The sequence below is a fragment of the Carettochelys insculpta genome, chromosome 26, assembly GCF_033958435.1.
Source record: "Carettochelys insculpta isolate YL-2023 chromosome 26, ASM3395843v1, whole genome shotgun sequence".
In the NCBI taxonomy this organism is placed as follows: domain Eukaryota; kingdom Metazoa; phylum Chordata; order Testudines; family Carettochelyidae; genus Carettochelys; species Carettochelys insculpta.
Window position 1 is genome coordinate 2,955,371 of NC_134162.1, and position 220,642 is coordinate 3,176,012.

Consider the following 220,642-nt stretch of genomic DNA (forward strand, 5'->3'; position numbering starts at 1 on the left):
GGAGTACTTCAGAAGATCCTTTGGGAACATCTCAGAGCATGGTCACATGGTAACATACGTCAGCATTAATGCACTTCTGGGACACCGCCTGGCTCCGCAACCACATTTTTAGGTAGCTACCAGAAGCCCCTCTCAGCAGCACCATCCCAGTGACCCCCTAGCCCCTGGCAATACAAGCGGGAACGTACCTGAAGTGTGTGTCTCTTGTTTACTCTGGTGTGCTCTCCCACTGCACTTCAAGGCTTGGCTGTGTGTGGCTGTCATCTGGGCTGCTGAACAGTTCCTGCCTGCTCGCTGGGGGCTGGGAGCCCAGAGTCCATCCTTGGCTGCAGAGATCCTTGTCCAAATTCCCCCTTTCCCCCTGTCAATCTGGACTGTGCTGTGACTCTCCGGTACAGGTATTCACAGGGCTCTTTGGTTACGCCATGGGCTGTGCCCCAAATATTGAGTCCAGCATGTGGGGAGGATGCAGCCTCAGTACACTTGTTTGCTTGCTAAACCCTGTGGTATGACTGACAAAGCTCCTTTACCTTAGCCCCACACTGGTCTGGATCTCGCTTATAACCCTGTACTTGCAGGGAACGTGAAATTGGTTCATAAGTGTCCCTGTTCCTCCGTTTCCCATGTAGCTGGGAAAAAAATGACTCCTCCCCACCACACAGTCAGGTCAAATGGCTCTGCATGACTCCAAGCAGAAGCCCTTTGGGAGCGATAGCCACCCTGTGAAGGCTTATCTGCCAAAGCCACGAGGGCAGAGAAAGCCAGCAGATGTAGTACATGGATATCATGCAACTGAGTGAGGAGGGGCAGGAAATGGCTTTGGAAATTCACAGAGGGATTGAGGGGTGAGCAGTTTCTGTTCACCGGGGGAAGAAAGCAGCAGAGCTCATGACCTGGGGAAATGCTCTTTTGAATTCCTGGGGCTTGCAGGCTAAAGGGGCATCTTTGAGCCACCTCACAAAAAGGCAGCAGAGCTCGCAGCACTGATCAGAGCAACTACCTACCTGGGCATGATGGGAAGCCTCCCTGGAGGCCAATAAAGTCAGCAAGACCTGTGCTGGGTTCACAAACAGTCGGGGATGGGGGCAGGAGAGGAGGTCAGCACAAGTTGCTTGTGGAGGTGGAGTAATTATTTCGAGGGAGAAGCCCTCTTATTTCAAATTACCCTGGCTGGCTCCATGAACGCTTTAGGGTTTGTGGAGTTATTTATTTTTGGGGGGTAGGGGTGCGGGGGAACAACATGGACAAATCTTCATACCACCACGTAGAGCCATTCGGGCTGGGAAAGAAATGGGCTTATCTTTCCCAGGTAGTTAATCTGTCCACTGGGAACTGGATACTTCCTTCTTTCTGCTAATAGCTTTCCCAGTCACTGGCTCCAAACTCTATCAGCAGACAATCTTACTCCTCTAATGGCAGAGGTCTGAGCGCTTGCTTGTATTTAGGTCCCTCCTGCTACAAGAGCCTCTCCCATTATGTATGTGTTAGATCTTCTTTCTTAAAGAGTGCATCAGACATGAATTTTTAAAGTGTTTCCTTGCCTTATGGACACACACATTTAAATGCTGGCTTTAAAGGCAATCTCTTTACTTGATCATTTATGCCTTTATTTTGCTCATGCAGATCAGATAGTGAAGCATGATTAGAGATTGTCACAGCTGTTCCATTGGCTGCATCAGGACAGTACTGCTGCATTTAAGTTTGCTCATGCTACAATAAGACAAACACTGATTTCGTTGACACTTGGTCTATGAAAATCAGTCTGACCAAACACACCAGATTGGGACACAGGCATTCTGCTTCCTTCAGGCAATAGAACACAGGACAACTTTTGTTAACACCAAAAGGGTTTTAAATCAACAGTTCCATGGTGCTCCTTTCAAATCATAACATGAACTGTACATAAAAATGTGTTTATAAATCATTTCCATTGTACACTAGATTCTGCTCATTACTGGCTGGCAATTATATTACACAGACTGGCATTCCAGCTTCACTCATCTGGAAGGAGATTAGAGAACTTGAGGAAATAAAAGCAGGATTTCCCAGTTCCTAGACGTTTTCTTCTGCCCGACAAAGCTGCTCCCAGCTGCGGCAGGGGCACGCTACGCTTTCAGAGAAAACGGGTACTGAGGATGCCACCAATCCAAGAGGCGCACACTGTGCACAGGATCCAGGACAACTTGTATTCCTTGCTCAAGTCGGGGCTTCTTGCCATTCTGAACTGGAGAGTCCTGGAACACCAGCCTCACTCTGTGATGTCTCATGTCAGTGCTCACGTTTATTGTGAACTGTGGGGAAGACCATGAGCAATTGCCTTAATAGACTTCCAAGTAATTCTTCCAGAAAATGCCTAATTTCCCTTCAACTACTATCTACTGTTGTGAATGCTGATCCTCCATTCTTACTGGACAAACATTCTCCTTGTGGCACTTTACCTTTCAACTTTGCATTTTAGAACGCCTTCTTTTTTTTTTTTTTATTTTCCCAACTGAGGAAACAGCTCATAAAGCACAGCAGGCTCCACAAAGTATGCTGGTACCAGAACGGTATCATCAAACTCTGAAATATCAACCAACTCTTTTCCAAAGGTAAAATCAGTGTTACCCAGAGTTTTGATCTCACAGCAGTGCAAAGAATGTTGACACTCTTCTCCTATTCCTCCTTAGCATTTATAACCATAAGTTATCTAAGACAGTCTGGAGGCTGCTGACTAAGACTCCTAGGCAATATGATGATACAAAGCATCATCATCACTTCCTTCTGGAATGGAGCACGTTTCATTGAACAGAGCTGTCAAACACTCCCTTCTCGCTGGGCCTTCAGAGTCAGGACCATGAGTGTTAACCAGCCGTGAGAGAGTTTTGTGACTTGCAACAACTAAACAGAAGAGATCTTTGAGCGATGGCCCCAATGCACTAGGAAAATGCATATTGCTTAGGCTTGTGGTGCAGCAAGATTTACAGACAAGCAGTAATGACCAGACCATTTTCTCAGCACATTTCTATGGTGTTTATGTGCAGTGTTAACTAGCAGATTACTAAACACTTACCAAGGTAATTATCATACCCATGACTACTGGCAGGAAGATGAAGTTGAGGGTGGTGATTTGCAGCAGACAGCAGTCCTGGTCAGGGTTTGTGTGAACGTCCTCATACTGAACAGGTGGCTGAAGTCCTTTGCAATGGTTACTCTTAAATCTGGGAGGCTTGAGACAGAGAGGGAAAGACAGGTTCATTCAACTAAGCTAAGGAAAAGAACCATCCTAGTGTAGCTGCAGATCCCTGCCTAACACCCAGCTGTGCAAGCACAAAGGTTTCATGGCCAGTGAAAACCCCAGGGCAGGGAGTTTGCAAGACTGTCTCTCTGAAGACAGATTTCAGGTGCCCTAGAAAGGGTGCTCTGTATTATATGTGTATCCAGAGTCTGTTTAAAGAGGGTTTTGCAATGATTACTGTCATCTCCTGATAAAAAGGTTGGTTTTGTTAGCTTCAGAACAAATTTCCAGGTGAAGAGAGAGACATTAATGCAAAATATTTCACACATGGGTCTCCTACATCAAAATGGCCTGCTTTTCAGACGAGCTGAGTCACCACAAACTTCCCACTACTGGTATTTGGAGTAGCAGACATTCAGCACCTTGGGCTGTGGAAGGCAATCAGGATGTAGGCACCAAACTTTAGACACCCGAGACTGAAACCACTGGCCTGTTTTGAAGCAGTAAGAACTGTCTCCTGCTCTGGTTTTCCTGTTCAGCAGCTCCACAAGTGCCTTACTTGACCACATTTGCATTGGGCAGTATGTATTTCTTTTACCATGAGAGTGGATTTCCATTGATATACTGCACCCAGTAACAGTAACTCCAGAAGAAAAATCATTATGCTTCAGCACCCTAATGCCCTGGCCCTGACATGCAGTGGCAAGCGGTTAGCTTTCATACCTGCTTTCTGAACTTGAAATTAAATTCCCACATTGGTTCTCGTCTGTTCCCTTCAATCTTCCTGCACCAGAAGAGCAAACACTGACACATGAACAAAACAAAACAGTAGGTTATGAGCCTGCCAGAGTTAATTATCTTTTTTTAAAATTAATTTCAGCACAGGCTAAGAGATCAAACTACAAGGGGACAGCCGAAGAGATGGCACCCGTCTGCATACGTTCGGGTATGCCTGGTCTTTTCTATCTGCCAGTTAGAAGATGGCAAACTCGCTACCGCAACGGTGAGACAGCACTTGGGCTCTGGCCAGACAAGCAGCCTGCCCCCTGCTCCCCTCGCCCATTCCATTTAGACAAGGAAAGCAGAACGGACTCTGCCCCTCAACGCACAACATGGAGCAGTCAAATGAAACTGGTAACTTCTCAGTCACTGTATCCGGTCAGCTCACACTCCATAGAGGGCAGGAGTGAGGGAGAGCAAACAGCAGACCACAAGAAAGTGGGAGGAGAAAACACAGAGAGGGGAGAGGCAAACGTTCAAAGCAAATGGACAGAGCTGACAAGGCTGAGGGCAGGGGTGGGGGAGAGCTTCAGTACTGATATGTGCTTCTGTAGCACCCACAGGTCCTACTGCTGTCCAGTAGGGCAATATGCTAGTATTTCCAAAGCCACAAAGCAAACCTTTGGCAGCGCAGTTCCACTGATGGCCCAAGACCACTGTTTCTCTTCCAAAGAAGGATGAATACATGGGATCCACTGCCTCACTGCCTCTATGCCAGCAGCGACCACAGTATGGCTCTTCTGGCAAACCTATCTCAGGTGCTCTATAGAGTAATCTGTGACTGTGTCACCTTTGTACAGCTTTACAACCTGTGGGATTGATTCTACGTCCCAGCATGCAGTGCTCCAGGAAGCAGGAGAGTCTTGCAGAGCTACAAAAGCAATGAGAAGTCCTGTGGTACCTTATAGACTAACAGATTTTTTGGAGCATAAGCTTTCATGGGCAAAGACCCGCTTGGTCAGACGCATGAGTGGGTCTTTACTCATGAAAGCTCAGGCTCCAAAAACCCTGCTAGTCTGTAAGACACCACAGGACTTCTCATTGTTTTTGCAGATACATACTAACACAGCTACCCCTGATACTTGGCAGACCTACTGTATTAACGTGAAGGGGAGGTTAAATAGATCCCAACATCTATAAGCTGTCCATGACTGGAAGTTGCAGTCATCTGACAGCCATTCAGTAGTCAATAAGGAGCCTGGCAACTCTAAGCCAATTGCCAGAGAGTAATTGTCCACATCACAAAAGATACCTGCCAACACAACTGGCTTTCAGCCGACCCGTTGGGGAGAGGAACCCATATGACCACTCTTGGCACCAAGCCTGGGTCACACCTACCAAGTGGCTGTGCAGTGATACAACCTTTCACCTCACTTCTGAATCCTAGTTACAGGCAGAAGTCCTCGAAGGATCTCTGCAGCAGTGAATCCCCTAGAGGTGAAGCACAAAGATGAAGGGCAGTTGAGCTCATGAGCGTGGGACAAATGGGTTCCCTGACCAAGCAGAAGCGGCAGCAAACGGTACTGACTGCCCCCTGAATCGTGCTTAGCAAGGGGGCATGCAGGAGGTATTTCTGGGCTTAATGCCTTTAGCAGTTGAGTTGGTTGTTCACCTTCTGAATATATCTATGCTGCAGTTGGAGATGCTGTTCCCAGGGTGGGCAGACTTAATGCGCTTGCTCGAATCGGGATAGCATGCTGAAAATAGCAGCACGGCTGTGGTGACTGCTTCGGCTACCTACCTACCACCTCTGTTGGGTTTACGCTCAGGCGGTTAGCCCCTCCCAACACGTGATGACACAGCCTGGCAGCTATTTTGAGCATGCTCCGTTGGTCACAGACAGGACGCGTACGTCTCAAGACCAAGAACCAGTGCATGCCCTCACAGACACAGCTTCATCTAACAGCTCCTGGGATCCTGGCAAGTAGTTAAGCACGAAACGGTAAGTACCTCCTAAAGGGCAGAGGATGTCATCCACGTGTTAGCCGTCCTGCCCTTCAGACGTGCACCGTGTGGCCTGCTGCTCCACCCAAAATAATGGCAGTGTCTTTAAAAGGCAAACACTTCTGCTGACACCACAACAGCTCCAGTGTCCCACACAAGCTACACTAAGGAAAGAAAAAAGGAAATTAAAGAGGAAAAGCTGGATTCAGTCTCATAGGGGTCTGAGTCTCCCTTTGCCGCATGCACAGGTTACGCGAGCCTCTCCCATCCGTGTTAATAGACCCCTAAGGATCTAACCAAAACCCAGGAAAGCAAGCAATCACAGAGGAAACGTAAGGTCCCACTCGATGTACGCTGCTGCCCCTACGCACCACAGCACATGGGACAGAAAGGGCACAGTCTGGAGTCCTGGCACACTGAAGCACAGTGGCACCAGACATACAAGGACGTTTGCCCGCTTTGATGGGTTGAAGTTAGACCTCTACTGCTATGCTAACAAAAGCTTATCGTCATTTAATTTCCTTTTTTTTTTAAATTAACGGTAGTAAAAAAGTATTACACGCAAGGCACCTTTATTAACGGTCAGCATGGTAGAAACACCAGCAGTGGGCACCAAAGCCGTTATGATGTGAACGAAAACCAGACACTGACCCTTTGTGTTGTGTGGGGCCTACTATCAGACCAAAAGACGGATGGGGACAAAGGACATAACAGGTGGTTACTGGAACTGCAGGTTTTCTCCTTCTTTTTAAGAAAGGCATTGTCTGAATTTGATATTCAGGGAAGCACTAATATTTCAGGGAACAAAGAGATGCCAAGGACTTGTGGCCATAAGCTGCAAACGCAGCTTAACCCTGTCCTGTGGCACGATCTGCCTGTTGCTACTGGCTAGTCTCAGCCTGATCTCATGCTAGCAGTGTCTTCCCATGGGGAGGGACTGAAGCAGCAGGGACGTCACAGAGCAAAGAAAGGGATCTGTTGTATTTTGCATAGAGCCTAGGCCATAAAGTGTCTATCCAAACCCCCTCTCTTTGAGCCTGAAAACCAAGCTGGCTTGCCACGTGTCAGCCAATAGCAAGTTAAAGCCAGGCTAAAAACAGAGAGAATGAGGAGTTAATGCTAAACAGCAACCAAAGAGGGCCAGATACACAAGTGTTACAGGTAATGACTGCAGTGTGATTTTGTCTGACGACAGCACAAAATACCACCCCCCCCCAGCCCCTCTGCACAGAGCAGGCACTGGCTTCTCACGTGAGCTCCCACTTCACTACACTTCCCCCTTCACAGAAACTCAAGGCAACGGTCTCCAGGAGCACAGTGTGAAAGGACAGTCAGTAGCCCTCGTGAAGCTCTCCCACTGCCCCAGAAAATACATTCCAAAATACAGCAGTGCAAGTAGTAGACAAAAATGCCTAACTAGCTCAGACTTCTTCTGCAGTTTGGGTTGTGCATAGGAGGGAAGGGGGCAATTGTGGATCACGTCAGTGACAGGCTTTTAATCAATGTAAAATGACGGTTTCCTAATTTGTATTACTAACAAGCTTAGGAGCCCTAATAATAGACTAGGTCTCCATTGTACTAGGGGCTGCACAAGCACAGGTAACTGATACCCGTCAGACTCTTCCTATGTACATCACTGACCCAGGGCATGTATTTCACCAGAGCCCATGTGAATCAGAATTCTATCTCGGAAAGGAACCAACAAGAAAAACAGAGAGCGTGTATCAGCTGAATACAGTTTACGTCACTTCTCCAAACGCTGCCACTTACTTTGGAATTCTTTAAAGTGCTAGGGGTAGTCTCTGGCATAGCTGGATTCCTGGAGACACGAGAAGCAAAAGGTTCATACATGTGGTATAATGAACGGATGACACATGCTCGGAGGCAGTGCAGCCTTTCCATCGATTCTGGCCGTAAACGGAGAGGCAGGTATGCATCCAGAGTGTAGTGTCTAAAGGAAATAGGGACAAACCCAATAGCCCATGAAAAGCCATACTTATACTGGATTTCAGGTAATCTCAGGGAGCTACAAAGTAAATATTAAAGAAGGTAATTCATCAAATGGGTCCACTGTTTCTATACCATAAGTCCTGTACCTTGTTAATTTATGGGCAGAGCATCACAACCCTAATGCCCGAGACCATCACTCAAAAAATTATCCCTTCAAATGAGGCAATGCCATTATTTTTTTGGAGGCATTTTGAGAGAACTTTGCCGGGAAGATGCAATCTTGTGGGCACAGTATTCTTTGGTGTGTTTAGACCCTGACGAATTAGATTTCTCTCCATTTTTAAATCTTGGATTAGACATACAGGAACATCAAAAATCAGTGGCTATTTTCAGACTGTGAAACAGACTGGCTAAGAAGCAGATCTCTTAAGAAATACTTATGTTCTCTAGCCAGCCACATTTTATAGAAACAGCCCAAGAGAGGAGAGAAGATGCTCATCCTTGTCAGTTATAGAATGACAAAGATTTCAGAGGTCAAATAGCGGGACACAAGATGAAACCACATTCATAAAAAATTATGTCCCCATGTTTAGGATGACCCACCCATTCAGGAGATAAGAGCCCTATTGATAGCTCTGCTGCAAATTCTGGTCAGACGCCACTGGAGACACTCACAACAATCACAACAACTGAAGAGGATATTGACAAAGTCTTTGTGATAGTACCTTCTGTAGAGTCTGGTCCAAAAGGCAGCAGTGCAAGTGACAGTCCAGGCTTTCTTGCAAATCAGAGAAAATTTCACTGTGTCTTCTGGACGTATGTAGGAGGCCAGCAAGAGCCAGATGTCAATGGGATAATCCTCTCCAGTAGCCTCATCGGGGTTTTCTAAGCGTAATGAACAAACATCAGTGTAACTGAGCTCTTGCATTATAAACTTGAAGACAAGCAAATAGGGCTGGATTGACTCTTTTCTGTCTGGCACTGTTCTGCAAAAGCTCTGTGACCTGCCAGTTGCATTCGTTAGCAAGCCGCATGAACCCACACACTGAAAATCACTGGCTGAAGGAGGTGGCTGTGGGACACCACATATGCCACACTAGCCAGATGGGCTCAGTCCATATGTTTTCATTACAACTACTAGCTCAACCCCAGTAGTTCAATCAGGAATAAATTTAAGGCTAGAGGCACCTGAACTCCAAGATATTGCCACCCCATGGGGACTTCTGTTCCCTTTGTATCAGTTCTTCACTTTTAAGAGGCATCAGAGAAGCATTACGGAGCACTGGTATCTGTTACACCAAACTTCACACAACCCTAACCACCCCAAAAGACTTGGAAACAAGTGCTTGAGGATGGACCATTTTCACAGCCTAAGGCCGGGTATAGACTCTATACCACGGACTTATACTGATAAAACTACATTGTTAAAGGATATGAAAAATCCACCCCGACTGATGCACTTACACCGGTCTAAGCCCGGGCAGAGGCAGCACTAATTGCCGGGAGAGCTCCTGCTGTCAACACAGACTCACAGACATGGAGTACCTATGCCAAGAGAAGCTCTTGCATCGGCATCTTCCCTAACGTGCTACAGCAGCGCAGCTGCATCACTGTAGCCTTTTAAGGGCAGACCTTCCCCGCAGTGCTTCAGAAGACCATCAGGGTTTCACTATCAGCATAAACTAAACATAAAAAGAGTATTTATCACAGGGCCCAGTTCTGCTTTCCCTTTCTGGCAGTCGTCATCTCTGGTGCGATCCACCTCTAAAGAGTGCTTTGTTTTACTGACATTTCAGCTACAACTACCAGGACAGCACACACTTATAGAAAGCTTTTCTACTCTATAACAACCCACTTCAACTCACACAGCCCTCTCATAGCTGTTCCATTGGACCTAATGTTTCACAGACTTGTTACTTCCTAAAAAGGTGTTTCAAATGCACCTATAAACTTAGGGATGTAAAATCCTGTTTAATTAGTTAAACTACTGGTTAAACACTGGGTTTAACCTGCTCGTGATTAAAGGGGTGGGGGCCTGGGGAGGCCATTGCACCCCAGCTGGACTCTGCTCCTGCCAGGCTGGAGTAACCCCCACCCCTCTCAGCACTCCTGAACTGGGCTGCTGCAAACAGGGGTTGCTCCAGCCATGTTAGAGTACTCCCTCTCTCCACCTCCCCAATGACAGCACAACAAGCAGGGGTGCTCCAGTCCAGCCAGGGCAGCCCCCTTCCGCAGCAGCCCCAGGAGCTGCATGGTGGTGGGGGTGAGGAGGAGAAGAGATGCACTACAGCCCCTGTCCGCTGCAGTAGCCTTTTTGCAGGTCCGAGTATGTTCTTCACTTCAGTTTATTCAACCAGTTCAGATAAATAATGAGCTCATTCAAAGTTGTGACCCTTGCTGGCAGCCAGAAGTTTGTCTTCTTTTTCCCCACTATGAACAAAAACTAGATGAGAGAGGGTATGATCTGCTAGCTCTAAAATCCTGAAGGACGTGGTAGCCAGAAACACTTTAATTCACTAACTATTCAATACTTCCCTTCTGTAATAAATGAGCTTTAAATGTAAAATGTTTTGATAATGTTTCCATCCATCATCCAGTATATTAGAAAGGAATCAGTCACCGTATTCCTCCATGAACAATATAAGATTAAGTCAGTTAAAAACATACGTTAAACTATATAATTGTTAAAATAAATATGTATAGATATAGTGAATCTTCCCAGTCAAAAAAAAAAAGAGATGACAAATTTAGCATAAAGGCTAGACTAGTTGCAAATGAACCTGTTTGAATGTTTATCATCTAGGAGCCATGAGCCTTTCTTTAGAAAAATCAAGTACAAATGCAAAACACAATTTAAAACACTGATTTAAAAAAAAATCAAGGCTTCCCACTTGTTGATTTATACCAATTTAAATCACCAATTTTAAACTTGATTTAAATCAATCCGAGAACTGTATGGGACCCAAAGATTTCAAACTTGATCAGTGGCTAGTTCTCATGGAGGGACCGAGACTGGGGAGGAATGACACTCTTTTGAGATTAAAACTTATGTCTGAAAATCCAGGTGCTCTTGGATCTTCCACTGACTTATGTCACTTTGGTTTTGGAATGTTTATGCTTCTTCATGATGGTAAAAGAAGATGGTAAATCACTCCACTTTTTTACCTTAGAAGTGCAGGTCCTCTGTCAGATAGAAGAGTGGTTCCCAACCTTTTTCGTAACATGGCACACTTCAATGAGACAATTCCATGGCACACCCACTTTTTTCAGCTAAATCAGTTATGTTGCTGCCTGAGCCCCAGTGGCCCTTTATTCTCTCTCCCCCCACCAACCACCCTGGCTCTGCAAAGAGCTGCAGGGAGGGGAAATTGATGAAATTTCATGGCACACTTGAACAGTTCTTGCGGCACACCAGTTGAAAACCACCGGCTAAAACACTGACCATGTCTACACTACAAAAATAACTCCGAAGTTGCTTACTTCAAAGTAACAGACTTCGAAGTTTAACTTTGAAGTAGGGTGTATGTAAATACTCAACTTCGAAGTCGGACACTACTCCATTCCTGGGAATGGAGTAAGGACTTCGAAGTTGGGCTACCTTACTCTGAAGTTAATTTCGAAGTAAGGGAAAATGCGTGTAGACTCACTGCAGGCTACTTTGAAGTAGTGCCTACCTTCCAAGGTAGTTCCTAGTGTATACGCACCCTGAGTCACAGTCTTTAAGCTGTTTACCTTCACTCACCCCGGTGATATACGTAGGTGCTACTATTCCCAGTGTTAAGGCTGTGAAAGCGGTACGGTTTTTTGGTTCAAAAGTTGCAGTCACACTTTGTTAAAGTGACTATGACCTGTTTGGAACATTGACAGGAACGTTTTCCTAGGCATTCAGCCCACCTTCCAAAGCAGGGCAGCAGCACAGAACTGCACTGCTTGGCTTCGAAAGGCAGCCATAACGAGGAGCAGCCAAGCCATATCCGAGTGGCCGTGTGACCTGGTGCATGGGCAGCAATGCCATTCAAATTTGCAGCTACTATAAAAATAATGTGGTTTCTGCAACAAGCCCACAGCACAGGATTTTCTTACAGCCTTACTCATTGTGCAGAGGACTGCATCAGAGAGAGACTCAAAAGTGACATGCTCATGCTCACTTGCGCAAAGGTTTCACAAGTCCTGTGGCACTGCTCTCACCATTGGGCCCCTCCTTGGCTGCGTCTACACGTGCACGCTACTTCGAAGTAGCGGCACCAACTTCGAAATAGCGCCCGTCACGTCTACACGCGTCGGGCGCTATTTTGAAGTTAACTTCGACGTTAGGCGGCGAGACGTCGAAGCCGCTAACCTCATGAGGAGATAGGAATAGCGCCCTACTTCGACGTTCAACGTCGAAGTAGGGACAGTGTAGACGATCCGCGTCCCGCAACGTCGAAATTGCTGGGTCCTCGATGGCGGCCATCAGCTGGGGGGTTGAGAGATGCTCTCTCTCCAGCCCCTGCGGGGCTCTATGGTCACTGTGGGCAGCAGCCCTTAGCCCAGGGCTTCTGGCTGCTTCTGCGGCAGCTGGGGATCTATGCTGCAGGCACAGGGTCTGCAACCAGTTGTCAGCTTTGTGTATCTTGTGTTGTTTAGTGCAACTGTGTCTGGGAGGGGCCCTTTAAGGGAGCGGCTTGCTGTTGAGTCCGCCCTGTGACCCTGTCTGCAGCTGTGCCTGGCATCCCTATTTCGATGTGTGCTACTTTGAAGTGTAGACGTTCCCTCGCTGTGCCTATTTCGATGTTGGGCTGAGCAACGTCGAAGTTGAACATCGACGTTGCCGGCCCTGGAGGACGTGTAGACGTTATTCATCGAAATAGCCTATTTCGATGTCGCAACATCGAAATAAGCTATTTCGATGTTGGCTGCACATGTAGACGTAGCCCTTGTCTCCTGGAAACTCTCCAGGCCTCAGTTTGATATGCAAAGCGGAGGCTGGTTTCTTTTCTCATCCGACTATTATGAAGCTCCATTCATTGTTATTTGCAAAGTGCTTTGAAGTTCTCAGATGCAAAGGGCCACATAAGTCAACTTCTTTAAAATTATGCTACTTCACATACTTGCAGTTTTCTTCTCATGTACATGCAATTAAATTCTGTTTGTCTTTCGGCCAGGATATTACTCTTTGTACTGTGATGTTACATAATCCTGTACCCACTGCACTGGCACCATGTAGCTTGTTTACCTTGTGGTGAACCTTACTCTGCTGAATCACAGCTTCACCCAAAGTGACTGTTTAAAAAATATTCCAAGGTGCTCTTTTCTCCTTATTGGCTCAGCAGACCTAAAAAAGGCACACCAGCATCTTTTTACAATCCACCAGCTCCACAAACACAGCCTAGGAACTGAGAATCAAGCTGGGTTCTTCCAAGCTCATGCATCATTGCCATCAATAAGGGTTACACAGAGCAAATGCTGCTCTCAGTTATAGAGGGGCAATTGGGTGTCTTCCGTGAGGTTGCACAGATTTAACTAAAATCGTACTGGGAAGACAATAAGATTGAATCTGATAATCAAACTTAGCTAATAACTCTGCTGAACAAAGAAACTGAGTTATGTTAATTCTGTAAGGCTAACAGCAACTAAAAATCTTTCAATGTTAACGTTAGGAGCAAATCAACTGCACTGATTCCAACACACTGGGCCTACCCTCATGGAAAGTACTGTCAGTTTACAGTAATTTTTCTGACTATAATGGAACTTTCAAGTTCCAACATCTTGGTTAATGGCTAATTAATCTCACCACAATGCCCATTTATAGAACTTCAATCATTGCTTAAACTGCTAAATGTAAAACAGCAGCAAAAGTTGCAGAGTTAATGTAACTAATGACATCCCATTCTTTTGCATTTCTTGAATGCTTTCATGTTTGCAACAGGATGGGTGATGTCCAGATAGAAAAGAAATTGGGTTTGTGCTGTTATATTAGCAGTACACAGCCTAGGCTTCTCAATTTGCTGGAATACTTCTCAGCACCAACAGAACATCCCAAGAGATATTAGAATGAAAGCAATGCAAGTGACAAGGGTGGCAATTTTTAGCTCGATTATTTAACTAGGTTTTTAACAGACAATTAACTCACATTTCCCAAATGGTTATTTAGAATGTGTCTTTCACGCAGAGCTTAAACTGAGGGCTGTCAGTGTACTCCCTACTGTTCTCTAGTCAATCAAGGAATCCTCCCACAAGGACAGCGGTAACACCTGGTATTTTATACAAACTATTCAGCAACAGGGCCAGATGAATACCCAGAAATCAGCTACTCCAAGATAGGCCCAACAAGCCAAGAACAGAACACCACTGGTCATTACCTACAGCCCCCAACACAAACCACTGCAACACATCATTAACGACCTACATCCTATCCTTAATCAGGATGCCGCACTCCAGAAGGTCCTAGGTGACAGGTCAGTTCTGTCCTACAGACAATGTCCCAACCTTATGAAGATTCTCACCAACAATCACAGTCTATACCGCAGGAACACCAGTCCTAGAACTTTTCCTTGCAACAAAGCTCATTTCCAGCTTTGTCCACATATCTATTGAGATACCATTACTGGACCTAACCAGGTTATTCACAGAATCACAGGTACATTCTCATGTTCCTCAACTAACATCATATATGCCATCATGTGCCAACAATGCCCAGATGTTTTGTATATTGGACAGATTTCAGACTCTCTTAGACAAAGAATTAATGGGCACAAAACAGACATAAAAACAATCCTGATCCACAAACTGGTCAGCCAGCATTTTAATGGAGTGGGCCATTCTGTTAATGACCTGAAGGTTTGCATCCTACTGAAGAGGAATTTTCACAACAGACTGGAAAGAGAGGCCACAGAATGCTCTTTTATATTCAAATTCAACACATTAACATGTGGTTTGAACCAGGATGGGAATTTTTTAGGTCATTATAGGAGCTCTTTTGCATACTTGGCTTAATCTAATTCTTGACTCCCCCCCACCTTCTGCCCCTCTACTCTCTGATTTGCTCACCTTGATAATATTTTTCTGATTTGTCAACCCTGATTACTATTTTTGGTTCTCTGTGCCTTATGTTGAGTCTGTTCTGGTATGGCTATGGTCTGAAGAAGTGGGTCTTTCCCGTCAAAGTTCACCTAATAAATTATTTTGTTAGTCTTTAAAGGGCTACTGGACTGCTTTTTTATTCAGCAACTGCCATCTGTTACCCCCCGCTCCTTTTTTTTTTTTTTTTTAAAAAAGGGAGCATGGTCTCCTCAAACCTCCAAGTAATAAATGAGGAACAATGTTTCTGCAGATCTCCTTTAATGTTACACAACTGTAGGATTTTATAGAGTACTTTGGGACGTTTGTATCTACAGCACAAATGGAATCAATTAGGCCTGATTCAATTAACTGCAGCAATCTGCCTTCAATAGGAAAGAAGAGATGACAGTTAACTCAGGTTGTGGAACCAAATATGCTACCTAGCAAAGCACGATCGTTGGCATTCCTTTGGTTAAGCTTTTACGCAAACACACCCAAACAAACACACTTCACTAAACTCTGTTAAGAGACACATTGCTAATCCATAAATGCCAATTAATACCTTGGCAAATTCAGGAGGCAATTCCAGCAAGGACCCTGCAGAACTTACTGTGTGAATGACAGAGTCATACCTTTGTGCCTTTTGCTCTTCTTTTTTCGAGTGGCAGTTCTCTCGTTGGTGCTTTCCTTGGCATCCATTTCATCGCTACTGTCACAGGATTCCCCAGTCACTGAGAGCACTTCCTCAGGAGGAACGCGCGAGGCTTCTAAGCCACACAGAGATTTCACTAGAAACATAAGAAACACAATACAAAGTGTTTTTAGTAACAGAGAGGTAGCTGCATTAGTCTGTATCCTAACAAAACAAAAAAAGCAGTTCTGTGGCACTTCAGAGACTAATGAAGTAATTTATTAGGTGATGAGCTTTCATGGGGTGGACCCACTTCTTCAGATCTGGAGATAGTGCTGCACTGGAAATGGCGTGCCAGTTTTACAACACAGAGATCCAAAAAAAATAAAATAAAATAAAAATAAAAACTGACGAGTCAGACACATAGGAGAGAAAGGGGATTCAGACTAACGCAGCTACTTCTCTGTTACTTTTTACAAAGGGGACAATGGAATTCCCTCCACACAGGCAAGATAAAAAGAGGACGTTTGGGTTCTTTCATCTGCTGTCTTTATACTGCTTTGGAGATTGCCTGAGGCACTCTAAGGAGAAACAGAAAGTTTTACAGTTTACTGTAGACTTGAAGCTTTCATCTGATAGGGAGCGGTCTCACAAGCAAATAGATTCTTTCGATGGTGGGGAGACAGAAATAGCAATGAATCTTCTCTTTTGTTTGATTTGTTACATCACTCCGATCTGCCTGTTCTTATCTATAATCACTTAAATCCAGCATCTGGATGAAGTGACCAGCATCTGATGAAGTGAGTCTGTGCTCACGAGAGCTCATGCTCAAAACTTTTCTGTTAGCTATAAGATGCCATAGGACCCTTCGTTGCACTTAAATCCTCTTTTACTTTATAGAACCTTTTGTTTATGATCAAGCCCAGTGTAAACTGTTATCACTGCACATATCTCCCTTTCATTGATACATGATAATGAACCCTCCCCGAGATGGATTTATTTGAGATTCTGAGCCCTTCTGGGGATTGATTTCCTGGATGCTGTGCCCTAGAACTGCATCCACCCAAAGCTGTGGTTAAACAGTGTCTATATGGCTCTGCAGAGGGGCGATAACCATGCCTTTGCTGGGACAGACCAGAAGATCTGGCTCAGCAGTACAGGGTGGTGAGGAACCCAAGAGAGCTGGAAGGTGGGTGTCAATGGGTCTTCTGTGACCACACCCTGTCACAGACATAAAATTGCTCAGGACAGTCCAAAGCAGGCTGCAAAGAGCTTCAGAAGCATCTCACAAAAGCGGATGAACGGGCAACACAATGACAGATGAAATTCAATGTTGATAAATGCAAAGTAATGCACACTGAAAAACATAATCCCAACTACACATACAAAATGATGGGTTCTAAATTAGTTACCACCAGTCGAGAGAGATTTTGAAAACATTGTGCACAGTTCTCTGAAAACATGTACTTAATGTGCAGGAGTGGTCAAAAAGCCAGCAGAATGTTGGGAATCATTAAGAAAGTGATAGATAAGATGAAAATATACTGTGCCTCTGTAAATCCATGTCATGCCCACATCTTGAATTCTGCATGTAGATGTGGTCACCTCATCTCTAAAAAGATACACTGGTTGGGATTGAAAAAGGACGACAAGAATAGTCAGGGGGATGGAGCTGCTTCCACATGAGGAGAGATAAATAATAAGACTTGGACTTTTCAGTTTGTAACAGAGAAAACTAAGAGGGACGGAGGAGGGATATGACTGAAGTCTGTAAAATCATGACAAGTATAGAGAAAGATAAGGAAGAACTGTTTACTCTTTCTTATAAGAAGGGGGGGGGGTCACCAAATGAAATTAGTAGGTAACAGCTTTAAAACAAAAACAAAAAAAGGAAGCGTTGCTTCACACAACTCACAGTCAGTGCCAGAGTATATCGTGAAAAGCAAGATTACAAAAGGCTTCAAAAAGGGCTAGATAAATCCATGGAGGACAGTCCATCAATGACTATTAGCCAAGATAGGCAGGGATGGTGACTCCTAGCTGGTTTGTCAAAAAATGGGAATGGATGGCAGGGGATGGATTGCTTGATGATTACCTGTGCTGCTCATTCCCTCTGGTGTACCTGGCCCTGGCCGCTGGTGAAAGACAGGGAACTGAACAAGATGGACCTGCAGTCTGACCCTGTACAGCCATTCTTGTGTAAATGAAAGCAAGCAACTTTTTTTCCCAATTTATTTTGTACATTGGCCAACCCTTTGGAGGCAGCCAGTGTCAGGGTTTTCCCTGCAGAGGAGGAAATTATACTGTGGATCTTTCACAGCAACTGTGAAGGGGAAAAAAAGCTTGCTCTCTCTTTCTCTCCATATATAAAGATATATGTGACCGCAGGGACTTTGGGACAAGGATTCGGTAAAGCACAAATGAACTACATAGAACTTTCCTTTAAAAGTGGAAATTCCCATTTAATGCCCCCATCCTGTCAGCTTTCACAGTTTTGCTATAACCTGTATTGTAATGTTCCTGCATTTGTTTATTTTGGTATTTATTCCATGTTTCTCAGGGCTTGTCTGCATGGGGAAACTTTTGCAACATTACTGCATTAAAAACGCTCTCATGGGGAGTGAGCAACATTTTTACTTCCGGCCCCAATTTTCGTCCTAGAAATTACCAGTCCCCCACCAATCCCACTTCCAGCTTGTTTAATGTAACCCAAAACAACTAAAATTTCAGCTATGTTCATAGGAAAAAGAAAAGGCTTTGGCACATGTAAGAAAATAAAGTCTATAGAATGTAAAAACTTTATTAATCGGTATGTAATGTGAATACACATTCATAAAAACAGTAAGATTTCAACATTTTTAATGAAATGAGTGGTCCTGAGACCCTGCAGCTTATTGTGCTGTGTCTCCCTCACAACCTTTCATGCCTTCCATGGGACTCACCCCCCACTTTGCGCATTCCTTAGTTACAGAATAAAAGTGTGTTTTTCTAATTTAGCTTATGCCACACTGAAAGTGCATAAATACAGGGGTATAATTATATTGGCAAATTTCCCCATGTGGACAAGCTCTTAGTTTTTGTTATTAGTGTCAATATATCATTTGTCTTTCTGTATGTGTGATCATTTACATTTCAGATGGGAAGTTAGCTCAGATGGCTTTCATCGCCCTGAGCAGCTGAAAACCTAAGAGCAGATGTTGACAGCACAGACTATTGATTTCAACAGCCCTCTGAGAAACTGCTAGCTAGACAGATTGTGCAAAAAAAAGACACCAGTGACATCCTCAAAGGGGTGACACACATCCCCGAGACCTGAGCAAGGAATTTCAGCAGCTTTAAACACCCTCCCCGAAGAGCTTTTTCACTAAGAAAATAGTTGTTGGTATTTTGTTTGTTTGTTTTTCATAAACTGGCAAAACATTAGAGCTTTCTTAATAGAGTATTCTCAGCTTTAGTGAAGAGAAAAGCAGAGTTCTCGCCACACCAGACACGAGATCATAGAATCCTAGGACTGGAAAGGACCTCAGGAGGTCATCTAGTCCAGCCCCCTCCCTAAATCAGGACCAACCCCCCACCAAGTCATCCCAGCCAGGACCTCATCAAGCCAGGACCTAAAAACCTCTAGGGATGGAGAACCTACCACCTCTCTAGGCAACGCATTCCAGTGCTTCACCACCCTCCTGGTGAAGTAGTTTTTCCTAATATCCAATCTACACCTCCCTCTAATTAACTTCAGACCATTGCTCCTTCTTCTGTCATCTGACACCCCTGAATCATAGAACACTAGAACTGGAAGGGGTCTCAAAAGCTCATTGAATTCAGTCCCCTGGATATTCCTTCTTGTCTAAAGCGGTTTATACTAGGGAAATAAGTTGCTTTCAGATACGCAATTTTAGCTACAGCAATTGCGTAGTTAGAATCAACATATCTGAAATCGACTTACCTGTCTGCCCCAGCTAAGAAAGGTCGACGGGAGCATCATGGGTAGCTCTGTAGATCCAGATAAGCATACGGGTAGATCTAGGTGTTACTTCCAACCCTGAGATGCATAGTTAGATACAGTGTGGCATCAAAAGAAAAATTGTTCCACTGCCCTAGCTATGACTTCTCAGAGGTGGATTACCAATATCAGCAGGAGAACCCCGCCCTTTATGCGGTGGCACAACTGTAGAGCTCGAGTATAGACTGCCAGCTGTGTGGGCAGGAACTGTCTATTTTGTACATACAGCGATTGGCACAATGGAGTCCATGGGTAGGCCTCCTTGGGCTTACCACAAGAGAAATAATACAATACGCAGGACAGACTGACCAAAGAAGCTCTGCTCCCATTTAGGCACCAAAATCAGTTCTAGATTTTCAAAGAATCATAGAACAGCAGAGTTGGAAGAGACTTAAAAAAGCCATTGAGTCCAGCCCCCTGCTCTAAGCAGGGCCAAACCCACTAGATCAGCCCAGCCAGGGCTTTGTCAAGGCGAGACTTAAACACCTCCAGGGATGGAGACTCCACTACTTCCTGGGTAGACCATGCCAATGCTTCACCACCCTCCTAGTGACCTGCAGGTGTCAACCGCACAAGGCACTTGACTGGCCAGCAGGAGCCAGAGGAGGGAGCAGCGTGCAGACTGGGTGGCAGGATCTCTGGACAGACTCACCTTCCTGCTGCACTGCATTGGCCACAGCTTTTTTCATGCGTCCAGACTTAACAATGGCAGGATCAGAGTTGGCGTAATCCGCCACAGTCACTAGCAGAGCGAGAGAGAAGAGAGATCAGGGCGTGGGCGAAAGCTGCAGGGCAACTCTGATGAAGGGGCTTCTACCACCATGAGGGGAAAGTGGCCAGAGGCTGGTCGTGAGGAAGGAGATGTGACTGCGGGGCAGGATAAGGGAGAGACTCAGCAGGCGCTGGGGAGTGACCTGGGAGGGATAATGTCACTGTGGCAACTGGGGGTTAGCGGGGTGGCAGGCAGGACCACAGGAGGGCAGCGGAGGTGACCCAGGGGCTGGCGAGACGGGAGACCTGACCTGGGGGTGCAGGCAGGACGGGCAGAGCAGCAGGCAGGGCAGGGGCTGGGGAGCGAGCGGGGGCCTGGCGAAGGGGGAGATCTGACCGGGCCGGGCAGGACTGGGAGAGCCACACTCGGGGGAGATGGGGATGACGGGGCAGGGAGGCTGCAGTCAGGGCGGGCCCGGGGTCGATCCGGGGAGTGGCAGCCAGGGGCAGCGGAGGGCCAGGCCGGGGGGCAGCACTCAATGGGAACCAGGGCCGTTGCCAGGGCGACCCGGGGCGGCATTCGGGAGCGGGGGGCCGTTGCCAGGGCGACCCGTGGCCGCAGTCGGGGCCGGGGGGGCGTTGCCAGGGCGACCCGGGCCTCACCCCGCTCGGAGCAGACGTCATCGGCCCGGAACTTGAGACGCTTGCGGGCCCCTCTCCTGCGCATGTCGGCGGCGCGGGGCGCGGGGCCGGCTGCGGGACGGCTGCTCGGGGCCATGTCCCGTGCGCGCGGGGAGCGGGGCCGCGCGCACCACCCAGCGCCGGTCTCCTCGGGCCGGCCCCATCTCGCGAGAGCGCGGGCGGGCGCGGGCATGACGCCATTCCGCTTCTCTGACGTCATCATACCGCGCGGTGCAGGGGGGCGTTTTTTGCTGCCTCCCGAGAGGCCACGTGTCTGGTCTCGGCGGCGCCCAGCGGCTCCCTCCTCCCCCCACCTCTCCAGTCCGCCTCGGCCCCCGCCCCGCGAGCGCGTGCGGCGGGGGGGTCACAGCCCCTGGGGGGGCAGCGCCCCTCGGGAGCCGGGCCGGAGGGAGCTTGGGGGGTATTTCTAAGGCTCGAATTCCCCCTTGCAAACACCCGCCTTTTCCCCCTGCCTGCGGTGCTCTCCCCGCAGCGCCCAAGGGCGCCGTACGCAGCATCCGCTGGAAGGGGGCCCCGAGTTACCGGGGGCTGTTATGAAATGTAGCCGCCTTGTGGGGTGGGGGGCGGTAAAGCGCCTCTGCTACCCAACGCGGTGGCGTTTATGTGCAGAAAGGGAAACCGCACAGAGACCCGCAGGTTGGTGAAACAGAGATCCAAAGGTCTCGTGCCAAGAGTAGAGCCCCAGCCAGCTGCGGGGGAGCTTTTCAAAGACACCAGAGTAGAGGCCCAACTTAAATGTAGACCTAAATTAAAACGCAGTAAGTAAACCTTGCAGGGCAGAAGATGAAGCCCACACAATTTGGCTTTGCAGTCACCTTATAGCGTGGGGTCCAGGGAAATTGCTGGGCTTTCTGCCCTGTGTCTGGCCCCTGCTTTTCATCCACTGGTGCGGCACTGGTGAGCCATGGAATTTTTATAGGAAGTTGGGTGGGCCTCAGAGAGAAAAAGGTTGAAAACTCCAATCTAGGTCTGGAGTTTACTTCTGCAGTGCAGTGGACTAGACAAGATACTCTATCAAGGCCACTTCCAGTCCTAGGGCTACAACTACCAGATGCCTTAGTTGTGGCATAGTCATATTGCTGAATAGTAATAGAGAGGAAGCCATGCTAGTCTATACACTATCAAAACAAAAAGCAGTCAAGTAGCACCTTAAAGACTAGCAAAATAGTTTATTGGGTGAGCTTTCGTGGGACAGACCAACTTCTTCACCCTGGTCTGAAGAAGTGGGTCTGTCCCATGAAAGCTCACCCAATAAACTATTTTGCTATTCTTTAAAGTGCCACTTGACTGCTTTTTGTTTTGATAGTCATTTTGCTGTGACGCTACTAGTCCAGATGCTCTAAGACCGGGTAGAGAGTTCTCCTGTTGACTTAATCCACCCCAACAAGCACCAAAACTCTGTTGGTGAGAGCAGCTGTCCTTCTGACATAGCACTGTCTAGTGGTCAGTGTAACTAACATGAGGCAGGGGGGTGGCTTAGTCACACCCCTGGCTGATGTAAATTCTAGCACCCTAAACTATAGCATAGCCATAGCCCGAGTTCTGTGGTTTACTACTATGATAGAAGAAGAGCCCTGTTTGTTGCTGTAGCGTCTCCATTACTGCAGTGCCTCAGTTGTGTTTCAAGTGTGGACATTGCCTTAGACTGGTTAAAGTTTGCACACCAAACAGTTTAAAATACTAGTAAACTATCTCTTGTTTTAGGAGTGAGTTAATGCTGGGAACTTTAGTGGGGAGATCAGGTAAATGATGCCACCTTGTGGTGAGCAAATTATTAAAACAAGTTGACTGGCGCAGATAAAAATGTTAGGGATAATACTGTGTTTTCAGAAGGATCCAAGCAACTTGAGCCCACTGGCTTTCAGAGATACTTATGCTCCTACGTGCCTAAGGGTCTGTCTGCACTAGGATTAAGTCAAATTTAGTGAGGTCCACTTTTTAGTACCTAATTTTGTGAAGCTGAGGGTGCATGTCCCCACTGTCACATGAAGTCAATGGCATGCATCTCTAGTACGGTGAGCAGCTTTGACTTTGCCAGCAATACTGTGCATACCTAACCCACAGTTCCTGCTGCCCTCTTGCATTTTGGGCTAAGCTCCTGGTATCTGGGGCTAGGGCTACACTATTGTGGCTGATGGCCTGGTCCTCTGCTGGTGGCAGCCGGAAGTGCTTCCCTTCTGGGTTCAAGGGGGGAGCACTGGGGGGAGGATGTTTGAAACAAACCAGCAGGCTCCACGCCCCCTTTAGTAAGTGAAGAGCACAGTCTTGGCGGTCACTCGATAACGAGTAAGATGACATGACGCCCTCCTATTTGTGAGTTGACTGATGGCTGATCTGGAGCCGCAGGTCTTATCACAGAAGAGGCAGGTGTCAGCAGCTGTTGGAGGGGTGTGGGGGCAGTTTTTGGCGCTCTTTTCTTTTTCTCCGCCTCTCCTCATCTGCGCTGCGGTGGGACCTCTCCAATTGTGTGTCCCCTGCATGGATTGCTGCTCTCCACTGGGGATGGTCTTGGGCAAGGTTCTCCCAAGTGTTGACACCAACGCTACACTTTCTCGTGTGCTTTCAGCATGTCCTTACATCACATCTGCTGGAGCCGGGAAAAGCCCTTCCCATCAGCCCCTTCAATGGCTCCCATCTGCCCTTGGTGCTGCAGACTGGCTGTGCCATAGGACCCCTCTGGGCTCCCTGCTTCCTCCTTTTGGAACAGATAGGAACTAAGCTTCTTGCATGGAGGGGCAAGACACAAGCTCCCCCTTAGGCTGGCGGGGAGGTCCCTGCCCCACTGCGGCCCTTGCAAAGGGTAGGTAGGTGACAATTTCCACCCTGGACTTTGTCTGGCCCTGGGCCTCCAGCTGCCATACTGCACAGCCGCTGCCAGGGAAGCGGGGAGGGCCGGGAAATCGGGAGATGCTCTGCGCCTTTTTAAGTATGGGTCCCCAGCCCACTGCCCCCAGCCCGAGGAAAGGGTTGGGGGACACGAAGGGGCCAGGCACACACCTGGAGGGGCCTGCCCTGCCCTAGACAGAGGTGCACCTGGGGTAGCCCCCCCCCGCTGGGAAGGAGCTCGGCCCCAGGCGGGCCCATAGCAGGGAGAGAGCTGGGCGCAGGTGGGGACCAGACGGCAGAGGGGCGTAGGGAGCAAGACGGCTGTTACCCGGGGATGTGCGGGCAGACGGGGGCGTGGCTAGGGTGGCCCGGGGGCGTGGCTAGGGGTTGGGGCGGGGCTCGCCGGCCGGCGCTGCGGCGGTGCAGGGGCGGGCGCGGAGCTTTTCGGCTGGCTTCGGCATCCGCCGCATCTCCGGCAGCCGGTGAGTGATCCCCGCTCGCTGGGGCCGCGTTGCCGGGGTGGGGCTCTGGGCCTGGGGAAGCATTCTGCCTTGGGGGGCTCTGAGCTCAGAGGGGCGTGCTGCCTTGGGGGGCTCTGAGCTCAGAGGGGCGTGCTGCCTTGGGGGGCTCTGAGATCAGAGGGGTGTGCTGCCTTGGGGGGCTCTGAGATCAGGGCGGTGTGCTGCCTTGAGGGCTCTGAGCTTAGGGGTGTGTTCTGTCTTGGGGGGCTCGGGGTGTGTGCTGTCTTGGGGGGCTCTGGGCTCAGGGAAGCGTGCTCTCTGGGGGGGCTCTGGGCTCAGGGGTGTGTGCTGCCTTGGGGGGGGGCTCTGGGCTCAGGAGTGCGTGCTGCCTTGGGGGTGGGCTCTGGGCTCAGGGGTGCGTGCTGCCTTGGGGGTGGGCCCTGAGCCTGGGGAGGCATGCTATCTTGTGGGCTCTGAGCTGGGGGGACATGCTGCCTTGGGGTGTGTCTCTTGGGGGCATGCCACCCAGGGGATCTCTGAACCAGGGGCTCCCTCTCATGGGGGACTTTGGGGGGGGCACACTGCTCTGGAGGTTTCTGGGCGGTGGCTCTGAGCTGGGTGAGCCCTTTTATGGGGGGTTGCGTGGCTCCTGTGTGCCCTTTCTTTGTGGGTTGCTTGGAGGTGAGAGGCATACTGTTTGGGGGGCCTGTTTGGGGATGGCACACTCCCCTAGGGGTCTCTATGCTGGGGGATCTCTACTCTTAGGGGGCACACTGCCCCAGGGGGTCTTTGAGCTGGGAGACTGCCTTACTGGGGTACACTGCTCTTGGGGAACCCTTTTCTCTGGAGGCACACTGCTCCCTCGGGGTTTCCTGCTATGTGCTCATCCTGTAGCCTTACTCCTGCTCTGCCCAGAGCCCTGGCGAGCACAGCCCCTCTCTGCTGTGAGAGAGCAGTGGCAGCAGGGGCTCCGTCTGGCCCTGAATTTTCCTGCCTGTTTCAGTGGCTTTTCCCCCACTTTTCCTGCTCTGAATTAAAGTGGGTTCCCTCCCATGTGGCTGTGTGAAAGGCCCACAAAGGTGAACAGAGATCCAGGCTCACGGCATGGGTATGGAGACGGATATGACCAGACACACGGTGCTGGTAAAAGCACACAGGAAGACAAGAGTCGTAAGGGCAGAGTATTCCCCATTCTCTCCCAGGGGGTGTTAAATACAGTGCAGGGCCCTGAGACGGGAACCACCGTCAGATGGCTGTGTGACTTTTAAAGTGATGCGTTGATTTGGGTGTCTTGTCCCCAGACATTGGGGTGCTGTCGGCATTTGATGGAAACACAACCGAGAGCCGGTGTCGTCTGAGTAGGAACGTAGGCAGTGCCAGGCTGGATCGGACACAGGTCTGGTTTGTCCAGCATCCCATCTGGAGCAGTGACCTACACCGGGTGCCGCACAGGAGTGTGTAAGAATCCCATGGTAGTGAGCGCTGATCTGCCCACCAAAAGCCTAGTGTCCCATGGTGACAGTGGGGCTAGGAACCGGGTGGCCTTTTGTGGGCGCCTCTCTCAACTGTTCAGGCTTTACCTGGGACGAAGGAGGGTAACCTAAGGCAGATGGCTGGCAAGGCAGCTGGTCAGCCTGTTTGGAGCGGAGGCTGGACTGCCTTGTTCCACAGTGGCTGGACAATTGGTCCGTTTGTGGGTGACGATTCTGGGGAGTTTGCTTAGTCGCCAGAGGCAGTGAGTTATTTCACAGGTGGGATTTGGGCTTCAGTGATTTTCAGCATGCCTGCTAGATCTTCTTTCCCCAGCTCAGAAATGGTTACCTTACGCTACCAGCAGCTTGCCCTGCCCTGGATGCCGCGGATCTCTGCCATGAAGTAGCATGAGCGCATTCTGAAGCAGCTGGTTTGATAAACTGCAGCCACTTATTGGCCTGGTTTTTCCACTGCCTTACACCTGGTGTCACTTATGTGTGATCCCGACGGTGGGTGGGGCATGGGTGTGAACAATTATGAGATGCACCCCGTGGTGGTGAAGGCCTCACTGCAACAGGGTTACAGGACCACTCTGTGCTGGAGTCTGTTGAGTTGGGTCTGGATTCTATCCCGTTCCTGTTCATCTCCTGTCCCCACCCCCTTTCCCAGGGGTTTGGAGATGGTTTATGGAGGTGTGGATGGAAGTTGGCAGAAATCCACAATGAGCACTGTGTGGTGATTTGCAAACTGACTAGGCCCAGGACATCTCTCATGAAGTCTACCCGCGTTGTCTCCCTCACCAGAGGGGAGGAAGTTGAGGGGGTGGAGCTGACAGCGGCAAGGATACTATGCCACCAATGAGTGTGCCCAAGCTGGACATGGGGCTTGGGGGGCACCAGAGACCACCTGAAGACCTGCAAGGTTTTCAGACCTGACGTGGGATATTGTCAGCCACAGGGAGCCTTTCAAGCTGCAAATTTCGTAGCCTCCAGTGCCTGGCTGGACCGCATCCGACCAAGTGGGTCTTTGCCCACGAAAGCTTGTGCTCCAAAGTATCCATAGTCTACCAGGCACCCCAGGACTTCTTGTTGTTCTTGAAGAAACAGACTAACTTGGCTCCCTCTGATACTGGCTGGACAGCAGCTCTCAGCTCTGCTAAGGAAGCCAGCCAATGGCTTGGGGTGGACCAAGTACCACTGGCTAAGCAGGCAGGAGGACTCATGTGGCTCTTGGCAGTCACCTGCATGTGATATTAGAGAATGCCATGTGGCTGCCATGGTTCCTTGTCTATCTGAGTAGCCCTGGACTGAGCTGCTCTGGCCCTGTGCTGGTTGTGGTGTCTGGCCAGTTCTCTGCCATTCTGACTAAGCTGTGCTTCCTCCGGATCCGACTGAACTTGTCTTGCTCTGCTCGTGCCTGAGAACCAGGCTGCTGGTCAGACTGGATAGTCCCAGGAGGGGTCTGGAGAAAATGTCTGCCCTTGGGCTCTTGTGGGATATTTCCGCCTGTCAGTGGGAGTGGGTGGGGGAATGGGGGGGGCGGTGCCTGGTGCGTCTGCACTGTCTGCTCTCAGGCTTTGCCCTTCTGCAGCCTGTCAGAAGCCTGGAAAAGAGACTGGTTTTCTTGCCAGAGTCCAGCAGAGGTGGAGACTGAGCCCCAGAGCCTTAGAGCCTGTTTAAAGGCCACCTAACCCAGGTGCACGGGTAGGACTCACAGTGGGTGGGCCTGGGAACTCTGACCCAGGCACTGGAGAAGGGGTAGGAGGAGAGGTGATTAAAAAAACTGTGAACAAGTATCTGGCCCCGCTGTCGTCACATGGCACCGTTTCGTGTTAAGGTCCTGGTCTAACTTTCTCCAGGAAAGACATACTAAATTCTTCAACACATGATGCAAGCCTGAAATCTTGTCTCCTAAAATCAAGGGGGTTTTCTGCATGATAAGAGCTGATTTTCTCCCTTGCCATCTCCTTAGATGACTGACGAACGGGGACTGAGAAATCTGAGCCATTAACTGAAGGGGCAGCCTGCTGACTCCTCAGCCACGCTTTTCTTCCAAGCGTGGGAGCTAAATGTGTGAACAAAGTCCTGGTGTCGATAGGCCGGGGGCTGCTGAAGTGACTTACGGCTCGAGTTGAAACCCAGGGGGTTATTTTGGTCCAAGCTGTGTGGGTATTTGTGACATAAAAGCAGCTGTGGTGAATTTAAGCCTTGTCTGAGCACAGAAATTGTCCTGGTAGAGCAAAAACTGGTTTCAAATCCAGTTGGAGGCAAACTGGGGCAAACCCTTGTCTGGCCTCTCTGATGCTGGTGTAATTTGTACCTGTGAGGCAAGACACTGAAATAACTTCATGGGGTTTTGTTCACACTTGTCATTTCCGTGCGACATTGTGTGCAACCCAGTTCTGCTTCTCTGCCCTCCTCTCGCCAGCCGCACCTGTCCCTGGCTGTCTAGTGCAGAGTATTGAGGCTGACGGGAGCCCCGTGCATTCTCCTTTTCAGTGCCCTGGGAGGCTGAGCAGGGCTCTTTTCAACTCGGCTTTGCATAGAGCAACTCCAGCAAGGGGCGCTTTGTGTAGCGTGTGGCAATTGGACATCTGAGCATGGTAGTGATGCTCTGCCCCATGGTGGCTGGTTGGGAAGCGGCTTTCTGGAGCGCACGCCTGTGTGTGACTTGCATTGGTGGAGCATTGGCCGAGTGCAATGCAGGGCAGGAAATGCCAGCCTGCGCCCTCCTCTCTGGTCTTGTGCCCTGAGCAGAGAGCTGCCCGTGTCTCTTAGCCTGAAGTAGCAGGCCCTTTGCTGCATGGCTGCTGGGACCCCCTGCTCCAGTTGTGCCCCAGGGAAAGGGCTGGGCGCCTTGGCAGGGCTCGTGTTGTACAGCTCACTAAGAGAAGTCAGTCTGAGTCCGAGCTGCCACCAGCCAGCCTGGTGCTGTGCAGAGGAAGGCTCTGCTTTCATCCCTTGCCTGATGGGAGCAGACCCTCCCCGATTTGCCTCAAAGCGTAAGTCAAGATGCAGCTAATCCATTGGGGCAGGACAGCTCTGTTCCACTGGAGCCTTGATGTCCCTGGTACCCCGGATTTCTGTGCTCTGCTAACAAACCAGCCACGCTCTCGCCTAACAAGGAGAGGTCTTCCTGCCTGGGTGGACAGGCACGGGCATTGGCTGCTTTGAGCCCTGGCTCCCGCCCTGCCCCATCAGCCAGTCTTGGCAGGCAGTGACGCTCCGGTCCGGAGGTTGCTGCTCAGGTCCCATCTGCTGTTTGGGCACAGAAACAGATCTGTTTGTCTGCATCACAGAACAGCCCCCCTTTGTCACGGATCTGCCTTTGGAAGGCAGGGAAAAGGCCTGTCATATTGCCGGGGCCGGAGAGCTCCCTGTGGTATGTGAATTGGCAAGCCGGGCCCCATTCCCCGTTATTGGTTTTGTTGTTGTTGTAAGGCCCACGGGCCCCGGTATGGACCAGGCCCGCTCTTGTGTTAGACGTTGCACAGGCACAAGTCAGAGAGCTCTCTGGAGCAGAGGTGACTAACCCATTGATCTGCCCAGCCCAAAGCTTGGCATCTGTCAGAACTCAGCAGGAATTGCCTCTGCTGCTTCTCCCCAGAGTCAGAAAAAAGCCCCGGGACTTTCTTGGCTGTGGCTGGTTGAGCCCCCGGCTGTCTTAGATGGAAGAGGGAACAACTCTGTTCTAGGCCGGTGGTTCTCCACGTGGGCAAGCAGAGGCCCATCAAGGGCACGGCAGCTCCTCCGGAGACTCACCTGTGGTCCCACCAGGCGCCGGGGGAAGCCCTAGTGAGGTCTGGGTGATGTTCAGTCTCTCCTGGCACGAGCCGGTCTCTCACTTTATGCACTGAAGGGCAAGGGCAGTGTTTGTTCCGGTTGATGTGTTTTATAATTCTGTGGCAAAGGTGAGCAAGTGACAGTTTTTCAATGACCGGGTGCTGAGATGCTCTTGTATTTATGTCTGACTTGTTAAGCCAGTAGCTTTCAAGGGAGGTTGAATGTGGGGTACGCAAGACAATTTGGGGTCCTGTAAGGGGCACAGTAACCTGCAGAGGTGGGCAGCCACAGGTCTAGGTCGCACAAAACCAGTCGAGAGGTCGGGGTGACCTTAGGTAAATCCCTTCTGCACGTATCGGCATCTAGTGCGACCGGTCCTGCCCTGTCTGCGCCACTTCCCCAGGCAGGGTGGTGTGTGACGCTCAGCCCGTGCTCTGGCCCCTCGGCGTGGGGGGGTGCAGAAGGCAGCCTGCCCGGCAGCGTTGTGAGCTGGACTCTGGCAGTGGGGCACGGCGCTGGCAAGAGGCAACTGTCTGGCAGGTCCGTATTTGGGCGTGCTGGGGCGGCCTTTGTCAGGAGAGTAGCCAGCCCGCCCCTTGGCCTCAGCCTGTTGGAAGGAACACCCCCCTCAAAGAGTGCCTGGCATGGAACAGCGACTTTCCCCTGCAAGACAGGCACTGGGGGCCGGGGTGTCACTTACCCCCTTCCGGTGCAGGCTCCGTGGGGTAGGGCTAATCCAGGAGCTGCCCCAACGCGTCTCCTCCCACCCAGCCATAGGCGCCCCAGCGGCGCGACTGGGGGCTCTCGGCTCTCCCTCCAGCCACCATCCCTTCCCCTTGCTGCTGCGGTTTGGCCCCCCTCTCCTGCGAGCCCTTGGCCTTTGTGCACCCACAGTTCTTTGCTCTCCTCCGAGCACAGCCATGGCCTTTCCTCCCCGCCCCTGCTCGTGCCGCTGCTGGCTTGGTCGGCTGCCGGGCAGGGTGACGCAGCTGTGGTGATGCTGAATATCTTCTCGCACTCCCAGCGTGTGATGTTGTGAAGCCGTTTTTGGCGCCATCTCCCAAGGAGCTGCCTTCGCTTCTCAGCGCCCGACCCCGGGGAGGGGAAGCGTTAAGGGTTCGAGTCACATACTCGCAGCTGGCGTCTCTCTGGCTGGGCGCATGTTAGAATGTCTTCTCCCGACGCTTCCAACAGCTGCTCCCGCAGGCACAGCCCCGGGGACAGGCCGCCTGGTGCAGGGGGTTGCCGGTGTCGGACCTGTTTTGGGGCGGACAGCAACGGTGGCTGGTGGTGCTTTGTGGCGAGAACTCGGGGGGAACCCAGAAGTACCTCGTGGAGATAAGGCCTGAGTGGCACTTGGGGGTTGAATTCGGCACCACGTTGGCCTGGTAACCCCAGGGCTGCGAGCTCCATCCTTGAGGAGGCCAACAGGCAGGGATGGAGCTTGGTCCTGCTGAGAGAGCAGAGGGCTGGACTCGATGACCTCCGAGGGTCCCTTCCAGCTCTGTGAGATATGGCCAGTCCAAGCTGTGCCACGTGTGTCCGGATGGTGTGGCTGGGCTGGCCCAGGGGCCACCTTCCCAGGGACCGACCTGACTGCAGCGCAGTTACTTGTGGTCCTCTTGGCTGTGTGAACAGTGCGAGTCACTGACCTTCCCTGCCCCCTTGCTTTCAGTCAGGCATCTCTCCCGGAAGGGCCTCGCATGATGCCCTCCCATGGCTGCTGCCTCCTGCTCGCGGCTTGTTTGACTCTCGGTATTTTGTGAGCGGAGGGGTCCTGCAGGGCTCGCCCATGCTTCAAACGCTGCAGCGGTGTGGTGGTAGCACTCTGAGATAGATGCTACAAACTCCAGCAGGAGGGGTCTCCCGTCGGTAGCTTGCTCAATGGAAAAATTGTCAACCTAGCACTGTCCACAGGGGGACTTAGTTCGGCTTAACTGTGCCTGGAGCATGGTAGCTGTGCTGACCTCATCCTCGAGCGTGGACCAGGCCTTGCAAAGGCAACTGTCTGCCCAGTGGGGAGCAGTGGATGGTCTACTGCAGGTGGATGCCTTACAACGAAGAGGGGATCTAATGCCTGCAGTTCCATCAGTGTTTTTCGCCTCCGTTACCCTCCTCTTGAGAGGCAGTTGGCAAACTTCGCCGTGCAAGGCAAAGGACTCTCCTGTCTAGCCCGGCTTTGCAGACAGAGGGGAGAGGACTGAGAGCTGCAGGAAGTTTTGGGGCGTGTGTGTGGCTGGATGTAGTAGCTAAAAACAGGCCATAGAACATTGTCTGGATCTCCCCACGCACAGTGCTGTGTGGTCAGCTAAGGTCGGGATGCACGGAATGGAGACCAGGTGGAATTCAGGACTGGAGTCTTGGCGGGAGCGGGGAGTTAGGAACTGTTGTGTTTAAGCTCCTGAAGGAATCTAGTATGTTAAACGCACTCTGGGCTGTTGCTTTGACACCTTCTTCAATCTCTGCAGATGTGGCAGCATTGAAAAATGGTTGTGGAGAAGTCCTGGAGGCTCCCATCTGCCTAGAAACTGTTGTTGTTGATCCTTTCTCCTTGTCGGGGCTGCAGGGGCTGGTTCCAGGCAGTGGCTGGTGTGCCTGGCTTTTAACGCGGTGGGTTTGCATTTGGAATAAAGATGTGCAAGAATAAAGCTCCCACCCCGCCCGAGGACTCCAGCAAACCTGGGCCTTTCCAGGGAGCTGGGCCCATTGCCAGCTGTGCGTGTTACATACTTATTTCGGAGAAAAGGAGACATCAGCAGGGAGCAGGAGGTGCATTTGGCCTGTGTGGCTTTGGCAAGGTGCGGGACGGGAACTCGGTGTTTGTGATCAACCTGCAAACGTAACCTGAGCCTGGCGAACCACCGGGAGAGCGAGGGGAAACCCTGCTGTGGCTTAGTTTCAGTATCTCCTCCAGGTCCACGAATCTGAGCACTCAGCAGTCCCCATCGACCTGGGGCCTGGTCTTCTCCAAAGCATGTAGACGTTGGCTTTTAGCTGGTCAGAAACATTTCCAAGCCCTTCCCACTTCTAAGCTGCTCTCTGGACTTGCTCCAGAAGGTGCCCTGCTGCAAGATGAGGTGCCCTGTGGGCACAGTCGTCTGGCGTGGGGCTTGTCCAAATATCTTCTCTCCTCTTCTTTGTAGTAGTGGCTCTCTTGCTGCAGCTGAGACCCCCTTACACTCTGCTGCCCTGTGCGGAGGCAGGATGGCCCAGGCTTAACGTGCTGGCCTGCAGCTCGGGAGGCTCTAGTGCAGTTCTCTGTCACAGACTTCTTGTGTGGCTCTGGGCAAGTCCCTTAGTCTCACTGCTGCGCTCATAGGAGTGCGTGAGGGCGCAGGTGCTGATGGCTGCGAAGTCCTCGGCTGCTGCAGCGGTGGAGATGGTGGACAGCAGCGCAGTCCTCATCCTCCTTGAACCCTTCAGCAGGTTTTGAAATCCTTCCGGCTCCCCGCAAGTGCCAGTTCGTACCTACCCATGCAAAACAGTTGCCTCCAGACTTTTCGGCTTCCTAAAAGGTATAGTCTCCCCCATTTCCTACCCTGCGCCATCCCTGGCCCCTGAATCGTTCTGAGGATGCCTTACGTCATGGAGGTGTTAATGATATTTCTATCTTTAGTGTTAACAAACTGAGCGCTGAGTCACAAGCCCGGCTGTCGATAGCCAGTGAAAAACCAAATGGAAAGCAACCGTCCGGGCCTCAGAGCTTGTTCCCAATCCCTGCGACTTCTTCAGAGCGCTGCTCTGATTGCGAAGTTCCACTGTGCTCGTTCAGCCTGTCCGCGCCCCAGAGGCGCGCTGGGACTGTGACAAGGAAGCTGTGCGTTCGAGGGGGCCGGTCACCTCCCTGGACTCCCTCCCTTTTGCAGCTTTGGACAGAGGCGGTTGTTGGCGCTCCTTTATTGCCACGCCTCTGAGGCTGGCTTGATTCGCTGGGTTTTGTTGAGCTTAGTGTCTTCCTTGCGCCTTGTAGCTTGGCAAAATGGCTCGGGTCTCCCCGCCTCCCACTTTCTCCCTAACGTTGTTATAGTAAATCTTTTTTTTTTTAAGGGAAAAAAAGGCACATTAGCATTGGCAGTGACTGCATGTTCTCCCCAGGTGCTGGCATCTCTTCAGCACATTGCCCATAAATCTAATTCTGAGTGCCCTGCAGGGAGCGGCACACGCGGGCATGCTGACATCTGCTCCACGCACGCCTACAAACGCCGGCGCTTTCACGAGCAGACGCCTTGGCGGGTGCACAGCCACCATTTTGTGCGTTGCTGTCGCCGGGCAGCTTAGCTCAGTGCATCGGCTGCCGTGTGAAGGGCCACCTCCTGCTCACTGCGTCTCCTGCTTCAGCAATGCCCTGGTGCTCGCCGTCAGCACCAGCTAGCGATTGGTGCGGTTGTAGCGCTGAGGGGGGGGCCCGAAAGTCTGGTGCATTGAGCGTCTTGCAAACGGGCAGACAGACGGTCCCTGCCCTGTAAGTCCTGGTTTGGTGCTGTTCTTCAGGAGGAGCAGGGCAGAGATCACTTGGTGCCTTTAGGGCTGCACTCGGCCAGGGCCACACGGGGACACAATTAGAGCAGCCCCCAGTAATCCATCCTGTGCTGTGACCCCGTCCAGGACCCCTACAGCTCTGACCCCGGCACGTTCCCCGTGCCAGGGCTTGGGAGGAGCTGAGGTCTCTGCTGTGTGTGGGAGGCCTGTCTTGGCCGGCTGCAGCACAGCACCAGGCCCATGTGCTGCTAGAGCACCAGCCAGGGCTGGGAGCAGGGGACCGAACCTGCCCCAGTGGGAGAGCAATGCTCAGCCGGAGCTCTGCAGGCAGGAGGAAAGGCTTGTAGGTCACAGCTGTCCCCGACCTAAGAGTCCCCTGGAAGGAGAGGGGAAAGGGAGGCGGCTTGCGGGGTGGGAACGGGGCTGAGGATCTCGTGAAGCTCGAGTTGCTCCCCGGCCGTTCCTGAGTACAGACGGGACCCTTGTGAGCTTTGCAATGTAGCCCTGGCACCCCCCCACCAAACCCGGGAGCGTTTGCGCCACGGGCAGGGAGAGCTCAGAGGAGGCAAATTCAACAGCTCCTCCAACCTCGCAAGTGGTTTACCCCTGCAACCCCGACTCTGCCGCTGCGCAAGGCTGCGCCTGTGGCAGGGCTGCAGGGAGCGTGGAAGTTGGTGACTGACAATGCAGCAGCTCGCCTTCTGCACGCCTCGACTGGCTCGGCACGAACGCCACGTGGGAGGGGAATGTGGACGGTGGGTTGAAGTTCCCGCTGCCATAAGGAGGGGAGGCGCCCGGACAGAGCCTTCTAGCTAATGGAGGGTGAGTGGAAGGGAGTGGTTCCCACGCCACGTGCGGCAGCAATGGCCAAGTGGCGCAGGCGTGGTCCTTCTTCCCCACAGTGGGCTGCAAGATTGCCAAAGCTGAGAGCCTCCCGGGTCGGGTAGTTTTGCTTCCCGCACTGCCGTACCTAGAACTGGGGGCTGTGCCACCGAACCGCAGCAGCGCTTCGACTGGCTGCAGAGGGAGCACGCTGCACGCAGCGTTGCCCGGGAGAACCACCAGCCCGTCTCGTGCCCTTCTCTGCAAACCTATACCAACGGAAACCAGCTGCGGCCAGCAACCCAGCACCTTGCAAAACTCAGGGAGGGCGACACTGCCAGCACAAGCTTCCGATTCTCCACGACCCGGGTGCCTGGAATGGAGACGGGACGTCTTCTGAAAGCTCGGCTCTCCTCCAGCTACAGTTACCGGCGTGAGGCAGCAGTCGGGCCAGCTGTAATTTATGCTGTGATGCAGGAATCGGGGAGGGAGTCTCTGGCCTGTGTGATGCTGGTGGCCAGACGAGATGATCATAGAGCCCCTTCTGGCCTGAACTTACAGCTGTCGTCTGTTGCAGAGAGCTGAGCTTGCTTGAAACAGTTTGTCCCTCGCCCTGCCTCGCCTGCGGTGCATTGGCCTTCCTGTAAGGAGCGGCCCCGGGGACAGAGAAGCTGAGTAGGTAGAGGGTTTGGCTACACACACCCAGTGCTGCAAAGAGCAGGGTGAAACCTGTTTGAGCGTGTGCCTGGGTGACGGTCGTATGTCGGTGCTGCGGATGGTCTCTGGAATGCTAAAGAGCCCTGTGTGCGTTCAGGCAATGCTTGGTCACCAAAAATAGCTCGGGAGGAAGTGCACATGATGAGGAAGGTGAGGCTGGGCGGGGATAATTGTACCAGGCTGTTGCTTTCCTTGACTCTACAGAATAAGCCGACCGTGTCATCCTTTGCTTTTATGCCACTCAGATGCTTATCTTTCCCTCGTTACTATAGCATCTGAGCAGCTCCCAGCCTTTCTTGTGTTTATCCGCCCAGCATGCTTGTGTGGTGTTACCCCCACTTTACAGGTGGGGAATGGTGCCCCAGAGATGGTAAGTGACTCACCCAAGGTCTCACAGGAAATCTGTGGCAGAGCAGAGGTCCTAACCTGGGTCTCAAGTCCTAGACAAGCACCCCAGCCCCTAGGCTAGCCTGCCGCCCAACTGGTGCACAGAACACCATGGCCCCAGGCATGATTCTCTCGACTTTGAGCACCCCCGGGGGGAATGTTGTCCTGCCTGGGTTCGGATAAGGCCTCCTTAGAAGGCTGGCCTGTGAAGACCTGAATTTACAGGAGCGATAGGTTTCTTGGTGGAGCCAGCGTCTTAGTAAACCCGAGTCTGTTTCCCCCACTTCCCCCTGGGCTTTGCCTCCCGCTGCTTCCCACGACCTCTCGGTGCCCAGGGCTCCAGCCACCAGCTTCCTGCACAGCTCCTCTTCCAGGCTGTTCTGGAGCCTGGATTCTTTTCACCCATCCCAGCCTTCCCTGCTGTAGGGCCAGCCCTTGCGCGTGGCCTGCTGGGCTCCCAGCTGTCGGCGTTCCTCTGCTGCTGGCTCTCGGGTGCGGGTGTGGACACAGGCTGACCGCTTCCCCTTGGACGACTTCCTTTGCTCCTGCCAGGCAGCCCGTCCCCACCAGCTCTGCGGTAGCTGCTTCCACAGCTCTGCCTGGGCGTGTGGAGTGTTCCTCACAGCAAAGTTTAAAGGTAGAAACTAGGAGGACAGCTGCTGGGTCCCTGGGTTGGCTCTGCCCACCCATTTCCTCTTCTTGCCTCTGCCTGTCCTGAAGGGCACCGCAGACAGCAGCCAGGGTCCTGGCCAGCCCAGGGCTCTGTTGTGCTGGGCGCTGGATGCACACAAGAAGAAGGAGCAGAGTCCAGTCCTGCTCCTGACTCTTGGTTTCCCTCACCAGCTTGGCCTGGGTGTCTGGGGCTCGACCCTCACCCACAGCCTCCTCCCTTGCCCGGCCTGGCTCCCAAGCTGGGAGTTGCCCAGGCATCAGGACCTCTCTGTGACTGGGTCCCTGAAAGGACCTGCACCATCTGTTGGACCCCGCAGCCTTCGTGACCAGCATTGGCGCCTCTGATGGGGGAGCGGTTAGAAAACTCATCTGCTCCTACCCACCCACTGCCCGTTGGGATGGCTGCTGGACACCCCCCTTCAGGGAGGCTGCTGTGGGGAGAGCACAGGGCAGGCCGGTCCTGAAGAGCCGTTCAAGTGGTGCCAGCTCGGTCCCTGTCAGCAGGTGCTGGGCCTGTGGAGGGGGTGGATCTGTTAGCCACAGTTTCTGGCTGGGAGCGAGTCTGGCTAACAGGTAGCTTGGACTGCAAGCCAGGAGGAGGGCTGAGAAGTGGGGGCTGGGAACAGGGTTCCTCCTAATTTTTTCCAGTTGGGGTAGAATAAATTTTATTCCCACCAAGGCATGTGCACATGCGCACCACCCATGGCAACACGCTGGCGGCTGTGGACGTGGGCAATCTGCACTGAGCTCACAGGAGGGAACGCTGGATGGGGTAAGAGAACAAGGCAGGTCCATGCAGGTGAATATAAAGCATGTCAGAGCCATGGCTCTGCTGCCGGCCTGCCGAAGGGGCGCCGCTCGAGGCCGCCCTGCCCCCAGCATTGCAGGGAGCGCTCTTCCCATCTGCGGGAAATCCTCCTGCGCCGCACGGGACCTGCCTGCGCCTTTGCAGGGCTGCAAACCCCCCAGGGAGCTACTGCCACGGCCTGGGGGCAGGAAGTCGGCTCCGGGCACCGCCGTGGCTTGGTTCTGCTTTGTGCATTTTCAGGCTGTAAGAGAGCGAGGGGTTGTAACAAACCCGGCTGCTGCGGAGTGCAGGAAAGCGGGGCGGAGAGTTACTGACACGGGAGATTAAATGGGATGGGCTCTAGTTCTGTCGATTTGCCTCGAGCTGGGTCTGCTAGGAGAGGCTGGAAAGGGGGTGGCCTGGCCGGGAGACCCAGCCCCTCTGTCGCAGACGCCTGCTGTACAGAGTGCCCTTGCCAGGGCAGATTTAACGGCAGCAGCCGAGCTGCAGGGCTGTGGCAACGGCCTTTCCTTTGTGCCATCTCAGAGCATCGCAGCCTCCGTCGCGCTCCAGGGAGGGACCCTGGCTGGGGGAGCAGGTGGGGGGCTGAGGCTGTACAGTGTGAGACTGGGGGGGCTTGCCAGCATTTTGGTGGTGTGCAGAGCCCACAGCCCTCACTCCCGCTTCTAAGGCTGGGGGAGTTTGGGGGCAGGCGGTGGGATCCTGGATGCAGGCTCGGGGGGCAGGGGGAGTCTGGGAGCAGGCTGGGGTGCAGGCTGTAGAGGAAGCAGTGCAGACTGGGGGGTCCCTGCTTACTTGGGGACACCTCCCTCTGGCAGTGGCTCCCCGCTGTTCCCTGCAGCCCCTGGTTATTTGGAATGCCCTGGGGCGGCCCTGCTGGCGGCACCGCGAGGTTAGAGCAGCTTCCAGCCATTCGCTTGCCCCAGCTGCTGGCTCCCTGCTGCAGAGGGAGCGGGGGACAGGGTCTCTGTGCCACGCGCTGCTCTGTCTCACCCTGACGCCCCCCCAAGGGCTCTGCCCAGCACGTCCTTCTCCCCCTCCTTGCTGCAGCCTCTGCTCTGGCTGCGTGTGCCCTGCCCCTCACCCTAGCCTGGTACTTGGGGATGGGGGAGCCCCTTGCCCGGAGTGGGGGGGCTCTGAAAGACACTCACCCAAGAAGTGCCCCCGGGCAGCAGCTGGTGAGATCCCCCCCTTTGTGCCCCCGGAAGCCCTTATGCCCCTGGGGGGGGAAGGGGGAGGTTGCCAATCATGTCGCATCCTCCTCCCGGCTGCTTCTAGGCACAGCCGCCACCGGCCCCGCTGGGAGCTGCTGCCTCCTGCTTTGCAAGTCCTCGGCCTCTGCAGGCAGCAGCTTTCGCGCTGGTTTGCTGGGCACAGAGGCAGCCGCCGCCCTGGGCAGGGGTGATACCTGGCTCCCAATGCCGCTGGAGCTGAGCCCCCCGCCGGAGGGTCCCTGGGGCCCCTAGAACGCGCTGCCTTGGTGTGAGACAAGCGGTGGGCGCGGAGGTAGTCGCTTCCCTGGAACGTGGCCTTGTGCCTCTGGGGCGGCGCGTCCGGCTTCCCTGCTGCTTGTGAAGGGGCGAGTGTGGTATGGAACAGCCCCGGACCCACGCTTGCTTTCCTCTGGCTAGCGAGTGCAGCAGCTGGGTTCACGCGGCAGCGCAGGAGCAACCAGCGGCCAAGACTGGCCAGACCCTGACTGCCGGGCCGTCCCGCCCCGCCCGAGCTGCACTTCCAGTCGTACCTGGACTAGCTCATGTCGAGCCACCACAGTCTGGCTACCCAGGCTTCCATCGCACCTTTGTGGTGCAGCCGCTGCCCACGGAGCCCAGCTGAGATGCTCGCTCGTGCACGCAGGGGTGTCTGCCAGCTGTGCAGGCTCCCCAGGACCCGAGGGTCCCGCTGAGCGCTTGCCTCTGTGTGTATTATCCGAGGGGAAGAGTCTGTTCTCGCCACAGCTCGGGCAGCCGCTGTCGCGCTCTAAGTAGGTTGGAGAAGCCGAGGTGACACCCCTGACGGACGTTTCCAAGGTCTGCCCCTTGCCCGCTTAGCACAGTCCGCTCTTGTGCGGCAGGGCGTCTACGCATCCAGATAAAGCGAAACGGTCTCCCCCCTTGTCTCCCTAGGGAGCGGGTAAACCCTTGGCCTTCTCCTGCCGTGAAAGTCGGATGGAGATGGACCAGGGGGAACAGAGCTGAGGGACCTCTAGTGTATATAGGACGGTTTGGCTGGGGGGTTTGCAGAGCAGCAGGCCGAGTGCGTCTCAGCCGCCAACACTGCTGTGTTGGGTGCGAATTGCTCTTTTCCTGTTCGGAAGAGCAGCACTGGGCTGACAGCCTGTCCGCTTGGGGGGAGTTCAGCCAGCAAACCAGCCCACCCCCTTGCATGTTCAGATGGATGTTCTCCAGCACGGCTGAGTCGAGCTGGTTGGAGTTTCCCAGTTGCATCCCCGTATCTCTCGTGATTTTGATGGAACGTTTCTAAGCCCTGCTTGTCCGCGCTGTCTCTAGACGAAGAAGGGTTTGAAGGATTCAGTGTCTCTTCTGTATCAGAGGGGTAGCCGAATTAGTCTGTATCTTCAAAAACAAGTCCTGTGGCAACTGCTGGACTAACAGATATTTTGGAGCATAAGCTTTCGTGGGCAAAGACCCGCTTCATGAAAAGCACCTAGAGAGAGGTAAAATTACCATAGTACAATATTAATATTACTAGAAGCAGCAGCTCTAAGTTGCCATTTCCCCAGTACAGAAATAGATCAGCCTGTTGTAGCTTCGTGAGTCCTCCTCAAAGATACCAGGATATAGAACTGGCAATTAACACCCGAGAATGAGAGACTCAGACAAGGGTATTTATTATTTCCTCCCTGCAGACTGAGTTAAAGCAGCCAAAACAGCAAACCTTGTGGGCCTGTGAGCTAAGGGAAAAGCTGATGGGAAGGAGAGGTCAGACGCATCTGACAAAGCGGGTCTGTGCCCACAAAAGCTTATGCACCAAAATATCTGTTAGTCTGTAAAGTGCCACAGGACATCTTGTTGTCTCTTCTGGGTCCTCCAGCCTCCTCGTTTGCCAGTGGTTTAGCTTTCTCCCTGGTGCTAGCCCCTCCTTCCCATCAGCTTTTCCCTTAGCTCACAGGCCCACAAGGTTTGTTGTTTTGGCTGCTTTAACTCAGTCTGCAGGGAGGAAATAAGTACCCTTGTCCGAGCCTCTCATTCTCAGGTGTTAATTGCCAGTTCCATATCTACATTGCCAGTTCCAAAGCTACAACTGGCTGATCTATTTCTGGGCTGGGGAAATGGCAACTCAGAGCTGCTGCTGCTAGTAATATAATGTTGTATTATAGGAATTTTACCTCTCTCTCTAGGTGCTTTCCGTGCCTAGATCTCCAAGCACTTTGCAAAGGTGGTCGGTCCTCATTTGCATTTTACAAAGGCCAGAGCCAGCCTAGGGGGTGGGACTAAGGCAGCAGACTGACAGCAGGGCTCAGCTGACAGTGATAGATGCTGAAATCCGTTGGCACATCCCCTTGCCCTACGGTCGGGCCTGTCGGAGACACACGAGGGCAGCAACGTGCCCAGATTCACCAGCTGGCCTGTTGCAGGGTTGGGAATAGAAACCAGGTCTTCTGGGTACTACTATAGTGCTCCTTCCACTAGGGAACACTGCCTGCACAGTTGAATAAATGACTAATGGGAGATACACATCTCCTTGAGCTGGAAGGGACCTCAGGAGGTGACCGAGTACAGTCCCCTGCCCTCTTGGCAGGGCCAAGCACCATCACTGACATCTATTTACCCTAATCAGCCTCCTGAAGGATTGATCTCACAACCCCAGGTTTAGCAGGCTAATGCTCAAACCGGGAGCCATCCCTCCCAGTTAACTTGTGCTGACTAGATGCATTCTCTCTTTTGGTCCTGGACCCTCCGCACAGCCCTCAGCGCAAAGCCCAGACGATGGTTGTGCGCTGTGGGGATGACCTTGGCTGACTCTGGAAATGAAATAGTGTGGCCGCTTCAGAAGAGAGGGCCTGGTGCCAGATCTGTGGCTTGCCATGTGGTTGGCCCTTCTCCTTGGGATCCTGATGCATAGGAATTTGGAGCTGAGCGCTATGTGGCTTCTTATAATCCCGTATCTGTGAGTGGGATGCTCCCGATCCGTTCTGCTTTGCTAGAAGGTGACACAGCAGTCGGTGACGAGAGGGGTTGCAATCCTTTGGCGGAGAGTCTTTGAATTCGGAATGGCCTGTACAAAATGGAGAAGTGGTGTGAAATCAACAAGGTTAAATTCAACAAAGAACTTGACTTGGGAAGAAAAACATCACCGGTGGAAATAACGGGCTAGGTGGCAATGCACGGCTGAAGAGGAGCTGGGCTTGGCTCACAAAGCGAATGAGTGAATAGCGCCACGCCGGTGCCACAACAGAAGAAAGCACATGTGGTTCTGGGATGTGTTTACAAGCGTTGTGTGTGAGACGCAGGTGGCACCTGGCAAGACTCCAGCTGGAGCGTTGTGTCCCAGGTGTGGGAGCCGCACTCTGTGAAAGGTGTCAGCCAATTTGAAAGAGTCCAGGGGAAAGCAGCAGAAACTACCTGAGGTTTGGAGCCGTGACCTCCAAGGAGAGGTGGCCGGGACGGGGCGTGCTCGGCTCCGAGAAGAGCCGCCTGGGGGTCGTGTTTCTCCAGCCGGGTAAAAGGTTGTCATAAAAAAAAAAAGAGTGATCAACTGTTAGTGGCCACTGCAGGCAGGGCAAGAAGGAATTAACTTCATTTGCACCTAAGGTTGAAGTGTCAGGTTTCTCTCAGCAGGTCTCTGGCAGCCATGCCTCTGACTGAGCTCAGCACGCTCTCCTGGGATATGTATTCCCAGTTCTTAGCCTTGGGATGGGGTTGTAGCTTCTTCCCTGACTCTGGTCGTCTTCACCCAGCCAGCCAGGGCCCTTTCCAGCAGCCCTCCCTGAGCTCAGCCTCGAACCAGACCAGCAGGGCCCATCTTGGAATCCTCATTTGATCGGGCCAAGTTCTGTGCTCAGTTCCCCTTGGGCTTGACTTTCTGCTCTTCCCACCAGCCAGGTCCTCAGTCACCACACCTCAAGCTCTAAGCAACACCTAACTACTACTGTGTGCTGCAGCTCCTTTTATATGGCCCTCTTGGTCCCTGATTGGCTGCTGCTTCCCCTTTAGCCAGTCTAGTGTGCTTGGAGGACCTCTCCGCTGCTTCTTTCCCAGGATGGGTGTGACAGACCCCGCGGTCTCCAGCAGGAAGCCTGTGGGCCAAGTATTCCCCTCTCCCCACCCCCATCACAGTTTAGATTTGTTGGGAAAACTTTCTGACTCCCAAAGGAACTTCAGTTCTGGAAGCAGTGACTAGAGAAGTTGTGGAATCTTCCTTCCTGGGGGCTTTAAAGACCAGGTTGGGAAGCCACCGGTCAGGGCTGGTCTGGGTTTACTTGGTCCTGCCTCAGTGGACTTAGGGACTTCTCAAGGTCCCTTCCAGCCCAAAACTTGTGTTTCTAGGGCTCTGTAAGTCTGTGCACGGAAGCCTTCAAGTGTAAGCCTAAGCTCCCAATGCCCCGGGGAGCTGCAGCCTGGTACCTGCAGAAGCACTCCCCTGGCCCATGGCATGGAGATTTGAGGGTGGCCGTAAGTGGAAGAGACCAAAGTTGCAGCTGTGCTATTGGCTGGCCATGTTCAGTGTTGCAGGAGTGGGTCCCACCCTGGGAGTTTTGTTGGCTGAGATGGCAGCGACTGGGATGTGGTGATGTGGAAGCTATTCTGAGCTGTGCTCTGTAGGCAGACGGACAGGCCGAGCTGAACCTCTGGGTGGTACAGCATGCACTGGGGCCCAGCAGCTCTAGTACTTCCAGTTAGAGCCGGCCTCCAAGGGCTTTTCAGCTGAGCTGTGAGGCCAACTGGCCAGGGGGATCTGCTCAGTCAGGGCTGACCCCAGGATCTCTGAGCTCGGGAGAGCGCAGGAGGCTGCAGAACACGCTGCATTGGTTTAGCGGTGTGGAGCTGACGTTTTTGGAGGGAGCTGAAGGGAAACTAAGCTGAGCTAACAGCCAGCGCCGCTCTTTGTGGCGCGCCGAGCCATTTCCTGGGAGCAGCCATTCAGAGCGGGGGCCTCCTTTGAACCTCCGCAGCACAGCTGCAAACCTCGCTGCTCCGCAGGTTTTTGGCGCCTTTTCAAGTAGACTCCTCATCTCGCTGAAGGTCAGCGCTGCTCTTTCAATGCCGGTGGCTAAAAATAGAGAAACGATGCCAAGTCGCAGCACGCCCCGTAGCCGCTCCTTTCCTCCTCCGCTGCCGAGCTTCGCCTGGCCTCAAGTGACCGCTCGGGGGGGGGCCACACTGAAGGCCACATTCAGCTTGCCATCTCACCGCTGGAGCCGGGCAGAGGCGGAAGGAGCGTGGGCCTCCTTAGCTCTGCCCTGTGCATTCCTCTGCAGACTTTAATGACGGGCTCTCAAATTCTCTGCTGGTGGTGGGAGTTCTCCCTCCGCCCTTGGAGTGGTGTCTGTAGCAGTTGCATGCGTGCCAGGCAGGCTCTGCGGAAGGCAGCGAGATAACAAGCACGCCCGGTTGTTTACGTGAAAGCTTTTTTCTGGTGGGTTGCTGCGAGGCTAGTGGTGCTGCTTCTCAAGGGAAGCCACCAGAAATACCCCACTCCTGGGAAGGCTCTTTCCTTCCCCTACTGGGTCTCCATTTTGCCCTTGGGCCTTAGATGCCTTTATAGCCAGCTCTCCTCTGCGCTTGGCACAGCGGGCAGGGTTGCTGGTGACCCTTGGCTTTTCCTTAGCACTTCTCAGCCACCGATCTCGGAGCCCTACACCAGGGAGGTAATGCCCCCTTCGGGGCCGCCTGCTTCGCATATCCAGGTCCAATTCCTTTGGCTGACAAGCGGGAGCGTTCCAGGAGGTTGGAATTACAGCAGCAGCACCAAAGCTGAACCAACAAAGCATTCGTGTCACATGGCTGCAGACGCACGTGAATGTCTCTTCAGCCATCTCCTGCTGACCCGGAGGCAGTGCGGCGTCCTGGTCTCCCGTCTCCTGCTGGCCCTGACCACAGGGCTCTTCTCCAAGGGCTGGCTGTCTGAGAGCCTGGTTTGGGGATGTGGCTCTGCCCTGGTGAGAGGCTAGAGGGCAGCCAAAAGGCGCTGTGTGAAGACCTTGGTGTGGAGGTGCTCAGAGGGAGAGGTCGTCCTGTCCTCTGCCCGGCTGCCTCTTGCAGAGGAGGCGTGTGTGCAGACAGGGCTGCCGCAGACGCTCCACATCTCAGGTGCTGGGCTTGGTTCGGGCTCATGCTGATGGCTAATGCAGCTGTGCCGGGGAGAAGTGCTTTCTGCTGCCAACGTTGCATCCCCGTCCGTCCACCAAGACTACACACATGGGGCTCGGGGAGCTGCCACGCTCGCCTGTCCCCGAGCCCTGACTCTTCTGGACCTTCTGTGCAGCCTGCTGGAATGGGTCTGGCTGTGAGCAAGGGCCGGACGGGCTGCAGGGCATTTGATCCCCAGGCCCCCCTCGCTTGCGGCCGGGGGCAACACACGTCCATCTCCATTCCGTGCCCCGGAGTGGGACCCCCATGGCAAAAACTGGCATTTCCGAAACTCTTTGAGAACCACTTTTACATCGGGGGCGGGTGTCTGAGGACTCCTGGGCTCTCCTGTTGGATGGAACTGCAAAGACCCCCGGCATACGATTCTGTCAAAACTCCGCCAGCTCTCGAAGGTTATCTCCCGGGTCCGGAGTCGCTGCAGAACCCGTTGCGGCGGCTTCTCTGTCTGTTGGCTTGAGAGTTCATCTCAAGGAGTTCCAGGGGGGAGCCCTGTGGGTCGGGGGGGAAGCACTTCCTGGAGCCTAGTGCCCCCAGAGGAGGAGCCGTGACGTCCTGCTCTCTGCCTGTGAGTTGCTAGGGAAACGGTACATCGCCTGGGGGAAGACCTAAAGCTGTTGTCCTTTCTGGCTTTCTGATGGAGCAGGACACACGGGCGGGTTCCCTTTGCTAGGCTACCTGAAGGGACCCATGAGGCCACATGGCATTATAACCCTCAGAAATCCCAGTGGGTTTGAGCTGTTGAAGCCGAGACACTTGGAAGCTAAAACCCAATGCAAAAAACTCCTCGCTTTTGGGAAGTACGTGGAGTATGGCACGTGCCTGCCTGGAGTGGTGCCATGGTCGGGGCGGTGACAGCCAAATGTCCCTCATGCCAGCTGGCAGGGAAGTAGCAGGAGCATCTTGATTCCGAGATGTGGAGAACCAGGATGCACAGAACATCATGTGAGGTCTCGGTGGACGCCGGGCTTCGCTGCTCACTGATGCGTCCGTGTGATACGCGCTCAGCCGCTGTGTGAAGTGTTCTGGATGTACCCTGGAAGTGTCTTAGCGGCTGTGTTCCCGCAGAGGCAGGGAGCCAGGCTGTCTGCCAGAGATGTGTATTCACCAGGCACTGTGAGAATGAAACCACCGGATGCTCACGCAACAGAGACCCACTACGAGCCACCCAGGAAGCAGCATGCAGGAAAACAAGCCGGGGTGGGGGGGCGCTGTCCTGTCTCTGAGCACAGGCCGTGAACTTGGGGGGCTGTAAGCAGACAGCAAAGAAGAAAACCACTCCACTGAGGAAGTGATTGGGCATTGTGTTTACATTCCCGAAAATGGGCTCATACCCACCCTGGGTTGGAAGCACGGTCTGGGGGAACTGAGCCGTGTTTGTTTAGGCTCTTGAATCTGCCACACCCGTGGCTTTCCATGAGTGCCTGCTTCAGGAAACAGGCAGGTGGTGTGGTCCACAATTAGATTTCACCAAGGCAGTAACAAACATGGACTCGTGGACTTACCACGGAGTCAGAGCCCTCCCCTTAGATTCACCAGCCTGTCTTGGCTACCCACTCCAGCTGGGCTTGTTGATGAAATGGTCTCGTCCACCAAAAATCAGACTGCATTCCAGTCCCGAGAGACCAGTCGCTTGCCTCAGATGAACTGATTCTCAAGATCTTACACCCTGAGCGACGCTCATAGCCAGTTCCGGGGTAAAGTGGTTTATTGGCGAGAAAAAAGAAATGAGTCATTGAGAGGTTAAAGCAGGTAAAATACCCACACAGGTGAGTCAGTCTGTAATGCCACACCGTAGCAGAGATGTAGTAATCTGTCTGCCCCAGCTGGGGCTCTTGGTCTTCTCATTCAGCTCTTCTGCCCTGTGAGAGACCAGAGAGGAAGACGCTTTCCCTGAATCACCTCATGTTGCTCATTGTCCCGGAGGACAAGCTGCCAGGGTCACTCCCCAGGTGGGCTCTTCCTCCGATGGCGATGAGACAGGATTGCGCTGTCCTTTGACTGCTGCTCATCTCGTACACAAAAGACAATTGCTTTGACATTAGCATTTTTCTGTTTCAGTTTTTGCAGCTGCACGTCACAAGGCAGCTTTTTCATGTGATGGGTTATCGCGTTACTGGTGGATGCCCAGCAGAAATGTTTGCTCTTGTGTAATATGGATATGGGAAAGCAATGCCTAGAATATCCCCTTTGCATGAAGCTTAAATACTGAATACACTCTTACACCTTTTTAACAATCAGTTTCATCTAGACCAACACAGGAGCCTGGTGGCCTGGGACTTTGGCATGAACCGGCCTCACAAAAGCACCCTGTGGTTTTATTGGTAGCCCTCTGCTTCTGTACCCTTGCTTGCTGTCTCTTGCCTCTTTGGTAATACGCTGTTTGTGAAAAGGAGGATAAACGTATCTCGCTGCTAGAAGTCCTGTGGCACCTATTAGACTAGCAGATACTTTGGAGCATGAGCTTTCGTGGGCAAAGACCCACTTCTTTCCTCTCTTGATGTTCACAGCTCCACATTAACTCCCGATAATGGGCCACATCCACCTTGACTGACTGGACCTTGTCAGCTCTGGCCCTCCCCTTTACTGAGATCTCCTCTTTAAATCCCCCTCTGAAACCCTCCTTTCATGCATCTGATGAAGTGGGTCTGTGCCCACGAGAGCTGATGCTCCAAAATATCTGTTAGTCTATAAGGTGCCACAGGACTTCTTGTTGGTTTTTGAAGCTACAGACTAACTCAGCTCCCTCTCTGATACATATCTCATTGCTGTGATCTGGAGGAAGGTGCTGACCCTGAGCAGGCTCAGACGAGCTGGCGTGTGCGCTGTTCCTTTGGGGACTTCCGGGAGTGTTCAGTGGTAAGGGGCTGGGTGCTCGAAGGGGCTCGGGGAAGGGACCGAGTCAAGGCTAGCGGGGCTCAGAGGGGAGTGAGTGGCTAACAGGCTGATTGTCTTAAGTAGCTGATATCCAGGTAAACACAAGCGTGACTTCCGCTTGCTGGACATGAGGGTGAGGGCGGGTAACCAAGGTCACTCAGCCCTGGGCATCCTGAGATCCGTCGTTCTGAACTCTCTCCAGTGTGGCAGAGATTCGGGTGCGTTCTCAGTTTATTCTAGAATTAAAAACTAAGGCACTTGCCTCAGTGCTGCTCCTGGGGCTTGATGCCAGGCCTGCCTGTCAGTCTTTGAGCCGCCCGCAGGGTCTCATGCGGCAAATGCCCGATTCCGTTTAAAGCAGCTGGTGTGTGCGGAGGAGAGGGGTTGGCAGCTGGGCGGGGTTGTGGTGCCTGGTGTCTGCGAGAGCCTGGGAGGCAGTCTGGGGGAGCAGCCTGTGAGCTGGCCACTAAACCCGTCAGCAGTGCAACGTCGATGCTAAAACATGAATCCTGGAGCGGAGCTGCTCACACCTCTCGGGCCTGCTCCCGGCGGGCTGCACTGGGAAGGTTTCCCCTTCCGCCGGGCAGGGCCCTGGAACTCTTTCATGCCAGGGATTGTGCCCCATGAACGGGGGAATCTGTGCCACGTGCCAGGCAGGGAAATCGCTGCCTTGTTTGGCGGAGGTGGTGAACGCTGCACAGTTCACAGCCTGCTCTTCACTTGCCTTCCACTGACAGCTGAGGAAATACCTGCCCAGGTTGGGTGCTTTGGTTGGATGGCCAGGAAGAGCCGTGGGGACTGGGGGCAGAGGGGTCCCCAAGCTGGCCAGGCCTTATACTGAGGGCAGTGTGTGCATGGAAGGCTCTGAACACCTTAGAATCCCAGGGCTGGATGGGACCTCAGGAGGTCGAGTCCAACCCCTTGCCGAAAGCAGGATCAACCCCAATTAAATCATCCCAGCCAGGGCTGTGTCAAGCTGGGGCTTCAAAACCCTGTAAGGATGGAGATTCCATCTTGTCTCCAGATAATGTATTCCAGAGCTTCATCACCCTCCTGGGGAAATAATGTTTCCTAATATCCAACCTGCACCTCCCCCTCTGCAACTTCAGCCCATTGCTCCTTGTTCTGCCATCTGTCGCCACTGAGAACAGCCTCTCTCCATCCTCTTTAGGGCCCCCCATCAGGAAGTTGAAGGCTGCTATTAAATCACCCCTCAGTCTTCTCTTCTGCAAACTAAATAACCCCAAATCCCTCAGCCTCTCCTCACAGGTCACGTGCTCCAGCCCCTTAATCATGTTCATTGCCCTCCACTGAACCTGCTCCAATGTGTCCACATCCTCTCTCTACTGGGGCCCAGAACTGGACACGGTGCTCCAGATGAGGCCTCACCAGTGCCGAATAGAGGGGGAACAACCACTTCTCTAGATCTGCTGGAAATGCTGCTCCTAATGCACCCCAATATGCCATGCGCCTTCTTGGCTACAAGGTCACACTGTTAACTCATATCCAGCCTCTCATCCACTGTAATCCCCAGGTCCTTTCCTGCTGCACAGCTACTTAGCCAGTCGGTCCCCAGCCTGTGACAATGCTGGGGATTCTCCATCCCAAGTGCAGGACTCTGCCCTTCTCCTTGTTGAACCTCCTCAGATTTCTTTTGGCCCAGTCCTCCAATTTGTCTAGGTCACTCTGGCCCCTGTCCCTTCCCTCCAGCATATCTACCTCTCCCCCTAGCTTAGTGCCGTCCTCCACTGCCTGTTGCTGCTCAGGTGCCCGCTGTTCTGTTGCTAGCGGGTGCCATCCGTCTTGGCTAGGAAGTCTTTCAATCGCACTGAAATGTTCAGTTCTTTATGCGTCTGAATATCTCCTCTTCTGGAGGCAGCACTGCTCCCTGGCCTTGAACCTGAGTCCTCCTTCCTCATCAGCATCTCCCCTCCTCCTCCTCTTCCTGTTGAAAGCACAGTCTGCACAGTTAAAGGGGATTTATCTCTGCCTTCAGCCTGCGTGGATGTTGTGGTACCCTTCCCCTCGGGGCATAGGTCCTGCACGTCAAGTACACCGATGCGTGCACACAAGCTGATGGGTAAGGCGTGTCCTCTCTGCATGGGCTCTGTGGACTCCACAGGTGTGGGAACGTGCCCCGGCGTGTCTGCAGGGTGTACTTAGAGTGCCAGCGGGCCTCCAGGGTTGGGAAGAAAAACCCTTAAACACGGGGTGATGTCTTCCTGAATCCACAAACAGCTTGAACTGACCCGTCTGAGGGGGTGATGCCCCCAAACCCGAATGATGCTGCTGCTCGCCACCTCGTTTGTGCTGACGCCAAGAAACACTCCAAGTTCTTGGCCAATCATTCCAGGCGGGTTCCTGTACCAAAACCCCAACTGCTCCTTTCTTAGCTGCCAAAGCCTCCACCAGCACCTTCTCTAGTGCAGGTGCATTGTCTGTGAAAATCAAGGGCTCATGATAAACATATCTGCCCCTGCAGACCCTTCTCCATGCCCAGGTCTCCTGCTACCTCCCCACCTCACCTTCTGCCTGGGGACTTTGAGCTGTCCAGCTCCCAACCTGTCCCCCGGCCAGCCTGCCTAGTGGCCAGCGCCCTGTGCCGCTTTCTCTCCACAGGCTACGAGGGGAGTCTTGACGGCCCTTCCCCAGCAAGCACCTGTATTTCTAAAGCAAGAGTATCGCCAAGAAAACATGTGGGGAGGAGTGAAACACAAGGCACAGATGGGGAATCACCTGTCCTTTCCAACCCTTCCTGCACAGAAGGCCCTGTCCCTGGGCTGGAGCAGACAGAAGGGCCTGTCTCCATTGAAGCTCATCTACTCTATCAGCAGCTTTTTCTTTGTCTCCTCGTCTCTGGAAAGCCTGGCTCGGACCAGCGTGCACAAACCACCCCGGAGTGGCATCTCCCTAGAGGTGATTAATCTCCATGACCCATCTTAATCACTCCCCCGGTGTATCGTACCTGCAGGAGCTGGCCAACCGCCCTGCATTCCTAACTCCAGGACTTGCAGTATCTCTGGGGAGGGTACTGTGACTGTAGTATCTGTCACAGGGCCAGCATTCAGTGGAGCCAAGAGCAAAACAAATACCCCAGGAGGGATGCTCGGCTGGATGTTGCACAACTCTTGCCTTTAAGAATTTCCTGCTCTGACTTCAGATGAGGCAGTGAGGGATTTCCACTCTGTGGCCCAGAACACAGGCCGCTCAGTCTTGGGGAAGTCCTCACCGAGCCTCCAAGGTGAGCAAATCTCAGACCACCTGAGTAGTGCATGGTGATGTCTCAGACCCAAGGTCGCCCTGCCGGCCAGGAGTAGAACTCAGTGCTACGTGCTGTATTGACCGCTAGGCAACACTGCCTCCCTTAGCGCCACCTTGCTCCAGAGCACGAGGACCGTGAGCATCGGCCTCCTGCAGTACGGCCGGGAGAAGTGCCGCCGAGTCTGTGGTGAGTAATGCAGAGCAGGGATGGCGCACAGGCTGCTTGGCGGAAGAGGCTGTCTCGGGATGGCATGACAGAAGGCACGAGTCAGCTGTAAGAGCCCTGCTGTGCAAAGTCACTTCACCGTGCAGGCCTGGTGTGCCACCTGTGGTCTGCAGAGGGGGTCTCTCGCAGCCTGTGGGCCCTGCGTGAGCAACTCCCCTCCTGAAGGGCTTGTGTGTGCAGAGCTGCTGTGAGAGCCAGGCCTTGAGCTGTGGTCTGGAGGGGCTGAGGACAAGCGCTCCAGGGACTGGCGGTATAGACACTAATGCGAGCTGGTGAGAACGGAGCAGCGTTTGAGGATGCTGGTGGGACTTTATCTGCAGCCTGGCTTGTTCAGCTGGGAGCACTGGAGGGCTACGCAGAGACAGTGCCTCCTGCCTATGGCCTGGGGAGGGTCCTTTGCTTCCCACTGCCCACTCCAGAGTGGCTGGGTGGCTGCTTCCCTCCCTCTGGGTCTCTGACTTGACGGTGCCTCAGGTGCCAGGCAGGGAAGCGAGCGAGCAATCAGGAGACATAATTACCTCTTGTCAAGGCCACAGCTTCTCACGGGCACAGACAGCAGCAGCCCCCTTCGGTGTGGGCGACGCTCCCCGTCGTACCGACTGAATTAGGCGCGTGCGCCGCCTCGTTGGCGTCTGAGGCAGAGCAGGAACGGTCTGTGTGCGAACAGCAAAATCCTCGACCTGGCCTGGGAAACGGGCGGAGGGGCTGGCCATTGTTGTTTGCCCTGGTGCCTGACCGGCAGCGGCCACCGCTGGGTGACACGCAGTGGGGCGTGTGAGGAGTTTGCTGCCCTGGCTCGGCCGCGCGTTTCCTGCTGCCCTGTAGCAAGCCGAGGCGGGTGCCTCAGTTTCCCTGGGCGGAGCATCAGTGCAGGGTGGTGAGGACAGTTGAGGTGAGAGGAGAGAATCTCTCCTGTGCTGCAGAAGGGAAGGTGGCTGTCCCGTGTCAGGAGAAGTGGGAGCGCCTGGCTCCCTCATGGAGCACAGCAAAGCTTAGCTTTGTGGCACAGGCCCAAGCAGGGAGCTGCTGTACGCACACAGAGGTATGTGGTGCGGCCCAGCGAGGGAGCACGGTCCTTCCTGGCTCCAGCCCAGATCCTGCTCCGGAGAGGGGGGCTTTGCTGGTAGGTCTCTGCTCCCTGTCCTGAGGTGGCTAATCCAACCGTGTGGCTCTCGGAAGAGGCATGGGCAGAGGAGCAGCCTGGCCGTAACCCCCGGGGGCTGGACTGCTGAGCGGCACAACATGTGCATTGAAGTGATGTGGGGCTGTGCGGTGAGTGGGAGAAGTGCCGTGGCCAGGAGCGAATCCGTCTGGCAGCAGTGTCCTCCCGTTTCCTAATCTCGGTGCATTTCCCCACTGGTAACCGCAGCAGCTGCCCAGGGTTCCTTCCCCGCCTGGGTCTCTGCAGCATGGCGCATCCTCGTCACTCAAACTCTGTTTCCCGGTACTTGCCTGCAGGAACGTGTGACAGAGCGCGAGTGTCCGTCCCCAGCCCTGCTGCTGCCTGCAGGGGACCTGCCTTAACAGGAGCGCGGTCCAAAGCTGAAGTGACCCTTGGGCTGCACTGTGGGGACAGGACAGGAGGTGCCAGGGCAGCTGCCCGCTCTGTATTCACATGGGTGAATGAGCCTGGGGCAGGCCAAGGGATGGTTCAGGCGGTTGAGCATTGGCCTGCTAAACCCAGGGTTGCGAGTCCAATCCTGGAGGGGGCCATTTAGGGTCTGGCACCCAAAGAAAAATGGTGCTTGGTCCTGCTGAGAGGGCAGGGGACTGGACTTGATGACCTCCTGAGGTCCCTTCCAGCTCTGTGAGATGTGTATCTCCATATTTCTTCTTTATATTTAAAAAAAAAGAAAGCAGCCCTGGCGGGCTGGGCTATTGTCCACCAGTGCTTCAGGGACAAGCATGCTGTCTGGAACGAATGGGTTGCAAGAATCGGGCAGCGACTGTGGCTTTTCCAGGAGCAAAACACGTGTGTGCAGGGGACTGGTGTGCACTAGAAAAGTGGGATATTTTTCCTCCCTCGCAGCCCTGAGTCCCATAACTGTGCTGCCCAGGTGCCCAGGGTAGGCGCAGCATGGCTGCTTCTGTTCGCCTGGTGCCCCTCGCCACAGGAGCGGTTCTCTCTGGCTGCCGAGGATTTGCCTGTGCTTCATGGGTACGGCAGCACAGCTGCAATGCTGTCATGCCTGTCCTCTGAGCGGGGGCGCGGGCGTGTGCGTTTTGTTTGTGTCCCGTTTCATTTTGCGTCCGTGAAACCGAGGCCCCTCCCCTTCCAATGTCAGGCTGAACAAAACCCCAGGAGCATTTGGTTTGTTTAAGTGAGGAACTCAGGAAAACCTCTCCAGTCCTGGGGTCCGTCTCCGAGGCATCCGGTGGCACCGCCAAGACAAACGGGTTTGGCTGGGCAGGCGATTTCGTGGGTAAAACCCGCTTAGTTTTTCCCACAGAAGCTTATGCCCTGCTAAATCTGTGCATGCCCCTGGAGTTGCTGGTACAGTCACAGGATCGGTACTGGGCTGCTCAAGCCCAGCTCGCTGGCTTCCTGCTGTGGGGAAGAGATGTCGACATTTGAATTCAGCCTCTGTGGAGATGGTCTGTGTCCGGGCAGAACCTTCGCGTTCTCTCTCTGCCGCCACAGCTGCGCTCTGCAACCAGGGCAGGGGTAAAACACCTGCGGGAAAGCCGGGGGGCGGGGGGACAGCGAGTGGTGGTATTTGCTACGTTCCCTCCATTTTCTGCACAGCACAGTTCCCACGCCTGCGGTCCCCGAAGCTGGTACTCTAAAGAGACCTTGTGTGGCTACCAAGGAGACAGAGACAGACACCGGTCTGGCTTAAGCATTTAGCGGTTATCATTAATGCCATTACCTCAGTAGTTAAGTGCCTCGTAGTCTGTAATGTATTTATCCTCCCATGCCTCAGAGCAGTAGGGCAGGCTGTTATCGTCTTATGCAAATAGTTAAACTGCGGCAAAGTGAAGAAGAGACTTGGCCAAGGCCACACAGGAAGGCTGTGGCAGAGCAGGGAACTGAAGCCAGTCTCCAGACAAGAGCTCATACCCCTGGCTCATGCTTCTCTGCCTCTTCCGGACACGTCCAAACATGCACCAATTCTCCTATTCCTCAGCCAATTAGCCTCTCATGTCTCCATCCAGCCGTGGCACTTTGTACGGTGTTACTGCCGCGGGTGGGGGTGTTCCTGGGAGGCACCAAAGGGGACCAGCGGAGCCCTGGCAGGAAACCTGGTTACCTTTACCGCTGTGCCGGTGGCTGCGCTGGGTCTGGTTGGTTTTGGTTGCCGGGAGGCCCGCTAGGAACAAGACAGCCCCTCGGGCTGTTGGGTGAGGGACGCGTGGAAGCAGCCAGGCAGCTCACGGGGAAGGAAACGAGCATAAGTCCTGGGGCACGATGGTTGCGTCTGTGAGCTCTCACCCTGCGACAGCAGCCTGGGTGGGGGGTGTTCCACTCACAGGTGGGGCGAGGGCTCTGGGCCGGGACTGGGGGATGAGGGGTTTGGGGAGCAGGAGAGGGATCAGAACTGGGGAAAAGAGTTGGAAGACAGGGCTGGGGGGCAGCACTGGGAGGTGGGCTCTGGGCAGCATTTAACTCCTGCAGATACAGGAAGCAACAGCGTCCCCGGAGCTGCCCCCAGCTCTCCTTGGCCGCAGTCCCTGGCTAATGGGCGCTGCAGGGGCAGGTGCCCAGGTCTGTCTGTCCCTGCACCTCAGGCCATGGGGACAGACGGCCAACTAGCTTGGCACTCTTGCTCCCCCAGCGGAAGGGCGAGTCAGCACTCGTGGGGCCAGCCCCACAGCAAGGCGCCCAGGCTTGCAGCTTTGGGGCCTGGAGAGAACCGTGCACCGGTATGCCAGCCTACCCAACCCTCCCCAGTACGCCAGAGTCTGTCTGTGATTAAGTCTCTCCTGCTGGGTCCCAGCCCTCCGTAGCTGCAGCGGCGTGGTTGTGCTGCTGTCAGCTGAGCCCAGGCTCTTGGTTTCAAGCTCTGCAATCTAGACGGTTAATCAGATTGCCTGGAAATCTGCCGTGCTGCCTGGGCAAGAAGGCGGATGCCTGTACCATGAGTGCGTGACCCAGCTGTGGAGTCACTTGACAAGGGGGTACCAAAGAGGGACACTTTTTCATTATAATTAAGATTTGACACAATCTGGAGCCATTTTCCTGCCTGTGGCTAGAGCAAAGCAGGGCTTCGGGTCCCTGCAGCACGACCTCAGAGGCTTGCTGGGTCCCCCAGGTGCCAGTTGGGCACACCCCAGCCCTCTGCAGGGTATAAAAGGATTTGCTTTTCAGTTAGGCCTGCTGTGGCTTGCTGGCCTCATGGATAACACTGCGCACACGGCACCATGCCTCGCTGTCAAGGGGACGGGGTGGCTCTGCTCCAGGTGCAGTAAACCCTCGAGTTACATGGGAGTTGTGTTCTGGCAACGCCCCCGTAACTCACATTTTCGCACAAGTTGCAGGGAGCTTGCAAGAGACGGGAAACTGACCAGCCCACCAGGCCTGGTCAGTTTCCTGGCTCCCACGGTGGCCGGAGATGGGAACCAGGGGACAGCTTGGTCCCAGTCTCCCTGCTGCTTGTGGGCTCCGGGAAACTGACCAGCTCATGGCTGGCCAGCTTCCCAGTTCCTGACAGCACAAGGGAGGTGGAACCAGGCTAAGAGCCTCTTTTTCTTGCCTTCCTCCAGCCGCGCAGGGAGAAGGGACTCTGAGCTCCCCCTGCGGGCAGGTTGACGGCCGTAAACCAACTTGAAGTTGTGCTTAACTCAGGTTAAAGCGAGTTACACGCAACTTGAAGGTGCTGCGTATTTCGGGGGTTTACTGGATGGTTGTCAAATCTAAGACCCAGCAGCCAGGCTCTGCGCTAACCCAGGGCAGGAATCTGCAGTGTGCTGGCTTCCATCTGCCCCGGAAGAGGGGAGTTTTGTTCAGGGGAAATGTAAGCAGAGGACAGCAGGATCTCCTGCAGCCTCTGAAACAATCTCTTTGAGAAGAAGAGTTGCTGCCCATGCAGGGGCGGGGGCGCGGGTGGGGAGAATCAAGCCACGTGGGGGAGGCTGGTGATCTGGGGAACGTGGGGAGTGACAGGGTCTGTGGGGCGGGGAGGAGTGGGGGGCCTGCCAGCACCATGTGTCCCTCCTGTGTGTGATATGATCTGCCACAGTGGTCTGACCGCCACCTTAGCCGAAGCCCCCCCAAGCACATGGCTTAGATATCTGGAGAGAGACTTCCCCCATGGGGGAATGGGGATCCCAGCTCCCCGGGTTTTTGGGGGGTATCTAGGGAAGCCCTGCCTCTGGGCCAGTAGCTTGTAGCACACAGCCGAGCCTGGGGTGAGAAGCTGAGAACGGGCAGACTTGACACATCTCAGAAATCCCAGCAGCCGGGAGCAGAGGAGAAGACCCTCACTGACCTGGATGGAGCAGGTCTCAGCTCTCTGAGCCCATAACAGAGAGAGAGCCATGTTAGTCTGTATTGTGCCAAAACAAAAAGCAGCCCAGTAGCACTTTAAAGACTAACAAAATAACGTATTAGGTGATGAGCTTTCGTGGGACAGACCCACTTCTTGAGACCAGAGCCGGACCAGAACAGAGCTATGATCTGAAGAAGTGGGTCTGTCCCACGAAAGCTCCCCACCTCATAAATCATTTTGTTTGTCTTTTTAAAGCGCTACTGGACTGCTTTCTCTGCGCGCCACTGATTCAGGCTGAGCTCATTCTCCTGGATATAAATGGACCACTTCCCTGTCTCTGCTGACTGATGGGTAGGGACCCTCCCTCCCCTAATGTCACAGTCAGCATGCGTACGGATTGCCTTGGCAGGCGCTGGTGTTCATTGGCACGTAGGGCTGTGGGGTCCCTGGAGCAAGGGGATTTAAAGACACAGCTCCCACAAAAAACCAGGCTGTCCTTAAGTTCCCAGAGCCTGCCTAGCAGCTTTGAAATTGAAAATCCAGCCTGGGCAGAAATGGGAGGGGGCTGGAGTCATGTCTCCCCCTCCATCGCTAAGCCACAGCCTGTCTAGCTGCTGACCCTGCCAAGGGCAAGAAGCCCCCAGGGCTCTGACCCGACCCCCACGAGGTGACAGTGACATGGTGCAGGTTGGAAGCTGAGTCCCCCTTCCACTTCCTTCCTCGGATCGGACTTAGGCCCACATCCTGCTTGGCTACTCACACCAATCTGCATTGCTGCACACTGCAATCACACTGGTGGCTCCCTCGTTCCTCCACCATTCAGCACAGCTGCACCCAGCCCGCTGAACGCGGCTGGCGAGTTCCCGGGGGCTGTTGCTGGTGCCGGGGGGGTGATGCGGACGCTCTGCTGGGTTTCAGAAGCTGGAGTTGGCTGAGCGCAATGGAGAGGGCCTGAGCTGTCAGCCGGCAACCAGACCTTGGTGCTCGTGGTGTGGTTTGCCGTGTGTGTGTGTGAGAGAGAGAGAGAGAGAGAGAGCGCACATGCCAGTACTTGCCGGTACTGAGTCCTGGCGCCCCAGTCATGGGCATGGCTGGTGCTGAGGGGCAGGGAGCTGGCTGAGGATTGGCTCCTCATTTCTTAAGGGTCTCCTTCCAGGCTGGCAGGGCCTGACGCGGGGTTGGGATCGGCGCCAGCCATTCCACGACAGCATGGGCACGGCCCGGGCTCAATAACAGACCGAAGTCCGGCATTTTTGCCGCCCTTCATCCCTGTGTGCACACGGCTGAGCGAGGGCTCGCCTGCCTTTGCCACGGCACAGCTGGAGTGTGTCTGGGGGGGAGTCTGCCTACCACAGGTGCCTCCCCCCCCGGGGGATGCTCAGCTGCAGGGCCCACCCCCACCTCACCCCTTCCTCCAAGGCCCCACTCCATCTGTCCCCCTCTTCTTGTACAGTTCTGCCTCCCCCCGGCAGCTCCTATGTGCAGAGAACCGCTCTTTGCAGCAGGTGGGGGAGCCACAAAGTATTGGGTGACTTTTTCCCAGGGTGCTCCAGCCCTGAGACACCCCTGTGCAACCTGTACTACAGGAGGGTTCTCCTGTGTCTTTAGTTAACCCCCCGCCCCCCAGGGCGTGGTAGCTGGCTTGGCAGGAGAATTCTTCCATCAACCAAGTGCTGGTGGCCTGGGAGTAGGGGGTCTGGCTACTCCACTCAGAAAGGGGGGATTTTTTCCACACACCCCTCAGCAACACACTTGGGTCGACCTAGCTTTCCCCTTTAGCACACGCTGTGCTTTGCGGAGGGCCCTGCGGGAGCTGTCCACCAGCATTGGAGTCTGTGTGCCCAGAGCTGCCTCGGAAACGCTTGCTGGTTAAACCCTGTCCCTGGGGCAGCTGCAGAAGTCAATTTGCTTGGCCTAGCCAGGAGAGCACCCATATAGCACGAGGGGTTACGGGAGGCCCCCCCAAAGAGTGTAGACTCAGCAACGAAACCTTCAGTTAGTTTTGTTAAAGAGCAAAAAGGGAAATACACTTGTTTCCCGGAAGCCTCCACATTGCTTTCCACATGACTGGTCCAGGTGTCGAAGGGTTTTTACCTCTGGTTCATTTCAAGGATTATATTTCAGGATTCACTCCCTTTATTAATGAAAAGGAAAGCATCCCTTCCTTGAGCAATTTCTTTTAGTAATTCAAAGTTATACCCTGGTTTATAACTCCTTCCTTGTGCCACAACAGATCCTTTTGCTTCTCGAATGCAACAGTTACAATGAAAACAGCCAAGTCCTTTTTAAAATTCCACGCCTGACACGCTCCCTGCCTTCCTTCGCTGTGCTTAAGCATTTCACGTTCTTTAGGGCTTACGCTGGAACAAAAGTCACTCCTTGCGTGTAGTGAGATGAGGGTCAGAGTCACCGAGCAAACAGATTTACGAGGAGGGAGAAGGCGAAGTGATTTGGAACACTTTGTACCCAGCAGCTTGGCCTGTTTGATGTTCATTCTGACAGCAAGTTATTTTGGTGTTAGGTGGGGAAGCTGCCAGTTAAACCCTCTCTTTAGTTTGCCTTAATTAAGGCTCCCCAGGCAAGATGTTTATACAGCCCTAAGTATTGTCTTGTAAAATTAATGGGTGTGTTCTGTGTGGGAGGTTTCTAAACTTGTTAAATCTGTTAAAAAAAAAAAGTTAGCAGCTTTAAATATCAGGGTTTCTTTCCTGGTGTGGACCTCAGTCTGGGGGCTTCTGTAGCAAATTGTGCAGTCTGGGTTCCGCAGCCAGCCTGGAGTAAGGAGAGGTGAATTGTGCCTCTCTGATTGCAGGAGCAGCCTGCTTTGTCTCTCTCTGTTTTGAAGTTTGTATGTATTGAGGTTCTGGGGTCTAAAGCAATGTCTTCACTTCCACTTTACTGCACTGCAGCTTTCTCACTCTAGGGTGTGAAAAAACACCTTCCTGATAGCAGGAGGTCACAGTGCTGTAAAACACCAGTGTTAGCAGGTTCCCAGTGCTGTCAGCCCCTCTTCTCGTTCAGGTGGTTTATGTACTGTCATGGCCACACACACATTTCGAACCCTGCTGCAGCAGTTTTAAACATAGGCGTAGCCTGTGAACTAGAGCACTGCTACCCTGCAGCCTTCGGCTACCGGCTTTTCTTTTTAATCTAACATCTCCAGGGACGTGCTCTGAACATATTCCTATGTGCTGGGTTTAAAAGTTCTGAGAGATTTGAAATTGTCACCTGTCACTTCTGCTAAACAAAACGTGTCCAATTTCAGCTGATCACAGGTGTTGTGTCCACATCAGTATTATAATCCCTCTGTCGGAGGAGGAGAGGCTTAGCTGTCGCATGAGCTGAATTCTGTGAAGGAAGTTGTATAATTGGCTCTGAGGTTGTGCGCGAGGCAGTCGGCACAAATTTGGTTTCCGTATTAAGCTACTTAACTGGATTGAAATGATGGATGTGACTGAATTCTTTAGGTGGGATCCTAACCACGTGGGAAGCCGCCACCTTTGAAGCTGCTCCATAGTTTGAAGGGTTGGCTATTTTTAGAATGCACTTGATTTAACTAATCTGAGGCTTTAACACGGACCTGGCGTTGAAACTGACTTGATGGTTTGCCCTGGGTCGGGTTATTTATTGGTAGTTTCGTTTAACGTTAATAGACCCCCGTGTTTGCAGAATGATCCCTGGATATCTGCAGCCATGGGCGTAAGCAGAGATCCACAAATTGCCAGGTTCTGTGTGATGGGGTTCGAGGGTCCCCCAAGCTCTGCACCCCGGCCGCAGGCAGGAGCGACTCTCACTCGGCAGGAGAACAGCGGGTTTGTTAGCCGACAGGACACAGCGTCGTACAGAGGAGTCAGTGCAGCAGGCAGAGACAGCCAGTCCCATCCATGCTGGGGAGAGGAGGCCCCGAGGGGCCCCCAGAGCCGGGGCCTGGCTCCCTCCTTTGTCTCTCTCTCTCTCTCAGCCCAGACTAACTGCTTCCAACTCCCAGTTCCAATTCAAACCCCTCAGGCTCCACCTCCTCCTTTGTCTGCAGTACAAAGGTGTTACCTGGTGTGATGGGGTTCTGGGGTCCCCCAAGCTCTGCACCCTGTCCGCAGGCAGGAGAGTCTCTCACTTAGCAGGAGAACAGCGGGTTTATTAGCCGACAGGACACAGCATCATACAGAGGAGTCAGTGCAGCAGGCAGAGACAGCCAGTCCCATCCATGTTGAGGAGAGGAGGCCCCGAGGGGCCCCCAGAGCTGGGGCCTGGCCCCCTCCTTTGCCTCGCTCTCCCTCAGCCCAGACTAACTGCTTCCAACTCCCAGTTCCAATTCAAACCCCTCAGGCTCCACCTCCTCCTTTGTCTGCAGTACAAAGGTGTTACCTGGTCGTCAAGGTTACCCTCAGCAGGAGCCCCACACCCTCTGTGAGCCACTCACACACACACAGGTATCCCCCACTTCATCACATCTCTCCCCCCTTCCAGACCGAACTGAGCGGGGTCACTCAACTGGTGACCTGGGGAAGTTCGGGGCTCTCCCCTTGTGACAGGGCATTGGCTGTACCCTCTGTTCTCCCCTCGATGTGCACCACCTCCACATCATAGTCCTGCTGGGGGAGGCTCCAAGTCAGGAGCTTGGTCTTGGCCCTTTTCATGTGATGCAGCCGGGCAAATCCCTTTAGGTCCCTTGGGTTGGTTGGTCTCGCTGCAGCACCAACAGATCAAACAGGTCTTTTGTGGTCTGGGTCCTGCCCCATCTGACCACCAGTCCATACAGCTGCTCCAGCCAATGTCTGGAATTCAGTTACAGTCCAGTAACGGAAGGTACAAATGCTTCCATCCTTGGCATTTAGCCAGACCACCACAATGGCTGTGTGCCTCAGTTTCCCCTTCCATGCCACACAATAGGTTTGGAATGTTCCTTCTCATGTCAGAGGTTGCAAGACTAGTTACAGGGAACAATGGTGACATTTCAGAGTTACAGACTCCTTTAGCATACAATTTATGCTTCTACATCAATGTCATCATGTCACATGGCTCTTTTCAAACATTCAGTACATGGTACAATTCTACAGCTTTTGGTAGCAGCACCCCTTGGTTACAGCAGTCAGCGTGAGTAACAGAACAAACCCATTGCAACTGTACATTTACGTTGCTCTTTGGTAGACCACAACCTTTGTGCAACATCCTTGAGAATCCAGTATTTTGGGGATAAATGGCTGAGGCCTTTCTTAGCACCATCAAGTTCTAATCTTCTCTCTTGCCCCCTGGGGTGGAAATGTGATCTCTCTGGCTGTGCCCTCTCTTCTAACAAGAGCTGGGCCATTGATGATCTCAGGGAGATGGCCCCCCCCCACCAGTCTGGAAATTTGCAAACCAAACTGCTTTCTGAGAGTTGTTTTGTGAGTCCCAGACGCAGAATCCACATGAAGGAATCCCTGTTTATCCCTTACTGGCCCACCAGGCCCAAAGCTCCTTTGCCCTTCCACCTCCAACTACTGCCTCCCCATGGAATCAGAAGTGGAGTCCAGTATAAGAATATAAGTGTTTCCACCATCTGGAGATGGGGAATTGCTGGCGCTCTCCTGCATCCTACAGAGACTGACTGTGCAGCTGTTTTATTTGGTTCTCACAGGGCTGCTCACATTTCCTGATAGTTTTCACTTTACTTGCACCAACTTCCAATTCCTGAGAAACTTTTACACTGCCTGCTTTGGACCCTTCCAGAGCACAGCCAGTGGTTTCATACTCAGGCAGGTCCTGGCCATCAGGAGCTGAAACAAACTTCTCCCCAGGCAAAGGGTTGCTCTGGTGCTCACAGACAAGCACCTTTCCTGTTCACTCTCCTTCACCTCACTCTCATTTTCTGCAGTCCCCACAGATGGGTCAGGAAAAGTTTCAGGGAAATTCTCTTCCTCAAGAGCTCCCCCAAACAACAACTCACCCCTGTCTGCCTCCATGGGGGCACTGCTCCCTTGAGCCACAACCAGCTCCTGGGTTTCACCTACACCCAGGATCACTTCTGGCCCATCAGGCAGATTCCCACGTAATCCCCCTCCAGGCAGACAGCCAGTACCACCGGACAGAAGGTTAGGATCCCTTTCCTCCCTTCTGCTACCAGCTCCTTTATCTTCATCAGTCAGCATAACTCCATTGCCCGTCTGTTCTTGTGTCCTGGCGAGAGGATGACTCTGGTACGACAGAGTCCTCTCACCCCCTCCCAGTAACACCTCAGCATCAGGCAAAGAACAAGTACCAGAATCGTCTGGTCTCTGGGATTCCCTGATGATACTAACTGGATTAGACCACATTAAAGCATCATCCCCCCTGAGAGACACAGAGGTAGGCCCACTTCCCATCTGGGCTTCAGCTGCCCTCAGATCCAGCTCTGGGATCTTGGCTCCATCTCGAGCCCCCACAGGCTCAGGCAAAGGATTCACTTCCCCAGAAGCAGAAGCACTTTTCTTGCACCGAGGACCAGTGTCCTTAGCAGGGACACCACTGCCCATCCCAGAGCCATTCCCTCTACTCCAGCCCCCATGGCTGGATTCAGAGACACACCTGGAATGCTCTTTCCTGGTGGTTCCTTCTCCAGCCACCCCAGGCTGGGGAATCTTCCTCAGACAATGGGCTAGTTTCCTCATTGGCACCTTTTCCAAATGCAGGCTCTGCTCTCTCCCCAGGCTGCTGCTGCTGTTCAACACAGACAGACAATGGGAGACACTTTCTCCTTTGTCCCAGCCCCCCGGCTGGTCTTCACACACACACAGAAGGTGAAGCAGCTTTTCTCACAGACAACTTGCCATTTCCAGTGGATCAGCTGCTTTCCTGCACAGACACACAGGCACCTTCCTCGGCCCAGGCCTGGAAAACTCTTCGCAGGTCTGTCTTGGCCACTAGTAGATGATGGGTTGGAATCGCTCCTTCCCTCCTTGAGCTGCGGCAGGCCACTCGGTTCAGAGCTCCAGGCAGTCCAGGGTTCCCTGCCCCAATCCGGGCTCACCTCTGCAGGATTCTCCCCAGCCCTCAGCTCCGCCACTGCACATCCACGCTGCCTTGTCCAGCTTTTTTAATCTCGATTCGGTTTCCAGGTGCTGCCACTTCACAGCGGAGTTGCTCAGCGTGGTTGCAGGCTCTCAGGTTGATGCCCTCTGCACCCCACGATTCCTGGAAGAATCCCTTCAGTGTGCCAGGCTTCTTGCGGGTCACAAGCTGCCCAGGGTTAGGCCGTAGGCCCCTCTGCCCTCTGGGACTGACTCCAACAGACTCCCAGCGGAACCCCTTCTTCAGTGCGACACCCGCTCTCAGGGACCATGAGCACACTGTCTTGGGAAGAACTCATTCAGCGTCAGCCTCCTCAGGGGTCACTTGTTCCTGGGGGTTGGGCTCTCGGCCCCTCCACCTTCTGGGACCGACTCCAACAGATTCCCAGGAGTAACCCCTCCTCGGGTGTGACACCCCCTCTCGAGGACCACGACCGCAGTTGCTTGGGTTCGGCCGCAGGCCCCTCCGCCTTGGGGAACTGCACCTCACTGCCCTTCAGCACACCTGGGTCTCGCAGGCCCCACTTCTTCCGGGGCCCCGGTCACTTACTGCTGGATGCTCCATCCTCGGGGTGCAGAACATCCCACTTCTGACACCAGTGTGATGGGGTTCTGGGGTTCCCCAAGCTCTGCACCCCGGCCGTAGGCAGGAGAGTCTCTCACTTAGCAGGAGAACAGCGGGTTTATTAGCCGACAGGACACAGCATCATACAGAGGAGTCAGTGCAGCAGGCAGAGACAGCCAGTCCCATCCATGTTGAGGAGAGGAGGCCCCGAGGGGCCCCCAGAGCTGGGGCCTGGCCCCCTCCTTTGCCTCGCTCTCCCTCAGCCCAGACTAACTGCTTCCAACTCCCAGTTCCAATTCAAACCCCTCAGGCTCCACCTCCTCCTTTGTCTGCAGTACAAAGGTGTTACCTGGTCGTCAAGGTTACCCTCAGCAGGAGCCCCACACCCTCTGTGAGCCACTCACACACACACAGGTATCCCCCACTTCATCACACCTGGTCATCAAGGTTACCCTCAGCAGGAGCCCCCCACCCTCTGTGAGCCACACACACACACAGGTATCCCCCACTCCATCACATTCTGCACCCCACATTTGTATCCCCAAAAAAGAGCTGCAGTTGTCCATGCGCACACCGGAGGATGCAGCTATGGAGCAGGTGTCTGCAGCTGTGCTGGGCCCTCATTAATCACATCTTGGCCTTGGTGCTGTGTCATCTTGTCATTGCCGAGTGTTTTAATATGATGTGTAACCGCACACAGCCACATGGCTTCGGGTGGACACTGGCTGGCCAGCCGAAAATCCCGACTCGCTTTCCTTAACGTGTCTTCCGCCCCTGACCCCGTCACAGCCCGGTGCTGCGCGGCCAGCGGCAGGACGGGTCGTAGGGCCAGTGCAGAGGCCGGAGGTCTGAATGGGGCGGGGAGGCTGGAGGCGGACGAGGCCAGGAGCAACCACAAGAGGAAGGACAGCGCCATGGCTGCGGCGTGGGAAGAGTCCGTGTCGGCTCATGGGTTGGAACGGGAGGGGAAGGAGCCAGTTTGCTCTCTCCAACAGCCTCCTCTGTCGGTTGCCAGTGCGGTTGAGTCTGGGCTCCTTACCCAGAGCTCAGTGCTAAGGAGTGCCCCCTACCTGGTGTCGCAGGGTACGTGTGTTTCAGGCTCCCTGCCCGGCCTCTGCAGAGAGAGGAAGGCTGGGCCAGGCAAGAGACCAGTTTTAGCAGCGGTTGGGTTTCCTGGGGACGCTGTGCTGCCTGCTGGTAACCTTGGCTCGGTTGATGTCGCCTTTGACGAGAAGACTTGCAGCTGTGCCCGGAGTCGGCAGAGAGGGAGGCCAGAGGGGGGCCCGTCTCCCTACCTGCAGGGAGGAGAGGAAGTCACCGAGCCCAGCCTCTGCTTTCGGTCTCTGGCCCCTGCCTCGCCTCATCCCCCTCAGCCTCTCTGCTGGGCTCACGAAAGGGCACCCAGCGGAAAGCGGCTGCGTCCGTACGGAGCTACGCAGCCGTGTCCAGGTCAGAGCACCGAACGGCCTTTGGTTAGCAAAGGGCCCAGTGCTGCAGGGGGCTGAGTGCAGTGCTCAGCGCCCTGTCCTGCGAGAACCAGGGGGTGCCCTGTGGCATGGGAAGAGCCGTGCCCTCGCCCCGGGGAATGGAACCGCTTGGCCTCGGAGCGGGGCACTCCCCTGGGAACTCCTTGCTACAAGAGATCAGAACGGGAGGCAAACAGGAGACCGCCTGGTTCTGCAGCTGCTGAGACCATCCAGCTCTGTGCGGCAGAGGCCAAGCACCAGCACAAGTCTCGGCCCTCCTGCTTCTGTGCATAACCCAACTGTTAAGTGCCCAGGGGCGGGAGAGGTTCTCTCCAGGGCTGGGTCAATCCATCTTTCTCCAGGAGAGGGCTCCGTCCACCTGGCTCTGAAACCTCCGGCCTGGGCTGCGCTTAGAGGCACAGCAGCAGACTAGCTGGGCCATGTCCCCTTGATTTCTCTTCTGCTATGGATGACCGCAGCTGAGGGCACTGGGCAGGGCCAGGAGTGCCCGGGAATCCAGGCTTCAGGCTGTCCTGTGGTCCAGAGGGGCTTTCTCCATGCTCGGAATCACCTGTCTGTGGTGCCATGCATTGCCTGGGAGCAGGGGAAAATTCTGCCCCCTGCCACCCAACAGGAACCCCCTTCTGGTCCCTGCTCGGCCCCTCTCTGTCCCACCCAGAACGTGACACTGTGCTGGCAGGAACTGAGGCCTTGGTCACCGGCCCTGGCTGGGCCATGTCTTGGGGCAGCCACCAGCCCCTGGTCTGCATGGACAGGCAGCCGGTCAGCTTTCAATGCAAGCAGCCAGGGCAGGGCCCCGGACCACTCTGGTGCAGCCGGCCGGCTAGCGGGCAGGACTGCTGCTCACCGCTGGCCAGCCCCAATCCCTGGCTCTGCAGCCTGTGGGACGCTGAGCAAGTGCAAAGGCCTTGGGGCAGGGGGTTTGCTTCCCCAGCCCCCCTGCAGCCCGTCTGCGGGACCCTGGGCTGGACCGTGAGCCAGGGTGCTGCCTTCTCCTATCGATTTCCTGGCACTGCTCCAAAGCTGCTAGGGAAGGAGGGGCTTCTCCTCTTGCAAGCGGGCGGGACCCTGGCGCTCGCTCTCCTGGCTGTCCACGGCAATGCCTTGGTTTGAGCATGGTCTGCGAGCCAGGCCCCCCAGTGGCGTCAGAGCCGTGCCCAGGGGATGCTTCCGGGAGGGTGATCCCAGGGTCCCCTCTGCTCCCAGCTTTCAGAGAAGGGAGGCGTCGGGTTTCCGATATGCAGAGCCCCGGGCGGTGCCATCCCCAGCTCTCCCGGGGGGGCTGGCAGGTGGCCTGCTGCTCCCCCGCCGCTGTCTGGCTAACGTATGGCTGGGGGAGGCGCCTGCCCCTGGCAGGGCTACAAATGCTGCCGGCCAGTCGCGCTCTGGGAATCGTGGCTGTCGTCGGCCTGGCAGCCCTGACCAGCAACAGTTCTCCGGCTGATTGCTGGGCTGCGAGCCTGGGCCTGATCCTGAGCACAGCCTGCCGTGAGAGCTAGTGCCAGCTGTATCGGAGCTGCTCCAGGCCTGCAGCCCCTGACAGCGTGGCTCCCCCCAGGGCTCCCACCTGCCTGAGAGCACCCGGCCGGCACACAGGAGAGCAGGCAGGGGACCTGCTGCAGCGCCCTGCCCCCGAGCTCCTCTGGGGGATCCCTTTGGCTCTGCCCCACTTCCTCTGGGGGCTGTTTCTCGGGGGGCAGTTCTCCCCTGGTGGCTTGGCATCTCCCCTCCCGCCGGTCACTCAGGGGAGTGGTGCGCAGGTGGGGCCAGTGGCAAGAAGATTCCAGGACGCCAGTATGCGGAGAGTTGGTTTAGGAAGATATTTGCATCCCCTTCCTGGCCCAGCGGGAGTGCATGGGCCCAGCACGTTCCTGCCACCAGACCTACCCCACAGGCAGATGCAGAGACGTCTGGGGCAGGCTAGAGACCTCGGAGGGAGGCTGCAGGGCAAGGGTGGGGGCGGGGGCAGTTCGCTAGCACTGCTCTGTGAAGTGGAAAAGCTGAATGTACAGCACCTAGCGCATTGGGGTTTTGATCTGGAACTGGAGCGCCTGCCTTGGCGCTGCAACGGGCTCTGGGCTAATCTAGCTCCCCTGCAGCCGCCTCGGTGCTGGCTGGGTGCCTGGAAGGGATACACTGGCAGAGCCCGGCCATGGGGCAGGCAGGAGCAGGGGGTGTTTCACTGTGTCTGTTTCTTTGCCCCGTAGGTCAGGCCTGGCTTGAGAGCACAGCTCCGTGGGGAGAAGCCTGTCTGGGCCCAGGAGTACCTCGCTTGCTGCACTGTGCGTCGTGGGGCCGTGTCTCCTTTGCTCCCACGGATGGCTACTCGGTCCCCATGGCCAGCCTGGTGAGACATCCCTCATCCTGTCCCAGTGCGGCTGGCGTGCCAGCTCCCTGAGGGGCGGCTGCCGGACGGGTGGCGTGTGCCTGTCTCAGCCCATGGCCACACTGCGCTCTGGTGCCCTGACGCTGCTTCGGATGGGAGTCGCTCCCCTGGGGGCTCTGGATCTGCAGCGCCTGGCAGCGAAGTGCAGAGAGCCAGCGGCGGTGCTCTCTGCGGGGGCCGTGCTGGCGTAAGGCCACCGTGCAGCCTATGGAGCAGGGAACGCGGATCCCCGCAACGCACGCCTTGGCCTGACCACTCACTCGAGCCGAGAGCGGGCCTGGGGAGCCGGCCCCTGCCAATGGCCACCGCAGGCGCCAGGCGGCTGTAGCCATGTGATCTGCCGTCCCACAGAGACTGCGAGGAGGCGTCCACGCAAACCCCTGGCTGAGGCTGCCCGGCCTCGCCGGACACTGGCACGTGGCTGAGCCCGGCCACCACCATGATGTGCGAGGTGATGCCGACCATCAGCGAGGGCGACCCGCTGGGGTCCCAGCAGGGCCCCGACTCGGAGGCCAACTTTGAGCAGCTGATGGTGAACATGCTGGACGAGCGTGACAAGCTGCTGGAGACGTTGCGGGAGACCCGGGAGACTCTGGCCGTGACCCAGAGCCGCTTGCAGGACACGCTGCACGAGCGAGACCAGCTGCAGAGGCAGCTCAGCTCTGCCCTCCCGCAGGTGAGCGCAGCTGGTGAAGGAGGGACGGGGCTGTGGGAACGGGCTCCTCGCAGGCCCGGCTCTGCCGCAGGGTGCCGGCTAGGGAGTGCTGCAGACCGGAGAGCCAGGGTATGCAGCACTGCCAGGGGCTCTGTGGGCATCAGGCATCAGCCCCAGCTGCGGCCTCTTGGTTTGGTGCCTGACTTCCAACCCCTGGGGCTTGGTGCTTCTCAGGTGACGAGCAGTGTTCCCTCTAATCAAGGCGTGTGGGGGTGCCCACCACCCACACAAACACACGCTGCCCGCCGTGGGAGCTCTGCCAGTCGCTTGCTCTGGGGCAGCCGTGTAGGCACTTGGCTTACGGGCAACGCTGGTGCTGGGCACCTGCAGCCCCAACCGGCTGCAGTTGCGGTGGTGGTGGCTCAGCACCCCGCCAACCAGGGCTTGGCGAGGGTATTGGGTACCCCGGAATCGAGGCCCCTCTGGGCAGTAAAAGCCATAAGGGGGAAGAGAGGTGTCCCTGAAGGTGGAGGCCGGCTGCCTGCTTTGGGGCTGCGAGCGGCGAGGGCGGATGCTGCTGTTCCCATCCCAGCAGCTGGGCCCCGGCTTTGGGTCCCGTCCCGCTGAATTGGAGCGGCTGAGGTTTGGAGAGCAAACCTTTCCCGTCCTGAGGAAGGAGGGCCCAGTGGTTAGAGCGCTACTTAGGAGAACTGGGTTCAGCTCCCAGCTCTGCTCCAGACTCCCTGTGCGCTCTCGGGCGCGTCCTCGTCTCTCTGGCCTTCGTTCCCATCTGTACAACGGGAATAACCCTCCTGGAGTATTGCAGCCGGTTCTGGGGCCCCCGGTATAGAAGGGAGGTGGATGCGAGTCCAGCGGAGAACAACAGAAATGGTGTGGGGGCTGGAGCACATGACTTACGCAGAGGGGCTCAGGGATTTGGGCTTGGGCTTCCCCCCTCCACCACCACCCCACACTGCCCTGTCCTCTGAGCCCGTCTGGGTGGCCATGTCTTGGAGGCTCCACTCACATGCACCAGGTCCGAGGAGCTGCCCCTGGCTGTAGCATGTGATCACCTCACAGACTTTACCCTGTTTACTTTCACACTGCCCCTTTGCAAGGCAGGGCCGTTATCACAGAATCCCAGGGCTGGAGGGACCTCAGGAGTTCATGGGAGTCCAGCCCCCTGCCTAAAGCAGGATCAACCCCAACTAAGTCATCCCAGCCAGGACCTTGTCAAGCTGGGACTTAAAAACCTCTAGGGATGGAGATTCCACCACCTCTCTTGGTAACACATTCCAGTGCTTCACCGCCCTCCTGGGGAAACAGTTTTTCCTAATACCCAACCTACACCTCTCCCTCTGCAACTTCAGCCCATTGCTCCTTGTTCTGCCATCCATCACCTGTCATCTTCCCCGACCTCATAGTGGCTGAAACTAGGGGTGCACAGGGTCCCCCAAGCTGGAAGTGGTTTCCATTATATGCAGGGTTTACAGTTTGGTTTTATGGCTCTCAGCATAGCCACTATAAGAATGTTTCATCACCCCCAGCTGGCCAGTCATCCATACTGCTCATTTCCCCATGCTAGCCCTACTCTGGACCCCAGCTCTGGCCTGGTCCTTAGACCCCCAGTTCCTGACCTCAGCCCCAGTTTTGGCTTCAGCGTCTAGCCATGGTCTCATCCACAGATCATGGCCCAAGCTCCTGGAGATGTGGGCTGGGACTTCCCTAACAGATAAGGGGGCACAAACAGAAAAGCCCACGGCCATTGAAGTGCAGCACGCCAACTCGCCTGGTACAGGCATGCAAAACCAGCAAATGCCTGACCCGAGGGGGTGGCATCCCCTCCATCGGCTGTGGTGAGGGATGAAGGGTTGTGAACAGCAACAGTGACAGAAAGCAGACAAGCATCACCCTGCGCTACCGGAAACTGGGAGGAGTTCGTGCCTGGGCCTGTTTCGACTTCTGCAAGAATTATGATTATGGTGTTTTGCTACAGCCTGGGTAGATGTGCCCAGATCCCAGCGCTTCCACTCTCTCTGTGTTTTTAAATCTGATGCCCGTCATTTTTAATTAGCTTCTTGTGAGGGCCGTCAGAATTCATAAATAAATCACAGGCCGTAGCTGTGCAGCAACCCTTTCTAAAAAGTACCAGGGAGGTGGCCGTGTTAGTCTGTAGCTTCAAAAGCAACAAGAAGTCCTGGGGCACCTTATAGACTAACTGATATTTTGGAGCCCAAGTCCCAGTGGGAACAGCACACCACCACCGTCAGGGCACCGTCAGCTTTCGTTTGGCACTTCACAGGGCCCCCCAGCGCAATATTTGGGGCCCAGAGCTGCCCTGGACATATCAAATGGTTTCCAGGCCCAATATAAAAGTCCAGCCATGTGACACCATCACTGGAGACGTGTAAGAGCAGGATAGACAAACACCCATTGGAGAATGGTCTAGATGGTGTTTGGCCCTGCCAGGCGGGCAAGGGACTGGACTTGGTGACCTCTTGACTTCCCTTCCAGTTCTAGTGCTCTGTGATTCTATGACTCTATGATCAGCCTCTGTTCTTGGGCTCCTTCTCACCCACTCGCCACCAGTGGCCCCGCACTGCTGCCCCCTCGCCCCCCAGGAGAGCAGAGGAGCATGGCAACACCAAGGTCATCTGCTGGGACAAAGTCTGAGCGCTGTGTATGAGGCAAGCAGGAGGGTTGATTGCGCACAGCGTTGGTGGGCGCGTCGCTTCACATATTCAGCTCGGTGATCCCCGGCAGACGATAGGTTACAATCGATTGTACGTGTTCTTGGTGGGCTGGGGGGGAACTACGGCAGGGGTGTTACCTGAGCCTGGATAGGTTCTGGCAGCAAGACGAAATGAGCACAATAAGCTAAAAAAATTACACCAGCAGTTCCCAAACTTTACAGCATCACGCCCCACTTTTGATTTGTGAGAAGCCCTCACCCCCACCTCTTCTTTACCCTCATCCAACCCCCTTTAACAAAAAATTCAATTCGTAATTTAAAATAAACACAGAGACTTGATATAAAAATGTTGTTTGAAATTAAAAATAAGCACAACTAGCTGTCCTTGGCCCCTTGCCGGTGCCTGGTGCAACCATATCTGGCCAGCTGCCTGAGCCCCGTGCCACCCGCCAGAGCTGCCTGCGCCAGCTGCCTGCCCGCTTGAGCCCTGTACTGCCAGAGCTGCCCATCCAAGATGACCAAGCCCCACACTGCCGGGGCCAGCCCGAGCTGCCCAAGCCCTGCAATGCCAGGGCCAGCTGCCCGAGCCCCGTGAGCCCCCCTGCCGCAAGCCAGGCACCCTCAACCCCCGTCCCCCTCCTCCCCAATCCACTCACCCCCTTTGCAAGAGGCAGCTAGCTCCATGTGGGTGTTTGCCAACTGCCTGCTTCTTATAGTGGCTGCGCCAGGTCCCCCACGTAAAATGTCAGGGGCAAAGAGCCAGAAGCAAAGGGCTGGCTTTTTTCTTTGGGTGGGGGAAATGAGGGGGGATGGGCACCCCCCCAGTTTGGCATAGTGTCCCCACCCATAACTTACAGAACATCTTATCTCTAGCACAGGTGGTTTTCCTTAATGCGTTGTTAAAACAAAGCAGACGCAATAACATCTGTGTGTCTGATTGGATGGACGATGCATCTGCAAGAGGGATGGTGGCGCTTTCCCCCGGGCACATCCAGGGGTGCTTATCTAGCAGGTTAAGCAAAAGAGACGGTAGCAGCAGAGAGCGATAACACATTTGTTTGGAGTACCAGCCTGGGATGGTGGAGGAGGGAACGCCGTGTCTCAGTTCTCGTATGCAGGGCCTCCCCTTGGAATGTGGTTGCTGGGGCGAGTATCCCTCCCTGCAAACTCCAGGGTCCTGTCCAAGCTGGGGTGACCTTCCCTGGGTCTTGCGAGTGAGATGAGGGGGGCCCAGCGGGGTAGCTTTCCCCTCATGCTAACTGGGTTTCTGTATTGGAGGATTAGAGGCCTATTCCAGATGTCAGGATTCAAATAGGGGATCTTTTTATGCGTATAAGAAGCACACCAGATCTTTTTTGAGGGACAAGGCAAGAACGCCACATTTATTGAGGATACAGAACCATTGTATTTATATGCATATAATAGACATAGTTTACTCGGCAGCACTCTCTCTCTCTCTCTCTCTCTCTCTCATGGTTGCTTAGCGTTACCCAAGGTTGCTCACTCTAACCCATTGGCCAGATGGATTAGAGGTGAGTGTGGAGGCAGGTTGTGTTGATCTGGATCAATGCTCTGATGTTGCCAAGACGAGAAGAGGAACCCAACCCTGCAGTGGGGCACACGTCTTTCATGGCTCTGAGTCCTAGTCCTGGTCCTGTCCCTCTGCCCCAGGCACCAGGAGTCACCAGTCAGTGGCAGATGGGTTTGATCCTTTCCCACTGCCCAGGTTTCTGTGCGACTCATCACCTCCAGATGGGACTTAATCTTCATCTTCCCCTCTGGGTGGGTGTGATGGGGTTCTGGGGTCCCCCAAGCTCTGCACCCTGTCCGCAGGCAGGAGAGTCTCTCACTCAGCAGGAGAACAGCGGGTTTATTAGCTGACAGGACACAGCATCGTACAGAGGAGTCAGTACAGCAGGCAGAGACAGCCAGTCCCATCCATGTTGAGGAGAGGAGGCCCCGAGGGGCCCCCAGAGCTGGAGCCTGGCCCCCTCCTTTGTCTCGCTCTCCCTCAGCCCAGACTAACTGCTTCCCAAATCCCAGTTCCAATTCAAATCCCTCAGGCTCCACCTCCTCCTTTGTCTGCAGTACAAAGGTGTTACCTGGTCATCAAGGTTACCCTCAGCAGGAGCCCCACACCCTCTGTGAGCCACTCACATACACACAGGTATCCCCCACTCCATCACAGTGGGTCACTGCTGTAGAGTCCAGGTCTCATTGTTCTGCAGCCGCCAGGTCTGTTGTCCAGACCATCTGGCTCCGGAGGGGAACTCTCTAAGCATCTGCATCCACACTTCCAGGCGGCTCTCACCCCCCGCACTCTCACACCGACAGCACAAGTTTACAGGCACATACAAGAGTAAAATGGAGTTTTAAGTACAATATGGAACCGGGTACAAAGTGTCTGTGACTATAAAATAACCAATATAAAGGGTAATACAAAGTAGTATAAAATAACAAATCTAAAGAGTAATACAAAAGTCTGTGGTCTATGAAAAAGATATAGGGTAACACCTGGTGATGCAAAGATACAGAGTAATACTAAGTTTCCCCTAAAAGATGCATTACTATCCACGGTTGCTACAGTCTTTAGCACAAACCATGGCCTGCCTCAGGAATTTTTACCCTGCTGTCCCTCCTCCTAACCTCAGGGGTCACGAACCCGACAGGTTAGATAGGACAATTTCAGTGTTCTAAGTTTGTTCTGGAAGCAGCGGTACAGCACCAGTACTACTAGAAATGTCAGGATAGACACTCCCCACATAACTCTGCAGAACACCCCCGAGGTGAGGACTGGTAATACTGGTCCTGTCATTCCTAGTCCTGGTTCTGCGATTGGGGCTTGTTCAGGACATGACGCACAATCGGGGGGTTCCACCCGATCCTTTAGGACTTGGTTGATGGTTTCCAACCGAGGGCATGTCAGTGTGGGCCATTGCTTAACAAATGATTGCCATGCCTGTGGGGTTACGACTGTTTGGGCCTTAAGTGGTAAACCCCAGTGGGAGTTTGCCGGCCCTACTTGTATAGGCACAGTGCTGGTATAGTTGACACGTGATCTGGTATTAGTGTTTGGTTTCTTCCCTACAATATCCCATGCAAATTCCAGCCCTGAGGACTGTGTGTTTCTTGTAGTGCCAGTGTTGTTACAGTATGCAAAGTAATTATGTTAGAATGAGGGGTAGCCCAGGGCCTGGTATTCCCCATCACTGTTGGTGCGCATTTGTTTCCGTGTGTGTGTGATTTGAAGGCTGGTTGCATTGACTGGAGTTACTGTGCCCCGTATGGAACCACGGCAGGGCTCAAGAGTATCCTTCCTGTTAAAGAGAGGGCCAAAGCAGTGCCATGATTCCTCCCATGTGTTCCCATCAGGTCCCATAACTTCTGGCACCAGTGAACGACCGGGCACTCGGCTATTATGGAGGTGGTGATATTACTTGTTTCCCTGTTATTGTGGGCATTAGTGTATGATTTGATGTGAACCTTTTTATAATCTACTGGTCCATGTCCCAGCCACAGGTTGGCTCTTAGCTCTGGCTAGACCTTTGTAAGGGTTAGGGCTCCTGCTCCACAAAATGTCCTGTCATTGGAACAAAGTCTGGACACCATGTGTGAAGCAAGCAGGAGGGTTTATTATGCACATAACGCTGGTGGCGTGTCAGTTCGCTTGCAGCCTAGTGAATGCAGCCAAACAACAGATTACAACTGATTATACAGAAAGTTGATAGGTGGAGAGTGAAGCAACGGGGCAGAGGAGAGACCCCAGAACCCCTGGAGAGAAGCTAACAGCAAGGGAAATTAGCACAATGAGCTGACAATCTAAGAAAGTTACAATAATGATCTCCACCCATAGCTTACAGAAAGTCCTTTGAACAAAGCAAACGTTAATGGACAGTGATGTGCAAAGTGGTGATGTATATGTCCTCGTCCCAGTGTTATCCTCACCCGAATATGACCATTCCTGTTATAGCTAAAGAATCAAAGCAGAAGGTAATGAAGGCATGTGACACTCAAGCATTTGGTTCTACCTGGCTCTGAGACATCCTCGAGCTCTCTTCCTGGAATGTGGTTGCCAGGGTGACTATGTCCATCTTTAAAAACAACAAGAAGTCCTGTGGCACCTTATAGCCTAACAGATATTTTGGAGCGTAAGTTTTCATGGGCAAAGACCTGCTTCATCAGCTGCGTCTGACAAAGAGGGTCTTTGCCCATGAAAGCTTATGATCCAAAATATCTGTTAGTCTATAAGATACCCCAGGACTTGTTGTTTCTGAAGACACAGACTAACTCAGCTACCTCTCTGATTACTTATCTCTGTCTTTGTTCCGGCCAGGATGGCCTTCCAGGTGGGCTGGGGCGGGGGGAGGGGACAGGACACAGATCATGCTACCTGTGTAGGCCTGACTTCCAGACCCAGATTTAGAGCAGTGGTTCTTAGTAGAGTATCATGGCTTGTCTAGGAGTTTTACCCTACCGTTCCCTCCTCTAACCTAAGGGTTCGTGAACCCGCTGGGTTACATATAACAATTTTAGTGTTTTCATTTTGTTTCAGAGGCCCCTGTACAACACTAATACCAGTAGGAATGTCCAGATGGACACTCCCAACGTGACTTGATAAAATGTCACCAAATTTATCCCCATGGTATTCTGCTGCCAGGGAAGGCGCTGCCCATAATTATTGTCTTGACCTCTGCTGCCTGGTTCAGAGCCCCTGAGTATTGGCTCTAGCTTGGCCCAGGGTCTCACCTATCTGTGTGTAGCTCAGACAGCCGATCCCAATGTGCCTTTGGGCTTTGGCCACCAGCTCCTCAGTCTTCCCCTGCAGGGCCACTAGACCCTCCTCTAGCTACTTACTTCCTCCGTGCCATTCAGGGTCCCAGGTTAGGTTACCCGTCGTTGCCGGAGTACGGTGGAGCCACGTCCCGTCAACGGTCAGGGTTGCTCTGTGAGGGACTGTCGTGCACACAGATGGGTACGTGGACGGGTAGGGCTTTCCATTCAATTCGGTGGAGTGGTCAGTCTGGGCAGTCAAACACCAGTAGGTACCATTCATTTGGGCCAGCTTTGTGCGCATCCGTTTCTCAGAGACCGTTACTTCAAACCTAGACAAGTTCATCGAGACCTTATATGGACATGTGCGCAGATCTCCTTTTTGCAATGGGTGCAACTGTCACAGGGGTGCAAAGTACCTCCGGCGACCTCCAAATAGGCAATGCCTTCTATTGTAGTGGTGTGGCCCTTCCTCCGCACAGACAGGGAGGTTCCCATGCTGGCCTGCTGTAAGTGGGGAATGCCTAAAGCCACTAGGAGGCTGAAGATTATGCTGTGCCCCATCCACCTTGGCCGTTGGACTCTCATTGATTCTCTGTGTCCCCATTCCCACGGGGGACTGCTGGGGAGATGGGAGCTTACCACCTTCAAACAGCTGGGTGGACTCGGCCATCCGGGAGGTGTGTTACCATACCCTGGGCGGCCCTGTTCTCCAGCAGTTCCTTTCCACTGTCTTTTTAGCACCATTTAATAATAGATAACTAACCTTCGGTCTCTGTAGTCTGTTACACTCAGTGGGGTAAACCCCAGTGGCAGCGAGTAGGACCTACTCCTATAGGCACCGTACCAGTGTAATTGACACATGATCTGGTGCTGGTATTGGGCTTGTGCCCTACAATATCCCACACAAACTCCAGCACTGAGGACTGTGTGTTTCTCTCAGTGCCTGTGTCATTGCAATAGGCAAGGTAATTATACGTAAATGAGGGGGAGCCCAAGGCATTATGGTCTCCCTCACTGTTAGTACGCAACTGCCTCTCTGTGTCAGCACTTTGGAGGCTTGATGCATTTATTGGGGTTATTGTTCCCTTTATAGGACCGTAGGAGGGTTCGAGGGTGTCTTTCCTTTGGAATGAAGAGCCAGTGAAGCCCACGACTCTTTCCAGATATTTCCCTCGGGTTCCATAACTTCTGGCACCAGCGAGTAGCTGGACACTTGGCCATTATGGAAATAGGGATGTTACTAGTTTCTCGGGTTATGCATTATGCTCATGTATTAGTGGATGATTTTGTGTGAATCTTTTGTAATCTACTGGTTCATGTCCGAGCCCCAGGTTGACCTTTGCCTCTGGCCAGGACTTTGTAAGGATTAGTGTGTGAATCCTACAAAAGCGAAGTGCTTTGTTAGTGTAACAAGTAGAAGGGGGTTAGTTTCCCTTTTCCAGTTCTCCCTTTCACATGGCACACTTTTCGCTTTCTCCGTCGTGTTCCACAGGGGCAGCAGGAGCCTCAACAGGAACGACCTTGTGATTGTTCATTGATCCTTCTGGAGTACCTGGGGAGACTGGAGAAACATTATTAGTATTTGCAGTTGCTGGTTCAAGCATCTTTAATTGATTTTGGTGCCTTCAAAACGTCCCCATCTTTTCCCCAAGTTTAGCACGGGTGTCTGTGGTTAATAGGACCCACGTGAGATCTTACCACCATGGTTTCAGGATTCCTTTAACCTCAGGGTAAATGTGACATTACCAAATCCCCAAGTTGAAATGCTGGCTTATGCAGACTGCTGTTATTGTCTAGCTGGGTTTGATTTTTCTTTTATTACAATGGAGAGAATTTACTGCTTGGAGCACCACAAGGCTGAAAAAGTTTTTGTACTAGCTTCTTCTGATTTTCTTTTGAAGGGCAAAAGAACATTTTGCTACCCCTCTTGGGGGTGGCAGATTACATCTTAAAATACTCCTTTTACAAACATATTTGCTGATTTTGGGCAAAACAGAGGCATTGCATCCATTCCAGACTTATTCGCTGGGCCAGGTTTTAATGCCTTTTACACTTTAAGCTTGGTTAGGGTGAATTAATGAGTTAAATTAATTAAAATAGATGAGGTGGTGTGCCTCAGTTTCCTTTTTGTACCACTGATTAGGTTTGTAGTAGATCATCTGTTGTGCTAATCTTTGGGCTTATTCACACTTAACTGAAAAGCACTGTTACTAGAGTGGTCCTTTATCATGTGGGATGTTTTCAGTTACCGTTTTTAACATTGCTATAAGGTTTTTCTTTTATTAAGAGAAAATCCTGTACATTTCACCTTGTTACAGGGTCACTCATGTTGAGTGCATACATTTTTTTCTTAACACCTCTTGCACTACTTCACTTAATTTTGCACTGCTACACATAGTTTACGTTCCCTGTTATACATTTGGGGCTGTTAAATTCCAATAGAAACCCCTTATCTTTTAGAATGTTTTACCGAAATACAGAGATTTAAATTTGGTTATCTCTTTGCATGGCTTCTTTACAGACACGCCTTTGGGAAAAGGGCCCATTTTTCCTTTAGAATGCCTGCAAAGAACCCCAGAATTCTTTTTCTATAACATTTCCACAATGTTTAGCTGCTTAGGTTCCTCCTAAATCTACAAATTTAATTTATTCTTTCCTTACAGTTGCTTGCCTGTTCTCCCAAAATGACATTTATTACTTCAGGGATTTGAATAATTTTGCCTGCATTTACTGCCTCCTTTTCTCCTGTCATTCTTGCCCTGAACTTTTAGCAAACAGTTCACTTTGTTTCTCGTATTAGGGGTAGAACATTAGGCAGTAAGTGACTACAGCAGCCATGGCAGGGGATTCTGCATTTATTTTTCAAGAACTTGCCAAATTTGGGCTATTGAAGGGGCTTGGGTCTTAATGAGGGTCTTAATCCTTCAGTAAATCTTGGATTACCGCCTCTGCTACGGCAGGGTAGGGATAGCCTAGGGTTAAACTTTAAGGCTGAGAGCTGTTGGCAGGTGGACATTAAACCCTTCCACTAACTTACATATCCAGCTCACTAGAACCCACAGATCCCTGTGGTCCTACTGGGCATAACACTTAGCTGGTGATTTTAAATACATTTTACTTGTTAGTTCTGCATGTTGAAGTTACCTTTATAAATTACTTACTTTTACAACAGAAGAGAAAACTTAATCTTGTGAACCTATTTAGACTTTACACAATTTCTGTGCTCTGATATTGGCCGTTGTTCATATTGGAACACTTCCCCTCCTTATGGATCCACCAACAACACAAACAAACAACAAATAGACAAACAGACATTACCCCGACCAGCCATAAAAGCGAAAAAGGCCCACACACGACGATGAGGAGTACAAATCCTAATTGCCGGGCACTTGACAGCACAAAACTGAAAACAATTCCCAGTTGTCACCAGGGCAAGTTGTTGGATTCTGACACAACCACTTGTTAGCAAGACAGTTAATTTAAATGAAGCTTCACGATACGTACACGTACTCTACAGTTTGTACACTTGTAAGAGCATACTCTGTACCACAAAAGAGTTAGTGAGTTGGAGAAAAAGAACATGGATAAACAACTTCCAGAGGTGGGCAGTTTCTCTAAGGTCTTGTAGTCTGGGCATTTGTCCAGAAAGCTGTTCCTCCACAGCCCCGATATAGCTGCCCAGTTAGGCTTCTATTTGCTGTTCTTGTTTTACCTTTCTCCGATCTTTATAGCTTGAAATCACAATTCCTTTCTCTCCTTACATTTAACCAGGTCACTACAGCCAAGTCAATCATAGTTAACCCATCACTGGAACCTTCCCTTATTATTGTACATGCTTGTTGCAAAGCCTTAGACTGAATTTCCTCCTTCACGTATTCTGCCTTTTTTTCATAAACATGCTTCCCCCCCTCTGTTTGGCTGCTTAACTTTTGCACAAGGGACTGTAATCCTGGTACCAATTTTGCTACTTTCTGTAAATCTTCAACTTCTAATCCCAGCATCAACTTCATTTCTTCCTCTCTTCTTAACTCCTCTCTCACCTCCCCCAAGTACCCTGCAGTTACGCTTAGATGACTCCTTTCTATCTCGAGCAGTTGTTTACATGCTTCTGCAGCTGTTTGGTTCATGCCTCCTCACGCTTTCTGTGCCGAAGTCTTTTCTTGCTGCAGCACAGGTGAGTAAAACTACTGCTGTCCAACTATCCTTTTTTCTGTGCAGAATCTCTGACCAGCTGTGCCGTCCTCCCCAGCATTCCTTATTCTCCTAGTTTGTGTTTAAATAGGGGCCGGACATAATCCCCCATGGTTGCTGTCTTCTGGGCCTCCTCCCTGTCATTCCTGGCCTGGTTTAGACACTTCTGGCCCAGAGGGTCTGGTTCTTGGCTTTTAATTTTCTCACTCTGAAGTTGGCATTTACTTCTCAGAGCTTTGTTTTTGTCCTTCAAGGCTTCGATTCCTTTCTCCTTTAATTTTAGGATCTCCAATAATATTATTGCTGCCTTATCTGTTTTGCCAGTTTTCGGCTCACCCCACCGTTTAATCAATTCCTCTTCTGGGCAGACTGGCCGACTGCCTTCTTAACTGCCACCTGCCGAATCCACATATGTTTGTACTCGTGTATTCTCATGGATAAACTTTCACCTTCCCCTTGGACGTCATGGCTTCTGTCTGCCCTGACTGCTGACTGGGGATGTACGTCTCCCCTTGGATACTGAGGTCTCGAGTCCTACAGATCAGTTCTCAGCCTTATTGGGAATGTACGTCTTCCCCTTTCTGTATGCAGCTTGTACCACGGGCTTAGCGCCCACAATGCCAGCCTTAATGGGACTTGTACTATTTGAAGGTGTACACGTTGTGTGCCTATTGGGGGGGCTTCCGCCAGGACTTGCAATGTTACGTGCAATGAGGAAGTGGGACCACCAGTTCACACTGCCTGCTGCCTTGTGTACCCAGCCAGTCCTGGGCTTAACGTATGGCTCAATTGTTCCATGGAGGTTTGTCTAGTCCCTCCGTAACACACCCCTTAGCTTAAACAATATACAACCCTCTTGTACTCGTCCCCCTTTTCATGGATATGTTCCTTCCGGTTTAAATTGGGAAAAGCAGAACCAAGATGTGTCTGCAGGGAGAGAGAGACTTCTGTCCTGGCTAGTAGGGTGGTAAAGTAAACATACTTACCCCTCGGCGAACATCAGTTTCCAGCTCCTGTGCAGCTCACAAGCTTGGATCCCGGGCAAGCCCCCAGTTGTTTGAACAAAGTCTGGGCACCGCGTATGAAGCAAGCAGGAGGGTTTCTTACAGCCAGCGCTGGTGGGGCGTCACTTCACGTATTAGACTCGGAGATCACTGTCAGACAATAGGTTACAATTGGTTATATAGATTATTGATGGGCAGGGTAAAACTACAGCCTGGGTGTTACCCACGCCTGGATAGGTCCTAGCAGCAAGATGAAATGAGCATGATCAGCCAATAATCTAAGAGGGTTACACAGTGTCCCCACCCATAACTTGCAGAACATCTTATCTCTAGCACAGGTGGTTTTCCTTAATGCGTTGTTAAAACAAAGCAGACGCAATAACATCTACATGTCTGATTGGATGGACGATGCATCTACAAGAGGGATGGTGGCGCTTTCCCCCAGGCACATCCAGGGGTGTTTATCTAGGAGGTTAAGCAAAAGAGACAGTAGCAGCAGAGAGCGATAACACATTTGTCTGGAGTACCAGCCTGGGATGGTGGAGGAGAGACCGCCGTGTCTCGGTTCTCGTATGCAGGGCCTCCCCTTGGAATGTGGTTGCTGGGGCGAGTATCCCTCCCTGCAAACTCCAGGGTCCTGTCCAAGCTGGGGTGACCTTCCCTGGGTCTTGCGAGTGAGATGAGGGGGGCCCAGCGGGGTAGCTTTCCCCTCATGCTAACTGGGTTTCTGTATTGTGGGCTACTCTGGACTTCGGGATTCAAACAGGGGCTCTTAAGCACAAACCAGGGCCTGCCTTAGACATTTTCACCCTACGTCGTCTTAGTGCCTTTTCCACCCCTGGAGCTCAAAGTCCTTTCCCAGGAGGCCAGCACTGTTATCCCTGTGCATAGACGGGGAAACTGAGGCCCCCCAGCAGGCCTTCCTCCCATGGCCCTGCATTACCCGGGAGCAAATGGACACAGACCAGCTGCCCAGCCCTGCGCACGCTGTCTGGGGATGCGTTGGGTTTCCTTTATTTCAAACCTGATCCAGAGAGATGGCCTCGAGGGGAGCCGCAGGTGTTGAGCTCCCCTCAGGATCTCATCCTGGGGGTGACTGAGCAATGGGGACCGTGAAGCTGCCCCCCCTCTTGCAGCGTCTCCTCAACCCCGCATCAGGCCTGTGCCCTGGTGTCGGGGAGACAGGTTTGGCAGGGGTCCGGCTGGAAAGGGCCCTGCCAGCTCGGCCCGCACTGCTCACCCAGCCATTAAAAGCCTGGTTGGCTGAGCTGGCCGACCGGCTCCATGGGGCTTTTCCAGAAGCGGTTTCTAGGCAGAGGCAGGGCTTGGGTCAGGGGGCTCCGTGTGCTGCCCCTCTGGGCGCTGGCTCTGCAGTTCCCACTGGCCAATGGGAGCTGAAGAGGTGGTGAGCGCAGGCAGCGTGCACCATGAAGAGCTGCTTAGCCACGCCTCCCTCTAGGGGCTGCAGGGAGCTGTCCCTCAGGGGGCTCCCCAGAAGTTAAGCAGTGCTAGAGACTGCACCCCTCGCTCATCTCACCTGCCCCGAGCCCTTCTTGCATGTAAACTCCTCCCTGGAACATGCACCCCACCAGCACCCCTGTTCCTTGCCCCAGCGCTGAGCCCCCTCCTGCACCCTGAACCCCTAATTTGTGGCCCCACCTGAACCCACAGCATTAGCTGAAGCCAGCATCCCAGGCTCCCTCACCAGGGGCCCTGGCACAGCAAGGGCAGTCCAGACCCTGGGAAGCTGCGCCCAGCAGGGATCGCCCACCCCTCAGATGCAACCAGCGCCAGTCCCTCCTCCGCAGGATGAGCCTGGCTGCCCAGCTCCCTCTCAAAGGCTGTAGCCCTCGGGCTGGCTGGTGAAACGCCAGGAAAAGGCACGTGGCTGGAGGCTGGGGGCTGCAGGGTCGTTACAGCCTGGGCTGTTGCAGTGGGTGATTAGTGCCATCAGGGGGGTGCCTGGCTCCTAAAGATCCTGGCGGCTGCTGGCAGGAGATGGCTGGTCCCATGGCTTCCCTGGGCTAGAGCACTGGGCTGCACGCCAGTCCGCTTAACCCTCTGTGCACCGGGCCCCCTCGCCCGCTGCCTCTTCCCCTGCGGGGCTGCTCCTGCCCGTTGCGTCATTTCAGTGACCGAAGAGAGAGCTCCGGCCAAGAGCCCTTGGCAGCCAGGCCGGTGGGGTGCCTGGGCACAGGGTAGCAGCAAGGCGTCTGGGCAGCGTGGCTCTCTCACTGTGATGGGCGAGTGGTCCTGCACGGCGGGAGGATGACGTTGGGCTGTGCCTGCAGCTGGGGGCAAGGTGGGACCCAGCCTGGGCTGGAGGGCGCGGCTGAAGGTGGGGTTGGAACGTGCTGCAGGCAGCACCGTGGTCTGTACAGGACATGCCTGGTCCCAGGGCAGGGCGAGAGTTATTGGACAGGGAACCTCCCAAAGTGCGCTGCAGGTGCGAGACCAGAGGGCACAGCTGTTGAGGGGCCCCGGGACGGGCCTGGGCACAGAGGTGGGGTCAGCTGGCGAGGGGGCCTGGGCTGTGCCGGGCCCTGGGCGTGGAGCAGGTGGACAGGACAGCTGGCTAGGGGCCCTGGGATGTGCCTGGTCCTGGGCATGGAGCAGGTGGACAGAACAGCTGGTGAGGGGCCCTGCCACGTGCCTGGCCCTCAGCATGGAGCAGGCAGACAGCCAGCCTCCATGAGGAGCTGGGACCTTGGCCAGGAAGACATCCGGTGTGTTTCCAGGAGAGAAAGGGCAGAGCTGCCCCAGAGGGTGGGCACTGGGCCAACACTCAAGGCCTGTGTTCAGGCAGCTCTGTGCACAGGCCAGGCCAGACCAGTTGTGCACAAGGGCCCATAGAATCACAGAACCATAGGGCTGGAAGGGACCTCGGGAGGTCATCTAATCCAGTCCCCTGCTTCAAGCAGGGTCAACCCCCACTAAATCATCCCAGCCAGGACCTTGTCCAGCCGGGACTTAAAAACCTCGAGGGATGGAGAATCCACCACCTCTCTAGGCAACACATTCCAATGCTTCACCACCCGCCTGGTGAAGTAGTTTTTTCCCAATATCCAACCTACACCTCCCGCTCTTCAACTTCTGACCGTTACTCCTTGTTCTGCCATCTGACACCACTGAGAACAGTCTCTCACCCTCCTTTTTAGAGCTCCCCTTCAGGAAGTTGAAGGCTGCTATTAAATCACCTCTAAGTCTTCTCTTCTGTAAACTAAACAAGCCCAAATCTCTCAGCCTCTCCTCATAGGTCTTGTGCTCCAGACCCTTAATCATTCTTGTTGCCCTTCGCTGAACCTGCTCCGGCAAATCCACATCCTTTTTATACTGAGGTGCCCAAAACTGGACACTATTCCAGATGTGGCCTCAGCACTGCCGAATAAAGAGGAGTAACGACTTCTCTAGATCTGCTCAAAATGCTCCTCCTAGTGCTCCCTAGTGTGCCGTTAGCTTTCTTGGCTACAAGGGCACAGTGTTTACTCATATCCAGCCTTTCATCCACCATAACCCCTAGGTCCCTTTCTGTCGTACTGCTGCTGAGCCAGCTGGTCCCCAGCCTGTAACAATGTTTGGGATTCTTCCGCCCCAGGTGCAGGACTCTACACTTCTCCTTATTGAACCGCATCAGATTTCTTTTGGCCCAGTCCTCCAATTTATTCTCTCTCTACCCTCCAACGTATCTACCTCTCCCCCCTAGTTTTGTGTCATCCACAAACTTGCTGAGGTCCCTCATCCAGGTCATTAATAAAGATGTTGAATAACACCGGCCCCAGAACCGAGCCTTGCAGCACTCCGCGTGAAACAGACCTCCATCCAGATATTGAGCCATTGACCACTACCTGTTGGGCCCGACCATCAAGCCCGCTTTCTATCCATCTTATAGTCCAAGGGTCCAATCCATATTTCCTTAACTTATGGACAAGAATGTTGTGGGAGACCGTATCAAAAGCCTTGCTGAAGTCAAGGTATATCACATCCACTGACTTCCTCATGTCCACAGAGCTTGTTACCTCGTCATAGAAGCTAATCAGATTGGTCAGGCAGGACTTGTCCCGGTGAATCCATGTTGGCTACTTTTGATCACTTTCCCCTCTTCCAAGTGCTTCAAAATGGATTCCTTGAGGATCCCCTCCATTATTTTCCGAGGGATTGAGATAAGGCTGACGGATCCATAGTTCCCTGCATTGTCCTTCTTTCCTTTTTTAAAGATGGGCGCTACGTTTGCCTTCTTCCAGCTGGTGAGGGGCCCTGGGCTGTGCCTGTTCCTGGGCACGGAGCAGGTGGACAGGACAGCTGGCAAGGGGCCCTGGGCTGTGCCTGGCCCTGGGCGCAGAGTGGGCGAACAGCTGGTGAGGGGCCCTGCGAGGTGCTTGGCCGTTGGCATGGAGCGGGCAGACAGACAGCCTCCATGAGGAGCTGGGACCTTGGCCAGGTAGACATCCGGTGTGTTTCCAGGAGTCAAGGGGCAGAGCCGCCCCAGAGGGTGGGCACCAGGCCAAAACTCAAGGCCCGTGTTCAGCCAGCTCTGTGCAGAGGCTAGGCCAGACGAGTTGTGCGCAAGGTCCCAGCCAGCCTCGTGTGACAGGTCTGAAAGCACACGCCCCTTCTCCAGCCCCTCTCAGCACAGGCAGGCCAGCTCTGGGAGCTGCTGCAGCCGGCAGGGGCTGTGTGCACTCAGCGCCTCCCAGCATTTGGCCCGAAGGTCTGTGAAGTCCCAGGCACGTGCATCCTGAGGGAGGTGTAGCCAGGCTGCTGCGCAGACACTGCTGGGCTTTGCAGAGTCCCTGGCCCTGCTGGAGGGATGGCCTCTCGCTGCAGGGATATCTGGCTGCCCCCCAAGGAGCTGTGGCCAGGCAGGGAGGCATCTTCTCTCTGCTGTTCAGAGCAGACCTCAGCCTGCCCCCTCTCGGCCTGGGAGAGGGCCGGGCGGAGTGAGCCCCCTTTGACTCCTGCCCCGTGGGCTGCAGAGCGGGGGTCTGCTGCCTGGGCTGGAGGCTTGGGGCTCCAGCTCATGGGTCAGCGGCAGGGGCAGCCCACGGAGAATCCCTGCAGCTGCAGCTGTCGTGCGAGGGGGAGTCGATCTGCCTGCAGGGCCCAGGGGCTGTTCGGTTCCCCTCGCCCCCCAACTCCTATTAACAGCGCATGGGGACGTGCCGGCTGCAGTGGGGCTGGGGGCCCTTTCCCGGCCTGTGGGCAAAAGGTGCTGCACGGGGAGAACAGGGCCCGAGCGCCCTGACCAGCCAGGGAGCCCGGGCTGCCCTTAGCTGCAGGGGGCCCTGGGCCGGGCTGGGCCGGCTCTCACAGATGTGATCTGAAACGTCTCAGCGACGCGGGGAGGGGCTCTGGCCCGTCAGTGGGCGCTGCTGGAGAGGGGCCGGTGCTCAGTCCCACCCTGCAGGCCCAGAGCGGGAAGCGCCTCGGGGGTGGCCCTGCTCCATGACCCCGACCCCCTCGGGAGCTGGGTGCTTTGTGCCCGGCTGGGAGCGAGAGCCAGACTGAGCACAGCCCCTCCCCGCCTCCGATGCCCCCGGACGGCTGCCTGAGCCTGGCCCCCCTCCTCCTCCATGCCCCTCTCCGGCTGGCCTGCAGGGCATGTGCCCGGTCCTCTGCTGAACCAAACGCTGCCTGTGAGCCCCCTCGGGCACCATGCCCTCCCACGGCCGGGCGAGGGGCTGCTGTGCCCGTCTCTGGCGGGCAGCTGAGCGAGAGCATCCCAGGTTGGCCCGACGGGGCGGGCGGCCCATCCCCGGCGCTGCAGCCGCTCCCGGATTAAGGGGCTGTGCGGATTTACTCGCTGTTCTTGCTCCAATTCCCATCCCTCCGTGCCTCTGCACAGGGAACATGCAAGCGAAGCAGAGCAAACTAGGTCACTGCAAAGGGCCTCTGTGCATCTGTGTGCTCCTCCGGCTCCGTCCGCCGGGTCCCCTGCGGCGGGCTCCCGCTAACGCCTCCCCGGCCCAGGGCTGGGGCCCTGGGATCCCGGCAAGGGACCTGGTTAGCACAGGCAGCTGATGGGGAATTTCTGTGAGCTCCCGGTGCCGCCTCCTGCCGAGTGCATCGCCGGGCCCGTCCGCCCACCGCTGTGCGCCGTCCCTGGCGCAGACAGGCAGGCTTTCCCGCTGCCTGCGGCTCCCGGCGGCTAGAATTCCAGCACCCCAGGCCTTGCTTGCGTTCGCCCCTGCCCCTGGGGGACCAGCGCCTGCTTTCCCACCCGGCCGGCAGAGCTGTGGATTTACACTCCCGCAGGAGATGAGTCCCCGGCATGAGCACTGGGAGCAATTCATCTGCCCAATGGGACTGATTTCAGCATGTACATGTATCAGGTAAGTGGGGCTCCCCTCCCATCTCCCTCAGCTGGCCTTTGCCCCGTCTGTGTCCTATCAGCAGCATCTATCGGCTGGGTAAACTCTCCTCCGGGGAGCAGAGCACACGGTTTCCTCTCTGCCGGGCTCCCTGTCTGGAGGGGCCAGGCTGCAAGGGAACCCCCCTCCTGGGCACACCCTCGAATGCCAGTCTGGCTGGAGCCCCTGCCCCAAGGGCCCTGGTTCTGCTTGCGGCCCTGTGCTGCTGCTGGCCAGGGAGCCCCCCCCCTCTCTCCGCCCCGCCAGCTGACTGTCTCAGATACGGTGGGAAGGGCCCTGGGCTGGTGTCGTGTTGGGGTGATGTCCCCGGTTGGCACCGCACTCTGCTTGGGGCCGTTGCTCCCCCACTCAGGTGCAGTCGGGTGAGGGGAGGCTCTGCCCTGCACCCTGTTGTTGCGGGGAGCCTGTGGCTCACAGAGGCTCAGACGGGGTTGTCTGTGGCTTGGTGTCGGGCGGCTCTGGGCTCAGGTTGGGGATGTAGGGGCCAGGCGGCTGCTGGCCTGACCTGCAGGGCCAGGGAGTCTGTAGGTGTTAAGGCAGGAGGCTGGGGGTTCCCAGGCACAGCAGCCCCCAGGGCTCTCGGTGCCCTTCCCAGCCAGCTGGCGCACTTGGCCCCTGGCTCTCCCGTGGGTTCTTTGCTGCCCCACTCAGGTGTGACCGCAGGCGCGTGCTGCAGGCAGGCAGTCTGTGTACAGCCCCCGGCCTGCCAGACTCTCATACGGCAGGAGCAGGAATTCAGGGGAACCCTCCTCCCAACAGGGCGGTACTGCCCTGGGACCCACCAGCAGCAGGGCTGAGGCGGACGGCTCTGGGGCTGAGGTAGTTGTACCTAACACGTCGTGGCTTGCCCATGGCTGCCCCCAGGAGCCTCCGAGATGCCCACATGAGCTGCCCTTACAGCAGCCGGGGTGCACCAGGCTGGCAGACCACTGAGATTTGTGCCTCCCTCGGCCGGAATCCATAGCTTGGGGCACCCATCCCGCCAGCTGGCTGGTTGCTTGTCTGGGCAGTGGACGGCCTCTGCAGGGAGCCGCGTGTGGATACGGCTGGGGGTGTTCTGTGCGTCGGGGGGAGCTGTGCCCTGCATGGGGGGTGAGTGGGAGAAGGCTGCACCCTGCGCAGACAGGGCTGGGATGGGGAGCGAGCAGCCTCCCCAGCTCTCCACAGTGGCTGGGGCATGATCCCTTTGCATCGTATCCTGCTGTGCTGCTGAGAGGCCTCAGCAGTGGTCACTAGGTGAGAGGCCGCCCCTTGTTGCGCCTCAGGGCCGGTGCCAGCCAGGGCGGGGATCTCTGCCAAGGGGTCGCTGGAGCTCTGGGGGCATTCTCCGACCCCTCGCTGGCAGGGCCGGGCTCCCACAAGGCAGAACTGCTGTGCCAGTTCCCAGGGAGACCAAGCTCTTTAATGCTTCTTCCACCATCTCTGGAGTCATGGGGAGAGGGGTGGGGGAAAAGGTGACTTCGTTCAGCTGGAAACCCTGGTTCACGGTCTCCCTCCTGGCCTGCCTTTCCCAGCTGGCCTGGGGTCAGTGAGCTTTCACCGGCAGCCCCTCTCTGCTCCTGCACCACAGCGCTCTGCCTGCCTCGGCCGTCCTGCCCGAGGCCTCTCCTGCAAACCTTTGGGAGATGCTGGTGAGAGACCTGCTCTGGGCACGTGTCTGCAGCAGGGTCCAGCAGGAGTGTGGTAGAGCCGCTTTACCACACACGCTTGCAGTTGGGTTGTCAGCTGCTTGCAGGAGCCTTCTCCCCACAAGCAGGAACCTCTGGGCACAGCATGGGCTTGTAGGTCCTGCCCGAGCCAATCCTGCTCCCCAGGGCTGCCCCGACCCTCTTCGGGTCTAGAGTTTATGCACCTGGAAGTGGCCTGTGTTCCAGCAGAGACATCCCCTCCACACCGCAGAGCCTCATATGGGGGAGAAACAACAAGAAGTCCTGTGGCACCTTGTAGACTAACAGATATTTTGGAGCATCAGCTTTCGTGGGCAAAGACCCGCCATGGGAGATAAAAGGCGAGGTGAAACCCTGCCTTGGCTGTTCTGTTTTCGGGCTTTGTCAGGCTTGGAGCTAGGCCCAGACTCCTGGGGCTGCTGCAATCCAAATGACCCATAACCCCACTCAGGGGAGTGTCCCCACCAGCAGGTGTGTTAGGGGAGGTTTCCAGTGCACGACATTGGAGGCAGTTGTACGAGAGGCACAGGAGATCGCAGACATGCTCGTCCTGGCTGTGCTGAGGCCTCGGCTAGAGTCCGGAGTCCCGTGCTGGGGGGCCGTGTTTACAGGAAGACGTGGGCACGCTAGAGTCCAGAGCAGAGCAGCAAAAACGGGGAGAGATTAGAACAAAACAGTGCCAAGAAAAGGAGACGGGGGAGCTGCTCGCAGCCTCCAGATATGTGAAGGGCTGCTAGAAAGAGGGAGGGGAGGTGGCAAGCAATGTCATGGGCTTAATCAGCAGCCCAGGAGATGCAGGTTGGTGCTAAATCCTAATGCTCTGCAGATAGGTACGGTCTGGACCAGGCTTCCAAGGGAGACTGTGGAATCCCACCGCCGGCATGGTTCGGGAAGAGACATCCGTCTCCAGGGGCTGGGCTGGGCTGGGCTAGGTTTGCAGATGATACGAAACTGTTCAAGATAGTTTAAGTCCAAAGCAGACTGTGAATTCCCTTTCAAAAGGGTCTCACTAAACTAGGGGACTGGGTAACAAGATAGCAGATGAGTTTTAATGTTGATAAATGCAAAGTAATGCCTATTGGGAAAAAATAATACCAGCTATGACAACAAAAGAGCAGTCCAATAGCACTTTAAAGACAAACAAAATAATTTATTAGGTGAGCTTTCATGGGATAGACCCACCTCTTCAGGCCATAGCCAGAACAGACTCAATATTTAAGGCACAGAGAACCAAAAACAGGAATCAAGGTGGACAAATCAGAAAAAAAATTATCAAGGTGAGCAAATCAGAGAGTAGAGGGGCACGAGGGGTTGGGAGTCAAGAATTAGATTAAGCTAAGTATGCAAACGAGCCCAGAAAATTCCCCTCCTGGTTCAAACCACGTGTTAATGTGTCAAATTTGAATATAAAAGGGAGTTCGGCAGTCTCTCTTTCAAGAGTGTTGTGAAAATTCCTCTTGAGTAAGACGCAAACTTTTAAGTCATTAACAGAATGGCCCACTCCATTAAAATGCCGACTAACAGGTTTGTGGATCAGGAGTTGTTTTTGTGTCTGTTTTGTGCCCATTAATTCTTTGTGTAAGAGAGTTTGAAGCCTGTCTAATATACAAAGCATCTGGGCATTGTTGGCACATGATGGCATATATGATGTTAATTGAGGAACATGAGAATGTGCCCGTGATTCTGTGAATAACCTGGTTAGGTCCAGGGATGGTATTTCCAGAAAAGGTATGTGGACAAAGCTGGCAGCGGGCTTTGTTGCAAGGAGAAGTTCCAGGACTGGTGTTCCTGCGGTATAGACTGTGGCTGTTCGTAAGAATCCAACTATAATACAAAATGATGGGGACCAACTTAGCTATTGCCACTCAAGAGAGTCATTGTGGAGCATTCTCTGCAAACCTCCGCTCAATGAGCAGCAGCCGTCAAAAAAGCAAACTGAATGCTAGGAATCATTAAAAAGGGGATAGCGAATACGACAGAGAACATCTTATTGTCACTGTATAAAGCCATGGTACACCCACAGCTTGCATGCTGCCTGCGGCTCTGGTCGCCTCATCTCAAACAAGATGTCCTGGCGTTGGAAAAGGTTCAGAAAAAGGCAATAGAAATGATGAGGCATTTGGACCACACGTCCTAGGAGGAGAGGTTAAAAAGCCTGGGACTTTTCATCTGAGAGAAGTGGAGATGGAGGGGAAATGTGATAGAGGCGATAAAATCGTGACAGGAATGGAGAAAGTGAGTAACTGGAAGTTATTTACTTGTTCCCATGACAAAAGAGCTAAGGGCTTGTGACAAAGTGGGGCATGTGAGGGTTTTATTCCCCTGGTTTGGTTACATGTGTTTCCCCCATGTCCTGTAGCAACACGAGGTGAGTGCCTCAGTTTCCCTAGGCACCGCAGCAATAAATAGTGGTGAAGGGAGTTTGGGTGTGAGGACTTTTCACATGTAGGCAATGGCCCTCCAGGCTCTTTGCAACCCAGGTGACATCTTTCTTCCCCACGAACCGGGACAGAGGAGGCAGGAGGGGCCTGGCCGGTCTGAACTGGACCTGAGCTGTGGAGTGGGGCAGTCTGGTCTGGCTGGAGAGGGAGGAAGGGGGCCAGGGCCTGGCTCAGGGACACCCTCTGGCCCCCTCTCTCCAGGATAGATAGTACTGACGGCTTCTGTTCCTGTGCTGACCAATCCACAGTGCTACGCTGTGTCCCTGTCACCTCATAACCTCCTGCTCTCCCTGCGGAGTGAGAGTCACGTCTGACTGCAGGTGGGGGGCAGGCCCAGGGGACACCAAACGCCATGACATGGCCACCACATGAAATTAATAGGGTGAAGGTTTAAGGCGAACAAAAGGAAGTATTGCTTCTCATAGTACAGGGTCAACTTGTGGAACTCCTCGCCAGAGGAGGTTGTGAGGAGCAGGGCTTTAACAGGGTCCATCGATGGCTGTTAGCCGGGACATGCAGCAACGGTGTCCCTAGCCTCTGTCAGAGCCTGGAAACGGAGGACAGGAGAGGGATCACCCAGTGATTGCCTGTTCTGTTCATTCCCTCTGAGGCATCTGGCAGTGGCCTCTGTCAGAAGACAGGTTACCGGGTTAGACGGACCTTTGTCTGACCCATTGTGGCCGTTCTTATGGACGTTTACTTGGTCCTGTGTCAGCACAAAGGGCTGGACTTGACGGCTTCCTAAGGTCCCCTCCAGCCCCATATTGCTGCGATTTTATGCAAAGACTGGAAATTGGACGAGGTCTTCTATCTTCAGGTGTGTGGGCTCGTGTGAAAATGCAGGGTTTCCTGTTCGTTTCTTGTTTACAAATGCCTTGAGGAGACATTTGGTGGTTGGTTGCAGTGGTCCCTGGAAGCTGAGTGGTTGGGCGGCTGCCCGGGAGCGATTCAGGTGCCATCCAGCTGATTAGCAGGGTGCCCACAGCTGGCAGTGTGTGTTTCGATGGTGGTGGACATCTCCACGTGCTTGAATGCACATAATAAAATTTCATCCGCACATGGATGAGAAAAATCAGAGGGAACCTGGGCTGGGTCTGAAATTTGTTCTGGCCCTTCTGGGCGGTTCCTCGGAGTCATTTCAAGCAGGGCTTCATGACCTAGCTGAAGTTACGTGGCTTTTCTTCTGCTTCCGCAACTGGCTCAGCTTCCCCCATCTATGGAGAGTCTCAGCAGAAATTCCGATCCCTTCTGTAGTCCTAGGCACAAGGAGAGCGTTCTAGCAAGGCAGGGAGTCGTGCTAGGTCAGCGTCCAAGCTGCATTTGAACAGGTGACCTTTGGCAAGTTTAAAATACTCCCCGTTCCCATAGGCCGCGAATGCAAATCCAGACTCCTTGCTCCTTTTCTCTCTGTTGTCATGTTGCAGCATCACCACCCCCACGCATCAGACATCATGAGTCAGGCCACCCCAGCCGTGCGATCAGCTTAAAGAGCCTGGGATTAAAACCAAAAAAATCCGTGTTTGCTGCTCTTTTTCTTTGCCGGCTGGCTTGCGGGCTTTTGGGCCGCGCTCAGGTCATGTTTCAAGCCTGTCTCTGCCCCAGGGGCTGGGAAGAAGACGAGCTAAGATGCCTGTGGCACCCCCATCTGCAGGGCTGGGCCTTGGACGACACACACCGATGAGGAGCACCTCAGCATTGGGAAGAGCCAGGGAGTGGACGGTGGTTTGCAAACTTCCCGCCTGAACGTGGATTTAATCCAGCTTTGAAACACTGGAGAAAAATGCTACTTTCCCCCAACGCGGTTTCCTGACCGGTCCCGTCTCTCTTCGGGCTTTCCCGTTCTGTCTGCGGTCGCTGCCCTCTGACACAACGCTGGGCTGCATTTGTTCTGGGCGCCTCTGGGCCCAGTGAAGTGTGTGGTTGACCGGTCAGTCCGGAAGCGGGGTTCACACCTCGGAGGCTCGGCTGCATCGTACTGCCCCCCCAGCGGCTCTTCGACCTTGGCTCTCCCTGGCTTCCAGGTTCTCAGCCCCTGCCAGCCAGCAGAGCCTGCGGAAGTCTCCTGGGGCTGGTACAGCCTGTACCAAAGGGTTGCAACAGGCTGTCAGAGCGCAGGGAGCTCTGTCTGCAGCCGCTCCCATTGGAGGTATATTCAGTGACCAATCCATAGCAGGCCTGAGTCATGTCTGGCCCCACTCAGCCGAGTGTTGTGGGGGAGCTGCGAGCCTGGGGAGTCCCCTTGAGCAGGGGCTCCAGCTGTCTGCGACCCCCAGGAGCTGACGGCTCCCAGAGAGCTGAACCCACTCCACCCAGGGGCCTGCCTCGCTCCCAGCTGGGCGCCCCCTCCCTGCCCCCACGGTGCAAGGAACTGGCATGTCCAAGATGCCTCTGAGCCCAGCTGGGCACCTGGCAGATGTCCCACGACAGCAATGTCAACCAAGGGAGACCTGGACGGAGCAGCCCTGCCCCCAGCTCAGTGCCACTCTCTGTGCCAGCAACCAGGCGCCTTCCGCCCTTTGGGGTGGCAAAGGGCCTGAGGGGCAGTGTCTGTACTTGGGAGAGGAGTTACCCACTGCCCTGTGCTGTGGGCCCAGCCACAGGCGTGTTACCTGGCCTTGCCGGCTCCCTCCCTCCCCAGGCAGGAGAGGGTTGTGTTTGCAGGACAGGCTGGGCTCAGGTTCATGTCCCACTGCCCAGGGCCCCTCTGTGATGGAGTCGGGGGTGGGTGTGTGTAAGACTCAGGCTGGATGTGTATGTGACAGGCTGAGCAGCTCCCAGCAGCTAAGGATGACCCTCTGCTGTCTAGAGCAGCATCGAAGGGTCCTGTGGCACCTTATAGACTAACAGAAAAGTTTTGAGCATGAGCTCTCGTGAGCAAAGACTCACTTCATCAGAGCACCGTGGTGTCCAGGAGGTGGATCTCCTGTGTGGACTGTTCCAGGCTGAGGTTGATGTTGGGGTGAAAGTTGTTGAAGTCCCGGTGGATTCCTCCAGAGTCTCCTTCCCGTGGGTCCAGATGATGAAGATGTCATCAATGTAGCGTAAGCAGAGACGGGGTGTCAGTGGACGAGAGCTAAGGAAGCGCTGTTGCAGGTCAGCCATGAAAATATTGGCATATTGAGGGGCCATGCGGGTACCCATAGCTGTGCCGCTGGTTTGAAGGTCTATATCGTCGCCAAATCTGAAATAGTTGTGTGTGAGGATAAAGTTACAGGCTCAGCCATCAGATGTGCTGTAGCATCATCAGGGATACTGTTCTGGACAGCATTTGTTCCATCTTTGTGTGGGATGTTGGTATAGAGAGCCTCTACATCCATGGTGGCTAGGAGAGTGTTTTCTGGTAGGTCATGAATGTATTGCAGTTTTCTCAGGAAGTCAGTGGTGTCTCGGAGATAGCTGGGAGTGCTGGTGGCATAGGGTCTGAGGAGGGAGTCTGCTGTCTGTCCCCGAAGCTGGCAGGTAACCCCTCTGACCTAACAAAGAGTGAGGAGGAGCCAAGCTGCGTTTGAATCAGAGGCAGCAGTCGGAAGCTGGGGAGAGAGAGAAAAGGCAGCCAGCCGGGCGAGGGGGGAAGCTACACCCCAGAGGGGCACCCCTCAGGCTCCTCTCCCTAGGACGGATTGGAATGACTGTCTCTGCCGGCTGTACTGACACCTCTGTGCTGAGCTGGGCCTCTGTCGCCTAATAAACTTCCCGTTCTCCCTGCTGAGTGAGAGTCACTCCTGCCTGCGGTGGGGGTGCAGCACTTGGGGACCCCTGAACCCCATCACATGCCCCTAGGGCAGCAGCTCCCCAGAGGCCAGGACCTGGATCCTGCGCAGCAGGGAAGCAGCTTGCACAGAGCTAGGGGCATCCACCCCGGCGGAGAGCCACAGGAGAGCTGGGACGGCAGGGCCTGGCTTCACCTCGCACCAGGGGCTCCCTTTTGAGCACAGCAGCAAGGCCCGCCTGTGCGCATCCAGCCCCATGGCATGGCACAGACTCACTGCTCCCAGCCCTGGGGACAGACCGGCACGCGAGCTCTGCGAGGCACTTGAGCGTTACAACACTTACCTGTCCCGGTTTCTGAACCGGCCCCGTGTCTGCAAGTCAGGGCCCAAGTCCTGCATCTCTGCAGAGAGCCGGCTCCTGGGCCAGGGTTCTGGATACAGCGGTGCTCACCCATGTGTCCTCCAGCATCTCCCATCCCTATGGCCTCTGCTGTGTGATTGCAGCAGCGCCGGGTGAGACCAGGGCCCCATGGCGCTAGGCAGAGCAAGAGGCAGTCCCAGCCCTTAGTGCTGTGTGTCTACACAAGAGCCAGTGGTGGGAGGGGAAACTGGGGCACTGCAGAAGGCCATGATCTGCCCAAGGTCGCGCAGCAGCTCGGTGGCAGAGCCAGGGAGAGAACCGCGGTCTCCTGGTTTGTCCAGCAGTCCCCTGCTGTGTGTTGCTGGAGGCTGCATTATCCCCGAGGTGCTTAGTTGTCTCTTAACATTCGTCCTGCAGCATTTCTGGGGTTAAGCGTTAGTCAGTGACAATAAAAAGCACCAGAGACGGTCCCTTCCTGCACGAGAGCCTGTCTACGTGGGTGCCGTCCCGCTCCTCCGTGAGCACCTCGGGGCGGGTGCATATACTGCCCAGGCCTCAGGAGGGTGCAGACGCTCCTGAGGCTTTGATGGGAGTGGAGGTTTCAAAGCCACGCTGCAGGTGGCTGTGGACAGACTCCTTTTCTAGCCGGGCCGTTCCCCCGTGCGACGTCAGGTCACTAGCGCTGACTTCCCAGAGCACACAGCCCTCCTGCCTCTCCTCTCTCCACAGAGCAGGCCTGTCAGAAACAATCAGGCCAATTAGGGGCCCGAAATGAGATTAATCATGCAGATGGATCCAATTTGTTCCGTTGCGGTAGTGAAGTCAGAGTGCCCCAGCCAGGAAGGGCCGATGGATTTTTGCTTCACTGCCGAAGCGCCGTGCCACAGGCGCACTCCGGCCGCAGTCGGTGGTTGGAGATGGAGATGGTGCCTCCTGCCTCACTGACGCCCCTTTAAATTCTGTGGCTTCCTTTCCCGAGGGCCTGGCCTGTGTTCTTGGGACTCTTACGAGGGGAGCCAGCACTTTAAACCCTCCCCGAGATCAGCAAACCCTCAGGCCACGGGCACAGAGCTCTCAGTCCCAGCTTTCCACACCGCAGAGCACTGGCTCTGGTTAGACCCCCTTGCAGAGGGATGGAACAAGCTGTGACCCGCAGAGCCCTTACTGCCGGTCCCTGGAGAGCTGCCAGTTCTGGCAGCTCCAGCTGCTGCGCCGTACAAAGAAAGCTCGTGGCGTGGCCGTCAGAGCGGGTGGAATCAGAGGGCACTGCAAGCCCGGTGGCTTGGAGAGGGAGGCAGGAGAAGCTGCCTTCAAGGGCTGGAGATCGGAACAGGAACAGAACCATGTGGGTGCTGGGGCTGGCCAGCAACAGAGGAAGGTCAGAGGGAGATGTAACGGCTGGAGCAAGGGCTGAGAAGAGCCGAGGGGAGGCCCAGGCGCTGGGAGCACCGATGGGAGGGCATGCACTGAATTGCACTCCAGCAGGCCAGCACACGCACTGCTCTGGAGGCACAGAGCCAGGCTGCTGGAGAGGCTCCTCTCCCGTCACCTCCCAGCCCCACCGGCTGTAGGGGTTGCCGCCCGGGGGATTGTGGGTGAGGTGCGTGCGTGAGACGCGCCTTCTGTTAGGATGGGGTTTGTGCTGGGATGTTTGTGATGCGGGCTCAAGAAGCAGTACCAGGGCACCTGATCTCCCCTGGCCCTGCACCTTGGTGCCCATACCAGTGCGGCGCAGGCAGGAATCCCGCAGGAGCGCTTTGCACAGGTCTCAGTGGCAGGCACGGCTCAGGAGTGTCGGGCCCGGGGCCTTTGCATCCCTGGGAGTTACTGTGTGGCAGTCTGGGCTGCTCGTCCTGGATGCAGAGGAATGAGCTGGGGCGAGAAGTCCCATCGCTCAGCTGGAGCTGAGGAGCGTGTCTCTCTCTCCCCTGGGACTCGGGGCCTGCGGTCCTTGGACGAGGCGGCGGGAAACATATTACAGAAAAGCACCACGCACCAAAACTAACCTCGTGTTCAGTGGAGTCCTGCTTCACCCCGTGTGCACTGGCCAGGGGGCCGATGTCGGCGTAGATCTGGCGTTACTGCAGCCTCGAGGTGAGACTCAGCCGGGCCAGATCCAGGTCCCCTTCTGCCAGAGCTCTGGCTGATTCAGCCGCGGTAAACGCAGAGTGAGGCAAGAGAGCCAAGGGACGGGTGGGAGGTGCTTGTGTAGCTAAAGACAGTCGGATGTCACTTCAGCGCTGACTTCGGCAGAGTTCCCCTGGTTAACAGCAGCTCCGGAGGTAGCTGCACTGAAACGTGGCTGCCCAGCGGTCATAGCGAGGGCTGTGCGGGCAGGCTTAGCTGTGGCATTCCCTGACCTGGAGTACTGTCACTTGGCTTTTGTCATGATCTTTCGGACTAAAAGTTAAGGCCACACAGCTGGAAGGGGCCTTTTTCACGTCATCCCAGCGCATCAGCCTGTTCCGAAACACATCAGACTCCTTCCTTTACCACCAGTGATGTGATTGCCCCTACAGCTTGTGCTCGCAAGCAGGTCCCGAGCCTCCCTCCGCTGCCGGCTAGAAACGCTCGTCTAATTTCCAGCTCACACGTATTCGCGCCCTGTTTATCCCCATCTGTTCTGGTGCCAGCGCTGTCCTTCAGCTTCAGCCTGGCTGGTGTGTGGCCTTCCCCCAGTGTGTTTGCAGACAGCAATCATGTCCCCGTCTGCCTTCCTTTTGCCCTGTCTCCTCGTCAGACAGGTGCTCTGTCACTACTGGCTCTTCTCTGCACCTGCTCCAATTTTACTTTACACAGCTTATAAAAGCAAACTGACACCAGTCTGGAACCCCTTTGTGGGCACCTTAGTTAGACTCGGGAAGGAATCCAGTTAGGCTACCAGGCTGGCGAGCCCGGTGTAAACCGGAGCGTAAGAGAGAGGGGCCCGATCTGGATTTAAGAACCTCAGGTGATAACGAATCCACTGCATCTCTTGAAAGGTTTTCCCAGGGGTTAGTGACCCCCCGTGGTAGAAGTTTACCCTCCTTTCCAGTCTTCCTTCCATTAGCTTCACCTCCGTGACCTTGCGCTCAAAGTGCCTCCAAAGTTTCCCCCTAGCTTGTCTAAGAGCCTGAGCATCGGGAGCCTTTTGCAGGTTTCCGAGCCTTGTTCTTGTCGCTCTTTTCTTGCGCGGTTTCCATTTTCCCCCCCTCGTTTCTGGGCGCGCAGCCGCTAGAACAGGGCAGCGTATTCCTGCTTTGGTCTCCCCAAAGCCACAGCCAGAGGTGCTCCCAGTGCTGCTGGGCACAGAAGCAACCCTCGATTTCCTATTGCGCTTCTCGTCAGTAGCTCTCAAAGCACTCCCATGGCCTCACCAGGGAGACGGGGATGCAGTGGACCACGGAGCAGGTCCCCAAGGCTTGTGGCTGCGCCTGACTGGTTTTGCTTAGCTGAACATTGGGTGTCATGCAAGCCATGAAGCTTTGGAACACCCTGGCCCAGGTTTGGAGGGTCCCAGGTAGGTCTCTGAGTGCCCTTTTGGTTCATTTCCAAGCTGTGTTTATATCTTTCTCACTGATACCCAATTAGGCCTCCCTGTTTCACTTTCTGGTCCACTTAGAGGTATCCCAATTGAGACTGGAAAGCTTTTGACGGTCCAGCCTTCTGTGCACGAGCTAAGAGCGACAGCCGGGGCAAGATCTGCCCCACAGTTCTCTAATCCGCAAGGTGTCTCAGTCAGCGACAGAGGGGCAGAGACACTCTGAGCCAGTGCCCACAAAACGGGGTGCTAGTACTCAGCCAGTTCCCTGCCTACTCCTCCCCGTCAATCCCACAGCTGGGGCTGCTGAGGTGCCGGTACTTGGTACTGGCTAGTGCCGGCACAAAAAACGAGAAAAAAAAGCAGTTCTCTGAACCCCGCCCTCACGGAAGGGGAGTGAGACAGGAAAGATGCAGGAGGTGTTTTGATCTGAGACCCCCAGGAAAACCGACGTGCAACTTGGCTACCTTGTCGCCACTCCCAAGAATCAGTCGCAGGCTGGGCACAAGGACAAGATCCCAGTGGAATCTTGCTCCAAGACCGTCATATGTTATGCGAACACGGACACCCCAGCCTGGGATCCCCTTAGCAGCCCCTCACCTGTCCCCTCTGAGCTCAGCCCCCTGAATTTCAGCCCCAGGGAGCCTCTGGGGGGAAAACTCACCTGCCAAGGCCCAGAAGAGGAATGCGGCATGAAAAGGACTAGCTGGACGGTGTGAATCACTGCATGGAAGAGTAGCTTCCCCCTTCCCACACCCTCCATGGCCCCTCTAGTTAGGGCTGCCTACTTCAGCGAGGGCCACCACTGTGCACGGCTAGAGAGCAGCAGTCCCAGCCTGGTGTTGGCAGGACTCTGCCTGGGGTCCTTACACCTGGAGGAGCTGTGAGTGACACGAGCTCAGACTCACCACTGAGTTTAGCCCAAGAGATGCACCTGTCTCTGGGGAGATGCTGCCGGGGCCTTACCAGCAGCACACTAGGGAAGTGGGGGGAAAGACATGGGTGAACACGCTCGCTAGGGAAGGACGAGGGCTGGTCGAGCTGCACCCCGGAGGTGGGGTGTGGTGGTAGGGAACAGGCCGGGAACAGAAGAGACCCTTTCCAGAGGACAGGAATCAGGTCTGCCCACTTCCAGCTGGTGCAAAGGGCTTAGCCTAGTCCTGCAGCGACTGTGTGCTCAGCCCACTCTGGGGAGAAGCAGGGCCCCGAATCTGGAGCTAACAGGCTCTGACTATACCTGTGACAGGGCTGCTCATCCCTTCCCAGGCCCTGCGGACGGTTCTGGCAAGGGGTGCTGCCAGTGGTTCCTCCAAAACGTCCTCACCCCGCCCCCCTCAGCAGAGCGCCATGGCTGCTGTGGTATTTCCAGCCATGCAGCACCAGGGAGCAAGTTACTGGTGCAAAGGAGGACTGAGCATTGGGTTGTGGCTCCTGCCGCCTCCATTGTGTGCAAGAGGGGGAACTTCAGAACAGCCAGAGGGGGTGAGACTAAAGGTCCATCTAGACCAGCATCCTGTCCTCTGAAAGTGGCGACCTCCCATAGTCACAGATATGCGGCCGTGCCAGTCTGTATCTTCACAAAACGAAGCAGCAGTCCTGCAGCGCCTTAAAGATGAAGAAAATGATTAATTTATTAGGTGACGAGCTTCCGTGGGACAGGCCCACCTCTTCGGATCCGGAAAATTCTGAAGAGTTCTGAACAATTCCAGGAAAGTTCAGAATTTTCCGGATCCGAAGAAGTAGGTCTGCCCATGAAAGCTCATCACCTAATAAATACATCTTTTTGTTAGTCTTTAAAGTGCCGCAGGACTGATTTTCTATTCGCTGTGAAGCTAACTAGTTCTCTTTTGAATCCTGTTATAGAATCATAGAATCCGAGGGGTGGGTGGGACCTCAGGACGTCGTCTAGTCCAGCCCCCTGCCCAAAGCAGAATCAGCCCCAACTAAGTCATCCCAGCCAGGGCTTTGTCAAGCCAGGACTTAAAAACCTCTAGGGATGGAGATTCCACCACCTCTCTCAGCAACACATTCCAGTGTTTCACCACCCTCCTGGGGAAGTAGTTTTTCCTAATACCCAACCTACTCCTCCCCCTCTGTAACTTCAGACCATTACTCCTTGTTCTGCCATCTGTCACCACTGAGAACAGCCTCTCTCCACCCTCTTTAGAGCCCCCCTGTGGGAAGTTGAAGGCTGCTATCAAATCAACCCTCACTCTTCTCTTCTGCAAACTAAGTAACACCAACTCCCTCAGCCTCTCCTCATAGGTCATGTGCTTCAGCACAATCATTTTCATTGTCCTCCATCTTGGTCTTCACTGTATCTTCCGGTGAGGAGTTGCAGGGGTCATCTGTCCCCTGTGTGAAGCACTTCCTTTTGTTAGCTTTAAACCTGCTGGTGACCCCCAGTTCTTGTCTTATGGGAAGGAGGAAATAACTCTTCTTTATTCACTTTCTCCACATCAGTCATGATTTTATAGACCTCTATCAGATCCCCCCTCAGTCATCTCTTTTTTCAAGCTGAAGAGCCCCAGTCTTTCAACCACATCTGTACGCAGTATTCAAGCTGTGGGCGTACCGTGGCTTTATACAGAAGCAATAAAATATTCTCTGTCTTATTTAAAATATTCTCTGTATTTTAAAGAAGTCTTACTGAAGGCACAGGAACAAACAATCCTGCTGCATAGTAAGAAATGCAAACATGGTAGGCAACCAGCTTGGCTTAACAGGGAAATCCTTAGTCAGCTTAAATTCAAAAAGGATGCATACAAGAAATGGAAACGTGGACAGTTGACTAAGGAGGAGTATAAACATACGGCTGGAGAATGCCGGGCGGTAATCAGGAAAGTGAAAGCAGCTGGCAAGGGATGTGAAGAGTAACAAGAAGGGTTTCCACAGGCATGTGAACAATAAACCGGTTATCAGAGAAGGTGTGGGGCCATTACTGGATGAGGGAGGTAACCTAGTGACAGATGATGCAGGGAAAGCTGAAGTACTCAATGCTTTTTTTGCCTCAGTCTTCACGGACAAAGTCAACTTCCCCATGACGGTGCTAGACAGTGCAGTACGGGAAGGTGGAGGGCAGCCATCTGTGGGGAAGGAACAAGTTCTGAGCCATCTAGAAAAACTAGATGTGCACAAGTCCATGGGTCTGGATTTAATGCACCCCAGGGTACTGAGGGAATTGGCAGATGTCATTGCTGAACCTTTGGCCATTATCCTTGAAGACTCTTGGAGATCGGGGGAGATACCGGATGACTGGAAGAAGGCAAACGTAGTGCCCATCTTTAAAAAAGGAAAGAAGGACAATGCAGGGAACTATAGACCCATCAGCCTTACCTCAATCCCTGGGAAAATAATGGAGGGGATCCTCAAGGAATCCATTTTGGAGCACTTGGAAGAGGGGAAAGTGATCAAAAGTAGCCAACATGGATTCACCAGGGGCAAGTCCCGCCTGACCAATCGGATTAGCTTCTATGATGAGGTAACAAGCTCAGTGGACATGGGGAAGTCAGTGGATGTGATATACCTTGACTTCAGCAAGGCTTTTGATACGGTCTCCCACAACATTCTTGTCCATAAGTTAAGGAAATATGGATTGGATCCTTGGACTATAAGATGGATAGAAAGCTGGCTTGATGGTCAGGCCCAACGGGTAGCGGTCAATGGCTCAATATCTGGATGGCGGTCGGTTTCAAGCGGAGTGCCGCAAGGCTCGGTTCTGGGACCGGTGTTATTCAACATCTTTATTAATGACCCCGATGAGGGACTGGGTTGCACCCTCAGCTAGTTTGCAGATGACACAAAACTAGGGGGAGGGGTAGATACATTGGAGGGTAGAGAGAGAATCCAGAGGGACCTGGATAAATTGGAGGACCGGGCCAAAAGAAATCTGATGCAGTTCAATAAGGAGAAGTACAAAGTCCTGCACCTGGGGCGGAAGAATCCCAAACGTTGTTACAGGGTGGGGACCGACTGGCTCAGCAGCAGTACGATGGAAAGGGACCTAGGGGTTATGGTGGATGAAAGGCTGGATATGAGTAAACAGTGTGCCCTTGTAGCCAAGAAAGCTAACAACATACTGGGGTACATTAGGAGGAGTATTTCCAGCAGATCTAGAGAAGTAGTTATTCCTCTTTATTCGGCACTGGTGAGGCCACATCTGGAATATTGTGTCCAGTTTTGGTCCCCCCCCAGTATAAAAGGATGTGGATTTGCCGGAGCAGGTTCAGCGAAGGGCAACAAGAATGATTAAGGGTCTGGAGCACAAGACCTATGAGGAGAGGCTGAGGGATTTGGGCTTGTTTAGTTTACAGAAGAGAAAACTTAGAGGTGATTTAATATCACCCTTCAATTTCCAGAAGGGGAGCTCTAAAAAGGAGGGTGAGAAACTGTTCTCAGTGGTGTCAGATGGCAGAACAAGGAGCTATGGTCAGAAGTTGAAGAGGGAAAGGTGTAGGTTGGATATTAGGAAAAACTACTTCACCAGGCGGGTGGTGAAGCACTGGAATGCGTTGCCTAGAGAGGTGGTGGATTCTCCATCCCTTGAGGTTTCTAAGTCCCGGCTGGACAAGGTCCTGGCTGGGATGACTTAGTAGGGATTGATCCTGCTTGAAGCAGGGGGCTGGACTAGAAGACCTCCTGAGGTCCCTTCCAGCCATCTGATTCTGTGATTATTCTCTATCCCTTTCTTAAGATTTCCCAGCAGTCGGTTTGCCTCTTTGACTGCTGCAGCTCGTTGAGTGGCTGTTTGCAGAGAACTAGCCACAGTAACTCCAAGATCTCTCTCTCTTGAGCGGCAGCAGCTCATTTAGTCCCCGTCAGTTTGTATGAAGATTTGGAATTGCGTTTTCCGACGTGCATCACTTCTCTTCCGTCCTGTGCACTTGCGTGTGACCTCTGCTCTCGTGGCACTTCTCTTGGGGCTTCCCGCAGTCAGTGCTCGTTAATCTTGCTGGGAGCAGGGGCTGTCCAGGTGTGAGGCAGATGTTTTATTACATCTTCTTGCTGCTCACGATGAAGGGTTGGTTTGCAGGAGCAAATGGTGCAGCCTCACCAGGCTGTCAGTGAGGTGTAACCTAGGGCTGCACAGTAAGCGGTGTCCTCCCTTCTCGTGCTTGCAACAGTACAGCAAGGGGTAACCGGCGCCTTCTCTGGGCGGATCGCTTAATGACAGTGTTTGACAACTTCTGCTCTACTTGGGGCCCAGCCAGGAGCTCCACTCAGCTGCCGCCAGCATCATTTTCTGCACAGTCGTAGCCTGTATGCAGCAGAAAGAGCGTCAGCTGTGCTAGTGATGAGCAAAACCGTTCTGCCTGAGTAGGGTGTGAACGGGGGAAGCAACTGTGAATTGCCAAAGGTGCAGTTCTGTTTGCCCCCTCCCGACTTCTAGTCACGTGCTTCTCCCTTGGACAGAGCCAGCCATAGCCTGTGCTGCAGGCTTGCAGTCCAGTCTTCAGGCCGCTTCATCGTGTTCAGATCTCAGTGCCCAGCGTCAGTCTTGATGTTTCTGGGAGGGTCAGCTACAAAAGGGCAAGGAGAACCATGGAGATTTACCCCGAAGGCTTTGGATGGGGCTCCCAAGAGCTGGGAGAGCTGTGGGCTTCCCAGGGCCTGAGGACTGTCTGCTTACGGCAGTGATTCTCAACCAGAGGTATGCACGCCGCCAGGGTACACGGAGGGCTTCCAGGGGGCGTATCGTCTAGCTATTTGTCTTGTCGGCTAACACTCGACACAGAAAATAACTAGATTGTGCTGCTCTGTGTATGAGCTACCAAAATGGAAGGCAAAGATTTCTAGCCCAGTTGAGTTATATCATAGCTGTATAGTAAACGTGAGAAAGTTGGCCACTTTCAGCATTGCACAGGCTGTGACACTCGTATCGTTATTCTGATTTGACAAACAAATGCTTTTTAGCGAGGTGAAACTTGGGGGTAGGCGAGACGCTCCTGAAAGGGGTGCAGCAGTCTGAAGAGGTTGCATGCCGCTGGTCTAGAGCGATGCGAGTCATTTGCACCTGAACGCCTCTTACGTGTGGGCCAGCATATTAGGGGACTTTACCAACAAGCTATCTCTAACTTTGGAACCAGCATCAACGCGTAGGAGCCTTGGAATGTGCTTGAGCTGCTTCCAGCACGTTGGCTTTCTAGAGCCCCTACGCAATCCATACGTGTGCTTCACAGGCAGACAGGATACAGACAAATAAGCAACATACACAGATTCAGCAAATCACCAGCTTGCATTAGACACCTCCCTTGGCACGAGATTTGGTGCAAACCTAGGAGGGTGGTTGCATGTTCATTTTAAAATCCAAGGACGTCACATTGAGTAGATGGGGGGGGGATGCGGGGACCAGTTACCTCAGTGGGTCTGCTGGTATTGGAATCTGGAGCCCATGGTCTGGACAGGGCTGGGAGAACCCCCATTAGCTCTCTGGGTAACCTGTTCCTACAGGCCTGATCAGTAGGAATCAACGGCCAGAGCATGCAGAAAGAGCCCCGGAAAGTGGGCTGATGCAGACAGCTGGGGCTCTCCTTCGAGGGCATGCGTGAAGCCAGGCTCTGGCTCTGTACAGCCTGCCAGTGCTTAGGGGGCCGTATGGAAGGTGTTGGTTTCAGCCTAAAAGGTTTGGGAGTGGATAACAGCATAGCTACCACCAGGGTGAGGGGGCAGAGAGCTGCGAGCCTCCCTGGTTTAAGGGGGGTGGGGGGAGGCAGGGCATTCTCCACAGGTGGCCGCTGAACGCGCCAGGCTTGTTAACACCGGTGTGCTCGGCCAGGCCCGTTTGTCTGTGGGCGTTACGGATGGTGGAGCCCGAGGGAGGCGAGGGGCTCACCTTTGGGAAGAGGGTGAGGCTTTGCTCGGGGAAGGGCTGTCTGTGGGGTGGGGCCGGGGGCGGCATTTGACCAGCAATTCGCTGTTGGTGTCTTTCTGGCCGGGACATTGTGTTTCCCAGCGTCAGGAGCCCCCGAAGCTGCAGGGCAGGGCCACAATGGTGGTCTCGTGTGCCAGGGAGGGAGGGGGAGAAGGAAGCTGTGGGGCCAGGCCAGGGAAGGCAGCTCGGGGTCTCCGCTGGCTGCAGCACTGTGACCGTTTGCAGGAGTTTGCCACGCTGACCAGAGAGCTCAGCACCTGTCGGGAGCAGCTGCTGGAGAGGGAAGAGGAGATTTCGGAGCTGAAAGCCGAGCGGAATAACACACGGGTGAGTCCTGGGGAGCAAGGATTGCGCCTGGCCCTGCGGCCCGGCTGCTCTAAGGCGCTCAGAGCACTGCTGCTGTGTAACCCCTCCGCTCCCAGCTCAGGGGCTAACGATCCCGGAAGCAGCAGCACGGCCCTCGCCCTCACCCCGCTGCAAGCGCCAGCTCTACAGCACCCGTTGGCTGGGGGCATGTGGCTGCTGCTTCTGGGAGCTACTTGAGGAAAGAGGCCTCTGGAGCCTGCACCCCCTGGGCCTCCCCACCCCCTGCCCCGACCCCCAGCCCCCTTCCGCACCGTGAACCCCTTGGTTCCAGTGCAGGGCACCCTCCTTCACGCCAAGCCCCGCAGCCCTGGGCCCCCTCCCAGCCCATCGTCCCCTCTTGTGCACCCTGAACTCCTCATTACTGGCCCCACCGCAGCCCACACCCCACTGGTCACCGGGCAGGTGGCAGAGCCCAGCTCTGTGCCGCAGGGCTGGGTTGCTCACCCAGACTGGGGGCTGCTGTGGGCCTGTGCTCTGCAGCCGGGGAGGCAGGAAGTGGCCAGCGCAGACCCGGGGCTGAGCCCGCAGAGCGTGGCGGCTGCGGGAGGTGGTGCAGGCGTCTTCCTGCCTCTCTTCCAGCTTCTGCTGGAGCACCTGGAGTGCCTGGTCTCCAGGCACGAGCGCTCGCTGCGGATGACGGTGGTGAAGCGGCAGGCGCAGGCCCCGTCTGGCGTCTCCAGCGAAGTGGAAGTCCTCAAGGCGCTGAAGTCGCTGTTCGAACACCACAAAGCGCTGGACGAAAAGGTGAGCAGAGGGGCCTGGAGCCGGCGGGGGCTGTCCCGTTGCTGGAGCCAGCTGCCCTGCGCTCAGCATGCTCTGCTCCCGCACTCTCACCGGGCTCGCGTCCAGCCCCTACCGCTCTGTGCCCCAGGACAGAGAAGCCAGGGCGTGAGGCAGGTCCCAGAAGTAACCCGCACGCCAGGCCTGGCCCCACCTTCCGCGTCCCCCTCCTTGTCTCTGCCCAGGGAGATGCCGGTCCCTGAGCAGGGCTGCCGGGCTCTCGGCAGCTGTCTGGGGCACAACACCAGTGAGCTTCCCTTCCCCGGGGTTTTCTCTATAGCTGCCTGGAAAGAAGTGGGTCAGCCAGAGAGCTGCAGGCGTTGGCTTGTTTAACGCAGAGCTTCAGAGCCACTCGTGCTGTGTGACGCCAGCTCCCCCTTCCCTGCAGGCTGATGGTGCCGGGGACGGGCGGGCTGGCAGAACCTGCCTACAGGGCTCCCACTTGTCTAGTTGGAAGCCGCCTGGACCCCGGGGCTTCCACCCTGCCTCATGGGAGGCCTGGCCCCAGAGCTGTTCCCACATCTGTTTCTCCGTATCAGCCCAGTTCTCCTGGCCCTGCCCCTGCTGGACTCATAGAGCAGTGGAACTGGAAGGGACCTCGAGAGGTCACCGAGTCCGGTCCCCTGTGCTCATGGCAGGGCCAAACACCGTCAAGAGTAGACCATCCCCAAAAGGTGTCTATTGAACCTGCTCTTAAAAATCTCCAGGGATGGAGATTCCACAACCTCCCTGGGCAATTTATTCCAGTGTTTGACCACTTTTCCTAATGCCCAACCTAAACCTCCCTCGCTGCAGTTTAAGCCCATTGCCTCTTGTTCTATCCTCAGAGGCCAAGAAGACGAGTTCTTCTCCCCGCTCCTTGTAACAACCTTTTAGGTACTTGAAAGCTGCTCTCATGTCCCCTCTAAATTGTCTCTTTTCCAAACTAAACAAACCCACCTCGTAATCTCCTCTCCCAGCTCGTGTTCTCGAGAGCTTTCATCCTTTTAGTCGCTCTTCTCTGGACCCTCTCCAATTCCTCCCCCTCCTTAGCGACCCCCCACTCCCCTGTGCCCGTCTGGGAGACACTGCCGCCCACATGGCCAGGCAAGGCAGGTTCGGCTCTTTGTTCTGCCCCAACCAGCCTTGGCCCTCCCCAAGCTGTGGCTGACTTCCTGGCAGCGCAGTGCCCAGCTGGTAACCCAGGACTGGCCAGCCCTGCTCAGAGGGGGACTCGGCCTTCTGCCTGGGAACCCCTGTCTCCGCATTGCCAGCAGCCAGGGGGAGCAGAGGAGCGATTGGCCCGTGGGGCAGGGGAGTCGGGAGGGTTCAGACAGGCCTGCCGATGGGGTAGGGGCAAAGGGGGTGGTTGTCCCCAGGCCCCTTCGAAGTGCCCCAGCAGCGCCACTCGGGCTGTGCGCGGCTGTGACAGAGGGGTGGCGCTTCCCAGTCGCAAGCACAGAGCCTGAGCGGAGCAACGAAACTTTAACGAGGGAGGGACGTCACCGGGTGTTAATTAACTGGGTTCACAGCTGTCAGCTGGAACCTGCCCCAGAGCACGAGGGGCTGGGCCTTCTGCACCCGACCCCCCCCGCCACCCCCAAACTGAGCTCCCAGCGGTTGTCCTGGGCCAGTGGGGACCCGCTCCAGAGATGCATCTGTGTGAGCGCCCTTCCCGCCAGGGGAAGAAGGCTCCTGGCTTGTTCTGTCCTCAGAGCCCTTGCTCTGGCTGGCTGCCCCGCCAGCCGCTCCCTCCGCAGCCGACAGTCCCCTGCTGCCCCTACCTGGCTGCTGTGAGCTCTGCAGCTCAGGCTGCAGGGTGGTCAGCCCTCCTCTCCAGCCCATTCAGCTGTGGTGTGACACTGAGCTCTGTCTTTGAGCAGTGGGGAGGAACAGGTTAAACCAGTCCAGGTTGAGGATACCCTTGGGGGGAGTCCACACCCCTCTGGCTGTCACAGGGCGCTGGCATTCCAGCCCCGGGCTGAGCAGCATCCTTCAGCTGCGGGCGACCTCCTCCTGTGGGCCAGGGTAAGCCCAGCTCTGCTCCCTTTACTCCCACAATAAGCACCCCAGCCTCAAGAGCAGCACTTCACTCGCCTGCGGTCCGTACAGCCGGGCTCCGTCCCCCAGCCCCGCCGGCTCTGAGCAGCACAGCCCCCGTCTGCTGGCAGCCGAAGCAGAGCAGGCGCGTTGGCGTAAGCACCGTTTGCTCAGCAGCCTCTCCCCGCCCCAGCCGGCCGGCGGAGGAGGATTCATTCGGACCCTTCTTGCCCTAAGTGACGGCCGCTCCCGTTGCTTGGAATGCCTGCAGGTGAGGGAGCGCCTGCGAGCCGCACTGGAGCGAGTGGCAACCTTGGAAGAGCAGTTGGCAAGTGCCCAGCAGCAGGTAAGAGGGACTCCGGGATCCCCCTGGGGGCTTCCCTGCTGCTGGCCTTGCGGTGGGCGGCCGAGGGGCTGTGTTTCCCCAGGCACCCGGGGAACGCGTTGTATTCTGCACCCCGCTGTGGCAGCAAGGTGCCTCCTGGCGGGTGCCCAGGACAAAACTCACGTGGTGGGGGTGGGACTGAGGGGCGTGGGGGTGGGAGGGTCTCAGGGCTGGAGTACGTGGCGGGTGAAGGCTGTGGCTGGGGGAGTGGGCTCTGGGGTGGGGCTGGGGAGCAGAGCTTTGGGTGCTGATTCTCAGGCCCACAGGAGGACAGAGGACTCCCCCACGTCTTCCTCTGCAGCAGCACTTGGCCTAGGAAGGAGGCACCCGTCCCTCAGCCGCAGCAGGTCCATGCCTAGGGGCTGGGGAGGGGCACCTCTCCCATGGCTGCAGATCTGTGCTGGGGCCGGGGGGAGAGGTAACTCCCCCCACTGCATGAGGTCTGTCGGGGGGCCAGAGCCTTAAGCCCCTGAATGGGCTGTAATGGGCAGAGGGGCACTTCGAGGGGATTGGTTTTGCAGCCAAAAGAGGTGCCAAGGCTCCTCCCGGCCACCTTGGAAAGCCCGGAGCAGCAGCGCCTGACCGGACAGCGAACGCGTCCGTTGGAGGCTGAGGCACAACCCCGGCCTTAGCCTGTTCGATCGTCGCTCTCCGCCAAGCCCCCGGCCCTTTGGCCTGTGTGTCGGCGGGGCTGTCGGTGTGTCCGTGGGGGGTGCCGTGCTCAGGGGTGTTACTGCAGCACACCCTGAGACCTGCCTGTCCCCGCAGCCAACGGCAGCGTACCCCCAGCGGCCCTGGCTTCGGCGTGGCCTGGAGCAGCCGCCCTGCTGCCGGCTCCGTGCTCGGGTGGCTGAGGCGTGCCGGTGTGGCGTTGCTGGTGGTGCTCGCAAGGCCCAAGCTTCTTCAGGCAGGTCCCCCCACGTCACTCTGGCTGCGACGCAGATGCGCCCTGGCACTCAGTCGCACACTAGGGACGGGGTCTCTGACCCTGGCAGAGAGCAGGGCTTTCTCCCCACCTCCAGGCTTGCTGCTCTCCCCTGTTCTACCCTGTGCACAGCCATTACCCCCGGCCCTGGTGTGCTGCCATCCTGCCCCTCACACCTGCTGTGGGGGGCTCGCTGGCCAAGGGCTTGTGCCGCCGGGCTCTGGCCTAGGCTCTCGCCAGAACCACTCGTGCTTCTGAGCCGCCCTTCTTGTGGCTCGCACGCTGGGTGTGCGTGGGCAGCGCCAGCCCCGGTTCTTGAGTCTGGTGCAAGGAAGTGGTTGGCAGAAAGTCGGGGGGTGTTAAGGTGTTCTCCTAAAGGCGCTGCCTTGGGGGTGCTCCAGGGAGATGGGGAGTTGCATCCAATGGTTAGAGCCAGAGTCAGAGATTGGAGCTGTGGGTCAGAATCCGGTTAGCAGAGGGAGGCCAGGCTGGGGCAGGGCAAGGGCAGGAGTTATTGCAGCCATGGGCGAAGGTCATGAGCAGCTCTTAGCTCCTCCCTCTTCCCAGCACTCAGGCAGGTGTCCTCCGGCCAGCGGAGCTCCCTGGGCCAGCTGGAGCCCAGTTCTGCTGCCAGGCAGAGTGTGTGGGGGTGGGGGAAGGAAAGTCGGGGACAGCAGGCTGGGAAAGTCAGGTGGGTCCATTTGGATCTTCCTCCCTCTGGCCTTTCACCAGTGTCCCCCCGCTTGAGGCACAGGTACGGAGCAGCCTGGCGCTGCCAGGGGGAGGGGGGACCCATGCTAGTGCCGGGAACAGAGGGGTGCCGGGAGGCGGGCAGAGAGCTAGGTGCAGGGCAGACCTCGCTCTGTGGGAGCTGATCTCCCTGTCTCAGTGCCAGCCTGGCTCCCCCCTCCCTGGCGTCTGCCCCTTGGGGTGTTTACGGGTGGGGATCAAGGGGCAGAGCCTCAGCTTGGGGTGAGTTGCCATCACCCCATTGGTGTGTTGTGAGACCTGTAGCCTGAAGGGGCCGGGACAGCATATGCTCCTGGAGGGTCTGCTCCTTGGCACCCACTGACACCACACAGAAGGGCCTCGCCCCTCCACAGCAGCCAGTCCCGCCCCACCCTGCCTCACGTGCAGGCTGAGGCTGCTGTCAGCTGGGTGCTCCAGGCAGCCTTGGGCACAGATGGGCTCTAGCTCAGCCCAAAGGGACGGGCTGGCTGCAGCGTCCCTGGATGGTTCTCTGGCCTGTGCGGGTCACCAGGGTCCCTCCCATCCACGACGCTGAGCAGCAGTGCAGGGCCTGCAGCTCTGGCTGGGGGTGGTGAGCCAGGGGCATGAGACGGGGCAGGAGCTGATCCCGTGCGCGGTTGCTTTGGCAGGTGTCGGTTCTCCAGCAGGGCCCCGCGCAGAGGGAAGCCCCCGTCGGAGAAGATGAGAAGAAGGCGGAGGGCAAGGAGCCAGGGCACAAGAGTCTGCGGAAGGTGAGAGCCCCGGGAGAAGAGCTGGGACAGGCTGCCCTGCCCCAGGCCTGCCAGCTGCATGGCAGCTGGGTGCAGACCCAGTGAGCGCAGGGCTTTCCAGCTTGGCTGTGCTGCCCTCGTTCCCGGACACTCCTTGGTCGTGGTCAGCGGACGTGCCAGTCCGATTGGTCCCCCCAGGAGTGGGAAGTGGTGTGAGGCTGCGGGCAGAGCAGCGACCCAGGCCCGGAGGTTTCCCTGCTCCTGCCTGGCCCCGTCCCCAATGGCTGGGGCGCACTGTGGGCCAGGCGCCCCAAGAGAGGTGCCTGCGCTGTGCCCTGACCTGGGCGCTGAGCACCCTGCTGGGCCCACGATTAAACAGGGAGCAGACAAACTTTACCAGCCCTGTGTGAGACGCCAGCCACCAGGCCTGGCACAGCCGCGGCTCAAGGGGCTGCTGGTGCAGCCCAGCACTAAAGCTCTGTCCCGGGGCTTGCAGAGACTCCCCAGCGGGTCCGTTCACCCCGGCGAGGAGGCGAGTCAGGTGGCGGAGCTGCAGGAGCTGCTGGAGAAGCAGAACTTGGAGCTGGCGCAGGCCAAGGAGCGGCTGGCGGGGCTGGCAGCCAGTGTGGCGGAGCTGGAGGAGGATCTTGGCACCGCCAGGAAGGATCTCATCAAGTCAGAAGAGATAAGCAGCAAGTACCAGCGGGACCTGCGAGAGGTGAGCAGCCCAGCGCTCCCTGTGCTCTGCTGCAGACGGCACTGAAGGATGCTGGGCAGAGACCCGGGGACGTGGCTCCCGGGAGCTCTGCTTCGGGCAGGTCCTTGGTGCACAGGTGGGGGGTATGATCAGCCAGGGGAAGCCAGGCTGCCACTGACCCACTGGCAGTGCCAGGCCACGGGGCCACTTCTTCCCCGCTCGGCTCGGCTCGGCTCGGCTGAGTCCCGCCTCTCCTGTGTCCCACGAGGCCCCAGCGGGAGTCCAGAGGAGAGAAGGGATGTGTGGGTGTCAGGGGCTGTGGGGGGAGAAGAGGGAGGTGAGGTGTGGTGGGGAGGTGGGAGAAGGGGGGCTGAGTGGCAGCAGGGCTGCAGGTGGGGGCGCCCCAGGCAGAAGAGGCGTGACGTGGCGCTGCCTCCCCTGGGGAGCATCTCTGGCTGCCCACGTGCCTGGCGCCTGTTTGGCACCGAGGCGGAGGGGGACCAGGGCAGGGGTGTTAAAGGGACACTCTTTCAAAATGAGGCCTCCGCTTTGGGGCTGTTACTGGGGAGCCCCGGGGGGCCATCTCCCTTTCAGAGGGGCCATGCGCCCGCAGCTCCTGCTGCCCCCAGTGCATGGGCCGTCCGCAGACGTGCTGTGAGACAAGGCAGGTGGGGCTGCAGCCTGGGGCTTTCCGGCTGTTGCCTCCAGCCTGTCTCTGAGGTTGTGTGCTCAGACCCGGCGTAGGAGTGACATGGCCCCCCGTTGCCGTCAAGCCGTGGCCCACTAGCACCAGCTGCTGCAATCCCCCTCTGGTCCGTACGGGGCTCCCCCTTCCGCGGCGGGTGGCTGTGACACTGCTCCTGCCTGTCCCTGCAGGCTCTGGCTCAGAAGGACGACATGGAGGAGAGGATCACCACGCTGGAGAAGCGCTACCTGGCAGCCCAGAGAGAAGCCACCTCCATCCACGACCTCAACGACAAGCTGGAGAGCGAGCTGGCCAACAAGGAGTCTCTGCATCGCCAGGTGACGGCCGGGGGCGGGTAGAGCAGGGCACACGGCTGGGCAGGTGGCAGAACTGGAGGCTGCTTGGTGGCCTCTGTCCTCCCTTCAGCTGAGCATCCTGTCTGCGGATGCCCCCCTCCACTGCCCATCAAGAGTCAGTCGTGTCTCCAACCACCCACCCATCAGGTCAATCTAGAACCACCTGCCCCTTCTCTACCCATCAAGAGTCAGTCGTGTCGAGAGCTGCCCCCCACCCATCGAGTCATGGAACCAGAGGTGGAGTCCAGTATGAGGATAAGTAAGTGTTTCCAGCATCTGGAGATGGGGAACTGCTGGAGCTCTCCTGCATCCTACAGAGATTGGCTGTGCAGCGTTTTGCTTGGTTATCACAGGGCTGCTCACATTACCTGATAGTTTTCACTTTACTTGGCCCAGCTTCCAATTCCTGAGAAACCTTTACCCTGCCTGCCCTGGACCCTTCCAGAGCACAGCCAGTGGTTTCACACTCAGGCAGGTCCTGGCCATCAGAAACTGAACCAATCTTCTCCACAGGCAAAGGGCTGCTCTGGCTCTTACAGACAAGCACCTTTCCTGTTCACTCTCCTTCACCTCACTCCCATTTTCTGCAGTCCCCACAGGCTGCTCAGGAAAAGCTTCAGGGAAATTCTCTTCCTCAACAACTCACCCTTGTCTGGCTCCAGAGGGGCACTGCTCCTTGAGCCACAACCAACTCCTTCTGGGTTTCACCTACACCCAGGATCGTTTCTGGCCCATCAGGCGGATTCCCACATAATCCCCTTCCAGACACACAGCTAGTACCACCGGACAAAAGGTCAGGATCACTTTCCTCCCTTCTGCTACCAGCTTCTTTATCTTCATCAGGCATCATAACTCCATTGCCAGTCTGCTCTTCCTAGCCGTGTCTACACGTGCACGCTACTTCGAAGTAGCGGCACTAACTTCGAAATAGCGCCCGTCACGGCTACACGCGCCGGGCGCTATTTCGAAGTTAACTTCGACGTTAGGCGGCGAGACGTCGAAGTTGCTAACCCCATGAGGGGATAGGAATAGCGCCCTACTTCGACGTTCAACGTCGAAGTAGGGACCGTGTAGTCGTTGCGCGTCCCGCAACTTCGAAATAGCGGGGTCCGCCATGGCGGCCATCAGCTGAGGGGTTGAGAGACGCTCTCTCTCGAGCCCCTGCGGGGCTCTATGGTCACCGTGGGCAGCAGCCCTTAGCCCAGGGCTTCTGGCTGCTGCTGCGGCAGCTGGGGATCCATGCTGCAGGCACAGGGTCTGCAACCAGTTGTCAGCTCTGTGTATTTTGTGTTGTTTAGTGCAACTGTGTCTGGGAGGGGCCCTTTAAGGGAGCGGCTTGCTGTTGAGTCCGCCCTGTGACCCTGTCTGCAGCTGTGCCTGGCACCCTTATTTAGATGTGTGCTACTTTGGCGTGTAGACGTTCCCTCGCAGCGCCTATTTCGATGTGGTGCCGCGCAACGTCGAAGTTGAACATCGACGTTGCCAGCCCTGGAGGACGTGTAGACGTTATTCATCGAAATAGCCTATTTCGATGTAGGCTTCACGTGTAGACGTAGCCCCTGTGTCCTGGCGAGAGGATGACTCTGGTCAGACAGAGTCCTCTCGCCCCCTCCCAGTAACACCTCAGCATCAGGCAAAAAACAAGTACCAGAATCGTCTGGTCTCTGGGATTCCCTGATGATACTAACTGGATCAGACGAAGTTAAAGCATCATCCTCCCTGAGAGACACAGAGGCAGGCCCACTTCCCATCTGGGCGTCAGCTGCCCTCAGATCCAACTCTGGGATCTTGGCCCCCTCTCGAGCCCCCGCGGGCTCAAACAAAGGATTCACTTCCCCAGAAGCAGAAGCACCTTTCTTGCACCAAGGACCAGCATCCTTATCAGGGATACCACTGCCCATTCCAGAGCCAGTCCCTCTGCTCCAGCCCCCATGGCTGGATTCAGGGTCACACCTGGAATGCTCTTTCTGGGTTCCCTCTCCAGTCACCCCAGGCTGGGGAATCCTCCTCGGACAATGGACGAGTTTCCTCGCTCGCACCTTTTCCAAACGCAGGCTCTGCTCTCTCCCAGGCTGCTGCTGCTGTTCAACACAGACAGACAATCGGAGACATTCTCTCCTTTGTCCCAGCCCCCCTGGCTGGTCTTGACACACACACAGAAGGTGGAGCAGCTTTTCTCACAGACAACTTGCCATTCCCAGTGGACAAGCTGCTTTCCTGCAGAGACACACAGGCACCTTCCTCGGCCCAGGCCTGGAAAGCTCTTCGCAGATCTGTCTTGGCCCGGAGTAGACAATGGGTTGGAATCGCTCCTTCCCTCCTTAAACTGTGGCAGGCCACTCAGTTCAGAGCTCCATGCAGTCCAGGGTTCCCTGCCCCTATCCGGGCTCCCCCCTGCAGGAGTTTCCTTAACCCTCAGCTCTGCCATTGCACAGCCAGGCTGCTCTGTCCAGCTCCTTTAATCTTGATTCAGTTTCTGGGTGTTGCCGCTTCACAGCGGAGTTGCTGAGCGTGGTGCAGGCTCACAGGCCGATGCCCTCTGCACCCCACGATTCCTGGAAGAATCCCTTCAGTGTGCCAGACTTCTTGCGGGTCACTTGTTCCTGGGGTTGGGCCCTCGGGCCCTCCGCCTGCTGGGACCGACTCCAACAGACTCCCAGGAGTAACCCCTCCTCGGGTGTGACACCCCCTCTCGAGGACCACGGCCAAAGTTGCTCGGGGTCAGCCACAGGCCCCTCTGCCTCAGGGAACTGCATCTCTCAGCCCGTCATAGCAGACCTGGGCCTCACTGGCCCCCCTTCTTCCTCCTGGGCCCCCGTCACTTACTGCTGGATGCTCCGTTCTTGGGGTGCAGTACATCCCACTCCTGACACCAGTGTGATGGGGTTCAGGGGTCCCCAAGCTCTGCACCCCATCTGCAGGCAGGAGTGATTCTCACTCAGCAGAACAGCGGGTTTACGAGCTGACGGGCACAGCGTCGTACAGAAGAGTTATTGCAGCAGGCAGAGACAGTCAGTCCAATCCATGCTGGGGAGAAGAGGCCCCGAGGGGCCCCAGAGCCGGGGCATTGCCCCCTCCTTTGTGTGTGTGTCTCTCTCTCTCTCTCTCTCTCCCAGCCCAGACTCACTGCTTCCAACTCCCACTTCCAATTCAAACCCCTCAGGCTCCACTGCCTCCTTTGTCTGCAGCCCAGAGGTGTCACCTGGTCGCCAGGTTACCCTCAGCAGGAGTCCCCCACCCTCTATGAGACACACACGTACCCACACGTGTCCCCCACTCCATCACAACCTCCCAGGGTCACCCAGCTGAGCTGAGGTAGGGCCTAGCTTGTCCCAGACATCCCCGCCTCTGGGGTCTGGGCCTCAGCCTGCCCTGCAACTGCCTCTGCCCTGCCCTTTGTGGGCTTTCCTTGTATCCCCCAAAGTTCTTTGCTCCAATTGCTCCTGCCTGGATCCCCTGGTTAGAGGATAAAATTTCCAGAACAAATGCCGCCACCTTTGGCAGTCAAGCTAGTGTCTTTCTTGCAATCAACCCCGGCCTCAGTTAGCCCCTTGTAACCAGACTGCAGACAACACGGTCGAAGCAGAGGGACGGTGTCATGTTCGTAAAACAGCCCGGGGTTCTTCACACCCTCCCTCTGCAGGGGCTGGTGCTGGGCTGGGCTCAGCCGCTGGCAGGCACTCCGCTGAATTACACTGCCCTGGCTCCTCTGAGGAAGGGACTGGGGTGTGAATGCAGAATCACAGGCCTAGATCCAATTACCAGCCTTAGAGTGAGCCAACACCTCCCATACGTAAGGCAGGCGGGGGTGGGTGGAGTTCCATTCTGAACAATTAATCTGCGGCCCTCCCCGCCGCAGGAGGTCAGTGAGGTTAAGCAATTAGCAGGCTTCAGTAATGAGTTATCCCTTTCTATGCATGGCGAGAACATTCACAGCTACTTTATGGAAGGTAACAAAAATTAGTGAGTAAGGAAAACCCTCCTGCTGCATGGCATGAGCTCACCACGACTATGGGGTCAGGAAGGAACTTCCCCACCTGGGTAGATCATTCCACAGTTGCCCAGTGGGGTGGTCCTGGCACTTCCTTCTGTGGCAGGCGTCTCAGAACCAGGAGTCGGGGACCCTAGCCAAGGCTGGTGCTTTCAGGATGTGGGTGAAGCCCCGACGTCCACCCAGCCAGGGGGCAGGGTTCCCCGGCCCTCCCTGGAATGCAGCCTTTGCAGCTGGAGTTGGCTGGGTGATGAGAGAGCCCCAAGCTAAGTGCATCTGCTCTGCCTTGTCCTGCAGTGTGAGGAGAAGGCTCGGCACCTCCAGGAGCTGCTGGAGCTGGCTGAGCAGAAACTGCAGCAGACGATGAGGAAGGCGGAGACCCTGCCGGAGGTGGAAGCAGAGCTTGCCCAGAGGATAGCAGCGCTCACCAAGGTTAGGGGGCCAGGGAACGGGAGGCCACCACCTTGCCAGGTCCTGTTGAGCCCTTCCCCGGAGAACATCCCCACCCCAGCCCCGTGCCTTAGAGATCCCACAGCCCCTACTCTGACCACCTCCCCTGTTGGCACAGATTGAGTTCAGGTCCCCGCCAACCTTCTCCGTGTGGAGCTCTTAATTGCTCTGGTGGCTGAAGGAGCCCTGCAGCCGCACACAGAGCCGAGGAGGTCCCCTGCTGCAGCAAGGCTTGGCTGGGTGCCCTGCGACCCGCTGGGGCACAGCACCACAGCCTTTGAAAGCTGCCCGCCCCTCTGCAGGAAGGGGCTCCCCGGGTGCGTGCCCCGGGACAGGGCTGGCTGTTGCGCAGTTGGAGAGCGGCACAGAGATGGTCCTCCGGGACCTGTGGCTTTGGAAGCTGCAGCAGGGCTGCCCCATGGAGAGGCCCCGGGTAGAGTGGGGCCAGATCACCCCACAGGGGAGGGCAGAGCTGGGGGTGTTACTGCACGCGGGGACCGGCGGTCGCTGGCAGAGCAATGGCCTGAGCTAGCCTGGGTGATGTTGGGGATGAGGTGTGGGAAGCGCAGGTAGAACGGAGGTGGGGCTTAGGCAGCCAGAGCCACAACCATCCTGCCTGCAGCTCAGTGTGTGGGGGTGTCCAGGGCCCTCAGGCCAGTGCCCCGTCCGAGCTGCCACCCTCCAGTTCCGCTCGGGCATTTGCTGCCTGCCAGGGAGCCGGCAGGGTCAGCACCAGCCCAGAGATGCAGCAGGCTCTGGGGACACTCAGCCTCTGGTGGCCCTATGGGATGGATGTGAGCCCACGAGGGACAGCTCAGGGCGGGAAGCTGCAGACGCCTTCGTGCTCCATCGTCAGCTTCCTCGGCGTCCCTGCTCCTGCCGGGTTGCTGTCCCTCACCAGCTCACACCGCCAGACTCCCCTGGACTCTCTCGAGGGGGCTCAGTAGGCTGTGTCCCTGGCTCCCTCCAGCTTCCAGCATCCTGCCTGCAGGCGCACACGAAGGGCTCACCCACCAAGAGAGGAGCCGAGGGCAGGCGGCGGGCTGGGTCCCCCTGCCCCAACAGCAGAGTTAACTGGCAGCGTGTGGGACGGGGCAGGGGGACCCCAAGACAGGCGAGAGTGAGCTGCTGTTGCCTCATCAGCGTGGGGTACAGAGCAGCACAGTGGCCCGCGGCCCAGGGTTCTCCATGACCTCGTGTCAGGCCAGAGAGCCAGTGCCCAAGGCCCAGCTAAGCCCCACGGTCGGTGCCGCTCTGTGAGCGAGGGCCGATGACGTGCCGGGACCCAGCCCGGAGCTGGTGTGCAACAAGGTGACGCCCCAGTGCAGCTCCAGAGCTCAGGGTGCTTCTCAGGCGCCTCTCGTGCCGGCGTCTGGAAGCTTTCTTGGCCTTTCCTAGGCAGAGGAACGGCACGGGAGCATCGAGGAGCATCTGCGGCAGCTGGAGAGTCAGCTGGAGGAGAAGAACCAGGAGCTGGCGAGGGTAAGCGCAATACGTGGGGCCCACTGGCCCCACCGGGCGTATGAAGTGGTCTCCAGAGCCAATGTAAAAGTCCAGCCGTGTGACACCTAGTAACCACACCCTCGAGCCGAGCTGGGAGCCCCACGTAATCCCGCCTGCCCAGGAGGGTAACGGGCCCCCAGCCCATTTCCTTACATTACTGGCAGGGAAGTGGGCGTCTGGGAACATAGCGCAAAGGGCTCGTGCTCCTGTGAGCTGAACTGGAGCAGTCTGGGTGGCCCTCACCTCCCCTTCCTGCCTTGCGCCCAGCCATGGCACTGCCAACATCTCACCAGGATCAGGGTTCACTTGGTGTTCCTCCCACTGGGCCGTGTGCCAGAGGGCTCATGCTGGCCACCGGCGTTGCAGGAGTGTTGGGGGTGGGGGGCGCAGGAAGGGGAGAAGCCCCCCTTCAGGATCCGGCATGGAAGAGCAGTGAACCATGATGTCTGGGGGCTGAGGGGCTCCCCGGTTGTTCTGATCTGGGCTCGGTGCTGCTCAGGGGAGATGGCAGCTGGGGCGTTCTGGCAGGAGGAGCTAAGGGGGCTCTCCCTGCCCCCCGTGCTTCACCTCTTCCAGTCCCTGGGTGGGTGCGGCTGGAACACACAGAACGCTTTGGCGTGGCTGGCACAGCTCGCGGCTCAGCTCGGCATGCCGTGAGAGCAGCCAGGAGGGCGGCCGGGTGCTTGTGCCAAGGACCCCAGCAGAGAAGGCTCTAACAGCGGAGATAGCTTGCGCGACAGGCCATCATTAGGGTTCAGAGTCAGCAGGCCAGCTCAAACCTAGCCAAGCTCTCTGCAGGCTGAGGCGGCTTTGGCCAGGTTCTCTCTCTTGGCTGACTCCCCTGGGTGCTGCGCTGCGGAGGTGGCCAGGAGCTGGCTCAGCCCATTCCTGCCTCTGGTGAGCGTCATGGAGGGGCTCGGGTGGCTGAGTGCCTCTTGCCGTGGCAGGCCCGGCAGCGGGAGAAGATGAACGAGGAGCATAACAAGCGGCTGTCTGACACGGTGGATCGGCTGCTGAGCGAGTCCAACGAGCGGCTGCAGCTGCACTTGAAGGAGCGGATGGCAGCCTTGGAGGAAAAGGTACCAGCTGCGCCTGGAGGGGCGAGAGGGGGCTCTGCACAGGGCACAGTTTGCAGCCCCTGCACGGCAGAGAGTTGGGGGAGGCCCCTGGGAAAACCAGGACTGGCACTTCCAAACCTCCCCTGGGATCGGGCTGCCCTTTTTCCTGGGCATTGGGCAGCTCTGCAAAACTGATGGCAGGCTGCTCACGGTTACCCACCTTGCAGCAGCACCGATAGGCCTCTGCGCTGCCCCCTGCACTGGGGATCTCCCGGGCTAGCTGCCCCAGGTGTGGGGGGCTGGAACGCATGCTCCGGGGAGGGGTTGTGCACCCCACATGCGGGCTTGCAGGCCCTTCTTTTCCTGACTGGCTGGAGAGTACTTCTGCTGCAGACACGGCATGGAACAAACCTCCCTGGCGTGAGCCCTGAGCTGGTAAGTTCCCACAAGGAGAGATTTGAAGCAGGTGGTTGATGCTCCAGCTAGTGATTGCCCAGGTGGGTCTGTCTGAGCGCCCTCCCACAGCCAGCCGAGAGTCTGGAAAAGTCACCGCTTCTGACCTGTGTCCAACAGCCTCCCAGAGGCACCTCCGTGCCTGGGGGCACAGGCTGGCCGGCCGACCGGCTCAGTGCCCCCCTCTTGTTCTGATGTTTCAGAACACGCTGCTGCAAGAGCTGGAAAGCACCCAAAAGCAGATTGAGGAGCAGCAGCACGACAAGGTACGCTCGGGGGGCCGCCTGGAGCCCGCTCTGCCTCCCTCCTCCCGGCCGCACAGCATAGAGCCCGGCAGAGACCCGGTTACCTGGGATCTCTCCTCTGTGTTATTGTACAGGCACCTTCGCCGCCGCCTGCACTCAGCCCAGGTGCCACAGCCCCTTCCAGTGGAGGCACGGCACTAGCCAGCCAACCCCTGCTCTGGCCTTGTCCTAGTGTACGTGGGGGGTTTTTACGGAGGGGTCGCTGGCTCTGGGGAAAGCCCTGCTGAGCAGGTGAGGGTCCCATGGGGGTGAAGCCCCTGGCACTTGCAGAGGGGAGGCTGGCGGTCCGGGGGGCCAGAGCCGGGGACGTTCTGGCAGGAGGCGCTATGAAGGCAGCCCAGGGCTGCCGGCCACGTACCCTGTTCCTGGCAGCTCGCTGGGGCCTCGCACGAGACTTGATCTTGCTCCGCTTGGAAGCTGAGGAGCAGAGTTTGCCACTCCCTCCTCCTCGGTGAGCAGCCCAGGTGGGGTCTGCACCAGGCTGCCTTCACCCCCAGGCCTAGCTCCTGGCTGCTCTCAGGCCAGCCCTTCCTGGCATGCCCTCCCCATGGCGGCAAGCGCCTGGCTCAGCCGTCTTTGGCTGCCCTAGCGGGGCTTTGCCTGGAAGGGCTGTGGCTGCGCAGGGAGCTGGCGTGCCGTGCCTGGCGGAAGCAGCTGTCAGAAGCCCCCGTTTGAGCCGTGTGCACACTGGGGTGACTGTGTCCCTTGGTCCCCTCCGTTGACCCCAGCACCCGTTTCCTCCCCACTGATGCCTCCAGCCTCATGAGCAGCAGCTCGGTGGGACGTGGCTGGGTGGTCGTGCGTGTTGTTTGGTTTCCGGGCTGCAGCCCAGGCTGTACTACCTCCTCCTGAGCGGGGGCCTCTCTGCGGGCAGCCTGTGACTTATAATGGGGGGCACATTGTCCAGATGCAGGTTTCTGGTGAGAAGGAGCTGCTGACAGGGGGAGGAGCTGCCAAGAGGCACGTTTGGCTGCCGGGGCGGGTTCCTTGCTCTGAGCCCTTTTGCTGGGCTAGGTGCAAACCTCCACCCGGCAAGGCATGGAGTGAGAGCTGGGGGAGTGCGAACCACTCTCCTCTGTGTAAGAAACTGAGTGCTGCACGGCCCTGGGGATGTGTAGCTCACCGCCTGCACTGGCTGTGTGGAGCATCATCACCTACTGTTGCCTGGTCCTCTGGGGCGTTACGACGTGCCCAGTGATTGGGTCTGGTGTAACTGGAGAGAGACTAGATCGCCCGGAGCTGGGCTGGGCAGTGCAAAGTCACACACCCTCCCTCCCCATTTTCATGCTGAGCAGAGGAGGCTGTCGGATGAAATCGAGAAGCTGCGGCTGGAGGTTGACCAGCTGAAGATGAGAAGTGGGACGTTCGTGGACAGCATACACCCCAGGTATGGACTTCAGGCTTAGCTGCAGACCGCCCTGCTGCCTGCTGAGCATTGTATGCCAGTCTCCTGGGTGTGGTGGGCTCTCTAGGACCTGCTCTGCACCCAGCAGGAAGCATCTGTCCCTCCCTCGCTCAGGGGACACCCGCTCAGCCTCGGTACCATGAGACAGTCTGCATGCTTCTCATGGGCAGCGCTGGCAGAGGCTGGGCAGAGGAGGAGCCCCTCAGTGCTAGTGCATGCCCATGAGACAGGTCAGGCTTTGCCCGTAAGTGCTCGTGTTGGAGAGTTTGAACATGCAGACAGCCAGGCCCTGCTTTCAGTTGGTTGTTTGCCTGTTGAGAGCTGCTGCGGAGCTCAGGGGCCTGGATCGCCCTGCCCCAAGCAGGTGGCTCAGACTTACCAGGCCAGGAAAACCTGCAGTCCCCTGCTTGGCCCTTTGGGGGGCTTTGCAGAGCAGCCCCGCCTCTCATACTGGGCCCTAGAAGTGCAACCGCAGTCTGGTCGCTTGGCTTCTCAGCCCGCCCCGGAGTGGTGACCTGGGAGTGGCGCTGGCATCTCTGGGGCTGGCAGAGTCTGAGCCGGGACAGCGCCGGGCTGGGGCAGCCGGGCAGCCCTAAATCGTGCTGTTCGGAGTAACACCTAATGGTTGGGCAACCACATTGCCCTGTGGCAAACACGGGGCCCTGGCCTCCGGGCATGGGGCGGGGCTGCTGTCCCATGTCAGGGCTCCTTGGCACTGGGGTGGCTGCTCCAGGGTGAGGCACCGAGAATGGGGGTTTTGGAGCCTCCAACAGGGAGGCAGCAAGGGAGTGGAGGATGGGGCTTCAGAAACCCCTGTGTGTGGGGGGCCGGGGCGGGGTTCAAAGCCTCCCAGCAAGGGTACCAGGCCATGAAGCAGGAGCTGCCTCCCTGAGGTGTGGGAGGCTGGGGAATGGGGCAGCCGACCCCTAGAGGGGCTCCCGGGCCGCGGGGGCTGCCACCCCCAGACGCGGGGTGCCAGGAGCTCCGCCAACTACGGGGCGATTTGCCCGTTTCCTTCAGAGCCGGGACGCCTGAGGGACAGGTTAAATAAGGACTGTCCTGGGGACAACAGAGCGGATGGGCCACCCTACCCAAAGGCGTGTTGGTTCCCTGTCCATGGTGGTAGCTCTAAGGGGGTGACTGGGGTACTAGGTGTTTCCAAAACATAAAGTCCCCCTGTGTGGGGCTGGGTCCCACCTGGGCTGAGCTGTTCTGCAGCTTGTCCCCTTTGTACCTGTCCAGGGGCCAGGCTGAGCTGCCGGCTGCGCATGAGCGGCGGTCCTTTCTCTGGAGATGGCGTCTCCCCATGTGCTGGCAGCGAGAAAGCAGCCCTCCCTGGCCCTGTGTAGTGCGGGGGGGGTGTGAGGGGGCTGGGCCGGGCTGGCCACATGGAAGGAAGAATCTCTGCGGCGGGTGAGGTGACAGTGGGACAGAGCCCATAAAACAGCCCGGGTCTGCTTCTGCCCACGGAGGCCGAGCAGCAGCCAGCCCTGCTGGGAGCCGGGCTTGCCAGGCAGTCAGGAACAAGCACTGCATCTGGGCTCCGGTGGGGCGGGTGGGCGGACGGCACAGGGAGAGAACGGCATCTCCGCCTCCGTTTATCTGCCCTGCCCACGCCCGGCTGGGCTGGAGGCCTTGAGAACGGGAGCCAGGAAGAGGAAGTTTGGGGAGGGGCAGGGTGCCTGGTGAGAGGTTGGGGAGCGGGCTATGGGACGGGGGAGCTCTGGCCGCCACGTGGGGGTTGACTGACACCTGAGTCTACCTGTCCCAGGCCACTCAGCGGTTGACACAGAAGGTGGAGTCAAGGCCCAGGTGGAGCTCGGTGGTTTGAGCTCCAACCTCTCTGATGGCCATAGTCCTGCTCCCTTAGTCCCCCACCCAAGGCACTGCGACTGGAGATGCTGGCAAGACCCACCTCTGACAGGTCGAGTGCTAGCCTAGCTCCCCCATGGAACTGGGTTGGGCCCATGCCCCAGTCCCCTGCTCTGGCCAGCGTGGGTCCTGAGCCACTCAGGAAATCACCTAATGTGGGGACAGCCTGGGAAGTCCAAGCTGCTCACCCCAGTGCCCGGCTGGCCATTCAGCCGAGGGGCTGCAGAGGAGGTTCAATGAAAGCTGAAATTCTGAAGAAATCACATGACTCCAGGAGCTGGGGCTTTTGGCCTGGACCCCCTCTTATTTGGGGCCTGTTTGCAGCACCGAGGTGTGATGGGAACAATTGCTGTGATTTTGGCATTGATACCCTGCCCCAGACAGCTGTTGGGAGGCCAAAAAGCTTTTGCTTTGGCAAAAAGTTGCCAACAGGTATGTTTTGAGGGGACAGTGGTTTGAGCAAAACCCTAATTTTCCATCAAAACCAGCAGCCTTCACAGACGTGCCGTGTGATAAGATGGAACTCTTCCCCCCCGTCCTTTCCCCGAGGAGCATCCTCGGCCCTGGGCAAGGGAGAGCGCAGTCACTGCTTAAAAGCTGGCCAGGTTCAAGCTCCCTCCACCCCTGCTCAGGTCCTCACTGTGCTCCCCTGCATGTTTGGCCAGATTGACATGGTGGTCGGCTTCCCAGGTGCACCTGCTCTTCAAGGGGCTGCAGGAAGGTAACCCTTCATTCTGAGGCTCGTCAGCCTGGCTCTGGAGTGCAGCTGTGTACGTTGGGTGGCTGAGTGCCAAGGCAGCATGTTGCTCTCCCTGGCAATGAACTGCATGGCGGAGAAGGCACCAGGCCAGTGCAGGGGTTGTGGGTGACCCAGAGCGCAGCCAGGGAAGTGCTAACGGAGAAGCCACCAGGGGCTGGTGCAGGGGTTGTGGGTGACCCAGAGCGCAGCCAGGGAAGTGCTAACAGAGAAGGCACCAGGGGCTGGTGCAGGGGTTGTGGGTGACCCAGAGCGCAGCCAGGGAAGTGCTAACGGAGAAGGCACCAGGGGCTGGTGCAGGGGTTGTGGGTGACCCAGAGCGCAGCCAGGGGAGCAGCAATGTTTGCTGCGGGTGCCAGAACTCATTAGTACCCAGGCGTGTCCGACCTCCACCTTTGGAAGGATTCCCACCTGAGGGGGTGGCCCAGGGGGAGTCTGATGCGAGCATATGTCTGGTGCTGGGTTTGAGAAGTCCACGGTGACAGGCTGTGGAGCGGTGGGTGAAGGTCTGGAAAGGGCTGGCAGTGAGCGATCGGGGCAGATCACAAATGTATTTAGGAGCCTACTGAGAATGGCAAAAGCTCCTAAACAGACCAGTCATCTGACTGCCCTTGCAAATCTCTAGGCTCAAGGCACCTAACTCACTCTGTCTCCTAGTAGGGCTTTAGAAGTTCCTACTCTGTTAGTCTCAGAGGAGTAGCCGTGTTGGTCTGTATCTTTGCAAACCAAAGCAAGCAGTCCCGGACCACCTTAAAGACTAACCATAGAATTTATTCGACGATGAGCTTTCGTGGGACAGACCCACTTCTTCAGATTCTGGAGCAGAGTCTTGGGGAGAGGCTGAAGTGAGCTGTGGAGAAGGGACGGCTGCCGGGGGATCATGGGGTGCGTGAGCCTGGCCAGGAGGCTCACACAAGCGTGGATGAGACTGTGGGCTCAGGGGATCGAGGGGAAAGGAGGAAACATGCCCGGCTTGGTTTGGCGTAGAGCTCTTAGCCAGGCAGGAGGCCACCGTGTACGACGAGCACGATGGGGCCAGCACTAGATCTGGAGCTGGGTGGGAGTTAGATGCCTACACGCCTCTGAGGAGCAGGGCCTGGGGCACCAGGTGGGTCCCAGGTGTGGGTGGCTCCCCGGCAGTGGTTCTTGCTTGTACACGCACCAGGTGGTTTCCTTGGGCGCCAGAGACAGTGAGGTGACGTTTCACTTTACTCCAGAGCCCTGGGCGGACGCCGTCAGCTCGGGTGGTCGCAACCCCTGGAGCTCCAACTGCCCCGCCTCCATCTTGCTTTCCCTTCAGCTCAAGGCCAGGCTGGACACGGCCTGTGGGCGGGTTGCAGGGTCGGGGCCAGTCGCAGGCGCCAGCTCATCTGGGCAGGGAGGGTCCTAACGGTCACTTTTCCCTCAGCACCTCTTCCCCTTCCTTCCCCTAGATCCCACATGGGCAGTGCCACGGACCTGAGGTACCCCCTGAGCGCTGTGGTTCATGCCCCTGCCGAGACCTTCGGGGCGCCTGCGGGACTGCACCGGCCCCAGAAGGGTCGGTTTGCAGCTCTGCGGGAAGGGCCCCCCAAGGTAAGACCCCAGCACCAGCCTCCCCAAATGCAGCTTGTGGGTGATTTCCAGCCGCCTGCCCGCCGGCCGGCCGGCTTGCAGGCAGCTCCGGTTACGCCTGCAGCTTGGGGCGTGTTACAGGTCTGCTGGGAGGGAAAGGGTCGCGGCAGCTGCCCGAGTCCTCTCGAGCGAGGGGGGCTTTGCTGGGACAGCTGCAGGGCTTCTGCCCTAAGCCCTCTTCGCTGGCAAGAGGCTCCTGATTGTGTGGGGAAGGAACTGGCGCGTGGCCAGGCCTGATTTACAGCGGGGGGTGAAGTGGGTTCACTGCGCAGTTAGATCACACCTCGGGCACGCGCTGGCGTGGTGGGATGAGCAGCAGCAGGAATGTGCCCCGGCCTGTGTGGCCAGGGAGCACTGCCCGGAGTGCAGAGCTTCTGCCACTGCATTTCACTGGGGAACGGGACGGGGGAGTCTGAGGGCCTCTGACCAGGACCAGGCTCTGGAAGCACGCGGAGGCCATGGTGTCTGGGACTTACCTCTGGGGAGTGGGGGCCCCCTTCCGCCTGGCTCAAGGGGGCAAGTGGGGGCCTCTCTCCCCAGGGCCCGGCTCTGAGGGACTTGGGGGACCCCTCACCATGCGGGCAGGTTTTGGGGACCCCTGTCCCCAGGATATTGGATAAAAGAGACGGATCTCCCCAGGGCCTGGCTCTGAGGGACATATGGAGCTCCCTTCCCTGGGACCTGGCTCTGGGAACCCCTGTCCCCAAGACACAGCATGTGCTGGAAGGCTCTGCCCAAGGCCCGGCTCTGGGGACGTGCAGGGCCATCTCGAGGGACCCTTCTCAAATTGCTGCAGGGAAGCATGTGTGATCCCAGGAGCCTGGCCCCATTGTGTCTCCTGGCACAGCTGTGCGAGGGAGGTTCGCACAGGAATAAGAGGGCTGCAGACCCTGCCCCAGGGCTGCATCTCCATGACGGTTGGGTCCCCACGCCTCAAAGCCCAACTCCCATGGGCAGGGCCCTGGCCTCTGCAGGGGCGGGGAAGCTGTGCTTGCTCCGTGACCTGTGTGGGCGTGCGCTCTTGCAGGACTGGGAGCAGGCCCAGCCGGGCGGCGTCCTGGCCACCGTGTCTCACAGCTTCGACAGCGACCCGGACATCTCGGACGCGGATGAGAGCGACCGTGAGGCGCTCCTCAGCTCCATGGACGCGCTGTCCCCCAGCGGGCACTCCGATGCTCAGACGCTCGCCATCATGCTGCAGGAGCAGCTGGATGCTATCAACGAGGAGATCCGGTACAGCCCTGCCTGGCTCAGGCTGGTGCCCCTCTTACACCCCTGGCGCAGTGAGGGGGTTTCCAAACAACCGTCACTCTGCCTGGCGCCTGTTCTTCCTGAGCGATGGGGCCCAGCTGCTACTGCCGTCCCACCACGCCGGTCTCCCTCCGGGTGGCCAGGGCTTCCTGGCAGGGCAAGTGGGGCGGAAGAATCCCAAGCATTGTTATAGGCTGGGGACCGACTGGCTCAGCAGCAGTACAGCAGAAAGGGACCTTGGGGTTATGGTGGATGAGAGGCTGGATGTGACTTAACAGTGCGCCCTTGTAGCCAAGAAGGCTAATGGGATATTGGGGTGCATTAGGAGGAACATTTCAAGCAGATCTAGAGAAGTGGTTGTTCCCCTCTATTTGGCACTGGTGAGGCCACGTCTGGAATATTGTGTCCAGTTTTGGGCCCCCCCCCAGTATAAAAAGGATGTGGATGTGCTGGAGCAGGTTCAGCGAAGGGCAAAAAAAATGATTAAGGGGCTGGAGCACAAGACCTATGAGAAGAGGCTGAGGGAGTTGAGCTTGTTTGTTTACAGAAGAGAAGACTGAGGGGTGATTTAATAGCAGCCTTCAACTTCCTGAAGGGGGGCTCTAAAGAGGATGGAGAGAGGCTGTTCTCGGTGGTGTCAGATGGCAGAACAAGGAGCAATGGTCTGAAATTACAGAGGGGGAGGAGTAGGTTGGATATTAGGGAAAACTTTCCCCAGGAGGGAGGTGAAGCACTGGAATGTGTTGCCTAGAGAGGTGGTGGAATCTCCATCCCTAGAGGTTTTTAAGTCCTGGCTTGGCAAGGTCCTGGCTGGGATGACTTAGTCGGGGTTGGTCTTGCTCTGGGCAGGGGGCTGGACCTGATGACCTCTTGAGGTCCCTTCCAGCCCTAAGGTTCTATGATCCAATGCGGGGTGGAGCCCTGTTGAGCTGGGAGACCCTAGTAATGGTGCCCAGGCCCCCAGCAGGGTGGCAGGAATTCTGCCCCACCTCATGCCTCCGCAATTCCTCAGGATGATTCAGGAGGAGAAGGAATCCACAGAGCTGCGTGCCGAGGAGCTGGAGACCCGCGTGACCAGTGGTAGCATGGAGGGCCTGAATCTGATGCAGCTGCGCAAACGGGCATCCATCCCCACCTCCCTGACCGCCCTGTCCCTGGCCAGCTCCTCGCCCACGGTCAGTGGGCGCTCCACGCCGAAGCTGTCCTCTCGCAGCGCCGCCCAGGACCTGGACCGCATGGGGATCATGACGCTGGTGAGCGGGCAGGATGCCTGGGGCGAGCCAGGGCTGCACGATCCCCCTGCTGTGCCCGCCTGGTGGGGGACGAGGGGACCGCAGAGTGTCTCTGACCCTGGAGCCAGGGGAGAGCTGTGCAGAGGTGGCACCACTGGATGCCTGTTGCGTGTTCTTTGCGCACCGGCTCCAGGCCAGCACCACTCTGCTGTGCAATCCCAGCTGAAAGGCAGACAGGAGGGGAGCTGGGGGTCACGGGGCAGGCAGGGGCAGGTCTGGGGCCTAAGAGCAGTGTGCGAATGAAGTGGGGTGGGGGGGTGTGGATGGCGGGTCCGATAGGACAGCAGCGTGGGTGGGCAGGGGTGTGTCTAAGGGGGCTCAAGGGGGAGGTGTGTGTGTGGAAACAGGCAGGGGCTGTGCGGGTGAGGGTGGGGGCTGGGAGGGTGCAGGAGCCCCCCATGTGCTCCCAGAGCCAGGCCCTGGGGGAGCCCCCCGTACAGGGTGTGTGGTGTGAGGCAGGGGCGAGGGCTTTGAAAGTCGGCGTGTTGCCAGTCCCTGTTGGTTTGCCCAGCTCCAGGGGAGGTGGGTGTGGGGCGTTCTCACCGGGCCGGGGGCTGGCTGGTGGGGACATCCTGCAAGCAACAGCTCTCTTGGGGTTTCTCCACTAACTCCCTGTCTCTGCTGTTTGCCTCTTGTGACCAGCCCAGCGACTTAAGGAAGCACCGGAGGAAGCTGCTTGTGAGTCGTCTCCGTTCCTCTAGCTCTCAAACTGGCTCTCGTCCCTGGGGCGAGGCTCTTTGCCTGCAGCCAGGGGCCCCATGCAGCACACGGGAGCTGCTTGTGTTCTTCCACCCCGTGGAGCAGAAGCTGCTCAGGATGAAGTCGCAGGGACCGGGAGCAACCTGGGCCTGCAACACCAAGCGCCCTGCTCTGCTCCCAATGGGGATCCCTGGGGCTACTGCCACACCCGCACGTACAGGCCTGCTGACGGCGGAGGCCAAGGGAGCCAGCTACCCCGGGGCCCAATGATTTAATAGGGCCCAGGGCTCCGACTGCTGCAGCAGCAGCGGTGCAGGGAGCCTTGATTGCAGTGACAAGCCCCCTGCCCCAAGGAAGTCAGCATGGAGGGGCCACTTACCAGTCAGGCGCGTGGCAGCAGAGGTGAGGCCCAGGGTGCTGATCTAAGCAGCACCACCAACAACAAGGCAGAGCCTGGGCTGCTGGGCACAGAGAGGTTCTTCTGCCCTTCCTCTGCCGATGTGCAGTCCGGAGTCGCCCTGCGCTGCTGGCCTGCCCTGTCTCTTCTGCCAGCCTGTGTCACAGCCTGGGCCCCCGTCCTGCTCTCTGGACGGACACCTGGCTGCTGTGCCTGCACATCGCTGCTGGAGCCCTGGGCTCTGCGTAGAGGCTGGCCGCTCTCCTGGGCTTGCTCACTCCACCGACTGTCGCCCTTCGTGGGCAGGGGGACCTGCAGGGGCAGGGAGAGTTGGCGGTCACACAGGAAGGCCAGCAGAGCTGGGATTTGAAGCCTGGTCCCCCAGGCTCTGGGTCAGCACCTGGAGCACCCGTCCTGCCAGAGCTAGGCGCTGCCTTTCTCCTTTTTAATTAAGAGCTGGTTCCACAAACCCCTGTCAGGGATGGTCCAGGCAATGCTCGGTCCTGCCTGGAGGGCAGGCGACTGCGCTCGATGGCTTCTTGAGCCCCCTGCCAGTCCTGTGCCTCTGTGAGTGGACTACGGCGGCTTTCCCAGCGACACGCCAAAGTCCCACCTGTTTCCCCCCAGGCCAAGGCTCTAGGGCAACAGATGCAGAGAAAGCTTCGGGTGCATCCGTCCCTGTCCCACATGCGTCACTGCCCAAGAAGCAGTGTGCCCGGTAAGCCAGGCACTGGGCGTTCACTCTGGAGAGAACCAGATGCCGATGTGCCGAGCCCACAGCTAGGCTTTCTCTTCCGGCTGGTGGGGCGCATGTTCACACGCCTCAGTGCGCATGGATGGAAGGGAGGAGAGGAACGCTGCCGAGCAGTGTCTGGCTGTGCGCCTGGCTCTGGGCGAAGGAACAGAGAGATCTGTGGGGCCGGAGTTCCTGGGGGCATCAGCTAGACGCAACATGGAGAAGGAGGGAAGAGCCGATCAGCAGCTTCTGCAGGCCCTGCTGGTGGGGACAGGTGCTAGGCTGGGAGTGCCAGGGCTGGTCAGTTAGAGCCCCCTCTTCCCCTCTTGCACAAATGACGTTACCAAGTCGGGGTGGACGTGAGGAAAGGCAACCCCAGTGAGAAGAGCCTGAGTGGGCCTGCCCGGTGGAGAGAACCTGGCCAGGCATGCCCTGCCTGGCTCTGGGCAGTGGGACCCCAGAGCGGAGGAGACAGGGCTGACGTGAGAGAGGAAGCACCCTAGTTACAGAGAGTGCAGGGGAGCGGCCAGCAGCTGACAGACGCGGCGAGCAGCCAGGGCAGCTGGACAGGGCATCGTCTTTCAGAGGAACGTCGTGCCCAGGTCCAGGACTAGCATCGCTGGAGAGGAGATGGGGGAAAAAGCCCCTTGGTGGTAGAGATCTGTCCTGCACTGGGGCCAGGAATGAGGGGAGGGCACAGGAATTTTCTCCCAACCCTGGCGTCTATGGTTCTGTTGCTGCTCCTGCGTTCATCCATGCAGCTGCCAGGCTTGCCTGCTCTCTGTCCTCTGTGCCTGCGTTCCCAGTCCCACTGCTCCTCCCGCGTTCATCCGTGCAGCTGCCAGGCCTGCTGTGCCCTGCTGTGGTGCACATGCTGGGCCTGGGGCTGCGTGCGTAGGCAATGTGCTGGCTGCGTGCATGCCTTGGCCATGAGCCTGGAGCCAGCTGTGCCTCTGTGTTCCATTGCACTGCCCACCCCGGGTTTGCTGTACGGGCCCAGTTGCAGCTCCGCCAGCGTCCAGGGCCATCTCCCTGCTCCAGAGCAAAATCTTCTGTCTTCTGCAGGGAAGGGTGTTTGCCGTCTCCGCTCTGGCGCGTCCGGTGACCTTGCAGTGTCCGTCAGGAACCTGAGCCGAGGGGAGGGCACGGAGGGGAACTCAGGGCAATGCGTTTTCCTCTTGATTGCCCCAAGAGTTCAGGGCAGAGGAGCCGTGAGAAGCAGCAACAAAACATTGCAGCTCGGGCTCAGCTGGCCCCAGCAGTGCCCCTTGTCCACCCACACACAGCCCCGCTCCTGTCATAGTTCCCTTCCCATTGGCTCCAACCCAACAGTGGGGCGGTTCAGCCCAGCACCGACAAGGCTCCGAACATCCAGTGAGGTCAGAGGTGACAAGGAAGGACGATTTGGTTGAGTTGGTCCTGCTGTGGGCAGGGGGCTGGACTCGATGCCCTCCTGAGGTCTCTCCCCAGCCCTAGGATTCTCCAGTGCCAGGTGGACTAGGGCTGGGAAGGCATCAGGGCCAGTGCAAGGTTATTACCTGGGCCCTGGGGGCGCTGGAAGGAGCTGGGCTGACTCATGGGGTGGGCAACAGTTAGGTAACTCCCTGCAGCAGCCTTCTGCTCGTGTATCCCGGGGGAGCTGGGAGGAACCCACCTCTGGGCAGTGGGCAGGTTTCCCGTGGCGTTCAGGGAGATGCACAGTGGGAAACTCCTTTCTCTGCCACGCCACCAGGTTCTGTCCCAGCCCTGCTGGCCCCTGGCTCCATGCTGGCTTGGGACTCTGGCCCTGTTCTCCCTTCCCTTGGAAGGGCCCTGGCTGGACAGCTGCTGTCACTGGGCTGGGGCTGGGCTGCTCTGTCAGAGGAGGGCTCCTACCGTTCCCTTTTAACCTGGCTGCTCCATTGTGTGTTCAGTCACCAGCTGCTCGGGAGGAGAACCGAGAAGATAAAACCACCATAAAATGTGAGACCTCCCCCCCTTCCTCGCCACGGACGCTGAGGCTGGAGAAGCTGGGGCACCCCGCGCTCAGCCAGGAGGACGGCAGAAGGTACGGGGCCAGGAGGTCTGGCAAAGAGAGGCGTGTGGTGTGTGTTGGAGTAGGGAAGCCACCCTACAAGCCATGGGTGCGGCAGAGGGCCTGGCCCACTAGGGGATGGCTGGGGAGGGCTCGGCATGTCCTGTCTAGCTGAGCGGAAGGCAGCTGCGGAGAGATGCGGGGGTGGGAATACTAAAGGCACAGCTGCTTTAAACCCAGAGCTGGTGCCCAGGTGAGCAGGGCTCTGCCAGGGCTGAGGCTGTAGCATGTGGTCTGTGGACCCCTCGGGGTCTGGGAATGCTGGTCACTCAGGTCTCTGCCCACCAGCCCCGAGATGCGGGGAGTGGAGCGTTCCCTCGGTAATTCCTGGAGAGTGGGGTGCAGTGACCTCCCCACCACCACCCACCCACTCTGCTTGGAGCCCTGGCTTTGCTGGGTTGAAGTTTGAGTAACCAGCTGGCATTGGGGCTAGAAATGAGAAGACAGATGCCGGCTGCCTGCTTGTACCCCCGGCCAAGCCCAGCTCGCTGGGTAAGCCATGTCAGATGGGCTCGGTCAGCAGCCCCCAGTGTTAGTCTGGAGAAGAGGTGAACAGCAAGGGCGTGCACGCCTCTAGCCCGGGCAGATGGGAAAGGGGGCTTGGTGCTTAATGGGAGGGGAGCAGCCCTCTGGAACACAAGGCCCTTGGTCTTCCCACGGTGCGTGCCCCTGGGTCCCATGCAGCTTGCAGAGGGGTGGTGGAATCTCCATCCCTAGAGGTTTTTAAGTCCCAGCTTGACACAGCCCTGGCTGGGATGACTTAGTTCGGGCTGATCCTGCTTTGGGCAGGGGGCTGGGCTCCAAGACTTCCTGAGGTCCCTCCCAGCTCTACGACCCTGTGAGTCTATGATCTTCCTCCCCCGTCGGCAGTGCCTGTTTGCTTGCCCTGGCCAGGGCTGGAGGGCGCACGGTGCAAACCCAAAGGAGGTTTACTGCTCCCTCCTGGGAGGAGCTGGCTCTGAGAGGTGTCCGGGTTGCCCTGCTCCTTGCTCTGGGCCCTGCTCCCAGTAAAGAGCCAACAGAAGTTTTTGCCTGTTCTCTCTTCCCCGTGCCCCTTCCCAGCTCTTTGGAGGAGCAGACAAGCACCCTGAGCAGCAGCACCAGCAGCCAGGACTCCCTGCACAAAGGCTCCAAGAGGAAAGGGATCAAATCGTCCATCGGGCGCTTATTCGGCAAGAAGGAGAAAGGCCGCCTGATCCAGCTGAGCCGAGATGGGGCCAGCGGCCACGGTCTGAGTCCCCTCCTCCCCTGTGCCGCAGGGTGGGCAGGGGGTGAGGCCTGCGTCCCTGGTTGGGTGGGAGATACGCAGGGAGGTGCTGCCGTCCGCCCTTAGCCTGGGCAGGGGCAGGTCTCTGTTCGACGGCTCGCCCTGCTCTGAAGACGCCCTAGTCCCCGCGTGCAGCGTCTGCCTTTGGCCTGCTCCACACGGGTGGGCAGCCAGGTCCGGTCTTGCCGTGCTAGCAGGACCAGCGTAACCCGAGTGCCAGCACTGACCTTAAGGTGCCTTTCCCCAGTGGAGCTTCTTCCCCTTTCCTTGCCATGGCGAAGCCCCAGTGCATTCATACCCGTGTCACTCTGCCCACGCTGGCGGGGCTGCACAGTTATGTGCGTGCCAGAGGGCGCTGGCAGTGCCACCCGCTGCAGGGCTTTCGGTGTGGAGCTCTGATCCTCAGAGGCGATGTGCCCCTGCAAGAAGGGGATGAGAAAATCCAGACGCCAGGCAGCGTTTGCAGCTCTTACCTCTGTAACGTGGGCCAGGGAAGTGCCAGCTCTCTCATGGTTCACCTCTTGCTGCCATCGCCTGCCCCTGCAGCTGCTCCAGGCAGGGGGCCGTGGCTGGTTCAGGCAGGCGCTGGGCACCAGATGATGGCGAGTGTAATCTCTGACACTGGTTTCCTCCTGGCCCAGTTCTGATGGCTGACCCTGAGCTCGGCATGCAGGATTTGCTGGCGCTCGGCAAGCTGGGAGCCCAGGCAGAGAAGGACCGGCGGCTGAGGAAGAAGTAAGCGTGCCCATTTCTGTGCTCCTGTCAATGAGGGGAGGAGGAGGCCTGCAAGGTGGCAGCAAGGCTAGGGCTACTGGAAACCCTTCCTGGCCACCGAGTCCTGAGTGTCTCCCTGTCCACCCAGCATCTGCTGAGCTGATCTGAGCCGTCCGGTCACCACTACCTCTCCTGAGCCATCCTCACCCCTCCTGTTGTTTTGCTAAGTACCGTTCCCCACAGCCGCTGGCAACTGCTTCTGGGCCCATTTTAATGTCGGGCTCGTGCACATGTGCCTACGCCGTGCGCATAACGGTGTCCCCAGCATTGTTGTTTTAGTGCCCACCGTGCTGACTGCAGGGGTGGGAGGTTGCGGTCCTGTCGGACTTGCCAGATGCTCTGTGTGTGTGTGTGTGTGTGTGTGTGTGTGAGAGAGAGATCCTGTAGGACTTGGCAGATGCTCTGTGTGGGTGTAGGGGTGTGTGCGCGCGTGCACGTTGAGGGAAAGAGAGAGCCTGGCATAACTCTTCTCTCGCTGCTCCCTCCAGACATGAGCTGCTGGAAGAGGCGCGAAGGAAAGGCACGCCCTTTGCACACTGGGATGGCCCCACGGTGGTCTCATGGTTGGAGGTGAGACTGGGCACGCAAGTGGAGAAATTAACACTGACACAAGTGGAGCTGGTGGGGGGCCGGAAGTGGTCAGGGCAGGGCTGCGGCAGGGGCGAAGCAGCCTCTGCTGGGAGGGATGGGGCCCATCACCTCCCAGAACCAGCCCTGGGCAGACATACATTCCTGGGAGATTTCTGGGGGGAAGATTTGGATGCATAGTTTATTTGCTGAAAAGTGCAGTTTTTGTCAGCTGCAACAATTTGTGAGTTTGGGTTGAATTTGATGAATAGTTTCATCAGGTGGAAGCTGAAACCTTTCGTTCTGCTGCCGTCCCAATGAACCGCTTCCTTTTGTGTAGGAATGTAGCTAGATTTGTGAAAACCAACATAAAAGTAGGGTAAAAAACCCAAAGTGAACCATGAACCCAAAACAAAAAACAACAAAAATTCATTTCAGGTTGAACAAAATGTTTTGTTTGACCCCCAGATGAGCCGTTTGGTTGTTAGTTTTTCATTTCAACTGGAAATTGATTTTTTTGTTCACCCACCAACCCGAAAATCATTTATTGGCTCAGTTTGAGACAGGCACATATCCATTGGGAGATTCATGGTGGGCCTTGTAGTTATGTGGTCTCTCTACCTTGTTCTGTGGTTCTCTGGGGAATTACTTTGTTGAATCCCATTGTAATTAAGGCAGGTGTAGAGGAAGTGTTTGGATTCCAGCTGTTGGAATGCCCCTGGCAAGCTGTTTGGCCTCTGGTGGTGTTTAAAATGGGACGAAGAGGGTTCAAAGAAGAGCCATAACACTGAGTGAAGGATTAGAAAGCTGGCTGCATAATGGGGAATTCAAAGAGTTCAGTCTGTTTAGAGGAGGTTGAAGGGATGCCTTGATTAGAATCTGGAACTATGCGCATGAGGAGAGGAAGTAATTAATGTATTTTACATACAGGGTAAAGTTTTCCAACGTGCTTAAGTGACTTAGGAACCAAAATGCTGCACATTTAGCATACTCTGGTGAGCGTCCCTGGAACGTCCTCCGTTTGAAAGTGTGATGGAACTGGAGTATCCAACGGGCTTTCCCTATTTTTCAGCAGCCCCCCCGGGCTGTGGCCAGGCGCGCTCAGCATTTCCAGATTAGTGTACCCCTTTCAAGAGTCTGATTTGTCTCCTCTACCCCCAAGTTTCACCTCACTTAACAAACGACTTGCTTACAAAATGAGACCCAAAGCCGCAAAGGCGTCGCAGCAGGCCCTGAAAATTTGCTTCCTTTCTTGTGTTGCCCCAAGAATTCTGAAATAAATCGATTGGAATGCAAATGTCACGCTTGCACTTCAGCGTGTGAATTTTTAGCTTGTACTGGCTTTGAGGGTGCTTTCTCTGTTGCTTCCTGGAAAACTAGGCCCTCTGACATATCCCCAGAAGAGCTCTGCCTACCCCCAGGGCGAGGGCTGTTGAGAACCTCTGCCCTGGAGCAGCCCGCGCAGAGAACAGCCCCAGCTGTATGCTGCTGAAGCAGAATGCCTGGCCAGCTTTGGAACAGGAGCTGGCTAGGGATGGGTGGACACCACTTTCACGAAATCAAGTGCCTTTCAGGGGAGCGCTCAGGCTGGGGAATGGTGCACGTGTCCCTGGTTGGCGCAGAGGTGCCCGGGTGGAGATGGCCCATGCAACTCTCTGCTTTCCTGTCTTGCCAGCTGTGGGTGGGCATGCCAGCCTGGTACGTTGCAGCCTGCAGAGCCAACGTGAAGAGCGGTGCCATCATGTCAGCCTTGTCTGATACGGAGATCCAGAGAGAGATCGGCATCAGCAACCCCCTGCACCGCCTGAAGTTGCGCCTGGCCATTCAGGAAATGGTCTCATTAACAAGTCCGTCAGCTCCACCCACCTCGAGAACAGTAAGTGCTTCCCAGCTGCAGCTGGTCCGTCCCGTGGCAGAGGCCCTGACCTTGCTTGTGGGGTGTCAGAGCAGGGGATAGGCAGGACAGCATGCTGGGGGGTTTCCTGCCAGCCTTCCCAGGGGAAGCAGCGGCTCTTCAGTCAGGTGCGATACCAGAGGTGAGCCCAGCGAGCTGGCTGTGAAGGGGCCAGAGTTTCATTTATTCTGGCCAGATTCTGTGGTGGAAGAACGGGACCTATCCCTGATGCAGTAACCAGCCTCCTTTCCTTGGAGGACTCTACCCGGCCAGGATCCTCCCCTCCCTCACTCTGTGAGAAGGTGAAGGTGCAGCTGGGGGCGTACGGGTGCTCCCTCGGACCTCGAGGTGGCTTCCGTCAGAAAAATACACATGTGCTGGCATCCAAAGGCCGGGTTTTCTTTGCAGAAAAAAAGGCTCTTTAATGTGGCAAGTTTTCCCATATTCTAAGCTTACGTTTGCGTTGCTAAGAGCAAATCTTGCATAGAGGCACCACTTTAATAGTCCTGCGTAGGTTTAAGCTAACGTGTTTTGAAGGTGAGCAGAGCCTGGCTCTCCTGTTTGAAAGCTGAGTGTTTGCAAAAAGCAGTGCTACGAGGTGGCTGTCCCCTGCACTCAACAGTGAAGCTCTGCCTCTTAATGTGTCTGTTAATAAAGCTGCTGTAAGTAGGACTATTAGTGCCTTTAAAAAGTACCAGTGGCACTTGGACCGTATGTGGAGGTCCAAAGGTCACCTTTCAGCGCTCCGCCTCAGGAAAAATTGCCGAGCCTGGTCTAGATGGTGCTTGGTCTGTCTATGAGGGCAGGGGACAGGATTTGGTGACCTCTCAAGGTCCCTTCCAGTTCTAGGATTCTATGGACATAACTGTTTTTCCCCTCTTGGGTAATCCAGAGCAACTTTCACTAGTTGAACGGTGTGAAATAGTTCTGCACCGTGTCCATTTTAAACGGGCTCTTTGTTGTTGGAATGGGGTGGCTCAGAGCACGCTGCTCAGTCCCACTCCGCCTTCTATTCTGTCCCATGCCTTATCTCTTCTATCCACTTAAGGAGCCTTAAGTGAGTTCCACACCAGCCCCAAGTGCGTGTCTCTACACGAATGTGAGCGATCCACCAGCATCCTTCAGCCTGAGCTAAACACAACCAGCTTCTGAGCTCAGCCTGGTGTAAAGGAGCAGAAAGTCTGGGTGTGAATTCACTGTAGAACCCAAAACTCTGTGTCTACTTGAACTTGCTTCACTAAGAACTTCGAGCAGACTGTTGGGTGCTGGTTGTAACATGTTGTGGATCTTTCTCTGATTGACCTTTCTGAACTCTTCCCTGTAGTCCTCTGGAAATGTCTGGGTCACACACGAAGAGATGGAGAACATGGCAACTTCTACCAAAACGGTTAGTATCTTGTGGCTCGGCTCAACTCCCACCTTCCTGGCCTGTTGCTGACCAAGCGGGACCCTGTTGGGGATTGGGTTGGGTGGAAAGGGCTCTCATGAAATTGTGGGCAGACGCCGCGTGGTCATGCGTGCTTAGCAGCTGCTTTTCAGCCTTTAATAGCTTGGCAATTTCTACAGCTGCTTTCCCCCAAATACAAAATGTGGTTTCCTTTTTCGCGATCGGTTTGGGTTTGCTGAGACCAGGGTGCTGGTGTCTCTGTCCATCTCTAGTCAAAAAACCCCAAGCCCTTGATCCCACGAAGGTGCAGAGAAATCAGCCCAGAAGATGAAAGCTCGACACCTCCTCCTGAAGTCGCTGGCAAAGCTTCCGTTTATTTCAACGGGGCCAGGATTTTAGGGGTCCCAGTCTCTTTCCTAGTGGCCCCATACCTGCCCTCATAAGGGATGTGACTCGACCCAGGGTGGCCCTGCAGGTGCTGAGTGTGGGTCACTGGCGCAGTGATCGGGTCAGGAGTGGAGCAAGCTGGCAAAGCGATGCCGGGGAAGCCTGCACTGCTGCTGCCTGACTTGTGTCTACTCTTTTGGGAAAGACTGGGTCCTAGCCAGGCATCACTGCCCTGTGCACCCCCACTTAGAACACACCCGCCCAGCATTGCTCGCTCACCCTCTAGCCAAGAGACGCCTGCTCGGGAGTCACCTGCCAAGTGGGCATCCCCATTTCCTGGCCGGTTGGCAGAGGTCAGGGCTCTAGCAAGGGACACCGCATCTTCCTGGTGCCTTTGGCTGACCGCTGTGTGTCTGTTCTGCTCTATTTATGTTTGAAGGGCGAGACCCCCCGTGGCAGAGGTACTGACTTTACCTGTTGTTTTTGTTGACATGCTACAATGCTTACAATTAGGACACCGAGGAGGGCAGCTGGGCCCAGGTGAGACCTCCATGTCAATTCTTTCCCTCTCTGTTAGCCAGGCGAGCCGGGGTTGGGAGCAGGGCCAGCGCCCAGCCTTTCCGACCGCCCTCTGCAAACTGAACGCCTGAGTGAACGTCTGTGTCCATGCACTCGCTCCACTGCCATGCAACCACCCCCTCGGACTGCCCTTCAGCCTGTAGCCCCGCTCTTGTCACCAGGCATTCCTTTAAGTCCCAAGGGGTGTCGGAGGGGAGGTCGGGGGGGCACAGCAGCAGAGAACTCCCCAAGGGAGGGAAACGCTTCATATTTTCTTCTGGGGTTTGCTGATGCCTCTTTTGTCTCATGGGATGAGGAGGATAATGTTCCGAGAGCTGGCACCTCTCACCTGCTCGTAACTTATGCTACCCCATACTCACCTGCCCCAGGGACACGGCTGGGGTGGGATTCGGTGTTTCTTTGGACCCCTGTTCTAGATGGCCAAGGAACCTACACAGCACATGAGTGCCGGGCCTGTACTGCAGGGGACAGCCTGGGCTGAGGCTTGGCAGGGGACTTAGCCATTTCCGAGGCTGGGAAGAGACATGGCTAGCAACCCTGTGTGGCTTGGTGGCTCAGCCCAGGGTTCCCTGCTGCCTGGCACGTCCTGGGTTCACCGGTGGTGATCCATCCACCCCTCCATCGGGTAACAAAGCTGACAAATGAAGGGATGTTCGAGTGAGCCAGTTGGTTCCAAGCCATCTCCCTCGCCTGGCTCCCGGGGAGCTCTGATTTGAGTCCGGAGCCAGATTTTGATGGCCTGGTGGCCTCTGGGGCCTGGTAGCCAGGACTTCCCCACTGGAAAAGCCGTAAGGCGGGCAGCAAAGCGGTGGTCCAGCAGTGATGCTCTGTCTCCCACTTAGCAACCTCAGCCCGTCCCCTGCTGTGTTTGATCAGACAGCCTGTCACAAGCGTCGCCGGCTTTGGAGCCCAAGACCGGACATCACTGCCTGTTCGGCGCGTGATTCACTGATAGTGTGGACACCGAAGTAGTGCCGGCAAATTGCCTGTCCTGCTAGGAATGAACACACGCACACACCGCCCAGTGTTGGAACGGGGGCTGCTTTAGGGTGCCTGGAGGGGGGAGAGTGTTTCCTGCCAAGGGTAAGGTAATGGGGCTGGAGTCCATGTGAGACCTCCTCACTCTCTGATGTGCTGGGAGTTACTGGTGGTATCATTTGGGCCCGGCCCTTGACTGCCCTGGCCCAGTGCTGGCCTGCCCTTCGGATGGGCAGCACTTTAAATGAGACGTGCCAGTAACCGCACCGGGACAGGGCAGTGGGGCAGGGGCTTGTCTCCTCCCTGATTTACGCTTCATTGTCTACTCTTCTGCCCCACCGCAGAGCCTCTGAGCTTGCCAGCCGGCGCTCTATGAATGGCCTCTCACCAGTGGAACAGTAACGTTACAAAGCAACAAAGTGCTGGGAGGGGAATATTTTTTTACCGCAGTTTTAATTTTTATTTGCATGACATGATTTAGACACCCAGAACACCACATGTCAAAAATGCCTTGCAGACATTCCCTGAGCCTCGGAACATCTCTGGGATTCTGCAGGCAATTATTAAACTTCCTACACTTCACAACAATATAGGCCACGCCCACTCAGCAGGGTGCCATCACCCGCTAGTGGTGCCCGGGACGTAGCAAGAGGTTGAAGAGTTTGCCACAGCTAGAATTTTTCAGGAAATCTTTTTTTAATCAGAAAATGCCTTTTTGTTCTGAAATCTCAAACAATTTACAGGTAAAAGGTTAAACGATAAGCAGGTCAAACTTGAAACAAAATGTTTTGAGAAGATCACAACAAAATGTTCAACAGACTTGATCTGAAAGTATTTTTTGATTTCTCAGCGAGTGAAAGTTTTCAAGTTGTGAAATTTTGGTCCCAATTTGAGAGAGAGAATTTTTAGAGTCTCTCATGGGAAAGTCCTTTCCTGCCACTCTCTAACTGCAGCTGTGACTAACAGAACTGGGCCCCTTAGCTCAGTCAGAGAAGGGTCATGCTTGAAGTTCCAGGGTCCCTTCTTCCATCAAGCCATCCAGGATTGGGCCATTATAAAAATAACACCTAGTTTGTATGTGGGCTTTTCATCTGCCATTCTCGAATCTGCCACACATCTATTCGGACCAAGAAGCCCTGACACAAGTTATTAACTTATCAAAGCGCATCCTATTAGTAATTGGACAGACGTTTCCAAAAGCAAAATTCCCAATAAAGCCAATTCAGCTGAAAATCAGCCAACGTCTGAGTGCCGCAGCTTTGAAACCCTACCTTGCACCAGTGTATAACATGCCCCATTGAGTCCCCCGGAAGGTTGTGTCTGCCGCATGCTTTTCCCTTTGCTTTCACAGACGCTGGCCTACGGCGACATGAACCATGAATGGATTGGAAATGAATGGCTGCCAAGTCTCGGGCTTCCGCAGTATCGCAGCTACTTCATGGAGTGTCTGGTTGATGCTCGGATGCTGGACCACCTGACCAAGAAAGATCTCAGAGTGCACCTAAAGATGGTCGACAGCTTCCATCGGTGAGCTGGTCTTCCTTGGAAGGCATCAAGAGCATTAAGGCCTTTCCGGAGCAGTGAAGGGACGAGAAGGCCTGTTGCAGCTGTCGGGGCTGTAGATCATGTGATCTCAAGCGTTTGTAGGGGGGATGCTCCACAGGTCCTATCCAGACACTGCAGGGAGCAGCTGAACGTCCTCAGACACCATCTTTGAAAGAAGTGTTCTGATTCAAACCAGATAGTCTGTAACACCTTAGAAAAGCTGATGCTCTCCATGCAATTCCCTGTGTAGCGGTTGCTGGCACAGAACCACTCAGTACAGGTCAATCAGAAGGGGCAATGCAACTTCTGACCCAGGCCTGGGACGTCCCAAACCACAAAGGTAAAAGGCCTTCCCTGCTCACCTATCCGTCCCTCCCTTTGCCTACCTGCCGGAGCAGTGACAGACCTGGTCCACACTAGGAGGTCAGTAACAGCAAGAAAGCCGTGCTAGTCTATAAACTATCAAAACAAAAAGCAGTCCAGTAGCCCTTTAAAGACTAACAAAATGATTTATTAAGTGATGAGCTTTCGTGGGACAGACCCACTTCTTCAGACCACAGCCAGACCAGAACAGACTCAATATTTAAGGCACAGAGAGCCAAAAATAGTAATCAAGGTGGTTTTACTAGGAGGTTAGGGTGAACTCAGCTGACTCAGGTCAATTTTCTAAGCAATCAGTTCACACTCCAGGGTCCGTTCTGCTGATTATAAGGGCTCCTAAGGTAATCTTTGGTGCTCGGCTTTTCATGAGGAGCGAGGCCAAAATCAGCCTTGCACGGTCGGCCTTAGGGCAGTGCAAATGCAGCCCTGTGAAATTCGACGTTCTGGGCTTCCTGGAGGGGTCCCGCTTTCATATCAAAGCACAACCTTGTGAGCACTCTGCCCTCCTCCCCGCTGCCCCCAATTTGCTGCTTGGCTTGCACTGAGCATGCTCAGTGTCACCGCGGAAGCTGCTGTCCTCACCTTGCCCATGGCCATACGGCACGCGCAGGTCAGCTCTTCCCCCCACCCCGCAAGAGCTGCCCCTTCTCGTGGCTGCTTTGCAGCTCACCAGTCATGGCAGGTGCCCCCCTCCTGTTCAGAGCTGCAGAGATTCTAGCGACCGACCTTCCAGCTCCTACCTGCTCCTGCCCGAGTCCCCCACCTCGTTCCAGCCTCCCTCCCTGCCTCATGCAGCCGGATGCGGCCGGAGGGCCCAGCGAGGGGCATCGCGCTGCTGAGAACACAGCTCGTTCCCTCTGCACAGACACCGCTGAAATGAAGCATCTGGTGGAGGATGGTGGGGTGGGAGGGCTGCATCCCGCTGCAGCTGCTGTTGAGCCCAGGAGCTCAGGGATCTGGCTGAGGAGGCCGGCGGGGAATCCCTGCCTCTCTTGTGGAATGGTTTCCCTGATCTGCCCTCCCATCCCTCTGTTCCCCCACTTGGCTTGGCTGTGGGAGCCACTCTGCAGCTGCCAGGCCCTCCTGGAGCATTCGTCCCACTGCAACTCTCCAGCTTGTGGCCAGGGGTCCCTGCCGGGGGCAGAGCCTCACCCGGGGAACGCCAGGAGCTTGGCCTGCACAGATGGGGCTGCTTTTGGGTCACAAAGGCTTCACGATGGGGGTGGAGGAGGCTCCCATGGCAGGAGCGTGAGTGGGAATGGGAGGTGCACGTGAGGGCTGCCACGAGGCCGACCTAGGGCCAGGAGACGGCAAGGCCATGACATCCCCACCCCCCAGCAGCCTGTGATGGCGCGTGGGGTGAGGGTAGCCCCTGCCGGCGTGCCACGGCAGCGTGCCTCGACTCACTCAGGCGCCACAGCTGGGATTCTTGCTTTCTGGGTGGCATTCCCCCTGGGGTGCCGTTCTGCCGTGCGCTGACAGCTGCGTACACACGGCTGCGTCATCCCTTGCTCCCAAAAAGAGAGTTGGCTGAAAGCCCCACCTCGGCCTGCTCAGCAAGGACAGGGTGACACGCCTCCAATCCTTGCAAGTCAGCCGAGGGCCGGTTCCATCTACCGCCTGGGCCCTGCGCGGCACTGGGACTGATCACAACGCTCCAGGCTACACCAGGAACCCCGACACCAGCTGGCAGCCCCAGGCTGCAGAATTCCCGGGCGAGGGAGCTCTGCCACGTCACAGCAGGGCTGTGGTTGGTGCGCTGGGGCAGCCTGCCCCTGCAGGTAGTACAGGTGGTGGCTGAATGCCCCAGGACAGCCCAGAGTGCATATGAATACAGGACTGAATGGGGCAGACACAGCCCAGCCTTGAGCCTACTTGGGAAGGCCTGGCCCTTGAGCTGGCCCTGTGGAGTACAGGAATTGGAAGGTGAGCTAACTGGAAGGGTGTCTCTCCTCTGCGCTGGTAATGGGGTGTGAGTGTCCTTTGTGGAGGGGAGGGAGGATAATAAGGTTCGGCCTTGTCACAGCGTGACCCTTCCTGGGAAGCAACCGCCTCCCCCTCTGCTCTCAGCAGTGCCTTGTGTTTCCCCAGCACCAGCCTGCAGTACGGCATCATGTGCCTGAAGAGGTTAAGCTATGACCGCAAGGAGCTCCAGAGGCGGCGAGAAGAAAGCCAGCACGAGATCAAAGGTCAGGAGCCCGTCAAAAGTTGGTGCTTGCCTTGGGGGAACGGCAGCAGAGCAACCTGCCACCCGCTGGCTTTGTAGTCCATCGCCTGCGGGGCCGAAGGCAGCACTTCCCAGTCGATAGCAAACGCTCGCTGCCCTGCCCGGCTCTGCTCCATATAGAGGGAGCTGGCGTCTTGTATAGCCACCGGGGAGCTGTTTGCAAATTGCAGCCGGCTCCGTGTTCTGCAGAATACAGTAAACCCTCGATTTAACGGACCAGTGGCGGGAGGGGTGTCCGCTAATGCCGAAAGTCCCTTAAATGCAAGGGCTTACTTGTATTCACACAGCGCCCCCCCACCCCAAGCCAGGCGTCCCTGGCCCCCCAGTCGCCCCCTCCAGAAAATATTGTAGCCACCAAGCCGGAGCTGCTGCTCCTGGAGTCTCCATCGCGTCCTGGGCCTCTGCCGCAGCTAGAGCTGCCAGAGCCGCCACGTGCTCCACCAGCCGGGCGTGGGGCACTCGTCATGGTGGCTCCTTCAGCTGCTGGACAGGTCCTGCAGCTGTGGCAGGAGCCTCAGCCTCAGCACGGCTCTTGCAGCCACGGTGGCTGCAGTGAGTCGCCAGCATTTCTGTATTTTCTTTGGGGGGGGTGATGGAGTGGGGGATACCTGTGTGTGTGTGTGGCTCACAGAGGGTGGGGGGCTCCTGCTGAGGGTAACCTTGATGACCAGGTAACACCTTTGTACTGGAGACAGAGGAGGAGGTGGAGCCTGAGGGGTTTGAATTGGAACTGGGAGTTGGGAAGCAGTTAGTCTGGGCTGAGGGAGAGCGAGACAAAGGAGGGGGCCAGGCCCCAGCTCTGGGGGCCCCTTGGGGCTCCTCTCCTCAACATGGATGGGACTGGCTGTCTCTGCCTGCTGTACTGACTCCTCTGTACGATGCTGTGTCCTGTCGGCTAATAAACCCGCTGTTCTCCTGCTGAGTGAGAGACTCCTGCCTGCGGACAGGGTGCAGAGCTTGGGGGACCCTAGAACCCCATCACAGGGGGCAATGGGGAGCTGGCGGACTTCAAGAACAAGAGAGACCTGGTGGACGTCCCTTGTTCCCAAAGTCTGCTGAATCGGGGTCTGCTAAATGGGGGGTTCGCTGTACTGTCAGCCCTGATCCCCTCTGAATCCTGCCCCTGTATGTCAGGTCACATTCGTTGGAACAACTGTGAAGTCAGGCTTGAGCGGGGAGGCGAATGGTCGAGGTTAGAGGAGCGCCCCCTGCATGCATCCCCCAGCAGCCCCATTGCAGTTGGACTCGAATGTAGAATTGGGTGAACTTAACTGGAGAGCCCACTTGAGGAGGAAAGAATTTCTGCCCTTGCAGTCAGTTTAGTTTCCACGGGGACCTGTTGTTTCTGGGTCAAGTGGGTCGGGATTTCCAACTCTCTTGGGCACCGCTGGGGAAGTTAAACTATTGGGACCACCCTTCTGAGATCTCAAGTCGATAATGCAAAAGAACTGTCTGGGGCAGCAATATTCCTCCGTGCATCAACGGGAGCACCTTGCAGCGATAACAGCAGCAAAGGCCCTAGAAGTAACCCACACCTCCCTTTTCCTCGTTTCTGGGATTCACAGCACCCAAGCAGTTATTGCTGCAGGCCGTCGAAGGGCAGGATGGCCGATGTCCCCAGGGCCAGGCCTAACCAACCCCTTAATTTGGTCTGGGGGCAAACATACAGGCCACATAAGTGATTGTCACCCTGCCCAACGGCCAGCGTGCTCAAGGGTCGGTGGTGATCAGACGGTACCCGAACGCTGACGTCACTCGAGTTTGGTGTGTACTGAATGCCTGACCCTGCTGTCTTCCAGATGTCCTGGTGTGGAACAACGATCGGGTCATTCATTGGATCCAATCCATTGGGCTTAGGGAGTATGCAAATAACCTCATCGAGAGTGGCGTCCATGGAGCACTCCTAGCTTTGGATGAAAATTTTGACCATAATAGTCTGGCGCTTGTCCTACAGATCCCCACTCAGAATACCCAGGTAAGGAAGGGCCTGCCATGAGATGGTTGCGTGTTATTCATCTCGCTGTCCATCTGTCTCCATCCTCTCATCGGCTTGAGCGTTTCTAAGGCATCTGTCCCCTTGGTGCTGACGGCTGAGTAGTTTCACAGCGCGGAAAGAGAGTCACCCAAATGGCTCGGCTTTGAAAAGGCAGCGGTTGCTCTTCACGGGACTCTGCCTTTTCTACAGACGCTGCAGAATCCGCTTCAGCGCCAGGTGTCATGGGGCAGCTTGTGGCAGGACCTGTCTTCTCCTCACAGCTGCAGCACCCGTCTGTCGGAGCACATGGGTGATCCTGTGTTCGTGTCAGTCATTCCCTGCGAACGGTATGTTGCTGTCACTCATTTGATGCTATTTTCAGGCACGGCAGGTGATGGAGAGAGAATTCAACAATCTGCTTGCCTTGGGCACGGACAGACGGCTGGACGATGTGAGTAAATCGTCCTTTCTTGTGAGAGAGTTGTGCCAGGCGTGTGAAAAGATGGGGTCCCTTCTGTAGGGTGGGACACAAGAGCTAGGCTGGCCTGGTAATAATAACGGAGGGGTGCTCAGAAACCCCAGCACAGCCTGAACTGCTCAGTTTACTTATGCTTTGAGGGTTTTGCTGCTGGAGGAAATGGCGGAGCTGGGTCCTGGGTGCTGCTGGCTGCCGACAAGCCATGCGGGGGCTCCGGTTCTGGGGTAGGAAGATGGACAAGCCCTGGCGTTAGTTCTGGGGGTGCAAGTATCCGGACCAGCTACACCTGGGTGCTGCCTTTCTCTCTTCGTTAAGGGGAACAGGCTTGCCAGTTAGCCAGGGCACTGGCTGTAGTGCCAGCCCTCTGGGGAGGTGGTGGGAGCAGCTGTCCCTTGAATAATTTAAGGCTGTACTAGCCAAAGCCCTATGGGGTGTGCTACTGGGAACAGTCCTGCATTCAGGAATAGACTTGGTGGAATCTAATGGGTCTTTTCTCCCTGTGTTTTCTGTGGATCAAGTCCCAAGAGGTGCTTGGCAGCTCCTGGGGACTCCACGGGTTTCAGAGCAGAACTAGCTTTACTGTTAACTTTTACTGGCCATCTAAGGCTGGTAAGAGCCCCTGGCTGCAGGGCTGGCTAGCACAAGGGTTGGGCCAGCTCAGCTGGGAGTGTCGTTTTGATGTTCTCCTGTGCCTGGGTTCCATGCTGGGTCTGCCAGTTCGCTCCCTGACGTGTAGCTTTGTACGTACCGTGAGTCACTGGCCCAGCTGGCTCATGTACCTGGGCCGTGTACGATTCTATCAATAAATACAACGCTGTGTGAACATCACATGCGGGGTCTCTTTAAATGCTGCCACGCTGGTGCCCTGCTGGGTGAGCAGCAGCTGCTCCGAGGATCTTTCTAGTGCAGGAGATGAAAACCGACACGTCCGCTGGGAGGGACCAGGGGACAAAGAACTCTTTGGACGCCAGCGAGACAGTGCTGGGGATCACGTTCCCATCCTGCGCCCAGGGCAGTGCAGGGCCTGCCGCTCCGTGGGCAGCGATAACGGGCCTTGCGCTCCGGCAGGGCTAGCCAGCGCTCTCCGGGGGTTGCCTGGGCCTCGGGCTGGTGACTGGCCGAGGCACTTTTGGATCTCACAATTTTGAACCTTTAAGCAGGGGGCATGTGACGAAATCCACAAGGCGTGACGGCCGCCTGCCTCTCGTCGCATCCGCCGGGGCTGCCCTGATGCACAGTGACGCTCTGTGGGTCCCCAGCACTTTGGGTTTCCAAGGCACAGAACGGGCATCAATGAGGGCTCGTAGCATTTGAGAGAGGCAGGCGGGTCGCTGTTGTCAGGGCCAGTTCACGGCCTGGCTGTCGGTTGCCCTTTCTCTGCTCTCGGCACAGAGAACCGGGTTTTCCAAAGAGCTCGGCACCCAAGAGGCCTCCCTGCAGTTTGCCGAGCCCTTCTGGAAACATGCTGCCTATTGCGGTGCCTCTGAGGGAGACGAGCTGTCCTGCACCTTCTGCATTAACCAGCGAGGCCAAAGCCACAGGGCAGCTTTCAAGCAGGCGTTCAGGAGATGCCCAGTGTGGGCTGGCCTGGTCGGCCGCTCTGCTACCCAGGGCAGACTAGGGCAGGGCTTGGTGCAGAGTCTGTTTGAGGATCTGGCTGGTCCTGGGAGGTCGCCTCAGCCTTGCACATCTCACTCTTCCTTAAGCAGGAGTGTCCTGCATTGCCAGGCCGACAGGAGCCCTGTGCCAGCCCGGCTGGTCCAGGCCAGCGTTTGCTATGGAGACCTTGCAGCAGGCAAGCCCAAATGGGAGTGGGGTGGTCACGAGAGTCCGGCCTGTCTCCTCCCAGGGGGGATCCCCGCCCCTCGGAACAGCCCGAAACAGCCCTGTCCGGGTGCACGCCTACGGCCAGCTGCTTCTGGGGTTCTCACTTTGGGCAGGCCTGGCCCTGTAGCAAACACCAACCATCACAGCACTACATGTCAGTGTGATGGAGTGGGGGGAGTGCATGTGTGAGACTCAGGCTGGATGTGTGAGACAAGCAGAGCAGCTCCCAGCAGCTAAGGATGACCCTGGGGCTATAACCTGGGCTGGCAGGTAACACCTCTGCCCTGAACAAAGAGGAGGGAGGAGCCGAGCTGGGTTTGAACTGGAGGCGGCAGTGAGAAGCTGGGGGAGAGGGAGCTGGAAGGCAGCCAGCCGGGCAAGGGGGAAGCTACACCCCAGAGGGGCACCCCTCGGGCTCCTCTCCCCAGGACGGGTTGGAATGACTGTCTCTGACTGCTGCACTGACTCTTCTGTGAGAAACTGGGCCTCTGTCACCTAAGAAACTTCCTGTTCTACCTGCTGAGTGAGAATCACTCCTGCCTGCGGCCAGGGTGCAGTGCATGGGGACCCCTGAACCCCATCACAGTCAGCGAGCTGGGCACGTTCCCGCAGGAGAGCAAGACACCCCAGCCTGGCTTTGGAAGGGATCGAGGGGCCTGTCCTTCCCACCGGCAGGGTGGTGGAGAAACCTGGTTCCTCGTAAATTACACCATGGACCTGCTTGTTCTCAGGAAACAAATGAAATCTATGGGGTTCCCTGCTCGGGCTGGGTCACTTGGAAATCTTCCTCCACACAACCTGAGCCTGAGATGCCCTGGCTGTGGCTGGAGGGATACGGCTCTGCCAGGAGGAGGTTGCAGACTTACAAAATGCAAGCCGCAGCAGTTCTGGAGTGGCCCCAGGTACCATCAGTGACTATTACCACCCTTCCTTATTTGTATTAGGGTAGCTCCTGGGAGCCCCTGCCCTGGGCCAGGACTCCCCAGTGCTAGGCACTGCACAGACACTGACCAGAAAGACAGTCCCTGCCCCACTGAGCTGACAATCTAAGAAGGTCAAAGCCATTTTGCACTGCACCTGTTTGACACGTGGACTTCCAAGGTGCACAGGCGTAGAGGCAGCCCAGGGACCAAGGGAGATCGTGCTATGTATTTATCTAGATTGATGCAGAATAAAAAGAGCAGCCGTCCCTCCACTCGGGGAGGATTTCCAGAGCACATAAGGCAGTGACGTGCTTAACACTGAAAGGGGGCGCTCGGTGCTTACGTGAAATTTGTGCTTTCGAAAATCAACGCCGCGGTCACCAGGATGGAGCTCAGAGCACAAGTCTGAAAAAGCCACTTCGGTGCAAGCACACAGCAGCCATTTCCACTAGCAACTGGGGATGGGGAGAGTTAGAACAAGCATCCCTATCCATCAGCTTGCCTCTCGCACAAGCCCTCAGGCAGAGGAGCAGACCTGGCATGCTCAGCTCCCGCAGGCTGGGATGGGAGCCCATGCTCAGGGGCTTGGTCCATTCAGGGAACTCACCTTGGCGCTGGGCATGGGCCTGTCTGGGCTTTGTGCCTCCGCTGCCCTGACAGTCAGGTCCACATTCTGCCTCGCTCAGCTGGGGAGGACCAGCCTTATCTGTACACCAGAAAGCCTCCAGTGCTTCTGTGGCATCGGAAGCCTGAGCAGCCCCTCTGGAGCAGGGGTTCAGCTTTCCCCACGCAGCATCCTACAGCCACCCATTTCCCAGAGCCCTTTGCACCCCAGCACCCTTAATGCAAAACCAGAGGGTAAATGCAGGCAGGGGGGTCAACGGACTTGCCAGGCCCCTGGGCAAGGTGTGGGGCACCCAGCCGCCTGCTCCATGAAGGGGTGGGGCCTGGGGCAGAAGGGGGCGGGGCTGGGGCAGCCAGCCCTCAGCACCATCTGGAGCGCACCATGCTGTGCCCTCCCCACCAGGCAGCCCTCAGAGCTGCCCAGAGCACATGGAGCCCGGCTCCGGAAGCTATTTAAAGGGTTGGGAGCCTGGCCTCGGGGCATTGCCTGCTTTTCCCTCCCTCCCTCCCTCAGTGGGCCTGAGTGCAGCTCTGCCCAGCCACCCCCAGCCTCTTTAAGCAGCGGCTGCAGTGTGGCGTCATTGCTCAGCTCCGGGGGACCAGCGGGAGGGACCCGCCCGACACAAGCCAGCAGGTGGCTAGGGTCAGTCAGTCCCAGCCAGAAGGACATGGGGGAAGCGTCCGTTCTCCTCCAAGGCTTGGCTTGTGCTGCATCGGTTGTGGTGCGCCATGGCCTCTTCTCAGCACAAGAAGTGGTGCCTCGTGGGAGTCCCGGCCTCTGATGCAGCTCAGGAGACGTGGTCTGCCGGGGAGCCTGCCCCGTAGAGCTGAATGGAGACAAGAGGCAACTGAAAAAGCAGTTTGACTCCATCAGCCAAGGATGAAACAGAGACTGGGAGTGGCTGGCCCCTTACAAAAGCAGCTTCTCAGCCCTGGGTGTTAATATCTCCCCATTAGACTCTGACAATGGGCCTGTCTGATCTGACTTGTTTTTTCCTCCTGTGATACATACTGCTGATAACGGGTCATCTCCACCCTGACTCAACAGACCTTGTCAGCTCTGGCCCTTCCTCTTACTGGGACCCCACTCTTTAAATACCCCTCTGGAACTACCCCCTCAATCATGCATCTGATGAAGCAGGTCTTTGCCCACAAAAGCTTATGCTCCAAAATAGCTGTTAGTCTATAAGGTGCCACAGGACTTCTTGTTGTTCTCGAAGATACAGACCAACACGGCCACCTCTGGTACAGCTCCCAGGAGGCATTGCAGCACCGGTTCCAGATAAAAATGTTTCTGTTCTCAGATGAATTGTTGCAGTATGGGGGGAGTTCAGCTTCTCAATTAAAACCGAACGTTGCCTGGGGAAGCAAACGCTTGTTGCAAAATGAACAGAGCTAAATAACTCGGGGTGGTGATCCCGGCTAGGACGGACAAACCCCTGAGAGCAACAGGAGCTGAGAGGTCATCATCCCTGGTGTCTTGGGAGACACGTTAGCCAGAAAGGGCTGCATGGCGGTGGATGCCAGCTGCACAGCCCTTTGCCCCTGCACGTTCAGCGTGGCAGGGTAGCAATGCTGTGACTCCTGGATGTTGTACGAGCACAGCTGCACTGCCTGATGGAGGGGCCGATGCGGGAGAATGGTAACTAGGGGGGCAAACTGCCGACGTCCACACATGGTTCTGCTGTCTCTCTCTTGTCCCTGGTGGTAGCTGCCTGGGAAAGTCAAACCCTAGTGTGCTGTGGAGTTACAGCACGTCTACACGGGGAAATCGACTGGAGGAGTTGGTCTGGAATAGCACCACATGTGGACGCTCCTTTTTGGAATAAAAGGAATTCTATTCCAGCATAGTTACTTCACTAGGGAAGTGCATTAAATTAAACCAAATTAAGGCCTTGTCTATGTGGAAAGTTAATCTGGTTTCCTTTTTAAAGTGGGTTAGTTAAATCACACGAACCCTGATGTGGATGCTCTCGTTCAGAATTAAAGGGCCCTTAATTGTGTTTAGGTTAATTCCGTTCCAAGGCCACATGAGTTCTAGATGAGTGGCCATGCCAAGGTTTAACACATAATGAATTCATTTTTAAGAGTTAATTAGAATCCCCTCTCCTGTGCACTTCTGCTTGTGTAGACAAGCCCTAACGGCGCTTTTTTCCACCACGAGAGCCTCCACAGGGGCTTGATCAGTTTCAAGTCACAGTCACTGGAATAATTTCCCTTCCTGATGAGGTCTTTGTTGTACAGAGTCCTGGCTGGGCTGTGTCACTGTCGTGTGCTGCCCTGAGACTGTTTGTGGCTCTTTCATTACATTGCCCGTGGCTTTGCCCACAGGGTTGTTGGATCAGTGCAGGATGGAGGCAGGGGAGGTCCTGGAGTACCAGCCGCCCAGAGAACCTCCCAGCGGGATGGCAATGGAGGATGGGGGGATGCGTGCGCAGCATCTGTGGCTGAGCCACATGGCTGAGCCCTTTCCATTTCCCCCATGCTGCCAGGGTGTCTGAGGTCATCTCTGGTGCTACAGGCATGTCTGAGCCGTCTCCACGTCCAGCTGCAGGGGTGTGAGTCCATGCAGGCCATGTCTCCCCATGCCCTGAGCTGCAGGGCATATCGGAGCCCACCCCCCTGCTCCCTGCATGGTGCTGCCGGCACCTGGAAGGGGTTACCTAGGAGGCGGTGGAATCTCCATCCCTCGAGGTCTTTAAGCCCTGGCTGGGATGACTGACTTGGGATTGGTCCTGCTTGGGGCTGGACTGGATGACCTCCTGAGGTCTCTTCCAGCCCTAGGGTTCTGTGAGCCCCTGCCACTCCCCACAGCTGCACTGTGCTGCAGGCTGTCTGAGCTCCCCACCACACACCCTGCAAGAGCATCAGCCCCACCCCACACGCATGCCCCGGTCGGGCCCTCTGGGCGCTGTGCGTCAGGCGGCAAGAGGCACAACCGGCTGTTCCCTTGCAGGGCGAGGACAAGGCCTTCCGGCGAACCCCCTCCTGGAGAAAGCGGTTTCGCCCACGAGACGTTCACAGCATCAACATGCTCAGCAGCTCGGCTGAGACTCTCCCTGCGGGGTTCCGAGCCACCGCCCTGGTGCCCTTGCCGCCCCCCTCGGCCCCACTGAAGAAAATGCCCCCAGAAGGTAGGACATCAGTCCCCCGATCCCGTCTTGCGAGGGGCGTCTCAGTTGGCAGACACCCCTTAGCCCCGCATCAGCTGCCTCCAGGCCGGCACAGTGCCCAGGCCCCCAGCATCCCTGGGGGAGGAAAGCACGTGATGGTCCTGCTCCTGTCACTCAGGGACTGGCACCTCTCGCTCTCATTGTGTGACAGGCCATCCAAATCCGAACAGCCAACTGCTGTCCCGGCTGCGTGCCAGCCCAGCTGGCGCTGTCTCCGAGGCAGCTGGCGGTTAATTCCCAGCGAGGTGGGGTCCTGAATCCCAGGTCACTAACCACATGCTTTGTGTTTTCCTCCGACCGCTTGCAGTTGGGGCGTCTGGACCACCGAGATTGGAGACCTCGACAGTTCGAACGTATTCCTGCTGAGTCTCGATGGGAATCAAGCCAGACTGGGTAAGTCTAAGGAGGACCAAGGGATAGGAGCTGAACCAGCCATGAGACAAACGACATCTAATAGATGAGCCCGAGGAAAGACCCACCGTCGCGTTCTACAGCTGGACTCCTCTGGTGGCACCTCTGTCCTCTGCTCTCCCTCTGATGGAGCTCTGAGCCAGCTCACCTAGCCTGGCTCCCGAGGGACAAAATTTTCTGATTTCTCAAGGACTTTCCTTTGGCGCTTCAGAAGCAAAGCTATGCTGGTTTTCATTGCCAGGCATAGGGACGCTGGTTGGGGAGCCCTCTCCACGTCAGACCTGTCTGAGCAAAGCCAGTCTTTGGCGCAGAGAGTTCATGGTCTAGCCTTCACCGGATACAAGCAGAGACACGGCAGGCAAGAAAACACGTTTTGTTGGACCAGCTCCTGGGGGTGCTAGGGGCAGCCCTTTGAGTGACACAGAGCTCATCTTCAGGTCAGGAGAGCTGTTGAGTCTGGTGCCCTTTGGAGAGCACCCTGGTGACATTCCCCAGGGCACAATCCAGGCTGTGGAACAGCTGTGTCCCCTTAGCTCTCCAACGTGGGAGCCCTTTTACACAGTTTCACGGAGAGAGCCCTGCCCCGGTGTGAGGTCCCCAGGCCCTGCCCCCCATCCGCAGGCAGGAGCGACTCGCTCTCAGCAGGGCGAGCAGGAGGCTTATTAGGCAATGGGGGGGACAGTGCAGTGCAGACGTGCCAGTTCAGCAGCCAGGAACAGTCAGTCTAGTCCATTCTGGGGCAAGGAGGTCCTGAGGGGGCCCCCCAAGCCAGGGCCTTGGACGCCCTTTGCCTCTCTGTCCCCGAGCCCTGGCTAATGGCCTTCCCACGCCCAGCTCCAGTGGGAATCAGCCAAGCCCCAGCTACCCCTTCGTCTGGGCCCAGGGAACAAAGGTGGCACCTGTGAGCTCAGGTTACCACCACCCACTGATGCAACCTAGTGAAACTTAGAGAAACTGCAGGGCCCTACAGGGCATCAGGGAGCACATGCAGCCCAGCCAGGGCGATAAAATCCCCCCACTGCCTCACCAGCCCCCGCTCCTGGGCTGCTCACTCAGGGGCTCCAGCCAGCCAGATTGCTCCCGTCTGAGCCGTAAGGGAGCTTCCAGCTGCTCCTGAATGACATCGCAGAAGCAAATTCTGAGTCGCAGATTTGTCCCCAGACGTGTGTTGGACTGCCCCGCTCTTTCCTTCTGGTCAGTTCGAGCTCAGAGAGAGGCTGTCGCTTCCTTAACAGAGAGTGATATGCACAGAGCCTCTTGTCTCCAGTGGAGGTCCATCCAAGCCTAGGCTGGTTTACGTGGAAGGAGAGGGCTGAAGTGATTATACGCAGTGCAGCATGATAGTCAGATTTGTACGAGGAAATCAAAGCCCTAACACAACCCAATTCCTACCTGCCCAAGCTAAGCGAAGGCAGGAGAAAAGGTCTTCTCAGCACATGCTCCCGGCCGTCTGACTGGCTTCCTTCCACAGGGCCATGCCCTCAGTTCCGCATTGGGTCCCTTGTCTTTCAACCACTGCTGTTGCCGTGAGTAGGGGTGAGAGATGACTTGGTGCTTCCTTTCCTCATTGTGTATCTTCTCCTCTCTGAGAACAGTCTCCAGTTATGGTTCAGGCGGCAGCGTCTTTTCCTTTGCCAAGGTGAAAACTTTTTGCTTGCCTTCTTGCAGCCAAGGAGCCGCCACTTAACCAGGTGATCTTCTGCTTGATTACGTTGACTCCTGGCTGAAGAGCTGGCTGGTCTCTTGTCTCTGAAGAACTGCCGAGGCTCTTTCCCCAACGCGCTTTGTACAGTAGAGTTTGAAAACTTTCCGTACAACGTTGCTACGTATATTAGACCAGGATGATGATGTTCAGCAGATGATGATACCTCAAACGACACTCCCGAGCATACTTTGTACAGAATCGATCACAGACTCCTCCAAAGGGTGACTGTACGAGCACAGGCTCAAAGCCTCACAGACAGCTGCTGCTTGCAAATGTGTTGATGTTCCTGCTTGGGGATCTCCAGACCTGAGACAGAGCTCGGTGGAGCTTCTTCCTTCTGCCCACAGAGGCTGGTCCAAGAAAGGATACTCCCTCGCTCGCCTTGTCCAGGTCGAGTGGTTAGACTGTGTGCAGCAGGGAACAGAGAGACAGACGGGGAAGGGGCTGGCTCAGAGAAGGGACTGGTACCCCTGCAGCCCTAAAATGGGACGCTGCTTTCTGAACACTTCATTCTAACCAAGGTCCCTCTACTGGTCTCAGAGACAGCAGCAGATACAGCCCCAGAGTCCGCACTCGGCCGTGGGTGCTGCTTCCCCCTCACCGTGTGAACGGCTCTGCATGTCAAAGGAGGCGGCTCTGTGGGGACTGAGAGCCTAGCTGGGATCAGACGCAAAACTGGGTGTAAGTCAGGTGCTGGAGCTTGGGCTTAGAGGCAGGGCTCTTGGGCTCCATTCTTGGCAGTGTCTTTGGTGTGTGAGTCCGGGCCAGGCGGTTCTCCTCCCTGAGCCTTGCTGCACAGCTGGCGTCAGCCTGGAGTGGAGCAGTGGTGTTGAGGTGCACCTCCCCTCTCCTGGCGGTAAGACACAACCTTGCCCGTACGAAGTCCTTGGCAAGCAGGTGCTTTGTGGTGCTGGCGGAAAGGCGCTAGCCCGGTCACCTACCTGGAGTGGGAGCCAGAGCAGAGGGGCCTGGCGTCTGCAGAGGGTGAAGAGGAGCACAGCGGGGTGACCCAGCTTAACCGAGCCGGCATTGGGCCTGCACGGGGTGTATTGGCCTGGTGACCTGTGCGCGCCAGGGCAGCCAGTCTAACCGCAGGGCTAGAGCAGGCTCTGTTCCCACCAACTCCCAGATCCCCGCTCGCTGCACGGCCAGCTGGTGCGTGGAGTGGTGCAGTGCTGGGGAGAGCGACTCAGCCTCTGCCTCCCTCTCTGCAGGCCCCGGGCTCCCCCGTCGGGCACATGGAGACGTGCTGCCAGTCCCGTTGCACAAACAGCTGCCTGGGCTCCTGTGATGAAGTGGGGGATACCTGTGTGTGTGTGTGAGTGGCTCACAGAGGGTGTGGGGCTCCTGCTGAGGGTAACCCTGACGACCAGGTAACACCTTTGTACTGCAGACAAAGGAGGAGGTGGAGCCTGAGGGGTTTGAATTGGAACTGGGAGTTGGAAGCAGTTAGTCTGGGCTGGGAGAGAGAGAGAGACAAAGGAGGGGGCAAGGCCCCAGCTCTGGGGGCCCCTCGGGGCCTCCTCTCCCCAACATGGATTGGACTGGCTGTCTCTGCCTGCTGTACTGACTCCTCTGTATGATGCTGTGTCCTGTCGGCTAATAAACCTGCTGTTTTCCTGCTGAGTGAGAGACTCTCCTGCCTGCGGACAGGGTGCAGAGCTTGGGGGACCCCAGAACCCCATCACACTGGTGTCAGGAGTGGGATGTTCTGCACCCCGAGGATGGAGCATCCAGCAGTAAGTGACCGGGGCCCCGGAAGAAGTGGGGCCTGCGAGACCCAGGTGTGCTGAAGGGCAGTGAGGTGCAGTTCCCCAAGGCGGAGGGGCCTGCGGCCGAACCCAAGCAACTGCAGTCGTGGTCCTCGAGAGGGGGTGTCACACCCGAGGAGGGGTTACTCCTGGGAATCTGTTGGAGTCGGTCCCAGAAGGTGGAGGGGCCGAGAGCCCAACCCCCAGGAACAAGTGACCCCTGAGGAGGCTGACACTGAATGAGTTCTTCCCAAGACAGGGTGCTCATGGTCCCTGAGAGCGGGTGTCGCACTGAAGAAGGGGTTCCGCTGGGAGTCTGTTGGAGTCGGTCCCAGAGGGCGGAGGGGCCTACGGCCTAACCCCGGGCAGCTTGTGACCCGCAAGGAGCCTGGCACACTGAAGGGATTCTTCCAGGAATCGTGGGGTGCAGAGGGCATCAGCCTGAGAGCCTGCAACCACGCTGAGCAACTCCACTGTGAAGTGGCAGCACCTGGAAACCGAATCAAGATTAAAGAAGCTGGACAAGGCAGCGTGGATGTGCAGTGGCAGAGCTGAGGGTTAAGGAAAATCCTGCAGAGGTGAGCCCGGATCGGGGCAGGGAACCCTGGACTGCATGGAGTTCTGAACCGAGTGGCCTGCCGCAGCTCAAGGAGAGAAGGAGCGATTCCAACCCATCATCTACTAGTGGCCAAGACAGACCTGCAAAAAGTTTTCCAGGCCTGGGCCGAGGAAGGTGCCTGTGTGTCTGTGCAGGAAAGCAGCTGATCCACTGGGAATGGCAAGTTGTCTGTGAGAGAAGCTGCTTCACCTTCTGTGTGTGTGTGGAGACCAGCCGGGGGGCTGGGACAAAGGAGAGAGTGTCTCCCATTGTCTGTCTGTGTTGAACAGCAGCAGCAGCCTGGGGAGAGAGCAGAGCCTGCGTTTGGAAAAGATGCCAATGAGGAAACTAGCCCATTGTCTGAGGAAGATTCCCCAGCCTGGGGTGGCTGGAGAAGGAACCACCAGAAAAGAGCATTCCAGGTGTGTCTCTGAATCCAGCCATGGGGGCTGGAGCAGAGGAAATGGCTCTGGGATGGGCAGTGGTGTCCCTGCTAAGGACGCTGGTCCTTGGTGCAAGAAAAGTGCTTCTGCTTCTGGGGAAGTGAATCCTTTGCCTGAGCCTGTGGGGGCTCGAGATGGAGCCAAGATCCCAGAGCTGGATCTGAGGGCAGCTGAAGCCCAGATGGGAAGTGGGCCTGCCTCTGTGTCTCTCAGGGGGGATGATGCTTTAACTTGGTCTAATCCAGTTAGTATCATCAGGGAATCCCAGAGACCAGACGATTCTGGTACTTGTTCTTTGCCTGATGCTGAGGTGTTATTGGGAGGGGGTGAGAGGAATCTGTCCTACCAGAGTCATCCTCTCGCCAGGACACAGGAAGAGCGGACTGGCAATGGAGTTACGCTGACTGATGAAGATAAAGGAGCTGGTAGCAAAAGGGAGGAAAGGGATCCTAACCTTCTGTCCGGTGGTACTGGCTGTCTGCCTGGAGGGGGATTACGTGGGAATCTGCCTGATGGGCCAGAAGTGATCCTGGATGTAGGTGAAACCCAGGAGCTGGTTGTGGCTCAAGGGAGCAGTGCCCCCATGGAGGCAGACAGGGGTGAGTTATTGTTTGGGGAAGCTCTTAAGGAAGAGAATTTCCCTGAAACTTTTCCTGACCCGTCTGTGGGGACTGCAGAAAATGGGAGTGAGGTGAAGGAGAGTGAACAGGAAAGGTGCATGTCTGTAAGAGCCAGAGCAGCCCTTTGCCTGGGGAGAAGTTTGTTTCAGCTCCTGATGGCCAGGACCTGCCTGAGTGTGAAACCACTGGCTGTGCTCTGGAAGGGTCCAAAGCAGGCAGTGTAAAAGTTTCTCAGGAATTGGAAGCTGGTGCAAGTAAAGTAAAAATTATCAGGGAATGTGAGCAGCCCTGTGAGAACCAAGTAAAACAGCTGCACAGTCAGTCTCTGTAGGATGCAGGAGAGGGCCAGCAATTCCCCATCTCCAGATGGTGGAAACACTTATATTCTTATACTGGACTCCACTTCTGATTCCATGGGGAGGCAGTAGTTGGAGGTGGAAGGACAAAGGAGCTTTGGGCCTGGTGGGCCAGTAAGGGATAAACAGGGATTCCTTCATGTGGATTCTGCGTCTGGGACTCACAAAACAACTCTCAGAAAGCAGTTTGGTTTGCAAATTTCCAGGCTGGCTGGGAGGGGGCCGTCTCCCTGAGATCATCAATGGCCCAGCTCTTGTTAGAAGGGAGGGCACAGCCAGAGAGATCAGATTTCCACCCCGGGGGCAAGAGAGACGATTAGAACTTGATGGTGCTAAGAAAGGCCTCAGCCACTTAGCCCCAAAATACCAGATTCTCAAGGATGTTGCACAAAGGTTGTGGTCTACCAAAGAGCAACGTAAATGTACAGTTGCAATGGGTTTGTTCTGTTACTCACGCTGACTGCTGTAACCAAGGGGTGCTGCTCCCAAAAGCTGTAGAATTGTACCATGCACTGAATGTTTAAAAAGAGCCATGTGACATGATGACATTGATGTAGAAGCATAAATTGTATGCTAAAGGAGTCTGTAACTCTGAAATGTCACCATTGTTCCCTGTAACTAGTCTTGCAACCTCTGACATGAGAAGGAACATTCCAAACCTATTGTGTGGCATGGAAGGGGAAACTGAGGCACACAGCCATTGTGGTGGTCTGGCTAAATGCCAAGGATGGAAGCATTTGTACCTTCCGTTACTGGACTGTAACTGAATTCCAGACATTGGCTGGAGCAGCTGTATGGACTGGTGGTCAGATGGGGCAGGACCCAGACCACAAAAGACCTGTTTGATCTGTTGGTGCTGCAGCGAGACCAACCAACCCAAGGGAACTAAAGGAACTTGCCCGGCTGCATCACATGAAAAGGGCCAAGACCAAGCTCCTGACTTGGAGCCTCCCCCAGCAGGACTATGATGTGGAGGTGGTGCACATCGAGGGGAGAACAGAGGGTACAGCCAATGCCCTGTCACAAGGGGAGAGCCCCGAACTTCCCCAGGTCACCAGTTGAGTGACCCCGCTCAGTTCGGTCTGGAAGGGGGGAGAGATGTGATGAAGTGGGGGATACCTCTGTGTGTGTGTGAGTGGCTCACAGAGGGTGTGGGGCTCCTGCTGAGGGTAACCCTGACGACCAGGTAACACCTTTGTACTGCAGACAAAGGAGGAGGTGGAGCCTGAGGGGTTTGAATTGGAACTGGGAGTTGGAAGCAGTTAGTCTGGGCTGGGAGAAAGAGAGAGACAAAGGAGGGGGCAAGGCCCCAGCTCTGGGGGCCCCTCGGGGCCTCCTCTCCCCAACATGGATTGGACTGGCTGTCTCTGCCTGCTGTACTGACTCCTCTGTATGATGCTGTGTCCTGTCGGCTAATAAACCTGCTGTTTTCCTGCTGAGTGAGAGACTCTCCTGCCTGCGGACAGGGTGCAGAGCTTGGGGGACCCCAGAACCCCATCACAGCTCCGTCCTGGAGCTGCCTCCACCACCTGACTGGGCTGGGAGGCAGCACTGGAATTGAGGAAGGGCTGCCTCGTGGCTAGGGTGATAGCCAGTGACCCAGGTGCAAGGCCAGTCTCCCTGTGTGATCCTGGCCAAGTTACTTAGGTTCTCTGGGTCTCCGTCCTCAGCCATGCACTGGAGCAAAAGCCCTGCCCCAGCCACGTGGGAAGGTAACTCCGGCGAGGATCGCGAGGCCTGGGCAGGCCCTGTGCTGACGGGGCTCTGGACGGCCCCGATTCAGGCCAGCAGGGCTGCCAACGCCCTGCCCTGGCTCCCAGCTGCCACAAGACAAGGTGCCCCGTCCCATGGTGTTCACACGGCCTCTGGTGCTTTCTCTTGCAGAGCACTCCCATAGCCTGCTGGGACCAGGACCGACTCCAGCCTACGCCAGCTCCTCTGCTCCAGAGACCAGGCGCCTTCCGCCCCATGGACGGAGAAGGGCGCTGTCCCCTTCTGCTTGTACGCAGCCCCACCCTGCCGCTCTCCCCTGGGACCTCGCAGGCCCAGCCACCCTCCCCACGCACCTGCCTCGCGGACAGAGGCTCCTTCAGGAGCTGGCCAGCGGCCACGCCATGTTTGTCAGCTGGGCCCAGCCTGTGGCAGGTGGAGACGCCTGAGGATGGGCTGTGAGATTCGTCTGCTTCCTTCCGTCTCTGTTTCATTTTGCTGCTACAGCCGAGGGCAGCTGCTCCTGTGTCTTCTCCCCACAGGCGCTGGGAGCCAGGGAGCCTTCCGCCAAGGGACGGCACAAATCTCCTCTCCGGCACCAGCCGGGGTACCGGCCACAAACCACGTTGCTTCTGGCTGGAGAAGCAGCTGGCTGGCAGAGCCAGGCCTTCAGCACCTAGCCCTTGTGCCTGGCGGGCAGGCAATCAGTGGGGGTGTTCTGGGTGCTGGCCCAGGCGGAGGAGAGGGGGCATGCGGTGCCCCTCTGTGGTGAGAGAAGCAGTGTTCGAGGAAGGAGGAGGATGCCCCTCGGAGCTGAGAGGACGGCTCCTTGTGGGCTGTGTCGCTGCCGGGAGGGGGCTGCCCCGTTTCACTGAGCACTTTGGGGCATCCCAATTCACTGAGCTGTGGGTGTGTGAGCTGGGCAATGCTGAGAGCCCTCACAACAGGCCCCGAGCCCCTCTGCAGCCACCTGCAAGGAGGAGCCGGGAGCTGTCCCTCTCCCCACACCTCCCTCCTCAGCCCACACGCTCCAGAAGTGCAGGCGCAAAGGACGCGTTGGCTGGTCCCTCCCCCCTTGGGTGCCCAGGGAATGAGTCCCCCTGCCCCAGCTGGGGGTGCCCGGGGAGCTCCACCCACCTGCCTCTCTGCAGGGCAGGGAGCAATCGATGCTGGGGGCTCCTACCGCTTTCCATTTCTTCTCGTAAGGTCGGGTCTCTGTCTCCTCTTGCCACGTGCGGCCCCCGTGTCTGGGGCGGTGTCTGTAGCTGGCCGGAAGGAGCCAGGCTCGCCCCGGCTGTTCGGCGGTGCGGGACCAGAGTGGCTGTACAGTTGGTGTATTCCTTGTCTAATACAGTATTAAATATTTTTTTAATTTGAAGAGTAAGTGACCCCTTTGTCTCGGTCCCCTCGCTCTGTGGTCGTGTCGGTGGTCCTGCATGGCTCCCCAGCCTCACCCTGGCTCGGGAACAGACATCTGTCTGTGTGTTCCAATAAACAGGATTTGAAAGCGCCGCCGGCTTGTGCTTTATTCCTGTACCATGGGGGGAAGTGGCCCGATTGGCGCAGCTTCGCCTCGCCTTCCCTGGGTGCCATGTAGAAGAGCCACAAAATAAAGGCAGTCACGGTAAGGCTGCCAGTGGGGGTCGCAGGGCAGCTGGAGCCTGATGGGTATGGCTTAAGCTGGAGCCCACTCAGGTCCGGAGCTTCCCCGCACCATTGCCACAGTTCTGCAGGGTGTCTTCCTACCTCCCTCGCACCAGCATCTTCCCTACCCTGCTCTTGAATCTCCGCCAGGCCAATGCCAGACTCGGGGATCAGCTCCCCAAACCATTGGGTGTTGCTGCCCAACAGGGTTCCCTGCTTTCCAGTGTCCTTCTGGGACACGCAGGTCCAAAGCCTGAGGCTCGAACGCGAGCAGGCCGGCAGATGCTGAGTTCAGCCTTCCCTCCTGCAGGGAGCAGCCCGGCGAGAAGGACAAGTAACCTGCTCACCTGGGTTTTGCAGGGCTCTGGGCCTTAGAGCGCTCACACACCCCAGCAGCTGGGTCCCCTTGGGGTGCCAAGCCCTTACTGTAGAGCTCTAGTTCTTTATATTATGGGAACAACTAAATAACTTTTCTTTATTCACCCTCTCCACACAGCTCAGGATTTTATAGACCTCTATCACATCCCCCCTCAGTCTCCTCTTTTCTAAACTGGCTCGGGAACGGACGTCTGTGTGTTCCAATAGACAGAGACGAGCTACCAAACCGAGTCACAGCTGGGGAGGCATTTATCTGAGGCTATGTCTACACGAGCCCGGAAGCTCAACCTGCTCAGGGGCGATCTTCCAGGGTTCAAGTTCACGGGTAGGGACGAAGGAAATCAACCTGTCAGGGTCGCAGACAACTCCTGCGCTCCTCGCGAGACGTGAGTCGGGGAGATTGGCGGGAGAAACTGTCCCGTCGACCTGCTCTAAGGACGGCCAGGTAAGCCGAGTGCAGGTATGTTGATTCTCGCGACGCTGTTACCATAGCTCGAACTGCGTATGTGCAGTCGACTTACTTTGCCTAGTGTAGACACAGTTTGAGAGGTGATGGGACCCTGCCCCTACAGTGCCCGTGTGGGGAGAAGAGCCAAGTTCGGACGCTAGCGCAGCCTTGTTTACAGCAGACGAAGCTTGCTGGGGCTGCAAATGCACTACTGGCGGCTGACGCGAGCTATATTCAGATTAGAAATCAGATGTAATTCGCTGGCATCCAGAGTAAGTGTTGGAAGAAATTCCTGGGGCGCAGGGGCTGCTGGGTTTGCCACCATGGAACTGCTTTGCTCTTATTCCCGTTGGTCTCTAAGCAGGGATCACCGGGTGAAAGGCCCTGGCGGATGATGCCAATGAGCTGCTCTGTCCTTAAAAAGCTGTGAGTCTCTGAACTGGCGCGGATGACACCCCTGGAGCACCTCTGCTGGCCAGGGTCTGGCACTAGGTGCTACGAAGTGGGAGCAGTGGAAGCTCATTGTTCCTCCAGGGAGAGGGGACGCTCGTCCCCACCCACCATAGGGAAAACAGCATTTGGGATCTGGAGCTGGGAGGCATGAGGCCCGAGCAGCCTGAAGGAGGGGTGCGGTCCAGGTGTCTGAGCACAGCACCTCTGCCTGCAGACCTCAGGGTGGAGTTCTCACACTGTGCCATACCGAGCTCCCAGGAGCGTGACTTTGTTGCACCTTCTTGTATGGCAGTAGCATCTCTCGGCCCCAGCACCAGACCTCGCCCCGACTGTATGCTGGCTGCTGTGCAAACTCCACACCAAGAGTCAGGCCAGTTGCCAGAAACTTCCTCTTGGGGCGCATGACAAGGAGGTTTTGCGATGCTCAGTTGTAAGGGAAGCTGCTGAGCAGAAAAGGCTGGTGGAGGAGCATGACATGGGTAACTGGAAGGAGAACGTTCCATGTGGCACTGACCTGTTAGTGCCCTGTCCAGCTCCCAGTGAAATTGGCACCGGGGCTCTCCCTGACTCAGGAGATTCAGCTCTTGCAGCCTCATCTCCTCCGTGGTCAGTAAAGGACTTTTTGCTTCCCACACTCCTGACGAAAGCACACCCACGAGGCTGGCAGGAAGCAGCCAGTCTCCCTGAGAGAGCCCTGCCTGAGGTTTGTACAGAGGTTTCCGCTCCTGAGCCGCAGATTGCCGAAGAGTGAGTGGGTGGCACAGAGACCAGAGACCATGCCAAAGAGAATGCCTTTATTCAATACAAAACAAATAAGTTAGCAAAAAAAAAACCAATAGAAAACTCCGCCCGGCAGCTCCACATGGCTCCTGCACCTGCAAAACACCAGCTGGCAGAGGAAGTTGGTCAAAGAGCATCTTAAAAAACAAACAAACCAACTCACGCACAAACATTGGCCCCCAAAGAAACAAACCTCCCCACAGAGGGAACGGAACCCAAAGCCTGCACTGGAATCCTTCCGTCTCCCAGGGAAGCCGTGGCATGGCTGCCCTCCACCCTTAAGTCCCGGTTACGAGGAATCATGCCAATGTGCTCTGATCAGTTGCTTTCCAGAGAGGCCGAGAACCCAGCACGGCTCCTGAAGTGGGACTCGGCGTCCCTGGAAACTGGGTCGCTAGCTTGCAGGGTTCCTTTTACACAGCCTGTTTCTCCCTTGTCTCTGGGCCGAGCAAGTGGAAACACACTGCACTGACCAGGGAGTCGGAGAAGTAGCTTCGCTGGTTACAGTCTGTGGCTTTGGACTGGAAATGCATTGTCCAGTGTCTGAAGAGTCTTCTGCTTTATTCCCACCTCGTAACCAGCCAGGGACGACTCTGGAAAACCCCTCGAGGCTTCGGCCACTCTCAGTTCTGACCTCTCTCTTCCTGGAAGGGGACGGCCACGCCTTCCACGGCGATGCTTTCCACAATGGACGAGAGGGAGTGAAGGGTGTGGTCCTCAGAGGACTCATCGGTCAGCAAATGATCTGCAGAGAGCCAGAGAGGAAAGGACTGAGGGCGACTTTGGGGACCCAGCTACCAATGGCGGTGACTGAGGGCAACCCAAGGGGAACAACCAGGAGCCCAGCAGCTGTGGCTGCTGCCAGGGGAGGTGCTAATCTGGTTAGGGCGCTGGCCAGAAAGCATTTGCCTTGTGTTTCCAGCTCTGGCAGGCCCAGGAAGGTCAGCCTGTTGGGTGTGGCTCGCTCCTCCCAGCCGTGGGAGTTAGAGTGACGCTGGCCAGGAAAGGTGACAACTATTCCCTGCCTGACTGAACAATTCAGCGGTGAAGGAGCCAGGCCACGCTGCACTTGCATGCTATCGGCACTCCCTGTTCCCATATGCCAGGGCCTATCTAGGGAGAGTGGGGAAAGGTTGGCGATGGAAAACCAGGCTTATCAGGCCATGTACCTCACAGCTGAACCTCGCTGGGGCCGTCGCGCAAATGGTTAGAAAACTGGCAAACATGGAAAAAACTTGGGCTGGTTTCTTAGCTCCCCTCTGGTTCCTCCCCACTCAGAGGGAAAGCGGGCAAGACGAGGTAGCAAAAGGAGAGAACGGCTATTCACAAGATGTTAGATCAGAGCTAAGGGGATGTGCTATGGACCTCAAAAAAGTGACAGGTTCAAAGCTGCTCAGATGAAACCCTTCTCATACTCGCGAGTGCCCTGGAGAACTCACGGCTGCAGGGTCATTGTGTGTGAAAGCGTGGCGGGGATCAGGAATGAGTACGACCTTTACACAGTGAACAAGGTTGGCATATGCTGACCTGCGACTATGGAGTCGGGAAGGGGGCAGATTATCCCACACCTGTCAGAGCAGGTTTCTCTGAAGCCACTGGCACTGACCACAGTTGGAAACAAGATACTGGAGTAGCAAATATGGCACCTCATCTCTTTTCCCCCGAATGCTGGGGAAATACAGGTTGAACCTCTCTCATCCTGCACCCTCAACTTGAGAGAATTTGCCAGCCCACGTGACCTCAGTATCATCTGGCACATTACAACCCTTCCACTGCTTGCTGGGCTCTTGGAAGACATTTAAGGGTAAATGACAGATAAATGACACAGAAAACTGAAAGCCAGGACTGGTGGCTGTAAACAAGCCTTATAGGACCATGAGAATCTTGGACACTCCCCTGATAAGTGGACAACTGGCTCACTAAACTCATGCCGCATTACAGACGTTGCCAGACAAAAGAGTGCCAGACTAGAGAGGTTCAACCTGTATCAGCGGTTGCTGAGGTGGGAAAATGCCTTTTGGGACTAAGTCTGGTTGAAAATTTTCCCTCAGAATGTCTCTTCCACAGGAAACAGAGTTTTTGATGAAATGTTCAGGGTACGGGTGGGAAATGTACCATATTTGTTGGAAAAGGAAAAATAACCCAAATCCCCAGGCAGAAGAGTTGCAGCAAAAAGTGGGTTTTGGCTGAACGTTCTTGGGTTTTCAGTATTTTTTCTTTTGGGGGTTTTATTTTTCAACAAAAAGTCCAGAGTTCCCCTCTTTCCCAGCCAGCCCTAGGCCTGGCTGCGTTTTTAGATGATGTGACTTAGCAGCTGGAGCTAAGGTGGACCCAAAGCCAGCGGAGCGGCTGCTTTCCACTGTCAAGTGCGAGTCAGACCCTCCGTGGTACAGCCGGCGTCTTATAACTGTGTTGCTTCCCTCCTGAGCTGGTGGCACTCAGCACAACCCCATGCAATGGCAAGAAGGGAGACAATTTGGGCAGCAAAGAACAGGGATCATCTGGCCATCTCCTGCCTAATCAATCCCATGCCATGGCCAGCCCAGCCTCTCCCGTTCTCTGCCTATATACACGAGTTAGTCTCCTGAGGCCTGAGATGCTGTTGAGTGCAGCGGGAAGACGTCCGGGTGAAGTGCGATGGGCGACTGTCTATCAGAGCTCCGCACTGCCTGGCCCTGAACCCAAGAAGCCCCTGGAGGAAAGGGTGTGGTTCTGCGTAGGCCTTACGTCCGGGTGAGCGTAGTCTGAGGTGCTCCATCAGGGGAACCCTGCACCACAGGGGCGCTGACCGAGGGGCAGACGTGCGCCTCGCAGCAGTGATTTGCTGAGCCTAAAAGGGCCGAGCAGACGTTGGGGGCCAGGCTGGGGCCTAGGCTCTGAGACCCAGCGAGCGGGGAAGGACGCAGAGCCAGCTCGAGTTCATTGACCTTGCCGTCGCAGGGTTTAGTGCGGGGTCAGTGAACCCTGAGGGTGGCGATGGGGTGTCAGGACTGAAATGAGTTTGCAATGTCTGGATCCTTCTCCAGCACCAAGGCACGGTCGGCCGCATCTGAGACGTGCACCGAGGTCTCCGCTCCTGAGCCGCAAATTGCGGAAGAGAGCAAAGCAGCGGGCTGGTTCCCGCGGGTAACACCCCTCCCGAGGAGAAGAAATTCCTCCTGAACGTGGAGGGAGGAAGGAGCTCATCGACTGAGGAGCCTCTGGATGCTCATCTCGCAGAATAACCAAAGCCCAAAGGGTGAGAACAGAGGAGCTAAGAAACACTTTTCCTTTCCCTGACAAAAAATTCCTCTGGGGTTGGGAAAATTTGCTAAGCACTACCCTTGACCTCTGCGTGCTCTCCTGGTCTGCTCCTCCCAGCCTGTCTGCTGTGCCTTCTGGAGGTGGTGGTCCCCTACCAGGCCCACTTCCTCCCACCCTCCATCCCCACAGCAAGCAGTTCTGGGAGGAGGCAGCCAGCCTTCCTGCCCTGCTGCAGCTGGACTTGTAGAGATGCTCCCACCTGTGCTGTTCTCATGCCCTGCTCAGGCAGGCAGGGGTTGTAGAGCCCTGAGCCGGCTCTGGGAGGTGAGTCCCTGAGTACACAAGCGAGGGTGGTTAAAAAGACAGTCTGGGTCCTGCTGCTGTACCAAAGGGGTGGGGACAGTCGCGGTCTTGCTGCTCCTGACATGGAAGATGCTGCTTGGGGGTGTAGTCTGGGCAGCCACCGGCACCTGGCCTGGACAGCTGGAAGGACCACCTGGGCACCTCTTGAGAACAATGGGCCCACCCAAGGACGAGGCAAAGGGGAGGCTGGGCCTGCTGGGAATCAAGGCAGTTGGGTGGGAAGGACAGGAGAAGAGGGAGCTGTGATTCCAGAGCTCAGAGAATTTGGATAAACACTCAGTTCTCCAGAGGCTTCTCTGCGCTGAACTCCACAGCTTGGACCTTCCTGCGGAGGCCAGGGTGGGACAGGTGCTCTGCTTACCCCGCGGGTTACTGCTGAGCGCTAGCTGGGTGCCCCACTCCGGGCTGTTGGACCCACACTCGCCGGCCACCTGAGGAGACAAGCAGCATTAGGGTTACTCATGCCAAGAACGCCACCCTCCCTAGGGGCCAGCACCTGGGCGCCGGGCCAGGTGGGCTTGGAAATGCTCCAGCCTGTTGGCCCAGGTGGCCCTGGAGCGCCCCTCCCGCAGTCCCAGGGAGAGCAGCGAGTCCTGTTCTGGCCACACGGAAGCACCTGCCGCTGTCACCAGCTTGTCCTGCATGAGGAGTCTGACGCGCTACCTGTTAATTAAAGATCCCAGCAACCAGTTCCAACATGGAGACCCCTGGGCCAGGGCTGGACCCCGAAGGGGCAGCTCAGACCTTCAGTGCCTGCTCGGTGCTCCTGGGAGCCGAATGTGAGTGTGCCGGTGACGGGTACGGCTGTTCACCTAGCTCAGTCCCTGGGAATAATTGTGTCCCCTGCGGCTCACAGAGAGTCGACCTTCCTGGGATCCTTGAAAGAGGGGGGCAGTAAATGGGACCCACATGGGACTGGCTGCTGAGAGGGACATTTGGGGCTTAAACTCCAGGGAGTCTTTGGACAGCTGTGTTGTGGCAAATGCGAACCCGACTGGGCTTGGGCGTCTCTCTCCTGCGGAGGCGGCAGAGACCCCCGCAGACAGAGGCGAAAGCAGCGGGGAGAGCTCCTGAGGAGATATGTGAGCTGGGAAAGCACCTTGGCCCTGGGGAGGAGCTACTGCAGACGGCAGAACCTGGGAAGGAAGCAAGCGAAGGGGAAGGGGAGGGACCAGCGGCTCCCTGGGCTGGGAAGCTCACGCCCAGGGCCAGACTGTAGCCCCTGCTGCGGTGGCATCTCCTGTCCTACTGGCCAGCGTGCTGCTGACCTCGCAGCCTTGCCTTGGGCACTCAGCAAACAGTTGCAGCTGTGTCTCTGCGCCACCTTGGCCACCCCCGTGCTCTGCCATGTGGCTTCTCAGCTGGTCAGGGCTCCTCTTGCTGCCGCTCCAAAGCCCTCACCTGGGGAGCTTCCCGGGGCCGAGCGCAATCTGGGGCCTTGCTGGGCAGGACCGTTACAAGAAAAGTTCTAGTGTGCAGTTGCTACCCTGATCCTGACAAACGCTCATTGCATACACGCAGGCCTGGCGCCTAGAACCCTACCGGCTGTCGGACGGGGTGGGGAGGAGACAATAGAAGATGCCATGGTGCAGACCTACCCAGCAGTCAGAGGGCATGCAACCAGCCCCACTCGTTAACCCCTGTGGGCTGCTCCTCACCAGAGTGGTTCACCTGGTGAACACATCCGGAACATGGGGAAGCCCTGACATCACAGGTCACCAAGGCTACCACGTGCTTCACCACCGGTGGCTCATGACCCCGGGAGGCTCAGAAAAGGCTATCGGGAGGGTGGGGGACAGGGCTTAGAAAATGTCAGTGCAATCTCTAAGCAAAGAAAACCTTGCTCCCTCCTTGCCACGCTCCCAAGGGCCCCACATGCGTGCAACATGTTGTTTACTCTTGTGTAGCAAGTGCAAGAGGGTCGCAGATGTGTTTCGCCCAATAAGGGCTCGCCAACCCTTATGTACATTTGTAACGTAAAACCTAACATTTTGGGGAAAATTTAACTTCCTTTCAATTTTTCTATTTTTGGACAAAAGTCAAAATGGAAAAGTTTGTTATGAATCTACTTTTTTGTTGTGTTTTGGGTTTTTTAGTTCTTACTCTAATATTTTCCTTTTTTCTCCTGTTTACCTGAGGATAAAACAGTTAAGGAACTCTGGCCTGGGGGGGAGGATCAAAGGGAGCCTGGCACAAGCGTGCGTGGAGTGTCCACACCAGCCTTTCTGTTCCATACCTTGGGTTAGCCGGCAGTTACATGACGTCAGCCAAAAATAGAGAGTGAGGGCATCCCCCGGGTCTCCGCTCACCCCTTGAACAGGGAGGTTATGTCTCCTAGTGTGCACAGTCACTGGGATTTATACCCATGATCTAACCCTGTAGGTTACGAGAGGCTGTCTTCACCGCCAAAAGAGGTGTGTTTCTCTATGGAGGCAACCAACTGGCGAGAACACTTGGTGTGAAATCCTGCTGGAGAGAAGGACCCTGGAGTTTTCACTTCAATGAAGCCAGTTGTGGTAAACCGCAGGAGGGGGAGAGGTGGTATAGGGTTGATCTCATCCAGCTACGTGGTGGTAAAGACTCCTTTTACCTTCTCTCCACAGTGGTTTGACACCCACATTGCCCTCTTGAAATGAAAGCGCACCTGCTCTTTGCGGTGAAGATATCCCCACTGTTGCATTTGCAAAGACATTGTGGTTTCCATTGTTCCAATTAGCTGGTAAGGTAATGCACAAGCACGAACTGCTTGAAATATGGTATTTGCCAGGAAAAAAACTCACACTTTCTCATGGAATTGTTTGAAATGATTTTTCAACTAACTGAATTGAAATTATAATGTTTGTTTTGTTTTGGAGATAAAAGATGGGCGAAGCACAGCTTGAACCTCTCTCATCCGGCACCCTTGGGACCTGACCGTGTCTGGACAAGAGAATTTGCCAGACCGTGGGAGGTCAATATTGTCTAGCATATTACCAACATTTCCACCGCTTACTGGGCTCCTAGAATACCTTCAAGGGTAAATTAGAGCTAAATAAGAATAAAGAACATTTAAAAACTGGTGGCTGGAAACCAACTTTACAGGACCACTGCAAACTTGGCCATACCCGGATAAGGGGTCATCCAGCTAACTAAAATCATGCCAGATTAGAGATGTTGCTCGATGAGAGAGTGCTGGACTACAGAGGTTCAACGTATAATAGCTTTTATTGGGCGTCAGTTGGTTGAAAGCTAGATGCTTTCGAGCCATGCAGAGCTCTGCCCCTGGTCTGTTTCAGGTTTAATTGAATAAAATATGTCCATTTTGTTTAGCTTTTCACATCCCTGGTTTTGTTGGTTTTATCCTCAGGTAAACAGGAGAAAAAAGGAAAATATTGGAGTAAAAACTAAAAAACCCAAAACACAACAAAAACGTAGATTCATAACAAAATTTTCCATTTTGACTTTTGTCCAAAAGTAGAAAAATTGAAAGGAAATTAAATTTTCCCCAAAATGTTAGGTTTTACGTTACAAATGTAAAGCAAACCCGTTCAATGCATCCTACTGAGGGGGCGGAGAGGCAAGCAGCATATAAAGTAGGTTAAAGAGGAGCTAGTAGGCCCAATGGTTTAACATGGCAATTGATTCTGGCTGTCGGTGTAAGCAGTTTGCATTGATTCATTTCAACAGGCGCCCACAGTGTAGGAGAAAGCCGTCTAAACCCATCCCAGCTGAGTTTTTATGCTTATGTTCCTGTCCCTTTGCCTCAGCGGGTTGGTGACTTCTGGCGCTTTTTCTCAGCTCTGATCAGTGTAATAAAAGAAAAGTTGTGGAACACTAAAGAAAAAAAAAATTTCACAGCCAGATCTGTGACTCAAGAACTGTGATCCATACAACGTGGGCAGCAAAGTACTGCAAAGGGCTCCTCCAGTGAGGTCCTGAACATCCTGAGCTCCTATTGACCGCCCTAGGGTGCTGAGCCCCTCACAGGACTGAGCCCAGAGTGCATTGCAGTCCTCCACGTCTTCTACAACGTGCACAACTTTACCAAAGCGCTGGGGTATTGGCGGCTTGGGCCTTTTTATCAGGAGTCTCATGACAGTCAGCAATTTTCTTAAATCACCAGCTCCTGGAGGCTAGAGAGTGTCTATGGGAATGCCAGTTGTCATCATTTTCAAGCAAGTTTCTACCCCAGACGTTACCAAGGGAAAGCTTGCTGGGAGTGTATTCACAACTCAGCACCGTGGGTGTGTGCCCTTTTAAACCTCTTCATTTCACAGGCACTTTGGTTCTCTTAGTGGGTGCTGCCGGGAGCTGGACGAGGAATGCCTTTCTCAGCTCCCTGGCGATTCCAAACCCCGTCTGGGCTGAACCGAAGACAATTTCTTGGAGCATTTCAAAGCAAACGAAACAAATAAATGAACATCAAATTCTGCGTGGAACAAAGACGTTCCCCTGCCCAAGCCCTGACTCCCACACACGTACAATGGGCAGGCCTGGCTCTGAGACTCCTCGCTGAACCCAGGGGCCCATGAGCGGCACTTGGATGGGCACAATGAATAGAACAAATGTTCCTCCCTCCCAGACGTGCCCTCGTGCCCGTGTTCTCTCCATCACATGGGCCGGGGGCTTGCCGCTTAGATGCCCCAGGCTGTGACGATAGTTGTGGCTGCCAATGCTGTTTTCTCTGGCGAGGTGCAGAGGTTCGCTCTTCGCGTGCCAGGCTCCGGGGAGTTTCACTTCCATTGCCTAGAGCGTTCACTGCCTGCCTACGGCACCCCGCGTGTAGGGCGGGTACCAGAGATTCCACTGCAGGGCAGTCGCTCAAGCGACGACGCTGCCTCTGGGCACGAGGCTGTTTGGCCAGAGAGTGGCAAAGCAGCCAGAGTGCAGTGCCTGCGGGACCACTGCCCAGGTGCAGCGTGGCCGGGTTCGTGGGCCGCGCCGTCTGGCAGGAAGCGAGTCGCGTTGTGACCCAGCCCTCGTGCCGGGGCAGGGAAGGCGTTCTGCCGGTGCAGAGAGCACCGTGTCAAGCTCCCGCCCGGTGTGCTTGGTGGCACGAGCAGCAGCCAACAGGGCCCTGAGCGTGGCCAAAAGCAGGGGAGGAGGTGTGCTGCTCGGGGAGGAGCTGCGAAGCAGGGCAGGCGTCAGAGCAACCCGCCTCGTGGCCTGAGCCCACGTGGCTGCTGCCATTGAGAAGGGCCTCACGGCCCACCTTCCCCGCTGGGCTCCACACGCCTCTTTCGGGCTCGCTTTCCACGCCCGCTTTTTGAGCTCAGTAGCCTCCACGGTTGGCCCTTCCAGTCCCTCTTCCCCTGGGGTGGGATGGGGCGCAGACACTCCATGGCTGGACGTGGCGGTCGTTCAACAACCTTTCCCTGTGAAACGAGGGCCGGCTGTGGGGGATTTGGCGCGTCTGGGCGGGGGCCGGCTGTGGGGGATTTGGCGCGTCTGGGCAGGGCCGGCTGTGGGGGATTTGGCGCGTCTGGGCAGGGCCGGCTGTGGGGGATTTGGCGCGTCTGGGCAGGGGCTGGCTGTGGGCGATTTGGTGTCTCTGGGCAGGGGCTGGCTATGGATGTTTCAGTCTCTCTGGGCGGGGTCTGGCTGTGGGGGATTTGGTGTGTCAGCAGGGGCCAGCTATGGGAGTTTTGGTGTGTCTGGGCAGGGGCCGGCTGTGGGGGATTTGGTCTCTCTGGGCAGCGGCCGGCTGTGGACGTTTCGGTCTCTCTGGGCAGGGGCCGGCTATGGACGTTTCAGTCTCCCGGGGCAGGGGCCGGCTATGGACGTTTCGGTCTCCCGGGGCAGGGGCTGGCTATGGACCTTTCGGTCTCTCTGGGCAGGGGCTGGCTATGGACGTTTCGGTCTCTCTGGGCTGGGGCCGGCTATGGACGTTTCGGTCTCCCGGGGCAGGGGCCGGCTATGGACGTTTCGGTCTCCCGGGGCAGGGGCCGGCTATGGACGTTTCGGTCTCCCGGGGCAGGGGCTGGGGCTGGCTATGGACCTTTCGGTCTCTCTGGGCAGGGGCCGGCTATGGACGTTTTGGTCTCCCGGGGCAGGGGCTGGGGCTGGCTATGGCCGTTTCGGTCTCCTGGGGCGGGGGCCGGCTATGGACGTTTCGGTCTCCCCGGGGCAGGGGCAGGGGCCGGCTATGGACGTTTCGGTCTCCCGGGGCAGGGGCTGGCTATGGACCTTTCAGTCTCCCCGGGGCAGGGGCCGGCTATGGACCTTTCGGTCTCTCTGGGCTGGGGCCGGCTATGGACGTTTCGGTCTCCTGGGGCGGGGGCTGGGGCTGGCTATGGACGTTTCGGTCTCCTGGGGCAGGGGCTGGGGCTGGCTATGGACGTTTCCATCTCCCGGGGCGGGGGCTGGGGCCGGCTATGGACGTTTCGGTCTCCCGGGGCAGGGGCCGGCTATGGACCTTTCGGTCTCTCTGGGCAGGGGCTGGGGCCGGCTATGGACGTTTCGGTCTCCCGGGGCGGGGGCTGGGGCCGGCTATGGACGTTTCGGTCTCCCGGGGCGGGGGCTGGGGCCGGCTATGGACGTTTCGGTCTCCCAGGGCAGGGGCTGGGGCTGGCTATGGACGTTTTGGTCTCCCGGGGCAGGGGCTGGGGCCGGCTATGGACGTTTCGGTCTCCCGGGGCGGGGGCTGGGGCCGGCTATGGACGTTTCGGTCTCCCGGGGCGGGGGCTGGGGCCGGCTATGGACGTTTCGGTCTCCCAGGGCAGGGGCTGGGGCTGGCTATGGACGTTTCGGTCTCCCAGGGCAGGGGCTGGGGCTGGCTATGGACGTTTCGGTCTCCCAGGGCAGGGGCTGGGGCTGGCTATGGACGTTTCGGTCTCCCGGGGCAGGGGCTGGCTATGGACCTTTCGGTCTCTCTGGGCGGGGGCTGGCTATGGACATTTCCGTCTCCTGGGGCAGGGGCTGGGGCTGGCTATGGACGTTTCGGTCTCCCGGGGCAGGGGCTGGGACTGGCTATGGACGTTTCGGTCTCCCGGGGCAGGGGCTGGGGCTGGCTATGGACGTTTCGGTCTCCTGGGGCAGGGGCTGGGGCTGGCTATGGCCGTTTTGGTCTCCCGGGGCAGAGGCTGGAGCCGGCTATGGCCGTTTCGGTCTCCCGGGGCAGGGGCTGGGGCTGGCTATGGCCGTTTCGGTCTCCCGGGGCGTGGCGAGTTGCACTTACCCCCGGCTGGGCGGCGTTGCTGCGGTACCGCACGTCCCTCTGGTCCCGCTCCTGCTGGTTGAGTGTGCTGAGCAGGCTCTGCAGGCGCTCGATGTACTGGATGGCGCTGCGCAGGATTTCCACTTTGGGCAGCCGCTGGTTGGGGTTCAGTAACGTGCTCCGTTTCAGGGCCTCAAAGGCCTCGTTCACCTTCTTCAGCCGGCGCTTCTCGCGCAGCGTGGCGGCTCGCCGCCGGTCGATGGACACCGTTTTCCTCTTGCAGATCTTGCAGGCCCAGGGCAAGCACTGTCCGGGGCAGTGCTCGGGCAGGGGCGAGCCCTTCTCCTCCAGCCCTGTCCTGCCCTCCGGGCAGAGCCCCAGGCCTGGCCGCTCCTGGTACGCTCCCTGCTCGTAGCCCTGCAAGCGGGAGCTCAAGTAGTTTTCCCCGTCATAGAACCGCTGGTCTGGGAAGAAGTAAGGGTTGGTCTCAAAAAGCTCCATGGACAAATAGCTGGCAGGGAGCAGCCTCCTCGGAGCGTGTGGCTGAGTGGCAGCTGCTCTGGCTCCCAACACCAACTGGTTGGTGGCATTTAAACCCTGGCGCGGGCATTAAATCACGGAGATAAATATAGAAAACCCTAAAGGAAACCTGAGCCTGCCCTAAGCTGCTGCCTCACATCAAAACTTGTCCAGCTGATTTCATGTGGGCTGCCTGCGGGGATTAGGCTGCTGGGCTGCGCTGGGCCTGGGAGGGACGGGGGAGCTGGCATGTGTTGGACGGCAGCTTGGCCACCTCGCGAACAACAGCCTTGTTTGAGTCCTTCTCCGCTCGTCTCTTTCCAGCCGGGCTGCTCCCCGGGGCTGGCAGTGCCGCACTGCATTCCTGCATCATCTGCTGCCTTCACTTACTGCTGCTGGCCTGGCCGGAGCCAGCCCCACGGCAAGGAGCAGCCTGGGTCCAGCCCGCACTGGGGAGAAAGGCCAACGCTGCCTGGCCCGCCCCACGCCAAGTGCATCGCACAGCCCTTCCCCTCGCACCCTACTTAGCCTCCTCAGCAGGCCTGCTCTGCCTGGAGCCCTCACCGCCTGTCCCGCTCTGCCCCTCCCCTCACCGCCTGCCCCGCTCTGCCCCTCCCCTCACCGCCTGCCCCGCTCCGCCCCTCCCCTCCCCGCCTGCCCCGCTCCGCCCCTCCCTGCTGCGCTCTTACCTCCCCTCACCGGCTGCCCCGCTCCGCCCCTCCCTGCTGCGCTCTGCCCCTCCCCTCCCCGCCTGCCCCGCTCCGCCCCTCCCTGCTGCGCTCTTACCTCCCCTCACCGGCTGCCCCGCTCCGCCCCTCCCTGCTGCGCTCTTACCTCCCCTCACCGGCTGCCCCGCTCCGCCCCTCCCCTCCCCGCCTGCCCCGCTCCGCCCCTCCCTGCCGCGCTCTTACCTCCCCTCACTGCCTGCCCCACTCTGCCCCTCCCCTCACCGCCTGCCCCACTCCGCCCCTCCCCTCACCGCCTGCCCCACTCTGCCCCTCCCCTCGCCTTGCACCCCACCCATTCCTTCATGCCATGCTCTGCCTGGAGCCCCACACCCTGCCCCACTTTGCCCTTCACCTCACTCCCAGGCCTCCCTGCCCCAGTGCCCCACTCTGACCTTCAAGCCCTGCTCAGCCCCTTCCCTGCCCTCTGCCCCTCCCCACCCCTCACGCTCTCTGCCTACCCCCTCACCGACTCCCTAGCCCTTTGTCCCTTGGCTCACTCGTCTCTGCCTGGCCCTGTGCCCCTCAGCCTGTCCCACCTCCCGGCCTCTTCCCCACCCACCCCATCATCTTGTCTGCTCGTTCTCCAGATCACTGCTGTGTCCAACACTCCAGCTATGTCCCCCTCCCCGGCCCAGCCTGCTCCTGAATTCCTCACGCCCCCAGCGCCCCAGTGCAGCCAGAAGGTGTGGCAGGAACACGTGTGTGGGATGGCACCGGACACGGCCTGCTCCCTCATCTCTCCCTTGCGGAGCACTGCCGGCCCTGGGGCCAGGCTGCGGCCCTCTGTGGTGCTTCTACTGTTCTCCCTCCCTCGGTCACACACTGCCCATCCATCCATCCCTGCCAATGCTCACCTCCCCAGCCAGCTCCCGCGCTCACCCCGCCAGCCCATCCATCCATCCATCCATCCCTGCCAATGCTCACCTCCCCAGCCAGCTCCCGCGCTCACCCCGCCAGCCCCAGCCCATCCATCCATCCATCCCTGCCAATGCTCACCTCCCCAGCCAGCTCCCGCGCTCACCCCGCCAGCCCATCCATCCATCCATCCATCCCTGCCAATGCTCACCTCCCCAGCCAGCTCCCGCGCTCACCCCGCCAGCCCATCCATCCATCCATCCATCCCTGTCAATGCTCACCTCCCCAGCCAGCTCCCGCGCTCACCCCGCCAGCCCCAGCCCATCCATCCATCCATCCCTGCCAACGCTCACCTCCCCAGCCAGCTCCCGCGCTCACCCCGCCAGCCCCAGCCCATCCATCCATCCATCCCTGCCAACGCTCACCTCCCCAGCCAGCTCCCGCGCTCACCCCGCCAGCCCATCCATCCATCCATCCATCCCTGCCAACGCTCACCTCCCCAGCCAGCTCCCGCACTCACCCCGCCAGCCCCAGCCCATCCATCCATCCATCCCTGCCAACGCTCACCTCCCCAGCCAGCTCCCGCGCTCACCCCGCCAGCCCATCCATCCATCCATCCATCCCTGCCAACGCTCACCTCCCCAGCCAGCTCCCGCGCTCACCCCGCCAGCCCATCCATCCATCCATCCATCCCTGCCAATGCTCACCTCCCCAGCCAGCTCCCGCGCTCACCCCGCCAGCCCCAGCCCATCCATCCATCCATCCCTGCCAACGCTCACCTCCCCAGCCAGCTCCCGCGCTCACCCCGCCAGCCCCAGCCCATCCATCCATCCATCCCTGCCAATGCTCACCTCCCCAGCCAGCTCCCGCGCTCACCCCGCCAGCCCCAGCCCATCCATCCATCCATCCCTGCCAATGCTCACCTCCCCGGCCAGCTCCCGCGCTCACCCCGCCAGCCCATCCATCCATCCATCCATCCCTGCCAACGCTCACCTCCCCAGCCAGCTCCCGCGCTCACCCCGCCAGCCCATCCATCCATCCATCCATCCCTGCCAACGCTCACCTCCCCAGCCAGCTCCCGCGCTCACCCCGCCAGCCCATCCATCCATCCATCCATCCCTGCCAACGCTCACCTCCCCAGCCAGCTCCCGCGCTCACCCCGCCAGCCCATCCATCCATCCATCCATCCCTGCCAACGCTCACCTCCCCAGCCAGCTCCCGCGCTCACCCCGCCAGCCCATCCATCCATCCATCCTTCCCTGCCAATGCTCACCTCCCCAGCCAGCTCCCGCGCTCACCCCGCCAGCCCATCCATCCATCCATCCATCCCTGCCAACGCTCACCTCCCCAGCCAGCTCCCGCGCTCACCCCGCCAGCCCATCCATCCATCCATCCTTCCCTGCCAATGCTCACCTCCCCAGCCAGCTCCCGCGCTCACCCCGCCAGCCCATCCATCCATCCATCCATCCCTGCCAACGCTCACCTCCCCAGCCAGCTCCCGCGCTCACCCCGCCAGCCCATCCATCCATCCATCCATCCCTGCCAACGCTCACCTCCCCAGCCAGCTCCCGCGCTCACCCCGCCAGCCCATCCATCCATCCATCCTTCCCTGCCAATGCTCACCTCCCCAGCCAGCTCCCGCGCTCACCCCACCAGCCCATCCATCCATCCATCCATCCCTGCCAATGCTCACCTCCCCAGCCAGCTCCCGCGCTCACCCCGCCAGCCCCAGCCCATCCATCCATCCATCCCTGCCAATGCTCACCTCCCCAGCCAGCTCCCGCGCTCACCCCGCCAGCCCCAGCCCATCCATCCATCCATCCCTGCCAATGCTCACCTCCCCAGCCAGCTCCCGCGCTCACCCCGCCAGCCCCAGCCCATCCATCCATCCATCCCTGCCAATGCTCACCTACCCAGCCAGCTCCCGCGCTCACCCCGCCAGCCCATCCATCCATCCCTGCCAATGCTCACCTCCCCAGCCAGCTCCCGCGCTCACCCCGCCAGCCCATCCATCCATCCATCCATCCCTGCCAATGCTCACCTCCCCAGCCAGCTCCCGCGCTCACCCCGCTAGCCCATCCATCCATCCATCCCTGCCAATGCTCACCTACCCAGCCAGCTCCCGCGCTCACCTCGCCAGCCGCAGCCCATCCGTCCATCCATCCATCCCTGCCAAATCTCACCTGCCCAGCCAGCTCCCGCTCTCACCCCACCAGCCCCAACGCATCCATCCATCCATCGTCTGTACCCACACACCCGCAGCCATCCCTCCCAGTACCCAGCCAGCCTGCCAGTTCCCACATACCCATCCCCACACACATCCAGCTGTGCCTCCACACTCAACCCACCATCCCCCCTCCCTCCCCATGACCTCCTGCATTTACTCCTGGGTGCTCCAAATTCCCCACCCTCCCCAGTATATGGCTCCTTGCAGAAACTCTGGGAAAGGAGCCAGCCCCCACAGTCCTGCTGACAAACCGATGTCCAAGGTTGTTTATTAACAGTTTGTGTTGCGATAGCAACTAAAGGCCACAGCCAAGCTGGACCTCACTGTGCTAGGGGCTGTCCTGAGACATACTAAGCCATAGTGGTGCCCCCACCTGGGCCAAGGCAGAGCAGCCAGGAGTCCAGCTCTAAGGCTGGCTTTTGCTGGGAGCTCAGGATGCTGGCTACAGAGCTCCTCTGGGAACCTGGCCCCCCACGTAGGAGCTGGGGCTCCGGGTATCCCTTGGGAAAGATGAAAGGCAAAGCTGGTCCAAGGCAGTAGAAGTTATGGGCTGGGTGCTTACGGAGGAAAGGAAAGCCATTGCCTCCAGCAGAGGTGAGTGTCATGTTGATACTAACACTCCTTCGAATAGTGTCCCTGTGAGTGCTCAACTCTGGGTGTTGGTGTGTCTTCGTGCCAGCGCTCGGAGAGTCTTCTATAACCATGTTTCCCTCACTGCGTGTGATACTTCCTACATTTCATGGTGGGGTCCCACCACTACCAACACCTGGTCCTTCCATTTGAGCCTTCAACAATGCCCAGGGTGTTCTCCATTGCTGCCAACCTACAATGTCTCAGGGCCATTATCTTTCTGTATCCGTACAATTGCCTCACAAAGGGGCCTCAGTTTCTGGAGGCACTTTGCATGGTCCGGGTTACCACAGACCTTCTGCTCAGCCTCAAGTTCCACGTAAGCTAAGAGAAGTCCACACTTTGGCCCACTCAGACTCTAGAGTTTATCAGGGTCCACGTAAACACCACTCCAGCCAGGGCCACTCTTCCCATCCACAGATTTGAAGCTCTTCGCAGCCTTATTCTGGTGGTGTGGCTGTCACCTACCATCAAGGTGCTTGCTTCTCTAAAGCTTCTGGGACACACGGCGACCACCATGTATATGGTCAAAGTGGCCTGACATCACATGTGGTGCCTCCAGTCCTGGCCAGCTACATGCTACGCCCCAGGCAAGGACCCGCTGTTCGTCAGTAGCTGTTCCCCCGCACAGTCTCGGCTCCCTCCCGTGGTAGATGTGTCCAGACAATGTTCTGACCAGAATGCTGTTTCATCAACCACTCCTTCTATTACCCTTACCATGGATTCCTCCCTTATGGGATGAGGGCCCCCTTTGGGTTCCCTTACAGTCCAGGGCAAATGGTCCTTCACAGAACAAGCACTCCACACACATCTGCTAGAGCTCGGAGCAGTCCGCTCAACTTGTCAACACTTCTGACGACACCTCACGCAGGACAGTCTGACAGACAGCACCACCTGCGTGTACTACAACAACCAGCAGGGCAGCGTCCCGTCTCCATCCTGTGTGTGGAAGCTCTAAAGCTGTGGATGGGCCTTCATCACCGTATCACTCCAGTGGCTACGTACCTTTCCAGGGTACTGAACGTGACCGCGGATGCCCTCCGCCGCTCGTTCAGCGAACACCACCAGTGGGAAATAAGCACGGTGGCCCTCGATCGTGTGTCTCAACTTTGCGGCCCACCTTGCAAAGATCGGTTTGCGACCTGGGTCAATGGAAACGGTCACCGCTGTTGCTCCAGAGCGGGCGTGGGGTGGTGCCCCCCTGGGGACGCCTTCTCCATGAAGTGGGATGTGCCCCCTCCTTTACGCATTTCCTCCCGTTCAGGGAGATCCATTTGCGTGCTCCAGGCTAAATACCAGCTGAGGGATTGGTTGCTGGAAAGAATGCCAGCAAAGGGAAGGGCAAATCTGACTATATTTTCCTTCCCCCAAGCCCCCCGCCCTCTTCTCTCATCACGCCCCACCCACGGGCAGAGCTTGCAGTTTAACATCCACTTCTCACCCACCAGGCTCAGCTCTCTTCAGGCAGTGCTTTAGCCGGTTTAGAATCTGCTGATGGAGCAGGCAGAAAGCTCAGCTTCCAGCAGCGTATCTCCAAGGCTTGGCCCCCTTCCAGAGCCTCCCATTGAGCTGCGACCCCTGGAAAGTGGCACCCAGTCAGCTTCTAAAAGGAGGCAGTATCCTAAGCTGGAGGATGAGTTGTGGGGAGTTTGTGCCCCGCCCCCCCGTTCCCCCCAGTCCAGAGACGCCCCATCAACCTATGAGATTTTCCATCACCAAATAGGCACAAAGGCCACAGAAGGCCCCACAGGCTGTAAGGTCCAACTTGCCCCGCTCCCCAACCCCAAGAGTGCAGTCCCTTGACCTTTACACACCCCTACCACCCCCATCCAACTGGGCCATCCCTCCCATAGCCCTGGAGCACCCTGCGGGATTTAGGACTATTTTGTCTGATCTCCAGGGGCTGCAGCCCTGTCTGACCCAGGCCAAGCCCTCCCTCAGCATGGTCCCCGACGGTGATCGCGCTGAGGAGGGGCCTTTCCAACTCTGCTCACAACAGCCTGGGGAACTGGCAGAAACACCAAGGCATGTCCTGCATCTGGGTGATTAGGAGCCCAGTTCCACTTGCGGTGAGGGCTAACCCTCCCTCTGCAAAGGAAGAGCGGAAGAGCCAGCCCCTGAGGTTTCCTGGCAAAGAGTTATCCGAACTATGAGACTGGTGGAAGATCACTAGTGCCGCAAGGCCTGGACACCATATTCAATGTTGCTCTGACATCAGTACTGGCCAGGGAGAGGCCAGGCCAGGAATTCTTTAAATACATTGGGCACAAAAGCTATTCCCAGCAATGGTGCAGTCCATTAGCGGGTGCAATGCACAAGACTGGATGAGACAAGGCAGGCGTGATCTGTAAATATTCCTGTTCTGTGTTTTGGAAGAAGTCGATGGTATCGTCACCACTTACACTGATGATGAAATATTCTCCACTCGGCAGGAGCTACTGAAGTTAATTTGCAGGGCCTAATAATTTACATTCAAATGTAACTAAAGAATTAGCCTTGGCGCTCTTGAAGCCATTGATACTGAGGTTGAAAAGAGCTCTTTGGATAACTGAGGTGGATTTGTAATGAATCTTGGCATATGGGGGAAATGCACTCAATAAAAGAATTCATGAACGGCAGCATAATTACTGCCAATCAACACGGTTTTTTTGGAAAAGCTGTCTAGCTTGATGTTTTTGATGAGTTTACAAGTTTTGTTCATAAAGAAAATGGGGGTTGAGATAATACACTTAGACGTGTGTAGTGCATACAACTTTGCTCCATGCAACACGCTGCTCACGCTCTGGTGTTAAAAATTCGCATGCTACGAAATCAGCGTAGCACATATTAAACTGCTCGACACCTGGCTAATGGATAGAGCTCACAGAGTAACCTTAAAAGGGGGACCCAGTGTCCTGCAGGGGTGTTCGAGTGGGACCCACAAGGGCTGTTCTGGGCCCAATTCACTGTCAGTGGCCTGGAAGGATAGATACAAACGTTGGTAAATGGATGACACGATAAAAATCACAGGGACAGGTCGGAGCAATTTGTATTCTTTGCTAAACTGAGCTGATCGGAGCCATACCCACCCGAGCTCTCCCAAATGCCAGGTCAAGGAACAGCCCCGCTCCACAGATCAGGAGGGGGAAGGGGTCTCTACAATACAGGGGTTCTGAGAGCGACTTCAGGGGCCATGGTGGATGCCAGCTGAATATAAGCTCTCAGTGTGATGCTGGAGCTGGAGGACTCATAGCTCCTTGGATGCAGGAGGACTGACCGCCTTCCTGGGATCCTGGGCCGAGGGGGAGGGCCAGGGCCAGGGCAGCCAGCCTTCAGCACTGTCCAGACCACGGTGCAGCCCAGCGCGTGCCTCGTGGTGGCTCTGATGTCAATTTAAAGGGCCTGGAGCTCCAGGCCCTACCACCACTCTAGTGCTCCAGGCCCTATGGAAGTGCTGGGCTGTTGCTCTCTTTGCCCTCGCCTCATCACTGCCCCCTACCTTCCCCCAGGCAGCAGGTCTGCTGGGATGTAGAAGTCGCTGAACATCAAAGAGGAGTAAAGAGATGGTGTGAACAACATATGGCATCGCAGTGCCCATGACTGGCGTGGTGCAGGTCCACTCGGGGATTCACATGGTGAGAAGGGGGTTGAAGGCTTCAGCTAAGAGTAATTCTGGGTCTTAGTAAGAGACTAACGAGGCTCAATTTATTAACTTGATGGAAGAAAAGTTTCCAAGGTGATTGACTCATGCTCTAGAAGAACCCCTGAGGGAGGAAAGTGCCAGGGGGTTGTTGATTGAGCAGACCATGGCAAAACAGAGACGCTGAAGAAGTTCTTGGAGAAGCAGATTCAGGAAGCACCACTCTCCTGCAGTTGAGGAAGGCATGAACAGGACACCAACAAAGCTGAGAGCCATGAGATCAGAGAGGAGGGTTGGGGGCTGAGAGGGCATTCCCCACAGCTGGCAGTAGGCGGGGGGACGGATGGGCTCTGACTGCTCGTGAGAAGAGGGCCAGTGGGCATCCCCATGGTTGATGATACGTTCTCAGTGTGGAAACCACAGAAGATATCTCTGAGGAAGCAGCTGGCCCAATGACGTGGAGATGTGCATGGGGACATAAGCCTCAGACGGCTGCTCTGCCTGACCCTTGAAAAATCAGAGACATTTTCACCCATCTGAGGAAGACAGTGGAGCCTCTCTGAGGAGTCTATGCTCAGAAAAATAGGAAAAAATGTTCGACAAGTGTCAGATGGGCAACAGGGCAATGCACTGCTTTCCCTGAGCCAAGACAGGAGTCTTCACTCCGAGACTGGGCAGACTTCGAAGTTGCCTCAGAGCCACTGGAAAAAAATCAGGGATGAGGGGCTGCCGACAAGGGTTTTCGCCAATAAAACCCCATCTACACGGGGCATTTTCCAACTATAGCAGCCTCTGCCGGCAGGACAGTCCAGCAGGCGTTAGCTGCACAACTATGCAACTATGAGTGGCTATTTGCATTTTCTAGCACCCTCCTTTACATCACATTGCCGGCAGCATGGCTCTGTGTGGATGTAGCCATTCTGGGTACTAGAGAGGTATACCTAGTAATGCATAACGCTAAAGGAAAACAAGATTACCTATTAAGAAACAAACAAAAATGTTTGCAGAGAACTTTATTTACCAGCAACAGTAGTCTTGTACACTGTAAACGTATACTGTCTTTGCTGTATTCATTTGTCTTCACTTCCACTCTACGGAAAATGTAACTCAAAGTGACTTACGGTTAAATGCCAGTTATTTGAGAGCGCCGGATGATGGAATGCTGGAGCCGAAAGCGTTACTGTCAGTATCAGCACGAATAACCTTGCATGGGGGGCGATATGCAGCAGACGATGGAGTACGTTGGGCGGGTTTGGAAGGACACTGAAGGAGAATAATGTCTAGGTGATCTTGGAGATTGTTCTGGGCCAAGCAGCAAAGGGAAAAAGAAGGCAGAGGAGTCTGGAAATGCACCCCTGGCGAATTACGTGGTGTGAGGAAGGGGATGGGCGTTGTGGAGCATTGGTCGGCCTTCACTGAGGAGAGGGAGCTGGATAATCTAGACCCTCCAGCCCTAGAACAGGGCAACCTGCAGGGCAGGCCGGCAGGGCGTGGGGGAATGAGGCAGTGTTAAACTAATGCCAGAAGGGGAGGGTGAAAAGTGGGGCGCATTCCCCAGAAAGAGGAGGAGTTGGAACCAAAATCAGTCAAAGACCCGAAGGGCCCAGGGCGCGGTGGCCCAGCGAGTGCAAACGCTACCTGCCTAGCTAGCAGGGTGTCGGGTAGCAGATGCCGCACAGTTTTGGTGGGCAGTGTCCTACTCACCTGAGCCCCCAGCTTGTGCCATGGGCCTAGCCGTGCCTCCAGGCCTGCTCGGCCCTGCTGCCGCCCTGTGGCCAGTCTCTCCAGGCTGCCTAAGTGGAGACATAGGTGCGCACAAACGGGACCACAGTACATCAGGGTGGCGGCCAGCTAACTGCAGCTGACTGGTCGTCTTGGTCATGGGGATACTCGGGGCCTGACCAGCCGAGAGCTGAGCCGGGGACGGCTGCTGGGGAGCCCCCTCCGCCCCACGTAGCAATGTCCACACCTTGCGACCAAGCGGGGGCTGAGGCCAGTCCCCTGCTGCCCGGCCAGTGGCCGGGGTGTGTGTGTGCGGCGTGGTTTCTGGCCCTCCGTAACGCTGAGCCGGCTGGGGGATTAGGCTCTGCTGCCGGCTGTCAGGTTAGAATGTGATGGATGGCCGCTGATGGTACCCACACAAAGGCAGCCCTGTGTGTTTGTGTAAGAGGCGACCGTGGTGCGATCTGTCACGGGGTGACCTTCCTGCGGCAGAGGCAGGGGGGCGGCGGGAGGGCCTGGCAGGGGCTGCTCACACCAGCTACAAGTCCAGGCTGAGCCCAGTCTAAAAATACCAGCCCATTGAGAAAAGCACAACGATCGGCCCTGGCCCTCGGTCCCAAGGGCCTGCAGCAGAGGCCCGACCCAGAGCAGGAGGCAAAGTGGCTCTGTGTCTCGCTGGAGCTAGACCAGAGGGGCTCCGAGGCCTGTTGTGGGGTAAGGGGAATCCCTGCAGCAGCTTTTCTCACCGTGGAGGCTGCTAGCCATGGCTATGAGTCAGCCGGGGCTAGAAGCATTGGGGGGACCCCAGGGGCTTGTCTCGTTCAGAGGCTGTGCTTTGTCTTGGCCACTCCCTTAGCTGCACGGGGCGGCAAGGGAGGAGGCGGGGGACACACTGCACTGCACTTATCCACGCATGGCCGAGGCAGCTCCCATTGGCTGACTTCCGGCCAATGGGAGCTGCAAGGATTGTGCTGGGGATGGGAGCAGCGCACACACTCCCATAGGCACATGGCGCAGACACGCATGTGGCCCAGCAGCCGGCCGCTTTAAGCCACGTGTGGGGCTGCGGCAGGCAGGGACCCCTGCCCAGCGGGGGGCCCCCTGTGCTGCAGGACATTGGAGGTCCAGAGCCAAAGGTTTTTGGGGGCTGGATGCGGCCTGCAAGCTGTATTTTGGTCACACGCCACCAGCCAGCGCCTCCCCTGATGGGCTCCACTTGAAATCAGGTTTGCAAATTAAATCAGAGAGACTCAGGGCTCGCTCAGAATGGCCCTTCCGTTTATCAGCTCTTCCTTTGAGGGGAAGGGTTGGATTGCCTTCCTCGCTCCGCTGCCCGAGCTCTCAGGACAGGGCCTGGCCCGTGCCCATAATGGCCAGGTCTCTCTGCTCCAGTGTCCTAGTGGACATGTGGGGAAAACGTCTGATCTTCCTGAGCTGGAGCGTCATGGCTGAGGGCTCTCCAGGGCGGGGATTCTGCCCACCACAATAATCATTGACATTGTTGTCTCTAAAACACAGTGGAAGATGCAACTTCCCTGCTTGTCCCAAACATCGGGGACAGGTCTAACCAAGGAAATTAGGTGGCTGGAACTACACATCACTCACAGCAATGAAACAGCCACGCCCCTCGAGTGATGCAGTGAGGCGTGGTGTTGACGGCTCAAAGTGGATGGGAGAAGTTGCCCCTTGACTTAGCTGTCACCCCGCAGGGCAGGCCAGCCCACACTGCTGGCCAAGCTCTCCTATGGGCGTGGGCAGTGCCTTCACAGAGGCCCTGCAGTGCTTTGAGTGGAGCCATGCCCTTGAGTTGATTTTCCCCATCAGAACACAGAAGGTTTCAGACTGGGGAGGGGACTTTCAGGTTCATGCTGGTGTGGGTGGAAATGGGCTAGACGAGCACACCTGACAGTGTGGTGTTGCACTGTGTGGGGCTGCAGGGAGGGATGGCAGAGCTGGTTTTATTGGAGGACACCATGTGCGGAGTGCAGGAGGAGTGGTAGAAATACTGCACCCCTTCAGGGGAGATCTGGCCAAGGCGTGGCTCTGGAGCTGAGCTCAGGGACAGAAGGGAATAGGCAACTTCACAAGGTGGACACAAGAAAGTAGGACTTGCGGGAGTCTGGTTGTTGAAGGAGACGGCGGAGAGTTGCTGACAAGGTTATGGTTGTGAGGTTGTGAACATGAGCCCCAGGGCAGATGCTGGCATCAGTGACAGCGATGGAGAAAGAAGCTGTTGAGATACAATCAGGTTTAGACATGTAGAGTTGGCTTGGCACTGGGTTAGTTAGGAAGTGAATTCCCATAAAATAACATGAAGTCCTGTGGCACCTTATAGAGTAACAGATATTTTGGAGCATAAGCTTTTGTGGGCAAAGACCTGCTTCATCAGATCCATGAGTGGAGGTTCCAGAGGAGGGTCTAAATATAGGGGCTCATGAAAAGGAGGGAAGCCCAGTCAAGTGGAGGGCTAGAGTTGACAAGGTCAGTTCAGCCAGGGAGGATGTAGCCCTTTATCAGTAGCTAATGTGGAGGTATGAACAACAAGAGGGGAGAAACTGCGTTTGTAACTGGCCAGCCACTCCCGGTCACTGTTCAATCTTTGGTTGATGGTGTCAAATTTGCAAATGAATGGCAGTGTGATGGGGTTCAGGGGTCCCCCTGCACTGCACCCCGTCCGCTGGCAGGAGTGACTCTCACTCAGCAGGTACAACAGAAGGTTTATTAGGCAACAGATGCCCAGTTTCTCACAGAAGCGACAGCACAGCAGCCATAGACAGTCCTTCCAACCTGTCCTGGGGAGAAGACCCCGAGGGGTGCCCCTCTAGGGGTGTAGCTTCCCCCTCCTCAGGCTGGCTGCCTTCCAGCTCTCCCTTTTCCTAGCCTCTAACTGCCACCCCCGATTCAAAACCCAGCTCAGCTCCTCCCTGCTCTTTGTTCAGGCAGAGGTGTTACCTGCCAGTTGTAGCCCCAGGGTCATCCTTAGCCACTGGGAGCTGCTGCTTGCCTCAGACATCCAGCCTGACTCACACATGCACTCCCCCCACTCCATCACAGGCAGCTCTGCAGTTTCTCTTTGGAGTCAGTTTATGAAGCTTTTTGTTGCAGAAGGGCTACTTTTAAATCTCTTACTGAGTGTCCAGGGAGATTGAAGTGTTCTCCTATGGGTGTTTGTATGGTACCATTCCTGGTGTCTGATTTGTGTCCATTTGTTCTTATATGTAGAAACTGTCCAGTTTGGCCAATGTCTATGGCGGTGGGGCATTGCTGGCACATGATGGCATATATCACATTAGTAGATGTGCAGGTGAATGAGCCCCTGACGGTGTGGTTGAGGTGGTTAGATTCTGTGATGGTGTTGCTGGTGTAGATATGTGAGCAGAATTGGCAGCAGGGGTTGGTTCCAGGTTTAGAGGTACTGTGGTGTGCTCTATAGTGGCTGGTGAGAATTTGTTTAAGGTTGTTGGGCTGTCTGTAGGTGAGGACAGGCTGCCTCCCGAGGTCCGTGAGAGTGAGGGATCGTTGTCCAGGATGAGCTGTAGATCACTGATGATGCGCTGGAGAGGTTTTAGCTTGGGACTGTACGTGGTGTTCTCTTGTAAGCAGGTGGCTTCTGGGTACACGTCTGGCTCTGTCAATCTGTTTCCTCACTCTCTGAGGTGGGTAAGTTCCAAGAAAGCTTGGTGAAGGTCTTGTGGACGTTGGTCTCTGTCTGAGGGACTGGAGCAAATGCGGTTGTACCTTAGTGCTTGGCTGTACACCGTGGATTGTGTGGTGTGCCCTGGACGGAAGCTGAAAGCGTGTAGGTAAGCACAGCGGTCCGTGGGTTTACGCTATAGCGTGGTGTTTATGTGACCATCACTTACTTGCACTGTAGTGTCCAGGAAGCGGCTCTTGTATGTGGACTGTCCCAGGCTGAGGTTGATTGTGGGGAGGAAACAGTAAAAACTCTTCCCGAGCTTCCTTCCCATGAGCGCAGATAATGAGGATGTCGTCAATGCCGTACAAGTAGAGTGGGGGCGTTAGGGCTTTGCCCCCACCCCCAGCTATTTCAGACTGGAGAACAATCTAGACCTTCACATCAGTGGCACTGCTCTGGGCACCCGCCTGGCCCCCAGCGTGCCAACATTTTTATGGCTGACCTGGAACAACGCTTCCTCGGCTCTCGTTCCCTGGTGCCACTCCTCTACGCAGCCCCCTCCTGCACCCTGCACATACTCAGCCCCCTGATACACGGCCCCCCCTACACTTCTCAGGGACACAGTCCCCCCAATACCCAACCCCCTCCGGCCCTCAGGAGCCCAGCCCCCCCCAGTACACAACCTCTCAGGGACCTAGGGACCCCCCAGATGCCCACCTCTCTCTAGCTTCCCTCCGGGATCCCGGCCTTCTCCGCGGAGAGTTAACCAGACCTCCCAGGCCTCTGCCTGTTCCCGACCCCCAAATCCCCTCTGCTTTCCAGCTGCCTGGCATCTATTCCTGCTGCTCTGACAATGACAAGTTGTAACATATTTGGGAGCAGCTGCTCCTTGCACAGAGATGCCTGGCCTGCTCCCCCCTCACACACCCCGACCCTGGAATGCGGAGCAGCCCCCCTCCCCAGCTCTCAAACAGGATTTCCGACGTGCCGGCTCCGGGAGCTTCGGCCTCACTGATGGGAACAGGTGCTCCGTGGAGAGGGGGCGGCTGGGGCAGTTGGGCCCCTCCCTCAGAGACCCATTTGCCCCCCCCCAAGAAGCAACGTCCCAAGTGTACAGGGAGTAACTGCCCAGGTGTGCCCAGCCTGTGACTTGGCATTGCTTTCTGTTCTCTCCGACAGTAAGGCCTGGAGAAAGCCCTGGGAACCATGGCTTAAAATCCCCTCAGCAGCTCAGGGACTGGGGGGTCTCTCCTTCTCGTGTAGCAGCAGCCTTTGTGATCTCTGGGCACCTGCTAATGGCCAGCCAGCAATACCAGAACATGGGGAGCAGTGCCTTTCCCCAGCCGGGAGCTGTAAGCAGCTAGCTCACGTATGTGTGTGTGTGTCTGTGTGTGTGTGTGTGTGTGTCTGCTGGAGTTACTAGGGGAAAGCCGAGTCCAGCTGGTGCGTGGGACCCCCAGTTCTCTCAGCTCCCAGGTCTGTGGGTCACTCTGGGGGTAGTCAGTCTGGGTCTTGCTCTCAGAAACGGGGTCTTGCGGGCACCATGGCCTCAGACTTTTGCTGGTCGTGCCCTGACTCTGAGGGGCGGTAGCTGACGTGAGGTGACGACCCCGGGGGAGAGGTGTGTGTCGCCGTGAGCCAGCGTGCCCCCTCAGTCACACACAGCACCGCCGCACGGTTAGCTTCCGCCATGTTCTCTCCCAGGCGCTCGTGAAAACGGTTGCCGTGGGGCAGGCCAGTGGCAGCTGGGAGGCTGGCCGGGGGCGGTGGTAGCAAAGTGACCAGCTCAAGCAGTGGTCTCATAGGTTCACTCCCAAGCACAGTCCCCGAGCCCTATTTTCCCCATGAGCTCTTAAGTTCCTGTGTTCACAGCAGGGCATTCAGGAGCGTCACCCTCCCGGCTGGGGAGGCAGCTCTGTACTCCGATCTACAGTCAGCACCACCCAGGTTCCTGCCCTGGCCGTGTTTGTGGGGACAGGGCGTGAGCCTCAGGCGTATTTACTGCCAGGGCCTTCGGGGCACAAATACCTCCGTGCCACCCAGAAAGCCCTGGGAGTGTAGTGAGCTGAGGCGGGGGAGAGGGAAGAACCGCACCTTGAACGCTGGGGGGCAGAACCTACCCCCGCCTCCTCTCCTGACAGGAAGGCCGAGGGTGGGGGGGGGGGGCAACCTGTACAAAAGCCCCAGGCAGAAGCCCACTTGGGCCCTAGTCACCAGAACAGCCAGATGCTGACCCTGAGCTCCCAGCTGGGAAGCTGATTCAGCCCTGCAAGAAGCTGAGGACTGGGCCGGACCGCCCGGCACACAGCTAGAGCTCCCGGAGGAGGTGCTGCCAGCTGGGACAGAGACCCCGCTATGCCCACACCCAGAGGGACTGGACCAGCTGCCCAGCAAGGTATGACGGGGCAGGGGGTTGAAGTGGCCCAGGGATAGCTGGGTCAGCAGGTGGGGTGTAGATCCCCGTTTACACCCGTGGCAGACTGAGCCAGGGCACAGTGGATTGGGCGGGTCTGTGTCCCCCCTGCCATACTCCCCCCGCCATTCTAGGTACACGCCTGAGTCAGAAGCAGGGTATGGCCCGAGCATTGGCCTGAGCTGCAGGACTAAGCTTGGAGGTAATGGGGAGGTACTAACCTGAGCACACATACCTCCTCCCTGCTACCCACCGGCAGCTGGGAGGGGTCCAGGTGTTCTGGCAGAGCGGTTGCTGCATCAGCTGCGGTCCAGCAGGTCCTGGGTTTGTGTCTTGCTCACTCCCAGGCTGAAAGGTGCCTCCAGTGCTGCAAGCTGGGCGGCCAGGTGTGATGCTGGCCATGGCTCTCCCCTCATTGCTCTTAGCTCTGATGCTGCCATGCCTTGACTGTGCCTGCTCAGGGACCTACTGGCTGGGGGACTTGACTTGCATGACCAAGGGCACCTTCTTCAGAGCCCTTTACTGCAGCATGGCCTGGGTTGAGCTCCACCAGTGGCAGATGGTGGCCAGGCCCTGGGCCGGCTGGGAAATGGTCTGTATGGAAGAGGCAGAGCTGGGTGGCACCCCTGCAGTTGACTCATCCAGCACAGGGATCCCCAGCTCCCAGATGAGCTGCTGTGATTGCTGGATGACAGAGGGGTGGTTATCAGAGAGCTAAGCTCCAGCAAAGCAAACCAGACGCAACGCCGGGACACCAAACAGCAATCCCCATACACACACACACACACACACACACACACACCACAAAGGGGTGAGAATGTCAGACTCCAAAGAGACCTGCCAGCCTGATAGGCACAACAGCTGTGCAAGGAGTGGAGACCCCACGGCCAAAGCCAGCCGCGGGCTGGGTCCCTAATTCAGGAGGTGTCCAAAGCGCTACAAAAGATGTTTGCGTGCTGACGGAGGCTGGGGGATAACGACACCAGCACAGCAAAGGAGCTCCGAGCGGTGCCGTCACCTCCAGGCCGACTGGGTCCTGCAGGAGAAAGGGTTCTCGAACGAGCAGCGTCTGCTGTGAATTCAGCCATCATGGCTTGGTCCCAGATGGCAGGGGCGGCGGAATGAGCTTGCACTGGTGGGGGTAGAGCTGACTGGGAAACCTCAGCCCAGCGCGTGGCTTTGGAAAGCTGCTGACAGGACGTTGGGAATGGGCTTGGTCCCCTGCCGGGAGGGGTCCAGAAAATTCTGAGGCTGGGGTGTGGGAACAAAATGCTTTGCCTGTGGGCTACCTTCCCGGCAGGGAGCAAAGCGCAGGGAGATGGCCGAGCGGCTGCGCCGTAGTCTGAGCCACACAGGACCAGAGGAATGCTGGCTCCCACGCACCCGCCAGCTACGGTGCATGAGGGGCTCCACCTGCCAAGTTCCCTGCCCATCGGGTGGCTAAGGAGCCTGAGGTAAAAACCGTATCGGGGATCACTAGACAGGCTTTGCATGGTTTGGTGTGGTGCTGGGAGAGGCTGGCAGACGCCCGCAGCACTGGCTGGGGGAGACAACGGGCTTTTGCTTTGCTTTTTGTTGGAATTAAATGGTCAGAGTCTCTTGACCTCCTTGTGGATCACAAACTACCTGCTGAGGCACACTACCTGAGTGGACAGTGCACTAGACTGCAGCTCAAGAGAGGGATCTTGTCACAGCTCTGCAACCAGCCCACTGGGAGACCTCAGGCAACTGAATTCCTTGCTCTGTGCCTCAGTTTCTTCCTCTCTAGAAAGGGGCTCACAATTCTGACCTCCTTGGTAAATTGCCATTTACAATTGCCAGCTGCACAGTGCTACGTAAGGGTTCTGAGTTACAGTCCCCTAGCTCTGGGCTGCTCAAACTGTCCTCACAGACCCTCCTCTGGGGAGGCAGTAGAGAGAACGAGATTCTGGAAGGGGAAGTGTGTCCTTGACAAGCTCAATTTCTGACAAAGTCATCGGCACAAAAAAAAGACAGCATGGAGCCTCCCTTGTCTAACATGGGAATACCTAGAACGCAACACCCCCCCACCAGCAACCAAGCCTAGAACGCAACACCCCCCACCAGCAACCAAGCCTAGAATGCAACACCCCCACCTGCAACCAAGCCTAGAACACAACACCCCCACCAGCAACCAACCCTAGAATGCAACACCCCCACCTGCAGCCAAGCCTAGAACACAACACCCCCACCAGCAACCAACCCTAGAATGCAACACCCCCACCTGCAACCAAGCCTAGAACAGAACATCCCGGCAGCAACCAAACCTATAGCGCAACAGCCCCACCAACAGCCAGTCCTAAAATGGAACACCTCCACCAGCAACAACCAAGCCTAGAACAAAACAACTCTTGCCCCCGCACCAAGAAAGCTGCTTTTCTATTGGCCTATGTGGGCCAGAAAGAATCCAAGTGAGCGCATGTTCAGGACCAGTTAACAGGCTGACATAAGGGCACATCCAGCCTACGGACTGAGCTGATAACTAGTTACCACCCAACCCCGGTGTGGCACAGACATGTGTAGCTGGCACAGCAAAGCAGAAACTGCCCTGTTGCCCTCTGCTGGTAACTGTTCAAAGACAGATACATATTGCATAGAACCGGAAGGGACCTCAGGAGGTCGTTGAGTCCAGTCCCCTGCCCTCTTGGCAGGACCAAGCACCATCCTTGAGGTTTTTTTGTTTAAATCTATTTGTCCCAGACCCCGAAATGGCACCAGGCAGGACTGAACGCCCAACCCTGGGTTTACAAGGCAAAACAAGCTGGGTGACAACGCTGCAGCTCTATTCTTCTGCCTTCTGACTGTGATGCTTCTGTCAGGCATCTGAGCAGCCCTGCTGCCCACCAGGGACCCACTCGCATGCATGGGTGTGAATGGTTACAGGGTAAAGGCCTTGCTCGTGCCTCCTGGCATGGGAACTGCACCCATGGACAGATTCTTCACCAAAGACAACAAAGAGAGATCATTGCTATTACTCCAGCGGTGGGCATACATGGCTCACTGGGGCTCCTCCTGCCACCTGCAGCCCCCCCCCACCTGCCTCCCTCCCGCACACACCTCTTGCACACCTGTGCCTTGGACCGCCACACTTCCTACACCTCCCACACTTTTGGAGGAGCTGCAAATCGCCTGATTCACACTTCTCCCCAGGCAGGAAGGCTGTGAGTCAGCTGTTTGCAGCAGTTCCAGCAGCCCACCCCAGTTTTAATTGGAACATTAAATAATAGAATCCCAATTTACATTTCTAAATTATCTGGGGGGGTTTCTCTCCATTTTTAAATCCATTGATTTCAATTACAAGACAGAATACAAAGTGTACAGTGTTCACTTCATATGATTTATGACCGCGAATACCTGAACTGCCAAGATGATAAAAGAAATAGCATTTTCAATTTGCCTCCTACAAACACTTCTGTGCAAGTTCTTTCCTGGGCAAGTGCATTTACAAATCTCTATTTTTGTTACCGTACTGCATTCAAAAACAAAGCAATGTAAAACTTCAGAGCCTGCAAAATCACTCAGTCCTACTTCTTGTTCAGCCAATCACTAAGGAATGTTTGTTTACATTTGCTGGTGAGAACAATGCTCCTTTCTTATTCACAATGCCACGATGCCAGTGAGGACAGGCATTCTTGTGATGCTTTTGTAACCGGCATAGCTAGGCTCTTACACGCCAGAGCTGTGTCTACACGTGCACGCTACTTCGAAGTAGCGGCACCAACTTCGAAATAGCGCCCGTCGCGTCTACACGCGTCGGGCGCTATTTCGAAGTTAACTTCGACGTTAGGCGGCGAGACGTCGAAGTCGCTAACCTCATGAGGAGATAGGAATAGCGCCCTACTTCGACGTTCAACGTCGAAGTAGGGACCGTGTAGACGATCCGCGTCCCGCAACATCGAAATTGCTGGGTCCTCCATGGCGGCCATCAGCTGGGGGGTTGAGAGATGCTCTCTCTCCAGCCCCTGCGGGGCTCTATGGTCACCGTGGGCAGCAGCCCTTAGCCCAGGGCTTCTGGCTGCTTCTGCGGCAGCTGGGGATCTATGCTGCAGGCACAGGGTCTGCAACCAGTTGTCGGCTCTGTGGATCTTGTGTTGTTTAGTGCAACTGTGTCTGGGAGGGGCCCTTTAAGGGAGCGGCTTGCTGTTGAGTCCGCCCTGTGACCCTGTCTGCAGCTGTGCCTGGCATCCCTATTTCGATGTGTGCTACTTTGACGTGTAGACGTTCCCTCGCTGCGCCTATTTCGATGTTGGGCTGAGCAACGTCGAAGTTGAACATCGACGTTGCCGGCCCTGGAGGACGTGTAGACGTTATTCATCGAAATAGACTATTTCGATGTCGCAACATCGAAATAAGCTATTTCGATGTTGGCTGCACGTGTAGACGTAGCCCAGGTGTGCTAAACATTGAGGTGCTTCTCCATGCTTTGGCCAAGGATTCCAGTGGACGTATTTCCATGCTGATGATGCTTGTTAAAAATTAATGCAGCAATTAAATTTATGACTGAACTACTTGGGAGAGAGTTATGTTTCCTGCTGCTTTGCCCACATTCTGCCATATATTTCAGGCGATAGCAGCCTCCGATGATGACCCAGCGCATGTTCATTTTAAGAACGCTTTCACAGCAGATGTAACAAAATGCAAAGAAGGTGCCAATGTGAGATTTCTAAAGATAGCTACAGCACTCGAGCCAAAGTTTAAAACTCTAGAGTGCCTTACAAAATCTGAGACGGGTGGAACAAAGTTTCAGAAGGCTTAAAACTGCGATGCTGTGATGTGGAGGCTACAGAATCTGCACCAGCAAAAAGGAAAATCAACCTTCTGCTGGTGGCTTCTGCCTCAGAGGATGAAAATGAACACGCATCAATCTGCACAGCTTTGGATCATTATTGAGAAGAACCGCATGGACGCATGTCCTCTGGAACAGTGGCTGAAGCGTGAAGGGACACAAACACTGTTAGCACATCCGGCACATAAATACCTTGCAATGCCGGCTACAACAGTGCCATGTGAACGCCTGTTCTCACCTTCGGGTGGCATTGTGTATAAAGAGCTGGCAAATGGAAACAAACCTGTCTGTCTGAGTGACTGGATAGATGAGAACTAGGGCAACATGATTTTGTTTTTAACTTTAAAGTTTTCCATGTGTGTTATTTTTGAAAGTTGGGGGTTTCGTACATTGGTCTCCGTTTGCAAGTTCAATTTTCCTGATACAGCAATTGTACTTCAGTACTTGTATTAGCTGAATTCAAAACCAGGATTTCTTTGTTTTATTACAATGCCAATATTTGTAATAAAAATAAAGTGAGTGCTGTACACATCACATTCGGTGTGGTAATTGAAATAATAATGTTTGAAAATGTAGAAAACATCCAAAATATTTAAATAACTGCTATTCTAGTATTGCTTAACTGTTCAAATAACTGCACGATTAATCACAATTGATTTTAATCATGTGATTAACAGGTGTTATTTTTAAATCACTTGACAGCCTTAAAGAAAAGCAAATGCAGCTTTAGGTTGCCTTGGCAGAGGCATTCCCAGCCCCAGCTGGTGTACTGGGTCCAGTTGTGGTTGCAGATGTATGGAAAGGATGTAGAGAACCTGGGAAGGCTCCAGAGGAGAGTGGCAGCAGAGTGGAGGGCTGCAATGCAAGCCACCGGAGGCTGAGCGCAGGCTGAAGGAAGTGGGTTTAGAAAAAGGCATTAAGGGGGAATGTGACAGTGATTGTCACGTATTCAGAGGTGCCATAAGCCACGGAGACAAGTTGTTGTCTGGCCCCAGAGGGCAGCACAAGAGGTCATGGGTTAAACTGCAGCAGGGCAGATAGAGAGGAAATCTCAGCAAAGGGGAAAGTCGGCCGGTGCACTCGGGTTTGGCGCCCCAGTCAGAGAGTGGCAGGCTGGTCCCGGGGCTCTGGATGTTCCCCAGGTAGCATCAGTGCTGGGACTAGGGAGCTCCCATTGCTCAGCAGCTTTGGAAGCCGCCAGGGCTGCTGCTGCTTTAAAGGCGAGAAAGGTGGGCAGCCATGCTCCCTGGGCAGGAGCTGGGAGCTGAGCTGGCTGCCCCAGTGCTTGCCTGGCCCTGTGCTGCACACACTCCCCCCAGCCTCCCACCTGCCTGTCCACGAGTGCCTCGTGCTGGGCTGTGGGGAAGCAGCACCGGCCCAGCGCTGCAGTGTGCGTCCCTGGGAGGAAGGGAGTGCCAAGGAGTCTGCAGGCACCTTCCTCCCACACCTACCACCTGGCCAGGAGCAGGCACAGCAGAGGGCGGGGTCACCCTCTGCCCTGGGAGTGCACCGGCCCTAAGCATCCCCCCTCCATCTGCCCCCCTACACACCTCCCGCTCCGTGCCCTGAACCCCCTCGTGTCGCTGGGCTTCCTTTGCTACACCCCAGAATCACGTTTTCTAACCACCCTTCTGGGAACAGAGCTGTGTTAATGCCCGAAAATCAGAATCATCGGTTCCCTGGAGACAAACTGCCCCCGCCTTCGGTTTTCACTTCTTTTAGGGGGGTCGTGACACGCCAGTGAGATTTAAGTGACTTTCACCAACGTGTCTCAGCAAACTCATCAGACCAGCGGGCCAGAGGGACAGACACTCAGGGAGGTTGCGGAAGCCATCACCATAGCAAGGGCTGGACACAAGTCGTGCCGTTTGGCAGAGAGTTAGACTCCTGACCCCGGGTTCCCTGCTAGCCCTGTGCGTGTGCACCTAAGCCAGCAGAAAGCCCCAGACCTGGCTGGAGCTGTCACAGGCCCTTGAGAAATGAGCACAAAGCTCGGGGGGAGCGTGCGGGCTGGGCCAGGCACCCACTGCCGACAGCGTGCTGGACCCCGTCCCTAGCAAATGCTCTGAATGGGTGTTGAAAACAGGCAGGGCCCAGCTCCCCTAGCAGCCAAGCTGTTTTCAACACCCGTTGAGGAGGAACCGAGTGGTGACGCCGATTGTCAACAATGGGTCATTTTCCTCGTGGTGGGAGGGTCCATCCGGCGGCTCTGGCTGTCAGACCGGGACGACAGGTGGGTATGGGGAGGAAGCGCTGTGAATATGAGCGATTCATGACCCCAGACACATGGTGGTTGTTCAAGCCTGAGGGGAGACAGCTGTTTGGGCACCAAGGCGATAGAAGGGCCAGCAAAGGCAGATAGGGTCTGTGTGTCCGGCAGGGCTCAGGGCTTTGTGGCTCTCTAGAGAAACCAGGGAGGTGGGAGCAGGCACCGTAGCGGGGGGATTAGGGAGCTAGACAAGTGCCCTGGGTGCAGCCCAGCCGAATGTCTCCCAACATCAACAGGCGCTCGAGCCGGTCCCAGAGGAGCCCAGACTAAGAGGGAGGGGCCAAGCGCTGAGCGAATAAAAAGAGGAAGAGGCTCATCAAGCATCTGGCAGCCATGAGAACCTGCTGTAGTGACCGGACCCATCGCAACAGGCCTTGCCCTGCCCAGCTCCAATGGTACCAACCAGCCAAGCCCCATTCTCTAGCTGCCCCGGTCTTGGCCACGCTCTCTGCTTCGCCCAGCGTCTTGCCCCTTCCTTCGACAGTAAATTCCTTCCTCCCCCCAGGCCCTGCCCTTGCTACAAGCCCTGGGTCTGTGGGGGCATCACAGAGACCCGGACGAGGGCCAGGCCCTGTATCTCGTAGCACACAGGGAGTCCTTGCGGCTGCTCAGCTGTTGCGTGTTTCTGCATGCGGTGTCAGGCCCGGGCAAAGGGCTGCAAACCTGTCTGACCCTATAGTCTGGGCCGAGCAGCAGGACCGTGGGCTGTGTGTGCAGGGCGGGTGCTGGCCCCTCGGCACTGCCCCAGCATTTCTGTCAGGGCCCAACACCAGGGTATCCTCCCCAGCTCAACCCCTGCTCCCCTGAAGTCAGCCATTCCCCCTACATCTCACCCCTTGCCACTCCCACACTAGCCCAGTCCTCAAACCTTCCCCAGGCCTGGTTTTGTGCCCCCCGCCTCCCCAAACAGTGCAGGTCCCTGGGCAGACTCAGGGGCCGGGCCCCACATCATGTTCCCTGGCTGTCACTAAACCCTGTCTCCTGCAGCTGTAGCCACGGCGTCCCCACTCCCAGGCCGCCAGGGCTGGCTCCTTGCACAGATGTCGCCCCACAGGCCTGAGGACACAGGGCTGAGGATAATACAGCCAAGCTGCTTGGAAAAAAAAAGCGAAGGTGACCGAGAGCTGTCCCACAACCAGTGACTAATCAGCCAGCTCCTGGGGACAAATGGATAACTTCTCCATGTGGCTGGTGAGTGGGGCAGCTGCTGCCTTGGGTGGGAAAAGAACTAACAGCGGCACAGGGAAACTGCCCAACCAGCCCCCGCCAGGGACGGAGGCGCCCGGGGAGCCCCGGGAAGGGCAGCTAGCTGGGGCAGCCCTGCCCGAAGGTGCTGGACCAGCTCCCGCCGAAGGCATGGCCCCGCAGACAGAGCAGTGCTGGGCAGGCTCAGGGGGCTGGAGACGAGCCCTGGGCTGACACCTCCTGGGCTCTGGCCTTGATACAAGGGTCCAGACTGTGCAAGGCCTGCGGGGAGGTGGTCCAGAGAGCACAAGGCAGTAGAGGGGTGAGAAAGGAGGCAGGACAAAGCCGCCACCCTTGGGTCCCTGGGCTGGGATCCAGAGCAGTGGACAGGCCTCGGTCCCCTCCTTGCCACCACAGAGCATGGTCTTCCCAGGATGCAGCTTGCCCCCAAGGCAAAGGACTGGACCAGGGGCTGGCAAAATACAGCCTGCCGGCCAGATCCATCCTGCAACCCCGCACAGCCTCAGGCATGCACCACCTCTGCTCCCAGCCCAATCTCACAGCTCCCATTGGCCAGAGTCTGGGGACCTTCCCGCCTCCAGGGGCTCACGGAGACATGCAAGGGCCCTGTAGCTGACGTCTTTGGGGAGCCCAGGGCTCCTGCTGAATGCTGGCCAGGAGCCACCTAAGGTAAGCACCTCCCAGCCAAAGCCTGCACCTGGCACCCCCCAACCCTCTTCCCCCTCCGCTCCCCTGCCTGAAGGCACAACCCAAGCCCTCTGAACCCCTGCTCAAACTAAGTTGGGTTCATCCCAGAGCCCTTCCTGGAGTCACACACCAGCACGCTCAGCCCATAGGCAGAGCTCTGCCTGTGCAAACGGCGTCGCCTGCCAAGGCTGGGGGTGCACAGGCCGTGGGGGAGGGGGGCTCCTCCTCATAGTCCCAGGGCAGGAGGGGGTTCTGAGGTCTGCCAGGAGACAATGCGGGGTCAGTCCATGTCTGGCCATGCCCCACCCCAGACTCAGCAGCTCCTAGGCGTGTGAGTGCAGCATGGACCAGCTCAGAGGAAGGGAGACGTCCTACCTGCTTAACCCTCCCAGGGGAACGAGGGATGCACATGACCCCTCTCACCACACCCTATCTGCCCTCAGGCCCAGGAGTGGGGAGATGGTGTAGGGGACAGGCAGGATCTATGGGATACCGGGGACCGGGGGAGAGCCAAGCCTCTCCGACTGGGCTGAGACAGTGAAGCCTCAGGTCCCCAGGGAGTGGATGGGCAGGGAGGGGGTAGAGCCCCTCCCCAACAGGAAGACAGTCATAATATGGGGTGTGGGGGTCAGGCATAAGACCGGGTCTTCCCCAGGTTCTGGTAACTGCCTGTGGCCAGAGGCTTTGCAGGTCTGTCACCTCCAGTGAGGCTGTGCTAACACTAGGGAGCGCCAGCAGCCCAGTTGTGGGGCTCCTGGTCTGTATCTCCCCAGTCAGACCAATTCACGACAGCCGGAGAACTGCCCTGCTGGGTTAGGTGTTGCTGTAGCCGTCCGTCCACCTTGGCCCCGGGACATTGGAGAGACAAGGCGGGTGAGACACGCCGCACCGGGGCCATTTCACGTCGGCTGGTGCAGGTGTGAATGATGCGCCAGGTGCGGGGCCAGGAGAAACAGCCGCTGGCCTTGCCAAGAGCTCCGTAAACCCCCTTCAGCCCTGGGTAAGTGGCTTCCGTGGGCTCTGCCGTTGCCCCAGTGCCGCTGGCCCACTTACATCCTGCTTGAGCTGCCTCTCTGGAGTCTGCTGGGTGCCCCAGCTGGAACCCGTGGGGGTGAGGGAGGGATTTCTAGGTGGCCGTTTGCTCTGCGTCTGAGCTCCTGGCAGTACATGCACCATTCAGAGGTTTTGGACTCATCACCAGCTCGGAATCAGCTGCCTGGTCAATTCTTCCGTGGGGGAGCCAGAAATGGAGCAGGGGAACCAGCATGCCAGACCCCCACTCCTGCCTGCTCCCTGCTGCCTGCTACCCCCACTGGCTGGCTTTGCAGGAGTGTCTCTCTGGTGGGGAGAGGCAGCAGGACAACCATGTGTGGAGGGCTTGGAAATGTCCCCAGGGTCTGAAGAGCAAAACTCTCCAGCTATGTCTGGAAGGAAGGGGTTGGGCCTGCCCCCGGGTGCTGTGAGCAGAGCCCTGGGGGGCAAGGCAGCCAAGCAGGTCTCTGGAGTCACAGCCGGGAGTGGGGAGGAGGGCTGGGGGAGCTGGGGGACGTGATGGGCTTCCTGCCCATGCTAGGGCAGGGCCAATTGCGCTCAGCAGCTCCTAGCCCCACTGCTGGGCTGTCAGTCCCGGAGCAGGCGTCACCCCCACCCCGGCTGGCGCAGAAAGGAGCAAGAGCTGCTGTGTGGTGCCCAGAGCCAGCTTGGCTCAGGGTCACGCTAGAGGTGCCATTTCAGATTTTTGGGGGGTGGGCGTGCAATGATATGGGGGGGCAGACTGAGGACAGGGGCTTCAGCAATGTTACTGAGCACGTTCAGTACAAAACAAGCAGCAAATCAAGGTGGGGGAGAATCAATTCCGTCTGCCTCCTGCCCCCCCAATGCATCACCTCTTCCCAGAAGCTGCTAGGGCACTTGGAACCTCTGTTTTTTGGCAGACCGCCTGGCACTTGGCTGGCAGGAGCCCTGTTCTGTAAGACCAATACAGAAGGAAGAAAATTAAATAAATATTGGCCCCACGCCGCTCTAATACTAACACATTCTGACATCTTGTGGCAAGTCAGGCAAGAGACTCGGGCGAGCCTAACACTGTTAATGTAGATTCCTATTTCGTTACTAACTCTGTGGCGAGAGAGAGAGAGAGAGAGTCAGGACGCCTGGGCTCTACCTCAGCTCTGGGGTGGGGAGTGCTGTCTAGTGGCTATAGTTGGAGGGAGCAGGTACACCTGGGTGCTATATAAGAATGCCAGAATGGCCAGACTGGGTCAGCCCAAGGGTCCTTTAGCCCAGTGTCCTGTCTGCCGATGGGGCCCAAAGCCAGGGGCATCAGAAGAAATGATCAGAAGACCTACCCTCCATGAATGTATTTTGTTCTAATTGGATCCCTGTTGTAACTGGCCCCTTTCCACCATCCCCTGGCAAAGACATCCACAGGTTGACCTTGAGGATATAATCTCTTGTTTGTTTTAAATCTGCTGCCTGTAAATGTAACGTGAGCTCCTCGAGCTGTGTCCTGAAGGAGAGAATCCCACTTCCTTATTTGCTTTTCCCACCTCATTCATGATTTTCTAGGTCTCTGACTTATCCATCCCAACCCTCGCAGCCCTGTACTTGTCTCTTTTTCCAAGAGGAAAAGTCCGTGTCGTTTTCCTCTCTCCTCACATGGAAGCTGCTCTTAACCCCCGGTCATTTCTTTTGCCCTTCCCTGAACCTCATCCAGTTCCAATATGTCTTTTTAGATGGGGTGGCTGCAGGCAGAATGCAAGTTATGGGCTTGCCTTGACTTTACACAGAAGCAATGTGCTATTTTCTGTCTTATGCGCTACTCCTTTCCTAATGATCCCCACCACCCTGTTAGCTTTTGAGCGTGCCACTGCACATGGAGAACTGACGTGCCAACATTTTGTATGTAGAGTTGGGATTATCTTTTTCTATGTGAGTTACTTTGTATTTATCAACACTGAATTCCAGCAGCCCAATCCCCCAGCATTGTGAGAGCCCTTTGGAATCCTCTGCAGTCAGCTTTGGACTTACAAAATTACTCAAAACAGTTATCTGCAAATTTTGCTACCCCGCTGTTACCCCTTTTTAAGATCATTTATGAATACGTTGAGTAGCCCTCATTGCAGCGGAGACCCCCGGAACACCCTGTTTATTCCCATTCTTTTTTAACCCTTTCTTTTACACGCAATGTTTTCTTGCTCATCTAAAGACCCTTCCGTTACTTGAACGATCGCCCTGCCGCCTCTGTTGATAACCGAACTCCCCGTCCCAAAGGCAAAGGCGGGAGCAGCAGAACTTGTTTCCAGTGACAAGCTGCCTCTGGGCCTAGGGCACATGCTTTCAGCAGACTTCAAGTAAGAAAAACAGGGGTTCAAACTTCAGAGGAGTTATAGCCCCCCCAGGCCCCCTAAATGGTGCCCTTGGCTCCCATGTGCCCCGCCCTGCCCCCCATGATGGGCCAGGGAGAATAAGGAGATGGGAAGGACAGAGGAAGGAGAAAACGGAGGAGAGGATGGGTGAGGGTGGAGGGCTAAGAGAGAGGACAGGGAAGGCAGCTGGAGACAGAGAGAGATGAGGTGCTTCCAGCTTTTCGCCCCGGCCCCACAAATACCATTCTGCCCTCGTGCTCGAGGAATGGCTGGCAGCAGGCCAGGGCTGGGGCAGGTCAGGAGAGCGGTGTGGGTGCTGTGCCCTGCATGGGTGGATGCAGGAGGAGGCGGCGGCAGCAGGAATACAGCCTTGGCCAGTGGCTGTTCCTGAGGGCTGGGTGCATTGGCCAGGATTCTGCCCTCCGTTCTAACGCCTTTCGGAGGTTGGGCTCTTTAAAAGCCTTGGCAGCGCAGCTGGTGTGGCACAGCCAGAGACGCCCTGCATGCTCAGCATTGGTGCTGCACAGACACCCACCCTGCCCAGCACCTTTGGAGCACGCAGAGGTGCGGGGAGAGGTTAGCTGCCCTGAGAGGTCCCCACAACTGCCATCTGCCTGCTGGGTTGTCACTGCAGGGCTGTGCTGAGATGTCTGGTCCCACGACACGTTGCAGGTCACCAAAGCAAGGACAGGAGGTGGCCTAGAGATGAATGATGATGGCTCCCTTTGCCATCCTCTCTGCTCACCTGTCCTCCAAGATGAAGAGGATTCCAGCCTGGCCAGGCACTGAGGCCAGGGCCCCTGCCAGCTGGCTTACATGAAGGACAGCCGCGACCCCCAGCCCGGCGCTCCATGGGTCCAAGCCGAAGGACGGGAACCTATGTTACAGAGATTCTTATCCCCGCATTACATGAACCTTTAGCCACCTGTTGCCAAAATAACAGCATCTCAGTGGGCAGTGGGCCACTTCCCCCTACTGGTGCTTCTGTTTCCACCTGGCTGCAAAGGCCAGAGATTTTCTCACAGAAACATGCCAAGATCTAGCCCCACTCCACAATGTATTCCACACCCCCCACCCCAAAACATCCCTAATTACAGTTCCAGCGAGTGGTGTCTCAGCATGAGCATGGAAGGGGCTCATTTCCCAGAACCTGCTCTGTTCCCTGCCCAGAGCCCGTGTCACAGCTGATCACTTTTGAGCCATTTAGTTAATTGTTTTGTGGAAAGAAACGGCTGAGAGAGCAGAATTTCTTGGCAGGAAATGCCCTGTTTCCCAAGTCATCTCAGGGGGAGTTCAGAAACCAGCGTTCCATGTGGACTTGGAACCATTGCTTAGGCCCACCCATCTTTGCACTGGAGTGATTCAAACTGAACCAGGTAACTAACGTGGAAGTCTTTCCGTGAAGGCCTCCAGGCCATCATCTTCCAGTAAGACAGAATCTCATGATTCATTAGCCAGTTTATTGGTAATTGTTCCTCAGAGAGTAAAATCCGGGAATCCACGGCCCCAGTGGTTGTTGTACTAATCCTATGGGGCGTATGGTTAAAATAAACTAGGACGTGGGCGTTACCGCCATCACCTGAGTGCATCTCGGTTTGCCCTTTTTAGTGATGCTAACTCTGTGGAGCCCTTCAGTCAAAGCTGCTGAGATGAAACAGGCTGTCGGGTGAGCGGTTATTGGTCCTTGGGGATTAGGTGCTATTCTGAGTGAATGTAGCTGGGAGCGGGCAGCTCAGGGCTGACACAGCAGACTTCTTCTCTGTAGAGTCAGCAGCAGACCAAACACCTGGCCTCCACTCCTCACCTGGCCTCCAGGCCTCCTCCTTGACCTGGCTGGAGGGATAGTTTCTGGCAAACCTCAAGTAGTGGGCTCCTGAGAGGGAGAGCTGATCCCACCTCTGACAGGGCTTGCCCCAGAGCACAGCTGTCTGCTAGGGACTGGACTGAGCCCATAACAGTTCTCTGCACAGCCAGCCAGCCCACTGGGCGCCTGAGGAGGTGAGCTGGTGATCTGCAGGAGAAAGAGTCTGTCTGTGTCTAGCCTAACAAGCAACCCTTGGACTGTCATGTCCACACTGTGTGCTGCAGCTTTCTGTGGGATGCACACATGGGGCATGTCGTAGACGCATAGAACACTGGAACCGGAAGGAACCTTGAGAGGGCATCGTCCAGTCCCCTGCCCTCCCGGCAGGGCCAAACGCCATCTAGATCATCCCTGTTAGGTATTAGTCGAACCTGTTCTTAAATGTCTCCGGTGGTGGAGGTTCTACAACCTTCTTCGGCAGTTTATTCCAATGCGTATTCCAGTGACAGGAAATTTTTCGTAATTTTCAACCTAAACCTTCCTTGTTGCCCATGGCTTCTTGTGCTACCATCAGAGGCCAAGGGAAAAAATATTTCTCCCTCTTCTTTGCAACACCTTTTTAGGTACTTAAAAGCTGCTCTCGTGTCCCCCCTGTCATGTCCCTGCTCAGCCTCCTCTTTTCCAAACTAAACAAAGAGTTCTTTTAATCTTCTCTGAGGGCTGCTATTTTCTAGACCTTTCATCATTCTGGTTGCTCTTCTCTGGACCCTCTCCAATTTCTCCACATCTTTCCTAAACTGTGGTGCTCAGAACTGGACACCATACTCCAGCTGAGGCCTAATCAGAGCAGCACAGAGAAGGACAGAAGACTGACTTCTCGTGTCTTGCTCACAACACTCTGTTAATGCATCCCAGAGTCACGTTTGCTTTTTTTGCAACCATGTCCCACTGTTGACTCACATTTGGCATGTGGCCACCCTGATGCCTAGATCTCTTTCTGCAGGACTCCATCCTAGGAAGTCACTTCCCACTTGGTATGTGTGAAACTGTTTTTTCCTCCCTACATGCAGTACTTTGCATTTAGCCTTATCGAACTTCATCCTACTTACCTCAGACCCTTTCTCCGGTTTGTCCAGATCATTTTGAATTCTTACCCAATCCTCCAAAGTAGCTGCAACCCCTCCCAGCTTGGGATCACCTGCAAACTTGGTAAGTGTACTTTCTGTGCCGATGTCTAAATCATTGATAAAGATGTTGAACAGAACTTGCCCCAAAAACATCCCCCATGGAGCCCCATTTGTTATTTCCTTCCTGGATGACTGTGAACCATTGATAACTACTCTCTGTGAATGGTAGTCCAACCAGTCCTGCACCCAGTAGTCCCCTCGAGGTTGCAGTTCCCTAGTTTACTGATAAGCAGGTCATGTGATACTGTATCAAATGCTTTACTAAAGTCAGGTATACCACTTCCACTACTTTCCCTTTGCCCACAGGTCTTCTTATCCTAGCAAAGAAAGCTATCAGGTTGCTTTGGCATGATTTGTTTTTTACAAATCCATGCTGCCTGTTACCTTTCTCTAGATTGTCTTCCAGATGTTTGCAGATGGATTCCTTAATTACTTGCTTCATCATCTTCCCTGGCACTGAAGTAAAGCTGATGGGTCAGAAATTTTCTTGGTTGTCCCTGTTCCCGATGGGCACTTTATTCCTCCTTCCAGTCTTCTGGAATCTCTCCTGACTTCCATGACTTTTCAAAGGTGAAGGCTAGTGGCTGAGATACCTCCTCTATCAGCTCCTTGAGTATTCTAGGAGGCAGTTCGTCAGAACCTGGTGACTTGACGACATCTAACATTTCTAAGTAATTTTTAACATTTCTATCCCTATTTTAATTTCTTGACCCACCCCATCTCCATTAGCTTTCACTATGTTAGACATTCAGGCTTCATCTACCTTCTTGGGCTGGGCCTACACTACAGAGTTTTGTCGACAGAAGGAGCCTTCAGTCGACATAACTCAGGGAACGTCTGCACCCTTAAAGCATTCTCTCGACAGAACTCTGCATTTTCCTCAACAGTATTAGGCCTCAAAAATTTGAGGAATAACAATCTCTGGACAGAATACTGTTGAAAAAAGTGCCGTTTTCTGGTACCAGAGGGCAGTGGAGCCTGGCAGTTCTCTGTCTACAGAGCAAGTTGTGTGGAGATGCAATCCATCGAAAGAACACTGTCGAGATTTCCCTGTCGACAGTAACTTCTGTTGGCAGGTGCTTCTAGTGTAGACATAGGGAAAACTGAAACAGAGACATAATTATGTTCCTTCTGCCACTCCACGTTCTCTGTTATTGTTTCTCCCTCTGCATTGAGCAACAGGCAGGAAAGACGGCTCATGCTTCAAGCATCGACCAGGTTCTCCCGTAACCTCTGTTCAGTTTGTAACTCTGCCACAGCCCCTCTGCATCACTATGGGCAAGTTGCTTAAGGTGCATCCACGCGGCACAACATTCTCCTGGCAGCGAGTCTCTGCGCTCAGGTTAACTGAGTCGGGTGCCCGCGACGGGGCTCAGGCTAGCAAGGCAGACATTGTCGCTGCGGTTGGAGCTGTGTTCTGGCTCCCTTTCGTCTGGCCTAGGTACTGAGTGTGAGCTGCTGAGCGTGGGGACTCTCAGATCCAGTGTCTCCTTAAAGGGAGGCAGTCCTGAGGGGAGAGAAATGGCCATGCAACCCTGCAAACCTGGCAAACAGGCGAAGGAGCGAAATGGAACAATCAGAGCAAAGGGAAGGGACAGGTGAGTGACCTGGGGCCAGCCAGAACCACAGAGAGCAGAGATGTTGTGAAGAGAGAGTTTGAAGCCAATGAATCCTTCCTGAGTTGCCTTTACAGCCTGTCCCTCTTGTGTGCCTGGCTTAAGACTGCTGAGACATGGAGCTAGGATTTGGCTTCCTCTCCTGGAGCGAGAGCAGCTGACCGCTGCCCCCATGTGAAACAGGCTCACACGGATCTCCTGTGACACTGTGCGAGAAACAGGACCCAGCTTCCCATCCTTTGCTCCCTGTCCCGGATGCTCCTGCAGGAGGTGCTGCAGCACACCTGTTCCCAGCGTGTCTGGCACAGGCTGTGTGCCAGGCTCTCAGAGGTGAGCGTGCAAGTGATCCTGGCCCTCAGTGACACGCCCACATTCTGGGCGAGACGGGGGTTCCTCTCCGCGGAGAGCTAGGAATGCCGTCCACCCTCCAGCACCACTCACACAAGGGCTTTGTTACCCTAAAGCCAGGCCAGGCTATAAGGGAAACCAACCCCTTTGTAAGCGCTCCAGAATTGTCCCACCAGCAGGCCGCTGTGCCATGTCCTGCCAGCCACGGGCTAGGGGCTGCTCCCCAGTCCAGCTCTCAGGGTCGAGTTCCCACCTTGCTGTTCCTGCTCACACAGCTTCTGTCCCTGCCCTGAGCCCGGTCCCCTCAGCTCGTCAGGAAGCCACCACCTGTTCCCATGCTATGGATGGGTGCACATCCACTGTGGGCCAGATCCTTCTCCTCCAGCTCCGCCACAGCACAGAGCCAGCTGGTACAATACACCACGTGGCATTTTGTTTCATGGCTGGGAAGTTTCTGTTGCAGGAGCCTACCTTGGAGGGACAAAGTTAACGTGCTGTGGGAGTTCCAGCAGAGAATGTCTCTGACGTTTGTGCCATAAATACATCATGTCTTTTAATTGATATAATCTCAAAGCTGCGTCGTTGCAGCACAGTCCCAAGTCCTAGCTTGGAGAAGTTGCCTCTGTAGGGGAAATACTGAAGTATTTCACTTAAAACCAGACCACTTACAGCCCGGGCTGGGATTTCCTTCACACTAAAGCAAACCAAACCAGAAGTACCTCTGCCAGCCCCACTGGCCAGCCAGACACCGCACAAGCAAACCCACAGGTTCTCCAGCTGCTTTAAGATGCCCAGATCACCAGCCCCCACTTGGAGCTTTCTCGTTTTTCTCTGTACTGCTGGGGGTTCCCTGGCAGGGGTTATCTGGGTCTCTCAATCATTTCCCTCCCTGCCATCACGAAGTCCTCACACCCCCTCTGCTTGTGACACACTATAGTGTACCCTCCGGTGCCTGTGATACCTGGAGTTGATTTCAGTCACTGGGCTTTGTGGGTGGGTGCTGGGTGAGACTCGTGGCCTGTGACATACAGGAGATCAGGTCCGGTCCCTTCTGGCCTTGCCCTCTATGACTGTCGGTGGAAAATGGCCATGGAGGATTCCTGCTGTCAGTGCTTTACCTGCCACCACTCACAACCACGCCTTTCAAGAGCTCGAAAACGAGGTCCTTTGTTCTCTAGACAATAGCCGTGCGCTGCGAGGTCATGGAGCCCCCATGTCCTGGCCGGTGTGTTGTCACTGAAAACACAGCCTGGGAACTGAGAAAGGGGGTTAAAGCCACTCGCCTGGTGGGGTGCTGGTACTGTCACCCAACACCCGGCGGCCTGGGTCTGCAGGAGAATGACACTCCTCACCTGCTGGTCTGCGGCATGCGAGTGCCTGGCCCGAGATAACAGCGAACGCTGCTGTGGGTTGGATATTCTGCCCTGTGTCTGGGTTGGGTTGTTTGGGATTTTTCCCCTTCTCCTCTGCTGCGCCCAGTTGCAGGGCCCTTCCATCCCTGTCCTTTCTGCCCTGCATCTCCCCGCTTGGCACCACCCGCTTTCTGCCTGGCCCAGCAAAGCTCTCCTCTGCCTCCACTCTTTCCTGGTGGCCTTTCCCAAGAGCTCTGCAAACAGAGTCCTGGGACCCGTCCCCCCACCCCGTGGGATACATGCAGAGGCTGCGGTGGCGGGTGCTGGGGGGGAAGCAGCTCACCCCAGGTCACACAGCCGGGCAATGGCAAAGGCGGGAATAGAGCCCAGCTCTCCCGCTTCGCTGGGCGTCTACACGGCTGGCAAGTGGCAGGAGAGGCAGGTTACCCTGGGAACGATCCTGTCGGAAACGCCACGTGCGTGCTTGGGCCCCTGTGACTACACGACTTGGTTCATGTCCCAGCTCCATTGGAAACTGGCCATCGCACCTTTCAGCCTAGGAAAGCCTCCACTCAGCCTGGCCTACTGGGCCATACTGGGGGAAGGGGGGGCTGTGTTTTATCTGCACCTCCATTGCTCCCACCTCTGTGATGGAGTGGGGAATACCTGTGTGTGTGTGTGTGTGTGTGAGAGTGGCTCCCAGAGGGTGTGGGGCTCCTGCTGAGGGTAACCCTGATGACCAGGTAACACCTTTGTACTGCAGACAAAGGAGGAGGTGGAGCCTGAGGGGTTTGAATTGGAACTGGGAGTTGGAAGCAGTGAGTCTGGGCTGAGGGAGAGAGAGACAAAGGAGGGGGCAAGGCCCCGGCTCTGGGGGCCCCTCGGGGCCTCCTCTCCCCAACATGGATTGGACTGGCTGTCTCTGCCTGCTGTACTGACTCCTCCGTATGATGCTGTGTCCTGTCGGCTAATAAACCCGCTGTTTTCCTGCCAAGTAAGAAACTCTCCTGCCTACGGCCGGGGTGCAGAGCTTGGGGGACCCCAGAACCCCATCACACTGGTGTCAGGAGTGGGATGTTCTGCACCCTGAGGATGGAGCATCCAGCAGTAAGTGACCGGGGCCCCGGAAGAAGTGGGGCCTGCGAGACCCAGGTGTGCTGAAGGGCAGTGAGGTGCAGCTCCCCAAGGCGGAGGGGCCTGTGGCCAAACCCAAGCAACTGTGGTCGTGGTCCTCGAGAGGGGGTGTCACACCCGAGGAGGGGTTACTCCTGGGAATCTGTTGGAGTCAGTCCCAGAAGATGGAGGGGCCGAGAGCCCAACCCCCAGGAACAAGTGACCCCTGAGGAGGCTGACACTGAATGAGTTCTTCCCAAGACAGTGTGCTCATAGTCCCTGAGAGCGGGTGTCACACTGAAGAAGGGGTTCCGCTGGGAGTCTGTTGGAGTCGGTCCCAGAGGGCGGAGGGGCCTACGGCCTAACCCTGGGCAGCTTGTGACCCGCAAGAAGCCTGGCACACTGAAGGGATTCTTCCAGGAATCGTGGGGTGCAGAGGGCATCAGCCTGAGAGACTGCAACCACGCTGAGCAACTCCGCTGTGAAGTGGCAGCACCTGGAAACCGAATCGAGATTAAAGAAGCTGGACAAGGCAGCGTGGATGTGCAGTGGCGGAGCTGAGTGCTGGGGAGAATCCTGCAGAGGTGAGCCCGGTTCGGGGCAGGGAACCCTGGACTGCCTGGAGTTCTGAACCGAGTGGCCTGCCACAGCTCAAGGAGGGAAGGAGCGATTCCAACCCATCATCTACTAATGGCCAAGACAGACCTGCGAAGAGTTTTCCAGGCCTGGGCCGAGGAAGGTGCCTGTGTGTCTGTGCAGGAAAGCAGCTGATCCACTGGGAATGGCAAGTTGTCTGTGAGAGAAGCTGCTTCACCTTCTGTGTGTGTGTGGAGACCAGCCGGGGGGCTGGGACAAAGGAGAGAGTGTCTCCCATTGTCTGTCTGTGTTGAACAGCAGCAGCAGCCTGGGGAGAGAGCAGAGCCTGCGTTTGGAAAAGGTGCCAATGAGGAAACTAGCCCATTGGCTGAGGAAGATTCCCCAGCCTAGGATGGCTGGAGAAGGATCCACCAGAAAAGAGCATTCCAGGTGTGTCTCTGAATCCAGCCATGGGGGCTGGAGCAGAGGGAATGGCTCTGGGATGGGCAGTGGTGTCCCTGATAAGGACACTGGTCCTTGGTGCAAGAAAAGTGCTTCTGCTTCTGGGGAAGTGAATCCTTTGCCTGAGCCTGTGGGGGCTCGAGATGGAGCCAAGATCCCAGAGCTGGATCTGAGGGCAGCTGAAGCCCAGATGGGAAGTGGGCCTGCCTCTGTGTCTCTCAGGGGGGATGATGCTTTAACTCGGTCTGATCCAGTTAGTATCATCAGGGAATCCCAGAGACCAGACGATTCTGGTACTTGTTCTTTGCCTGATGCTGAGGTGTTACTGGGAGGGGGTGAGAGGGCTCTGTCCTACCAGAGTCATCCTCTCGCCAGGACACAAGAACAGACGGGCAATGGAGTTACGCTGACTGATGAAGATAAAGGAGCTGGTAGCAGAAGGGAGGAAAGGGACCCTGACCTTCTGTCCGGTGGTACTGGCTGTCTGCCTGGAGGGGGATTACATGGGAGTCTGCCTGATGGGCCAGAAGTGATCCTGGGTGTAGGTGAAACCCAGGAGCTGGTTGTGGCTCAAGGGAGCAGTGCCCCTGTGGAGCAAGACAGGGGTGAGTTGTTGTTTGGGGGGGCTCTTGAGGAAGAGAATTTCCCTGAAACTTTTCCTGACCCGTCTGTGGGGACTGCAGAAAATGGGAGTAAGGTGAAGGAGAGTGAACAAAAAAGGTGCTTGTCTGTAAGAGCCAGAGCAGCCCTTTGCCTGGGGAGAAGTTTGTTTCAGCTCCTGATGGCCAGGACCTGCCTGAGTGTGAAACCACTGGCTGTGCTCTGGAAGGGTCCAAAGCAGGCAATGTAAAAGTTTCTCAGGAATTGGAAGTTGGTGCAAGTAAAGTAAAAACTATCAGGGAATGTAAGCAGCCCTGTGAGAACCAAGTAAAATGGCTGCACAGCCAATCTCTGTAGGATGCAGGAGAGGTTCAGCAATTCCCCATCTCCAGATGCTAGAAACACTTATATTCTCACACTGGACTCCACTTCTAATTCCATGGGGAGGCAGTAGTTGGAGGTGGAAGGACAAAGGAGCAGTGGTCCTGGTGGGCCAGTAAGGGATAAACAGGGATTCCTCCATGTGGATTCTGCGTCTGGGACTCACAAAACAACTCTCAGAAAGCAGTTTGGTTTACAAATTTCCAGGCTGGCTGGGAGGGGGAAGTCTCCCTGAGATCATCAATGGCCCAGCTCTTGTTAAAAGGGAGGGCACAGCCAGAGAGATCAAATTTCCACCCCAGGGGGCAAGAGAGAAGATTAGAACTTGATGGTGCTAAGAAAGGCCTCAGCCATTTATCCCCAAAATACCAGATTCTCAAGGATGTTGCACAAAGGTTGTGGTCTACCAAAGAGCAACGTAAATGTACAGTTGCAATGGGTTTGTTCTGTTACTCACGCTGACTGCTGTAACCAAGGGGTGCTGCTACCAAAAGCTGTAGAATTGTACCATGTACTGAAGGTTTGGAAAGAGCCATGTGACATGATGACATTGATGTAGAAGCATGGATTGTATGTTGAAGGAGTCTGTAACTCTGAAATGTCACCATTGTTCCCTGTAACTAGTCTTGCAACCTCTCACATGAGGAGGAACATTCCAAACCTATTGTGTGGCATGGAAGGGGAAACTGAGGCACACAACCATTTTGGTGGTCTGGCTAAATGCCAAGGGTGGAAGCATTTGTACCTTCCTTTACTGGACTGTAACTGAATTCCAAACATTGGCTGGAGCAGCTGTATGGACTGGTGGGCAGACAGGGCAGGGCCCAGACCAGAAAAGAACTATTTGATCTGCTGGTGCTGCAGCAGCTGTATGGGCTCTGCCTGCCCGACTTGAGAACGGGGCTGATGGACCAGAGACAGAAGCAGGGAGACCAAACAACCTGAGGGAACTAAAGGGACTTGCCCGGCTGCATCACATGAAAAGGGCCAATACCAAGCTCCTGAGTTGGAGCCTCTCCCAGCAGGATTATGACATGGAGGTGGTGCACATCAAGGGGAGCACTGAGGGTGCAGCCGATGCCCGATCACGAGGGGAGGGCCCCAAACTTCCCCAGGTCACTGGCTGAGTGACCCCGCTCAGTTCGGTCTGGAAGGGGGGAGAGATGTGATGGAGTGGGGAATACCTGTGTGTGTGTGTGTGTGTGTGAGAGTGGCTCCCAGAGGGTGTGGGGCTCCTGCTGAGGGTAACCCTGATGACCAGGTAACACCTTTGTACTGCAGACAAAGGAGGAGGTGGAGCCTGAGGGGTTTGAATTGGAACTGGGAGTTGGAAACAGTGAGTCTGGGCTGAGGGAGAGAGAGACAAAGGAGGGGGCAAGGCCCCGGCTCTGGGGGCCCCTCGGGGCCTCCTCTCCCCAACATGGATTGGACTGGCTGTCTCTGCCTGCTGTACTGACTCCTCCGTATGATGCTGTGTCCTGTCGGCTAATAAACCCACTGTTTTCCTGCCGAGTAAGAAACTCTCCTGCCTACGGCCGGGGTGCAGAGCTTGGGGGACCCCAGAACCCCATCACAACCTCACAAAGCCACCCACACCGGCTGTAATTCCCTCCAGCTTTCTGCACCCGGTTAGCTTCTCTCCTTCCTCTTCTTCCACGTGCTTGTATTTAATGATCTGCTTGAAAGTGTTTAAACAGGCTCTTGGGTCCATTAAGAAAAAAGGTTTTAGCCTGTTGTGAATCTATCCTGGTAAACAGCATGTCGCCCTGGCACTCAGGCGAAGCCTCCGGTGAGACTTTTTTTTCCTTTTGGATTTTATTGTTCTTAATGTTATTGGTTCACGTGGGCTGTGTGCACCCCTGAGCTGAGGTAGTATTCCAAGGGCAGGCAAGCACACACACGTGACTTCCACTTACAGCATGGCCTCCCGGGGGCACTGGGTCTCAACCCACAGAGCCATCAGCTGCAGTGGGAACCAGTTTGATGATGTCCTGTTTTTCTAGAGCTCCCTGGGAGAGATGGACATGGCGGTGGAAACCAGTGTTATTTGTTTTCTGAACCATCACCGCCATGCTGATGTTTTGCAATGGAAACATTTGGCCTGCTCTGGCAATACCCTGAACCTAACTTCATTATAAATGGTTACTAGGAATTGTTCTTGGACTAGCTCCCAGATTGATAACATTAATTCTCTCCTCACCGATGGCAGGAGATTAAAATAGGCTCTGTTCCTGGGAAAAGTGTTCATGAATGAAAAGGAACCACCACCCCCCACCCCCTCTGCCAAGACTTTATCTGGATCCCAATGATGAAGTGCGATGGCACCTGTTTCGGGGTGCGGGTGGAGGGAGACAAGCTCAGGAGCAGGTCAGGAATATGTTACTTCAGGTAAATCAGGTATTGTAAGACTGTGCCTGGCACAGGTGCTGAGTGTGCCAAGGACAAAGGTGGCAGAAATGTTGCTCCTGGAGTTTCCACTCAATTAAGTGATATTTCAGCCCTCCTGGGGTACATCGTGAACAGCAGCTGCTCGGAGGCACCTTATTCCCACTTCTTTCTTCCAGCATGCAGGTATGGGGATTGAGGCTTAGATTGATATAAGCTCGTTGTGAGGCCGCCCTTGCTACTGTAAGGTGTGGTAGCATCACTTAAAAATTGCAGAGACCGGGGAGGATGAGACAGCTGGACCAGCTTCTGCTGGGGAAAGAAGTGAGCTCTTCTGCATGTCTCAGAAGCTTGTCCCTCTCGACAGCAGAAGCTGGTCCAGTCGCAGATACTCCCCCACACTACTGGTCTCTGTAACATCACACGGCCAGATCACTGCAGCCATCTTTAAAACTAGTCCCGTGTAATCCCAGAGAAGGCAGAATACGGAAGGGGTCTCTCTCAGCTGCCCCTGCTATAAATTCCCTCCTCCGGACCAGGGTGCAACACAAGATGGGTGTCTTCAGCCCCCAGCTGCCTGCTGCCACTCTCAGGGTGCGTCTGCACAGCCCTCAGGAGTGACTGCACACCGCACCCTGGCATTAGTCCAGCGAGCTCAGCTCCAGACAGCATGAAGGCCATGGGGATGCCCAGCTGGGACCCTAGGTAATTACTTGGGTCACTAGCCATGCCAATGCCCATGTTGCTGTAGGTTCACTGCTCTCCGTTCTTGCACTAGGTAGATCGAAATCAGTTTGGGTGCCTCAAATGCGCACATGGGGCTGGAACAATTGGATTGAGTTATGCCACCCACCCACACATACACACACCTTCCTCCCGCAGGTCTGTGGGCAGGCCTGGCTCCCAGTGTGGCTCCTGAGAGTGTGTTTCCACATGGTGGCTCTTCCCAGCTCAGTACCCTGGGTGCTCCAGATGCTGTGGTGAAGAGCGACAGCATTACCCAGGATAGCTGGGAACTTTCAGAGGGCACCTTAGTGTCTGGTGAGATCCAGGGGGCATTCTCCTTTCTCAGAGACCTGCCTTCTTCCCAGCCCAGCTCAGTGGGCTTGCAGGGTTTGCCTGTCCCCTTAGTGAGGTCCATTGGGCCTTCAGTCCCCTGACTTGGCTCATGCTGGTGGACAGTCTTAGGCTATGGCTACTGGTGTTGCAATGATGGGGTGAGGAGCCCCTGGAGACACACCTAAACTCGCTTAGGCCACCTGCTTGGTGAAGCTGCAGTGCTGGCTATACAAGCCCCTCAGGACTATTCAGCTGGGCAACCCAGGAAAAGCGAGCTGGAACACGGTGTGTCTGCTCAAGCTGCAGTCGTACCCTGGGGTGTTGATAGGTAAATGACTTAAACCGGTGTGCTTCGAGTGGGGCACAGGTCGTCTACAAGTCTCCTCCCCTTCACTCTGTCTTGGGACAAAACTTCAGGCTGACTCCAGGAGCACCCCAGTGGTTGTTCTTCGGTCTCAGTAGATCTTCTCCACGTTGTCCGAGGTCCTCCTTGTCTGCGTTTTCCGTGCGGGTTCTATGTGAGAGCTTGAAGGACAACGCTGGAGGATGGTTTGCCGAGAGTGTGGCTGCACCATCCCCACTTTCTTCTCTTGATGTGAACATCAAGTGGCTCTTGTCCTGCTCTGTTCTAAAGCTCTCCACCACCAGCTGCCCTCCTTTCCTCTGGGAAAGGGGACTGACCCCTCTGCCCCACGCCATCCCCCGCCCCTGCCAAGAACAGGGACTGAGCCCCTTTGACACCCCAGCTCTGCCATCTGCCCCTACCTCCCCCAGGGACAGGGACTGAGTCCCTCTGCCCCTCACGCCTTCCATCTGCCCCTCCCAGGGAGAGGGATTGAGTCCTTCTGCCCCCCGCTTGCCATCTGCCCTGGGGCAGGGATTTTTTAGTCCATCTGCCCCCACCTCTGCCCACTGTCTGGGATGGAGGCCAAGCCCTCTTGCTTTCCTCTTCTGCCTGTCTTGCTACCTTGCCAATCAGCGCCACCATCCTTCGGGCAAGCGGTTAATTCCAGCGAGGGATTTGGAGGACCTGCTTCCCCAGGGCTGCCCAGGTCCTCCCCTTCCACTCGCTTGCCCCCGGCATGTACCAGCCTAACCTCTGCATGCCAGGGCCCTCCCTCCTGCTGCCACCAGCCACAGCTGAACAGTAAAGCTCCGCATCTTGAAGTATTTATTCATGAAGCTGTTCTACATAGGACTAATAGTGACTTTAAAAAGTCGCAGCGGCACTGGGACTTTACGCAGAAGTCAAAAGGACACGTTTCGGCACTCCGCCTTGGAACCCCTGATCTGACACTTCTGCAGGCATTGCTTGGTCACGCTAGTTTTAATTACACTTTCCATTCCCAGCGCAAGTGGCCGCCCACAGCTCCCGCATATTTGAATTTCTCAGGCACAGACGGTGGATCTGAGGCGATCGGGTCAGGTGACCAACAGCAAACATACGATGCCTCACTGGGGCTGGCACAAGGAGCGCTCTCCATATGGCCACCTGGAATGAAGCCTCAGACACAACCAGGTACATTTCTTTATTCTTTTCTGCATGAGGAACATGCAGTCGTGCGAGAGCTCTGGGAAAGCCCCTGCAGCCTGGCTAGGGATCCAGAGACGTTTTCTCCTTTCGTTTGTGCCCTTAGACAGAACTTCCATCTTTGAGCTACAACGTCGGTTTGGGCACCTCCTGCTTTTTAAGAACCTCTGGCAGAAGTTCATACGGGCAGTCCTTCATCCCAGTGGCAACCCTACGCCCTGTTAAGGCCAGGTGGCCTGCAGCATTAGAACAATGCTTTTTGTTCAAGAGCAACTGTGTAAAACCAGATGTTGAGCCCGCAGACAGAAAATCCCCCTTTTAGTTCAACTGAAAGCAGCCATCCAGCATTTCCATCTTCAGTCAAGAGGCTGCATCAGCTTTTCGGACATGTTCAGAGGTTTGCCCAGCAGGCTCGTTTGTTGCTCCTTCCAAGGGAGGCCAGCTGGGGTAGTGAGCTAGCCCAGGTCTTTGGGGAGCAGTTACAGATGCCCAGCATGACCTTGGACAGGTACATGCGCAGGACAGCTGGGAGAGGATTCGCACAAGAGGTAGCAGTGCTGAATACCTACGCCAGGCTTGGGGGGGTGAAGTGGGGTGGCTGGCCCCAGGTGCCGTCACAGCCCAGTTGCTACGTTAAGGGGGTTGGGGGAGCAGAACTGGCATGTACCTAACTGTGCCAGGAATTCGCTCACTCAGCTGCTGTGGGGACAGACTGAGTCCTTGGGCAAGGTTGGGGACGCAAAGGTG

General features: G+C 56.1%; 3 protein-coding genes across 3 annotated transcripts; 1 reads left to right on the forward strand and 2 right to left on the reverse strand.

Moving 5' to 3' along the window:
- Window positions 1–1,595: 1,595 nt before the first annotated feature.
- Window positions 1,596–21,106, reverse strand: TMEM183A (transmembrane protein 183A). Its single transcript, XM_074977406.1, has 8 exons — window positions 20,938–21,106; window positions 20,216–20,305; window positions 15,565–15,720; window positions 8,617–8,776; window positions 7,712–7,892; window positions 3,941–4,021; window positions 3,053–3,208; window positions 1,596–2,291 (listed from the first exon to the last, which is right to left on the reverse strand). The coding sequence occupies exons 1-8, from the start codon at window positions 21,050–21,052 to the stop codon at window positions 2,106–2,108; spliced, it is 1,125 nt and encodes a 374-aa protein (XP_074833507.1). The 5' UTR covers window positions 21,053–21,106; the 3' UTR covers window positions 1,596–2,105.
- A 3,116-nt stretch (window positions 21,107–24,222) lies between these two features.
- PPFIA4 (PTPRF interacting protein alpha 4) lies at window positions 24,223–158,453 on the forward strand. Its single transcript, XM_074977877.1, has 30 exons — window positions 24,223–24,284; window positions 67,812–68,666; window positions 106,469–106,570; window positions 107,189–107,353; window positions 109,680–109,754; window positions 112,098–112,199; window positions 112,675–112,896; window positions 113,752–113,898; window positions 118,205–118,339; window positions 119,756–119,839; window positions 120,808–120,939; window positions 121,575–121,637; window positions 122,972–123,063; window positions 127,144–127,285; window positions 128,352–128,557; window positions 129,588–129,828; window positions 130,510–130,545; window positions 133,613–133,746; window positions 134,836–135,002; window positions 135,682–135,775; window positions 136,303–136,384; window positions 138,057–138,257; window positions 139,600–139,662; window positions 140,563–140,589; window positions 142,958–143,133; window positions 145,624–145,721; window positions 147,559–147,734; window positions 148,117–148,185; window positions 154,543–154,720; window positions 155,067–158,453. Exons 2-30 carry the CDS (start codon window positions 68,430–68,432, stop codon window positions 155,123–155,125), a joined length of 3,705 nt encoding a protein of 1,234 aa, XP_074833978.1. The 5' UTR covers window positions 24,223–24,284; window positions 67,812–68,429; the 3' UTR covers window positions 155,126–158,453.
- Window positions 158,454–166,049: 7,596 nt separating this feature from the next.
- MYOG (myogenin) lies at window positions 166,050–177,349 on the reverse strand. The gene is made up of 3 exons (XM_074977878.1): window positions 176,819–177,349; window positions 170,024–170,093; window positions 166,050–166,801 (listed from the first exon to the last, which is right to left on the reverse strand). Exons 1-3 carry the CDS (start codon window positions 177,296–177,298, stop codon window positions 166,680–166,682), a joined length of 672 nt encoding a protein of 223 aa, XP_074833979.1. The 5' UTR covers window positions 177,299–177,349; the 3' UTR covers window positions 166,050–166,679.
- Window positions 177,350–220,642: the final 43,293 nt, after the last annotated feature.

Coding starts and splice junctions, on each gene's coding strand:
- MYOG (XM_074977878.1), bottom strand. CDS start 177,298: ATGGAGCTTTTTGAGACCAACCCTTACTTCTTCCCAGACCAGCGGTTC. Junction 170,094..176,818: donor GCAACGCCGCCCAGCCGGGG/GTAAGTGCAACT, acceptor TTGTCTCCTCAG/GTGGCCGGCGAGTGTGGGTC. Junction 166,802..170,023: donor GCTCAGCAGTAACCCGCGGG/GTAAGCAGAGCA, acceptor GGCTCTCTGCAG/ATCATTTGCTGACCGATGAG.
- TMEM183A (XM_074977406.1), bottom strand. CDS start 21,052: ATGGCCCCGAGCAGCCGTCCCGCAGCCGGCCCCGCGCCCCGCGCCGCC. Junction 15,721..20,215: donor CAATGCAGTGCAGCAGGAAG/GTGAGTCTGTCC, acceptor TTATGTTTCTAG/TGAAATCTCTGTGTGGCTTA. Junction 3,209..3,940: donor ATTTCAAGTTCAGAAAGCAG/GTATGAAAGCTA, acceptor CTCTGTCTCAAG/CCTCCCAGATTTAAGAGTAA.
- PPFIA4 (XM_074977877.1), top strand. CDS start 68,430: ATGATGTGCGAGGTGATGCCGACCATCAGCGAGGGCGACCCGCTGGGG. Junction 130,546..133,612: donor AGCACCGGAGGAAGCTGCTT/GTGAGTCGTCTC, acceptor TTGTGTGTTCAG/TCACCAGCTGCTCGGGAGGA. Junction 139,663..140,562: donor TGGCAACTTCTACCAAAACG/GTTAGTATCTTG, acceptor GCTTACAATTAG/GACACCGAGGAGGGCAGCTG.